Source organism: Ambystoma mexicanum, chromosome 2p (assembly GCF_040938575.1).
Source record: "Ambystoma mexicanum isolate Mex_15411 chromosome 2p, UKY_AmexF1_1, whole genome shotgun sequence".
In the NCBI taxonomy this organism is placed as follows: domain Eukaryota; kingdom Metazoa; phylum Chordata; class Amphibia; order Caudata; family Ambystomatidae; genus Ambystoma; species Ambystoma mexicanum.
The window spans coordinates 585673478-585961835 of record NC_090923.1 but is presented as its reverse complement, the minus strand read 5'-3'; the positions used below and the strand labels follow the sequence as shown (position 1 = coordinate 585961835).

Here is a 288358-nt window from a genome sequence, read left to right as displayed (position 1 = left end):
TTAATAAATGTCCAGACGCTGAAATGCAAGGTAGATTAAGTCATCAGAGAAGCTAGATATAAGTAGTGAATAGGATGCAGCCAAAGCCGCCATTGCACAAAACCTGGACATTGGTATCATGAATTAAGTAGTCAGATCCCATGAAGCGGGAATGGAAAAGCTGTGTCCTAGCAAGAATAATAGGCTCATGGAGATGCATGGCGAGGCTGCCTGGACTGGAGTCAAGATTCTAGAAATCACGGACAGCTATCTACTCTGAAGAGTATGCAGAGGATGAACCTTCTCACATTAAGTTGCAAGAAAGAACACAAAGGATGCCAAGTGTTAATTAATTTAGAGCATTTAAAACTGCAAAATTGACCAAATCATGGTTTCCTGTCATGTGAGTCAAGGATGGAAATAGACGGTGAACTTGGAGTTCCAGACATGATAGCTAGTGTCTTCACTCCCATGCATTCTCAAAGACAAAGATACTCTGCAAGGCCAAGTACAAAGACAATTTCATGGCAGAAGGCATGGGCGATGATATATGCTGGGCTAGTTGGGTGGTGGGGTAGTTTCATGCCCTATCTCCTTGCATCTGGGTCTGGGTTTACGTGCTGCTAAATGAACCGAATGTTCCAGACATGACACAAGCATGCCAACCAATTGCATTAGTCCATATAACAAAGGCCCTTATAGTTTGAAGACCAATGAGAAACTGTCTATCTAATGTTTCTGAAATTACATGTTTTTTAGAGGCATAAGTTGTTCACCTGATAACGAAAAACCAATAACAAGCCTAGCTCCTATAGAAAAGTATACTTAGATGTCTCCCTTAACTAATCCTGACCCTTGATGGGTTTTTTCACTATTGTCACGTACTATGGTGTCACTCTGACATATTTCTTATATAAAAAACATATTTTTTGCCAAGATCATTGAGAGACTGAGCATGTGAGCATACATCCTTTGGTGTTCGTTGTAACCTCTCTGTATACTTCATTGTAGTTCCTAAATGCATTCGCAGAATACCTACGAGTGCTGTTAAAAGCCTATGCCATCAAATTCAATAGAGGACACACTGGGTAAGACACAGCTCTGATATAAATGATTCCACAGTTGATTAACACGCATGTATGTATAGATGGGAACCCTAGTTATAATCTTATCGCTTCCACGAGAATGCTTTGCGACAGACCTAGTACACACCGCCATGAGGATGCCTCTAGTTTGTGTAACTGGCTTTCATTATTTCCGTAACTCGATTCCAGTCCATACATTGCCATAGACGTGAAGCTATGTTTACCGTTGTTTGGCTGTCAAGAGTTTTTTTAGATGGCATTTTTACTGAACAAATTCCATCAAAGAAAATCATAGAAATATAGAGGGAGGTAAGGGGATACCATTGGTAGAGAAGTGGTTGGGGTTGGGTTAAAAATATAGGGAAGGAGGGGATTCAGGAGTATGCTGTCCAACAAGAAAAAAAACATTCAATGTGTTTTTTCAATGTAATATTTTTATTAAAAGAATTACATTGGGAACAAAAAACATCAGCAAACAGACATAGGACCATTTCTAGGCCAGGACAATTCCTTTCAGGCTTTATCCTATCCTTTTCTTTGCAAAGTTTTGAATCACTGGCAACAGATCAAGACAAGGCCTAGTATCATCCCATCGGATATACCCCATGAACTGGATGACATCCATTGTAAATTACAGAGGCTAAGTACACCAAGTGCCCCAGGCCTGAATGGGCTTACTAATGCAATTCTAAAGGAAAACCTGGAGGAATGGACCTTATTCATTCATAAAGTGATTACAAACTTTACTGAGAGTCATGTTATTCCAGCTTCGTGGAAAACAGACAACGTAGTTCCCATTTTTAAAAAGGGAAAGAAGGAAATTGCAACGAACTACAGACCGATCACACTTCTAGATGTGATTGGTAAAGTCTTTGCTTCCTAACTATTGCAAAGATTCCAGGAATGGAGCCAGTTAAATGATTGTTATGATCCGTTTCAAACTGGGTTCGTCAAAGGGATCGAAAACAACTGAAATATATTACTCTTATGCATTTTGAAGAGGAGAGTCGCACAAGGCAAATCAAGAACTTTCATGGCCTTCGTAGACTTCATACAGGCATTCGATTGGATTGACAGGGAAAAACTGTGTCACAAATTACCCTGCAGCGAGTGGCCACAGTCAATCTTAGATCCGATAATTGCCCTTCATTTTGGTACATCAACTAGAGTCTGCTTGAGCAGGGTAGGCACCCTGTCTTTGGAAATCTCGACAGCTAAAGGTTTAAAGCAAGGGTGCCGTTTAGCCCTATTTAACTACTTTCTCATAGATCTGAAAGAAGAAGATAGGGCAGTGAGATCATTCCCCCGCCCATAGGAGGAGTTCGACTGATGCATTTATTGTATGCGGATGACCTAATCCTTATAGATCAGAGGGCAGTTGGGCTTCAGCGTCAACTTGAAGCGCTCCAAAAATACACCCAAAAAATAATCTCAAAATAAATAAAGAGAAAATTAAAATTCTAGGGGCCTCATTACACGGATGGCGGTAAGGATTTACCGGTACCGGTAAAATACCAGTAGCGGTAGGTCCTTACCGCCTTACTACGAGGTCCCTTTGCGGGTTGGGGGATTTAACGCCTGCTTTTTGCAGGCATTAAAAACCAACCCGCAAAGGGACCCAGTGAGCTAATTGCGGTACCGCAATTATCGCCTTCCCCATTCCCATTATGCCCTATGGGGCAAAAATGGGAATGGGGAAGGGCAATGGTGGAAGGGGGAATTACCGCCCCGACAACCTTGGAATGGGGCGATAATTCCCCTTTCCGCCAAGGCGGTGCCGGTATTTTACCGGCATGAACCATGGCGCTAATAGCGCCATGGTTCTCCTCCATCCGTGTAATGAGGCCCTATGTTTTGAACTTAGAAAAAAAACGGAAAGAACATTTAAGATGTTACTTGGAGGATGCAAAAATTGAGCAGGTTCAAGAATTCAAATACCTGGGAGTGACGCTGAGTAATAGTAAAGTGGAGGGCAGCGCAGACCAACTTACGTGAAAAAAATTAAGCAACTGGCAATCCAAGCAAGAGCAATTAAAAGAAAATATGGTAGATTTTCTATAGTACCGGTGTTAAATTTCTACAAAGGGAAAGTGGTACCATCTGTAACCTATGAAGTAGAAGCATTGCCAGAGTTTCCATCCACATTTTGGCCAATAATAGGGGGATTATTTTGGAGGAGAGTGTTGGGACTGCCAAATTCGGCACCAATCCCCATGATCCGTAGCGAACTGGGTCTCCTGTCAATAAATGCAGTGATAGATTGAAATAGCCTAGCATTATTTAGGAAAATTATCCTACCAGATCGTCCAAGAATATTTGAAATTATAAATGAATAACTAAAAGGGGGATCTAGTCAGCTCCAAAATGATTGGGCAGGAAACAATAGAGAAATCTATTGGAAAATGGCTGTTCAAAGGATGAATTATGTGAAAACCCAGTAAGAGTAAAAATGAAACTGGTTGAGTTTGATCGGATTAGGACTCAAGATACTGCAGCATCTTATAAATCGATCATAAATTGGCCCTGGGTTAGCAAAAAACAAACCAACCTGCAACCTACTTGATGAAGTCTAGGAGCAGATCACTTCGGGAAACTTTCTTAAGATTAAGATTAAACCTACTCCTGACTAACAAAATTCTTAAAATAAGAGGTCTCGTCGGACAAAATCGCTGTCGCTATTGTGATGAAGCAGAAACCTTGAAGCATCTTTTATTGGACTGCCAGGCCTTGGAAGAAACTAGAAAACGATTTCTGGAACAATCGTGGCTAAAACGCCAAACTCTTTCCAGAGAAGAATGGTGGTCTGTTTTATTAGATGGAGAAAAGCCCTCAATAGTGATAGCTGTGGTCGCATTCCTGAATAAAATATAACCATGTGAAAGGCCACAACCTCAGGAATGAATCAAATAACTAACCAGGGTTTAGTTTAAACAACAACCAATGGACTGGGAATATGGAAATGTAGAATTGAACTGTAAATGAATGGGATCTAATTATTTAGGACATTTTTTAATTGATTTGGAATGTATGGAAATTGATATTTTGACCTTTTGTAAAAATTGCAAAGCACAATTACATCAAATTAAAAAGAAATGTGTCACACCACATCAGTCAAGCAAATCCACCAAAACCTACCAGTTGAGTATCTCACGGAAGAGCTCACCAAACTCCACTTCACATGGGCTGATTTACCTCTGACTAACCAGGAATATGACGAGCTCCTTCAAGAACTCAACACCATACTCACAACCAACATAAACCGCCATGCGCCAGTGAATCAACGCACTCTCAAGCCTAAACCTTCTACGCCCTGGTACACTTGAACCCACGGGGGGGCCTTTAAATCAGTAACACGTCATACAAGGATGGGGATGCAGAATAACTCCAAAGAACAAGACCGACGCAGGAAGTTGGCAAAATGTCTCCTCCAACTGTTTTATTTTCATTTGTCTAAAATAGGGAGTTACAACAGACATCAACAGATGTTTGCTCGAGCTCTCAATCATTTTGCACAAAAACATATATATATATATATATATATATATATATATATATATATCAAAAATGTGTCATACATGATGTCATACTATGTGGCAAACTAAGAAAACCTACGGAAGATTGTGATTGGCTTAAGGGGACCATCTAAGTATACTTTCTTTAAGGGATCGGGTTGTGATTGGGTCTCTACAGTTAGGTGGACAACTTAAGCCCACGTATAGTGCAAGTCATCTTCCTCAGTTACTAGATACACGATACACCATTGGCTATCAAACTATAAGGCTCTTTGTTATATGGCATTCTACTATTGGTTAACATGCTTGTATGCTTCTGGAACATTCAGATCAATAGCAGCACGAAAGCTGGTACCCTAGGTGGCAGTGGGTGCACTTGACCATGACCCCCCACCCAATTAGCCCAACATCTCCCATTGCTTATGCCGTCTGCCATTCAGATTGTCTTGGAACTTGTCCTTGTAAAGTATACTCTGCTCCTGAGGAAAAAAAGGAAGTATAGGCACACTCTTCTCTTATCGCAGTCCAGGTCTCTACGCCCAACTCCTATTTCCATCCTTGAGTCACGTAACAGGAGACCATATTCCGGACTGTTTTGCAGCATTTAATTGTCTTGAATTAATAAACTTGCCTCTCATGGTGTTCTTTCTTCCACCTTAACAAGGGCTGATTCGGCTTCTCACGTTCACTGTTCTTCAAGCATAGATAATCAGTTCTTGGCCACTCCATCCTTTGACACCAGGCCAGAAAGCTATTCCAGGCCTTTCCTTGATCCTCAACTGTTTTCTTGCTGCAACACAGCCTTTCAATCCTTCTTTCTTCATGGGTCTGAGCTTACTAAATGTGTGACACTGATGCCCGGAATTCTATATAATGGCGGCAATGCCTGCAGTCTATTAACTACGTATAGCTAGGCTTTAAGATCACGTAATCTACTTGCGTTGCTGTATCTGTACAGTTATAAAATGGCTTGCATTTTCTTCAGTGCTCATTGCACGCGCAATCCTCATTCCGCATGTGAATGTTTACTCGATTCTTTACTTCGTCATCAGATTCTATATCGTCTATGCATCTTCTTCGCTCATTCTTCTCAGTGCGTCATGCTCATTTCCTGTGACGTCACCAGCCTCGTTTTCTCTTATCTTCATATTGCTTCAGGGATTTCCTCCAAGAGATTGTCATCTCTATGGAGGTACATCATATAGGGTTTTCTCAATGGATACCTTTTCTCAAAGTCTCTCAGTGGAATTGGCACCATCACTGGTGTTGTTCATGTCACAACTTCTGGCTTTCAACGTATAGGCAGATTGGGGGCGGGACTTACTGCAGAGGCATTTAGCTGCTCCTCTACACACTCAAGAACTCAACTTCAAAAAATGAATCCTCAGAAAACAAGAGAGGACTTGGTGAAAATCCTGCCGCACATCCGACCTCGCCCTGCTGAAGGAACTCTGTGCTACACAGAGACTATGGATCATCACTGCCAAGATGAACTATTACCAAACCACCATAGTCAAGGCCAACAATGAAAGAAGAGCTCTCTTCAAAGCCATCAAGCAATGCACCAACCCCTTACTTGAACCACCCATACCACACTCCATCGAGAAACCCACCGCCATCAACTCTTTCTTCATCAATAAGATCAGCATGATCCACCAACACATAGATACCAACGCTACAACTGACAGCACACTACACAACCCATCTTGCAAAACCACAACCACCATGGACAACTTTCAAGACACTCACTATGGAAAATCCTACTGCTGTTCCCGCATCCCTCAAGGCCACATCATATTCGGACATACTCCCTCCCGCCATACTAAAGACACTTCCAAATGAAGAACTCTTCCTTTACCTGTCCATCATCAACAACTCCCTAACTCAAGGCACCTTCCCTTTGACCCACAAGACCGGACACATTCTCCTGTTTCTCAAGAAACCAACACTGAACCCTGATGGTTTTAGCAACTACCACCCCATCACTCATCTTCCCTTCCTAGGTAAGATCCCAGAGGAATCAGTAGCCACGCCACTCCTCCAACAAATGGAAGCTAACAACCTCCTTCAGTCCTACCAATCTGTCTTTAGACCCAGATGCAGCACAGAAACAACTACCATCAATGTGCTTGACGATGCCCGAAACATCCATGATGATGGTCATCCTTGCCTCCTGGTTCTCCTTGAACTCTCAGCAGCATTTGACACCGTAGACTACCAGACACTCTACGACAATCTGCATTGCTGCATGGGGATCAGCAAGATCATCCTGAGCTGGTTCAAATCGTATATTGCTAATTGGCACCAGCTTGTACAAATGGATTCCTCCAGATCACCAACTCTACCCATCTCCTGTGGAGTACCACAAGGATCCATCTTCTTTCCCACGATCTTCAAACTTTACATGGAACCTCTTGAAACCCTCCTAGCTCAATACAGCATCCACATCCACCAATATGCTGATGACACGCAGCTCTACCTCAAGATGTCATCCATCAAATACATCTACAGGCTCAATATTTATTATTTTTATTATTATATTTACTGAGCGCGAACCTTGCTTTGAGATGCAACAGAGGTATAGAACAGTACAGATGCACAACGGAGCACTTTTCAGAGGTAACAACAGAAAAGATATATAGTGAGAGTAGGATACAGAGGGACAAAGAGGAGGGATACAGCTGTACAGGGTATCAAGGAGCAAAGGGGCAGGCAGTGTCTAGCAAGTCAGGTGGTACGGGGGTAATGTGATGGCCTAGGTTTTGGGGAGGAGAGACTCCTTGAAGAGGTGAGTTTTGAGTAATTTTATGAATTAGAGGAGCGTGGGAGCAAGTCTGATTCTGACGGGGAGGAGGTTCCATAGTCTTAGAGTGTAGGCAGAGATTGCTTGTTCTTTTAGTTTTGCAGCAGCAGATTTCAAGTCTGCACATGTCCTGGCGTTTGGTGGTGCTCTGTCTGCTGGAGATGCTGAGTTTATGCAGGAGATAGCTGGGTGACTTGAGGGCGACTGCATTATAGATGATGCAGCAAAACTTGAAGGTGATTTGTGCTTGCAGTGGGAGCCAGTGAAGGTCGATGAGGGCTGGGGTGATGTGGTTGTATCTGCGTAGACCCTTGATGTGCGGCCGCATGTAGGACACTTCTCCGGTGTACAAGGGAGAATGACAGGAGACCTTCGAGGAGGGCATTGCCCCCAGCCAAGTGGGATGGGACCAGTGCTTGAACAGTGGATTTAAATCTCTCTGTAGGAAGGAAGGTCTTGCCTTTCCGCAGGAGAGAGATGCCAAGCTGTTTGAGTTTTTTTTAGCTATGTGTGTCTTGAAGGAGAGGTGTTGTCGATGTGGAATCCAAGGGACTTGTCAAAGGAGGTGACCTCGGGGGTGAAGGCCTCATGGTTCTGGGTGTTCAGTGTAGTTGTTAAGGAGTAGGTATTCGGTCTTGGAGGGGATGAGCTTAAAGTATTCATTGGACATCCAAGACTGGATCAGCGAGAGGAAGGTTTTGAGTCTGTGGATTTCCTTGATGGAGTTGATGCTTGAGGTATAGCTTTGTGCTGTTTGTGTTTTGATGGGTGTGGATGTTGTGTGTTGCTAGGAGAGCTCCCAGCGGCTCCATGTAAAGATTGAAGTTCACTGGGGAGTGGATGAACGCTGCAGGACTCCACAGGTGATTGGAAGCATTAGCGGCCTAGAGGATTTCATCTGAACAAACTGCTGCGGTTTGTTAGGTAGGACTTGAACCAGTGTAGGACAAGGTTGCTGATCCCCTGCACCGATGTAGGGTGTCCATGATTGCCTGGTGGTCTACTCTGTCGAAGCATCCGAGAGGTCAAGTAGAACCAGGAGGCAGGGGTGGCCATCGTCAAGAATGTTGAGGGTGTTGTCAACTACCTGTATGGTTGCTGTTTCTGTGCTGCATCTGGGTCTGAACCTGGACTGATAGGTTTGTTGAATACACATACCCTGCTTGCGCTATCGAAAACGCGTGTAAAAGTCCACGCGCACCCCTCGTAATATAGGTACCCCGCTCACACTAGCAAAAATGCGTGTAAAAGTCCACGCGCACCCCTCGGAATACGAGTACCCCGCTCGCGCTATCGAAAATGCATGTAAAAGTCCACGCGCAACCCTCGGAATACACATACCCCACTTGCGCTAGCGAAAACGCGTGTAAAAGTCCACATGCACCCCCGGAATACACGTACCGCATCCCACGAAGAGCACGTTCAGAGCGATGGAAACCCACGTGGGACCTTCAACCGGTGGCGAGGGAAATGCCTGCGCGTGTTACGTCACAGACGCGCTTACGCGCTAAGGGCCTTTCCTCGAATTACACGCTGACGTGCTGTTTTTTCACATGCCAAATCACTCTGTATCAAGCTAGCCACGCGCCAACACACGGAAGACCACGCTCCTGCCCAGAAGGCCGAATTACTGCCCCCCAGAGCCCCAAGCAGCCTCCCACGGGCCATCTGCTCCTGCCTGCCTGTTGCCACCGTGCCCTGCCATTTGGTGCCTGCACATCTGCCATCTGCAGGGGTCCAGTTGCAGTGACCACCCCTGCTGGAACAGAAGACTCCCGACTGAAGTTCCAACACAACACCTTCCGGCACCAGTGGCAACTCCCCAGCAGAGAGGCAGAGGGCTACCAGCTTCAGTGAAAAGGAAGTTGGTATCCTGGTGGAGCAAGTTCTGGGGCATTATGATGCCCTCTTCAAACCATCGCGTGCCAACAAGGAAGGACGGAAGAGGATCTGGAAGGACAAAGTGGGTGCCATCAACGCGGAGAGGGTGGCACCCCGCGACATCAAACACGTCCAGAAGCGCTGGGAGGACTACAAGTCCAGGACCCTCAAGAACGCCCAGATTTGAACATCTGTTGGGAAGCCTGTGTCCGGAACGCTTGACCACCGTTTGAGATCCCAGAGACTATAATCAGGAATCTAATGAACCTTATTGGGGAACATTGATATTAGAATACAGTTTTTTTAACTAATGAATAACAGATAATGAACCTCTTTATCCACCCATAATTTTGCAGCACATATGGTTAACCACTGCAGCCAGCTCAAATTTAATAATCTCATTGGGGTAACAAGGATATTAGAATGTAGTTTTCTCAACTCATGGAAAACAGAGATTCGTCAAGCTTTTTTACCACTCATGTACTAATATTTAATTGAATCACAATTAAATCTGTTCCAGTAGCTGTTTTGGCCTGCATACATAGGCGCCTATGCGCTTCATCAATATTACATTCATTTGTTTAGCATAGAAACGCGCAATGCAAAGAGTGCGTATGTTAATCAAAATGAATGACGTGTTTTGTTTACATGATGACATGCTTTTACGCGTTACGTCATCACGTGAAACGTGACTGCCATTTTTGAATTGCCAGGTCTTGCCATTAACACGGCAACGCAGACTCAATACAAGCACAACAGATGATGAGGGCGGCTGTGTAGGGATCTATCCCTTTTTCATAGGTAAGCAGGACCACAGAAGTATGTACATTTCATATTTAACTTATTGGAAACTACAATATACGCTTTCCTAATTCCTTTTGAAGGGCGCGGGGAATGAACCAAGAGAGTGCATTGAAAAATTAAGAAGAGATTATTCATGATGCTAGACCGAACGGTCTATGAGGTAGGCATCTATTTTCACTGTTGATTATATAATTGCAATTCAGACCTTTTCTATCTAATGCATATATAACACATTGGAAATTCCACATCTGAATTCACAGACTTAAGCAAGAACAAGCGCACGCAGAGGGTAAGCCCACAAAAATTGAATCTTGTATATTTATCACTTAATACACTTTGGTGGATCATTAGCATGGGCAAAGGATACTTTACCAATTTTAAACAATACAAGGGTGTCACAAATGATACTATATTAAGGGTTTCAAACAGGTGGTCAACTAGTATAGACACTTGTATTTCCTAATAGTGCACTAATATATTTTGGTCTCCGTTTCTTACAAGAATGCACTTGTCATGGCAACTCCCAACTGAAATTTTATTTTACCTTTGACAATTATTGTGAATTGAATTTGTTTTTCTTTCATTTTATTTTTTCCATGGATGCTTGCTTTCTCCAAACTAACATCAACCTGTGTGGTATGTGTTCAAAGAATAATTTCGATTATATGGTATACAATGTTTTGATTTTATTGCTGCAACAATTGCATTAATTTTCACAATATGGCAATGATATTTTATCTTCTTTTGATTGATTCTGGTATATATGGATACAAATAGCCTTGATAACGACCCTGTTGGTCGAAACACGTGTCGGCTATATCTTTGGACTATTGCACAACCAGAATACAAAATAAAATACCACTCCGGATTTAATGCGTGGACAACATTATTTGTTGTGTAACTGCATGATTAATTCATTTGTGTTTATGACCACTCATCGAGAATACTAGTTCCAAACGTGGAGATAGTTAGCTACTTGGCTGCATGTGTGACATGGGTCATGTTTGGATGTGTGTGTGCTGGGGCATGATGGTGCTGCATGTGAGTCCAGTCAGGCGTGACCCACATGGATGGTGTATGTGTTACAATGCATCATGCGAAGCAGAATGCGGAATGCACACATGTATGCATGCCTGTGTCTGTACTTTGACATGTTTGGGGTGTGAGAGATGTGTGCTGCTGTCATGGAAATGCATGATGTACATGTCCATGTGTCTGTGTAGCGTGTGCACCATGGATGCATGACACATGTCCGTGATGATGTGTTCATTCACTGATACAGCCTAGTCATCCTTGTATCCACTGTGTCTGTGGTTATACCGGGCCAGATTCATGACCCTCTGGTGATGTGTGTCCATGTGACCAGCATGTCCCATGGTGCATGTGAGAATCAGCCCACCATTGGATGCAACTACGGTGCCTTGGACATGGATGTCAATGTATGATGCTTGTGACATGCCTGTTCCTGCATGTGTTTTGCCTGCACTGGCCCATGTGTTGTGGAGGGACATGATGGAAGTGATGTTTGACAGTGCCACTCATGTGCTATTGCTTTGTGTCTAGGGGACTAGAGTTCAGTACCCTGATGCTTGTGTTCAATGTCTCCCTTTACACAGCGGCGAGTGAAGAAGAGGGCGGAGACGGCGCTGTGGAGGAAAGTGGCAGGGATGCCTCCACTGGCCGGCGACGCAAGACCCAGTCACACTCCCAGGAAATACCATCATCCGGGAGCGAGGGGACTGGTGCCGCGTCTGCCACTACGGCTGCAGCGGAATGGGTGGATGAGCCTCCACAGGGGCTTGCAACAGCGGAAGACGGTGCAGAGCCATCCAGGTTGCTGGTGTGTATAGAGGAGGAGGAGGCTGTTATAGAGCCGCACATGGGGCCTGGTGGGGGTGGTACCACTGGTGCAAGTGGTGCAGTCTAGGGGCAGGAGACAGCACAGGTTGCCGTGGAGATGCATGTGCATGTCTCTGACACTGTGACTGCATCACCATGCACCAGCAGGGATGCTCCGTCCCAGGCCCGTCCGTAGGTAGAGGGGAGGTCCACGTCATCTGGCACTCCTCTACCTGCAGACGAAGGGACCCGTGACTGGATTGAGTCTGTCCTGATTGGTGTTGCGTTGCGCATACGTGACATTCGTGATGATGTGCGTGTTTCCTGGGGGGTGTATGCACGTCATCACGTCTGCAACTATATACAATGGAAGTCCAAATGGTCCATGATCCACAAACAAAAGGAAACCTACAAAAAAATTCCTATGAATAAAAACTATATACATAAATTGGAGAAATGTCCATGAACTCCAAAATGATAGAAAAAACAAAGGAAACCTAATGAACTATGTACAATGGCGGCGGGCAAGTCCAATGGCTCACTTGTTGGTGTTCGGGGACAGGGCATCATCAAACTCCATTGCGATGTCCCAGAGGCGGGCCTCTTCCCTGGCGTCGAGGTCTCGCAGGGATGCAGTCATGGCCTGTTCCAACTCCTTGCGAGTTGCCTCAAGGCACTCAGCCCGCCTCAATACCCTGCGCAGTTCTCTGCCCTGACCATAGTGAGCCGTGCCTCTTCCGCCTGCCACCTCTCTGCATCTATCCGCTGGCCCTACCACTGGCACAAGGAAGACACTCCCAATCCAGGGTCCTCTGGCTCTCCGGCCAATGCCTGCCCCTGTGATACTGAAGGCCCCAAGCCATCATGGCTCCCACCCTGAGCCTGCTTCTGCCGTGCATGTTCCCTGCTGGTCGATGCCTGCACGTCCTCCTCTTGCTGGGATCCTGTTGTTGGGGTGGCCACCCCTGCTGGAACTCCAACTCCCGACTGTGGCAGGGATGTGTCCTCCACCAGCCTTGCAGCTGGTTCAGGGGCAGCTCCACAGGGTGCACAGGTGATACTTGGGCAGGAAGATGGCACGGAGGACAAATGGCGCATACAGGGTTCAGTTGAGGAGGGGGTCGCTAGAAGATCCAGCACAAGGAGGAACCCAGCCTGGGTGACCTGTCCTAGTAGGCCGACGCGGTCAATGAGGTATTCGAAATGACGGGCATTGTCCTCACGAGAACCCTGCACGTCATCCCGAATACCACGTTGACGCAACGCCACCCCAGCTAGGACAGGTTCAACCCGGTCCAGGATTGCCACGTCCGCAGGGAGAGAAAGGCCAGTTGTTGATCGCGCATCCCCTTTCTGAAGACGGGTCTGGACGAAGGCATCCCTGCTGGTGCAGGATGATGCAGTCACAGGATTGGGGACAGGATTACACACAGGCACCTCCGCGGCGGACTGTGCTGCCTCCTGTCCCTGCCCCTGGACTGCACCACTAGCACCAGTGGAATGCCCCCCTCCAGGCCCTGTGCGTGGGCTCTTCCACGCCCTCCTCCTCAACCAAACTCCCCACCAACCTGGATGACTCTGTGCCATCTACCTCCATAGGCCCCTGTGGGGGCTCAGCTGCCCCTACTGCTGCTGGGAAGTCCACCTCCAACCTCCGCCTCTTGGACCTTCCCTCGACAGCTGCGGCCAGGGACGTGGCACCAGACTCCTAACTCCCAGAAGAGATGACAACGTGGGAGGAGAGCTGGGCCTTGCGTCTCCGGCTGGTGGTGGGATCCCTGCCTCTGTGCTCCACAGCACCGTCTCCGCCCTCTTCATCAGTCGACGCTGCAGAAACGGACCGACAGAACACAGGCATCAGGGCACTGTACAATGGTTGGATACACATGTCAAAGTTGCACATGAGTGGCAGTGTCAAACTTCACAGTTGCCATCACACTCCCTAGAACACTCATATCATTTGAACCCATACACATGCAGAATTTGATAGGAATCGTGCAGCAGGCAGCAGCATCCATATGCACACAACAGCATGAACATCCGAAGGTTGGCATGACGTTACAAGAAACATGGGGAGTGCCGAACACATGCACACGCGCCAACAGACAGACATGCATCTGTACATATCCACCACCTGTCACAGTGCAATCATCGGCAACTATGTCACATCTGCCAATGGGATTCCTACATGCCTGTGTCACATGCATCCATGGCGTATCACATTTGCAGAAATGTCAAACACACACACGCACATGTATGCCGTGCACGGAAATGAAGGTGGAACCTGCATCCATGTGTCACACCCCAACCATGCCATAGTACATACACAGAAATGCTAAAAGTGTGCATCCCCACATGCATTCGTGCATCATGCATTTGAACACATACACCATTGATGTGCCTCACACATGACTGGATCTATGAATTCCCTGATTCTACCACTGAGGACTACCCCAGTGAAATCATCTTGAACATACTGTGAAAGTAAAACACGCACTGCCATGAAGATGGATTAACTCAAACCGAAACGCATTGGCACCCACTACCACATAGGAGTGTTTTACAATGTTGAGAATTGTTTGAGCAGCATTTACTTTATTGCTTGGAACAAAACAAGATGCTATGTGACATGATGGAATTCCTACACAGTTATTTTTAAATATTCTTCTAGGTGAATTTGAGCATTTTTTCAGCTCAACCGTGTTTCTGTTTCTGTCTTCTGAAATATTCCACTTTATATTTTTGTCTGAATTTGTATTCCACATTGTGCACTTAACATTGTGGTGGAAACCAAATGTGTGATATAAAATATGATTATTTACCTGTTTTAACCTGCCTTGAGTCAGTTTGGTGTTTTCTGGCTATGGTGTTGCAGGTGGACAGGTCTATGTGAATTTTGAAATGTTACTATTAACAATTATTTTGCATTGAAAATAGAAAAAGTATGTATATGCATATGTGAAATCAACTAAATACTACCATCCACCAGGGCTAAACGACTCCTTCTAAGAGTTCTTGAACCCCACTAGGTTGTGAAATTTCTTTGGGGACTATTTCCCATTGGGAGTGCAGCATAGGGCTACCGGTCGGCAACGCCCGGTTTTTGTTTTGTGTCACACATGACGGGACTCACATGCGGCAGACTCATGTCCCTACACATACACATCCGTACATGCGCCTTTCAAGACATATGTCCAAGCTGCACACACCTGGCACACCTCAACATCCACTGCGTCCAATCAGTACACATGGACACTTACTGCTTGACTCCGGACGGATAAGCCTCTCAAGGACCTGGAGGTGAAGTATTCCAGGACCCTCATCTGGTTGTTGTTAAGGCAGACCCGGCACCCCTCTGCATCCACTGCCTCCAAGAGGCGCCGGGCCTTCCTGAGGGTCTTGGAACTGAAGTCCTCCCAGCACTTCTGGACGTGTCATATGTCGCGGGCTGCCACCCCCTCCACGTTGATGGCAGCCACGATGTCCTTCCAGATCCTCTTCCGTCCATCATTGTCAGCGCCTGGTCTTCCGAAGAGGGCATCATAATGCACCAGGACTTGCTCCTCCAGGATACCAACTTCTGCGGCACTGAAGCTGGTAGCCCTCTGCCTCTCTGGCTGGGGGTTGCCAGTGGTCTCCGATGGTGTTTACCCCGACATGGCAACCCCCGAGGCAGGTGTGGGTGGGCAACTGGGTCCTGGTGCTGGGCTGTGGAGCGATGGAACTTCAGTTGGGAGTCTTCTGTTCCAGCAGGGGTGGTCACAGCAACTGGACCCCTGCAGATGGCTGACGTGCAGGCACCAAATAGCAGGGAACATGGCCAGCAGGCAAGCAGCAGCAGATGGCTGGTGGGAGTTGGCTCTGGGCTCTGGGGGGCAGTAATTCGGCCTTCTGGGCAGGAGCGGGGTCTTCCGTGTGTTGTTGCGTGGCCAGCTTGATACAGAGTAATTTGCCATGTGAAAAAACAGCACATCAGTGTGTAATTCGAGGAAAGGCCTTTAGCGCATAAGCGCATCTGTGACGTAACATGCACGGGAGTTCCCCTCATCACTGGTGCATAGTGATTCAGCACGTGAAAAAACAGCATGTCTGCGTGTTAATGCGTGTAATTCGAGGAAAGGGCATAAGCGCGTAAGTGACATGACACATGCAGGCGTTTCCCTCAGCACGGGTTAAAGGTGAGCGGGGCCAGCAGTTCGCTGTACGTGCCTTTCGTGGAGACCGACGTGTTTGGTACTTCTGGTTGTTTCACACGCCATCACAACTTCACTGCGGATCAAGGACGTATCTCTTCTTTTGGCGGGGGTATTGACTACGTGTGTTTTTCATTATCACGCTAGTCATGCAGTGAGTCGTGCACGCTATTTTTCCTACTCCGGATGCCCCTGTGTATCGCGTACCCGTTTTCAAGGTTATAGTAGCCTGCATGTCCCATGCGTATGTGTTTTTCATATCCCTGGGTGCCACCACGTACTGCGGGAAGTTAATTCCACACATGTGGGCTACCGGGGGTTGCGTGCACGGGTTTACTGCAGTTTTGGGGTGCCTGAGCGTTGCGTGACCCGTCACTTTATCATCGGGGTCACATACAGCCTTGCAGGTGCACAGGGGTGCTGTTAACATCTTGTATCCCATCCTCTTCACCCCAATTGTCCAGGACAATTGTTGTGTCCACCTCCCATTGGCACTACTACATCTGTGCCGGCACTACTCCATCTGTGCCATGGTTGGGAGGCCACGAAAGGTGAGGGGTGCCTCAGCTGGGCGTACTCCACGTGGCGGGCATGGTCAGGGATGTGGCCGGGATGACCAGGGAGTAGGGGGACTCCAGGGTGTCCAGGGTGGCCGCAGAGGGGGAAGAGGCAGGGGTGTGCCACTTCAGCACGATTTTGTGCCACGTGTTGGTGCAGTCATGCCACCACCCCCTGTGGTTCAGAGAGATGCAACTCTTGCATCTGGCACTGGTGCCCATGTGACCAGGCAGTCCGTTTCATCGACTGCCACGGGCCCAAGGATAGTGGTAGCTGCAGGTGCAGCTGTGGACACCACCACCCAGGCTCAGGGTCCACCAGCGCATGCTGCGTTGGCACATGAAGAGTCTTAGGATGATTTCCAGGCGGTCAGGAGGCACATGGGAAGTGCACGCAGGGCTGCCCTGACCGAAGCACATGTCCCTGGGGCAATATTGTCATCTGCTGCCCCGAGCAGACAGGTGTTGGCAAGTGCATGGGCAGATGCAGCCGACAGCACCCTGGCTGTGAGTCTACTATCCAGGACAGTCCCGGTCAGTGACCTTAACACAGCAGATGTTGCTGCGCAGGTTCAAGCCGACGCAAGTCAGGGCTTCCATCCTTGTTCCACCTGCCACTCCCTTGGTTCAATCCACCAGCGCCACTTCCCATACTAATCAGGGCAGCATTTGTCATTCAGGGTCAGGACCACTGTCCAAGAGGAGGAAGATTGCACCTGCAGTAGAGGCTGGCACCCAAGACACGGCTCTGGCCTCCGGCACGTCGAGGAAGAAGCCTTTCTGCATGCAGGAACTGGACTTCCATGTGGACTCGTGTCGGGACACGATCGTTATATGCTAGTGGGCCCGAATTGTCACACTAAGGCTGCCCAGCGTATGTCCCACTGGAAGCATGTTGTGGAGAGTGTCAGTGCATTCGAACATGAGGTACGCACAGTTCATGAGTGTAATACGTGTTGGGATGACCTCCGATGCTGTGCTAAGGTGAAGCGTGCCTCCAATTATGCCATGACTCAGGTGACTGGCGGTGGGTCACCACCTGAGGAGGTAGAACTCACTCCGCATGAGTCGATCGTTGAGGAGTTCATACCAGCAGAATTGTACGAGGGAGTGGGAGAGATGCTGGACTTTGATGCCCTGTCCAGTGAGTTTTGTCGCGTGTTTGTCCAGACCATGGGCCTCGTTATGACCCAGGCGCTAAGTGTTTAACGGCGCCGTAAAAGGCTGTGGCGCCATTAAACACCTAGCGCCTAATTACGAGGTCCCTTTGCGGACCCGACCTTAACGTTAAAGTAGGGACCCGCAAAGGGACCTTGGTGCTAATTACGTACCGCAATTTGCGGTACCGTAATTAGCGCCTTCCCCATTCCCATTGAACCCTATGGGTCAAAAATGGGAATGGGGAGGGACATGGCGGCATGGGGAATTACCGCCCCACCAACCTCGGAATGGGGTGGTAATTCCCCATTCCGCCATGGCGGACTCCGGCTTGGACCATGGTGCTAATAGCATCATGGTTTAGTGCCGGAGTCCTAATGAGGCCCATGGTTTGCTTGTGTGAAGTGTTGTGCTTGACTGCCACTACATGCTATGTGTACATGGTTCTCATGTGCGAGTCATGCAGTGCTTCACTGATGCGTGCCTGCTGTGCAGAATGCTGGACATGTAGAGCAGACTGGGACCGTCCTCCTCACCACACCTGCACCCTGCTCACATGCTAGTCACCTGGCTGCCCCTCAGATCCATGTTCCAGCTCACTGGCCCTTCAGCATGTAGCCTGCGGTGTCTTTCCACTCAGCACTGGGACTATGTCATCACATGACTGACGTGCATGTGTGTTCTGCCTGCATGCGGGTACTCCATTTAGGCATGCTCCCTTGCCACTCCACCCCCCTGCACCCCAATTTCACCATGGCACTGGTGGGTATCATGTTGGAGTACTGCACTGGCCTGTTCAACGCTCCTGTGTACATGCACGCTTCCCCCTGCCAACCTGCCAGACACATACAGTGGTGTAAATCCTTTGTCCTTGATGCAGGAAGTCTCACTCGGACTGTGCAGATGGCAGATGTTGCGCAGGGACATGAGTGCCCATTCATGCTCCATGTGCATTCCATGCATGCCCCTATGTGTCCTTGCCCAGATGATCATTGTAGTACGTGTCCAGGATGACATACATTTAATGGCATTTGATCATCCATTCCATGCCCACTCTGGCTCAGTCTTGCATCACGCACATGTTTAGGGTGTCACAGTCTGTGTGGGGCACAGGTCTCCCCCTGTTTCAGGCCCCCTGACTCTGTTCAACTGGTGTAGTGGCTTCTGCACACATGGGTGTACTACTGAGGGTTCCTCATGTGTCCTGCTTACTGTCCCATTCTCATCTGCTGTGTTGTCAGTTGACTCGGATGATGCAATTGATGCTAGTCAACACTGTCTGCCAATACAGAGGTCTCTGGTCACCCTTTCACTGCCATGCAATGCCTCCCTGCATTTTCACTTGGGGGGGGTTGCCTGTAGCCATGCAACCCATTGCATGCACATTGCACGTGATGCCTGAACTTGCCCTTACACTGCCTTCGTGTTTATTGATTGACATCATAATGTACTTGTTCATGTAGATAGTGGGTAACGTACACATGTTCTGCACTGCATAAACCCACTTCTGAGCCGTGTTACACCCTTCTACATGCCTACTCACTGCTGCAATGTGAACGTGACCTGGCATGTATGGTCAGATTTTCATCCCTTCTCTGTCATGAATGCCACGGGCACAGGTGTATCCTGTCACACATGTACTCAGTATTGGAACTCCCTAGTGGGTGTTTAGGAAAGTTGATTGGTCAATTTGTGGCCTGGTATAGGCCGCAGATTGAATGTAGCCTGCCAATCGGGTTGTAATGACTGTGGAGCTACCTTCATGTGTGTATGTTTACACTTTCACATACATGAAAGCAAGCAGCATTGTAGCTGCTTCCTTTGCTGTATTGGATGCTGTTCATGTTCACAATACAGGTGTATAGGGAAAGGGGTGTTTTTGAACGCTTTCACATGTACATATGCAAGCATCTCCAACGTTGTTTAGTGCAACATTGCGGCTACTCACTTATGTGTGTGTGAAAATGTTCATTTACACATGTGTCTTCCGCAGCTTTTTTGTTGATTGTCTAAAATGTAGTTGATTGGCGTTAATGCTGGTGAGATTTCAGCATTGCGCACGTCGTGTTGAACTGGCATAATCCTGAAGGTGCACTATTGTGCAGTATGTGTACTCCCAGGCCCACTTAGCTAATATGGTGGGGCCTGGCTGTGAAGAATTTACACACTGAATAATGGAATAGGGAACATTCATAGCACAATGTGCTCAATCAGGCCCTGAGGGGTGTTCTGGAGGCTTCATGGCCTGCAGCTCAGACTGTATTGGGTGTTATGGTCCCTCATGCCTGGTTGCAGGCCCTTGCTTTGCTCGGGACATTCACTATATCTACATGGCCCATGACACCCGGTACGGGCCGAGCTGCAGATGGATGAAGCTATATTGGTGATGATGGTTTAGTGATGCATGTGTACATGCATATTACGTGTGTCATTGTGTGTTTTGATTCACTTGCAGCTGTGGTCAATTTGCAGTTCAGTCATGCTTATTATATGTGCCATGTCTTTGTTGCCATCTGTCTTTTCTGCCTGTGACATGTGCCTGACCGAGGTGTTGTCTGATGGAGGTGATATACTACATTTTCTACTTGTGTAGGCTTTGCTATTTAGACACATCCATTTCTGCTTTTGGGATGTGTTTGCATATCAATGCAACTGGATGCATGCCAGGTTCTCATTTGTGTGTGACATGTCTGCTTCATGTGTTGGCTGTCGATGTGATGTCTATGTGTGTGTGGGTTATGTGCTTCTGACGTGTACTCATGTTTGTTTTTTCCACTTTTCATATGATGGCGCAATGGAGCCAGAGGATGGTGATGTCAGGCCATACACAGGGTTGCTATAACACCAGCCCCCCGGCACAAGTGGGGATTGTGGGGTGGTAGACCCCGAGAACCCACTTGTGCTCCAGACCATCGTGTCTAGGGCTAGCAATGAGTCTAGCCCGGATGATCACTCTGATGACAATGTCGAGTTGGATGCACGTCATGTCCATTCGTCAACGGTGAGTGATTCTGATGTGGGCGATCCTCTGTCCGTGACACCTGCACTGAGGGGCCAGACGGTGGTGGGACATCTGCCTGTGGTGTACCGGGACGCACGGTCACACTCCACACCAGTTGCTGATGTGCCTGGGACATCATGTCAATGGAGGAATGTAGTCCTGCAGCTGCGGGCGGTGCCAACCCAACAATGACTGCGGCTCCTTGGGCCCCACCGGTGTAAAGCCCAACAACGCGGTGGCCGTGCGCCACCGGGGTATACTGAGTGGGAGCAAGCCATGGTTGCCAATTCCGAACAACAGGGGGAAGCAATTGATAATATCGCTCAGAGTATGGAACGTGTGGCCCAATCCGTGCTCCCCCCGCTAGGCAGGTGGATCTCCAGCAGCGGACGGCACAGTCCACGGCCCGCTCACTCAGGCTGGGCATGGCAGCCTCAGACAGGGCACGCCGGGCTGAAATGGTGTCTCTGCATCAAGCAATTGCTGCTCACGCAGAGGCACACAGGGAGGCCCTGAGGGATTACCATAAATCCCTCCGATCTACTCTGGGTGTGCTCTTGATGTCCCAGAGGCAGCGGACAGAGGAGAGGTTGGAGCAGCTTGAGAATACCATCTCGGCTGAGCTCCGTGCTTGCCGGGAGGTGTTCCAGATGTCATGCCAGGCCATGCAGGAAGAACTCTGTGTTAGACGTGGTACCTTGCAAGAGGAAGCACGCGTATTACGCAAGGTTCTGCATGCAGACCTACATGTCATCGCTACTGTAAAGGAGGTCCCAGACATCGCCTGCACCCCTTCCCCTCATTTCGAGGTACCAGGAGCGTACTCGCCAAGATATGTGACGTATGAGGAGCAAATGAACCAACAAAGTGCTGCATTGGGACTCTGCCCAGTATACATCAGAAGATCCATACCTGTTGAAGCACCAATAGCCAGACCACCCTGGCCAGCACGGTACCCTATCAGACAGCTGTACCAGCCGCTGATACGAAACGAAGAGTACCTACAGACGGTCCATGAAGAGACCCAAAGAGCCCTAATGGAAGGCCAGTGGAAATGAATCAAGGGCCTGAACCGACTTGTGAATTAACAAAAGCAGCTATCGAAGATAGCACGCCAGTGCGAGTAACTACGAAAATAAATATAATGGACACAGAGAAGAGACAATGTTAAAACGTGAGGAAGCGTTGCTACGAGACAAGATGGAAGCAACTGACCTGTTAAAACATGTTTAAATAGGCTTGGAACGCAAGAGGCAAAAGAAACAATACTGCTTGCAATGCTTAGTAGAAGATTAGAGCGGCAAGCGCCAACCATATATCTACCTCAATAAGTCACATTATACAAGTGCTACTCCATTTTGTAGAAGCAGAAATGTTCCCAGGCTGCCAGAGTTTCGTAACCCAGCCAAAGGCAAGAGAAGGAGTGGAAGCGAAACTCAACAAAGAGCGGCTCATGCCTAGGAAATCGAGGTCAACCAGAGAAAGGGAGGAGAGCGTAAACTAACAAGACTCAAACTTCAGAGCATACCAGCCTGCCTCATGAAGGTCAAGATAAGGGGGGCCCATGCAGGTGGTGAGGCTGAAACAGAATTAAATGCACTAAAAGCTGGAAACTGAAGCAGATTTATGGTGAACTAACACGTGACCAGCCAGGCGCGAAGAAGTACCACCGCCTGATGTCATCCAGGACCCGAGGATGCCATAACTTTTCCTGATAAGAGGCTACAGTTTTGAGGCCATGCCCAGCCAACTAATTGACACATAGCCCTAAGATACTGATTGATGGAAGGGAGGCAGGGTGAAACTTGGGAAACCAGGCACATGGGTGTCCATTCTGCATGCCGCTAATTAAAATGGGGATTTATGTCTAGGAGTGTAACCTGCCCAATCACAATGGACCAAGTTATCTGGAGTCCTATAGATAGTAGAACCAATAAGACTTCGTACTTGTAGTGACATCAATCACATGTGGTGTAGTGGGATGGGCATAGATGCCCACCCAATAAGAGTTATCCAATCCGCATGCCCTATTATCATATACAGATATAGCACCTATACTTAAGTTACCTTTCCTAACCAATTATATTGCATGATGATTTTTTATAGAATTAGATGTCAGTGATGACGAGTTTTGACTATAACAATGACTGTTTGACTGAAGTTCGAGGACGTCGGAGCGAGACAGATGATCGCAATGCTGCTGATTTCCATTTTGTTTCTCTGTTTGATGTACTTGTCATTAAACAGACTTCCCTTTGCCAACTTACTGAGTCCTCATTATTGAGTCGTGTTGGAGTAAGTGAATCCTGCACCCCGTGTCCTCATATGGTGCAGCTATCTTGTCTTACAAGTTCTAGAGGGTGAGCGCTGACCTATGGGCCCGTCAGTGAATTCCTCTCCTCCTGAACACTGCACAGAACCAGGCTCACGGGTCCCGCAGACTTGCTGCCGACAAGGGGCAAGCTGCACATAGGCATGGTCAGGGTACTGTGCCACGTCCACCTTTTGAGTCAAAGGGTGAGGAGGACGACGACTTATCTCCCACACAGGTCGGTCCGTGCAGGTGTTGAGCCCATGGAGTTTTTTTTAATCTCAACATCATTGCATGTGGGTGTTGAGGTGCACCCTGTATCTCCCCCCTCGTTGGTGCCTCCACCCCCAGTCGTATGTGGCCATTTTTTATTTTTATAGTTAGTTTAATTAGTTAATCTAGGTTAAAATTTATTGTCTATTGTGCATTCATGTGAAGGTGTGGTGCTTTGTGACTTTTGAAAGCATCCACTGTCTTTTCCAGATGGGCCCTTCAAGCTTGTCTCGTATATGTGTTTGCAGCTTGGGGTTCTAACTCACATATGCCACTCCTGCTTCCCCTATCCATGGGCTCGCAAGGATGGTATGGCGTTACAACCATTTACATAATGGCATTGGACTTTCTTCATATCTGTGGCCTGTCTGCTGCTGTACTACTTGTGTTAACACCCCTAGTGGGGATTATGTATGTTTTCTCCATGGCATGTCTGCAATCAATTTTGGTGAGTACATAATTGATATGTCCATTTATTGATGTTGATGTATGTTCTTTTCTTGCCTGTATATGTGCTTGATGCACTTCATGCTGTAGACAGTAGCCTGCACCCTTTGGATGTCAAAGTCACACTGATGGTGGGAGGAGGTCGAATGTAGGTCTCAGACATGGCCCAGTGACAACCAGCATGAAGACACACACACAGGAAACTTTCCAGCCTTATTAAAAGCTTTTATGCCCTTTCTGCAGGAAGATGATCCTCCAGGCTACCTTTCCCAGCAGACACAGGGCCAAGAACTACAGCAACCTGGCCAGGTTGGGTGGTGTACAAGTGCGCATACATGCACAAGCAGAAGCACAGGGCTTGTGCTCAGATGTTCGACAGAAGCATGTGTGTTTCCAGGAGCTCCAAGCAAGGTGATCAGCACGAGGGTCCACACCCCAGCCGACCTTCCTCCAGACCCCTCGCATGTGCATGCTAAGTAGCGCCAGTGTTGGGGAGCTTGGCCAGAGATTGAGGAAGAAGCACACAGTACAGCTAAGCCGCGTAGAGGAACAAATGCCAAGTGGCTTTACAAGTTGTCAGGGGCACACGCACGGTGTGTCACCCATGTCCTCGAGTCCCCCCTGCTCCATAGAAGCTGAGTTATTAGCGCAGTAGCGTTCCTAGCCAGAAACTAATACAGCGCATGGGGGCACCCAGCGACACACAGACTCGAGTGCAGCGCATGCCATTTGAATATGCAAATTGCCACGAGCGCTACCTATTGAAATCCACGGCTGGCAGAACACAACCTATTCTGAAGTTGCACCTCGCCACATGCCTCTAGCAGCTCACCCAAGGACCATTCTATCATGTGTGATTCTTAACACATTGGTCTTCCATTTACCGCGGGGGCCACGTGCGGCTGCCTTACCGCATTGACAGTGCATGAACCATCATGGGGGCAAGCAAACATATACGAACAAAGCAGCAGACAAGAGTGTTTGTTTGGGGAGAAGTCACTAAGTTTGAGGTGTGAATGGTGTTGGGTGTGCGGTGAAAACACACACAGAATAGTAACTCATGCTTTCTTTGCAGAATTGAACTGCTCCTGTTACCAGACCTGAGAGTGTGCAGGCAGGAGGCCAGCATTCACCCCAGAGATAAGTCTCTCTTTGGCTTGCATTCGACCCATTTTTTACAATGTGTATGTAGAACATGGTTTCTCTGATTGAGTATGTGTTATTGTCAATAGTTGTATTTTGCCTTTTGTCTACTTTCCCTTGCCCAACCACCTCCCCTCTCCTGACCCTCTTTCCGGTTATCCTGAATACCAATGCCTATCCAAACAATCTGACCCTCTTTCCCCGCCGTGGTCTCGAAGGCCTGTGTAAGTTTTACCTTGCAGGCGCCCAGACCGCAGAGGGGGGTGGGGGGTTGGTTTGTGCCACTCCTGCGCCTGGAGATCGGAGCTGTGACACTACCTATCAGTTGTTGCATCCTCATTGATTATTGTGTATTGAAAATGCTACCCATCCTGTTGAACCATTGTTGAACTGTGCTATCTTGGTTGTTCTATCATTCTGCTTGGACATGTGCTTGGCCATTTTTAGCGACTTCAATTCATCTACTGGAGACTCTTCCAGGGTTTTTTGGTGGCTACATGCTTTTTCCCTGGTTTGGGGGTTTGGCTCCTTGGAGTTCTCTGCGATTTGGTATTTTTACCAGTCAAGGTGGCCTCCGAGGGGGCTGGACCCTATTTACAAACAAGGTAGAACATAGAAACCAAGGGGTATTGGGATCCTGAAGCCAGGTAGACTAAAAGGAAGAAGGCTACGGAACCCAGACACAGTTCTTCAGAAGGTCATGGTGATGTGTCAATGAGGGAGGGCCTTTTGTTGTTGGACAGTACGCTTGGGCTACAGTGTTTGGGCACTCTCTGACATTGTCATTGTGGGGTACTATGTACATGATGTGTTCTGCTGGTCAATGGCTGTTTCTGTGTTATGTTTACTTTTCAGGTGTCAGGGGATTGTTGTGGTTTGACATGCTGGGGTGTACACATGGGCATCGTTCACATGTGATGTGTACAAGACACTGAGGGTCACTTGATTTCACATGCATGTATTGAGTGCATGTCCCTACTGACACACACACACTTACACAATGCTCCACCACACATACAACCCCCCTTCCGTGCCCACACGTGCACACAGATTACCTTCTCTGGCATGCTGTGTCCCTGCATGGCATGATCACTTACCATTTGGGGATGGTGTACATGCGTCAATAGGTTATTTTTGTTGCTTGTCCTTTTTATATGATGCTCAAGGTGTATCCCCAACACAATGGCTGCTTACTGTGCTGTGTGCTGTGCAGTGTGTTGCAGGAGACACACACAGCACACGGCCAATGTGCATGAGAAGAGGCATTCAGTCTTTTGTTGATGGTACCACGGGTGGCATGCATTTGTGTGACTTTGTATGTGTGGGAGGTTGGTGGTCAATCATTTCATCTGATTCCATGTCAGGTGTGATTGTCTCGGGCCTCTTTCCATTCATCACATGTCACTTCATATCTAATTGGTCATGTGTTTGGCTTTTGCTGTTGCATGCCATGTCAAGGTGTGGCAGACAAGGGTGATGTGGGTTGTGAGGGTTTGGGTGACATACCAGTGATTGTCATGTCCTTTTTGCAGGGGGGTGTGTGATACACACCTTCCATGTGTTCCTTTTGGTCCCACAGGATTAGTTATGTTTAAGTAGCTAGGGATGCACACAATGTAGCACTTCCATGGCAACATTTTCAGGGTGGTAAGGTTGTGACAGTTGACTGTCTCTTTGTCATCATCAATTGTCACCGGGTATGTGCCAGGCCTGTTTGCACTCCGCACGGGTGGGAGTTTAGGTGAAAAATGTGGCCACAAGCTGGGTTCAGGCTGCCTCGCCACGTTCCCTTTCCCCTCCCATGGGCAGCGCCTGTGCCTGTGGTTGGGGATGTGGGGGCACCACCATGTCCACCGGTACGTCCCACCGTGTTGCAACATTGTGCAGGTCACATACTGCCACAATGATCCTGCACACTACTGGGGGTGCATATAGTAGCTGGCTGTCAGAGCGATCAAGGGAGCGGAAGCGTGACTTGAGCACTCTGAATGTTCGCTCCACTATGCCCCTGGTTGCAATATGGGCTGCATTGTATCTTACCTGGGGTGGTGTGGTGGGGTTCCGCATTGGCATCATCATGTGGTTGCTCAGAGGGTAGGCACTGTCCCCTGGGGAGGTTAGGATGGTTGTCATTAGTTGGGTTTGTGTATTTGTCTGTGTGTGACATGCATGCATGTGCACAGACATTTGTACTCACCAATGAGCCATGTGTCGCCATGCTTCCCAGCTTCCAGGTCCCGGCTCAGGGCAGACATTCTGTTAATGAAACTGTCATGGGTAGACCCAGGATAGTTTGCATAGACAGAGGTGATGATTCCATGGGCATCGCATACAACCTGTACGTTGATGGAATACCAGTGCTTGCGGTTTCCATAGATGTGCTCAGTGGACCTAGGTGGACGTAGGGCCACATGGGTGCAATCTATGGCACCGAGCACTTTGGGGAAGTGTGCCACCCTGTAAAAGTCCTGGACCATGGCCTGCCTTTCTGCGGGTGTTCTGGGCATGTATATGTGCTTGCAGACTGAGGAGCGAGCAGTCATGATTTCCAACACCTGGTGTAGGCAGCGTGACTGCGTGGCCTGTGAGACACCCCCGACTATGGCAGTTGTCCACTGAAATGACCCAGTGGCCACAAAATGCAGGACATTGAGCACCTTCTCCAAGGGGCTCAATGCTTCGGAGCACAGGAATGGTGATGAAAGGTCATCTTTCCACTCCCTGACCAGGTCGAGGATGATACGAGGTGGGAACCTATACCTGCCATAGACCGAGTCATCAGGCATCCCAAAAAGACTGGTCCGGAGCAAATAAATGCGGGCCCTGGCTATTCTCCTCCTCCTGCGGTGTCCCACGATCAGTGCTGCGACAAATGGGGCATTCATCGTAGTTGTATATACGTGTTTGTTGTTTGTGCGCACTTTTATACTGCACGCGGTGACGCTTCCGCCTGCCTTCGTGTGGCAGATGTGTTGATGCCTGTGCGCGTCTTTTGGCGTGCACCGGTTTCCCGTATTCGATTCCATGAATACGTGTTGTCCGCCTGCGTGTGGGCGTTCTGTGTATTTCCCTGCAGTACTTCCCTAGTTACGCCTTCTTTTTCACGCATTGTTCCCCATTTCGCATGTTCCACCCCATGTTCCGCGCCCTTTTTGGTGTGTGCGATGATGATGTGCACTTTTGCTGTGCGCGTCGTGCACGGCATCCTGGATGTTGCAATGACGTGTGTCCCACGCACAGATTTGGCACACATCCCAGGGAAAACACACGAAGGGCCTTCCATGAATCGCTCGCTTGCTTTTTCATGCTTGCGCACCGATTTTCGGCGCAAATTTGTTCCATGAATCGGCCCCTTTAACTCTCTGAGCCAGTCAAGTGTAAATGTATCTATACTTTAGATAAAAATCCTGCATTCAAGTAAATGACTACAGCTGCAAAGAAAGTGTGGCAATCTGAGGGAGCTGCTAAGCGAATTTAAAGAAAGAAATTCTAGCAGTTTTAACACATGTGGAAAAATGGGCTTTGCTGACTGAAGAAAAAATTGGCCTGTTTAAAAATAAATTGTTAATGAAAGCCTGCTTACTTAGCAATGTAAAGGGTTTATGTTAGTGGTGATAATGCATGCATAGGTTGTCTTCTTTCACAGGTTTGCTTAATTCAGCAAGAAATTAAAGTGTTTAAAACACATGGGCTGGATTTGCAAGCGCTCAGAAAAACCAGTCATTACAGTTGCCAGCCATGAAACTTCCCCAAGGGATGGAAATACACCATAAATCCAGGACATGTAAGTGAAAATTGCCAGCTTGAAAAACTTTGAATGGGCCAGGACAAAGAAAGTTCACACGCTCGTCAGACATTCGTCTGTGCTCCAGGCTGGGACAATAGAAGTCCTGGGACGCTAACCTGTCAAGTGTAAAGGGGAAATAAAACCTTCAATTAAGATGGGAAACCCCCCTTGCCTTGAAACAAATGACAGTTCCTTGCAGTTGGAGGAAGAAAGAAAAAGGGTCTAGTAACAATGCCTCTTGGTTACAAAGACTATTAAAGATGTTTTATCTCTGCAGCAAGAATTAGTAAAAATGTAAAATGTTCAGAGTTTTAAATATAATGTTATGTGCTTTCTGTTAAAATTTGGTAGAACTCATTGCTGCATGCGAAACAGAAGTTACAAAATATGACAGATTCCAAGGAAAGTATAATGTTGCAAACATAACATTTTGTACATACGTCCCTGGGGACAATTCATATCTATGTATAACATTGTGGAATTTTAGGCCAAATCTTTCATGTTTAAAATTACCAAAATGTATCAGAAAGACAAAACAAGCTTGCACAGATGGGAGGATTGGCCTGATCTCTGCAGCACATAATATGTAACCTGTGTGTATAATTTGTCAAGAGATTGCAATGGTGGAAATGTATGTTTTTGGCAAAATCAGATTTTCAGTAAAGTAAATGTGGGAGTTTTGGACATTGTAAAACTCACCTCATAAACCTGACATCATCTCCTTGGAAATCCAACCAGTTGGGAGCAAGGCGGAGACTAGTGCCCCTGCCCAATCCAAGTAGTTTAGGGGCATGCGTAGTTAACCCTACCCAGCCTATACTTTGATGATGTCATTTTGCACTATAAATAAGGGTCCCTGACAAAACTCTGACACAAAAACTCTTCCTGATTCCCTGCGCTGCGTTCCTGTACCTGTCATCTATCCAGACTCCAGATCCCAACTACAAGGCCAAGCGTTGCTCATCCTGCTCCAATAAGGTCTCAAATTATGAAAACCCAGTAATCTCCTATTAAACAGGAGAAAACTGTGGTTCTTTTGGCATCCTGATACAGATTGGCTTGCTGCCACTCACTGCATGCTGCTGAAATCCTGCTGCCCTGATGGCCTATATTATCCAGTGACCAGAATTGCCAGTCCAGAAGTGCTACCCGGTAACCAGTCCCTGCCCAGCTGATCCTGTCCCGCTGATTTTGTCTGGCTGTCCTTTGTTAGACCAGATCCATGTGGTGACCAGAATGCTGACTGTCCAGAATCCAAAAACTAAAAGGTGGACTGTATCAATTGCCACCCCACCTAAACCCATAGCCTATCTTGTCTTTGTCCTCATCCCACTCTCTAAGCCACCCTATCCTTATCCTGATACCTTGTTCAAACGGGCACTATCAGTCTTGCCACCCTGCCATTGAGTTTCAGTGCTAGCGCCATCGCTTTAGTAATTTTTTGTCTTGTGAAATCCTAAACTATTCATCCTATTTCGAGTGATCGGACTTGTTCCGCCAGGACGAGCGCTGTGGAACTAGGGTTGAATTTGCGAATCAACCCTGGAGCTTACTGTGTCCCTCTTTGGTATTCTAGACTGAATGCTCTAGTGTAGAGTAAAACTGTTCTTGTCAAAACTGATTTTCTTTCCCTTTTCACCACTCCATTTTACTCAAAACGCGCCTTTCTAGATCTTGCATAGTTCACTCAATTTACCAGCTAGAGACCTAATTTCACTTCCATATTGTACCTATGATCTATAGCTACACCTCAGCACAATACTGCATTGCAATTCACAATATTTCACCCGTTTTTATTAGAAACCGTTTTGGTAATTTCAGGCGGGAATTGCAAATGTTTGCAAAATTCCCGTGTTATTTGCTGCAACATGTTTTAAAACCTGCCATTCATTTTCAAACTGTATGCTCTTGGTTATACATTGATTGTGATTGTTTGTACTTCTACATGGTTGCTGTAGTGAGGAATAATATTTGTCTCAAGGTTTTTACACACATTCATTCATTTATTCATCCATTTCCGAGTGTCATTTTTAGCATTGCCAGGGTTTAAAATCTGTTTTTCTCTCTTGTTTGGGGAGGGAAGGTCCGATTTAAATTCTGTTTTCCACTTGTCATTAATGATTATTGGCTGCTTCTGTTTATCCACTCAAAATTGATAATTTGTGGGTTGAGGGAACATTGCAGGGGGAAATTCTAACTCAAGTGCTATCTTATCTAAAATCAAAAAGTGCTCCTATTCCCTGGTGTTTTGTAGATGTGTCAATAGAAGTTTAAATAAGTGTATTGCTTACATTCATATTGTTATTATCACCCCATTGGTGATTGCTGTCCTATATTAAAAAGTGTATGATTTCTTTTAATTTTTAAATAAATAAATAAATAAATATTGTATTTTGCCAACCAGCCTGGTTCATGGTCCATTGTGACCCAGGGTATTTGAAAAGGGAGTGTGATATGAGTGGTATACCATCCCAATATTGAATCTAACATAAATACATAAGCATTTCAATTGTGCGCTGCATACTAGGCCGAGACTAAGGTGTGCGACACCTGATTGAAATCCTTAACAAATTTGGGGGCTCAAGTCTGGGGTTGAGTTTGGTTGCCGCCCGTGACAGTCTAACACAGCAGACTGAGCTGCAGGGTAGTAATACTTTGTGTGGTGGGAATACTGTGTTACACTGTACAAGCGCCCCCCAAAACAAATACTCTAAGTACCAGGCCTGTGTCTATAAAAGTAAAATTAAATCAACCCCGAAATAATTAATAAAGAAAAAACAATTCCAAAATGGCTGTTCCAGTAGAGATCAATATGGCCAGGAAGCACCTTCTGCACAGGCTATTTGTCAGAGGTGAGTGGCCAGAACAGGATGAAAAGGTCTGGCTACAAGAAATAACCCAACAGGTCACCATCATATACCTGGATACATGGCAGGACGGTGGCCTATTACACCAAGATCTGAGCGAGATATATGTGACCACAAAAATTAAAGAGGAGCAAAGCAAAATTGCCAGAATCACGGCCTACCTGTATCTCCACACGAGAGTGATGCGGGAAAGGCAGGAGGAAAACGTAATTTTAGCGCAGAACCAATCTGAACTGTTAAATAAAATCCAGATTGATTTACGTTTAGCGGAACAAACATTACCAAAGAGCCAAGAGTTGGAGGTAGAATCTGCAAACTACATCATAAAATTAAAAGAGGATTTGGCACGCCAACAGCAAAATAAGGCAGACCAAGAGCCCAACTAGAAGCAGCAAAAATAGAGTGTCAGGAGAAGGTTGACTCTCTACAAGAGAGTCAACAGAAGCTGACTCAACAGTTAAACTATAACAGGGTCTGCTCATGTTGCAAAATAAGATAGATGAATTAAAAGAGGAAAATAATAAGTTAATCTTTGAGAGACCTCTACACTCAAACAGAATTTGATGAAGAGCTCCAGAAATCCAATGCCATCAAAAAACAAAGGGATGACCTGGCTGAACAAAGGGGCACCCTAAATCAAGAGAAAGACGCCCTAGGCCAGGAAATAAGCAAGTTAAAAACTGAGTTACAGGGGAGTGAATTAGCCCTCCAGGAGCTAAATGAACTGTAAACAGAGTATGGGAAGCTACTGGAGCATGCCAGACGGGTAGAGGGTGCTCTGGAAGAGAACACCCAGACGAAAGATGCTAAAACTCAGGAGGTGAGTCTCCTGTGGCAGAAATTGTCCCAGTATTCCCAGACCATACAGGAAGCGCAGAGAGACAATGATGCTCTCTGTGAAACTAATGATGGGCTCAACAAACAAGTGGCAGCGCAAGAGTGGGTCATAGAGGCCAGTAAAGCCTTGATAGCTGAACAAAAAGCTCAGATCATTGCTTCTCATCTAGAAGTAGGGGCTGAAAATGAGAAACTAGCAAGGGTGGAGCGAGAGGGTGCTAGATTTTATCTTAACTGCAGAGACCCCGAACAGGTAGAGAGGGACAGGGTAACCCCAGATCATAGTATAAGGACCTCTATGCTAAGGGACTCCAAACCATTTAATACTGTGAACACTGCCAGCTTCATGTCTACCGGTGCACATGAGCCAGAAACCATGAGGCCGGCAGAATTCAATAGACCCAGCATGATGGAACTGACAGGTCAGCATCCCACAGAAATTGATGGAAGGGCGTCCCTTTATAGATACCCAAACATTAAGGTTGATGTCTCTGACAAGGAAGTCTCCTATGAGGGGAGGGTCAGTGAATTAAATCCACCGAAATATTATTTTCCAGCAGACCAGTTGGTCCAATTTCATGAAAAACCCAATGAAATGAGGCCCAAAAAGAGTATCCTGAAGACCTTTACCCAATTAGGGCAGTGGAGGGAATACACTGCCAACCCTGGGAGTAAGGAGGAGTCAGAAGACTACTCTCCTGAGCCCCACAGGAGTGGAGAAACTAGGCCCCACCATTCTGCGAGCCCCTCTCAAGCTTGCAGAATCCAGCAGGGCCTAGATGATCATGAGGGGACCTCAGCTAGTAGCGCCTTTGAGTCTGAGAGCGAGTGGACTCGGGTGACTCAGCCAAAGAAGGCAAACAAACTCAACCGAGTTATGACCAAAGACCCCATTAGGCAGATTAAGGCCCTTAGGAGTGTCATAACCCCCTACCATTGAAATGCAAAGTATTCTGTTTGGGAACACCTGGAGCTCTATGAGCAGATGATGGACACTTTTCATATGAAAGACAACCAAAACTGTATAGAATATGTAAAAATTATATTTTCCCCTGAATACTCCAGTTTCTTTGCGAGACTCGAGGTCCAGAACCACTCAAGATGGTCCACCTGGGTGGCCATTTTGAAACACGTTTCCGCCCACAGGAACTCTCAGGAGACTCGCCAACCGGCCTACAATCTGCAGTGCAGGGAAGATCAGGCCCCATGAGAGTTTGTACAGGAGCTCAAATGCGCCTTTGCACAGACAACTAGGAGGGTGCACACAGATAGCAGGGAGTTTGTAACTACCTTCTTTCATGCCCTCCCCAAGTATATTATGACCCAGCTGGTGAGGGACTTCCACAGGATAAGGACTCTGGACTGGGTCATAGAGCAGGCGACCCGCATTTATGAGGTCCAAAAACCTGCAGAAAATAAAAATCTGAATAAAAACCCCAAACCAGCTGTGATGCTGGAAATGCATCGGAGGGACAGGGCCTCCATATCCTTGGCCTTTACTGCTGATTATCGTGTGTTCTATTGTGTTTTCCGCGCAGGAGTTCATGTGGGACTCCTGGCGGTGCAGCTCTCTCTCTTTTGGTTTGGTGAATGGACCCGTGGGATACCCTTATGGCACCCATGGGTGGGGGAGTACAACCCTGTGCACCTAGTGTATGTTTTTGGGCACCTGTGGGTGGCCCACAGATCAGGGTATGGGCTGGTGGCAGCTCCATGCTGAATTTGACAGGTGCACAGAGTATCCTCCATTTTGGGATACCCCGGCCCTGCCATTGGAATCAGTTGATTCCTGATGGAAAACAAAATGGCCCCTGTGGCCTCTTGCTTTCTATTACCTATTACCTTGTTTTCCCAAAGTCCTGGGAAGCCCTGACTCTGTCCCTTCCCCCTGACTGCCTGTTGGGTGGAAGTGCCATATATGGTGTTGTTGTGAAGGCCCGGCCAGGCTAGCTGGAGCCTTCCCAGTGATGTATGTTGTGGGTACCTCCTGTGGGTGGGACCTGGGTGAATGGAGTGTGTGACCAATATGCACTTCTTGTTGTGGTTGTCTGGTTTCTGGCATGAGAGACAAAGACTGAGACAGCCCTGCCCGAAACTGGCCTGAATGCAGTGTGTAGTGTTGAATGGCTGGGTACTTGTCCCAATCCACATTCCTTGTTGTGAGTGTCTGAGAGGGAGGAGGAGGGCCTGAATGCACTGCGTGTCTGATTGGCTGACTGACTGCATGAATGCCCTTCTAGATGATTGGCTGCTGAGTGTGACCTAGCAGTGTGGATGAGAGACCGAATAGTATATCTGGGGACCTCTCACCACTGGAAATTGTTCAGAAGCTGAAGTTCACTACGACGAGTAACTGGAGTAACTGAAGCTTGACCTTGGAGCCCCGCTGGACGAGAAGAAGTGCTGTTGCTCTCCTTCACAATCTGAAAGCTGCTGTGTCTCCAAGGACTGACCCAGAGAGGACCTGGTAAGGCGCCCTCTTCCCGAGCGACGAGGGACCATCGTGCACCAGCTGATCTTTGCCAAAGCTCCCTGGTAGACAGACCTTCGACAGGCTGCCGACCGAGAAGGGGACTGCCACGGAATCCAAAAGGGAAGCACCCAGACTGTTGTCCGCCACTGTCGACGACCGCCGTCGCCGACCGGAGCCGCCGTGCTCCCGTTTGCCTAAGAACTTCAATTGACCATCGGATTCTCTCATCTGCATCGTCGCCTGCATTATCCCACTGGAAAAGGCCCGACCGTCGACGCGCCGAGGAGCATCTGCCGGTGGGTTTCCCGCCACCTAAAGACCACAGAGACGCCGACGACTCGACGCCCTTGCTGGGCCACAGTTCTTCATCCTCTCTTTGCGGTCCAGAACTATCGTCACCGAGGTGCCCCGCACGCCTCTTCCTTGCAGGACACCTACGCTCCGTCGTCGACGAGCACCGCTAGGAACGAAGCTGCCACTTCACCGCCGTAGTTCTCCCTGTTCTCCGTCGGACGTTCGATGACCCGTGACTTCTGCCTTAAAGGGAGGGCACTCAAGAAGGGCTGTCGATTCCCTGACACCGAACGCCGAGTTCCTCGACGCCTCTCGACGATCCGTGGCTCCTGCTTTAAAGGGGGTCACTCAAGAAGGATCGGTCGACGCATCTTCGGAGAACTCTACTCCACCAGGTACATTGGGGGGGTAAAACCTTAATAGGAGGAAATAAGACTATTGAACATATGGACTGGGCGTGTGCTAAATATCTTTATTTTACAGGTTGCCCAGGTGTGGGGATCTCCACACAGAACTGTGTCTAGGTAACGGGGCCAATATTCTGCCAATTGTGTCAACCATCTTGCTTTCCCTCCTCTCTCTATTGGATGGTTTCCACGTTATCGATCTGTGTGACATTTTAACCGTACAGTTGATGCACTTTAATGAAATTTGATAACATTGGTGGTACCACTTTAGAATTGTATATATTTATCATTGTTGATTTCCGAGTACAAAGTGCGTTATTGTGATTGTGTACATACCTTTGAATACTAATTATATAAAGACTGTGTTTTCAGTAATACAGTGTGTGGACATTCCTTTGTGGGGGTTCGGGGACTACACTGTACTTAAGAACCAGCCTGCATCACCTCCTGAGAAGCTAGGCCTTGATTGCTCGTCCATTGCTACCGTAATAGAGAATCTTGGCTGGGGTCTTCTGTGCCTCTCCCCTACCACATAGAGAGCAGAGGTACAGACACCCCCTACCAGTCTTTACACCAGCCAACACTCCTGCAGCTGCTAAGGTGGCTGAGGTGAAGGTTGTCCCTATGTTAGATTTAGAGATGGTGTAGACTAAAAATACACCTGCACAAAGTCAGCAGAATCCCAGACCCAGAACGCCTTCTGGCCAGTCACAAACAGGTGGCAGTTAGGGAGGTAATCCCGCTAATGGGACCCCTAACTCCCCTGATTATATCAACCCCCGATACAAGGGCAACAGACCAATCCTGGGGTATCTCTGGAATCCTCCGGCTCAAGGGGGGGATCCAACCAGGTAAGTGCTGCCCGGGGAAACTTCCCTCCTAACTTTCCTCAGGAGGGCAGGAATTCCCCAAATTCTGGGTTAAGCTTCTTTCCCCAATACCCACAAAACCCCAACCTGCAGGGCAACCCTCCTTTTATTCCCTGCTTTCAGGAACCTAGACAATCCAATCCAGGAGAGGGGAGGCTAAGGGTGGAGGGTTACCAAAATTCGCCATATCCAGGGTACTATGGGAGAAGGGATAGTTACCCTTCCTGTGATCCACCTAGGGTTGACCAGAGACCCCCGTACCAGCTGGAACGGGTGTCCCAACTGGAGTGCCAGGTCCAGAACCAAACCCAGGATCTGGGTCACATATTGAGGGTTCAACAGAAACCTCAGACAAACATGGTGTTTCAGAACCCCGCAAACCAAGGATCTGGCACCCCAGAACAATGACAGAGTGAGAACCCTGACAACTCACCGGTTCCAGAGAAGGAGGCACGGGGGAAGGAGGTGTAAAGCCCTGGAGGAAGCTTCCTTCCTCACTTGTGAAAAGCCCCTGGACACCCAGGAACCAGAACCAAAATCTCCTGCCCCTAAAAACCTGCCACACAAGGAACAGAGGGCGGGTAGGAGAAATAAAGAACACAAAAAGACCCATTTTGTGGAGGAAGTTAGTGTCCTCCAATTTGAAGGAGAGGAATCCTCAGAGGATTCTGGGAAAAAGATCTTCTCCTTCAGGGAAGGGGGGACTCCTCCCAAAGAAAAATCGGTCCCAAGGGATTTAAATGAAGACTGGGTGGGAGTGGGGACTGATTCTGAATCACCCATCCTAGAACTCCAGAATGAGCATAAAGAAGACATAGGGCCTCATTACACGGAAGGCGGTAAGGGTTAACGGTCACCGGTAATGGTACCGGTGACCGTTAACCCTTAATGCCTTACTACGAGGTCCCTTTGCGGGTAGGTACTTTAACGCCTGCTGTTTCGCAGGCGTTAAAAACCAACCCGCAAAGGGACCAGGGTGCTAATTACAGTACCGCAATTTGCGGCACCGTAATTAGCGCCTTTCCCATTCCCATAGAGCCCTATGGGGCAAAAATGGGAATGGGGAAGGGCAATGGGGGAAGGGGGAATTACCGCCCCGCCAATCTTGGAATAAGGCGGTAATTCCCCTTTCCACCAAGGCGGTGCCGGTATTTTACCGGCATGGACCAAGGTGCTAATAGCACCTTGGTCCTCCTCCTACCATGTAATGAGGCCCATAATCTTAAAATGGGGTTCCCAAACTCCCAGAAGCAATTCTGGTGACTGCCTCCAAAAAGGGGGTGGGGGCAGCTCAGAATCAGAAAAGGAGAATCCCGAAACTCCTTGAAGCTCTGAGTGCAAAATTTGTCTTTCAGATTCCCACACTCCTACACAGATTTATGCCCAAACTACCCCTGTGTCAGAGTCAAAAATAAGGAAATTGACTACCCAGCTTGCCCAGAATGCCCATTACCTTTGCCCATTGGAAGAGAAAGAAGGTAGATTCTACACCTCTGTCCAAGTGCAAGGGCAATGTGCAATTCCAGCACAGGTGGACAATTGATCCCAAGCCACTCTTCTGTCAAAAAGGGCCATTGAGCAGCTAAATTCAGGAAGGGTGGAGAGATACCAGATCCCTCTCACCCCTCTTCCTGGACAACTCCAGATCTTCGATGGGAATGAAATTCCTGTCGACGGGACTGCGGATTTGGAAATTAAAATTGGGTGACATAAAGTGAAACACCCTGTCATAGTCGTAACTCCAAAGGGCACTCCCTGTCTACTAGGGAATTACATCCTACAAATGTTGTCCCCCTTAATAGTCTGTGTGAACAAGGTCCTCTGAACCCAGACTAGCAGGCCAATAAAATTGAAACAGAGTGTCAACCATGTTAGTTTAAATGGCACATGCCACATGGTTGAAAAAATATATGATCATATTGAGTTTCATTTCCAGAATAACCAAATACCTGACGTGACTGTAATTGCTCTAGGACAACAAACTGGTGATGGGAACTCCTCTGCATTCCTGAAAATCAACCTTTCATCCAGTGTCTAGTGGCATTCCACACTGGAAGGAAATACTCTGAAATTATATACCAATTCACCATCTAAAAATCCCAATTCCATAGCCAAAAGTGATGAGACAACAGCTCAAAGTTTAGTTGATATTCGGAAAATTTGAGAACAGTTATTCATCCCTATTCAGTTAAATGAGGGGAAGGAATTTGTTCTCGCCCGAGTGTGCCCAAACAACGGTAAGAGCTTCATCAGCGAAGCCATGTTCCGACAGCTCCCAAAAGATCCAGCCATTCCCACATTTAATTTGATCAATAAGTGGGAAAGGGGCCTGGAAACTCCCAATTCCACACATCTCCTGCCTAGCAGGTGTATGCTCAAAATCTCTATCGGAAACAAAAGCATAGTACATAATTGTACATTCTATTTAGGCAGTGACATTCTCAATCGGTTTGCCATTAATTTGGACCTGAAAAATTACAAAGCCTGGTCCCGACTAGGCAGTAATCCAATGGACTTTGATGATTCAGAAAAAGCATTTCGGTAGCCCAATTGCTGCCGTATGCAGTTGAAGTTCAAATTGGAGAGGAGGTCACCATCCCAGGACGGACACGACTATTCCCACTTGAATTAAAAATTTAAAGAGGACAGAAACTGCAAAATCCTGACGCATATGTACACCTCAATGCCCATCTCCAACAGCAGGGGTTGGGGTTAAACCCAACACCATTAGTCAAGGTGGAACACAACACCTTTCCAATATTGTTGGATAACAGCGACCTTAGGAGTATCACTCTGGGTGCAGACATCATTATTGGAATGGCGGTTGATGACCAACATTTTTCCATGGATCCAGGTAATGAACTGATAGGATCAATCCCCAATGACTGTTTTGACAGTAATAGTGACAATGACGTACCACCAGACAGGATCTTCACCTGGCAAGGGGGGAATTTCCTGGTGTACTCATCCTGCCCTTACGGGGAGGAAGAGGTGACTTGTGACATCAGGCAGGATGAGGGGATCTTCCAGGTCCCCGATGATAGCCTTGCCTACCTGAAACCCTCTGTCCAGGTGAACACTCTAACCGGGGACCTCTCCACCCAGCTGGAGGAGGCCGCTGAGATAGCAAAACCGGTAGTCTTTCCAGGCTTCAGGCAAATGGTTGAAGAGCGAGTCAACCTAGCTGATGCCTGTGAGACTCCAGAGCAAAAGCAAAAGTTGAAACAAGTTTTCCTAGATTTTCAATATCTCTTTGCTGTGGACTCGTATGACTGTGGTCGCACTGAAATCCATACAACCACATTTCCCATGGACCATGGAATGACTCCCGTGTTTCTGAGGAAATACCGCTTGCCTCTTGCACCCCTGGAGTCACCGACAGAAATAATCAAAAAACCTTAAGTCCCGTGGGATAATTCGTCCAGTCCACAGCACGTTTAATAATCCGGTGCTGGGGATTTTAAAACCAAACGGCCAGTGGAGAATCTGTGCTGACCTTAGGGAGCTAAAAAAACGGGTCAATATGTCCCTATGGCCGCTCCCCTACATTGACTAGGGGCTGGCCCAGATTCAGGGGTCAAAGGTATACACTGCCATTGACCTGACCAATGGGTACTGGACCGTGCTTGTCAGTAGCGAGGACCAATACAAGCTGGCCTTTACCTTCGGGGGGCAGCAGTACACCTGGACCCAGACTCCCTTCGGATATATCAACTGCGGCAACAAATTCAACATTTTCCTACATAAGACTATGTCCGACTTGGGTGAAAGGGGTAACTTGGCCTATGTGGATGATGTCTTGATAAGTAGCTCAGCCTGTCAAAAACAAGTAGTCCTTCTTGGAGACAGGGTTCTCGAATACGTGCTTGACAGCAGTATTATATCAAAAGCATGACAAGGTCAATAGAGTAATCTCCTATGCAAGCAAGACTTTATCCTCTGTGGAGGAAAGATTCAATGATTGTCAGAAGGCACTCCTGGCAAAGGTGTGGGCATTGAAAAATTACCGCCCGTTTATGCAGGGGGAACATATCATAGCGGAGACTCCACACCAGCGATTGTAATATCTCCAAAGTGACAGAATCCGGGCCGGAAATGTAAGTAATTCCAGAATTACTTCCTGGATTCTGTCAATGCAAGACTGTGGAGGTCAGATATGAGCAAAACAAGAAGAGTCCCCTTGCGCAAGGTATGGCTGACGTGCATGATTGTGCCAGAGAAAACTGTCTCGAGGACGAAAGTCTTAAAATCCAGGACAACATGGAGGCATACCTGAATTCCCTGCACAAAGACTATGAAGAAGACAAGTGCGAGGCGAGGGAGTGCCCACCGTTTCTTATGTGGACGGGTGCTCCTACCATGTTGACAACAACAGTGGGCGGCGTCTGGAATACTTGGGTGAATTATGCCCAGCAACCCTCTGCTGGGTACAAAATCGGTCCCCGTAGTAGTCAGGTGGCAGAGTTGATGATAGTTCATCAAGCCATCCTCACTGCTGTCTAACACCAACTCAACAAACTGGTCATAATCACTGATTCAGATTATGTCCAGAACAGGTTTGTGGAGCACCTGGTTAACTGGAAAAACAAGAGGCATGCTATGTGCTAATAATAAAGTGGTCAAACATGGCAAGCTCATCCAAAATATTGATGATCTGGTCACCTCTAGTGGGATGAATATCTATTGGAAGAAGATCAAGTGTCATTCCAGAATAGAGGGGCCAGACAAAACTGGAAATGACCTAGCTGATCAGCTGGCCAAAACCGGAGCCATCCAGGGGAGCTCCTCAAGATCGAGTCCCTGTTGGGGGAAATCTAGGTCTTTTCTATCACTAGGTCCCAGACAAATGCTCACGATGATCTCTCCACTGCCCAATGGAGTAAGGAGACCCCAGATGCTGATTTAATCACGGCACAAAAAGGGGATCCGATTATTGGTAAGCTTTATCAAGACATTGAGGACCCAGAGAACTTTCCCCTGACGGATACCGATTACATTGGGAAAGAGGACCTCAGGGTGTTGATGAAATGCCCAAACATTTTCTGAATCCAAGATGGTTTGTTGGTAAGGAGATCCATATCTGGCTTTGACCAGTGGGTGGTCCCTACCTCATTCCAAAGCCAGATGCTAAGTCACGCCCATGATGCGGCCACAGCCGGTCATCGGCGGTTTCACACTACTTTAGAAATATTGTGAGGGGTTGCATACTGGCCACACATGGGGCAGGACCAGGATGAATATTTGATGGAGTGTCTTGTGTGTGCAAAATTTCAGCCAACTTCAATCACACACCAAGCTCCTGTCCAGAAGAGAGGATGACACTGCCTTGGTCAGATTTACAAGTAGATTTCATCAGGCCCGTGATTCGCTCCTCTAGGGGGAACAAGTACATGTTAACCATAACATGCTTGTTTACCAAAAGGGTGGAATGTCTCCCGGCCCCAAATTGCAAGGCAGAAACAGCAGCTGCCCTGATGATCAATCACATCTTCTCGCTTTTTGGACTACCCCAAAGGATTGAGTCAGACCGAGGTAGTGACTTCACCAGCGAAGTGATGACAAAGATGTGGGAGAAACTTTGGGTAAAAAGGAAACTTCACATTGCATTCCACGGTCCTCTAGTGGTGGAGTTGAGAGGTACAATAAAACCATTGTGAGCATTTTAAAAAAGTTTGTGGCAGATTCTGGGCTTAGTTGGGACATCTGATTACCGCTTGTCCTGATGGCCATCAGATCTACACCTTCTTCTGCAACTAAGATGTCTCCTTTTGAGCTGATGACTGGATGAAAGATGGTGGTATCTCAGCATCTGCTCTATAGAACACAGAAGCAGACACTGATTAACGCCTCCACAACTCATGAGTATGTTGGGAACCTAAAAAAACACAGTCACCATGCATTTGCGTGTGCTCAGCGGAATCTAGAAAGATCTGCAGAGGGGATGAAGACTCAGAATGATCTAAAAACCTCCAAAAAGGAATACCAAATAGGAGACAGGGTCTACTTGTACAATTTCCAAAGGAACCAGACCAAAGAGCACACATTTTTGACTAGCTGGCGAGGACCTTTTGAAATTGTAGACAAAATCTCAACTGTCATCTACAGAATCCGCATCCCTATAGGCGAATTGACAGAAGAGAAATGGGTTCATATTAACCAGCTAAAGAGTTGTCACCCTAGGCACACTTTGCAACAAATTGAGGAGCCCAGAGAGAATCAAACAGAGGAGACATTGGAAACCTGAGAATAAGGAAAAGAAGAACCAGAAGGGAGCCGATAGGATTTATAAATAGGATCAGGTAACAGGGAGTATTTCCTTCATTATCAATTGTTATTATGAAATGCATGTGTATCTCACTACTGTCAACCCAATTGGTGGGCAGTTAGTGGGAAATTGTCATATCCGGTTTGTGTTCTCTTTCATAGATTCGTAATGGATGCGCCTATCTAATAACCAAGGAGGACCTCCCTGGCAACCTGGAAGGGAGAAACCAAAGGAGATCCGGAAGTGTCGCTCCACACCATGAAAGGAAGATCCCAGGGAAATAAGGGGGTGTTGTTCCACGTTCTGACCAAAGACAACAAGTGGAGCAGGACGCACCATTCTCGGATGGAAGAGGGACTCATACCTGCCGGATCCCTCTGTGGCTCATGGAGAAATCCCTCTTGCCCGACTCTCCCTTGACTTGAAAGCCCAGGAGAAGTCAGGGGGAATGTGTGGGATATATTGACCCACTCAGCAGCATTTACGCAAGAAACAGCAACCTGGCTGTGCTGGCTCCTGTGCGCACCAGGACCTCAAAACTGCGTTTTGGCAGCAACAAGAAAAAATGGATGCACCATCCTGCCTAGCACACCTCCGGCAAGATGGAACAGGGGTACACACTGAAAAAATATGCCAGTGTGTTCTGAAACATATATGGAATCAAGTGAACAGGCAGCACTGCTTGGCAGAAAACCCAAAATTCCCCTTCAAAATTAAACATATACCCTCTTTCAAAATGCTGCTTTGACGCTAATTCTATCTGTTCATTCTGAAACCACTGTGAGTAAAAAGGCCCTGTCATGCCCAGGATATTGCACTGTGCTTCACCAACACCAGGTATAATTCCTGAGTGATAGGCCCAATCAAACCAGCTCTGAGAGAAATCAATAAGCAACTTGACTTTAACTTGCACAGGAACACACGTTTATTTCTTTCCAAATGTATCCAGGCTCAGTAGTTCAAAGAGACTTTAACTCTCTGAGCCAGATGAAGTGTAAATGTATCTATACTTTAGATAAAACTCCTGCATTCAAGGAAATGACTGCAGCTGCAAAGACAGTGTGGGAAATCAGAAGGAGCTGCAAAACCAAATTTAAAGAAAGAAACGCTAGCAGTTTTAACATATGTGGAAAAATGGGCTTTGCTGACTGAAGAAAAAATTAGCCTGTTTAAAAATAAATTGTTAATGAAAGCCTGCTTACTTAGCAATGTAAAGGGTTTATGTTAGGGGTGATAATGCACACACAGGCTATGTTATTTCACAGGTTTCTTTTAAATTCAGGACCCAAAATAAGAAATTAAAGAGTTTAAAATACATGGGCTGGATTTGCAAGCTCTCAGAAAAACCAGTCATTCCTGTTGCCAGCCATGAAACTTCCCCACGGAAGGGAGATACATCAAAAATCCAGGACACGCAAGTGGAAATTGCCAGCTTGAAAAACTTTGAATGGTCCAGAACAAAGAAAGTTGACACGCTTGTCAGACATTCATTCGTCTGTGCTCCAGGCTGGGACAATAGAAGTCCTGGGACACTAACCTTTCAAGTGTAAAGGGGCAATAAAACCTTCAATTAAGATGGGAAACCCTCTTGTCTTGAAGGAAATGAACGTTGCTTGCAGTTGGAGAAACAAAAAAGTTCTAGTAACAATGGACTGCCTCTTGGTTACAAAGACTATTTTATAAAGAAACGTTAAAGACCTTTTATTCCTGCAGCAAGAATTAGTAAAAATGTAAAAAGGTTTGCAGTTTCAAATATAGTTTTATGTGCTTTCTGTTAAAACTTGGTAGAACTCATTGCTGCATGGGGAACAGAAGTTACATAATATGACAGATTCCAAGGAAAGTATTATTGTTGCAAACATAACATTTTGTAACACAAACCCCTGGGGACAATTTGTATCTGTGTATAAAATTGTGGAATTTTATGCCAAATATTTCATGTTTAAAATTACCAAAATGTATCAGAAAGGTGAAACAAGGTCGCACAGACTGGTGGATTGGATTGATCTGTGCTGCACATAATATGTACCCTGTGTGCATAATTTGTTAATTTGTCAAGAGATTGCAATGGTGTAAATGTATGTTTTTAACAAATCAGATTTTCAGTAAAGTAAATGTGGGAGTTTTGGACATTGTAAAACATACCTCATAAACCTGACATCATCCCCTTGGAAATCCAAACAGTTGGGAGCAAGGCGGAGACCAGCAGCCCTGCCCAATACAAGTAGTTTAGGGGAATGCGTAGTTAACCCTGCCCATCCTATACTTTGATGATGTCATTTTGCGATATAAATAAGGGTCCCTGACAAAACTCTGACAAACACACTCTTCCTGATTTCCTGTGTTGCGTTCCTGTACCTGTCATCTAGCCAGACTCCAATCCCAACTCCAAGGCCAAGCATTGCTTATCTTGCTCCAGCAAGGCCTCATATTCTGAAAACCCACTAATCTCCCATTAACGAGGAGAAAACTGTGGTACTTTTGGCATCCTAATCCAGATTGGCTTGCTACCACTCACTGCATGCTGCTGACATCCTGCTACCCTGATGGCCTATATTATCCAGTGACCAAAATTGCCAGTCCAGAAGTGCTACCCGGTACCCAGTCCCTGCCCAGCTGATCATGTTCCGCTGATATTGTCCGGCTTTCCTTTGTTAGACCAGATCTGTGTGGTGACCAGAACGCTGATTGTCCAGAATCCAAAAACTAAAAAGTGGACTGTGAGTATCAATTGCCACCCCACCTAAACCCATAGCCTATCTTGTCTTTGTCCTCTTCCCACTTTCTAAGCCACCCTATCCTTATCCTGAGACCTTGTTCAAACGGACACTATCTTTCTTGCCACCCTGCCATTGAGTTCTAGTGCTAGCGCCATCACTTTAGTAATTTTTTGTCTTGTGAAATCCTAAACTAGTCATCCTATTTCGAGTGATCGGACTGGTTCTGCCAGGGCGGGCACTGGGGAACTATGGTTGAATTTGCGAATCAACCCTGGAGCTTACTGTGTCCCTCTTTGGTATCCTAGCCTGAATGCTCTAGTGCAGAGTAAAACTGTTCTTGTCAGAACTGATTTCCTTTCCTTTTTCACTGCTCCATTTTACTCAAAAAACGCCTTTCTAGATCTTGCATAACTCACTCAATTTACCAGCAAGAGACCTAATTATACTTTGATATTGTACCTATGATCTATAGCTGCACCCCAACACAAAATCTGCATTTACAATATTTCACCCATTTTTATTAAAAACCACTTTGGTAATTTCAGATAGGAATAGCAAAAATTTGCAAAATTCCCAACGTGTTATGTGCTGCAATATGTTTTAAAACCTGCCACTCATTTGTTAACTGTATGCTCTTGGTTATACATTGCTTGCGATTGTTTGCATTTCTACATGGTTGCTGTAGTGAGGAATAATATTTGTTTCAAGGTTTTTACACAGATTCATTCATTTATTCATCCATTTCCGAGTGTCATTTTTAGCATTGCCAGAGTTTAAAATCCGTTGTTCTCTCTTGTTTGGGGAAGGAAGGTCAGATTTCAATTCTGTTTTGCACTTGTCATTCCTGATTACCTGCTGCTTCTGTTTATCCACTGAAAATGATTATTTGTGGGTTGAGGGAACATTGCAGGGGCAAATTCTAACTCACGTGCTATCTTACCTAAAATCAAAAAGTGCTCCTATTGCCTGGTGTTTTGTAGATGTGTCAATAGAAAGTTAACAAAGTGCATTGCTTACATTCCTATTGTTATTATCACCCCTTTGGTGATTGGTGCCCCAAATTAAAAAGTATATAATTTGTTTTAATTTTCAAACACATAAATAAATAAATAAATAAATAAATAAATAAATAAATAAATAAATATTGTATTTTACCAACCAGCCTGGTTCATGGTCCATTGTGACTTGGGGTATTTGAAAAGGGTGTGTGATATGAGTGGTGTACCATCACAATATTGAATCTAACAAAAACATAAGCATTTCAATTGTGCGCTGCATACTAGGCCAAGACTAAGGTGTGCGTTGCCTGATTGAGATCCTTAACACTAGGTTGTCGGGATCCAGAGTGGGTTTCTTTAGTAGAGGGAGGATTTGTCCTTTCTTTAGGGTCGAGTTAGGGAGCTGTTGAACTCCAAGAGAGGGTATGATGTTCATACATCGCCTGTTTTTTTTCACAGATTTTTTGCTGCTGGTTTATTTCCACAAAAAGACATTGAAAAATAGGGCGGGTGGGTAAAGGAATATAAGTGGTTAGAGGGGTGGGAAATAGGGTGTCAATCGCTGGGAAGATGGGTTGTGGGCAACACCGCCCAATGGGGTGATAATAATAATAGGAATGTAAGCAATGCCCTTAGTTAACCTTCTATTGACACATCTACAAAACACCAGGGAATAAATAAGTTTAGCAGCAGAAAATTGTCTGCAAAAAACTCGGAATAAAACCAAGCAATGAAATGACATAGAACCAAGGAGAGCTTTTGCTGAGAGGGTCTTGAGGATGGATGCTGAGAGGATGTCTCCTGTATATGATGTAGCTTTTAGGGAGGCAAAGGTTTCTAACAGGTCCTCTGTAGAGAGTGTTAAATGTTGTCATGCATGTGGAGATTTCACGAGGAGGGACGTGAGGTGGGTCTGTGGATGCAGAGCTGGTGTCTATGTGCTGGCGAATCTTGCTGATTTTGTCAATGAAGAAGGTGTTGGTGGCAGTGGATTTTTTTATGGAGCGTGGTATGGCAGGGTTGGGTAGCGGGTTGACGCAGTGCTTACTGCTTTGAAGAGGGCTCTGCTTTTGTTGTCAGCTTCGCTATGGTGTTCTAATAGTAGGAGGCCTTGGCTCTGTTGATTAGTTGTCGGCGGGTTGCTGCGAGTTCCTTGAGGAGCGCCAGGTCAGAAGTGGTCCTGGAGTGGTGCCAGGATTTCTCTTGTATCCTGATTACTCTTTTGCTGAGGTGGAGTTCTTGTGTGTATCTGGGTGCTGACGGTTTCAGTTTGCAGGTGCGTTGTTTCAGCGGCATGTGTCTTTCGCTTGTTCACCTGGTCTCTGTGTTGGATGCTGTAGCCGTCAGGGACAAGGACGTCTAGGATGTGGGTAGATGTGGGTGTCAGTCAGGTCTCGATGATGAAGATGGCATCAAGGTTGTGTGTAGTGGTGAGGTTGGTGATGTCTGTTTCATGGGTGATAGCTGAGCAGACGTTGGCGAGCATCAACTTCTGTGTTGTCGATGGTGAGGTCATGCTGATGGGCTTGGGGCTGATGTGGGTGAGGTTGCTGCATTGTGGAGTTCATGCCTTGGAGGAGGGGTGATGATGTTGGCATTGCCTGATGATGGTGGGGATGGCCTGAGGGGATGGAGGGAGAAAACACCTGTCAGCGTGTGCTTACCTGTTGTCTGAGCAGGGTTTGGTCTCTGAATCCTCCTGGTCCAAATAGGTCCAAACAGGAATTGCTCTTTTCTTCGTCTGTCCTTTACTTTGTATGCCCGGGCGAGAGAGGCCCTTGACCTAAGGGTTAAGAACAGAAAGTAAGAGGCAGAACCTAGAAGGCTTGTGGGGCTTAGGCCATGTGGACAAGATACATTTGCTCACCAACTGCAAAGGAAAAGAACCTTGGGGGTTATTTGGATGGGAAAAAAGGCGGAAAAACCAGAAGGCACCAACAGCTTAGCATTGACCGGCAACAGGGTGGGGCTTAGGCTACATGATCTAGATCCACTTGCAGCGCCTCATCAACTGCTCAAGGCCTGACTCTCATTGATCCAGTCATGCATGTCCAGTGCTTACCTTAAGCTCAACCCCCCCAATACTAAATTTCTACTGCAGACCAACAACATCCAACACCGGGACATCCAGACCTGGCTCTCTGCTATGCCCTTGAGGGCTGCACACCAGCTGGCCACCTGTGCCAAGTCCCTTGAGGTCAACATCGACAGAGACCTATCCTTCAAGCAGCAGATAGCAAGGTATAGCACAACAAATGGCTTGGTACCAACTTTCTCTCCTGCGAAAAATCAAACCCTTAATCTCAGAAAACAAATTCAGATCTGCTGTGCAAGCCTCGGTCCTCTTCCATCTGGATGATGGCAATGCCCTTTTGGAAGGCCTACCGGCAACTACCCTGGCTGCCCTGACATGTGTCCTGCATGCTGTAGCATGACTCATCAAAGGACTCTGCAAATTAGATCACATCACCCAGACCCTCATCGAACTGCACTGGTCCCCGCTGCAAGTTGTATCATTTTCCTGTTGCATCATTTACAAGTCTGTCACCCTGATGTCCGAAAGCTACCTCACTGAGAAACTCATCATCTCCAGAACCCTACCATCCACCAGAAGCAAAGATAGACTTAACTCCACCAGTGCAGAAAGGAACAATCCAGAGGACAGGCCTTCTCTGTCTATGCCCCAAGAATTTGGAACCTCCTTCCCATCAACATCTGACTCGTTCCCTCGCTTCTACAGTTCAGGAAGGAGCTCAAGGCCATCCTCTTAAAGAAATAACTCCTCCCTAACACTTATGTCCATACACCGTCCACTCCCCACATTACCAGAGACTGGGTGATCTGATCCCCACGTTTCCTCCCCTGGTTACTTGTAGATCTATTGCTGACTATTGCCCTCCCTCCCTCCCCTGTTGTTAGATACCCACTCACTTTTTGCTATGGTCCCTAACCATTATCTTCTCCCTATGAGTGTAAAGCACTCAATTTCTTACTGAAGCTAGGTCCGCGCTCAATAAATACCCGAATAATAATTCTGTGGTATTTCAATGAGCGATTTCACCCTAGGCCGGTCCTGCTCAAATATTATAAGGTCTGTCCTTTATCTAACATGGTGAAGTCCAAAAAGGTATCCATTACTTTTATGAATTGAGCTCTTAACAGTCTCCTTTCTACCTACACCGGTTTAAGGTCCTTTATTTTTAGGAGGAAGTCGCCCCCCCCCCCCCGCTATTCTGCAGGCATGGTGCAGTTAATATTACCCAAAATGAATATGGTCTGCTGGACATTTTAGTCTTTTGCATTTGTCTGAGAGCCCGGCCATATCCAAAATCTTTGTTAGGGAACTAGTGAGATCCAAAAGATTACTGTGCTGGAATTTATAAGCACTACAAATTATTGGTTGTGTTTTCTTTTCAACTCAAGCATTGTGGGATCAAACAGTAAGGACCCTTTGATCTTTCCCTTTAACCTGGGGCCTGGACACTGAGCCATACAGCAGCTCCTGTTCCCCTTGCCCATTTGAGTTATAATTTTAACGTGATTTTTGTTTAAACTAATATATTCATGACCAAATATAGTTAATATGTAACAAGAATGGTTTACTCCTGGAACGAAAACAAACCGATTTGCTGAAAAAGTTATATCTGTAACCAAAGGGGATCCATTAGCAAACAAACCTATTTGTTCAGAACCCAATTGTTTCATTACTAAAACAAAACTATTGTTTAAACAATGTATTTATTTATTTATTATCTGTAAAGCGCTAAGACTCTGCCCGGAGGCATAAGAGTGCTAACAGGACACACACAAAAATAACAGGTATCATGGCAATCAGGCAGACAAAAGCAGCAGGAGTGAAGTAGAAGGTAGGCTGAAGGATCATTCAAATAAGAAAGTCTTCAATCCATGCTGGAAGAAGAGAGATACAGCCACAGAGGTCTGGGGTAAGGCATTTCAACACTTTCAGGTTGCATGGTGGAATGCCCCCTGGCTAACAAGGGCCAAGTCACATCTTGGCACCAATAACAGGTGAATGTTATTTGACCTTAGTGTCCTCCGGACCATCAACCAAGACATTCTGTCATAAATATACAGTGAGCTTTGACCAAATAGGCATACATGTGTCCAAGAAAGCAAATAGAACTTAATCCTAGCCTGAATCAGCAGCCAGTGTAAGGCCTTTCTAGTCTCAGAAATATGTTCTCTTCTTTGCAAGCCTTCAACAGCAAGCACAGCAGAATTTTGGATAACCTGTACCGTGGTTATCTCTCCTTTTCTAGCCCCCCGAAGCAGACTGGAACAATAATTTAATTTGGAGCCGATGATGACTCTAGCAATAGTCAACAGTTATTATGCATCAAGAAAGGTCTTAGTTGGCTGAGCAGCTTGATGTAATAGGAGGATGTAGCCGCTAGGCTATTAACATGTGCCTTCATACTCATTTATTGGTCAAGCAGAGCGCCTAAAGTTTGGTAATGTGGCAATGGAACATCCGGCTATATGAAATTTCCCAGATTTAGTGTCCAGCCTCCTGAGCCGAGCGGCTGTGCCAGAAATCATTAACTCGGTTTTTGAGTCGTTGAGTGCCGAACCGTTGTAAGCAATCCATTGCTGGATCCCAGAGTAGATGCCGTTAATGGTCTTAGTGTCTTGAACATGGTTAAAACACAGTGGCATTAAGCACTGCCTATCATCAGCGTAATTTGTGTATGTATCTCCTCTGGCATATTTTTTTATTGTGTTTTATTCCAAAGACTTTTCACAAATACACCAATACAAAGTGCAAAAAAATAAAAAGGATACAGACTGTATGTGAAAAAGACACACAAACTTAACAATACCACAACTTAAAAACAACAGAAGTACAATAGAACTAGGAACAAACAAAAACAAGAATCAACCAACACAGCAGTGTCATTATCGCAAATTTGAACATTTTACTAAAATCACCAATTAAGGGGGCGTGGCCAACTGCGCGATGCAGTAGACGTGTGCCTTCGGAGCTCCCGCTACCACGGCCTAACATCCTGCTACAGACGACCACTTGGAAATATCTGGTGACCCCCAAAGCAAGACCCCCGGTGCCTGATACCCAGGGGCACATCTGGGGCGAATCCCAGCCCGAAATGCGCAGGGGCTTCAGGAGCAGGAGCGAGGGAAAGTTACGACAGTGCGGTTCGAGGACGAACCAAGATGGCCGCCAGACCATCGGGCGCACTCTGAGTGGGGAGCGGAGCACCCACACATCCAGCGGCGACCGCATCGGAGACGGAGCTCCGGTGCACTAGTGGGAGCCACGGGCAAGATTCCTGGAGGAATCTGAGAGGAGGAACCGCTCGCCCTGCTCCCCCAGACGATGAGGGACGGGCGCGAACAACAGAACAACAGAGCACCGCTACGGAGACTTGTGCGCTGTGGAGGCGGCCCCGCCGGTGAGTGCCTGCTGCTGAGCACCAAACCCGGAGCCGGGAGCCCTGGGGCTCGGCCTGGCCTGGCCCCCCCCCGCGAGTGACCACTTTGAGGGCTGTTGGACTACTGAAAGTACAACGGGTGTTGGAACTGGCGGTGGAGCGTACTCCCCCGGGGCTTCTCCCCCCCTCTCACCACTACAGATACTCCGCCGTACTGGGGATAACGCTAAGGGGAGAGGTGGCCCTGGTGCGTGCCACTGTACAACGCCTGGAGAGGGCACTGGGGCTCCAAAAAGAAGATTTGGCAGCACGCCGGCGCGCAGACTCCGACGGTGCGCGAACACCCCCGGCACATTACAGCAAAATCCCCAGCATCTGTGGCTGGGCCTACACACCCACTAACACGGGCTCACCATCCGGCTCTGTGCCCTCCTTTTCCCCACCGGCTGAGGGGGTGCCTAGACCCACATGGCGTGGGCAATGCTTACCGACCTGTGCGATACCTTGGTGAAGCTGGGCCAGTGTGTAACAGGACAGTACCCAAGATACAGGAGGGCGCCCGAGGGGGCCGGCAGCGGCCATGGGGAAGGACAAAACTAGAAGGCCCACCATGCAAAACAGAATCGACCAGTACACGTTGCCTCCATTGCAATCTCCTGATACTCAATGGTTGCCGTCGGTAGATGTGGACTCTGCATCTGGGCTCTCCCTAAGAGACATCATGGCAGCTATAGCGGATTCCCGCTCATCGATGGAGCAGAAGATGGACGGAATTAGCCTGGATGTGTCCCTCCTCCGACACGACCTGCAGAAACTGTCGGCACGAAAGGGTCATGCGGAACAGCGTATTTCCAAAACGGAGGATGGGTTGCACGTAGTGCAACAACAACTTCAAGGAGTCTCCGCCAAACTTAAAACTCTGGAAGCCAGCGTCGAGGAAGGGGAGGGCAGGTCCAGGCGCAATAACATTCGAATTCTCGGTATCCCTGAGAAGGCCGAAGGCTCCTGTATGGAGCTTTTCTTGGAGCGATGGCTGATGGACCTCTTCGACCAGCGATCCTTCTCCAAATTCTTCTCTATAGAGAGGGCACACTGAATGCCCACTGGCAGACCAGTGCCTGGTGCTCCACCGCGCATGGTGATAACAAGGCTATTAAACTTTCGGGACGAGACACGCTGCTGCACCTTGCACGAACCAAGGGCACGACCACCTTTAATGGGTCCAAGATAGCCTTCTTCCCGGACTATACGAGGGAGGTCCAGAAGGCAAGGCAATCCTTTGAAAGACTTAAAAGACAGCTCCAAGCGATGGGAGTCAAGTACGGCCTGCTCTTCTCGGCCCAGCTGAAAATATATCATAAGGGCACAACGGTCCACTTCAACGACCCAAAGGAGGCCTGGCGATGGGCAGAGCAACACATTGAGGGGAACTGGTCGGCACCTCGAACCAACAGGGGCAGAAATCCGAGACCACCGCCAGACCATCCTCCGGAGCCGGACCAGCCACCCTCACCGAACCAGCCGGCAGAGGCTGGAGACTGAACATGGCTGTTTCTTGCGGATGGGTCTGGTTCCACGTGCGGGGGCACGACCAAACTGTTGCTACAGAAGGTGCGGGTGTGCCACAAAGCTATTGTAAGTCGTCTATGTCATTAATAATGTGGCTTGCGGGGGCATATCTCCATTACACCTAGTAAAGGCAACAGGGGGCCCCACCCTCCAATTTCCAATTTCTAATCTCTTTAGCTTTAATATGAACAAGGGTTTGTAAGGCTGACACCTTACACTTGTTGAGCGTCAACGATGTTGGGGCTACAGGTACTTCGTGTTGGGGTGGAGTATGGGGAGTGGGAGGGAAGGGAAAGTTCTAATGAGTTCTTTGTTACCCTAGGAGCAATGCGTTGTCGCGGGCTCCAAGGTATGTTGAGGTTCAGGGTCGGACAAGGCTACAGATGGTCCAGGCAGCACAATACTCGGCACTTCAGACACACAACGCAATACATCACCATTGGCAGAGACACCTTCCTCGTAAAACACCTGCCTAACTATTTACCCCAATCTCTGGATGGCACCCTCACAACCCCAGTCAATCCCGACTGAACGCCCCAAGTCTCTGAAGGTGCTCACCTGGAATGTAAACGGGTTGGGCTCTGTGATCAATAGGCGCTTGATTAAGCAAATACTCAGTAGACACTCCCCCGACGTGGCCCTGCTATCCGAAACACACCTAGCGGGCTCAAACAGTTTTTACTTCCAACGTACTAACTACAGGGCTGCTTTCCATGCGGGATACATGATGGGATCCAGGGGTACTCTCATTCTCATACACAAACGTGTTCCTTTCACCCTCCAATGCTCGGAACAAGACCCGCGAGGCCGTTACGTACTGATCCTTGGCACGCTGTGGAATGAGAAGGTCGCCTTCGTCTCGGTGTACTCCCCGCCCGGACTGGGGCAGGAGCTACTGGACGAATTGACTGCCCTCATAGGTAAACACCAACCTGACAAGCTGTTTCTGGGGGGAGACTTTAATGATGTCATGTGCAATTCCACTGACCGTACACATCTCAGACAACTCAACCCGGACACCCCCACGAAACTATCTAACTTTGCGTCCGCCTTGGGTTTGGGTGATGTATGGCGAGAGTTGCACCCGGATGCTAGAGGGTACTCCTTCCACTCTGGTGCCCACGGCTCCCTTTCCAGGATCGACTATCTTTTTGTCCCACACACGGATCTCTATAGGGCACTTGCGGCGGATTTCCTTCCCCGGGGCATCTCAGACCATTCGCCTCTAGTTGTGGAGATTTGCGCACAAGGCGCTTCCCCCCCTAGGACATGGAGACTAAACACTTACTATCTGGGTTTCCCTGAGCTTGTTGGCCACCTCACTGAAGTCTCCACCGAGTACTTCGAAATTAATGATAACGGAGAACAAGATCCGGTGGTGATCTGGGAGGCCTATAAGACCGTCTTGCGGGGTGCCTTAATCTCCTGGGTGGCAAATAGAAGGCGGGAGAGACTCCAAGATATAACGAAGGCGGAGGACGAACTGGCCCAATGTGAGAACGAGCACATCCTTGACCCATCCCCGCAGACCCAGCTCTCCCTTAAACGTGCCACTGAGCGGCTCCAAAACCTCTTATTAGACAATGCCAAACAAGCCCACTGGGACTCCAGAGCCAGAATTTATGAGCATGGGGACAAGGTTGGTCGATTGCTAGCTTGGTTGGAGAGGAGGGATGAGGGACAACGATGTGTTCGCGAGATTGTCACCCCACGGGGTGAGAGGTTCCATTTGTACGCAGAGATAGCTGAAGCCTTTGCCCAATTTTATGAAGCACTTTACCGGGCTCCGACCTCGCGGCTGGACCCAACCCTCCTAAATGACATAATATTCCCAACTCTCTCCGTGCAACAAAAAGCGAGCTTGGATTCTGACCTCTCGGAGACCGAGGTGGCTGAAGCACTAGCCCAACTACAGGCCAGGAAAAAGTCAGGCCCGAATGGGTTCCCAGTCGAAACATGGCAGAAGTTGGGGGGGAACAACATAGCATCTTCCCTCCATGAAATGTTACTGACGGCCCGGGAAAAAGGCGCTCTCCCGCAAGACTTGTGTAAGGCTACCATCGTAGTCATCCCTAAACCTGACAAACCCTAGGAGCAGTGTGCCTCCTATAGGCCAATCTCGCTAATCAATGGCGAGGCTAAGGTCCTCGCCAAGGTCCTGGCCAACAGGTTACAACCGGTGGCTGATACCCTAATACACCCGGACCAATGTGGCTTTATGCCACACAAATCGACCCGGATGAATTTGCGCCAACTTCACTTAGCATTAGAGAGGGCCCCTACTGTTGACAATCCGCTTGCCCTTCTAGCAATCGACTTCGAGAAGGCTTTCGACTCGGTCCGATGGGATGGCCTCTGGGAGATCATGGCACGGATGGGCTTTGGGGAGGGGTTCCTGGGATGGGTAAAGCTGCTGTACACAAACATCTGGGTGGAAGTCAAGGTGAACGGGTGGACCTCTCGCTCCTTCCGATTGGGCAGGGGCACACGGCAGGGATGCCCCCTCTCCCCCGTTCTCTTCGCTCTGCCGATAGAACCATTGGCCATATGGCTTTGTCAGAGCACCTCCTGGGTGGGATTCAAATGGCCAGAGGGTCACGAAGATCGGATATCCCTATACGCTGACGACCTCCTGATAAACCTGGGAGAGCCTACCTGCCCCATAGTGACCCAAATTCTTGTCCAGTACGGGGAATTTAGCCGTCTAAGGATCAACTGGAAGAAATCTGTTTTCTTCCCGGTGAAGGAAGGGGGACAGCCCGACCCACGGGAATGCCCATACCAAATAGAACAACTTGGCTTCCGATATCTTGGGATCTGGATAACAACGGATCTAACTAGTTATAGCTGGCGCAATCTCAAACCAATCCTGGACCAATTCTCTAACGGCGTACAACACTGGAAGCTTCTCCCCCTGACCCTCATGGGTAGAGCCGTTCTCTTCAAAATGTTGACTCTCCCGCGATTCCTCTACGTCCTTCAAAACCCCCCTTTGCAGATCTTGGGGCTGAATTTGCCCGGGTGGAAACCCTCCTTAGGGAGCTCTTGTGGGGCAGAGGACAGGCGCGTATAGCACTGGCCGCACTTCAGAGGTCGGTATGGGAGGGTGGGATCAGAATGCCCTGCCTTCAGACCTACTATTGGGCCTCACAACTGGTGGTGATCAATGACCTACTACACGGGGACCGGGAACTACCCCATATCAAAGCCGATGTGGCTGTCATGCATGACACCGATCCAACACAGTTATTGTACCAAGCCCCCCCTAGACCATCCCCACCAACAACAAGGGCACAGATTACCACCACTTGGAGGAATGTACACAAGTTTTTGGGATGGGGGAACAAGATATCAGCGGCGCAGCCCCTATGGCGAAACGCCAACCTGAGAGAAATTGCAAGGTTTGAACCTTGGCCATGCTGGGTAAGAGCTGGGATTCAGAAAGTGGGGGATGTCCTGAAAGACGGGAATCTTGCCCCGTTTGCGGACCTACAACACAGATTTCGGCTTCCGGACGCCGAGAGATACCATCACATGCAAATGTCCCACGCCCTAAGAGTCCACATAGCGACAGAAGACAACATCCCGGAGTACTCACCTATAGAACGTAACATGCTGAACGGGCTGTGTCGGCCTCATTTGATGTAGCTGCCTCTTCTTTTTATTTTTTTGCTCCTCTCTTTTGGTTTTGGTTGTTTTGTCTATGTTATGACTAATTGATAAATAAAAAATGTCTTATAAAATAAAAATCACCAATTAAAAGTTAGGAGGAGAAACATTTTTAAAATAATGCCCCCCTTATAATTTGATCAAACCTAAGGTCTTGGGAAATCTAAGTACTTCCAATACCACACTCGATTCCCAGATGCTAGTCTTTCCCTGAAATGGGCAGACAGCCATTCCTCAGATGGTACAAAGCGAGAGAAATGTTTTATCCGAAGGATTTGGACCACGCTTCAAACTATTAGGATGTGCCGCAGAGTTTGAATTTGTTGAGAATCACACAGACAACAGCCCAAGGATATGTGCTCCTCTCTCGTTCTTCCTTGGATCTCTCTTATCTCCCAGTCGGAATCAGGTTTAACCTTAATCTCAGGGATTCTGATCTCCGTCTGGGATCTGGAAGTCGGGAAAGATAGAGCAGGTGACTCCCTCTCCTCTGGCATCCAGTAATTCAGATAATGACTTTGTGAAAATGTTATACAGCATGGGGGACGGACATGATCCCTGAAGGACCCCACACGTGACTTCATATTCATCGGCGATGGCATCACCACAAAATACTCTGGCACAGCGACCATCCAAGAAGGACTTGACCCAATTGGATGCCGTGGGTGAAAAAAGGTAGCATGTATTAACCTTTTTATCAGTAGACCATGACCCACGAGGTCAAAAGCTTCAGACAGATCCAGGAGCATAAGCAGTGCGGTACCACCATTTTCAATTGTCTGCAGTATGTTCGCTTTTGAGTCAAGAAGTGCCGTTTCCGTACCATGGACAGTGTGAAATCCAGATTGTCGAGGACCGAAGAGGATATTATGATTCAGAAATTCCTGAACTTGACTATACGTGGCCCGATCCAGGATTTTCAGTAAAAATTGAACATTTGTGATAGGTCTGTAATTAGATGGTACATTAGAATTCAAAGTAGACTTCTTCAAAAGTGGGTAAATCAATGCCTGCTTAATGCAGGATGGTACAGAGCTCTCCGGAAAAGATGTATCTATAAACTGAGTAATGGGGGTTAACAGAGGCATGTTTTAACCACAGAAGCGGGCCACACGGCCCCTATTGAGAAAGTACGTTTTAGGTGGTCGATAATGCTGTTAACTTCCAACTCAGTGACCGTCGTAAACTCAAAAAAGATTTCAGGTGTCTCCAAATTAGGTGTATCTATCTCCAGCAAAGTTATATCCAAGATAGCCCTTTTGCAGGATATATTTTCCTGTATAGTTTTAATCTTATCAGTGAGTGTTTCTTGAATGTTGTAAGCCAAGCCTTGTCCTTGATCATTTTGGATGTTGATGGACATGGAGTTTCAAGCTCTTTCAAGGTTCTAAACAGCTCCTAGGTTTCAGAACTAGCATTCCAAATCCTGACATCACATGTAGATTGTTTGAACCTGTAGGATTAATAAACATTTATCTTTTTGGTTTCATTTCCCACTTGACACGGAAAATGTAATTGATTGAATTTTGATAAGCTAACTGGATCTCTTTCCAAATAAGTCCCACCTTGGAGTGGGAGTGGAAGGAGAGGGCACAGTAGAAAAGTAAGTTCATAGAAATTCTTTCTCCATAAGGATTTGTACCCACCACATAGAAAACACAGCCACTCGTTGCTGCTTGTTGGTCAAATGTAGAGACTTCGGACCCAACTTGATGCTGTGATTCTGAACCAAGGAGTGTCTCACTTCTCCCTTCCCTTCTGTAGTTGACTCTCTGTTGCCAGATGACTTTGCTCTCTATCATATGGCTATATATCCTGGGATTGTGCATCTCTTCCGCAAAATAAAACGTGTCCTCGCTACCGTGGCTGATTAAAATGTTCCATCTTTTAAACCAGTGCAACTGGAAAGTAGTTTTTTGTGTGTAAATATTGTTACGCTACTGCAATTGAAAAAACATAATTTTTTACTGACTCTCTCCGTCCTAAGATCCCTGTTTGTAATTTAGTTTGTGAGAAAAGACCTCTTCTGGCGAAGGTGCCTGGCACAATGTGTCTCAAATAGTGCATTTCAAATATATTTGTTCAGGAACGCTGGTCAAAAATACTAGCTGAACTGTGAAATAACTCCTCAAACTGTCCCACTTTGGGCAAAAACCTGGTCCATTTTGACCCAAAGAATTGACTCACGCTGGCATATTGGGTCAGCATTTCAGGCACTGCCCTATTGCCCTACATGCCAGTCCGAGCCCGCACACAGTCACATGTTCAAATCATAGAAGGGCCAGTGAGCCTTTCGTTGGGGTAGATAAAGTCAGCACTATTCATTTGCATAATATTAACACCTACTATTACAGTTATTACAATAAGGAAGAATATGAGTGAAGCATCATATATGAAATTGCTATTATTGTACATTAATGGTATTATTCTTTGAAAAAAATAGCAACCTTCTCTGCTGAATGATGTGCCCTGGAATATATTTCTCCAGCAGAAAAATCCAAGGAGATATAGGAATTAGACTAGTGGGGGATGTGTTATGTGTGTCATCTCTGGTCCATAGTAGTTTTTTTTTATGTTGATATTATTAATCTCAGGTTTTACTCTGGGATCTGACATGTCTATCAGCGGGCTGAGCCTTACTTGATCTTTTCAGTAATACTCACACGGGAACACATCGTGAATACCTGGTTTTTAAGCCCCCACAACTCAGAGGAACTCTTGAGTGCATCTCAAGGTCATCACACATACATAATTCCATTTAAATAACACCAACAATACTTTTTTGAGCCTCATTACGAGTTAGGCGGAAAACTGGAGGTAAATCCTCCAAAAAATAGCCCTGAGGAATTACTGTTGCCGCCACTTGGTCAGGTGGATTTCCCGCCCGATTACAAGTGGTGCTGGCCTTAAAATTCCCCATTTATTTTGGCTCCATTGGACCCAATGGGGCTTTTTTGTGGAATTACCGTGGTCGAATTACCGCTGTGGTAATCTCTGCCAATTCTGCAGATTTTTGGCGTTGAATGGGAAGATTTACATCCAGGGTTTTACTGGAGGTAAATCCTCCACTCAAAACACAAACTCACAATTTGGCATAGTGGTAAAATCGGTGATAACTCAGTTACCACTAATTTCACCACTTACCGCCTAACTCATAATGAGGCCTATTGCGCTGCTGAGAATTGCCAAAAATGAATAGTTCTTGATTCTTTTTATGGCCTCCTTCGGTCTAAGCCCCTAGTAGTATACATGCATCCCAGCAATCACTATCACTCAATCTTATGTCATCTTTCCCTTTTTGTGGCGATCTATGTCGGTTTTGTTCTCTGACTTTTTCCTTCGTTGTTATTCCCTGCTTACCTTTTGCCCTTTTCTTTTTCACTCCACAGACCACAGTCTGCTTTACATACTGAGTGTGTCACAGCCTGCTCAAACAGACATGATTCCGGCGCTTTAAAACCGCTGCTGTGGTGACTTACAAGCCAATTAACATAACATAACTTGTTATGATATTTTCAATGTAACAATGTTGCATTGAGAAGTTGGCCAGCTCATTGGAAGTTATAAATGATAGAAACCAACTCACTATTGGAAATATTTTCTTAAAAGGTTAAATGCGGCCGGGAGACTTGCCTTGCTCTGACAAGTGGTCATGTTTTTTCTAATGCATGAACATGGTGGTGGTGAAGGTACATTTAGGTGGCTGGGGTGGTGCCAACGTTTTATTTAATTTTTCTATGTACAACAATGTATACTTTTGTTGCACTAGGCAAGATAGGGCAGTGTGTGTTTTTAGGTTCAGGCCAAAGTATCCTTTGTGCTGCTTACGGGATTAATGAAAAGTGTTCATCTTGGTGCTGGCCTATAAGAGTGCCTTATCTTATGTTTACTTTCTAATAGGTCAATGATAAACGCCCCCTTGCTATTTGGGGTTCATAATGAATCGCCATAGCACTGAGATGCCTACACGTTATGTTACATAGAACTGGAAGCAAGCTTGTATGGCCCAGCAATGCCTTTTTGGTATGTTTGTTTTGTTTGTTTGTTTATTTATTTGATAATGCGCTCCGAACCCTTAGGTAACTGGGCGCAACAGAGATATCAAAGTGCCAGCATGGCACTGCAATGCTTATCTGTAGGCTATAAATGCAATGCATTACTATCACACGGAGCAGTCTGCCTGTGTGCTATCATGTGCCAGCCAGGGCAGCACATACATACCAATGCCTTATGTAAGATGAGAATGTGCCAGGATGCCCCTGAGATGCCCACCTGTTATGATATTTAAGTTGTACACTGCAGAAGCGTGACACTGAGATACCAATCGTATATGATATTTGGCTATCATACTGTGCCAGCATGGCACTCGAATGCCGGTGTTAGATATTTGGTGTGCCTGCAAAGCACTGGGATACACCTATATTATGCGGGATGTGCCATCGAAAGCCATCACCCGTTATGTTGAATTTATAACGTGCAAGCATGGCACTAAAGGCCTGCTGCCCTTGTGACATGCTGGATGTATAGTGCACCCGGATACACTCAGACGGCTACAGTAATATAAGTTGCTGTTTAGGTTTTTATGACTTCTGCGTGGCACTGAGATTTCCACCTGATGAGGGGAGGATAGGAAACAAGAGACGCACTGGAGTAAGAAGAGCCGCGTTTCAGAATGAACCAGTTTTAATCCGTAAGGGCCCCCTCCCCAGCAAAGAGCGGCGATGACTTTGATGTGATTGGGGAGGGGTCTGCCGAGTAATGACGGCGAGAGAGAGGCGCCATTTTACAGACCTCCCAGGGCCGTGACAGTCCTGTAGCGTTTCCGGGTGACCTCGCCGGCTAAGACTCCCAGGGTCGACTTGAATTTTCCAAGGCTGGGAGCGGAGGTGACGCCGCGCCCGGTGACCTGAGGAGACATGTGCTGACTGGAGAGAAACCCAAGCAAATTCCTGTCATTCCTCGCCCTGCGTAATTGGTGTCTGTGAGACGGGCAGCGGGCAAAGAGGAGGGGAGGCGAGGCCTTCACCGAATCCTCTCGTACTCATTTCAAGAAGGTTGCCTTCCCTATGTTTAACCGCCTCCTTGCTGGAGCCTTTCTCCCAGGCACGTCGCCATCTCTTTTGGTTTTTATAGTACATTCGCGTATCAGGAGGGCACGGTTTTCACACCTTTCAGTGAACATTGTCACGACAGGCGCGGTTCTTTTCAGACATCATCAGTTCTAAAATAAACAGTAAAATGATGTATATGTTCAGTTGTTTTATAAGGTGCGAACATCTCCAAAAACGCCTTCAAACGCTTCTACGCTTACATGTTCATTGGGCCTCTGTAATTCTTATTCTCCTCCTCCTTCTTCTTCTTCTTATTCTCCTCCTCCTTCTTCTTCTTCTTCTCCTCCTCCTCCTTCTTCTTCTTCTTCTTCTTCTTCTTCTTCTTCTTCTTCTTCTTCTTCTTCTTCTTCTTCTTCTTCTCTTCTTCTTCTTCTTCTTCTTCTTCTTCTTCTTCTTCTTCTTCCTCCAGAAACCAGAAGCCAGAGATTTCCATCTATTGAGATGATGTTCGCCTAAATAACCACCGTTCAGTCACCCACCTCCACTAGATTTCATACCACTTCCCCATCTCCTGCACAAACTGAAGCAGGAACCTACACTGTTCATCCACCCCCCCTCTTTTCCAACTGAACAGATCAGATAACCCCTGTGCAACCACCCCAATAACACTCATCCTGACTCTGAGCTGACAAGCCTATCCTGACGACTTGTGCCGTTAAAAAAAACACTATTATCAGAGGTGGCCGGATAATTTTCACACAGGTGTGCTGAAAACACCCATTCAAGCTTAACAGACCCTGGACGTTCTGTGGAGGTACTCCTATCTCCTTCTCAAAAAATAAATTAACAGTGGGTCAGAAAGTATCATTTTAGACGAAACATCATGAAAAGCCTTTGAATTCCAGCCAACTCTGACGGGAGATCTATAAGGCACTATAATAATGCAGATGCCATGTCTGCCACAATTTAACACAGAAAATCGTTTGCACCCCCTGAGGAAATTGTGCACCCAATAAGAGGGCTCGCTGCCCAATAGAAATAAGGTATGTTTATGCCACATCAGTGAAGTGGTGCCAGATGCTGGGTGCCACTACCTCAGTGGGGGGAAATACAAGCTACAAACCTTATTCCAGGAGAAATAACACAATTGTGAAATATTTTTCCACGAAATAGTATTACACCAGTTTTAAATACTGTGCCATGAGATATAACACAAATCACAAAATGTGCCATCTAGAAAAATCAGGCATCTAGAAGACAAACAATAAAACCAAAAATGGATTAGCTACTCGGTCATCCCTTGGGACAATGTACAAGCTCTTCTACTACGTTCAGCGTACTCTGCTCGCCAGGTCCCCAAATCTAAGAGAGTGAGAACAAGGGAAGTAGTACCATGGGTTTGTGAGGTGAGGGACATTTCCATCCACCTAATCGGCCCTTTTTGCACTCCCTCGCATGCAAGGATGGAGTCATCCGTTTCGAGTATATTAAAGATGAACTTATTTTATCTCTTTGCTTTCCTAGATAAGATTTGACAACCGATACCACCCCACCCTCATTTTGCATGAAATGTGAATTGCATGCAGGGGGGACCCAGGAAGCTTTCCCTTACGTGCTGTTGCATTCTGTGCATGCAATGTTACACATTCACCAGGAGGAAGGGAGAAGGAAAGAGTAAAAGCCAATTCTTCTCGCTTCTACTCTTTCATGTTCCCATGCCATCTCGAGAAAAAGTAAGCGCTGCCTGGAATGATGAATCAGGACTGCAATCAGTAGCCACTTGGGCAGGTGGATAGTAACATCAGATACTTTATCACAGCAGTTAAGAACCTCTGCGCACATCCCCCAAAGCTTCTTGCTTCTCCACTTCTCCCCTGGCATCTATATGGTGTCTTAGATGAGGGCACCGGCTGAGAGACTAGCTAGAAATGATGTCCAGGAGTCTGGGTTCCAGTGCTCAGCATGCCTTGCAATATGTGAATGCCAAAAAAAGTAACAGAACCTGCACAGCCCCATCCGAGTGTAGAGTTAGGCATTTTATGATCAGTTTCAAGCAAGGAACCCAGGGCATCTCTTAACAAGTTAGAGCACTTTCCACTAGCATTCATTATTTATTCATTTATAAAAATCACAGTGACAGCAATGCATTTTTGGCACAAAAATTCATACAGAATTTACCATTAATATATTTAAGCAATAAGCCCCGAGCTGAGGGTGCATTACCACTTCAGGTAATGCCCTGGGACTCACAGTGAGGGGCTTATTGCTATTAGTACCCCGGCCTTTTAGACCAGGGTAGTAAAAGTGTCTTTTATCAGTTGCGCATTTCGCAACAAAAAAAAAGAAGCACAAAATAAAAAAGATGTCCGCCATGGTACAGGTGAGAAGATACTGCATAGACCCTTCTATCTTTTCATGGTGACGTGTCGCAGATCGGGAGCGGGATACATAGAGAAAGGTGCAGGTAAGTGGTGTGGGAGGGAGAGAAATCTGTGGGACAGGGGGTTGGTAGAGGCAGGGGAGCACTTATCTCGGGTACTCAGTGGGGCGGTGGTGACCTTCAGCCCTGAGGAGGCTCATAGTGGTGGGATTACCGTATGGTAATGCCCCCTCTCTGAGCCTCCCCATTTGCTGGAAGGACAAATCCACTTCCCCCATCGGGTACTAGTATATACATGATAATCCTGCAGGGATCCTGCAGATCGTGACAGCCACAAAGAGGTGGGCGAGAATTTAATGCCCCTGATTGGCAAATAGCTTCTGCACCCACCATCAGCACCCCATCTCCGTACAATACTTGGCTTTAATTGCGAGAATACTTGAGTGTGCTGACTTGGAGTAACTTACAAATAAATACATTGGGGAGTACAACACAAATTATGACATGACACTTTGTTTTAAGTTTCAGAAAAAACTGCTTCATTTCATGGCAGGTCTGTTTTCCATCGGAACACCCTTGGCACCATATCTTTAAGACGATAATTCCCTGTCCACATTAGAATACATTATTTTCCTGTCCCCTGTTCCTTCCCCTCGCTCGAAATGCATTCCCTCCTTGTTTCATTCTCTCCCTTGGCCTTTCTAAACATTCCCTGCTCCAAATGTTCTTCCCTTTTCAATGTTCCTTCTCTGGCATATGTCCCCGCTCTAGGACCAGCGATCCTTCTCTCCCTTTTTATCCCAATTAAATAATCCTAAAAATAGTTTCAACTCTTTAATAACTTTGAGCATTTATTCAACAACCTTGGTATTCTGTTTCACATCAGGAACCTGCTTTACCGACAGCTACAAAGTGTTCTACCAAAACTCCAAACACCAACAACCCTGTGTTCAACAGAAACTCACCCTTATCCTCACAGAGAGAAGCCGATCTTTCAAATGTTATTACCTCATGTTGCATCCCTCGTATGCCCGGGATCTAAAAAGCCTTTCACCTTTCTATTCATCTCTCTACTGGTGCTGTCAACTACCGCTGACTTCTTAGCCACCCACCATGCCCAACTTGGAAGCAACGGGTTCCACATGACCCCCATTTCAGGGCATAATTGCCCTGTCATCCTTAACTCCATTATTACTGAGTGGATTTCAAAACTCATCAATTGCACCAAATCATTCTCCCCAGGTGTAAAATAAGCATGCCCACGCCCCTCCTCCTCACACCTATCAGTTAGAGCATCAACAGTAGTCGACCTAATCTCATTACTCAATCCCTGACCAAACCAGTTCTGCCTCACTGTGAGATTACCCTAGCCCTCCTATAGAGGTCCTCTTTTCAACCTGGTTGTCTCATCTTTACACAATGTAGTAGCCACAAATCCGCTATTACCCAAATTGGTCATTTCGAATTGACCGAATGGTACAATTGGCCAAATTCTGCTAGTGTCATTTGGTAGTTTCGAAACGACCAATTTGGATAATCACTTCCAAAAATGGGGAGGAGCAGGGGTTGCAGGGGTGTCCCCCGGTCCCCATATTTGGTAGTGTTTGCCTTTGGGGGTAGCGGGAGTATCCCCCGCTTCCAGAGCTATGGAGATGGTGAGAAATAAAAAAGGAAAAGTGGACCCTACGGCATCAGAACTGACCCGTGTAGGAGGGATGGATCTGATGCCGCAGAGTCAGTAAAGGCCCAGGCGATGAAAAGGTAAGTAGGGGGTCGGTGGGGGATTTTAAACAAGGCGGTTTTGGCCGCAGCAAAATTGTCTTTGCGGCCGAATTGATCACGGTCAATTCGGCCGCAACCACGGTCAATTCGGCCGCAACCAATTGTGCCACGGCCAAAACGTATACATTCACAAATCCATATCCCCTTCAATCAGTCTATCTCTAAAACAATTAATTCCTTAACTTCTGTCATCAATCTTCATCTTCATACCAACTTTTTACGCGTACCAACATTAACTTATTGACCTCCACCTGACCAGTTCTCATTTCTCACCGCCATCCATTCTCGGGAGGATAGCTCAGGGGCAACGCACTCGCCTTGGAAGCAAGACGAGCAGCTGAGGTTCGATCCCCGGGTCTGCGCTTAGAACCCTCTGGGTATTGAGGGAGTTATAAATAAACAATAATAATTTTAATCCATGTCCAATTTAGTTCCCACCGATGCTGAATCTATGTTCCAAACTGTGCAGAATGAATTCCCACTACTATCATCCGTGTAACTCTCTTGATATTGGATTGCACAAGTGTTCCTTTTCCCCTTGTCTTATCTAGTCCACTGCTGATGTTTTCTAGGTTTGGTAGCCTGGAACCAGAAGGACCCTAGCCAGTTTAGCAGGTATTGCAGTTAGTGAATAATATAGCCTTATAGACTGAGGTTGGGGTTGTTATCGCGGGATAATGACTTTCATCAAGTTATGGCTTGAGGCGAAGCCAAGCGTCATAAATTGGGGAAGGGTCATGATCCTAAGTGATAATGACCCCTCTCGAGGTCTAAAAGGTTATTAGCACATTGTCATAGAAGCAACACATGATTGGGATTTTTTTGTACTGAAGTGAAAAACGGTGCAGTAGGAGTGAGTTTAAATGCGGTTTTATTTTGTAGTATTTATATAACATGGTTGTTTTCAAGTTAAGCATTTTCATTGCTTTTATAATGTTTATGGCTAAACTGGAACAGATTTAATGAGTATGCATCAGGTGTCATACAAAAGTAAATGATGAAAGCATTTTCCAATATGTTTCTCTTTCTCTTTCATGTGTTAATTAACATGTTGCACTAGAAAAAGGTCCTTCCAGGTAGAAAGTGTCTTATTAAAACATAATCTCACGTGGGAATTGCATTGTTGTTACCCTGTCTGCTTCTGAAAACAACATGTTCAGAATGCAGTCAACGCCAGTAGTTATTGACTGCACTCTAAACATTCTAATTAGCTGATAGGAAGTCAACAACGATTTCCATGTACTAATCAGCTTTTCATTTTCCTTGCAGGTGAATGATATCCTGAAATGGGGTGAAAATTAAATGATGTGGTAGATTGACTTCAATAGAGTTTAAAACTCCCATTGAAAAATGCTCTGTGAATGAGACCGTCAGTGTTTACTTGCAGGCTGCCACGTAAATAGATACATACTGACTAGTCACATCACTCAAGCCCACATTTGTTTTGACTCAAGTCATCACACTTTTCACTGAGAGAATGCAAGCTCTTATACTCCAAAGCAGTTCAATATGAGATAGCACTAATGTATCTCCATTCATTTTTTGAAAATCAAGCATGGTTTTCACTAACTCAGAATGGGAGACACTGAAATATTTACCCAGTAATATCTTTTGCAGCACTGTGTCAGGATGCCCAGCGATCTGCTGCAGACGTGCACCATGGAGCATTATATATGGGCTGGAAGGATAATTCAGGGGCAACGTGTTTGTCTTGGAAGTAATACAACATAGAGAAACACATGTTAGAATCGCACTTAGAGACTGGTCTCCGGTGTTAAGCGTGTTACAAAAAATGTATTATTAGCTTCATGTAATAGCACCCATGATGACCTGCAGTCAAACTATGTGTTACGCAGCTTGATCAAATATCCTGTAATTGCTACCATACCAACTGCCCTGCTGCATTGAGTTGAGTGTATGTGTGACCAAATTACTACTTCTCAACAGCAGTACAGGGATGAGCAGTGGCTAAAGCTCTTTCTGAAGCCCAAGCCACTACTAAAGTAGAAGTGATCCCAATCAAAAAGGTGAAACAGTTACAGCTGACAGGTAAACCTTCCTCATCTCATTTGCTAACGTGGGGCCAGGGCACTCTGTAAACTGCAAGAAGTTCGTGAGCTGGTACAGAAGCAACCCAAGTAACAATAGTACCTGGGTACCAAAATAAAAGGATGCCAACTAACGTTCTGCAGAAATAGGATCTTTAGTTAAACTAACAAAAATGCAACCCTGTTGGGGAAACAATGGAAAAACCAGACTTTCGAAAAAAGGGTCACTCTGGGTTTGAAGACAGCAGTAGCCAGGCAAATCTTTCCTGCAGCAATTGATCAAGTTCAAGGTATTCTCTGGAAAAGGAAAGGACAGGGTCCTAATTGTCACCAGGGCCCTTTAAATCATGCAAAGGACACACAACCACTCACAGTGCATTGTTTCTTGCTTTGTACGATTTCAGCATTGAACCGCAAGTCTCGGTGCTTTCAGTGCCGGTGTGTGGTCGAGTTGCAGAGCGGCATCGACGGCATCCAACAACGCAGTGAAGTTCTGCAGTGGCAATTGCTATCAAGTTAAAGACACTGGGAAATGGCATGCTGTACTGGGCCAGCGGTACTGAAAGTATGGGCAGCCTGGTGTTCAGAGAAGCGTAGACTTCCATTTAGTAGTGAGTGCGCTTGACTGGCTCAACACAGCGTTAGGGTGGTATAGTGGTGACAGCCTGGAGCTTGAAAAGGCAGGCAACCAGGCAGTAGGTGTCAAGTGGGGGCACTAAAAGGGTTGATGGAACTAGGAGATGCTGGAGGCATGTGTGCATTCAAATAGGAGAAGAATCAGGGCCCCTTGCAGCAGCTTAGACAGTGGCAAAGGCACCCAATCCAGCATCAACACAGTTTAGAAATGCAGGGAGACTAAGAGTCACTTCCTTGGTTCTTTGGCTGCTGGGAGACCCTGTTCAGGGTCTGGGGGCAAGGTGAGTCATTTATTCTGCCCTTCCGAACCAAAAGGTTCTGTAGAAAGCACTTTTGGGGTTCTGTTACCTCCAGTGAGCAGGCTTAGCCATTGTCTCAATTAAAGTAGCCAGCTGGTCACCCCATATATTCCCTTGGGTTGATAGGGGATGAGCTTGCCTCTTCTTTAGGTTATCATCTACCTGGCAGAGGACTTTGAAATAGACTGTACTCCCAAACTGTTTCCAGATGAATCCTTCTTCTGTATGTGCCCAAAGATGAAACACCTAAGGAGAGGGTATTCCCTCCCTTATGTAGGCAGAATCACATGAAAGATCAGTTAATAGCCGGTTGGTTGTTAAGGGTCAAATCCAGGATTCTGTAAGAAGTGTTCTTGCCTGCTGATGTCATACCCAGAGTATGGAGGCAGACAGAAAGTTCGAGAGTCATCTCAAAATCAAAGATGGTGGGACCCATCTGTGGACTGAAGCTCTCCTCTGGGCTTCACTAACTCCACTCCTTCAACTATCAGCCTACATCAAAAGGATGCCACGAATCAGCGCCCTGGTGAGCAGTGGCTATTGTAATGACAGGTCTGTCTTTGAAGTATCAGTTCCCAGCTGAGCCCCCAGGGAGTGTTCCTGGCCTTGGACAATGTGACATGCCTTCTCAGGGGGTTCAAAGGGAGAGATTCCTGGGTAGGATTCATAAGGTGGTTGTGGGCACAGTCAGCCCAGAAAGCTAAATGCACACCAGGCCCCGGCATGAATTAGCCACTGTTCACTAACCTGACAAGGAATGACATTAATTGCTTGTGGATATATCAATGTATAATCTCCATAGACACCATATCACAAACAGATATGGATTATATTTTGTTTTTAAAGTGCAGCCATTCTGTGGGGTATAGGGTATACAATTATGATATTTTTAATGAGAAGTCCACACAATTAACAACCACATCTGTCTATTTGACAATTGAGTTACAGTAGCTGTGTTCAGGAGGGAACATGTGCCCTTTGAACCTGATCTGTTGCCACTGCAATGGAGCTGTTTGGATGTCGGTTGACAGTCACAGCAAAAGTATATGGGTACAGTATGCTTTTTGGTGTTGAGAAAAATGAAAGTGGGGTCTGGTTAGCAGATCTCACTTTCCAAAACAGAATCATTGTATAATTTTATTATTAAAAATCCAAAAAGCATTGGCTATTCCACTCTCACCAGATAGCATTCTGTCAAAGCATGGCAATAGGATGACCAGTAGAAACTGGCTGAGTGCTTTGCAGAGCCATGGTGGAAATTAAAAATAATTGGCAAAATGCATGCATATTCCTTGATCAAGAGCCATTTATTAAGGCTTCCATCTACAGAGGTGTAGAAATAAAGTGTTTTTTCACTGTGGTATCGTATCAACATACTTTTCATTGTTTAGTAACAGCAACATGTGTTTTTATCTTTCCTGAATCGTTTAACTGTTTTACATTTTGCTGTGATCTTTGCTCTGTCTACCGAACAGACTGTGCTGCCTATCTGTTATGGATGGACTCTTGGAGGTAGCAGGTACGTTTTGAAGATGTTCCTTCATTAAGTTAACTTACCTGAGGTTAGGAAAGGTAAGGGTGTACATCAGGGTACGAAATAACTTGTACCAAGCAATACCCTGTTGGGCCGCATTCATGTAACCTTGAATCAAGCCTTCTTACGTTCCTCATAGCACCTCGATGCCTGTGGGTTGTAGTGCGCTCTATAAATCCAACATAAAAATCAAAAAGTAAAAAAAGGGTAGTAGGGTACATGACAGGAGCCCACTTTCTCCCACCACCCAGGCTCTCAGCTCCAACTGACTGGGTGCGGAACCTCTTTCACTTCCAAACATTGTCTGCACTAACCCAACATCTTACAGTAACATCACAGCTCAGGTCACCAGGAAGGACAAGACACCACACACCTCCCTTCCTTCAACAAACACAACAAAAGTAACCCACAACACATCCACAGTCTCTGCACACTGCAGATTGAGATCTGCACACAAAATTCCTAATCTCACCATCCACAGCACACCCAAGTCTCCTGAACAACTTTTGCAAGCAACAATAGAAAACAGAGCTCCTTATAGTCAATGCTGCCACCCTTGAGTCCCAGGCCTGCAATGCCCGAGCGCTATATGCCCGACCTTGGGCAACCAAACTCAACCAAACCCAAACCATCACAGGAAACCACACTCATTCCATCTGAACTGCCACCCCAGGTCTTGAGTCTGCCACACTCAAGAACTAACCGGAAATATCAGAGACACAACTCTGACAAAGGGACATACCGCACAAAGTCAAAACACATAGTACCAACTTGAGAGATCAAACAACCAGTGACAATGAACCACTTGCAGGAAAATTCTTTCACAACCACACCAAGCATCACAGTCAAATCAGTCATACAAGATGCACCATCCACTCTCTTCTCCCTTCTTTCTAACCAAGGTGAAAAACTGAGGGAGCAACCAAGAAAGCACAAACAGGTAATAGGTGAGATGGAAACATCCAAGGTGTTCCAGACCAAAGAAAATAACTTCCCCACCCTAAACTCCTGGCCACAAAGTTTTAATCTTGCAAAGACAGCCCAACATAGTATAGATCAAGGGCTCACCATACGTACATGCGTTGACCATACTCTTCAGATCTAAATTCACTATAAACTTTTATGTGTCCTCTCCACATGCAAACAACCTGAACAACACCTGCCGAAGCCACAAAAGAGCTAACCCTAATGTTTCCCACAACACCGGCCCAACATACCTACTTCAAATAGCTGAGAGGAGAACAGAAAGAAAAACAAATATTCTTATAACACTGACCAGACCGAGCCAAAACAAACCATTCATCGGAAAGTTATCATGAAACCCAGTCTACAATGAACAACCCTAAAACCAAACAACACCATGTGCACGAAGGTCTAAAACAGAAGTGTTTTTCTGAGAACAGCGACAAGGAGAATATTCAGACCATGGCAAAATCTCTCCTAAATCCTATAACCATTAAACACACTACATTAACATGGTGTGATGTACTTCCAACACACACACCAGTAGCATTCGTGACTACAACATGTGCTAGATAGACCTCAACACATTGCCACAAAATGTAAAACACCCTGGTGAGAAAACAGACAAACTGGAGTAATACCAGATTCAGCGTGACTACAACCACCAAATCATTGCATGGTTAAATTTACCAAGCAATAGACAAGTCACGGAGTGCATGAGACGACGCCAGGACCCAGTATGAACATCATCATGGCTGACATTATCGCACTCCAACACAGAAGAAGGTCCCTTTCTCGAAACCTCAGTGGAGCACTTCCTCAACTGACGTCTAACTCCACCATACGCCCCTGCACTTCCAAGTACGTCACCATTGTATTGATGTCCCCGGAGCAGATCGAACCTCCGGCCAACCGACGATGAACAAATGAAAGACAACTACCACCATCTGGTGGAGTGGGGAGACGCGCAGATATCCCTGCCACCAACAGTCACACAGATCTTCATCCCGTGAGTAGCTGGGATTGTGCAATGGGGAAGACAGATCCATGCCTTTCGGCTCACTTGAGCACCCAAATGCCCTAATACTAGTTCTGGGTAATAAGGGCAGTCTTTCCGTGATAAACTGCAAACAGTCCAGGTGCAGCACCTGTCAAGCCTCCCTGGCTGGCGAATAGCCTCTCTTCTAGCCCTGGGTGGCCCCTCAGCATCAGCACCGCCAAGGCGCTGCCCCAGATCAACCTCTTAGAGTGGGGAGTACACCCCTCTCACCAACCAGCCATGGGTGAGTCCATCCTTAAACAGTTAAAGGCACAGTCTCACTCAGTTGAGAGGGGAAGGGCACCCCTAGACTCTAAGCTCCAGCCCTGGGTGGCTCCACAGCTCAGTCTCTTCCCAGAAAACCTTCTTTGGATGGGGAAGGGTCCCGCTCTGCCCCGAGGGGTGGGACATCATCTTTTTGGGGTCAGGGACTGCTGTCCAAACCCTACCTACACCCCCTGCAGCAGGTAACCCACATACCTTTCATCCTTTTTCCAGTTCCTTAACGCCTGGATTCACATCAGAAGACCAGCTCATTGCCATCTATTATGAAGTGACTCCTGGAGGCAACAGGTAGGTTCTTAAGAGGATCATTTATTAAGTTAGGTTACATGAGGTTAGGAACAGTAAAGGTGTACATCAGGGTAGGTGGGTACAGAACAGGAGCCCACTGGCTCACACCACTCAGGCTGTTAACTCGAACTACCTGGGTGAGGAACCTCTTTCACATCCAAACATTCTCTGCACTCACCCAGCATTCTTACAGTGACATCACAGCTCAGGCAACCAGGAAGGACAAGACACCACACACCTCCCTTCACATACCTTTACTTTCCTTCTTCAGAGCAGACATTACAGAGGGGGGAAGAAGAAGCACTAGCCTCTTTCCCAGAAATGTGAAAAACAAGTAGACAAGTGAAGGACCCAGAACTCATGTTTGGCCCTGCCTACTTAGTGTACACCACAAATTACAGATACCCTAAGTGGTGGTAGAGCGTTCAACAGTGCTTATTCTGTACGCCTCAGTTAAAGCTACCCCCTCTCCATAAATGTCATACATTCTAGGATCGACTGTCAGACGATTTGGGACACAAATCAGTGTCAACCCCCATAAACCTATGTAGTTTGCATCCCGTAAACTGTCATCGTTATGTAAACAAATGTTGCTATTCATCAATGTAAACTATTAATTGAGGTAAATGGTGGCACTCTATTCATGAACATTTCGCTGGGGGACACATTCCAATTTTCCATCCAGCACACAGATACCTTCAACGGAGGTAATACATGATGTCAATACTCTTACCACACTGGAGGATTTAGCACTGTACGGAAAAAGCTTCACTCTAACTTAGTTGATGAATACACAAGATGGATGTTAATCAGACCCAGTATCCTGAAATGTTGCTCTAGTTACGTTCCTTCCTCCCAAGCTCAGTGACAGTAGTATTGGGCATGACGTTACAGCCCACGAATGCGTTTCAATACATTCATGGGGTGAATACAACAAGGAGGAATTTGAAGAGGGGCTGGAGAGCCTTCCGACATGACTGCAGTGATTAGTGGGAGGTTGTAGAGAATGTGGATGACTTTTTTCAGGAAAGCACACAAGTATAAATGCAGACTCTGGCGGACGTTAGAGCAGTAGTCAAGTTGGTTGAGGACTGGAATGGAACTCATTGCTTGTTCTCCACCCGGAGAAGGGAGATCAGCGCTCATTCCACCAGCCACCCGAGATCCTTTCCCGGGTGCTGACATTTTTTTGGGGTGTCTCGGCCCTCACACCCCCTACCAGACTCATCACCCCATCCCTGGTCCATGTGTCATCCCAGCCCCACTCTCTCCAGCTTAACTGCTGTCCTGGGGCTCTTAGCTCTAACTGCCATTCTCCTTTCCTATTGGGCCACCATAAAAATATTCTATTTTCTATGCTGGCGGCCACCTTGGTTTTTTTTTCTGAGAGATTGGACACATGCAAGATGCATGCAGCCCATCTCCCGCCAAAAAAATAATACAAAATCAACTATGTGCACCCTTGTCAGAGCCCCTTGGTGCAAATGGATATTGCACCCTTGTTGGGGGTTGATCAGAGCCGGTAACATCCCTGATCCCTCGCCCAGCTGGTTGACCGTTTCCAACATTGTGCAACACCTGACATGGGGTGACAGCTTAAATAGAGTGCTAGGTTAGGTGGGGACAGATTTCAAGGCAGAGATCGTGGGCAAATGATAACAGGGAGCAGAGACTGTGTGTGGTGATGGACGCTGCAAGGTAGATGACTTCATTGTTAGAAGAGTTGAGCGCTGTGTACTGAAGTGCGATCCAGGGCTGGGGCAGAGAGACATCTACAAATAAGGTAGGATCGTCCATTGTTGAAGGATGGGAAGGAAAAGAAGATGTGAGTTTCACTAGCAAATAAGAGGCAGGAAATGACAAAAGAAAACACTAGTTTAGAAAAAGAGCAGATGCTAAATTTCAAAATGAGTGGACCTGGATTCGACTCTTGTGTAACAACCACTAGGAAGGTGGAACAGGAAACGCAGGTGCCATTTTTCCACAGGTTGCATAAGTTTCGTTCCTATTGGTAAGAGGAGGTCCAGATGATGGCAGAGACACAAAGGGCTATTTTAGAGCGGGCCATTCCAACAGAGGGATGATTTAGAGTGTCAAAGACTGCAGAGAGATCAAGGAGGGCGAGAATCAATAATAGTTTAGAGCGGTGACCAATCGAAGGTAGTTGGAGACATGAGTGAATGCCTTTTCCATGTGGTGCCTGCTGAAGAACCAACATTGGGGAATCCACTGGTCTCCAGGTTAGTAGAGATACAGTTAAACAAAGCACAATGCAGAATCTTTGAGAAGTGTCCAGGGACAAAGACAGGACAGTAATTGTATGTTATTTGCGCCAGCAAAGTTTTGTTCAGAATTGCTAGGATTGTGGCTGTTTTGTTATGAGCATTAAGGTACTGGAGTCAAAAAAGAGGTAAAGCTGCCTTTGTCAAGATGGAAAGAACTTCGGGCACTTCAAAATAAGGGTGGCTTTTGGTTTATAGCTCCACTGGAAGTGAGGCCCTAGACTGGGCTGCCTGGAAGTTCTTGAGGGCTGGTAGGGGTTTTATGGGATTGGTAATGATAGTGTGGTAGCTTGGTCTCCTTTTGGGCTGAGTCTGGGCCCTTTTGGGAGATAATCTGCATAATCCAGCCTAGACTCCCCTTCTCAACCTGTGGTGGGTGCAGTTACCCAATGCTGAATATGAGGAAGCAAAGTATACAATGTTTGAACATTTTTGTAGACATGCCATTGCTTTATTCTGAATGTGTATTTATTTTAGGAGGAATTGTAATTATTTTTTGTGTAAAATGAGTTTCATGTTTTAGTTAGGACTGACCATTTTACATTCCTATGTGGATATTACTGTTATGAACATTGATTGATTGGTATCCAAATTAAGTGGATGAAAAATGATAGGCTCGCTGGTAAAAGGAAAGACCTCAAAGATACCGGCATGTAAGATAGCTACATCTGGACAGCAATTTATGTTAATGTAATACACCTTGTCAATAAAGAAATGTAGAAGAATAAAGTGTCAATGAAAAGGACATAAAAAGCACATGTAAAGTGATCAATATCGGCTAACAAAGAGAGTGTTGTATGAGTGCTATGGTACTCTAGATTACTGTGGCATCAGTACTATGGTACTCTTGATTACTGTTGTATGTGTGCTATGGTACTCTTGGTTACTGTTGTATCAGTGCTATGGTACTCTTGATTACTGTTGTAGAAGTGCCATTGTACTCTTGGTTACTGTTGTAGAAGTGTTATGGTACTCTTGATTACTGTTGCATCAGTGCTATGGTACTCTTGATTACTGTTGTAGAAGTGCCATGGTACTATTGGTTACTGTTGTATCAGTGCTATGGTACTCTTGGTTACTGTTGTATAAGTGCTATGGTACTCTTGATTACTGTTGTAGAAGTGCCATGGTACCATTGGTTACCGTTGTATCAGTGCTATGGTACTCTTGATTACTGTTGTATAAGTGCTATGGTACTCTTGGTTACTGTTGTATAAGTGCTATGGTACTCTTGATTATTGTTGTATCAGTGCTATGGTACTCTTGGTTACTGTTGTGTAAGTGCTATGGTACTCTTGATTATTGTTGTATAAGTGCTAAAGTACTCTTGGTTACTGTTGTATCAGTGCTATGGTACTCTTGATTACTTTTGTATAAGTGCTATGGTACTCTTGGTTACTGTTGTATAAGTGCTATGGTACTCTTGATTATTGTTGTATCAGTGCTATGGTACTCTTGGTTACTGTTGTGTAAGTGCTATGGTACTCTTGGTTACTGTTGTATAAGTGCTATGGTACTCTTGATTATTGTTGTATCAGTGCTATGGTACTCTTGATTACTGTTGTAGAAGTGCCATTGTACTCTTGGTTACTGTTGTAGAAGTGTTATGGTACTCTTGATTACTGTTGCATCAGTGCTATGGTACTCTTGATTACTGTTGTATCAGTGCTATGGTACTCTTGATTACTGTTGCATCAGTGCTATGGTACTCTTGATTACTGTTGTAGAAGTGCCATGGTACTATTGGTTACTGTTGTATCAGTGCTATGGTACTCTTGGTTACTGTTGTATAAGTGCTATGGTACTCTTGATTACTGTTGTAGAAGTGCCATGGTACCATTGGTTACCGTTGTATCAGTGCTATGGTACTCTTGATTACTGTTGTATAAGTGCTATGGTACTCTTGGTTACTGTTGTATAAGTGCTATGGTACTCTTGATTATTGTTGTATCAGTGCTATGGTACTCTTGGTTACTGGTGTGTAAGTGCTATGGTACTCTTGATTATTGTTGTATAAGTGCTAAAGTACTCTTGGTTACTGTTGTATCAGTGCTATGGTACTCTTGGTTACTGTTGTATCTGTGCTATGGTACTCTTGGTTAACTTACAGCCACAGAAAGCTCATGCGTCATGGCCACTCACATAGTGTTCAAGTGATGGGCATTTGTTTATTGTTCAATGGACAAGGAGGGGTTTCAAGTTGCAAACAAAGGATGGAAAAAAACAAAGTGCATCTGGTTGGGCCTTCGCTGAATGGCATGGGCCGCTATGATGACTACCATGACTACCATGAACATGAACTCTGTAGGAAGGCTCCATCACTGATGTCCTTGTGATACACTTGCGGGTAAGTAACATGTGGCCTATAGGAAGGTGCCCCCTGATGCATAATCTGCAAAATGCGATAAGGACCATGTGCCAGTTTATGGAGGCCATGTACATAATATGGTCTAGAATATTATCTAGAGGGGAATGGCGTGATGCCAGATTGTGGGAGGCTGTCAAGGGCTGCTAGTGTAGGATTAACACAGCGCAAGGGAAGTTCATAAAATTGCACACAAATCTTCAGTCATTTTTCAGGGGATAAGACACATCATATGGGCCAAGATGAGCAATACATTCCAATTGGATGTCTTCGGAGCATTGGAGCGGCAGGATGTTGCAAAAGCTTAGGATGGTGAGTAAGAAGTGCTCTGAGTGTGCACTGCTGCGGGCTCCTGGAGGGTCACCCATGAGTTATAGGGGAATCCCAGCTCTGAAGGAATGATCCTTTGGCTGGAAGTTGCAATGATTACCACTCCAACACGTAGGCTGGGGCGACATACTTACCTGTATGGGCAGGTGGATGCCTCAGCAACTGCATAGGCCTGGGCTACGCTTCATACAGGGTATGAACAGAGTTTCTGGTCATAGAGACTAGCAGGGTCCGGTTTAAAGCCTCAAAGAGCCCAGTTCATATAGAACCAGGCATTGCTGGGATCACCTGTGTAAGGACGGCCTTAGGACAGGGCCTCCCGGGAGACCCCCTGGGGTACCCGGCCATTAACCCCTCCCCACGCTAGCTATGTGCAGTTTCCAAGGCCTCCCCCGAGCTGGCGCAGTGGGAGAAGGCATGGAAGGTGCCCTATTGAAATTAAATGTGCTCTGCTCTCGGGAGCAGTGCACATTTAATAACAGGGCGCCTGCCTTGCCTTTTGAAAAATGTAGCGCTCCCCGACCCCTATCCCGCATGACATGGGGTGTGCGGGGGAGGGGTGTTTGCTGCCTGGGACATTGCGGCTTCTAAGGCCGGCCCTGAACCTGTGAGTTGACACTTAGGGCCTCATCAGGGGTTGGGTGGTGCAGTAAATATGTGGTGTTAATGCTATTACCGCCGCATTACTAAACCGCACAATCCTGAGTTTGGGGGAAACTCGAAGGATTCACCTCTAGCTCTGACCTGGAGGTGAATGCGCCGACTCTCTGCCCATTTTCAGCACAATTACTGCGGCTCAATTACTGCCGTGGTAATTGTACCGAAATACCCCATTGAGTCCTATGGACTATAAAAAAAATGGGGACGCCACCACAACTTAGGATCCAGTGCTCATAGTGCCGGACCAAGTTGCGGTTACGGTAATTGCATTGGGCGGTATACCGGCGGAGGATACCACCCAACTTCTGAGAGAGTCATTCTAAACTGTTTCTTGTTTTACTGCACACAAGTTCGGTTTCAGTTATTATGACTACCCAAACAACTAGCCTTGCCAGGGCCTGCCCTGCTATGAAGCAAGCCGCATCTGCAGACACGAACCGCTGCGTGAAGAAGACCGGCGATAATCGCATTGATGGCTGGCGCAAACTGTGTGTTTAATAGCGGCAGGTGCCGGCGCCCCTCTGGCTGCGAGCATTGGACATGGCGGCTAAAGGGGCTCGGGATTCGCTGCGTGCGAACTGTGAGAGCATAAGGAGACTCCAACCAGGAATTTGCCGGGAAGCATTAAACTTACGACGCCACAGACAGGAAGAAGTTTTTTTTTTCCTGACAATAAATATTTAGAATGCTGCTTAGTGTGTCTCTGACTGTTGGCACATGCAGCAAAAAACATTTCAGTTACATTGTGTCAATAAAGGCTGTTTATCCAGCTGTCGCGTTTAACGCTCCCTTTCCCCCTGGTTTAATTGCGGTTTGTTGTTTTAAATAAACGCTGTAGTGTGAGGTCGATTGAGGCATGCCTTGGTGCGCTTCGGGATTAGGTGTACGTGAATTTGGGCTGTGCCTGTTGTGGACAGCTTTCTTTACTCAGGAGGAGGCGGGTGGAGGAAAGCTGACAGCGCTGGCCCTAAACATGAAATATACAAGTGTCCCAAACACAGCCACACTTAACTAGCGGACAGAGAGGCACCAGCCGACTCAGGGTGGAATCTTATTTAGCTGGACTATCTTTAACTCAGCCCGTGCTTCGCTCACATTACTTATTTTCGTTCTCTGACTCATGGGCAATTGCCTCACATTTTAATTTGTAATTTCTTCTTTCAATAAAAAAAAAGTGTGCCTTTCATTCTTTCGTTCTTTTTGCTTTCTCTTTTATTCCTTGCGTTCCCACAACCTTCCCTCCTTCGTTTCCCGTGCTATCTGCCTCACTTCTTCACCCCATATCCACCCCTCTTCCTGCCCCCCTCTTTCTTTTCCCCTCCCTCTTCCTTCCTTCCTTCCTCCCTCCCTCCCTCCCTCCCTCCCTTCCTTCCTTCCTTCCTTCCTTCCTCCCTCCCTCCTCTTCGCGCTTCTTCACTCCCTCCCTCCAGCCTGCCCGCCTTCCCGCCCTCTCTTCTTACATTCCTTGCTCCCCCCTCCTGCTCTACCTTCCTTCCGTCATCACATTCCTGATGTTTATAACCGCTTTCTTTCACCTGGGATCATGGAATTATCTGTATTCCTCACCAGGAAGATGGCTGCTGGTGGAGCTAGTGAGTCGAGCTGACGAGGGTTGAGGTAGGAGAGGACACCGTCTGTTCGCACTACGTATGGCAGTGCCAACATTTCACGGCAGAGGGCGCTGCACCCATAGTGGGAGAAGAACACCGACCCACCTAGCAACAACACACAAAATAAACACAGTACACAATTCCTAATTCCTCCTGTCATACACTTCAAACTGCAGTAAATCAGGAAAGCATGCAGGGACTATGTTTAGTGGGGGATATAAAAAGTTTTGTCCAGGCCCCATACATTTGAGTCACCAATCCACATTGCTTTGCATAAAGGGGAAATGTGTTTATATGAACAAAATAGTGCACAATAAATATGTCTCTTCTGTACAGGTTTTTCTCATTGTTTATTTACAGTACTGCATGTCCTATGTTATTTCCATATTAACTTCTGTTCACTCTACGTCATCATAGTGTTTACCGATTGAAGTTGATCAGCGCTGCATTCAGATGAGCTGAATTTTGTTAACATGCATTCCCTTTCCCCCAGTCCCTAATCTGGGACTGTGTAACCCAGTGGTCTGCAACCTTTGACATTCCACATGTTTAGGACTACAACTATCAGCACCAATAGCCAGCATAGGCAATGGTAAGGAGTCATGGGAGTCACAGTCCAAAATATCTGAAGAGCCACAGGTTGAACATCCCTGATCAGGGCTTTAAGTGGGCCGGGGCTAGTCAGGGCAAAACCCTGGCGGGCTCAGAAATCTCAATATGGCAGGCAGCCATGGGGTAACCATGACAATGGATATGCTGTCGGCGCCAGCCTAGCGGGTTGCCTTTTCTTTTTGAAATATGAATGTGTGCAATGCACAAGTTAATATAAACAACAGACTGGGTCTGCGCATAATGTGAATCGGATCGCAACATCAATAAAGGATCTTTTGAAATCTCTGAATGTTTTGAACAAAGGCAAACCTAATTGTCTCTTTGGGAAGTGGCGCATTCTCAACAGTCCTCCAAGATTTAGGAAGAGCGAGGTCGCGAAAAACCTCTGAACTAGCCACTATATGCTTGCCCACAACCAGGGGAGTTGCTAGGTCTGGAAAAGACCCGGGGCTACGCTGATGTCAGAACTGTTGGGACTGGGGGCTAGCTAGTCTTTTGGCTGTAGCTCTTGAGATTCTATCCGGGGCTACAACCAAAAGATCAGGGGCTACAGCCCCCTTAGCCCCCCCCTAGCAACGCCCCTGCCCACAACAGCCTCAAAGATGGAGGCTTAAGAGACACGGAAATTGAATGCTAAAACATGCGCACATGCGCAGTATAGAATGGATCGAGTAACGTACTGATTTATTAAGCACAGAACGCGATGCGTATGCCTTCCTGAACTGCACCACGTAATATAGAACGACAAATATGTAAAGACATGGTGTGTGACAGGACATACGGGGAGCTGTCCAGTATGGCCCCTCAGAGGTCTGCTGCCTGCATTGCAGTGCAAACAATGTTGCATTATGGAAATACAGATAACAATGATTTTATTTGTCCGCCACCACACTTAACATTGTGCCTTTATTGTGCTCATTCTACTTCCTTTGTGCCCGTATCCTTGGCACCTTGCAGCCTTACCGTATTGTTTCTGGCCTTCCAACATGGCCATATTTCTTTCCACTTGGCTTATTGCCTGGCCTGGTCCTGCTCCCCTCCCATTGGTTGCACTAGGCTTGTTAGGCTAATCACAGCTACTGGGAGGCGGGAGCTGGCCCATTCACCTAAGGCCCACAACAAAAGCCCCTGTCTGCTCCTTGCCCGCTGCCGGTACGCTGCTTGGGAATTCCCTGCACCCATGCACATGAGCACTCATGATGCTGCTACCTCACACCTCAAAGGAACCTGGACTACCATGACATTCATACCCCTTAACTATGGGTTAGTTCCCTCTTTTTGAACACACTCCTACCCTCTCTGGCTTTACTTCCTTCTCAGCTTGTCTCGTTCGTCTCCCATGCTTACAGTCTTCTTTGCACTACCCATTGCTAGCATTCTGAATCTAGCTGTTTCAAATCTAGCTGTGTTTTCGCAGTTAGCTTAAAATCAAATCTAGCTGTGTTTTTGCATTTAGCTTAAAATCATATCTAGCTGTGTTTTTGCATTTAGCTTAAAATCAAATCTGGCTATGGTTTTACATTGATCTTATAATCAAATCTAGCTGTGTTTTTGCATTTAGCTTAAAATCAAATCTAGATGTGTTTTTGCATTTAGCTTAAAATCAAATCTAGCTGTGTTTTACAAATTTGCTGTGCCCCTGCTTATACTGTGTGCTTTTCTTGTCAACTTGCTGGCCCAGTGACTGCACCTTTCTACGTGTTCTACTCTGCCCCGCTGTCCCTCCCCCCACCTCCCTCACCCTCACTCTACCTCACCCATGGCGCTTTCTGTTTCTCCTATCTTTTCAACTGTTTATCCTTCCCTTCTCACTAAGTCTGGTAGGAAGAAATTCAAAAAGGATATCTTGGCCTCTAACCCTGGTCCCCCTATCGCTGACACTTACTCCAGCACTTCCTCCAGACAGGCCCTCACTGACATCCTCTTTGTCGTTCCTTCACCATATCTGTGGACTCTTCATATGATCTCTGTGCTCTGTCCTTTCTCCTCCTCCCATTAATGGTGGCACCCGCTGGGAAGCCCTCCTGGCCCCCTTTGACTCCTCCAAGGTCACCATTAATGTCTACCTAAATGGCACCATCATGGTCCAAGGCTCTCAGGCCGATCTCCTCCTCTTTGATAGATGCTTACCTCGCCACATCAATTTCCTTTTATCTCCTGCTGGCCCCTCTCCCCACTCTCCAACTTCCTTGCCTCCCCTTGCCCCAATTGGCTACCTTGCCCTCTCTTCCCTCCTCTTCTCCCCTCCCTCGGGCTCCTTCCTCACCTCGGCAGGTTGTACCTCTGATTTGTACCCCTCCCTGGAGTTCCTTTTAGGTTGGCAAACTTCTTCGTCTTGCCACTCTTAACTCTCGCTCTGTCATCAAACACTCCTCTGACATCTGCCGCCTCCTCGAAGAATTCAACCTCGATGTCCTCTTTATCACTGAGACATGGTTCACAGCCAGCTCTGTCATGAGCTTTGACACTCTCCTCCCTGATGGCTACAAGATCCTCTCCGCACCCAGATCCACCTGGTCCCGAGGGGGTGTAGCCCTGATCTTCCCTGACTGGATACCTGCCTCTATCATTCCCACGCAGACCTACTCCTCTTTCGAATGCCTTGTCTGCAGGCTTTCTCTCTCTCCTGGCCACTCTCTTACCGTGGCTACCATCTATCGGCCACCTGGTCAGATGTCCTCCTTCCTCTCTGTGTGAGTGGACCTCTCCTCCTCCCTCCTGTCCTCAACCACTCAACTCCTAATTCTTGGTAACCTCAATATCCATCTGGATGCTCCCTGTTCGTCCTCTGTACCCTTTCGGAACCTCTGTGATTCTCTCTCCTTTTCTAGTCTCCCCTCTGGCCCGACTCACTCTGGAGGGCACACGGTTGATGTTTTGATCTCCTCTGACCTCCCCCTCTCCATCCCTCTGACCACTCTTCTCTCCTGGAGCGACCACTCCCTCCTTTCCTCCCATCTCTCCATCCCTAACCGCCCAGGCGAAGCCAATCCCAACACTGTCACCTACCTTCTCGGACATCCTGCCCATGAAGCGTGTGTCAGTTGAGGCTTTCGCCGCCACCTTCGCCCCACCCTCCACCTCTGGCTGATTCACATCCTGACACAGCCCTTCCCATGCTCTACTCTTCTATATCTGATATTCTTGATGCTCTTGCCCCTGTCATGAGGATCCGCTTGAAGCCTAATGCCAAGCGCATTTCTTAGTATGACCCTGACCTAGCTACCCTTAAACGTAAGTGCAGAGTGGCTGGGAGGAAAATGGAGGGCTTCTTGTTCATCCTCTGACAAACTGGCCTGCCGCCTGCTCCAAAGGCAATACTGGCTCATTGTCCATTCCAAGAAAAGAGCCCACATCCAAGCTGATGTCGCTGCGGCATCTAACAACTCGGCTTAACCCTTCCAAATCTGCAACGAGCTGGCCAACCCTGCTGCAGTTTCTACCTCTCCTATCGCGTTCCAGGCCCTTTGCACGGCCCTTGCCTCTCACTTCATCTCTAAAACCCAGGACATCTTGTCCACCTGCCCCCCCACTCTCTTCCTCTCCTTCTCCTTCTGCTAACTCTGGCCCCCTTGCAGACACTCCCACCCTCTTTCTCTTCCTTTCCTCTTTTCTCCCTTGATGAGGTTTCTAGACATGTCTGATCTATGAAAGTCTTGTCAAAGCAGGTTCTTCCCTGTTCTTCCAAAACTATCAAGGACCACATTGACACCCTTGCACCTGCCCTGTTCGATTCCTGCAACCTCTCCTTCACCTCAGGAGCCTTCCCCACCCCTCTGAATCAGTCCCTTGTGCACCCTCTTCTCAAGAAACCCACAGCTGATCCTGCCTGCCCGGCTAATTATCGCCCGATATCCATCACTCCTTTCCTTGGGCAAACTCCTGGAACAGCTGGCCATCTCACAGCTTAACCTTCAGACCTATTCTGTTGGTTGTCTTCATGACCATCAGTCGGGCTTTAGAGCTGCCAGAAGCATGGAAATGCTCTCCTGAACATCCGTGAAGACCTGCTCTTCAACCTTGACTTTAACATCCCTTCTGTCCTCATCCTACTCGATCTCTCTTCTTCCTTCAACACGCTTAACCATACAATCCTGCTAAACTGTCTCTGTGACAACCTGAGTATCACTGATCAAGCACTGGCCTGGGTGACCTCTTTCCTCTCTGATCAACCCTCCCAGGTCCAACTTGGGTCCTTCCTTTCCGCTATCCCTCTCTCCACCTGCAGGCTTCCCCAGGGGTCTAACCTCTCACCCTGGCTTTTCAACCAATACCTGACAATTCTCACCCATCGCATTGCTGCTCTCTGCTCAAACTTCAGTGCTATGCAGATGACACTTAACTCATTTTCCGGCTTCCCTTGGCCACCTCTTCTCCTTCCCTCATCTCGGATAGTCTGTCTGCTATTCAGGAGTGATGTGCCGCCAACGATCTCTGCCTTAATGCCAGCAAGATGGAGATTCTCCTTATTGGCACACCTTCAACCTCCTTTCCTGTCACTCTCTGGCTGGCCTCCCTTGGCCCTCCTTCTACCCCTACCTGCGAGGCTAAGAACCTCAGGGTCATCTTAGACTCCACGCTTTCCTTTTCTACCCATATCTCTGATGTATCTAAAAAGTCAAACTTCCAACTGCACCTCCTCAGAGGTATTCTGCCTTTCCTCTCCTTTCCCCAGTCGCTCACTGTCTCTCTCGAGCCCTGGTTCTCTCCAGCTTGCATTACTGCAACAGCCTCTTTCTAAATCTGCCTGCTTCTACTCTCCGTCATTTGCAACTCATCCAGAACAGGACTGCACGACTTGCCCTTGGCCTCAAGCCCTGGGATCGTATCTCTCCAGCCCTGAAATCTCCTGATTGGCTTCCAGTGGCTGCAGTGATTAAATTCAAGACCCCTTGCACTGTCCAAAAGGCCTTCTGGGGCCTGATAGCACGTAAAGTGCTCTCCTGAACATCTGTGAAGACCTGCTCTCCAACCATGACTCTAGCATCCCTTCTGTCCTCATCCTACTCAATCTCTCTTCTGCCTTCGACACGGTCAACCATACAATCCTGCTCAACCGTCTCTGTGACAACCTGGGTATCACCAATCAGACACTGGCCTGGGTGACCTCTTTCCTCTCTGATCGACCCTGCCAGGTCCAACTTGGGTCCTTCCTTTCCTCTTTCTCTCTCTCTACCTGCGGTGTTCCCCAGGGGTCTAACCTCTCACCCTGGCATTTCAACCAATACCTGCCAATTCTCGCCCATCTCATTGCCGCTCTCTGCTCCAACTTTCAGTGCTATGCGGATGACACTCAACTCATTTTCAGGCTTCCCTTGGCCACCTCTTCTCCTTCCCTCATCTCAGATTGCCTTTCTGCTATTCAGGAGTGGTGTGCCGCCAACGATCTCTGCTTTAATGCCAGGAAGATGGAGATTCTCCTTATTGGCACACCTGCACCCTCCTTTCCTGTCACTCTCTGGCTGGCCTCCCTTGGGCCTCCTCCTACACCTACCTGCAAGGCTAAGAACCTCAGGGTCATCTTAGACTCCACACCTTCATTTTCTGCCCATATCTCTGAGGGCTCTAAAAAGTCAAACTTCCAACTTCACCTCCTCAGAGGTATTCTGCCTTTCCTCTCCTTTCCCCAGAAGCTCCCTGTCTCTCGAGCCCAGGTTCTCTCCATGTTGGACTACTGCAACAGCCTCTTTCTAAATCTGCCTGCTTCTACTCTCTGCCATTTGCAACTCATCCAGGACAGGACTGCATGACTTGTCCTTGGCTTCAAGCCCTGGGATCATATCTCCCCAGCCCTGAAATCTCTTACTTGGCTCCCAGTGGCTGCAATGATTAAATTCAAGACCCTTTGCATTGTCCACAAGGCTTTCTGGGGCCCGGGTCCAAAATACCTTCAACTCTCCTACCGTAAATACCTTCCCTCTCAAGCTCTTCACTCCTCCACCTCCAACTCCCTCAGGAAAAGAAACAAGCTGGGGGCAGATCTCTGTCCTTGGCTGGTGCATTCATCTGCAACAGCCTCCCTGCCACTCTAAAAGTTGAGGAGAACCATCTCCGGTTCCGGAAGCACCTCAAGACCTCTTTGCTTCTGCCTTCTCTCCTCCTCTCCCCTTCACCCCTTGAATACGGGCCAGGTACTTGCCCACCCTGCCACGCATTCTGCACTCCCTACTGGCAAACTTTGAACTTGGGTCTGTATCTGTAACCCTACAACCCCCCCCCCCTGTTATGCACTAACCAGACACCCCTTATCTGTGCCTTAAACCTAACACTTGCCACTTGCTGGCTGCACTAGCACTTGTATTTTTTTATCCTTTGCTCAGCATTTTCCACTTCTCCCCCCCACTGCACTTTCTCCCTTCCCTCTCCCCTGCACTTGCGCGTTCTCAATGTCACTGGACCTAGTAAGATCATTGTTTTTTGTTCTCCCTTCTTCCCCTCCCCTGCCTCGTCACTCTCTGAAACACTTGTGTATGAGCGCGATACAAATAAAATATCATACCATTTCATATTGTTGCACACAGGTCGTTTGGACTACAAAAGAAGTCCAATGTAACAAGAGACTAATCTCTCATCCCCACCAGAGGGTTGATTTAATGCTTGGGGCTACACATTGGGGTAAAAACCCTTTACCTGCAATTGGGGGCCATGGCATATCTATGTCTAGAGAGACAATGTGAGGATGGCTACCAGTGTGACTTATGCCACCCCCTTCCCTGTTTCTCCAATAGGTGCAGCGCCTGCCTCCTAGCAAGCAGTTCCACCTGGTGCAAACCTAAGCACCATAGGCCATGAAGAAAGTGGTTGCAGTGACACACACCACTGAAACCGGTCAGCCAATGTTTCTTTTCTGGGGTGTTCCCAATAACCTACGGATCGCCTTAGTATTTGTGTGTACATAATCAAAACACAAGCCTGAAGTTTCGTTTTAAACATTTTTTGTGGAATTTGAGTTCAATAAGTAGGGTATTAAAAGTAACCAGATCTCCTGTTTGAACTCTAAACACTCTGGGGCACAGCGCAAATTGTCCTGCAGTGTCTTTTAGTTTTTATGCCTGTATTAGCGATAGGGCAAGCCTCTCTCTGTCCCCTCACCCTAGATAGGCGTCCTATCACTGTCATCTAGGGATATTTAGTTCCATTAGGGTACACGTATTAAGGTTGGAGGGCCATTCAGGTTGTATATAATTACATGACTGATTAACTAGCAAGCAAAGTGTTCCTGTACAGCTTTTGTGTGAATAACCTAAGGTTTTTGTACAGGTTACATACTCACCCACAGTCCTTTAGTGTGTTTATTGTTCAGGATAAACCTTCCAAAGACTTCACTCATGAAATCTATTGGTGTTCGTTTCTGGTCGGATCTGCGGAAAGAACGTCTGCCTCGCTCCTGATGGTTAAAGCCCCAGGCGAGTCTGGAACATCTATTAACTTTCCATGGGGAAGCCGGAAGGAGATGATTGCCACTGCAGGGGGACATAGTGGCAAGAACAGTAAGGTTCCCTATGTGCATAATCTATTTATTTGCATAGCCCTGGTCCTCCAACTCCTGCACCAGTGGACCCCAGCATTATGGCTAGATGACTTTTGTCCCAATAACATTAAGGCCGCCCTCCCATAGTGGGGGAATTTGAAGAACCCTCACCTCTTGGTGCATCTAGAACCTCCAGTAGTGGTGACAAGGGATGCCAGCTAGCATGGCTGAGGAGCAAATCTATATGGTTATCTGTCCATGGTCCCTAGACCAGAGAAGAAACCAGACAGAGGGAGCTGGACACCATTCTGAAGATCCTGATGCCATTCAGCCACAGATTAAAGGAAGGCTGATTCTTGGCAAAACAGACAACTAAGTCACCAAGATATATATGAATAGGCAGGGGGCATCAGATCTTTCTGCCTGAACAGGGCAGCTTTCTGGATTCTGGAGTGGGCTGAGGTACATTTGAAGGATCTTTTGGGAAAGAGGAATCTGGCAGAAGACTGCACGAGCAGGGCTTTCCCTGCCATTGGTCAAATACTGCCTGGTTCTGCACACCTTTCAATTGATTTTGGACTAATAGGGGGTCTCCCTTAGTTGGATCTTTTTGACAAGGAATCCATCTCTCTTTGGTGTGTGGCTTTTCATCCTTGTCACTCTGTTTTGATGGTGGATGTTCTGTGAGTCCAATATCTGGAGAGTCTTGTATATGCCACCCCTCAGTTCCCCTTACTGTACAAAGTACTTCAGAAGATTCAGCGGGAGGGATGCATGGCTCTCCTGGTCTAAAATGAGATGGTTTCACCTTCTGAGGAGGTGGGCTTGCATATCCTCTATCATCTACAAGCATATACATCTCTGATATTCCAATCCTCACTCAGGGGTCAAGCAGAAGGTGCAATTACAGGGCAAATGCAGGGCTATTACCTCCAAATTCTGGGGATTAAGGGGACAGTCCATGATGTACTCCTGCAGGCATTATTGAGCCTCTTTCAACGCCTGGTGCATCTTGAAGGATTGTCAAACAGGTTGCATGGACGTTTGGAAATATTGGAATTTCAAACTGATGGGTTAACATTGGTCTCTACATTTCCAGACTACGATTTCAATGAACAGCTGTCAAAGCATTCCCGGATCCTGTTCCATCCTAACTCTACAGGCCTCACTAGCTGAGGGGTCAGACCCAGGCACAGATGCGTTATGGGAGAAGCTAAATAGTTCCATGTTAGGGACTAGAGGAAAAGGATCTGAATGTTGGAAAAATTCAGAAGAGCAGATCACCTTCAATCAGTAAGGAATGTGATGGGTTGGGAGAATTGGGAGTACTGATGATTACTATATGTATTTCGGTCGCTATGTAGGATCAGTAAAGGGCACCTTTGCCATTTAAACAGCCTGATGGTTATTTATTTGAAAGTCAAGCCATTCTTGCAACACCAGAATGTGAAATGATGGAGTTATTATGTACAATTCATACATTCCAACATTTGGGCACATATATGAGGGAGGTTTTGGGAAAGAGATTCTTATTTGACAATTGATATTCAATGTAGCAAGGTATCATTTAGGAGAGAACAAGTAAAACAGTATGAATTTTTTTTCAAACAATTCAGGAGTACCCCCATTAAATCAGTAAAGGTAGCATGCATGAAAGAAATCTATTCGTTTTTCTTAATTTTTCCAATAATGTGGTACTTTGTAAGCACTTTAGGGTACTTTGATTAGCTAGATAACCAAGAAATTGTTTGTGATAAATGTGTACTATATACTTAGATAAACACACATTCTTGGTGCACTTTGTTAGTAGACACATATGGGGCCTGATTTTAATGGGCAGGGCTCCCCTGCTGAAAACAATGGACTTAACTGGCAAGAGACTCCAGGAGCCAGATTACAGAAACTTTGCACTGGTGCAAGATCAAAATTGCACGATATTAGCTATGGCAAAGTTTTCCCTATTTTTGAAAACACTGAGACACAGTTGAAAACTATTGACCTCGATAAGTCCATAAAACATATTAAAAGCACCACTCAAAAATTGTCCTACTGCAGAAAAGATACATTTTGGCATCAGGGAAAAGTTTGCCCTAGTGCTTATGCTATTCTATATTAGCACTAAGGCAAACTTTGTCCTGGTGCAAAAATGCAGGGAAAATGCATCTTTTTTGCACTAGGGCAATTTTTGCCCTGATGCTTTTAATAAATATGCCAAACTGCACTTGTTGAGGTGCAATAGTTTTCTAAAATGTGCCAGCATTTTTAAAAATAGGGCAAAGTTTGCCCTAGTGCTAATACCGTGCAGCTTTGCATTTGTAACAGTGAAAAGGTTCTGTAATCTAGCCCCAGAAGGGGAATTGAAAACCAATGACCGTTAAAGAGTGACAGTTGAAAGAAGAGAGAGAACAGAGACAGGGAGAGGTAAATTCCAGTGCTCCCTGTGGGAGCTGTGGCCACCAGCAGCCACCAAGCTCCCGCGATCCTAATTATATGATATGATAGTTTATTTATATAGCACATATACACAATATGTTTCAAAGTACTTCAAAGTGCTAAGACATAAGAAAGGGAGGGGGAGAGTAGGAAAGAAATGGAAACAGACAGGCGACTACCGTACTAGGCCTGACGACATTTCTGGTAGAACCGGAGAAAAACAAAAGGTGAGGGAGAGGGGTGCAGAAAGGGAGGGGAGGAACAAAACAAGCGACTATCGTACTAGGTCTGACGACATTTCTGATAGTGCTGGAGGGCGGCTGGGGGACAAGTAAGGGCTGGTGGAGGAGACAGACGAGGTTGCTATCATACTAGATCCAGGGACAATTCTGACAGAGTAAGTGCATAGAAGAACGTAAGGGAAGGAGGAGAGGAGATAGGAAAAGGGAGAAAGAGAGAGGAGGAGAGAACACAGAGTAATCAGTCGAAATGAGTGGAGAAGCAAGAGGGGAGACCAAATACTCTTATATAAGTATATAAGTATAAGTACTCTTATGTAACATGATCAAAAAACATACGCGCCCGTATGCCCCTGGGCCTGGTTGCGCTTTATAAATAAACCAAATGCAAATACAAATACAATTGCAGAAGTCAGTAGTAACACAAAATGTTGCAAGCCAGGATACAAGATGAAGATGGGAACAGCATGATTCAGGGCCACCATGAGTACAAGATGCAAAAGAAGTCCAGCATTAGAGTTGAGAAAAGGTGACGCACCGTGAAATAATGAAGTTCATAAAAGTCAAGTCCAGCATTGGCCACAAGACGGTGATGGTCAAACCAGAATGTATCAGGACAGACTCCTGTAGAAGTAGGCTGGAGGGTGAGGGAGGGGAGCAGGGTAGAAGAATCATAATACAGCCATGCACCCAAAAACCTGCTCACTGACCACAACCCGCACACATAAGGCAGCCGCCTGAGGCCCTATCCACTTCAGTTCGCATACCAACTAAAACCCAGTATTATGCAAAACCCTGGGCTGCATGTTGGGTGAGGGTTGAGTCGCAGTTGAAGAGGCACCTCAGCCCTCAGCCACGTCAAAGTCCCAGGCGATTAGCACGTGGTGACCCAGGTAAAGATTGAGTGGCCTTCCAGAGTATGTCTGCCCCAGGGCCAGACAGGGCAGGCAGTAAAAATGGCATCTTCCGTGCCAGCTCGGCTGCATGTGCAGGATCACCCGCACCAACAAGGGGCCTGTGAGTTCTCCACCGCCCCGAGAGCCAGGCAGGGAGGGCAGCGCAGCAGTGACATACCTGGCTCCATGGCCACAGCATCTAATCCAGCCAGGGAGCATTGAATGAATGTGGCGGTTCACTGGAGGTCCTGCCTAGGTAGGCATGGGCCTCGGTGAGGCCAAGCAGGAACCTCACTCGGGTGTGACAGACTAAGCCTTAAGGAACCACCACGGAGTAAATATGAACTACAGCATTGTTGACGAGGAGAGGAAATTACTGACGGGCCCATTGGTCAGTACTCACCCTCGAAAACTAGTAATACAAGATAGCTGCACCATGAGAGGACAGAGTGCAGGATTCACATACTCCGGCCAGGTTCAATAATCAGGACTCAGTAAATTGGCAAAGGGAAGTCTGTTTAATGATACATACATCAGCTTATGGAAATCAGCAGCATCACAAACACATGCCTCACCCCGACTTCCTTGAACATAAGTCCAACAGCCTCTTTTATGGGCAAAATCCATCATCATTGATGTCTAATTCTACAAAAAATCATCATGCAATACAATTGGTTGGGAAAGGTAACTTAAGTATAGGTTCTATACCTGTATATGAAAATAACGCAAGTGGATTGGATAACTCTTATCGGGTGGGCGTCTACACCCTTCCCTCTACACCACACGTGATTGACGTCACTACAACTATGACGTCTCATTGGTTACAGTGTCTATAGGACCCTAGATTACATGGTCCCTTGTGATTGGGCAAGTTACACCCCTAAACATAAATCTCCATTTTAATTAGCAGCTTTAGAGTAGACATCCAGGTGCCTAGTGTCCCAAGATTCACCCTTCCTCCCTTCCATCAATCAGTGTTTTTAGGGCTGTGTGTAAATTAGTTGTCTGGGTATGGCCTCGGATCTGTAGTCTCTTATCAGGAAAAGTTATGGCACCCCCTGGTTCTGGATGACATCAGGCGGTGGTACATCTTTGCGCCTGTCTGGTCACGTGTTGGTTCACTGTGAATCTGCTTCAGTTTCCAACCTTTTGTGCATTTAATTCTGTGTGCGCTTGGCCACCTGCATGGGCCTCTCTTATCTTGACCTTCACGGGCGGGCTGGTATTCTCTGTAGTTGGAGTCTCGTGAGCTCATGCTCACCTCCCCTTCTCTGGTTGACCTCGATCTCCCTCTCTTTGTTGAGTTTCGTTTCTGCTTCTTCTCTGGTCTTGGCTGGGTTTCTAAACTCGGCCTGTCAGGCCTTTGGCCGCCTGGGTAAATTTCTGCTTTCACAAAATGGAGTTGCACGTGTACATTGTGCAGGATTGAGGTAGATATATGGTTGGCGCTTGCCGCTCTACTCTTCTACTAGGCATTGCAAGCAGTATCGATTTCTTAGCCTCTTGCATTTCAAGCTTATTTACACACATTCAACAGGGCGGTTGCTTCCATTTTGTCTTATGGCACCATTCACTTACGTTTTAACAGCGTCTCTCCCCTGTATCCATTATCATTATCCTTGCAGTTACTAGTACTGGCATTCGTGCTTTCAGTAGCCAAGTCTGTTTGTTCTCGGGGCTGCTCGGGCCCTTGGTTTATTTTCATTGGCTTTCCATTAAGGCTTTAGGGGTCTCCTCGTGGACCTTGTGCAGGTATTCCTCATTTCGTATCAGTGGCTGGTATGGCTGTCTGATAGGGTATTGTGCTGCCCAGGGTTGTCGCGTTATGGCTGCTTCAACCTGTATTGATCTCCTTACGTACAAGGGGCAGAGTCCCAGTGCGGCTCTCTGTTGGTTCATTTGCTCCTCATACGTCACGTACCACGGCTAGTACCTTACTGGCAACTCGCAATGGGGGGCAGGGGTGCGGGTCATATCTGGGACCTCCTCTACACGTCCCCCTCTGGTCGGTTCATCAACCACTCCTACTTCCTCCTTTATATTCAGTTTCTTTGATTCCTCAGCTTCTTGCTCATCGTCTCCTGGGTTTACACAAGAAGGCGTGAAAGTATGCAATTTTTGTGTCCATATCTTTATCACCCCTTTCAAGCTTCCTGCTGTTCTCACATGTTCATCTTTGTACCAGGTCATCAACTGGCATTGTCCATTTGGATTGCAGTAAATCCATTTGCCTTCGTACCTTCTTCGTTCCTTGGGATAAGTGAATTTCGTTCCTTCTGGTGCAAATTCACTGGCCTTCACAAAGTCCTTTATCTCCTCATCTGTCAGGTCTCTGGGCTTCCAGTCTCGCTCGACATCGACCATCATTTTCATCCCAATGGCCTTCTTTGCTGTTTTCTGGCACTGTGTGATGATTATCTTGATAACACAGAGTCCTAGCAGCACCATTGCTAGCAAACCTCCCAGGAACTTGAATATATCTGCCATCCATTGCGGGACCCATGAGAATAGGTTCCCAAACCAGCTGTCGTCGTCCACTTCATCTGTCTCATCGGTCATCTGGTTTTTCAGGGTTGTTAACATGTCTATGGCCTCTGTGAGGGTTCAATTTTCTTCGTCGTGTGATGGTATAAATGTGCAACATGATTCTCCAATTTTTGCGCAAACACCTCCATCCATTGCGGTGATCATGTCAAGCACATATCTGTTCTGGAGGGTCATCAGTCTGACTGCTCTCAGCTCTTCTTTGATCGCATTGAATCCTTTTATTGTGGTGTTGATGGTCTGCAGTAACTCCCATCTCGTTATCTGCAACCACTTGGTGTTTGCACCAACCTGAATATGCAGCAAGAGTATTGTTGTAAATACTGATGAAGTTAGACTGAACAGCCTGTGTTCGTAGGGAATGGCATAAAATGCATCCTCTGATTTGGCGGAGAAGTAATTCTCTCTCTTCATTCTTGACATTAGTTCCACAGACCTCCTTTTCCTTAGGTGAGCGTCTGCTTTTGGGAAACTGTCCAAATTCTGTTCATTTTTTGGAATCACTAGTGCTGGAACGTGTACGTTCACCAGTGTGTATATGCCTCCACAGTTCCTCGGTAGCCTTATGTACGCCTTGGATCCACATGCCCAATAGTGGTCCATTAAGACTGCAGTCCCTTGAGACATCCCTGGGGCTTCGTATATTCGCCCGCAGTTTTGATTCTCCTCCATTTTCCTCATGCCATTACTTCTAAAGCATAGTTTTGGATTTTCAAGTGGTACTATCTGCAAGGGTCCTCCTCTGTCTTCGACCCATGTCAACAGCTTTACCAATTTTGGCCACAATGGTCTGCATAGTCTCTGTGAGTTCTCTATTGCTTCTTTGCAGGCTCCAAGGACCATCCAAGCTCGGCAGATTACTACTCCTTCTTCCCATCCGTCTGGGGAGTCTACTGATCCCCAGATCTGCATTTGTCCCCGGTTCTTCCATATTTGAGCTTCTTCTGCCGTTTTCCCTTGGACATTCAGTCTTGAGTTTATTTCCCACCTTATTGCTGATCCCTTGACGTCAGGGTTTTCATATCTAATCACATGATTCTAGGTGTGCGCCCTGTTTCTTGTTTTGATGTCCTGGACATATCCGTCTTCATCAGGGTAATCCTATTCGTTGGCCCATATCAACGAGGCATCTCTCCCCTGAATTGTCCTCTGGTGTTACACATTGCCACATGTGACATGCAGTGTGCTATGGGGACATCTACTTCTACAGCCACAAAGATTTTGCACTTGCCCATGCTGTACAGCAGGAGTGCCCAGACGAAACATTCTCCTTCTGATTGACTTCGTCCAACTTCCTTCATGTGCTGGTACCATATGTTGTTTCCAAGATGGGCCGTGCTGTCCAAGCAATCATTTAACTCGTTATCGGTTTCATATGGACTTCTCTTGATCCTTAGTGTTTTTCTGTGGTTGGCTATCACTATGTCTCTGAATGCGTCTGTACTGCTCTTTCGTTCAGGCAGACTCTCGGGTACTATCCTTGGAGGGGCAGGTTTCATCTCCTGCCCTCCAGTAATAGGGTGAGGTTTTGCAGTTCTTTTCCTTCCCTCCTGCATTCTTTTGTAGACCTCCTCCCACCACATGTGATTTATCATCCTTCCAACACGTGGCTGTGTCGTAGGCTCGCTAGTTACTTCTAGCGTTGGAGCTGGCGTGCTCACTATCACAGTTGTGGTGGTTGTCTTGCTCAGCTCCTCCTGTAGCTTCTTTGCTCTAAGTATGAGTGGAAACACATACTCAACTACTGCATGTGTTTTCTCAGTGAGTTATTTCATTGCTTCCTCTGTTCTATTGAGTGATTTTGCTATTTCACTTCGATTCGGTTTCTCATGTTGCTCCCTGCTTTCTGGAGCTGCTTGTTCCACAGGTGATTTCTCTCTGTCAGCTGGTTTGGCCTGCAGTTTCGTAGCCATTGACACTTGCCCTTGTTCGTGTGCACTCAGTGTATGGGTACGTGCCGTAGACAGTGCTATGCTATCATTCACTCCGTGGTGACCCTGTCTCCAGCCTTTCTCACCATTCATTACTTCAAGTGTAAGCATGTTACTGCTAATTACATTCAACTGTAAATCGTTTGCTTCATCATCATTTTTTGTTGGAACAGGGATGACCATATAAGGTCTTGGTGCTTTTGTGGATCCCAGATGTTCATTACCTGGTGGATGCACAGACATTGGGACGCTTCGTGCACCTATAAAAAATGCAGTTCTAATAGTTGACGATAAAAATACTACAATAGTCACAATGCATATACATATGACGGCCTTAAACGACAGTTTACAGCATCTCCTTCTGGGAAACCGGGGGTGCCCTTCCGCTGGTGGCACGACTAAGTTACTGTTTTGGGCCCCCATTTCAATCAAGTCAATAGTCCACTATTTATTTATTTCTTTGCTCTGATCACGTTGTTCAAAGTTCAGCAAATACTAAAGTGACATGTGCTGTTCAATGTCCCCCCTCTTGCGAGTGATGATGATAGTCTCTGAGTATGGAGTACAGTTACTTTGCTAGACTATGGGAAAAGGTTAGACTACCATTTTCAGCACATCACATTCATCCTGCATTTGTTGTGAGAACCGCATTCCCAGGGCACTCTTTCAACTCGTCATGGCCCTGAGGATATGCAGGACAATGTTTTCAGTGACACCATGAAAAGATGGATTCGCTACAAATCACGCAAAATAAAATATTGAAAAAATAAAAATAAAAATAAAAGTGAACATATGAAAAGGTAGGAAAAATAAGAAAAGGTTAAAAAAGATAAACACGGCAGTGAAGTTCGTGTCTCTGTTCCTTTCACTTGGTCGTTCGAGGTCGAGCTGATGAACAGTCTCTCTCTCACCCATTTTATTCTCCTGCGCGATAATGATGAACAAATAGAAAACACAAAACAAGAAAAATTAGAATGGATGTAGTTATCCTTGTTCCTGCTCTTTTCGATCTGTCCTATGTTGGAAGCATGACGAACTGTGTCTTTGTTTTCTTGCCTTGTCCCCGGTTGGGGATGATGAAAAAGGTTATTTGGGAACGCCCCCTTCTAAGGCTCTTCTTAGATGTGGATGTCCATAGTTGCTTCTGAGTTGTGATGCAATAGCGCTTAGGAGCCTGTTCAATTGGGCCTTCTTTGCTGGATCACTAAGAAAGGCAGGCACATCAATGTTGCGGGGTCTGCCCACTAGTTCTGGAAAGTTTTCAATGAGATGAAAGAAAGCATAACGACTGTCTTCAGGTGTTAATGACATTTGTTCTGGTTCTTTGGCTCTAAAGTCACAGGCCTTTTCTTGCAGTGTGATCAGTTGTTTTTTTTTTCGATCTGTCCCTCGCCGACTAGTCTCACTGAAATCTCCTCAGGAATTCTTGCTGGAAATTGGACAGCTCCACCTGGAGCATGATGCCTTGGAGGAGTGAGCCCATGTGTGGGGTGTTGGCCAGATTCCTAAGAAAGGTGATGACGTCAACATCTGCAGGTCTCCCCACCATTTCCGGATAGTCTGTGACTAATCGAAATAAAACGTTGTGTGCCAGCCGTGTATCCTCAGGTGATAGGGACATTTGCCCCGTTTGCTGGGTCCTAATCACAGTCCCTTCTTTTGATGCAAACAAGTTTTGCACTTTCCTGCTGCGTGAGTTGCAACCACGTGGTTCAGCTTGTACCACACTTGGTTGAGAAAGTAATTGTTTTTTGGATCTCTAATGAATGTCAATGTATCAGTAGTTCTCCCGATAAGTCCTGGACATTCTTCGATGATGCGAAGAACAAAGTATATGTGATCTCGTCAATGATTACTAGTGGTGGAAGCATCTGTATCTTTTCCGCTGTGTTCGGGTAGTGTAATGACAGTTTCTGTTATGACAGTCAATAGTTGTCAGATTATTTTCTGGTTTGCAGGGTCTTGAATGAATTCAGTAACGCTGGCTTCTCTGCCTATAAGTGAAGGATAGGACAGTACTACCAGCTGAAAGTATGCGAGCACATCCCACTTGAGACTTCTGCTGGGATGAACCATATGTCCATGAACAAAGTCTTGATCTTACTTTTACTTCTTATCAGAGTCTTAGGTTTTAAATGCTTTGTGTGGCTTTCAATGTTCATGAGATTAGAGCTTCTGTTGATATGAGTATTGTTACGCTCACCTGACTCCCACGGAGGCGCGGGCCTGGTTTGGAGTGCTGTTGCCTCTTCTATGGTGAAGCGCAGGACTCGGAAGATGGACAGGACCAGAAAATCAAATCTGGCTTGTCTGACTCGCAGAAATATCTTTCTGTGTGTGAAAAGGGAGTATTAACAATCTGCGGGATAATGTGTAAGCCTCCCACTCCCTTCTCACCCTCCACGAAACCCTTCTCCGATTTCCTGTGAAGTCTCACCTTATGGTCTGAAAGGACGAGCTCTCCATCCTGCTTCTGATGCAGGGGCGCGTTGTAATCCACTTACTTCACTGGATCATGGATTTTAGAGAGTTCAAGTTTGCTTGACCTTCCCGGTAAAGTACTGTGAGAATTCTATTTATAAGTATGAGCCCGAAATAATAATTGTCCGTTATCTCTATTTCAGGTGCAGAACAAAGATTCCGAGATGAGCAATGGAACCGACGAAGGAAACTCAGGTGAGTTGTTTGATGAGAGGTTCCTTTAGTGTCCTTGCATTACTGCACTAATGCTTGTGTCTTTTTTCCCCATAGGGGCCGGGGTTCGGAAATGCCGGAGATATGGCACCGACCCGAAGTGAGAGGTGCAGTTCCAGTAGATATCAGGTAAGTCTTTAATGAGCGTTCAGGTAATGTCTTAGCATTCGCTCACTAACGCTGATGTCTCTTTTTTCCCCTTAGGGGCCGGGGTCCGGAAATGCCAGGATGCGGCACCGACCCGAAATGAAGTGGGAATGACCCAACAGGTAAGTCTTATGATGGCAAATTAAGGTTTTCGTATTCTCTTCCCTAGCTCACCTTTGTTCTTGTCTTTTTCTCCCTAGGCGCTGAAATGTGGCTGCGGATCCAGATGGTCGCTGATGAACATGGAGGCGCCTAGTAAAGGTGAGGGGAATGCGGCGCTGCAGCGATCGATGCGATGTTCTTTTAAAATATAATTTCTTCCTTTTCAGGATCGTCTAACGAAATGTCTCCGGAATGCGGATTTAGCAGGTAAGGACTCTTCTTTCTCCTATTCTCGTCTCTTCTCCCTTTGCAGGTGTTCCAGGATGCTGGCGGGCGTGGCAGAAGTCAGGATGCAGGAGCAGACACGGTGAGCGTCCAGCTGCTAGATGCAGAACAACGCGAAGCGTGAGTTGCTGCTCGGGCGTGGCTTAAATAGCCTTCAAAGTAGTTCCAGGTATGTATCCTTCCTCTCAGGTATGTATTCTTCCTCCGGCCACACCCGTGTGGTTAAGTAGTCCCCAAAGATAAAGTAGTCCCATTAAGGCCTCTAGATGGCCCGGATGTTGCAGCATGGTCTGCATCAGGTAAGTTTACACCAAGCACCTTTAAACACAAAGTCATCTTTTATGAGCCTGGCGTCTACGGCGGCAGGACTGTTGTCCAATATGAGCCTGGCGCCAAAGGCGCCAGGACTGAGTCCAAAGGGCCCCTACTTGGGGCTGCTGAGACTTCCCTCGGGGACATGATGTCTGCCTCTGGGGTAGCTGGGCCTGGTCTGGCTCCTTGGAGGTAGGCTTGGAGGTAGGCATCATGACAGTACCCCCTCCGAAGGCCCCTCCCAAGGTTGTTCTCTCCGGGGGTTTTGGGTTGTTTGGGAATTTTCGGTGGAATTTTTGTATTAATCGCGGCGCGTGTACATGGTCGCTTGGTTCCCAAGATCTCTCCTGAGGTCCATACCCCTTCCAATCAACTAGATAGAAGAGTTTTGACTTTAACACCTTGGAATCCAATATGTCTTTAACTTCAAATTCTAATTCCCCATCAATCTGAATTGGTTCTGGTGGTTTGATCAGTCTGGTTCCTGGTTGCCCCGGTTTCAACAGTGAGGCGTGAAAAACGGGATGAATTTGCATGTTCGCTGGTAGATCGAGTTTAAAGGCCACCGGGTTGATTATAGCTTTGATGGGATAGGGTCCTATGTATCTGGGGTTGAAAGTCCGCGGTCCTTTGAGAGGTAAATGTCTAGTTGCTAGCCACACCTGGTCCCCTATTTGGTACGAAGGTGCTTCACTTTGATGTAAATCAGCATTTTCTTTGTACTTTCTCTTGGCTTGCTGAAGATGAGTCGTAGCTTCTTTGAAAGCTTGGGTTATCGTGGAAAGCAAATGATTTACCGCAGGCATTTCCAGGTTTTGAGGAGGGTCCAGGTCTGAGGTTCGAGGATGATGACCATACAAGGAGTAAAAAGGGGTTTGTCCTGTTCCAGAATGTACAGAATTGTTATATGCATATTCTGCGATCCAAAGAATGTCTTTCCAATTGCATTCAGATTGGTGCAACATACACCGAAGATATTGTTCAAGGGTTTGGTTAGTTCTCTCGGTTTGGCCATCGGTTTGGGGATGGTGACTGGTGGATAGTCGTACATCAATTTGCGCCAGTTGACAACATTTCCTCCAAAAATGGGAAATAAACTGGCTTCCTCGATCTGAGACTAATATGGATGGAAAACCATGCATACGAACTGTGTTCTCCAGAAATTCCTTGGCCAAGATGGAGGCTGAGGGTAACCCTTTTAAAGGGATAAAATGGGCCATTTTGGAAAAGAGATCCACAATCACCAAGATAGTGTTGTATCCATAGCAAGGAGGCAGGTCGGTAATAAAGTCCATCGACAAGGTGTGCCAAGGTGCCGGTGGAATATCCAAAGGTTGTAGAAGACCCGCTGGTCTTTTCTTTTGGCCTTTATTTTGGGCGCAAACTCTGCAAGACATCACAAAAGATTTTATGTCTTTTCTCCAGTATGGCCACCAGAATTGTCGTTTGATCTTTTCCTCAGTTTTAGCGATACCAGGATGTCCTTCCATTAATGTATCATAATAATGGGCAATAACGAGTTCTTGCAGTTCTTTGTTAGGCAGAAATAATCGCCCCTGGAAGTATGGTAAATCGTTATTAACGGAAAAGTGTGACCCCTTTTGGCTCCATTCTTGTAAGGCTGTGGAGTCTAATAGTTGTTTAACTCGAGTTTGAACGTCCTCAATAGTTTGTAAAGAGGTCAAACCCAAAATTCTCTGTTCAGGTATAATCGGTACAGGTTCTAAGCTCGAATTTGTTTCTTCCATCCCAATCCGGGATAAAGCGTCCTCTTTGCCATTCTTGCAACCAGGGCGATATGTGATTACAAAATCAAATTCCGCAAAGAATAAAGCCCATCGGAGTTGACGTGATGATTGGGCTTTGGCCGTCTTTAAATATTGCAAATTTCTGTAATCTGTAATCACTGTGATGGTGTGTCTTGCGCCGAGGAGGTAATGACGCCAAGCTTTGAAGGCGGACTTAATAGCTAGTAACTCCTTGTCGGTGATTGCGTAATTAATTTCAGGAGCCGAGAATTTTCTGGACCAAAAGGCTACAGGGTGTAGTTGGTTAGTTATTGGATCCCTTTGAGACAGGGCAGCTCCCATGGCTAAGCTGGATGCGTCGGTTTCAACAATGTAAGGGAGATCTGGGCGTGGATGCTTCAACACAGGTGCGGAGGTGAATTTAGTCTTTAGGTCTTGAAAGGCCTGTTCTGCCTCATGAGTCCATTCGAAGCGTTTATTCTTCCGTAAGAGAGCTGTGATGGGTTGGACCACTCGAGAAAATTCCCGGATGAATCTTCGATAAAAATTGGCAAAACCAAGCATGCTCTGAACCCCCTTCACAGAGCTAGGAGATGGCCATTTGAGGATGGCGTCCACCTTTCGCGAGTCCATTCGGACTCCTTTAGGTGTCAGGATGAATCCGAGAAACTCGACTTCTGTGGTATGAAAAACGCATTTTTCGAGTTTTGCAAACAGTTTGTGCTGGCGCAATTTTTCAAGAACTGCCCTGACATGTTTTCTGTGATCGGATTCCGAAGAGGAGTACACCAGGATGTCGTCGATATATACGATGACACAAACATCGATAAATTCCCGAAGAACATCATTCATAAAGTATTGAAAGGCGGCAGGTGCGTTGCACAATCCGAAGGGCATCACCTGATAATCAAAGAGCCCATATTTGGTGCGGAATGCAGTCTTCCATTCGTCGCCTTCTTTTATACGCACCAGGTGATAAGCTCCCCGGAGATCTAACTTGGTGTACATACAAGCATCTTTTACCTGGTCGAGAAGTTCAGGGATCAGAGGCAGAGGATAACGATTCTTAATCGTTATTTGATTTAGGGCGCGGTAGTCAATACATGTTCTAAGGTCGCCTTCTTTTTTCGGCACGAAGAACAGAGCTGAGGAAACAGGAGACTTTGACAGGCGAATAAAACCATTGGCAAGGTACTGATCTAAATACTGACGCAAATGAAGGTTCTCAGGTTCAGTAAGAGCATAAATCCTACTACAAGGCGGTTGAGCATTGGGTACCAGATCGATTTGACAATCGTACGACCGGTGGGGAGGTAACGTGTTGGCCTGTTCTTTTTGGAAAACGTCTTGGAATTCTTGGTACTCAGCCGGTAGTTGTATAGTGGCGGAAGTTACTGAGGCCAGGCCCATATTTGGATTTCTTGGATAACAAGTTTGTTCACAATCAGGAAAGGTTATTCTCTTTGCTCGCCAGTCTATTCGAGGATTATGTGTTTCTAACCAAGGAGTTCCTAGAATTACTTGAAACTGTGGGGCCTTGATTACGTCAAACACAATAGCTTCCCGATGTCCATCCTGACCCACTAGTGTCACTTCTGTAGTGGAATGTGTTACCGGCCCTGAGGCTATTTCGGTACCATCAACTGTAGTAATGACATCCTTGTTAGTTTTCGGACGGAGAGGGAGATTAATCCCGGAGGCCAATTCACGATCTACATAGTTTCCAATAGCTCCACTGTCGATGTATGCCTTTATAGCATGCAACCGCCGAGGCTGTTTCGGATCCACGAGGACCATTGGCATGATGAAATGCGAGGTCAAAGAGTTTGTTTTCAAGCTCGGCAAGCGGACCTCTACGCTTGTCGGGCTTGGTCGTTTCCCGAATCAGGTTCTGTTAGATTGTTGTCAGTGGCTCCAACCACCTTCTTAGGTGGTTTTACCGGACAATCTCGTAGAAAGTGACCAGAAGCCCCGCAATAGAGACATAATTGCTTTTGCCGCCTTCTCTCCCGTTCCTTCTGCGTTAACGGTCCTTTAACTCCACCGATTTGCATAGGTTCTGAAACGTCGGTACTCTTGGGGTTAGCGTGAGTTTTGATCAACACTCTGGTTTCAAACTTGGATCGATCTGCTTTTCTATTCTGAAGTCTGCGATCAAGTTGAACCACTAGGTCTATGGACTCGCGCAGACTTGGGGTGGATTTACTATTTGGGCTAGCACGTCTTTAAGTTCTCCGCGCAGACCTCAATGAAATAATGTGATCCTTTTATTCTCTGGCCACCCAGTTTCCACAACCAACCTATTAAAGGTGGCGATGTAAGATAAGAGATCCTGGTTACCTTGTCGTAAGGATAGCAGTTCGTTGTCTAGGGCCTGTCCCTGAGAGTGTCGAGCGAATAATCTTTCCATGCTTGCCTGGAAGCCTTGAAAATCCTGGAGAATTGGGTCATCTTGATTTACCAAAGGAACTGACCAATCGGCAGCACTGCCGCTGACATAAGATAATACAAAAGCTACCTTGGTCTGGTCATTAGGGAAGGCCCCAGGTCTGCATAGGAAGTGTAAGCGACATTGGTTCATAAAAACGGCATATTTCTTGGGGTCCCCAGCAAAACGTTCAGGCGGGGCCAAAGGCATGTTTCCAGGTAGATTGATTTGTACCGGGTTATTCGAAATCATAGAAGTGGGATTACCCCCGGAACTAGGTAAAGGAGTTTGTCCTGCCTGGCCCTGCAACAACCGTTTGGCCAGGTCATCAGTTCTTTCCTTAGATAGGATCAGTTCTCTTTTGAGAGCGTTAGTCTCCTGGCGGGCGGAGTGTTCTTCTGCCCGTAATTCCCCCAAAAGCTGGGCCAGCTGGTCTGTCTCAGAAGTTTCCATAGTGCCCGGGTGGGAAATTGTAGGTTGGCTTCGCGTTCTGTTACGCTCACCTGACTCCCACGGAGGCGCGGGCCTGGTTTGGAGTGCTGTTGCCTCTTCTATGGTGAAGCGCAGGACTCGGAAGATGGACAGGACCGGACCCTCAAATCTGGCTTGTCTGACTCGCAGAAATATCCTTCTGTGTGTGAAAAGGGAGTATTAACAATCTGCGGGATAATGTGTAAGCCTCCCACTTCCTTCTCACCCTCCACGAAACCCTTCTGCGATTCCCTGTGAAGTCTCACCTTAGGGTCTGAAAGGACAAGCTCTCCATCCTGCTTCTGATGCAGGGGCGCGATGTAATCCAGTTACTTCACTGGATCATGGATTGTAGAGAGTTCAAGTTTGCTTGACCTTCCCGGTAAAGTACTGTGAGAATTCTGTTTATAAGTATGAGCCCGAAATAATAATTGTCCGTTGTCTCTATTTCAGGTACAGAACAAAGATTCCGAGATGAGCAATGGAACCGACGAAGGAAACTCAGGTGAGTTGTTTGATGAGAGGTTTCTTAAGTGTCCTTGCATTACTGCACTAATGCTTGTGTCTTTTTTCCCCCTAGGGGCCGGGGTTCGGAAATGCCGGAGATATGGCACCGACCCGAAGTGAGAGGTGCAGTTCCAGTAGATATCAGGTAAGTCTTTAATGAGCGGTCAGGTAATGTCTTAGCATTCGCTCACTAACGCTGATGTCTCTTTTTTCCCCTTAGGGGCCGGGGTCCGGAAATGCCAGGATGCGGCACCGACCCGAAATGAAGTGGGAATGACCCAACAGGTAAGTCTTATGATGGCAAATTAAGGTTTTCTTATTCTCTTCCCTAGCTCACCTTTGTTCTTTTTCTCCCTAGGCGCTGAAATGTGGCTGCAGATCCAGATGGTCGCTGATGAACATGGAGGCGCCTAGTAAAGGTGAGTGGAATGCGGCGCTGCAGCGATCGATGCGATGTGCTTTTAAAATGAATGTCTTCGATCGTCGGCGAAATGTCTCCGGAATGCGGATTTAGCAGGTAAGGACTCTTCTTTCTCCTATTCTCTTCTCTTCTCCCTTTGCAGGTGTTCCAGGATGCTGGCGGGCGTGGCAGAAGTCAGGATGCAGGAGCAGACACGGTGAGCGCCCAGCTTCTAGATGCAGAACAACGCGAAGCGTGAGTTGCTGCTCGGGCGTGGTTTAAATAGCCTTCAAAGTAGTTCCAGGTATGTATCCTTCCTCTCAGGTATGTATTCTTACTCCGGCCACATCCGTGTGGTTAAGTAGTCCCCAAAGATAAAGTAGTCCCATTCAGGCCTCTAGATGGCCTGGATGTTGCAGCATGGTCTGCATCAGGTAAGTTTACACCAAGCACCTTTAAACACAAAGTCATCTTTTATGAGCCTGGCGCCTATGGCGCCAGGACTGTTGTCCAATATGAGCCTGGCGCCACAGGCGCCAGGACTGAGTCCAAAGGGCCCCTACTTGGGGCTGCTGAGACTTCCCTCGGGGACATGATGTCTGCCTCTGGGGTAGCTTGGCCTGGTCTGGCTCCTTGGAGGTAGGCATCATGACAAGTATGCAATTTTCTTCTTTTACCCTGCACCTTTGGCTGCCCAGGGTGTTTGTTTGCTTCTTATTGTCTTTTTTATGCCTAAAGAAAAGGTTCAGCGTGGACAAGATTTTCGCAAAAGTTCTTTTGTTGGCTACATTGAATGTTCATTTAATTCTCCTTTTGTCACCTTTCACTTGGTTTGACGAACTGTCTTGTTTTGAAAGTCTCACATTTATTTTATTTTTTTCGTTCTTGTAACTTGTCTGCTCATGCGTCCTTCTTCCTTGCCATAGATCTTGTCTGCACGTGCTGCGGTCCTTCCCCTTTGTCTGTGGATTCCTCGGCAGTAGATGAAGTAGGAGTGCTCTCTCCTATAAAGAGTTTTATATCATTCGTGAAGATCCAGGCTCTTCTGCCTTTGAGCTTGACAGCTGACAGGGTGCAGTCCTCTACGATGAATGGGCCATTAAACCTTGGCTCGTCCCATCCTTTTCTTGTGAAATTCATCATGAGGACACGATTTCCAGGGAAGACAAGAGGCGCGCATAGGCTATGAGTTGCGCCGGCATCAGCACTGTCTGTTGTGGTTTGTGCTGTGTCGTCTCTTTTCTGCCGTCGCTGCAGCTGGCCAGAAATGACAGTGGAACTGGATGTGAGACAATCCAGATAGGCCTTCATCTCCTCTACCAGAAACTCCCTAGTTGACTGGGCATCACATCTAGCTCTGTCTCGGGGGGTAAGAGGGGTCCTCATCCTTCTCCCCGTGACTATTTCGCGCAGCGTTAGATGATGGTCGGAGCCTGGCTGGTTCCGAAGAGCATACAATGCCAGTGGTAGGCAGTGCATCCATCCCTTTCTTAACGTGAGCTTGAACTTGGCTATCCTTTCCTTAAGCAAGCCGTTGACCCATTCACATATCCCATTTCCCTCTGGGTGATAAGCCGACGAGAATTTGTGCTTTATACCAAGCAACAAGCTAATCTGCTCAAATACTGCATTTACAAAATGTGCCCCATTATCAGATCTCATTACCTCGCACACTCCCCATCTAGGGAAAACCTCCCTCACCAGGAATTTAGCAGCACAGGCAGCGTCAGGGTGTGTACAGGGGCCTGCTTCTACCCATCTGGAGAAGGGACACACCCCCACAAGTAGATACCTGTACCCGTTACACACCTGAATCATATCGACATAATCAATATGTAGGTGCTGGAAAGGTCCATTTGGTCTGGGGATGACTCCTCTCACTACGTTTAATGTGTGCCCAGAAGTGAATTTCTGGCAGACAATGCAGTTTACCACAAAGAATGCAACATGCTCGGCTAAATTCGGTATAAACCAGTCTTCCGCGAGCATTGCAGCAAGATTTTCTTTTGACATATGAATGGGGTAGTGAAGCTGTTCTAGCACTACTTTTAGAAGGGCGACAGGCATTACTGGTTTACCAGTGCTGTCTTGCCTCCACAATCCGTCAGAGGGGTTTAAGGAACACCCTCGACGCTTCCATACATTTTTCTCCTCCTGAGGTGCCTCCCCCTGGAGCTCCATTAATTGAGATTGCCCCATATTGCTATAGGCTTCTGGAGTGTCTTGTGCTACCATCATTCGTTCATGGGTACGTGCCACCTCCACGTCCATGATTGTTTCAGTTTTGAATGCCATACGTTTGGCTTCCGTGTCCGCTTCATGATTTCCACGTGACACAAAATTTGTCCCTTTGGTATGAGCGGCGCATTTTACGACCGCTATGCCCATTGGGAGCTGTAGTGCTTTTATCAGCCTGTCCAACAAGGCTGCGTGTTGCACTGGCGTGCCGTCCGCTCGGAGGTAGCCCCTCCTTTTACAGAGCGCTAGTCCTGCGTGCACTGTAGACGTCACATCGGCGGAATCACTGTACACTGTTACTTTCTGGTATGCATGATTCTCGATGGCGAGTATCAATGCCACTAGTTCTGCAGCCTGCACCGAATAGTGGGATGGTATTCGTGCACTGACAAGTACTCGGAACTCTCCATTCGCCATGTGTTTGATCACAGCCACGTCTCTATACCTTTTCCTGTCATCTTGGTCAATTCTTGATGAACCATCAATAAAGACGATCTCTCCACTTGGCAGGGCATTTTCCTTGACCCTGGGGATCTCATCATAGTATTCTTCATAGTTTGCACAGTCATGCACAGGTTCTCCCTCTGTGACTGGCTCGGCTATGAACATAGCAGGGTTCACAGTTTTGCATTGCACTATTTTGATCGATGGATTGGAGATAATCACCTCGTAGGCTGATGCTCTCTGAGAAGTCAGCCTGCCCTTTGGCTTCTCTAGTATGGCGAATAGTGAGTGCTCAACATATAATGTCATGGAGCACCCCATCACAATGGATGACGCCTTCTCAATGGCGAACGCGGTGGCAGCTAAATTTTGTTCGCACGGGAAGTGGCCCTTCATGACCGGGTCCAGACTCCCACTGTAATATGCTAGGGGTTTATATCCCAATGAGGTTCGCTGCGTGAGTACTGCCGTCATAAAATCACCATCAGTATGAGAAAACAGATAGAATTCCTCAGCATAATTAGGAATCCCGAGGACTGGGGCCTTACAAATTGCCCCCTTGAGTTCTGTAAACCCCTTCTCCATTTCTTCATTCCATTCAATTTCTTCTCTTGTTGCCTGGGCCTTTTTAAACGCCTGTAACAAGGGCTTGGTATATGAGCTGTATTCAAAGACTCATGCTCTGACATAATTGCACAAGCCTAAGAAGCTTTGCATTTGCTTTATTGTGCGCGGCTTGGCCGTGTGCATGATAGCCTCGGCCCTTTCTGGGGTAACCTTTTTCCCCTCATGTGAGATTAGTTGCCCTATGTACAACACCTCCTGTTGGCAGTACTGCAGCTTGTCCTTGTCTACTTTGTATCCTTTCTCAGCCAATATAGTCAATAGCTGGACTGAGTCGTGTCGGCATTGCTCTTCAGTGATGCTGCAGATTAGAATGTCATCTACATACTGCAAAACAACACTGTTCACCGCAATATTGCTTAGGTCCATTTGCAGGACTCTGTTGAAAATAGATGGAGACTCGCAATACCCCTGTGGCAACCTCGTACTTTTCAGGCGCATTTGCCTGAAGGTAAATGACGTCAGGTCTTGTGAGTCACGGTGTAGTGGGATCGAGAAAAATGCATTTTTGCATGCATTTTTCAAATCGATCGCCGTGAAGTATTTTGCCTCAGTGGGTATGTTGCACAAAATTGTGGATGGATTCGGGACTAGAGGGAACTTGGCTTCGACTATGTCATTCAAAGCTCGTAAATCCTGGATTAAATGCCAAGACCCTCCCTTTGATTTCTTGACAGGATAAATCACTGTGTTGCAAGGTGATTCTGACGTCACTAAGATGCCCTGCTCCATCATGGCAGAGATTGTCCTTGCGATCCCTTCCTCCGCTTCTCTGGACATGGGATATTGCCGTGCCCGTGGCAGAATTGCTCCTGGTTTCAATTTAATTTTTACTTCGCCGGCCCCCTTCAGGAGACCTACATCATAGGGCCCTGTAGTCCATACTTTGGCGAGCACCAGGACCATGTCGTTATCAAAGTATTCTGGACGTACTAAAGTTAACATCATCCTCTGCGGTACCTCCTGTCTGATCACTGATCATTTTGACCCAAAATATGAGACTCACTACCACCCGCGTCTCTTCTAGGTCATGGTGTTCTTCGAACAGATCGTCATCGGTGACGTCAGTCACTCGGTACCCTTCTTCCATGGAGACAATCGCACACCAAGGTCTGCCCTCATCGTCACATCCCTCAACCAATACCACTTTTCCTCGCACTGTGGCAGAGTGTATCATTAAGGGGAATACTTGTCCTCCTCTTCGTGCATGGGTATTCTTGGCCTGAATAGAAACTCATCCGGAGTTCTCATAGTTTTGTCTGCGAGGCCTGGCAACCCCGCCATAAGCACTCGTACGCCATATGCAAATATTTCTGGCTCCAGCGGTACATCTCTCATAGCTGCACGTCCAGAGTATGCTCTGATCATTTCGCACACGTTTGAATAATGCATTCCTGGGGTCGAGCACCCCATTCGGTGAATGAGATGGTCATATTCAACTTTGTCATCAAGTCCCGACCCATGATATTTACTGGGGACTGACAAGAATACAATAAAGGTACATTCATGTCACACTCTCCCACGGAGACTGGGAGTGCATCAGTAAAGAGAACTCTGCTATGAGCTCCAGTAAAACTTTGGGTATCTATTGCCTCGCCGGACAAGGAGAACTTGCCTTCTCATATGCACGAGCGTGTTGCACCCGTGTCAACTAAGAAGGAATATTCTTTCCCCCCTATGGTGACATTTACTCTTGGTTCCCTGTTAGGGTCTGGTGTCACTGATAGGATAGAACACATCAGAGTTCCCTGTGAGCCGTCCTATTTCATATATAGGTTTGGTCCATTGTATACCTGTGGGTTTCCTCCACCTGAATTAGTGCCCTGGACCACTTGTGGCAGTGTCTGCTGGGGTTGTCCCTGCGGTACATTCCCCATGTTCAGTGGTTGGACCACTTGCTGTGCACCTTGCTGCAAGCCAGCTGCCTGCTGCTGCACGGTATAGTTTTGTGCATTGCCCTGTTGCGGGGTAGCAGGTTGATTCACCATGCCTATCCCCAACCCTTGGTTGTTCTGCCACATGCCTTGGCTTCTGCACTTGCGCGCCACATGTCCTGTCACTCCACATAGCCAGCACACTGGCGGTGATCGGGCCATCTGTCCATTGGCATAGTTGGACTGCCCATTGGTGCACTCAGGATACCACCTTGAACATTTTGAAAACCTCCTTGGTTCCCTCTAAAGTCTCCCTGATTGTTCTGCCATCCTCTTCCTCCAAATCCCCTTCCTCTCGGGTAATATCCTGCGTTACCCTGATTGGTCTGCGGCAGGTTGGTTGCACGTTGTACACTTGATTCGGCTGGGCTTGTTAGCATGGCTCCCTCTAGAGCATACTTTGAGAGCTTCCTTTGCACTAGCTTCGCCTCCTCTCCCTTAAGTGTTGCCTCTTTCTTCCGATTCTTTTCTTGCAACAATCTACAGTAATGGGCAATCATCAACTGGATTTCGGCCCATGGTTTAGCTTCTACTCCTACCAATTTTTTGAGCTGTTTCTGCACTGGTTCAGGCAACCCTTGGCACAATATATGGTAGAATACAGGGATATATTTTGTCCAAGACTCATGCGTTTCGAGCACCCACGTGTCTTGAAAATTCTGGATATAAAGCAAAGGATCCTCTGACTCCTTCATTTTTTTCGAGTCATCATAGCTCCCATATCAGATGTGTCTGGATATAGCGTACGCAGCACTTTCCACACTGCTGCTCTACAGTTGGTAAATGGCGTTCCATCATGGGAGGTGTTAGTTATGGTTACCCTGGGGTATCCTGCCCTTTTCCACACATCGTCTGCTCTTTCACCAAGTATAGCAATTAGAAGACCCTTAATGTCCCCTATGGCTAAAGTGACGCCCCGTGTCATTTTCTCTAGCTCATGTATCCACTTTCCGGCTCCCGAGGTCAGCATTGGAAGCTTATTTTTAAGATTCTCTCGGTCTATATGTGGCCATGGAATATACTGCGGTCTTGCTACCCCCTTTTCTAACAGTGGGAATTGGAATGCGCAATCCTCCTTTTCCTTCTCTATCCCTCCTCGGTCTCTTGCCTGGGCGGCGTTCCCGCCTTGCCTTCTTCCTGGCAATGCCCTTAGCCTATCTGTATAGGCAGGTACCGATGCCCCCCTCCGACTGTGGGGTGTCTCTTCATGTCGGCTGGACTGTCCAGGGGAATTCGGTGTCCTATCTATGGACCCGCTTGCATCTGACCATCATATCTCTCGGTTCCCTGGGTGCTGCTTTTCGCACCGCCTCCCTTCGTCATATACCACTTCCTCCGCTTCTCCATCGGAGTCTGACTCTGAATACTCCCAGTTTACACAGCTTCTTGCATCAACTTCGTTCTGCCCAACTTCTAGTCTATCTAGGGAATGTCCCCTACTCCCACTACTTTGGGTGACATCCTCAGTGTCATATAGCTGAGTGCCCTCTAAGCACTCATCTTCCCTTCCCTCTTGGGAGATTCGTTCTAGTCCCATCTCATCATATATTTTATCAATCGCTTCCCCGATGCTTCTGGTGTCGAAGTCATCATCAATAATTGTCCCGCTCGTACCTGGTACTGCATCGCTTGCAGGGAAGAACTCTTCTATGTTTTCCCAGTCTACAACAGGATTGGGTTTTTTCACTTCCCGTTGCAAATATTCTAAATCTCGCACCCTTTGCCTGCGTTTACATTCTGCTTCCTCATCCATTTCTCTTCGCTTCTTTGCTTCCTTTCTAGCCTTATCAACTTCCCTCGCCCGTTCATCTCTACGTTCATTTGTCCTTCTATTTTCCTTGTCTTCTCGCTTTTTTACCTTTCTTTCCTGCACGCTCTTCTCTTCCTCTAACCTAAGCATGTTCTGCCTGTACTTTTCATAGGCTGCATATTGTGGGCGACTGAGCGGTATACCTTGGTCTTCGCGATATAGTTGTTCTTGCCACAACCTATTCTTCTTTCTTGCCCTTTCGTTTCTTATGTCCACTTCTTTTTCCCTTTCCTTTCTTTGCGCCTCATCAGACCGTTCACTCGGCCTTGCACCATCACTTCCTTTTCCATCTAACTTCAACAGTATCTGCCCTCCCATCCATTCGTCCTTTGTACATGTTAACTCATCGGTTCCTTTCCGCTTGTTTCCCTCTCTCTCCCTATCTAGAGGTGCACTCGTTTGTGCTCGGTCCTTCCTTTCCTCACCTCGCCTCTCTTTTCCCCATGGGACTGTGGAGGCCGAGTCAATTTCCTGTTCCTTCTCTTTCGTCTCATCACTGCTACACGCAGGTGACTCATATGCAGGGTTGCTATAACCTGTGGCTGCCTTAAGCTCTCTTAGCGGGTAAAGACCCTAAGACTTCCTTCCCTCAACAACTGGTTCCGGCGGGGCAGGTGGCGCGGTAGGCATCTCACCCCCCTCCGTTCATACATTTGATATCCAGTCAGAGGGCGGTTTTTCTTCTTTTGCTTGTTCAAACATTTTCCAAAGCTCGAGAACAGCAAGGCGTTTTTTGAGCTTCTTCCCGCCATATGTGGCATGTAGGAAGGTGGTCATGTGCTGTAAAACAGCCTTTGACAATGACCCATTTTGGGGCCACGGCATAAACATTTTATATGCAGTGCCCTTAACCCACTCCTGGCTATATTTCTTCAATTTTGTTGCGTGCTTTGGCAACTGCTTGCATAAGTGTGCAAGCGGGGTAACTTCCTCCATCCTTAATTTTGTCATCAACAATGCTCATACAGTTTTTCAACTTTACGCTATTATGAGCAAGCACCACATACGCAAGCTCCAATCCAATTTTCCCGCAAAAGTTTATACCAACAGTGTTACTCAAAACACATCAATTCATTGGCGATTCCCTCTCATTTACTGAATCATGTAAAGCAAAAATACATTGGCATCAATTAATTCCACATTCAGCATACACAGGACATATAGGACAGACGCTTGACAAACTAGATGGACACCAGCTGGTCATACGTATACCTGCCTTCTAATTGTTACCCCGTCATGGGATTTGAACTAACCCCTTTATGACGTCTTTAAACGTCATCATAGCCTAAAGTCCCCCCTCTGTGGGCTCTGGGTTCAGGTTCCTTCTGACCACTCTTTAAAGCGCAGGAACAAGGCGAATTTTACAGTTTTCTCTCGGGTGCCCCCCCGGTATTCCTTAGAGTTTCTTTCTCGGGTGTCCCCCCGGTATTCCTTACAGTTTATTTTCTCGGGTGCCCCCCAGTATTCCTTACAGTTTTTTTCTCGGGTGCCCCCCGGTATTTTTCCCAATTACTTCAGGTGCCCAAGTTATTACCCTTTATATCTCTACAGTCTTTCCTACTTTTAAATGTATTAATCTTCTCCACCACCCTCCATTACCTTTCCCCTTCTTACTCTAAGGCCTATAAGACATTTGCCAAGGTAACGAGTTTCATTGTTTTCACTCACTGATCGCCTCTTTTCCTCTCATGAACTTCAGGATCACCGCCCCTTCCTCTTCCTGCTTTTATGGTTTTCGTCTGATCCGCAGCCCGTGGGAATGAGAAGGGTTACGCTTGGAAAGGTGGGTTCCGTCAGACCCACTGCAGATTTTTTGGGAATGATTACACTATCATTGTCCACGGGGAGCTTCTCAGCCTACTCAGCCGGAATAGCGAAAGGACGTGTGATGTAATCGAAGGCCCAGAGTTACTTTGTGCCGTCGGTCTAAAGGTGTCTTATACTATATCAATCGATAATCTATAATCGATGGCCGAAACCATCCTCACGCTACCAAGTGTTGACGAGGAGAGGAAATTACTGAAGGGCCCATTGGTCAGTACTCACCCTCGAAAACTAGTAATACAAGATAGCTGCACCATGGGAGGACAGAGTGCAGGATTCACATACTCCGGCAAGGTTCAATAATCAGGACTCAGTAAATTGGCAAAGGGAAGTCTGTTTAATGATACATACATCAGCTTATGGAAATAAGCAGCATCACGAACACCTGCCTCACCCCGACTTCCTCGAACATTAGTCCAACAGCCTCTTTTATGGGCAAAATCCGTCATCATTGACGTCTAATTCTGCAAAAAATCATCATGCAATACAATTGGTTGGGAAAGGTAACTTAAGTATAGGTGCTATATCTGTAAATGGAAATAACGCAAGTGGATTGGATAACTCTTATCGGGTGGGCGTCTATGCCCTTCCCTCTTCACCACACGTGATTGACGTCACTACAAGTACGACGTCTCATTGGTTACAGTGTCTATAGGACCCTAGATTACATGGTCCATTGTGATTGGGCAAGTTACACCCCTAAACATAAATCTCCATTTTAATTAGCAGCTTTAGAGTAGACACCCAGGTGCCTAGTGTTCCAAGATTCACCCTTCCTCCCTTCCATCCATCAGTGTTTTTAGGGCTGTGTGTCAATTAGTTGGCTGGGTATGGCCTCGGATCTGTAGTCTCTTATCAGGAAAAGTTATGGCACCCCCTGGTTCTGGATGACATCAGGTGGAGGTACATCTTCGCGCCTGTCTGGTCACGTCTTGGTTCACCATTAATCTGCTTCAGTTTCCAACCTTTTGTGCATTTAATTCTGTGTGCGCTTGGCCACCTGCATGGGCCTCTCTTATCTTGACCTTCACGGGCGGGCTGGTATTCTCTGTAGTTGGAGTCTCGTGAGCTCATGCTCACCCCCCCTTCTCTGGTTGACCTCGATCTCCCCGGCATAAGCCTCTCTTTGTTGAGTTTCGATTCCGCTCCTTCTCTGGTCTTGGCTGGGTTTCTAAACTCGGCCTGTCAGGCCTTTGGCCGCCTGGGTACATTTCTGCTTTCACAAAATGGAGTCGCCCGTGTACATTGTGCAGTATTGAGGTAGATATATGGTTGGCGCTTGCCGCTCTACTCTTCTACTAGGCATTGCAAGCAGTATCAATTTCTTTGCTTCTTGCATTTCTCGCTTATTTACACACATTCAACAGGGCGGTTGCTTCCATCTTATCTTATGGCACCATTCTCTTACGTTTTAACAGTGTCTCTCCCCTGCATCCATTATCATTATCCTTGCAGTTACTAGTTCTGGCATTCGTGCTTTCAGTAGCCAAGTCTGTTTGTTCTCGGGGCTGCTCAGGCCCTTGGTTTATTTTCATTGGCCTTCCATTAAGGCTTTAGGGGTCTCCTCGTGGACCGTGTGCAGGTATTCCTCATTTCGTATCAGTGGCTGGTATGGCTGTCTAATAGGGTATCGTGCTGCCCAGTGTTGTCGCGTTATGGCTGCTTCAACCGGTATTGATCTTCTTAAGTACAAGGGGCAGAGTCCCAGTGCGGCTCTCTGTTGGTTCATTTGCTCCTCATACGTCACGTACCACGGTGAGTACCTTACTGGCAACTCGCATTAGGGGGCAGGGGTGCGGGTCATATCTAGGACCTCCTCTACACCACCACAGAGGAAATATGAAATACAGCACCACAGAATAAATATGAACTGCACCACCACAGAGGAAATATGAAGTACAGCACCACAGAGGAAATATGAACTGCACCACAACAGAGGAAATATGAAGTACAGCACCACAGAGGAAATATGAACTGCACCACCACAGAGGAAATATGAAGTACAGCACCACAGAGGAAATGTGGGCTGATTTTAGCCCCACCCACTGTAATAACAGTGCCCCTGAGGGAAGCTGGGCTACTTCAGCCACATCAGCTAAGATAATCATGACATCGCCATGGAGGTAATCGAGTTTATTGTTTCAGTGAGGCCATGACCTTTAATTGGATGTTAATGAACCCGTGGCAGACACCCTCGTCAGAAAAGGAGTTGCACCGGCAGAGATGGAGAGGAGGACTCAAGCTCTGACATTAACTGTTCTTTGATCTGTCGTAAATGTGTTATGACGGATTAATTGGGACTTGGGTTAACAGTTGAAGGCAAACTGCAGTTGCCATTGTTTTCTAAGCAAAAGGAATGTATTGTCAAAAAAGGGGAGAGAGGTATTGCAGGGAAGGGGGCAGAAAAGGGTATCATTTACCCTCAGTTATCCAGGGGCAAACATCGAGGGCCAATTCAAGGGGGCGAACTGCGATATGAAGAATGTTCACTATAGCCTGTTATGTTTGGCTAATATTACATATATACATATATATATAATATAAGCGTCCCCAGGGCCTAATCCCAACTCCCTCAGTGTATTGTGCCTTATTTGTGATCAGAAACACAGGGTTGTGGCCTATTTCCTGTTTCAATATCTTTAAGTACAGGTTGTTCCGTGCCCCTCCTCGCCAGATGGTCTGCGGTGGCAGGGTGGTTCCAGTGTGCTCCATTACTGGCCATGAGAAAAATAAATGTGCGTACTCACCTGAGGCAGGGCCAGAGACAGAGGGCTACACCTGCAGCACTTTTACTATAGATGTGTTTTCTAATTGATAGTTAAAATGATGAAGCAAATAGCAGATTTCCATGGTTTGTCAACACCAAAAACCTGACATAGTGGTATTTGTATTATTTATTTGTTTATTTATTTATTTATTACATTTCATTTTACGCCCAAACCCTGTGTGTTTTCACTTCTTTAGCACCTGTGAGGTTTGTAGGGTAGCGAGAAAGGTATTGCTGCATCTTATTTTTTGTTCTCCCTATATTCAAGCAGAATAATTATGGGTTCTCTATTATGAAGAAACGTCATTCAGCAGGGTAGCAATGAATGCATTTATTTGGGTAAATTGAGTTAGCAGCCACCACAACCCAAATCGTCAACTGATTTCTCTGGAACCCACACATCCTTCCAGATGATGCAACCATCCGTATTCCATTAGCCGGCTATTCCAATAGCCCTCCATTCCACATTCCATACTGCCTCAAGGGTACAACATACCTCCCTTCCTCACTCATTGTCCCTCACAAATACAACTCTCCTCAGACTTGCAACTCTTCCCAAATTCCATACCTGACCACCCTTGATTCTTACAGTACCACTCATTACATTCTCACTCTGTACCGGTTCGCTATATAACAAATCCCCTTTCTTTCTCACAACCCCCAAATTTATCTTTACCCAATCTCCAACAGATATCTCAGCAGCCCTATAGCCATTCCTTTCATTCCCATACCTCAGCCATTTTTCCTTCCTCCGGTCCAGTTCCTTCCGCACACCCTCCACAACACAATCAGACTCTCTCGTCCTTCTGAACAACAAACGTGAAAACCTCATATTCCCCTTTCTTTCTCTTATCATTTCAAAAGGACTCATGCCAGTCATCATATGGGGCTACATCATGAGAGCACCCACCTGCTCCCTCACAGCCGCCTTCCTATTCATGTCACATACACTGGCCATCCTTACTGCATCCATGATGCTCCTGTTCACTCTTTTCATGGCCTCATTACACTCCGAGTGGTCCAAAGCCATCCTTTTGTGTACAATTCCACACTCCTCCAAATACTCCATAAAAACCTTTCCTACAGACTGGCTACCATTATCAGTCAAAATACAATCCAGGAATCCTTCCCTCTCAAGCATCTTGTCCAAAAACTCTGTCATCATCGTAGCATTCGCCTCCCTCACAATCCTAAACTCCACCCACCTTGACAACAAATCAACCAGCAACATAATAAACTTCACATCGCTCCTGCCAACATCAACGCGACCCAACACATACATTGCCAACTCATCCCAAACGCCCTTTGGCACCTCCACCTTGATCAACAGCTGTGCGCAAGCCATTACACCTTTGCCTGCCTTCATACACTCTACACACCATTCTAAAATCTTCTCTACTGCTCTATCGAACCCCTGCCACCAGTAATAATCCTTCAACTCAGCCTTCGTCCTTATCACTCTGAATGTGACCAACATGAGTCATTTCCAAGAACGTCTCCCTTAACATCAAAGGAACCACAACCTTACCCCATCAGTACAGCAATCCTTTGTCAACACTTAGCTCCAAATAGGCTCTCTCCTCTTCTCTCAATCTCCACTTTCCTGGCCATCCATATTCCACATTCTGTATGGCACATAACATGTTACCCTCATTTCTCACTGCTGCCTCTCATTCATCCTTAATAATGACACCATCATGTGAAACATATACCATTTCTGAGATATCCTCTTTTCCCACATCTTCTTGGCCATCCAACCTAGACAAATGATCAGCCAGGACATTTTCCTGTCCTGGAATTATTTCCATGGTGAAAGTCTGACTTTGCATCCTTGCAACCCAACTGGCACCTGTCCATATGCCTTAACCAAACCTGTATCTGAAATATTGCTTTTAATGGCCTATGATCCGTCCGCAATATAAATAGTTCACCCCAAAGAAAATGTCAACATTTTCCACCGCCCAATGACAAGCTACGGCCTCCTTCTGCAATGCCAAGTAACGTTTCTTAGGTCCAGAGAGAACCCTTGAGTCATGGGCTTTTTCTCACCTTCCCCTACCAATTGTGCCAAAACTGCCCCAATACCCACATCACTCGTATCAACCGTAATAATTGACTTCTTACATGTATCAAACTGCTCTAGGACCATTGCCATATGAATCTTCTTCTTTATATTGTGACATTCTTTCTCACATGTATCATTACATACAAAATCCTCCCCTTTCCTCAACAACCTCTGCATTCCACATAACATATCTGCAAAATTCTTTACAAATTCCGGTAGAACTTTATCATTCCTAAAAATGATCGTAACAATCACTTTGTTTGCGGCGGCCCCACCTTACTGATGCAATCAACCATCTCTTTCTTTGGCCTTTTTCCATTTGCTATCTTGTGACCTTAATATACCTTCCTCAAAGTCATTCCTCTTTCCTCCATGATGTCCAGCACCTTTCCCAATATCTTCTCATGCTCTTCCAATGCTTCCCCACATATCAAAATGTCATCCTGAAAACAATGAACTCCTCGTATCCCATCCAACAGCTTGTGCATTACCTTCTGAAATACCTATGACGCGGTATAGTAACTCAAATGGGCAACTGCAGAATTGAGAGATCTCTTCAAGAGAGGCAAAGCCGTTAGCTTCCAAAATTCTCACTCCAGTTCCACCTCGTAATACGCTGATGCCATGTCTAATTTCGTAAACACTTTCCCCGTCCCTATCATAGCCAAAATATCAGACATGTTCAGCAATGGTGTCTCTCAACCACCACTTATTTGTTGAACTGCCTAAGGTCTCTGCACAGACGCAACTCTCCACTCTGTTTCTTTACAACAAGCAAATGCGAGACCCATTCCACACTACTCACCCTTTTTATAATTCCCATGCTGCATGATTTTCTTCTTTTACTCCTTCGCGCAACTCAAATGGAACAAGGCGCAACTTTGCTGCAACCCGTACACTATCCTCCTTCAGAAAAATCTGATGTCTCATCTCATTTATTTTCCCCATACTCTGCACAAACACACTGCGATGACTCTCCACATCTCTAATCAAACGATTCTGTCCCATATGAAGAAACCGTCCTCTGGTATTGGGATATAATTGTATAGATAACTGTTTTTGTTCACACCATCCAAAAAATGTCACTCCTGTCTTAGTTACATGTACCTTTCCCACTGACATTCTTCCTTTAAACTCTAAATCTGCTACTAAGTAACCAAATAGCTCAATTCTATCTATGTTGTATCCCTCAGGCCTTATATGGTATACCAACATTTGAATGTTTGCACACACCACCTCCTCAAACACCTTTTTTGACATTAGGGATATTTTTGCTCCTGAATCTACCATCATATTCACTCTTTGCTCATTCACACAAACCTCAGCTTCTGGGCTCTCACACTCCTCACCATCAACCATCTGGCCTCCCATCATGTTCACCATAACCAAATCAACATTATCGTATCCCTCGTCGTTTGATGAGCCGTATCCTTCTCCAGATACCCATAACATGTTTTTCTTAACCCCCCCCTTCGAGGTTTTTACAACAAGTAGCGATGTGGCCCTAATTTTTGCATTTGGAGCATTCACTTTTCTTCCTGGGCATATCGGAGCACCAGGCAAATAATTCTTGCTTCCATACCGGTAGCATAATCGTTCTTCTCCATTGGTACTTCTAGGGTGTACTCCGGGGCCCCGAACCGGCCCATAGAGTCGTGGTTTGCCCAGAAGCACTTTAAGACAAGATAGCAGCACCCTTGAGATGGATGGGGGGGCAGATTAATACTCCAAAACCAAATCAATAATGACAACTCGACGGTTTGGCAAACGGAGTCCGTTTAATGACAAGTACAAAAAACGGGGAGTCTCATGAATATCAGCAGATGCGTGATCTTCTCTGTCACTTCACAATTCCAACTAACTTCATCAAAAACATAATGTTTATACTGAAAACTCGTCATAATTGACATTTAGCGGTTAAAAGTTGGCATGCACTTCTATTGTTTCAGAAAAGGTAACTTTAATATAGGTACTATATCTGTATATGGTAACAGAGTAAGGGGATTGGATAAACACTGTCAGGTGGGACATCTAAGCCCTACCTTCAAAATGGCTACTGTAGACGTCACTAAAAGTACAAGGTCCCATTGGTTCTACTAACTATAGGACCCTAGATTACCTGGTCTACTGTGATTGGGTTGGCACCAACCCCACTCATTCTTTTTCCACTTTGCTTAGCAGCACACAGAATGGTCAGCCAGGTGCAGTGTGCTCCTTAGCTCCCCCGGCTTTCCTCCAATTATTGTTACAAACAATCATCACTTTAGTGGCCATGTGTCAATTATTTCACTGTGGTTGGCCTCGAGACTGCATCTCCTGTCTGGAAAAGTTCTGATATCTTCGCCTGGCCTGGTATCATGCGTAGGTGTGAAGGTCTCACTTCTCCTTGCTCAGCTGGTCACGTGATTCAGACACCGTGAATTTGTCTCTTCTTTATGTAATTCGTGGATTTGATTTTCGTTTCACCCACCACCGGCCTTCAGTTTCTTATTTTGACCTTTCTGAAGCAGGATATTCTGTTCTTAGCTTCAATACATTGTAGCTACTGTATGTCTATTCTACGGATACGATCTTTGCTTTTTCTGGCCTGAGTTGCCTCTGCTGAGTTTCGTTTCTACCGCTTATTCTCGATTTTGCTAAATATGAAGCTCTCCTCGTGTGGCCTTTAGTAACCTTTGGTTAATTCTGCTTCTTGTGCAAAGTGGAAGTATACTTATATAACATGCTTCCTTTGAGGTAGATATGTATAGGTGGCGCTTGCCGCACTATCTTTTCTACTAAGCATAGCAAGCCGCATGATTTTCTTAGCTTTGTTGCGGTTCCGGGCATATGTGCATGCGTAAACTGGTTGGATATCTTCATCATACTTACAACTTAATCTTCTTACTTTTGAGATCGCCCTTTCACTTTAGGTTCACGATGCCCCTCGTTCATCGTGTTTCGTCTCTTTACGTCATTTTCTGGTCAGCATTTCTTCTATATGTGAGTCAGCCTGGGTTCTCGTGACGTCACCATTCATCTTCCAGAAAGACCTTCTTGGTTTTTTCAGGGACTGCACTTAGGTGATCTTCATTTCGTTCCATGATATGACTTTCTCAATGGGTACCTTACTGTCCATGGTTTCCTTGGTATTGGTACTTCAATAGGCATTGTTCTTCTGATGGGTACTGGACAGAGCCCCACTGCGGCTCTCTGCTGGCTTATTTGCTCATCATACGTCACATATTTCGGCATGAATGTTCCTGGTACTTCAAAATGGACGGTTGGAGTGCAGGCTGTATTTGGGACCTCCTCGACAAGGGCTAGGCCAATCACCTTTTGATTCACCAAGGCCTTTTTGGCGAGTTGTGCCTCCCTTGCCTTTTCCATTTTCCTTTCTCATCTGACACAACCTTTAGAACTTCCAGTACCACCTTGTTACTTTCAGCCTTTGTCAAATCACAACACATGCCATCAAGTGTTTGACCGTTTTCGTAATACTGATGATCTCCTCCAGAGTAGGGTCATCCTTCAGCCAGAATTCCTTGCATATTCTATTGTTGCTAAGTGTATCATGAACTGTTCGCATATGTGGTCATCAAACAACATCAAACAACATGCTCTTCCATGCTCTCAACCCTCTCCTGTGCACAGTGATCAAAATTGTACCGCTCCAGAATTGTGCTAGTCTACAGATTGAAGTGTAACGGCCTCATTACGAGTCTGCCAGCTGGAAATAAGGGGGGCGGTAACAATGTACCGGCACCCTTTCCGGACCAGCAGACTGCAACTCTGCTTTCCTGGGCCTGTGCACCTGGCAGGTCTGACCTGCCGGACGCAACGACCTCGGAAATCAGAGCTGTCACAGAAGCAGTGGCACTGTTAGCAACGGTGCCTGTGTTTCCGAGTCCCCATTACCGTGGTTGATATTATCATACAGACCTATTGGACTCCACGGGAATGGGGACTAACATTTTCCGCCACCTGATATTCTGTGCCGCCGGTGGCACCAGGATATCAGGTGGCGGAAACAGTATGTGAGTCCGGCAGCCACCGGACTTGTAATGAGGCCCAATGTCTAATTTCAATGAGCGCTCTCTACCTTATTCAATGTATCAATATGTGATGAATCTTGTAAATCGAGCAACGTTTCATATACTCATTGACCCATACCCTACACAGCGGGAAGCACAATGCCCCATCACACAAAAACTACAACTAAACAACCTCCCCAAGGATGTTCACCCCACAGAAACCAAAGAACCAACGGAAAGACAGTCATGACAGGAGGAAACAAACGACTGAATACACAGGCTCACCACGACGGAAGCACTAGAACGCCACATCAACACCATTCCGACCCTGAGCCATTCAAAACCCAACTGACCAGTGTCACACTAGATAAGAAGAGAATAGAGATATTACCAACCCAGTCCCACACCCGAAGAAAGGTTCAGACGCACCTATCTATCCAAACAATACTCACTATGATACAGCGGGGTCAGTGAAGCACCAACAAAGCGAGTTGGCCCATGAGGAACCAGCATCAATCCAACCCACAGGGATACAACTCTAACGGAATCAGAAGTACCTGAATCAGGACACAGACCCCACTAACCCACCCTCAATCTTCTGCATACTTAAACCACACAAAGCCACACAACCATCTCTCTCCCAGCAATCCACATGCACTTTACCACACCGCATCAACAACACATAAACATCACCTACAGCACTCGAGGTCTCGCCCGATCTGATACTAGCACCAAAGCCCAGCACTCGGTGTATACCGAGCTGAAGCTGCCAACAGCACACCTCTTCTCCCACTCTCCTGCTCCCCTCCTCCCGACTAACCCTACCCATCCTTCCTAGTTAGAGATCCGCCAGAGCGCCTGGGGACCAATTCCGTTGGTGACGGTGCGCTATATAAGTAACCTTTAACATAACATAACCTAAGAGAAACTTTTCAATCAGTTGGTTAGGACTTTCCATATGCTACTCTAACATAATAGCCTTCCTTCCATTGCGTCCACTTCACCCTGCACGGGCCCGGTGATGATGCCATAAAAATAGAAGGTCCAGGAACACTTTGCATGGATATTGAACTTCTTCAAATTGCACACAAATTGCACTTATATCAGGTCGGTTTGAGTTTCCTTGGTCGCTATAAAACTAAACTTTACGTCTGCGAGATCAGGACTCTTCAGGTAGGCGATCTGCTGCGACGTGCCAGCAGCGCAGTGCAGCAAATGGACAGGTGCTGGGGCCACCACTCACTGGTAGCCCCTCGTTAATATTACGAAGGTGCGTTTGGCAGCAGGGTAGCAACTAGCACATTTATTCGAGTAAGTAGCAGAGTAGTAGTCCCCAGGATCCCAACTTCGCCCACCGAAACCTTCAACAGATTTCTCTGGAAGCCACACATCCTTCCAGACGATGCAACCATCCAGATTCCATAAGCCTTCCATTCCAATAGCCCTCCATTTCACAGTCCACACTGGCTCCAGAATACAACATACTCACCATTCGCTAGTAGCATACATATGTGAAATTAAAGAACATATATATTGCATATATCATGTATATTATGTATATGACATATCGGATAAAGCACCCTCTACTCTATGTCCAATATGTCACTTTCTGGACAAGTGACAGCGCTGTGAGATCACTACGGTGGTGACTAGCGCAATGTAAACACCATTTACCATAACACGAAAATAACAAACGAGTCACAAGTCTTATTACAGTTACAGAACGGTTGTAATGTTCTTATTTGAGGTGAGCAGTGATGTCACTACCATACTATTGAAAGGGAATTAAGTGCAGGCTTTTATATGGCTATTGTAGGTTGCTATGTATTATATATGTGATATACACACAAAACACATTTGTAATTTGCATGATGCAACATTCATGCTGCCTAAAAATAAGGGTCAGAGTAAGGTATCTGGTGTCCTGTTGTAGAAGGTGTGTCGTGTCGTTCTTTGCAACGTCTTGTTTAGCAGGGGATAGGTCACTGTGAGGCTAATTAGAAGGTAACTTACATGGATGAATGCTGTCTTTTATGGAGCACTGTCTGTCTGCTATGGTCCACTGAATGTCTAGTATGGACCACTGATTGTCTACAATGAACCACTGATTGTCTGCTCTCAATAGAAGTGAGTTGGAGTCTGACCATTCTAAGAGCAAGGGCTTCCTATCTAGTTTTACTAATTCTCAGCTCCCCAAGGAACTCATTTTCAGTTCGTTGACTTGCTTCGAATAGTTCAATTTTTCAAGTTTCCCAACACTGTGATCCCAGGGACAGAAAGTATTCAATCTGAAAACAACGTGAGAACATTTAATCTGCTAAAGCCATGCTCCATTAGCCTTCGATAGATGCCAGAATAACATTCAAAATGCTCTGCCCTGCATCAGTGGTAGCCCATCAATAGGTGGGGAAATTGCCCCCCCTCACTTACAAATCATAAAGTCACACTCCCAGGTCCAGGCACAATACAACTCAAGTCACAATGGGGTGCAGGTTTCTTTTTGCTGTGTGCAGAGTTTGATTTCTGCTTGTAATACTGGTGTCCCTGAGACCTTGCTCTGTGCTGCACATGTGTCAGGAGCCGGTGGCACGCTTGAGTGCATCCCCATCACTGACGCATGTTTAGCACAGAGCAGGGTTTCACAGAGCGCAGAGCTACCAGATGATCATGATCACGATATTGAAGGTAAAATGAGATGATATCATAAATGCCAACCTTTCACAGTGTATGGGGGGGTCTCTTATGTGTTGCCCACACTGCCATACCCTGCACTCAAAGAATGTGCATAATTTGCGTAGCTCCACCCACCTCACTGAAAGGACAGATGCACCCACCACATTGACGACAATTGCATTCGAATTAGAAACAATCACAGTTCCATTTTATTTACCTTTTTGTAATACTGTTTAATAACATAGATGAGTGTATTTGCCCAAATAGAGATTACAGTTCCTTAGTTGACTGATTTGTGCTTAGTTTGACAGGCAAGCACTTCCTAGTAGCATCATTCTTCATTTTACTTTTGAATTGTCCTTTAATAGGTATTCAGAAGCGTTGGGATTGCACTGCAGTGCCGTGTGACCTTGGGCAAAACTGTTTGGGGAAAATGTATGTTCACTAGCAGTGACAAATTGAAACCTCAGTAATAAATATTTATAGTGATGGGTAAACACAATTACCTGGACTTGCACTTAACCCATGTGTAAACACTTGTATATCATTGCATGGATTATTTTCAGAAATTAGCATTTCTTTCAACCCATCCCCACCAATAACTCGTGTGCCTGACCCCAAGAACTCTAATTGTTTTTATTATTTAGGAGATGTGACGGGAAGACTATATACAAACACTTTTGGTCTGCAAAATCTGAAAACTAGGAGGTCACAGGAGGTCAAAGCTCTGCCACTGGCAGAAGCAGACCTCAGTGAAGCCATTGCACAGAGATGAAATTCTGGCTTTTCATGTAAAAGGTTCTTCACTTTAGTAGGTGATGACCTTTTTTTTTCCAAGCCTGCCAGGCTCGCAGGTTTCCTTCAGCATCGAGGGTTTGATCTTTTATTGCCGGACAAACCCGCGAGTGGTATATGTGTCAGTATATACACAATATTATGTATAGATCACTACATTGGTTTTTTTTTTTTTTCTGAGGGGGTTTGTTTTTCACAGCTGTTTCTCCCCTGATGCCCCGAGTCCTCCACTCCAGACTCCATCTTCACATGCTCAGAGCATGTGATAAAATATCCGGTCCATTTCAGGGGAGACTGGAGAGTTAAATGTAACGCTATAAAAGATACTAATCATACCATATGATATGGCATTTGTAATGCGCCTATACAAAAGTGTTTCAAGGCGCGACGAGGCAAGGAAGGGGGAACAGAGGGAGGACAGAGACAACGATCTTACTAGGCCAAGTGACATTGAGATTGCGCAAGTGCAGGGCTGTAGGGAGGGGAAAAAAGTGCCAGGGGAAATGGGAGGGGGCAGTGCTGTACATGGGATCAAAACAATAACAAGAATTGTGGCCAGCAGGTGGCAGGTGCAAGGATAAGTGCAGACAACAGGTGTCCAAAAGTGCAGTTAGGGGGACTTTAGGGTTACAGATACAGACCCAAGTGCAAGGGTTGCCGGAAGGCAGTGAAGGTGTCCAACTGGGCGTGTTGGGACCTGGGCCTGAAATCAGAGGGTAGCCAGTTGACCAGTGCAGTATCAGACAGGAAATCAGCAGGTGAGAGAAAGAGAGAAGGCAGAAGCAAGGAGAAAGGTCTTGAGGTGCTTCCGGAACTGGAGATGGTTCTCCTCAAGTTTCAGAGAGGCAGGGAGGCTGTTCCAGAGGTAGGCCCCAGCCGAAGAAAGAGATCTACCAACAACTCGTTGCTTGGGGAAGTGACTGACCCTGACAGTGTTGGAGGTGGAGGAGCGAAGAGCTTGAGTAGGAAGGTATTTACTAAGAGAGAATTTGAGGTATTGAGGACCCAGGCCCAGGAAGCCTTGTGGACAATGCAGAGGGTTTTGAACTTAATCCTTGCAGCCAGTGGGAGCAAATGCCGAGATTTCAGTGCTGCAGAGAGACAATACCTGGGCTTGAGGCCAAGGACAAGTCTTGCAGTCCTGTTCTGGATGAGTTGCAGAGGACAGAGAGTAGAAGTAGGCAGATTTAGAAAGAGGCTGTTGCAGTAGTCCAGCCTAGAGGGAAGCAGAGTTCTAGAGACAGTGAGCTTCTGGGGGATGGGGAGGAAAGGAAGAATACCTGTGAGAAGGTGCAGTTAGTAGTTTGACTTCTTAGAGACATCAGCGATGTGAAGAGGAAAGGAGAGTGTGGAGTCGAAGATGACCCCCAGGTTTCTAGCCTCACAGATGGGAGCAGGAAGAGGGCCAAGGGAGGCCGGCCATAGAGTGCTAAAGCACTGAACTTAAAGGTAATTAACATTATTTTCTCGAGCATACACTATTTTCTGGAGTCAAATGTTTGTTTGAATAGAGAACGAAGCAGGGTGTATCTGGCAAGTGGTACCAGAGGTCCCATTCGGTTTAAGCTCTTTCCGTGATACCTTAACCACTTGTTTTTCTACGAAAACTATTCCTCTGAAAAGGCCTGGATTTCACTGAAGAAGTGAATACTACTAAAAATGTAGTCTTCCGTGTCAGATACTTAAGAAATACCACTATTACACCAGTAGTATTCCTATTAACCTCTGTTTATTTTCAGTCTTAAAACTGATGGTCTAACAGGGGAAAACCATATGATAATGTTAAAGGTATTTGTACCGCACACCGTCACCACCGAAGTGGTCCCCAGGCCCTCTGGTGGATCTGAAAAGGAGAGTGTGGAAAAAGGGTGTTTGGTGGAGGGTTAGTAAGGTGTAGTTGGGAATAGGAAAGTGAGATTTAAGATGTTGTGTTGGCAGCTTCAGTTCGGTTTTCATCGTTTGCTGAACTTAAGCGCAGTTAACGCGTCTCTGTGAAATCCCATGTGCTGTTGTGCCGGGTTATCTGTTGTTAGTCTGTTGTTGCGATGTGTTAAAGTACATGTGGAGTGCTGTGCAGAGCGGTGGTTGTCTGGTTTTCTATATAGGAGTTGTATGTTGAAAGCTGAGAGTTGGGTTAGCATTTTTTTGTTGTTATATTTGTATTAATGTTTTTCTGTCTCCTTCTCTCTTACCTCTTTGTCTTTGCTTTTCTGTGCTTCCTCATCCTGGGTCAGTGAAATTTAGGTTAGACGACTCCGGTCCCTCACTACCCTTCCCCTGTGGTGATCTTACCTACGTAGGTTTCTGTTGTGGGTTAACGTTATTGGACATGGGTGGTCGGGCGTCCCCTCTGTTTTATGCTTCGGTGAGGAGTTTATTTAGGGGTTATGGTTTTCTCCCTGTGAATCTTGTTTTCCAATGGGTCTAAGTTTCGTAGTTGTTTCCTCTTGTTTCCAGAACAAGAAGCCCGGTTTTGAGTCGTTTTCTGAATTCCAGGTGATCTTTTGTGTTGCAAATGTTTTTTGGTAGGTCATTCCAGGATTTTCCTGCCAGGTGAGAGAATGATGATCCTCCGAATTGTGTTTTATTGTATGATTTTGGTTCTAAACTCATGTTGTTGCTTGATCTGAGTGGTCTTGTCGGATGGTAGACGGCTATGTTCTCCTTTAGGAACCCTGCTCCTTGGCTGGGGATTGCCCTGTGTGTTATGCACATCGTTTTGAACATTATTCACTGTTTTATTGGTAGCCAAGGTAGCCGTTTCAGCGCTGGGGTAATGTGTTCTCTTTGCTGTAGTTTGAGAAACAGTCTGGCTGCATCTTTTTGGATGCACTGGAGTTTTTTTTAATAGTCGTTTCTGGCATTCCTAGGTATAGGCTGTTGGCATAGTCTATTCAAGAGATGATGAGTTCGATGTCGGTGAGTGTTTTGTAGGTGAAAGAGAGGAAAGGTAATATCCTTTTTACTGTTTTTAGGAGGAAGAAACATTTCTTGATTATAGCATTTACTTGTGGCTCCAGTGTTAGTTTGTTGTCCATTAATACTCACAAGTTCTTTACTGTCCTTGAGGGAGTTGTTGCTGTTCCCATTTTCGTCAGCCATCGGATGTAGTGATTGTTTTCCCCATTTTTGGATATGATCATTATTTCTGTTTTGTCCGGGTTGAGTTTGAGGCTGTTAGTGTTCATCCAGCTGTAGAGTTCTTGTAGGCATTCTTCCAGGGTTGTATTTCCTTCCTGTGTATCTTGTATTTTGTAAACAATCTGTTTGCCATCAGCGTAATTGTCGCAAGTGAGGCCATGTTTTTAAATGAGCTTAATTAGAGGAATCAGGTATATGTAGAAGAGCAGTGGGGAGAAGGAGGAGCCTTGTGATACCCCACAGGTGGATTCCCTTCTAGTGGATCTACAAGGTTTGATCCATACAGTTTCTGTTCTGTTTGTTAAGAAGGATTTAATCCATAGTAGGGCTAGGTCAGTGATTCCTATTTCTTCTAAACTACTGATGATGATTTCATTGTTGACTGTGTCAAATTCTGCCGGGAGATCCAGGAGTATAATAGCAGTGTTTTTGTCAATGTCTGTGTTAGTCTTAAGATTGTCCCAGATTGAAAGCATTGCTATTTCCTTTCCTCTAATTGGTCTGAAGCCTACTTGTGCTTGGTCCAGCAGTTAATGCTATTATATGAATTCTTGTGTTATTCTATAGATGTATGTTTTCAAGTATTTTCACTGGGTAGGGGATGTTGGAGATTGGTCTATAGCATGTGAGGTCCTCCATGTTTCCTGCTGTGGTTTGATGTATGCCGATTTGAATGATCATGGTACTTTTCCTGTTGAAAGTGATTGGTTGAAGAGGTTTCTGTAGTATTCCATTGGCATTCCTTTTGTGGGGATTGACTTGTGTATGTCCGGGGGCATTGATCCATGGGGGAGCCTGAGTTGTTGCTATTGCTTACCAGCCTGACGAATGTCTCCACTAATATTTGGGGGAATCCTTGGAGAATGTCCTGGCGTTCCTCAGGTGGCTGGATGGGTTGCATGTTGTGGTTGCTTGGTCTGCTTTGTATGATCTGTTGTATCGTGCAGATTTTGTTTTGACGTGGTCTGCAAGGTCATTGCATAATTTCATTGAGGGCATTGGTGTGCTTTTGCATCTGGGTGGGTTTCTCATTTCGTTTATGATTTTAAATAGTTATTTTTGGGTGTTGGCGGCTTTGGTGATTCTATTATCGTAGTATATCTTTTTGGCCTTTTGTATTTCCTTTTGGCATGAGCGTATTTGTCGTTGGAGTAATTTCTTTGCCTGCTCGTTATTTTTCCTCCATTCTAGTTAAAGTTTTCTGTTCTTTCTTTTCATGGCGTTGAGTATTGGGGTAACCATTTTGCTGTAGCTCTTTTGCACGATCTTGTGAACGGTTTTTCCTTGGAGATTTTGTTGATTGTTCTGGTGATTCAGTTATGAAGTAGTTCTGTTTTGCTGTCAACATCAGCTTCATCCAGGTTCGTTGCAGGAGGTTTGTTAATTTCTAGTTGCTCTGCTAGCTTGCTGTCTTTGATGGACTTCCAGTTCCTTTTTGAGGTGGTCGGCAGTTTGTCAGGTTGTTTGTCATCGTGGGTAGTGTGATTACAAACGGGATAATGAGATGGTCACTCCAAAGGATCTGTAGTGGCGGCGAGGTTTTTGTTGGCGAAGATTGCGCCTAGCGTATGTCCCGCCATGTGGGTTGCTCCTTTGACTTGCTGGAGTCGTTTCATTGTCTTCAGTTGTTTGGCTAGTGATTTTTGTGAGTTAACTGATTCTTCATCAAACCAGATGTTGAAGTCTCCTAGGATTATCAGGGGTTCTTGCTCGATGGCTAGGTTGTTGATGGCTTCAGTGAAGGCGTCGATGAAGGTTGCATCATATGTTGGTGGTCTGTATAGCAGAACAAATTTGAGATTTTTTGGGGGGGTTTAGTTGTCAGGTGAATGATTACAGATTCACAGTTTTTGATGTTTATTGGTTCATCGGTTTTGATTTTAAGGTGTTCCTTGAATGCTACCACCAGTCCTCATCCTCTTTTGTTTTTCCTGTTTGCTTGTGACCACTTGAAGTTATCAGGGATGCAGTTATGCAGTGTGATTTTTTAATTGTCATCTAGCCATGTTTCGGTTATGAATAAGATGTTGATACCCCCGTCGGACAGGAGGTCAAAGATCTCTGTGGCATGTTTGAACGTTGAACTAGCATTAAGTAGGGTGCACTGGATCTTTTTTACGTGGTTTGGTCTTGTGGTTGTTCTGTTGTAGTTCTTCTGTGATTATGTCACAAATTGGTCAGTGGTCCATGTAGTCAACTTCCCCACTGAAGTGATTTGCTAGATTGATTCATGGGTTGATTAGTTATTCCGAATCTTCATATTCTGTGTTTTGATGCGGTTGCTGTTGTGTTTTTGTGATATACGGGATGAGGGCGTTGGTTCTGTTCCTTTCTTTTCTCTGGAATTGTCTTCTTTTGGGGGGGGGTTCTACTGCATTCTTGGTGTGCCTGGACAAGTCATTGGTGTTGAGGTGTTGAGGTTGTGAGGCATTTGGAAGGTACGTTCTCATGTATATGGATTTTTCTCTTCTCATGGTGTTTGCTATGTTTGTTGGAGTTTTTTTTAGGGGTGTGTTCTGTATTTGTGTCAATTTCTGCTGGTAGAGGGCACATACCCGCTTGGATTGTTCCTTGTTCCGTTTCTCTTTGTTAGCATCCAGCTCTGTGTCGGGCGTCTTGGGGTTCTTTGTGGTTGGACGGTTTTGGAAATTTGGGATTACAGGGGCTGTAGCCTGCCTGTAGGACCTTGTATGTTTTGGATGGTGTTGATTCTTATCCTCTTCTGTCTTATCCATTGGTTATGATTCGAGGTAGTGGTGAATGTTGACCTTGTATGCTTTTGGTGGTGTTGATGCTTATCCTTATGCGAAGTGATAGTGAAGTGAATTTCTGCAGTCTACTGTCTTATACGTTGGTTATGATCCGTAGGGGTTGGTGAATATTGAGGCTGCTGATGTGGGTTAGCTGAAGTTATTTGCGTAAGAATGAATTGAGGATGTTGGAGGCATTCCAGGTTGGGTTATTCTATGATGTGATAGTTAGCTCAGGGTGCCAGGTGGTAGGGCAAGTGGAGGATTAAGATCCTGGCCTTCTTCCTTCCGTGAGTGGAGGGTCTAAGCATGGTGGTGTCTGTGTAGCAATCATTGGTGGAGAGTAGTGCAGCAGGTATTACTCTGGGTTTACTGAGTTGTAGGATGGGTTTGTATTTAACTGGGGCGGTAACATAGCTGTAGGTAGTTGTTTCCAGTAGTTAACTGGGTGAATCAGGACAGTGAGAGGACTAGGGATTCAAGGTGGCACACAGGAGTGGCTACACCCTGATTTGAGATTCCTGTAAGTGGCATAAAGATAAGAGTGGAGAAACATAGATTTGAGATTCTGTATACTGGGTGGGAGGTCTAGGTATCACAATACAATCCAATAGGCTGATAAGGGAGAAACACGCCCGGCTTTGAGATTCCTGTTCACCTGTAAAGATGCCTAGGTTTCACCCTACATTACAATAGGCACTTAAGAGGGGACACATGGATTTGAGATTCCTGTATAGTATGAGAGATGCTCAGGTTTGGTAATAGAATACCATAGGCAGATTGGGGGGAGACAACAAGATTTGAAGTTGCTGTATAGTGGGAAAGAGGCCTAGGTTTCACAATGAAATACAATAGTGAGATATGGGGAGAAATCTAGGTTTGACATTCCTCTATTGAGGGAGAAAGGACTAGGTTTTACAAGACAATAGGCTAATAATGGGGGAAACCTAGATTTGACGCTCCTGTGTAGGGGGCTGAAGGCCTGGATTTCACCCTAGATGTGACACCGGCCAATCCCTACAAATCTGTCTCGATATGACACACGCCAGAACCGCAATTCTGTCTAGATGCAGAGCAATGCTAACCCTCATAATTCTGTCCAGTTGTGATGCGAGCCAATCTCCACAATTCTATCTAGGTGTGACGCAAGCCAACCCTCACAATTCTGTCTAGATGCGACGCAAGCCAGTATCAGAACTTTGTCTACACGTTACACAAGCTGATCTTCACAATTCTGTCTTGTTATGACATGAGCTAGTTTTACAATTCTGACTGGCTGTGACGTAATGCTAATTTTCACAATTCTGTCTAGATGTCACGCAATGCTAATTTTCACAGTTCTATCTAGATGTGATGAAAGCTGACCTGCACAATTCTGTCAAGATATGATGCAGTGCTAATGTTCACAGTACTGTCTAGATATGATGCCAGATAATCTTCACATTCAAGCCAAGTGTGAAATGGGACTATCTGGCATAGTCTAGCTGGGCTCAAAGTGGGTTCACAGTCTATCTAGATGCAATATATGGCTGTCTTAACACAGTCTATCTGGAAGCAATATGTGACTGCCTTAACACAGTATATCTAGATGCAATATATGGCTAAGGGGCGCAATCTATCTAGATGTAATGTATTGGCTGGCATAACACAGTCTATCTAGATGTAATATATGGCTAAGGGGCACAGTCTATCTAGATGCAATATTTGACTATGGGGCACAGTCTATCTAGATGTAATATATGGCTGGCTTAACATAGTCTATGGAGATGTAATATATGGCTAAGAGTCACAATCTATCTAGATGCAATATATGGCTGGCTTAACACAGCCTATTTAGATGAAATATATGGCTAAGGGGCACAGTCTATCTAGGTGTAATATATGGCTGTCTTAACACAGTCTATATAGATGCAATATATGGCTAAGGGATACAGTCTATCCAGGTGCCATATATGGCTAAGGGCCACAGTTTATCTAGGTGCAATATATGGCTGGCTTAATACAGTCTATCTAGATGCAATATACGGCTAAGAGATACAGGGCCTCATTACACGGAAGGCGGTAAGCCATGGCGCTATTAGCGCCATGGCTGCCGCCGGTCCCTTAACAGGTCCGCCTTGGTGGATGGCGGAATTAGCGCCATATTCCAAGGTGGGTGATGGCGCTAATTCCGCCATCCTCCATTACCCCTACATCATAGCCAGTCAGCCCCATAGGGCTCAATGGGAATGATGTAAGTGCTAATTACGGTACCGCTAATTGCGGTACCGTAATTAGCTCTGAGGTCCCTTTGCGGGTCCCGTCCTTAACGCCTGGAAAAACCAGGCGTTAAGGGAGGACCCGCAAAGGGACCTCGTAGTAAGGCGGTAAGGGAGGACCCGCAAAGGGACCTCGTAGTAAGGCGGTAAGGTTTTACCGGTACCGGTACCGGTAAAACCTTACCGCCTTCCGTGTAATGAGGCCCACAGTCTATCCAGGTGCAATGTATGGCTAAGGGATACAGTCTATCTAGGTGCAATATATGGCTAAGGGCCACTCTCTATCTAGATGCAATATTTTGCTAAAGCGCACAGTCTATCTAGGTGCACTATATGGTTGCCTTAACTCCGTCTATCTAGATGCAATATATGACTGGGTTAACACAGTCTATCTAAATGCAATATATGACTAAGGGCACAGTCTCTCTAGATGCAATATATGGCTATGGGGCCCAGTCTATCTAGATGCAATATATGGCTGGCTTAACATAGTCTATGTAGATGTAATATATGGCTAAGAGTCACAATCTATCTAGATGCAATATATGGCTGGCTTAACACAGCCTATTTAGATGCAATATATGGCTAAGGGCCACAGTCTATCTAGGTGTAATATATGGCTGTCTTAACACAGTCTATATTGATGCAATATATGGCTAAGGGATACAGTCTATCCAGGTGCAATATATGGCTAAGGGATACAGTCTATCTAGGTGCAATATATGGCTAAGGGCCACTATCTATCTAGATGCAATATTTTGCTAAAGCGCACAGTCTATCTAGGTGCAATATATGGCTGCATTAACTCCGTCTATCTAGATGCAATATATGACTGAGTATCTAGATGCAATATATGACTAAGGGCACAGTCTCTCTAGATGCAATATATAGCTATGGGGCACAGTCTATCTAGGTGCACTATATGGCTGCCTTAACTCCGTCTATCTAGATGCAATATATGACTGGGTTAACACAGTCTATCTAGATGCAATATATGACTAAGGGCACAGTCTCTCTAGATGCAATATATGGCTGGCTTAACATAGTCTATGTAGATGTAATATATGGCTAAGAGTCACAATCTATCTAGATGCAATATATGGCTGGCTTAACACAGCCTATTTAGATGCAATATATGGCTAAGGGGCACAGTCTATCTAGGTGTAATATATGGCTGTCTTAACACAGTCTATATTGATGCAATATATGGCTAAGGGATACAGTCTATCGAGGTGCAATATATGGCTAAGGGCCACAGTCTATCTAAGTGCAATATTTGGCTGGCTTAACACAGTCTATATAGATGCAATATATGGCTAAGGGATACAGTCTATCCAGGTGCCATATATGGCTAAGGGCCACAGTCTATCTAGGTGCAATATATGGCTGGCTTAACACAGTCTATCTAGATGCAATATATGGCTAAGGGATACAGTCTATCCAGGTGCAATATATGGCTAAGGGATACAGTCTATCTAGGTGCAATATATGGCTAAGGGCCACTATCTATCTAGATGCAATATTTTGCTAAAGCGCACAGTCTATCTAGGTGCAATATATGGCTGTCTTAACTCCATCTATCTAGATGCAATGTATGACTGGGTTAACACAGTCTATCTAGATGCAATATATGACTAAGGGCACAGTCTCTCTAGATGCAATATATGGCTATGGGGCCCAGTCCATCTAGATGCAATATATGGCTGGCTTAACATAGTCTATGTACATGTAATATATGGCTAAGAGTCACAATCTATCTAGATGCAATATATGGCTGGCTTAACACAGCCTATTTAGATGCAATATATGGCTAAGGGGCACAGTCTATCTAGGTGTAATATATGGCTGTCTTAACACAGTCTATATTGATGCAATATATGGCTAAGGGATACAGTCTATCCAGGTGCAATATATGGCTAAGGGCCACAGTCTATCTAGGTGCAATATCTGGCTGGCTTAACACAGTCTATCTAGATGCAATATATGGCTAAGGGATACAGTCTATCCAGGTGCAATATATGGCTAAGGGATACAGTCTATCTAGGTGCAATATATGGCTAACGGCCACTGTCTATCCAGATGCAATATTATGCTAAAGCGCACAGTCTATCTAGGTGCAATATATGGCTTAGGGGCAGTCTGTCTCAATGCCAGTGGCCATGTCCGAAGGCCGGTTCCACTGTACATGTTCCCCTAATATGCTTCTTTTGGATCCAATAGGTGGACACAGACTTCTGCGGCTTCCACTCTACATGTCTTTTGGGCCCAGTGGCCAGCGCCTTTAGCCCTGGCCAGTGAGCACTGCCTTTGGCTGTGCCTACTGTATATTTTAAAACACTACCGGTTCACTTGCCATGGCCTTCGCCACAACCACTGTACATGTTCCCTCAATATGTTTCTTTTGGACCCACTAGGTGGCAACGGCCTTTGACCATGGCCACTATACATGTCTTCTGCTATACATGTCTTCCACAGCCCTGGCAAGTGAGCACGGCCTTCATGCTCACTGACCAGGGCCATATTGCACCAATTGACATGTTGCCTCAATAGTTTACATCACACCTCACTGAAAATTCCACTCTTTTAGCATTAATCAATTTTTTTTAACTCTCTCTCTTTTTTTTTAAAGTGTTTTCCCATAACCACGGTTGTTTCAACAATGAAATACAAATACCTTCGAATATTTAGAAAATATTTGCGGTTATTTTACATGTCATGCACTTTCAAAAAACAAACTTCAATATGACAAAAATATCCTTGTATATGGAAATAGCCTCAAATATGAACACGTATGTGAAAATGTTTGAGCTCTGAACTTGGTCCCCGCCCCCTAACTCCCCAATTTCATACAGTGGCCTCTTTTCCCCTCCCCACCTCTAGGTCAATGCCACTTCATTATTTTTCCTCCTCCAAATGGCATTTTTTTTACTTTTCAATTTTGGATAACCTTGATTATTACTCTGAATATTCGCGAATATCTCTCCCATTGGGAAAAAAAAGATGTCAGCTTTTTCATTTCAGAAAAGCCTCTCTGCTGCAAAGCCCTATGGGCGGTATCTCTATAATTTTGGGAGAAGGGGGCAGCCTCTTCTCCATCAAATATTTCAAAAAGTACTGGACGCAATAGCCCCAACCCCCCCAGAACTCGAGCCAATACTTCAAGTTGTTTCATACCTAGTCCCATTCCGTCCAGATGGTTTCACTGTGTGGACCAGTAAAAATTGCCCTTTTCTATCTATAGAAAAATATATGGGGACTAGGCCAAAAGCATGTTATTTTGTTATCTTAATAACTTTTTTATTTCTTAAGAGATCTTTGCCAAAATGTCCAGTTTGGTGGGCCCAAGCATACGATTTTGTCTGCAAGATTTCATGTATCACTGAGCAAGAGAATAGCCCTGCCCTCGTAAAACCTCAAAAATTGACACCAAAGGTCAGTATGGTGACTCCAAATCTGAAATCACTTCCAGCACCATCCACTATTATTACCTACAAAACTGGGTTCTACACATCTCGCAAGACACCTATTAGCACAACATACCATAATATATTAAAACATATTTTATTTCTCAAAATACATACATTCTTTAAAATACATAAACAGACAATACAGTGGCCAACATGGATCATTATGTGCATAAATCATGGGCAAAGTTGTTGTACAATAAAACACCGCAAAACATTATGTTTCAATATGCCATAAAGTGCATAGTGCATTCAAGTGCAAAACAGTTTTTAGTAGAACAGATTTCAAATAAACTGTATGAGGTAAAAGGTGTCTGTGTGTCTCACAATCTGACTATATATTCAGCCTGACTTCATATTAAAATTGCTTATTGATGATATAGAAAGTTGGCATTGATGCACAAATTTTTTTTTGCACTTGATTGAAACATAATTTTTTGGAGTGTTGTATTGTAGAACACCTTTGCCCGTGATTCATGCACCTTATGAGCCATGTTAAGTACTGTGTTGTCTGTTTATGCATTTTAAAGAATTTATGTATTTGTAAAAATAAATATTTTTTAATATATTATTGCAGTGGTCTTGAAACTTTTATGTCATGGGCCCCCCCTGAGGCCGGGCCCTCCCAAAAATGCCAAATGGACAGTATGTACAAATGGCTATGAACTATTGCGTGCCGTCACCGCACCCTACTTCCAGTATAGTCCCTGGGCTCCCCCACCTGCTCCCATCACAGTCGCTCGGCTCCCACATCCCACTCCTACCCAGTCTCTGGGCTCTCCCTAACCCATCACAGACCCTGAGTTCTCCCCACCCTGCTCCCCTCACTTTCCCATGGACCCAGCCCATTCTTATCCCACCACAGTCCTGTGCTCCCCACACCCCTTCCCCAACATAGTCCGAGGGCCAGAGGTGACTGGTTAATTTATTAAGTGCAGGGGCATAAATATTTCTCCCAAAAATGGCATAGGGACCGAGCGTAGCTGAACCAATCAAGAGGGGTTTGGGGGGATTTGCCCCCATGAATCTTTTTTCAAATAATGGGTTAAAATGTTGCATTGTAGAGCATACTTTAAAAAGAAATGGATAAAAAGCCAAACAGTTTGCAATTGGTACTGCGGGGTCGAGGGGGGCAGGCATGACATGTTTTACTGTACATCTATGATAGATGTCCAGTAAAAAGATACCATCCTGTCCCCTGCGTCCACAGCGCCTCAGAAGGAGAGCTGATTTTGGCAGGTGGGTAGAGGGATTGTGCAACAAAGGCATTTTTAAAATGTCTTTGTTGTACAACCCTTCTTCACCCCTCTACTCCCACTCACCCAAATTAGCCCAATGGACCAAAACAAACACACACACACATTCACACAGCAATCACTCTATCATTCACACAAGCACACATCACCATACACACACTCAGAACACAAGCATAAACGCATCCACGCATATATTTAAATAAAAAATAAATTAACATAAACATACCTTCTGCAGGGGCCTGCATGTGGCTGGTGAAACACCCTGCTCCAGGCTGCTCTGTCCATATGTGTGAGGAGGCGCAGGAGTCCCCCTCGCACATATAGACATTCAATGCCCCAGCCAGCATCTCCAATGAGCTACGCAAGGCTCGCAAACCCAAAAGCCCCCAGCCTTGCATGGCTCAGTGCGCATGTGCGGCTGGGGAACTGAACTGAACTGTCAAAGGGAAACATTGTCAACTCATCCAGCCCAGGAGCACTCCCTCAGCTGGAAAAAGCTCAATCGGAGAAAATCAAACAAATATTTCATGTGTAATCAAATCAAATATACAAGGGACACATCCATTATTTTAATTTTTGTACGGTTGATATTATCATACAGTACTGTTCATAGTTAGTGGACGACACAATCCAATTCTTGTCAAATCCCACATCTACAAAAGTGGGATTTGACAAGAATTGGATTGTGTCGTCCGATTGATCCTTTTTTGAAGACCACTCCCTGGTGGCTTTTTACTTTGCTTCCTAATAAATTGTATTTTTCTATATTTCGGTTTCTACCGTCTTTGATATATGTTTAGAAAGATGGTTTCCTCCACATTACTGGTTTGATTACAAGTCCCCGACTATTGTTACATCCAAGGGTAGCCAACTGGGTCTCTGCCTTGTACTTATATTTGTTGTCCTCTCCCAGGTTGGCCGCATATAAAAAAGAGGACCCCACTATACATGCTTGTTTAAGCTATCTACTATTTGTTTTGTACAGACCAGGAAAGAAAAGAAGAAAGGCCAACAAATGAGACAGAAGAAGACAGGATGAAAAGGATTGAGCAGAAAATGGATGTAATGAATGACAATTTTAAAAGTTTAAGGGAGTTTGTGGAGGACTGGGTGAGAGGAAAAGTATGTTACCATTGTCCCACCTGTACCTGCCCCGCTTCTACATTCCCCAGTGAACCATCCCAAAACCTTCAAGAAGAAAATAGATGTTTTGACTAAACATCCATCCCTTCTTCCCCTCACAAATCTTCTCCTCATAACCAGCCCGTATTGAATCCTAATTCCTTTATATTTGTGCCAGTATCTGCTTCCCCCGCTATTTCTTTGGATTGAAGTGTGTGTCTGTGTGTGTTTGGAATGTTTTTGTATAATAGTTGTAGTTATAGACTTTCAGGGATTTAAAAAAAAAAAAAAAGACTTAAAATGTTCGTGAACAGCGCGCCTGTTCGACCTATACGTAAGTAATGGAATGTGGGTGTTGTAAAGGCAGAACAACTACCCTTGCTAATGTCAAGTAAGATGGAGTTGATGTTTGACCGCAAGTTGTGTGTACATAAACAGAAAGGGACGTCCTAAGGACATGATACCTCGCCATGCCGCTTACAAACGAGATCAAACATGTTCGTAGAACACACCAGGTGTGCGGGATGGCTGTAAATGAGCAAAATGGGAGTGTGTTAAGGACAGTATACCTGTCCGTATCGTCCGCAGCCAAAATGGTGGCGTCCGTAGAACAGGCGCGGTGGCCGGCAAGTTTGTAGTCAAACAAAATGGAGTTGTCCTAAGGACACTGGACCTGTCTGTACAGTGAGCATATCATGTATGCACATACGCAGTACAACCGTAAGTATGGCGAACATCGCGCCTGTCCCTAACTGTCTGTCTCACTTGTATCATACTTTGAATTAGTTTGAGAACCCGAACACTATCCGTAGGACACTTGCGAAAATGCGCAAGTTTGTTACTCTGCATTTGCTGTCCAGCGGACTCCCATTTCTGTCGCGGATGTGTTCAGAACATCATTATGTGACCGCATCGACGCTGAGCATGTGGACTAATTTGCGCAGTTTGTGTGCTTCCACAGCAGTACAAAAGAACTTCTAGACACAAGGCAAAATATTGTAGAGTGTAAAAATATAATTTCACTTAACCCAGACAATAGCTTGCCTGAGGACTTGTTGTGTAAAATTTTCGTACCGCTTTGCAGTGATGAAGACGGTCACGAGGTACACCCCTCCACCCCTATAAATGGCCACGCCCCCAAGCGCATCTTCATTGTCCTTCTAGCTATAGCACACTGAGGTGTACTGCCTTTACTAATGTAGTGACCAAAAGGAAAGTAATCGGTATGGCTTCCATGGCTGCTATTGGTTCATTTGTCTCTGCACCACCCCCAAACCCGTCACCACCACCACCTCCCCAAGAGCCTGCAGAGGATGTAGGATGTAGAGCCCGGGTGAGGATGTAGAGAGTGAGGAAGAAGAGGAGGAAGACAATGAGGTGGAGGAACTCCGCACTACGAGCACTCGCTGGGAGTCGTGGATGTGGAGGTTGTTTTCAGTTTATGGGAACGTACCAAAAGCACGTGCGAACCTGGTGAGGTGTAATGAGTGTCAGGTGGTGATGAGTCGCGGGAGATTTGGTGTGTACAGCTTTGGTACGACAACCATAAAGCGGCACCTCACTTCGTTCCACACTGCGGACATTCGCAAGGTGGTGCCATGTGAAGAGCGTAGTCGATTGAGTTCCTCCACACCATCCTCCGTGTCCGATCCTCCCACCACAAGAGACACTCCTCTGGGGGAGCGCCTCCCTCTAGCTACCTCACAAGCCATTCGCAATACTGTTGACCCTTACCTTTCAAAGGTGACAATAGTGTGTATGTATTGTGACATAGTACTCTGCAGGGGGGAGAGTTTTCGAGGTGCTTTTGAGGCTACGGTCACGGAGCACCAGAAGATCTGCTCCTTACCTAAGTGAAGCTGACCCTATATCTTTGTCTGTCCACTTGCCCTTTCTTATCCCGGTGGCTGGTGTCCCTTCCTTACCCTCCTTTGGCCTCCTCTCCTAGTGTGTCGTGTGCTGAGAAGCAATAAACATGAAAACAACAAAAATTACAGAAAAGGCTCTTTTCAGAGCCGCCTTTCTCAGTTTAACAATAGAACTATGAAGTGACCATTGTAGACCCCCGCGGAGTTGTGGAAAAGTTTGCGGACAGTCGAAGGGAAAAAAAAGGAGGGTGCAAGCGGAGCAAACATAATGAAGTGTACCCTGGGAGTAAGTGGTGGCTCTGAAAAGAGCCTTTCAGTGGTGTGTTGTGTGGGTCAAAAACTGTGGATTGGAGAAAATGGATTGTCACATAGGTTACTGTGAATCCAAAAGAGGTCGCAATGCATTTTGTACATTGCGAAGAAAAATCTGATTGCCAGCATATGTGAGATGCGCTCAATCTCTGCGGAAAATGAAAGAGCTGCAAAACAAAATGATTTCATTGTGGAATGAGGACATGCCAACATCTCTTAAAAAGCCACCAACAGCCTTATTCACATTGCGTCTCGCTTTCTCCACTTGTGGACCAAAAGCAGAAGAACACAGCCATATTTGTCTTTGTTCAATACGGGAAAAAAGTATTTGACAATTTGGAAACATGTCCATGAGCTTCACAAGTCCTTCCTTCATTGCAAATTGCAAAGAAATTCCAGAGACATGGCCTAAACTGTTTCCTCCGCAATGAATGATAAGTATATCTGGTGGACGCTCTATCAGTAAAGTAACACAGAGAGGTAGCAAGTCCAGCCACCTCATGCCACGCACGCCATGCCAGTGCACTTCCACATCAGGAAATCCGAGATCTGCAGATAAACTGCAGATTTCTGCATGCACCTTCAACCAATGTATCCATGAGTCTCTCAAAATCCAGATAATCTGTTTGCGAGCACGCAAAGCCATGGCTGTGTGGTCTTCTGTCAGGGAGAAGACGGTCTTACTAAATCTCGTCGTTCAGAACACACCCACTGAACTTTATTGACCAATCCCTAGCTCCGCTCATTTTCATTTGCATGCGTCTCTGCCCCAGAATCCCTGTTGGTGATATGCGCTGGCTGCAAACCACCACCATGTCCGCGGACATGTATAGGATCAGAGCGTGACGACAGTACATTAAAGTATTATTCCCCTTTTTCCCCTTTAAGGTGGGCTCTGAAAAGAGCCATTTCTTTTTGTTTTTGGGCAGATACCTTCCAGACATCTGTTATTTTGTTTATTTTTTGGTATTCTTGTCCTTACTTTACTCCTACAACCATTACAGAACCTTCTCTAAAGCAAGCCTTACGTTCCAAAAGAACATTGCATTTCCAAAAGAAGATAGCACAACACCATCTGCTTCAAAATAATCTGCATTACTTGGAACAATGTTTTCGTGGCTGCAGAAAAACATACCAGCGCGTAACATAAAAGCATGCATGTCGCGATTAATGATACACCTCCCAATACTTTGATCTGGACAGAAAAAATAATTGTTGTCCCATTTTACTCTTGGGAGTAAACCAGAAAAAATGACTTTTGCAATTGGTAAGATGTTCATGAGCGCTTGAACCAACTGTCGCAAATCTGCCAACAAAGTATGTGCAGTCACGTAGCCCAAATGGCAAGCACCGTAGTGCAAAATTACCACATGAGGACAGGTCATCGTACGTATGTCTCTGCAAACTTGCAGAGAATTGCCGTAACAGTCTCAGCGTTCCACACCACCTCCACTCTTCTCACATCGAAATGGTGTGCCACATGCCTACTCTCGGCATAATGTTGTAAGCCATGGACAAAAATGTCTCCAAGCACCAAAACCCTGACCCTCTCCACCTCTGCCATCTTCAGTGTACGCACCGTCTTTCGACACAAAAGAATAATGTGAACATCTGATTGGCTGATGCCTTCAGTCCCTTTTCCATGCAGGATTTGCTGTAGAAACCTGTATGTGACATGCCCTACCCGCGGACAAGTGTTGCCTACGTGCGGCACATAACTCTTACCCAGTCCTTTCACCCTTTCCACAGCGGTAGCAAATCAAGTCCCTCATTGAACACAACTAAGCAGTCACACAACCATCCACCAATCACATTGAACATCGCTAAATCTAACTCTGTTATCAACATTGCACACATCAAAATTACTGTTGATAATTCTGAATGGAAGTCGGATATCATTGCAAAGCACCTACTTCAGAAGCTACTGTGCAAGTGTTGCGAATTTCTACGTACAGCTCCATGCATGCGCACATGCATGAGTATCGAGTACAGGTATGTATATTTTAATCAGAGAACATGTGCAACCCATATGATTTAATTTAAACAAATGAATGCCGCTAAATGTGCATAGGCAATACATACCAACGCTCCCCCTTTTAAGTGCAAGATGTTTGATTTATCATTGACAAACCGCACGACTTCTTACTATCTTCCGCATAACCTATACATACGGTGCGAGCATGCCTATTTAGGGTGAAACTCGATTTTGTATTAGAAAATGTCAGAGTTGTGTACTGTGTACGGCCTACAGTAATGCTACTTGCAATATAATCGTATTACAAAAGTAAGCGCTCCCGATTGCTGTGGTGACATCTCCCTTTGAGGGTCTCCCGATTTTTTGGCATCATGCTTTTAAATTGCAAGTAGAATATCTTTTCCCATCTACTACTATGCCCTATCACTTACAAACCTATCTCCTATACACCTTGTAAAAAAACAAGGCATTTTCATAACCTTAAAAATGTAAGCAATTCCGAAGGACTTGCAAGTAACATATTGCAAATACCATGCAAAGGCTGCACAGAGTGAAGTGAAATGCACACATGCACTGGGTTGAAATATGAAAGGAGAATGCTCTGACGAAAGATGCACAATTAATGTGTGCAGTATCAGCACTGCTGTAAACACACAAAGCAATTAATTTTGTTTTTTTGAATCGCAGTGAAGACTACTCTCCTGAGAATCAAAAGCATCTACACTGCAGACGACATATCCGAAGAAACTTGGTCATTTTGCAAAAATAAGTAAGTACAGTACTACCTTTATATTGTAACTACTTCTCAAAGAGGCTGTCTGGGTTATTTGTTTAATTTGGGCACCAAAGCAAACATTGATTTCTGAACCATTCTACCTACAAATATCCATTTATTGAACAAAGAATAACAGGCAGAACGGCTCACAAATCCCTGTGTTTTGGAACTCAAATAACATACGTAAGCCTTACAAGGTTAGATTTAGAAAAGAAGTTGCTGTTGCAAGTTTATGGCATTTCGTTTATTAATAATGCTTCTCGTCACCACTAGCCCACTTCGTACTCTCATCTGAAGCACATTGTAGTACTATACAAACAGTAAGTAGCCTTACCAAATCATTGCAAGTGTCCAATGCACATTCACACACCATGACAAAGAGCTTCCACATCAGACTCATGCATGCATGCACACAGCACACATACATTGTACAACACACCAAAGTATGCCTTCTTTTTTTCAACAGACACCAAAGAATGCCTACCAAAAAGCAACTCTGTAGAAAGGAACGCAGAAGTAGAGCAAATAAAAATAAAAGTGCCCAATCTAAGCATCCATCTGTTGTAGAGTTTGTAGAGAATGTTGGAACAAACATGTTCACCGCTAAAGGAGCTGATACGCTCGCTTTTTGTTTCAATTTACTGCTGGCACTGCGAGTGCAGAGATACTCTTGCCAGCGTGACTTCCTGGAGGAGGAGGAGCCCAGTGTCGATCACTTGAGTTGTCACGTGACTCCTTCCCAACCACAAAATCCGCCCCAGCCGCCCGAGCGGCGTGTTCATCGCTAAAGGAACTGATAAGCTCGCTTTTTGTTTCAATTTACTGCTGGCACTACGAGTGCAGGGATACTCTTGCCAGCGTGACTTCCTGGAGGAGGAGGAGCCCAGTGTCGATCACGTGAGTTGTCACGTGACTCCTTCCTGACCACAAAATCCGCCCCCGCCGCCCGAGCGGCGTGTTCATCGCTAAAGGAGCTGATACGCTCGCTTTTTGTTTCAATTTACTGCTGGCACTGCAAGTGCAGGGATACTCTTGCCAGCATGACTTCCTGGAGGAGGAGGAGCCCAGTGTCGATCACGTGAGTTGTCACGTGACTCCTTCCCGACCACAAAATCCGCCCCAGCCGCCCGAGGGGCGTGTTCATCGCTAAAGGAATTGATACGCTCGCTTTTTGTTTCAATTTACTGCTGGCACTGCGAGTGCAGGGATACTCTTGCCAGCGTGACTTCATGGAGGAGGAGGAGCCCAGTGTCGATCACGTGAGTTGTCACGTGACTCCTTCCCGACCACAAAATCCGCCCCAGCCGCCCGAGCGGCGTGTTCATCGCTAAAGGAACTGATATGCTCGCTTTTTGTTTCAATTTACTGCTGGCACTGCGAGTGCAGGGATACTCTTGCCAGCGTGACTTCCTGGAGGAGGAGGAGCCCAGTGTCGATCATGTGAGTTGTCACGTGACTCCTTCCCGACAACAAAATCCGCCCCAGCCGCCCGAGGGGCATGTTCATCGCTAAAGGAACTGATACGCTCGCTTTTTGTTTCAATTTACTGCTGGCGCTACGAGTGCAGGGATACTCTTGCCAGCGTGACTTCCTGGAGGAGGAGGAGCCCAGTGTCGATCACGTGAGTTGTCACGTGACTCCTTCCTGACCACAAAATCCGCCCCAGCCGCCCGAGCGGCGTGTTCATCGCTAAAGGAGCTGATACGCTCGCTTTTTGTTTCAATTTACTGCTGGCACTGCGAGTGCAGGGATACTCTTGCCAGCATGACTTCCTGGAGGAGGAGGAGCCCAGTGTCGATCACGTGAGTTGTCACGTGACTCCTTCCCGACCACAAAATCCGCCCCAGCCGCCCGAGCGGCGTGTTCATCGCTAAAGGAACTGATAAGCTCGCTTTTTGTTTCAATTTACTGCTGGCACTGTGACTGCAGGGATACTCTTGCCAGCGTGACTTCCTGGAGGAGGAGGAGCCCAGTGTCGATCACGTGAGTTGTCACGTGACTCCTTCCCGACCACAAAATCTGCCCCAGCCGCCCGAGCGGCGTGTTCATCGCTAAAGGAGCTGATACACTCGCTTTTTGTTTCAATTTACTGCTGGCACTGCGAGTGCAGGGATACTCTTGCCAGCGTGACTTCCTGGAGGAGGAGGAGCCCAGTGTCGATCACGTGAGTTGTCACGTGACTCCTTCCCGACCACAAAATCCGCCCCAGCCGCCCGAGCGGCGTGTTCATTGCTAAAGGAGCTGATACGCTCGCTTTTTGTTTCAATTTACTGCTGGCACTGCGAGTGCAGGGATACTCTTGCCAGCGTGACTTCATGGAGGAGGAGGAGACCAGTGTCGATCACGTGAGTTGTCACGTGACTCCTTCCCGACCACAAAATCCGCCCCAGCCGCCCGAGTGGCGTGTTCATCGCTAAAGGAACTGATACGCTCGCTTTTTGTTTCAATTTACTGCTGGCACTGCGAGTGCAGGGAAACTCTTGCCAGCGTGACTTCCTGGAGGAGGAGGAGCCTAGTGTCGATCACGTGAGTTGTCACGTGACTCCTTCCCGACCACAAAGTCCTCCCCAGCCACCCTTGCGGCGTTAAGCCCGACTGCGGAGTAAAGGGCACTGCATTTTATATGTAAATAACTGTTTTGCTGCTGTTTGGCTCTGTGGCGCAAAAGAAGGTAAATCGTCCAGATCACTAATTAGCAATTGAACTGTGGGGAGGAGAGACGGACTAAGGCTGCTCCTCAAGCCATCGGGCGTTCCCAAGGCGATATAATCATAGTTGATATTCTTACAAGCTGAGAGAATTGTTATTTAACATAGGATTTTATTATCATTTATTTTAGCATATACCGGAATTGCTTATCTTCAAGTTTTTACTATTGTATAGCAGAACACCATGGTTATAGTGAAAAATACTTTGAAAACAGGTATGCCAAACTTGGTTCCAGGCCCTCTTACTGCTGTTTCCCGCTCTTCTTTAAAGCAATCCATTTTGTCATTTGTTACCCCCACCTCTCCCAACTTTCAAAGTCAAATAATGCGTGCTGCTACTGCCCACTCCCAAACAATTTGTGAAAAATCAATGGGCAGAACGTTGTCTTGACCTATTGTACCTATGATAATTACAACAGAAATAGACACTGCGTCTTCACATGTTACCAGTGCCACAGAGACCTTACCTTCAGCAATATCCCAACCTGCACAGCAAACATACACCCCACTTACCTGTTCCATTCCTATCGATCTACCTAGTACCATCTTAACCATGTGTCATTCTGCTGGATGCGCTCCCCCTACAAGTAGTCATGCAGAAGTTACAGATACCACATTAGAGTCTGCATGTTTAGCGGGAGACATGCATGATACCTCTCAGCTCAATTTAAATAAACAGAAATATCGTTCTCCTGTTCATAAAACTCAGGCGATAACCAACGTACAAAACATTGATTTCCCTCAGGTACAAGAAACTTCAATATTGCCTTTGGCACCCATACAGTGTCCTGTAGCTGCACAGGCCAATCTACGGCAAGCGCTTGACCGGAGGGCGAAGACACTATGGAATCCATGAATTTATCACACAATTCAACCTGTCCTAGCACTGATGTACTATATATATGTACAAATACAGGTGACTTAATCCAATTGCAAGAGGACCAGTCACATAACAACACAATAGTACCTGCTATCCCTGGTCCATCCTCACGTTCTAATCATTTGAATTCTGTTTCGTCTCCAGTATTAGACAAAACTCATAATCAAACCATCAACGAATCTCCATCTTTTATTGTGCCTACTCCACGGCGTACTAGATTTCATGAAGAGGGTCGACCGTCAGATTTTTTCATACACAAATCCCAAGATAAACGTTACTCATTTCCTGAGGCCTCGGCGCTTAATAACACACTGACTGCCATGAATACTGCATTATTAACTGTTGCAAAATTATATGAATTGTTAGATCATAAAGTTTCATACCAGACCAAACTTATTGAACAACTTTGCATCAAAACCTCATATCCTGGGACTACGACTAGTATTAACAACGAAGAAATACAACTACCAACATCGCCCACCAGTAAATCAAGTATACCAGGGGCTGACAATGTGATGCAACTTTCACTTATCGAAACTGCACAATCACGTTCTGCAGCACATGATCCACCCAACAATTGTAATCCCATTCAATCTCAGCTAGATTTTGAAGAAATTCAAATAGTGTCTATTACACTACCACTACAGATCCCCAAAGCAACCACTGAAAAGTCAACAAACATATTTGATCTTTTTACGCAATCATCGGCAATATTATCAAATAAAGCAACAGGAGCTCGCCGCTCAAGAAAAGATTGGAAAAGGATGAAGAGATCAAGTTAAAAAAAAAACCACTGTCCAAAATCCAAAGACACTGCACGTAAATATATCAAAATCCCTACTCGGTTAGAATCTCCTATAAATACACTCCCTGTTAGTGTTCCTGCAGCTAAAATTCCAACAGTGGCCACATACAAGCCACTTGATGATCTAGTGACCCTTGCGAAACAAACCACTTTTCCGAATTCTAATCCACTTACCATGTTTCCAACTGTAGTCTCCAATGTCTCCACCGGAATGACTAAGCAGTCTGGTCTCATTGGCACTGCCGCATCTATACCTATAACTAGCTTGCAGCAAGAAACTGAATCTATCATGTCTCAATTGCGAGATGAAATAAGAGCTTCAATCCATGCTTATACTCTCCATTCACTACCAACTTCCCAAATTATCTTGCCATCTCAATTGGTGGACAAACCGAAGGCACCATCCCTAATCATATGTTCCCCTAAGGACTTGAGTGAGTTACTACCCACTGACCTGACTTCCGACAAGGCTGAGAATAAATCTGTCCTCGCCGCCTCAATAGATTGGCCAGAGGCGCAAGCAATCTCTGAGGCGGCTTGCAATGGTGTCACCCACATTCAAAATGAATCGAATCCTATATTCACAGCCTCGCCACAAGAGGTACAAGACTATATTAAATCATCCATCGACCAATATATGATCGAACTTAAAACCTGTGATAGAGATTATAGAATTCCCTTAACGACAAATTTGCCCAAAATATGCATTCTACCTCAAGAATTTAATGTTACAAACAAACAACAGGTCCATCAGCAAAATCTAAACAGGACTAGTGATCCGCAAGTCTGCAAAAGAACAGCAAATTTGCAAGATTTGCGTGTTCCAGGTAAACTGCGACTTCACTCCCTTAATTTAAAGTGTCGCGCATCACAATTTCCCAACTATGTTCTCAATAGGACATGTATTTTGAATATTTGCTCAGATGTACCACAACTGAAAGAACTCTCTACTTCTGACATCGATTTGGTGGAATTCACAAATTCAAACGATCTAGCGGAAGTCAGAATACATGTCCGTTCAGGTCTGGTGTTTGATTTACTTTGGCAAGCAAGGATGGTCTTCTTTGATATGGGTTTTATTCTGTCTCAGGAATCCAAACCGAGTGCTCATAAAATTGAGAAATCGCAAATTCCCAGAGGTCATGCCCACTTCATTAATTCAATAGATGGCAAAATGAACCAATATGACTTGCTGATTCTACAGGAAACATGGCTCACAGAGACCCCATGTTGGACCTCACATGCAATTGTTTCAACACCTGCAATCAAGAAGTTAATGGGGCACCCTTCTGGTGGCCTACTCATAGCCATTAAGCATGATTGTGGCTTTAGTATTACACAATATCCCTCTTCATCTCCTTATTTTCAGAGCGTGAAATTGACTTGAGGCGAGTTCAATTTAGCCATTGTAAATATATATTGGAGTAGACAAAATGTATCAGTCGATTCCTTCTTTACCTGCCTATCTGCTCATCTTGATATTATAGCTGCCGATGCTAGCATTACATGCTCTATCATTCTCAGTGATTTGAATGTACATATCCTCCCATTCGATACTAACAAATATATGCCTGAAGAATTAATGTGGTCTAACATCATGCAAGAAAGAGGATTTATCATGGTTAATAATTCTGTGCCTGGTGATGTACCTGGCTGCTCGACCTGGACGTATTTGTCACGACAGGCAACTCTAGATTATATTTATATCAACAAAAATTACTTCTCCCAGGTTGAATCTCTACAGGTAGTACCCTCTCCGGCCAGTGATCACCACAAGCTTATTATGCTGCTCAAAGTACCATCTGGTCAGCACCCTGTTTATAAATCTATTTATTTGTCCTCTTTATATGTGAATAATAGCGGCTCTGGCTTACAATGGAACCCTGAGAAACTAGTTCATTACAATTGTGCATTGATTAGTTGTTTCAATTCTTCAACTGATAACTCTTCCAAGTCTTATGTTAGTATGATGCAGCTCTTTAAGCAGATCAAATTGCCAGATCATACTATCAGATATAAGCACCAATACACATATAACCCAATTCTTCAGCAGAAAAAAACTAAACTTAGACAAGACATACGCAATTTAAAGTTTGAACCACTGGCCAATAGATCGGCGCTTAAAAGACAATTGAAAGCAATTTATAGATGCTGGTTGAAAAGTGAGAGAGCCCTTCACTATCAAAAGAATGGAGAAGAAATGTTGAAACAGATACTCACCAAATCAACTAGTGGTGTCTGGAATTGCTTGAACATTGCCACCTTTAAATCGCAAACAGCCATACTTACATCTGCTGTAACTAACAACAAATGGCATGACCACTTTAATGCCTTGTACCAATCCCCGTTTCCAGACTTTGATTTGAGTTCAATTAATATGGCAACTTCGCATGCCTTCCCACTTGTCTTTGCAGATATTCTTCTATGTATTAAAAATCTAAGTCGATCGAGAGCCATTGGCCCAGATGGCTTGCACAATGGCATGCTTAAGGATCACCCCTATGAGTGGTCCTCCATACTCATCACAAATTTTTTCTCATATTTTTGCAAAGGGCAGTATACCAGATTCATGGAAACGTTCTATCATAGTCCCCATTTTCAAGAAGGGCAATAGAGCGGACCCCTCAGCATACCGCCCTATTGCCCTCCTTGATTGTCCGGGTAAAATTTTCGCCCGCCTAGTACTAAAACAATTGAATATATGGCTGGATGTGTGTAAGTTGCGTGATCCATTTCAGACCGGATTTTTGCCAGGGTTAGGCACATCTGTCAATGTCATCACTCTGAACTCAATCATCTACCAAGCTCGCCAGCGAAAACAGGCATTATACATGGCGTTTATAGATTTTCGTATGGCCTTTGATGCCATACCTCGTGAAATATTATTCAAAAAACTCATGGACAGAGGCTGCCCCTGGCACGTCTTGAAGTGGATTATTCAATTACACAGTGGTACATCCATACAAATTAGATTGAACCACGAAGGCTTACTATCTGAACCAATAATAACTGCACGTGGTTTACAGCAAGGCTGTTTACTGGCATCAGCGATATTTAATTTCTTCATCTCGGACATAAGAGAGGACTTTGAAACTGCCATTTCAGACTCGCCAAAAATCAATAACACCCACGTCAAACATCTACTATATGCAGATGACATGGTGCTTCTCTCAAAGACTGCAAATGGTCTACGCATCCTGTTAAGACGGATTTCTGAACTCTGTCCTGGTGGCGCAGAAGTTCAGAAGGCCAACCTAATTACTTGGAACAGGGTAACCTCTGGACAAGCCAGACCAATCAAGGTAGCGATCGCGGCGGTCAAGACTAGGTCTCAAGAGGGGTGAGGGTGACTGAAAGCCCGCAATGAGCACACAAAGCAAGAGCGCTTACAAACTACTCCAAACAGTTGTTATATCAAAAATAGATACACATTTATTTTAAGGCCTTTAAAAATAATGACCGTAGCGAGAAAATCACACTATAACAATATTAAACCAACACATACCATATCAACACAATATATATACAAATACACATTCGCAAGCGTTTAAAGCACGAAATATGTAGTCCACCTGAAAGGAAAGGAAAACAGGCAGTGCGATAACGCTTTTGACTCAGTTCGCCTTTAGAGGCACCTAACTAGATGGAAGTCCGAGCCCTGCGAAGAGTGGAGCCTTGTGCTCAAAGTACCTGCCACGCCGGTGCCAACGGGCAAAAGGGGAAGCTCTTCGGAGGAAGTCAGGCAGTTCGGGTTAGTGCACAGCAGAAGGAGAACAGGTTCCGCAACTCAAGCGCAGCCTCCACAGCGAGCAGAAGCAGAGCGCGAGTACGGCAAAAGGGTGCTGTTTTTACACAGCAGGGAAAAGCAATGGGATACTGCAGGAGGGCGACCAGATCCTAGCTAAACTACTCACCGGTCCCCGAAGCAAGCAGACCCAGGCTTCTCCACGTTAGTTTCAGCAGCTGGCAGGTTCAGAAGAGCAGGGAACGCCTCGTAGTCGTGTAGAGCAAAAAGACGTCCCAATCGACGAAACCAGCACAGTTTTGTTGCCCCAGCAGGACAACAGAGCGGCCGTGTGTATTCAAGCCAAATGTACCCTCCTCCCTTCAGACTTGGGAACGCCAAGTGTACGAAGCGTGGGAGAGTGACAAGGACTCGAAATACACCACAACCTGGCGGCAGTTACAGAGCAGGACTCCCTTGTAAGCTGGTCAGTCAACTGGATGGCCCAGAGACACTTCCGAAGGCTTACTTGGCAGGAGATGATGAAGTCGCCGGGAATAGCTGTTCCTGCTATTCCAAAGGTCGAAGCACCAGTACAGGCCTTCTGGTTCGATCCAAGGAGGAAAGGGTTTCACAGGACGACAGCAGTGCAAAGGAGGATTCCTTCAGCAGGTCACCAGCGATTCCTCGGTCCAGCCTCTGGGTTGCAGGATACTTGGCTCCTGTATTCCTTTGTTCGTGAGAACTCAGGAGATCGACCTGGCAGTGGTGTTTCCAGCTCTCTCTTATCCACGGTTCCCTTCGCGCCAAAACGGAGGGGAGCCAATGGGAGATCCGCACATCAACACACATACCATACGTGGACCAATCACGGACCACGGTGGTCCCAGGCATTCACACCACCCCAGACTCTCTGGCACCCAGGATGTGTATTGGGACCAGACATCCCAGCCCACACCCTGGAGGCACACAAACGACATGTAGAAGCCCGCGAAAGCAACCACGTTTCGCGGGAAAGTACATGCCCAAATAAGGAAGGCCCCGGGTCGTCTGACCTGGGGAAGGTGAAGGGAGCAAGACGGTCAGTGGACAAGACAAAGGAGCCTCGCGGCCTGGCCATTTTGGGAGCCAGGCCACCATTTTGGGTTCAGTGCAAAAACGTGCTCAGAACGCCAAAAGGAGCTCAAAATAAACAAAACGATCGCTGCCACCATTCGAGTCCCTGAATGACTTGCACCGATCAAATACCATCCTAAAAGAGTATCTAGGGTCTTTAGAAGGCTAGAGACCCAAGAGAGCTGTAACTTAGCTTACAGTGCCCTCTTGTGTCGTGTTGCACTAAAGCTGCGACACGATAAAAGAAACTACGGGAAACCACGTTCCCCGGTACTGACTGTCTTAAGGGCATGTCAGTTTCCCCGTAAGAAAGGAGCGAAAGCCCAGAGAAGTGCGGCAGAAGGCTGTACTTCTCTGGCAAAGTCAAGAACAAGGTTAAAAACAATAGCAAAAAGTTTAGGGGTTGCCACATGGAAGGAAAATTCCCTACAATTACGAAATCTTTCCTAACACTCGCCCCTCCCAGACTATGGACAGGGGGAACTAATCCACCCCTGGATGAGTCTCTTGTTCAGGTCGGTAAAACATTCTGGACAACCCATCAGCATTGCTATGTTGGACACCTGGCCTATGCTCAATAGTGAAGTCGAAGCCTTGTAGACTTATGGACCACCTAAGCAACTTTGGATTCTCCCCCTTCATGTTCATTAGCCACTTTAACGGCTTATGGTCAGTCTGCACAGTGAAGTGGGTCCCATAGAGGTAGGGCCTCAGCTTCCTTAGGGCCCACACAACAGAGAAACATTCTTTCTCTACCGTGGACCATCTGAGCTCTCTGTCCTTAAGCTGGCGACTAATAAAACCGATAGGGTGTTCCTTACCCTTCTCATCTACTTGTGATAGTACAGCTCCTATCCCAGTGTCAGAGGCATCCGTCTGCACGATAAAAGGTCTTTGATAATCAGGGGCCCTGAGCACAGGGGCCTGGCACAAGGAGTCTTTTAAGCCATTGAAGGCCTTCTCACACTCGTCGGTCCAAGTTACCTTCTTGGGTTTCTTCGGAGTTGTGAGGGCAGTCAGAGGAGCAGCTATGGTACCATAGTCTGCCACAAAATTGCGATAATACCCCGTGAGTCCTAAGAAGGCTCTCACTTGGGTTTGCGTAGTGGGGGTAGGCCAGTCTTGTACTGCTTGTACTTTACTGGGTAGAGGCTGTATCCTCCCTCCACCTACTTCATGTCCAAGGTAAACCACTGAGCCTTGTCCAATCTGGCATTTACTAGCCTTTATGGTCAAGTGGGCTTTCTGAAGAGCCTGGAGCACAATTCTGAGGTGTTTCACATGGTCTTCCCAGGTGGCACTGAAAACTGCTATATCGTCCAGATATGCAAGACAGAATTCGTCCAACCCATTCAACACATGATTCACAAGCCTCTGGAAAGTGGCAGGTGCATTCTTCAACCCGAACGGCATTACCCGGAATTGGTAAAGGCCGTCTGGAGTAGAAAATGCTGTCTTCTCCTTGGCATGTTCTGCTAAAGCTATTTGCCAATAGCCAGCAGTGAGGTCAAACGTGCTGAGGTACTTGGAGGCACCCAAAGTATCCACCAGCTCATCTGTTCGAGGCAAGGGGTGTGCATCTGTCTTGGTGACAGCATTCAGAGCCCTGTAATCCACGCAGAACCTCAATTCAGAAGTGCCTGCCTTTGGAACCAACACCACAGGACTGGACCAAGGACTACTAGAGGGTTCAATCACCCCAAGATCTAACATCTTGTTGACCTCGGTCTTAATATAAGACCATACTTTATCTGACATCCTGTATCCCCTACTTTTGGTAGGTACACTGTCTCCTGTGTCAATGTTATGTTTGCACCAAGGTGTCAAACCAGGGGACTGTGAAAACAGGGGGGAAAACTGCCTAAGCAAACTTTTCACCTCAGCCTGCTGATCAGAAGTCAGGTGAGGGGCCACTCGGACACCCTCAACGGAGCTATCTGAAGGACCGCTTTGGAACAGGTCGGGGAGAGGTTCTGACTCCTCTTCCTCAACATCTGAAGCCAGTAGCCGTGCTGCGATTTCGACTCTTGGGACGAAAGCCTTCAGCCTATTCACGTGGAACACTTTTGGAGCCTGTCCAGGCCTTCCAAGGTCCACTAAATAGTTCACCTCACCCAGGGGCTCCACCACTGTGTAAGGGCCTGACCATTTGTCCTGTAAAGCTCGAGGCCTTATTGGATTCATGATCAGGACTTGCTGACCAGGTGTAAAGTTGATGAGGGAAGCTTTCTGGTCGTACCAATGTTTCACCAGCGCTTGCCCTGCCTTCAATTTATCACTGGCCAAGCCCATCAGAAGTACCATCCGTTTTCTGAGCCCTAGCACATAGTCAACTACATTGGTAGTAACAGGGGGAGTGGGCATCTCCCATCCCTCTTTGACGATGGCTAAGGGTCCCCGTACGGGATGACCGAACAGAAGTTCGAAGGGGCTGAAGCCAACACCCTCCTGTGGTACCTCTCGGTAGGCAAACAGTAGGCATGGTAAAAGAAGATCCCATTTTCTTCTCTGGGGCTCCTCCAGAGCCCCAATCATGCTCTTTAACGTTCTGTTGAAACGTTCCACCAGACCATTGGTCTGGGGGTGATATGCAGAAGAGAACTTGTAGGTGACCCCACATTCTTTCCACATAGCCTGCATATACTTCGACATAAAGTTGCTGCCACGATCTGACACAACTTCTTTAGGGAAGCCAACCCTAGTAAATATGCCGAGTAAAGCTTTTGCAACTGACTTGGCAGTTACAGTCTTCAATGGGATGGCCTCAGGATACCTGGTTGCATGGTCGACCAGCACCAGGATAAACCTATTGCCCGAGGATGTTTGCGGGTCAAGGGGACCAACGATGTCGATCCCTACCCTTTCAAATGGTACCCCCACAACTGGGAGCGGTACCAACGGAGCTTGGATTGTCGCGCCAACCTTACCAGACAACTGGCAGGAGGCGCAACTCCTGCAGTGACTTTCTACTTGCACCCCCATCTTGGGCCAGTAGAAGTGCATGGATAACCTTTGCTTGGTCCTCTTCATACCAAGGTGACCAGCAAGGGGAACTTCATGCGCCAACTGCAGGAGGAAGGGCCTAACAGCAAGGGGAACCACCAACCTCCTATGGTCTCCTTCTGTAGACTCTGTGGGCTCACTATACAGGAGTCCACCTTCCCAGTAAATCCTATGCTTCCCAGGAGGTTCACCCTCAAGCTGGGAGCAGGCCTGTCTCCTTAGGCCTTCCAGAGATGGGCACTCACGTTGGCCTTTACTGAATTCGTCCCTATCAGGACCTCCTTCAACTAACAAGTCTTTTAGTTCAGGATGATCGTTGGGGTCGAATACTTCAGGCATCGCCACCTCCTCGTCAGGCCCGGGCGATTGACCAACTTCCTCCACCGCAGTGGTAGGCGAGCTCGGGGGAATATTCTCTTTCCCTCGTCTTGACTTGTAGACTCCTTTCGCCTTGGGTTTCCCCTTCGGCTGGGGCGGCGTATTGGACTTGGCCAATGCTGCCCGTGCTTGAGACCGTGTGTAGGGTCTTTCGGCAGTGTCTCCTACGAGCCCTAAAGCTCTGAGATCATTGCCCAACAAGACCTTTCCCGGGACGTTTCTCTGAATGCTCACTGGAATCCTGACTGCTGTACCATTTAAAGTAAGATTTACAGGGATCACGGGAAACATACGGAGGGGGCCGTCAGCCAACTTAGTGGGCATCAGAGTAGCTCTGGCAACTTCCTCTGAGTCTACCAAGGTAGAATCCACTACAGTTCGACTGCACCCACTATCCCTAAGAGCTGGAGTATCCACTCCATTGATCAGCACACTGTCTTTAAAGTAGTGCTTGGTATTATCTGGAATCCTAGCATAAGCCTCTGCGACTTTAGGCTCCCAGGAACCCAGGGACACTAAAACTACCTCAGCCTCTATTCCGCTGGGAAATGAGTCTGAGGAGAAGGATGCTCCTGTAATCGCTTCTTCCTCGTAGGAGGAGAAGGCCAGATTAGCGGAGTGGACCCCCAAAGGTCTAACCTTACACCGGGGATCCCCCTTCACATGGTCAGTTGCTCCACAAGAAAAACAAGCCCCAGTGGGTCTGTTTACGTAGGGAGGCTTATTGTAACCAGAGTTCTGTTTCGGAGGCTGACCTCCACTACCCTGTGAGTTCTCTTGTGTCTTACCCTTGTTTTTCTTTTTGTGGCCCTTATGGGAAGAAGATTTAGCAGATTCCCCACCCTCCATATCTTTGGACTTTTTCCCTTCCTCCTGCTTACCAGGATGAGTTTTGTCCTTATGGGACACTCGATGTGACACCCATAAGTCTGCTGCAATGGCCAGCTTCTTAGGATCTATCTCCTTCGAATCGGCCAAATGCTGCTTAAGCTCTGGGGAAGAAGAATCAAAAATGTGTTCCAGCATGACCAGATTGATCATGCCTTCGAAGGTAGAAACCTTATAACCTTCAACCCAGCCAGTTAAGTTTTTCAAAGATTCAGCGACATAAGATACCCAAGTACCACCTTCCTTTTTCTTATACTCTCGAAAACGCTTTAAATATTGGGCCGGAGTCTTCCCAAACTTTAAAATGAGAGTCTGCTTTAACATTGCGAAATCAGCCCGCTCAGCCTTCGACATTTCCATAATGGCACTACAGCCAGAATGGGGCAGTCTACTGAGCAACCACGCAATCTTATCAGCATTGTCAACTTCCTGGACCTCGCATGCATACTCAAACGCATTCAGCCAGTCCATAATGTCATTCCTCTCTTCATACACACTGAGCAGATCTTTTGGAAACCGTGGATGAGAGGAAGCCCCAGAACCATGTCCAGGACCCTTGGATCCATTTGCAACCTGAAGCTTGGCCAGTTCCAACTGGTGATCCCTGTCTTTCTGTTTTTCTGCCTGTTCGATTTTTAGTTTGGCTATGCTGAATTCAAGCTCCTGCTGCCTAAACCGCAGCTCTTGCTTCTTGAATTCAAGCATAGCCTCCCCATCAACACTGGCAGAGGAAACATTCGACATCACATCCTCCCTGTCCTCGTGGTCGCGATGGATCAGTGCAGCGGCAGAACCGTCGGTTCTACCAGTGAGAGCAGCCCCACCACCTTCTGCACTGTCCTCGGAAGTTATAGCGTCAAGCTGCGCTTCTTGCCACGCCACGATTCTCTGGATCATTTCCAATTTTGTGCCTTGAGAGGAAACACCTCTCTCCGCACACATCTTTTTCAGCGTTTCTGATTTGGAAGCATTTAATGTTAACAACGTATTTGCTTCCATACTGTTTGATAGGACTATGGCCTTTTTAAAGTTATATTACAACAATTCACTACGTGTACTGTTTGGAATAACCCGAAATGCCTTAGTTCGAGCGCAACACTGGATACCTTCAGTCGTATCCCACCGCTGTACACCAATTTGTTAAGACGGATTTCTGAACTCTGTCCTGGTGGCGCAGAAGTTCAGAAGGCCAACCTAATTACTTGGAACAGGGTAACCTCTGGACAAGCCAGACCAATCAAGGTAGCGATCGCGGCGGTCAAGACTAGGTCTCAAGAGGGGTGAGGGTGACTGAAAGCCCGCAATGAGCACACAAAGCAAGAGCGCTTACAAACTACTCCAAACAGTTGTTATATCAAAAATAGATACACATTTATTTTAAGGCCTTTAAAAATAATGACCGTAGCGAGAAAATCACACTATAACAATATTAAACCAACACATACCATATCAACACAATATATATACAAATACACAGTCGCAAGCGTTTAAAGCACGAAATATGTAGTCCACCTGAAAGGAAAGGAAAACAGGCAGTGCGATAACGCTTTTGACTCAGTTCGCCTTTAGAGGCACCTAACTAGATGGAAGTCCGAGCCCTGCGAAGAGTGGAGCCTTGTGCTCAAAGTACCTGCCACGCCGGTGCCAACGGGCAAAAGGGGAAGCTCTTCGGAGGAAGTCAGGCAGTTCGGGTTAGTGCACAGCAGAAGGAGAACAGGTTCCGCAACTCAAGCGCAGCCTCCACAGCGAGCAGAAGCAGAGCGCGAGTACGGCAAAAGGGTGCTGTTTTTACACAGCAGGGAAAAGCAATGGGATACTGCAGGAGGGCGACCAGATCCTAGCTAAACTACTCAGCGGTCCCCGAAGCAAGCAGACCCAGGCTTCTCCACGTTAGTTTCAGCAGCTGGCAGGTTCAGAAGAGCAGGGAACGCCTCGTAGTCGTGTAGAGCAAAAAGACGTCCCAATCGACGAAACCAGCACAGTTTTGTTGCCGCAGCAGGACAACAGAGCGGCCGTGTGTATTCAAGCCAAATGTACCCTCCTCCCTTCAGACTTGGGAACGCCAAGTGTACGAAGCGTGGGAGAGTGACAAGGACTCGAAATACACCACAACCTGGCGGCAGTTACAGAGCAGGACTCCCTTGTAAGCTGGTCAGTCAACTGGATGGCCCAGAGACACTTCCGAAGGCTTACTTGGCAGGAGATGATGAAGTCGCCGGGAATAGCTGTTCCTGCTATTCCAAAGGTCGAAGCACCAGTACAGGCCTTCTGGTTCGATCCAAGGAGGAAAGGGTTTCACAGGACGACAGCAGTGCAAAGGAGGATTCCTTCAGCGGGTCACCAGCGATTCCTCGGTCCAGCCTCTGGGTTGCAGGATACTTGGCTCCTGTATTCCTTTGTTCGTGAGAACTCAGGAGATCGACCTGGCAGTGGTGTTTCCAGCTCTCTCTTATCCACGGTTCCCTTCGCGCCAAAACGGAGGGGAGCCAATGGGAGATCCGCACATCAACACACATACCATACGTGGACCAATCACGGACCACGGTGGTCCCAGGCATTCACACCACCCCAGACACTCTGGCACCCAGGATGTGTATTGGGACCAGACATCCCAGCCCACACCCTGGAGGCACACAAACGACATGTAGAAGCCCGCGAAAGCAACCACGTTTCGCGGGAAAGTACATGCCCAAATAAGGAAGGCCCCGGGTCGTCTGACCTGGGGAAGGTGAAGGGAGCAAGACGGTCAGTGGACAAGACAAAGGAGCCTCGCGGCCTGGCCATTTTGGGAGCCAGGCCACCATTTTGGGTTCAGTGCAAAAACGTGCTCAGAACGCCAAAAGGAGCTCAAAATAAACAAAACGATCGCTGCCACCATTCGAGTCCCTGAATGACTTGCACCGATCAAATACCATCCTAAAAGAGTATCTAGGGTCTGTAGAAGGCTAGAGACCCAAGAGAGCTGTAACTTAGCTTACAGTGCCCTCTTGTGTCGTGTTGCACTAAAGCTGCGACACGATAAAAGAAACTACGGGAAACCACGTTCCCCGGTACTGACTGTCTTAAGGGCATGTCAGTTTCCCCGTAAGAAAGGAGCGAAAGCCCAGAGAAGTGCGGCAGAAGGCTGTACTTCTCTGGCAAAGTCAAGAACAAGGTTAAAAACAATAGCAAAAAGTTTAGGGGTTGCCACATGGAAGGAAAATTCCCTACAATTACGAAATCTTTCCTAACACATCCTATTGCAAATTTTGGATAAATATACAACAGCAAATTGTCTAACTGTTAACATATCAAAAACTAAAGTCATACGATTCGGAACATCTAGACAACGTTATACCAAACAACAATGGCCCCTTCAACTAACAACTGTAAGCATAGTGCCAACTTATATCTATTTAGGCACCCTTGTCACGCACAACTGCAGTTCAAATCCTGATGAATTAAGCATCAAGCAAAAAGTACTAACAGCAGTGTCCCAGGCACGTTTAATTAAAATTAAATACTGCAAATTTTCAATAAGTCCCATCATAACTTATTATAAGCAAAAATTTGTACCAGTTATAAGGTATGGTATGGAAGCTGCCCTAAAAAAATCTTACCATCATTGCTCGTTACTTGAGGGTTGCTATTGGAAACGAGTGCTAGGTCTCCCGTTATCTCAGCCAATATGTATTGTAAGGCATGAATTGGGTTTGTTGTCCCTATATGCTATGCATAAGTGGAAAATGTGTACTTTCTACAGGAAATGCCTGATGGCTGAGAACAAAAATGGCCTCATTAACATCATTGCAAGGTATCTTTTAACCTCAAAAGATACATTTCCTTTCACTTGGCGAACGCAGGCACAGGAAATCATTACCAATGCAGGCATTTCTACATCCCTTTTGATAGCTAATCCAAACAAAGCCAAGGTGCGCTAATGGGAGTTTGATTGGATACAAACCAGAAGAGCGTGTAATCAATACCGCTCTTTTGCCAATAACCCCTTTAATGTTAAAAGTTATGGATCTACCGAAAAATACTTGATGATTTTTCCTGATTCTCGACTGCGAAATGATTTCCTGCACTTTCACTTAAATTTATGGCCGACTCACGAAATATTGCATAATCGTAAATTATTAACTGATGACGAGCTTCCATGTATGTTCTGCGGTGTAGCCATTGAATCCTTGAAACATTTATGTGCAGAATGTCCATCATTTCTCAAGCAGAGACTTTTGCATTTTAAACCTCTATTACAAGATTATGTTATAACAACATCCGAAAAATTGTGGGAACTATTGTTTCACTCCAATACTCAATTAATTAAGTACGCTATTTTGAATTACCTTTATGGTTTAAAACTCCAAGATAAAAGATCAAATCATAGCAAATTGTGAACATATATAGCGAACTATTAATGAGGTTTTCGTTGATGGATTGATAACTTTTGTGGTTACAAATCAACAATGTGAATGATATAATTTCTTTTTAAAAATGTCATCAATTATTGTATATCCTATTGTTATTAATGTCATTGTGAATATTCCGAAATTCTTGTAAGTTATTGTTACAATTTCTCAACTATTTCTTCGTCTTAAATATTTTGTATTTTACTAACTGTTTTAAAAATATTAACTTTGATATTTGTTGAAAAATCAAGTTTCTTGATTAAAACAACTTAATAAATAAAAAAAATAAAAAAAGGAACAAACAAGCTAATGCAGTCGGTTAGCAAAACAAAGGAAGCTTCAACTACCGAAACTTTACCTCATCCATCCATCAAAATGTGTCACAAAACACAAAAATGTTGGTGAAAAATCGGCTACCAATACAGCTAACAATGCTCCTACTAATCCTGATAGTGTAACAAGAACCCATAGTAAAAAAAGTATTTTATCAAAAATGTTTCGTCACAGAGTCCTTCAGAATCTACTAAGAAGAGGACCGAAATCATCCTCACTCCTTAGAACCTACCGTAGAAAGTTAATCCTACAAGCTCTCATTGACAGTGCAATCCTTCACAAAAGGAAGTTGTTTATATTAGTGTTAAATAGAATGAAAGCACTAACAAAACTAAGTTACCAAACTACAAAAGAAACTCAGCAATAAACGGAATGTGAACAAACATAATTTCTTAAATGTTTGTGGTGGTGAATGGAGTCACACAACAACCACAGAACCATATTTTAATGAAGAAGCATACAAACAAAATCAAACAAACACAATTGCCACCCATAGCAGTGGACGAGGGTATGAGAAAATCAATACTACTATCATGAAACAAGAAACACTGCTTACAAAAGTATCCTCTGAAAACTCAGAATTACCTCTCGATTCAACAGAACCACATCATCCAGTATACACATGGCCGTGCAAATCAATGTGTGCCATTCCAAACAAAGCTTTCAAATCTTTACGTCAGTCCCTCAATCAGTATGTAAAAGGTAAATACAAAACTAAAATGAAAGTGCTGCAAAATAAGGATATTTGTCCAGTGCACAAATACACAGGACTACAAGGACATTCATTAGCCTGCATTTCTGGGCCTATTTGCAAAAGCACCTTCCATGATAACAAAAGGATATCAATACATCATTCAAATGTAAGAAATCTAAAAAGTCCAGCTTCAGAATTAGGCAATTTAAATAACACTCTTCTGCATGTTACACCCAAATACTTACAAGAAGAAATTGACCGTATTCAGAGAAAGTATTTTGGAAGTGAAAGCCACTTACAAAATGCAATAGTTTTGGAACATACTAGCAACAATTCTGCACATAGCAACCTTCTATTATACACATACAGAAAAGAAATAGTAAAATTTAAAAGGTCATCGGCTGAAGTACCAAACCATGTGTGTGTGTGTGTTGCCACAGAATGTTCTACAAAAGGAACACAAAATATGTAGACATCGCATACAAAATAGAAGACAATGAAGATTCTAAATGGTTTCAATTAGCTTTGTACCTTTTAGCAGAAACAAATATGAACTAACTGAATGCCTAATATGTTGCAGTTACTGTGGTACAAAATTAGACAACAACCAGACTCCTTCACGTGCAATTACAAACAATTTGGAATTGTTCCCACTATCAAAAATCCTGCAACAACTCAATTTGTATGAGAGCATAATAATTCAAACAGTTCACCCATTTCAACCAATTATACGCCTTCATCCAAAAACAGCAAAATTACCTTCCTCTGAATTGGTGAAAGGCATTCGTGGCAAAGTAGTTTATTTCCCATTAGATCTAATGGAAAATGGACACACTCTAGGAGTGCAACATTCAATAGAGCATTCTTTAATAGTCTTGTTAAATGGTGTACCTACAAAGAACAAAAAAATGTGGCAACAACTGGTGGACTTACATAAAGTTAGACAAGCATTGCAATATCTAAAAGACAATAACGAGTACTACAAGGAAATAAATATTGATGAAAGCTTAAGGGAAACAACTGAAATAATTCAAGAGCCATCAGAAAGTGGACAATTCGAACTTCTGGATCCTGCTACAGTATCCACTGGACCATTACACAATTCATCGATTGCATTCCAATGAAAGCATAGATGATGCAATAGAAACTTACCAAATGCGACAAACCGAAGGGTCACCAATGAGTATATGGGAAAAAAGTATAGAAGCACATGCTTTTCCACTGCTATTTCCTACTGGCAAAGATGGAAGATACAATGATAGACCCACTCAGACTGAGGCATCAGAATACCGCTCTTTATGAATGTATTCGCAAGATCCCAGATTTAGACAAAATGTGGAATACATATTCCACCTACTCTATGAAAGTGAATTAGCAACACTATGTTACGTAGTTGCACACATTTTGAAATTTGGAACCCACTTTCAAAATATGTCAGCTACGCAGTTAATACAAAAAGTACAGGAAAAAGATGAGGTTTTACAATCAAGTAAAACAAATTTGTTTGCAAACATGCGTGGTACAAAGGAATACTGGTTCCGACGGCACGGAGACATGCGTTGTATGATCAGAAACCTTGGACCACTGACTTGGTTTGTTACGCTAAGTTGTGCAGAATATGCATGGGAAGATTTACATGAGTTCCTACGCATAGCAAACAGCAACAAAAACAACATAGATATATTAACACCTGGAGAACTTTGCTCCCTAGATCCAGTTAATGTGTCAAGATATTTCCATCATCATTTCATTGCCATGATACACTTTATTTGCAATAAAACTGTTCCTCCCCTTGGAGAAGTGCAACACTTCTTTTGGAGATAAGAATATCAAGCGAGAGGAGCACCACATATTCACGTGCTGTTATGGATCAAAGGTGCACCGAAATTTGGTCACAACAATGATTGCACTCTTTTGCAGTTTATCCAAAAATATGTCACTTGTGAAATCCCTTCACAACAGACACATAGGGAGCTGCATGGGCAGATTTTACAATTTCAAAGACATAAATGTGGCAAATATTGTTGCTGCAAGTACAAAAACAAAGGTAAATACTACACCAGATGCTGCTTTGGTTTCCCTAGACCAGGTACAGAAACAGGTGAAGTAAACAACTTCATGTCTTCAGTTCAACATAGTGTTAAAGGTAAATCACCTACGAACATGCATTACATAAAAAGAAGGGAAGAATCAAAATATATCGATGATTACAATGCAATCATTGCCCTCTTATGGAATGCAAACATAGATGTGCAGTACATTGCAGACAATTCAACTGCTGTTGCACGATATGTTTCAGCCTACTTAACAAAAGCAGAAAAATAAGAGCTTCAAGACCTCTGGGATGAGCTAGCATCAGACAAAACATTATCACAGAAATTGTACAGCCTAGGCATAAAAATGCTCTCTCATAGACAATGTGGCACCTATGAAGCAGCAGATCGTTTAACCGGTACTGATTTGTATGGAAAATCAGACAACATAATATGGCTAAGTCTTGGTCCTGCAAAATCTAGAAAAAGAGTGCTGAAATCATATGAGGACATAGAAACAATTGCCAGAAATGATCCCAACACCCAAGACATTCTAAAAAACAATTTACTGGACACATACTATACAAACAGGAGTAGCACTTTGGAAAGCATGTGTCTATACCACATAGCTCAAAACATTGCATACAAAAATAATGTACAACCCGATGAAAGTAAACATAGATATAGAGTGACTGATTGTGAAGGAAGCTTAGTGAAACTTACCAAACGAAGCTTAATTAATCATGTAAAATTGTCATTAAAAACTCCTCAACAGAAAGAACTATATTTCATGTCTCTGTTACAACTTTTCAAACCATGGAGAAAAGAGGAAGACATACTAGAAAACTATTACTGCTATGAAGATGCTTTCAAAGCAAATGAAAGCGATATCATTGATGTGAACTTTATGCAGTACAAAACAATGTTACACAATGATCAGCAACAGGAAGAATAACTTCAAGCCCAACTAGATAAGGACTCTTCCGACAGTAGTCAACCTTCTGTAACAGGAAGTCAAGAACCACTAGGACAACCACTAATAGCAAATGAGGCTGGGTTAGCTATGGCAGAAGTAGAAAACACCATGTATCAGTATCAAGAAGATACAAAAGCCTTAAATGTACAACAAGCAAAACTTAACAAGATCAGGGCACCATTTTTGAAGACATTACAAAACAAATTGTACATGGTGTACAACACGAAAATAAAGAATGCACCTGCCAAAATTACACACCTATTCTGCTGTACGTGAGTGGTGAAGCTGGATCAGGGAAAACATTCTTAATCAAAATCATCAGCGAGTTCCTTCAACAATTGACAAACAACAAACTGTTAGCTGTTGTAACGGCCCCCACAGGTTTAGCTGCATACAACATAGGCAGTGTCACTTAACACCGATTACTACTGCTTCCAGTAGAGCATCAAAATAAATTAGACTACTAAAAACTTTCTGCAGAAGCTACAATGGAATTATGCAGAGTATTAAAACAAATGAAAATGCTACTGATAGATGAAGTGAGCATGGTCTCCAACCTAATGTTGGCTTTGATTCACCTCAGATTGCAAGAAGTACTTAAAAGTAACAACAAAGAACTTTTTGCAGGGAAACACATTATCGTTTTCAGATATCTTCTACAATTGACACCAGTGAAAGGTGAACCTATTTTTAAAACCTTAGGCCACAAACTCTGCCAGAAAACTGTTGGTATCATAGGTAATGTCAACCTTTGCCAACATTTCCAATACAGAGAATTAACTGAGAACATGCAGCAATCTACAGATCTCACTTATGGCAACATATTAAAATGTATTAGAGTTGGTGTACTATCGCAAAAAGCACAAGTTGTATTGAAAAACCGACACATTCATGCACTTTATGGTGATAATGCATGTGCAACTGATGTTATGGAGCAAATAGCGCACACAAATGTCAATTGTATGGCCTTAATGCCAACTCTTGCAAGCTGTTTCAATAAAGAAATGCAACCAATAATGGTAATTAGCACCACAGACAAACTAGACGTACATGGTATGACAGTACCCATGTGTGAGCAAGCCACAACAAGACTAAATAGTTTAGAAAATTCAAACTCCAACACAGCTGGGTTGGAAAAAATATTAAAATTATCCTTAAATTGTAGAGTAATGCTTAAACGTAACCTTGACGTCGAGCAAGGGCTTGACGTCGAGCGTCGAGCTCTAGGTACAGTTGTTGGCTTTCAATCATACCCAGGTGACAGCAACATTCAGTTTGTCAATATTCGCTTTGATAAAGTTTCAGAAGTGAAAAGGATAGGGCGCTCAATTGCTCTATTCCTTCTCTTCAAAGACATGTATGTACGTAGAGAGCAATTTTCTCTAACTCTTGCATATGCAGTTACCATTCATAAATCCCAAGGTCTTACCCTAGACAAAGCATTGATAGATATAGGAAACACAGTCTTTAATGAAGGCATGAGCTACATAGCATTATCATGCTTAAGTACACTTGACGGTCCACTGCTAATAAACTTTGATGCAAGTAAAGTCAAAGCTGATATTCCTTGCATTCTAGAATACAATAGACTGTGTTCACTGTACACCACTCATCTGAAACAATATCCTGTTCCAGATAAAGTAAAACGTGGTAAAAGAAAACTAAATGAAACAGAAATGCAACAGAATCCAACAGCAAATTCCTCAAAGAAAAGAAAAGAAGATAAAGTTTCCACAATTACCACAAACAAAGAAGAACCTATTAGGGAATGTAAACCAGGGATGTCATCAAAGAAGGAACAGAAATTCTGTAAAATGCACTCAGATACAGAACTAGCTGGTCCATTCAAATTTGCAAATGAAAGTGGGGTAAATTGCTATGCAAATGTAGCAATGAATATTCTATTTCAATTGCCACCAATTGTTCACAATATTTACTTGCACAGTATAGACTAATTGTGTTTGCAAATGTTAGTGCTTCATAGAAATGCAACAAGCAATCCTGACAAGACATACAGTGTTCATGGAATACGGCAAGAATTGGATGACTGTGCTGGAATGGTGAGATTCACTGTGAACTCACAAGAAGATCCACAAGAATTTCTAATGTACTTGCTATTAGTATTGGAAAACAAAAGCATACCTGTAAATGAAATCTTCCAGATTTCGCACATGTGGAAACATACATGGACTCTCTGTAGCAATGTGATACAGGAAGAAATCCCAAAGGAGCGATTTGTGTATGTTTCCATACCAAATTGTGAAAGCATTCCATTTCAGCAACTTGTACAGAATGCAAACCATGGCAGATTATGTGCTATTTGCAATTCAGACAAGCGCTCCACCTTACTGATACAATCACATAGTGCCTACATAATACTTATGCTTCTATGTTATAATGCAGATGGTAACAAAAACAACTGTAAACTGACTGGATTCACACACAGTAAAGTGTCACTTGGAAAGAAAACCTTTACAACAATAGGTATAATCTACCATGCAGGGGCTACAACCAATGCAGGTCGCTACACTGCATACATTAAAAAGAAATGTGGATGGTTTGAATGTAATGATAGCACCATTACTCTAAAGCAGAGATTGCCAGCTAATCTTACAAATGCATATTTAATCTTCTTAAATCCAAAATGTAATAAATAATGTGTACTTCAAGATTGCCAATGCCGAAGAATTATGTGAAAGACTTCAAACAGGTAGAATACAGGTATCTGTATCTAAATGACCAAGAAGATGTAACAACAACACAAATAAATGAATATCACAGATCTGTAGGAACAAATGCACAGTGAGAATACACCTACAGGTATCTAAGTGTTGTTAAAAATCGGCAGGAAGGCAACAAACATAACATTAATCAGAAAGATTAAGGAAACACTCAAAGGAAACAAGGAAGTAGTTAGTACCATACCAAATGAAGGGTTTTTTAAATCCGAAATGATTTATTTTCCCCAGACCCAAGGATTAGAAAAGCAAACACAGAAACAGAGCACAATGCACAGTACACTGGTTTGCAAACTATATATGAGGGTAAAAAAAATGCGAATCTACATGTCTAATCTATGGTAGTAATATGCTGCAGTGGCCATGCTCCCAAAATGCTACGCCCTCCCCACAACCATCTTAATGATGTTGCATAGTACAAGTGTACTAATAGCTGTGATATGGTGCAGTAGTTTGTAGCCACAGGCTACAGACGTGAGTTTGAGGCCATAGAATTATCAATGTATGGGTGTACAGTATATAAAATGCACAGTTGCTTACAGCTGCAGCGCTTATTACTTTGTTCAAATACTCTGCATCCTGGCCACTACTACCACACCATATGACATTCATTGCGGCATATAACTACACTACATACAAATGTGCTTTTGGGGGCATGGCCTTCGGCCATGCGCTCATGATTGCAGGCCCTCCACAAAGCCGCCTGAGTGATGCACTACCACACCATATCACACGCATTGTGCCTTGTAAGTACACTACATATAACTGTTCTGTTTGGTGTATGGCCTGCGGCCAATCACTCATGACTGCAGACCCTCCCCACAGCCACCTGACCGATGTTGAATACTAGGGGTGTCTCTGTAGCTCTGAAATGCTACACTGTTTGTGGGCAGGGCCTACAATCTTAGGTGTATGTCCATACATTTCAATATATTGTTGTGAAGTGGCTTATAACAACAGTGCTTACAAGTTTCCTTTTGGGTGCATGCTTGGATATATGGCATACAGTCTGCAACCATGCACCCAAAAGTACACATCTTGGCCAAAACCACCGCACTAGATAAAATCCATGTGGGCTTGTAAGTGAAGAGGTTATAGCTTTGTTGTTGGGTGCATGGCCATCGATACGAATTACTATGGGTGTATCCATGGGTGTGACATGCTGCAGTGTTTGTGGCCAGGGCCTAGAGTTTTGGAAGTAAGGCCTTCGGCCGACGGACATACATCCAAGACTCTAGGCCCTGGCCACAACCACCGTAGCATGTGACACCCATGGCGGCATACTAATGAATACAATACCCATAGGAAAAAGCAATGCAATTACGGCATGTTGGCAATTTCAATGTTCCCTAACACCACGCGTGTCCTTACAACAGTAACAAGTTCCTGTGCACTGCACTGACTGAAATACTGCCCTTATTGGACCCCTTATTTTCTGTGCGTACAAGGTGGCCATAGAAAATACATCATGAAGAGGTTGTAACTTTGTTATTGGGTGCATGGCCTTCGGACATGCACCCAAGAGTGCAGGGTCTCCCCACAACCACCTCAGTGATGTGTGGTAGTGGTTTTTTTTCTATAAGTGTGGTATCCTTCACTGCTTCTGGCCAGAGGAGTCACTCCTAGCTGGATGTCCATAGATATTACATGGGATGGGTGTGCAGTGGCTTGTATGTCCAGAACTTATAACTTTGTTTTTGGGACTGCACACACTCCCCGCAACTTACCAATCGATACGCAATACTACGGGTGTATCCAAGACTCTAGGCCCTGGCCACAACCACTGTAGCATGTCACACCCATGGCGGCGTACTAATGAATATAATAATACCCATAGGAAAAAGTATTGCAATTATGGCATGTTGTCAATTTCAATGTTTGCTACCACTATGCGTGTCCTTACAACAGTTTCCAGTGCATACAAGGTGGCCATAGAAAATACATCGTGAAGATCGACCCCCAGAACAAATGCATTGATCACCCGTGTCTTACTGTCTGAACTTGTCCTAACGCTCTGTGACACAGCAAAAGAGTTTTATAAATATAGCATGTATACGCTGGTTGTTGCTCCGCTATCGGTGGATCCAAAAGTCGGGCGCAGCCAAACAATCTGACGCAGAACACGTCTCACAGCAGCCAATCGGCAGAAACGTTGCATGTCCGTGGTCATGACGTGAGCCCATTAGCAAATCATTATCTTAGCGGAGCGAACAGGGAAGTGTGAACTCGGAGCGGATATAGATATCACTAATGTTTTGAGACATACTTTATGGTCGTTTTAAAGAAAAATACTGGACGGATTGTCACCAAATTAACAAAAGCACGCTTTCTGGACCAGGCCCCTATACCTGCCACAAATTCTGTGAAAATCTGTCCAGCGGTTGGACCTGTAGCCGTGCGCAAAGTTTTTCCCCCATTCAGTCTATGGGAAAAAAAGACGTTTTGGAACACCCCCTATAACTCCCCCCACCCAGACCAAACATCACCGAACTTTGCAAAAAAATTCAGAGTGGGCAATATACTTTTTTTTTAAAAGTTTGTTGAGGATTCATCCAGGGGGAGTGGAGTTACAAGTCACCCAAAAAGTGCTCTTCCTATGGAAACAGCAACTTAACCATAACTACACGGCCACTATTGTGGCCGTGTAATTCAGTGACAAACTTTGTAAAAGGGATGTTATGGTTAAGTTACACTAATACAAACCTATGAAATTGCAAAGGGGATCCTGCTTCGCATCCCATCAGGCATCAAGTATCACGCATCTATGAACACTAGATTTTCCAGACAGAGGCAAGATAAATCAGACGTCTGGGAGCTGTAAAACATGTATTGATTGCTGGAAGAACAGAACACACTCAAAGTCTTTTTTGCCTCCAATCTATTTTATATCGAAGATTCCACAACAATTATATGCTAATTACCTTGAAAAATGGTATACTCTGTTAGGCCACTTTCGACAAAAAACATTCCTTCATTATCATTGAATAACTTTTCTCATGTGCACAACAAGCTCACATTAGCATATCTGGCATCCAACATTTTCTCTGATGCCCAAAACTGACATGCCTATTTTAGACTTGGCTGGACACAACTATGACAGTGCTCAACTCCTGCCAAGAACATTTTCCATGCACCAATATCTGGCCCTGCATCTGTTTGCTGAGGTTTAGTGCTTAACATCCTTACAGCAGATATACTGTATTTTATTGTTGCCAAAATAATACAGCTGATCTCTCTGAATAGTTTGTATGACACATGCTGTACCCTCTTCCTTAAGAACATAGGTAAATGTATCTAAGCTTTTATTACTGGCCTGGCTTTATCACAATCTTGTCTGATTTATTTGCCAATTTCCATTTTTGACCTAACAAACCTAATTATCTCAGTGTGAGATGCTGCCAGAGAATGTCTCCAAATGCATCAGCCTCTGTTGCTTCTGTGGGATGTGTTGACCCACTCCGCTGTGCTATGCGGAATCTCTTGCCAGTTATGGGGAAAGAAACAGCAACAATGGCAGCAAACCCCTTGGCCGGGCCAAAAACCTACAAAAACCTCCCAAAACCGTGTGCTATAGCAGACAAAAAGAAAGATGCACAACCTGCCACCCATGGTGCGTGTGTGGTGGAATAGAGCACAGCCTGCAGAAAGGTTCCAGTGGGTCCCATGACCAGCAAACAGAGTGCAGAAATAAAAGCAGCACTTTGCAAATAAAACCCAAACATGTGCCTACAAATGACATTTGCTTTGTTGCCAAAACTCCAAAATGCCTATAACACAACACTTTTCAACATTCACAATCCTGCCTTGTGCTTAAAGCTAAAATCCATGTATCCAATGAAACATTGTGAAACATACAAAGTCTGAAAACTGACAGCCTCTATGCCAAAATCTGGGTGCAGTACTGACAGCTATCAGAGGAAGACTGAGAAATCTTAAACTGAAATAAAACTCAAAAGTCTGCTAAATTAGCAAACATAAACAGGATTGTTGTCAAAAAGGAATACCGATTTTAGTTGTGTTTTTGCTTCCACAGATTTTAAGGCCAAGAAAGAAATGTATTTGTATGTGATGCAATAGATATGGTTTTTGCTAAGTTTAAAAGTTAATTAGCTTGGCTGAAGCTGCAAAGAACTGGAAAAGCAGGTTTTTCCAGAAGGAGGGCCTTCCTCTCACAGGGAGGTGTTAATTGCTGGGTAGCCCAGACATTTGTCTACAGAGAGCAAAGGAACAATGACAAAGTTGCAGCCCAGGAAATTGGAAGTGTGAAAAGGGGTTGTAAATGGCCTCTGGAAGGAGCAAGCAAGGAGGGGGATGCCTTGGACTGCAGGGAGACAAAAAGAGGCGGAGCCAAGCGACCATCTGTTGCTAAACATGAACAAAGAAAACATTTTAAAAGACTTATAACTTGCTATTCAAAATGGTGAAAAATATAAAGATGACAGAGTTGTTAATGTAATTTCTGGCGGCACCTGTGAAGAGGCGGCATAACTGTGTGACATGTTCTGGGCAGGAATGGCAAGATATGTGGTTTTATGCAAAATGTATTACTGTTAGAATTGTGAAAATGTACACGCATGTCCCCATGTTAAACACGCATATTTGTGGAAATTTTCAGAAAAATTGGAAAGTGTGTTCATAGCAAAAAGGGCAACATTCTGTAGAAAGGGGAGACAAGATCCGACCACTGCAGGGTTTTGAGGAATAGCTGCTATGTAAAATATGTCATCTTTATGTTTGATTTGTATAAAGGTGACCAATGTAGAAATGTACATTTAATATAAAATCAGATTTGGAGACCAATGGCTAAAGGGAGGTCTCTGAGGATTGTAAAGCAAATCATAAAACCTGACATCACCCAGCCTTGATCCAATCACCCCAAATGCAAGGTGGAGCTGAGGTGTTGACCCTATCCCAGCTCAAAGGGGCAAGTTTACCTAAGCCGGCCCACACACCCCCTTTATGATGTCATTTTATAGCATAAATAGAGACAGTTGACAACGCATAGGGACAGACAGATCCACTCACTCTCATGACTGCTGGCGGAGCGCCCTGCTGCTGAAATCTACATCTTCCTTGTTCCAGACTCCAGAAACTTGGCAAAGCAAAGGGCTATTGCATCGCTGAACCATTCTCAGCTAGGCCTCAAATTCTAGAACAGAACCCAAAAAGCCTAGCTGAAGCATCATAATACAGCCGGGCGTGCTGTTAATGCTTGCCTGCTGAACTGAAATATCCTCAGAACAAAGAAGGGCAGATCCCATCCAGTCCTGTACCGTGCTGTGACCAGAACGCCTTGCTGACCCTGTCCAATCCGATGTGCCCAGCTGTCAGTCCCTGATAGATCCGATTCAATGGTCCAGAATCCTGACGGTCAAGAATCCTGACGGTCCAAAATATTAAATTCATTTTGTTTTGTGAGTATTAACAGGAAGCGAGAAACTGTTGGTTCCCGTGCATTATCTTGTCCCCTCCTAACCTCTGAACTATCCTTACTTCCATAATCAGTAAGATTGTCTAAATCTGCAGTGCAATCTTGGTAAGGCTGTGTGGAGTTGCTGTCCCAGTTCAGGTGTCTAGCGAGTGATTACTATTCCAATTCTTTTTCATGTACTCTCTTCCGTCTTTTACTTTGTCGAAGCGGTAAAGTATGCGTGCCAGTTCTTTCTTCATGATGTTAAAGGTGTGCGTTTATGGAGCTCTAGTATCGCTGTGTTTCTCAGAAAACCTTTCCACTAGATCCTAATTTGAAACTCAAAAGCCCCTTAAGCTGTCGACAACCAAGAGTGTTTATTAGGTAAACAACATCCTACACCGTTAAGGATATTTCCTCACCTTAAGGATATTTCCTCACAATTAGTTTTGTGTGTCTTTTATAGTGTTTTTTTATTGTAGATACACTGTGTCACAACACATTTTTGTTTTTTATTAATAAGTACTGAATACTTTTAAATAGCTTTTTTGAGATTTTCAAAACTCATTACATTATTGGTCTAACTGTTGAAAGAATTGCTAACTACCTTATATATTTTACCTTATGTTTCATAATCCACACCTGGAATGGAAACTCTTTTGCACTTAAGTATCCATGTTGGCATATATTTTTGTCTGACACTGTACCTTTCTTCAGGGAGAAATAGTCTTCATTTAATTAAGCATATCTCACTTACTATCCTTGTGCACTTATGGAGTGTGTGTGACAGTAAAAGTACCCTTCATTTCTTGGGCCATCCAAACCCAAATATGCCCACTGCCATGTGCACTTTTTACTTTTAATAAAGGCACTCTAATCCTGATTTCTTCAATGATGGAACTATTTGATCTGCCTAACATGTTTTCTATATTCAGTTGTGTAGTAGTGGTTGGCACACCCTATACATTTTCCCCAACCGGTCCAAATGCAACCATTATTCAATATTCAACCACTATACCCAGTGTCCTCCCTCCAACATATGCAGGGTACCTATGCATCCCTATCTCAGTCACCCCCTCAATTCAATGGTTTATCTCAACATGGGAGGTATCATAAAAGACACGTCTAAAGAATCAATAGTGTCTCCAACCATATTGTATTCTTCTAATCTAAGATATATATATATATATCTTTTCTTACAAAGGATTATGGCATATGTTTCCCCTCTTTTTATCTTTGTATGTACGTGTCCCCAAAAGAGTAACTTTGTTTGCTCCCATCTGGTTCCCACCCCATTACCCAATTAAATATTAAAACAACATTCACGGCAAGTGATTTCGGCTACCACGAGAATCAGGAGATATGAACTCACCAGCCAATTGTTTTACTGTTCCTTACACTTGCAACACTTTTAGCAAGTTTAAGGGCCCTTTAATTCATAGACCAGTGTTTAGGACCCACTGTTTAGTGACAACAGAGGACTCAAACCCTCAGTGTTCTGATTCAAATAGAATAGTTAGTTGGGGGGGCATTAGATTGTTTCTGGGGAACACAAGGATGGGGGAGTTTCATCAAGAGAGTCTTCAGTTTTAATAGCAACTGGGCATCTGTCTGGGTCCCTCAAAAACCCTTTTCATGACAATGAGGGCTTTTCTCCCTGCTTGCAGGATCGGTTGCCTTCAATCACCTGGGGTGCAGGTACAGCCCATCCACCTGTAATATAAAAACTGTGTGAGTTTCTTGAAAAATAAGTACATTTTTGTCATCAGTACCTCCTCCTAAAACCTAAACCTTATGGGGACCATATCCCTTTCTTTGAAGTGCTTTGTACCTCCTAAAAACAATTTCTACTGAATTTCCTCTTTTTTATAATATAATAGAATGGATGCTTCTTTCTACCTTTCATGCATATCTTATTGTCACCTATGCTTATTTATATACTGCTACCCGCGTGTGTCTATGGCATGAGACCATAAAGCACATACATAATAATTTTTCTTTCACTTGCCCCTTCTTTTCATGGGCTCACACTCCATTTTTTAAAACATTTATTTCAAAGTAACAAAGGAAACAATTTCTCTGAGGTTGTGTCATTCTTCACACCACTGGAGTTCGGTTGTCTCTTTCTTTATGATAACAATAATAAAAGACAAAACAGACAACATAAAAAATTCAAAACATTTTTTCAACAAAAGATGAAGTTGTCTTCTTCAGACGCTCCCCTTCTCTCTTCTTGTCACATCCCTAACTATTATTGTGTGTTGTTCCTTGCAGAAAGCAAAATAGAGGCAAAGTCATGATAAGCTGCCAAAGCGACCAGTTTTTTTCCCTAACATAGGCCTTTGTTTTTCCTTTAACATGATGTGGCTGGGGTCAGCTCTTTGTATTCTCAGGCCAATAAAATACAAGGTTGCTTTCCTGGAAAATAGAAACGATGGTGAACTTTACTCTCTTCTTTTGAATTATCATACGTGTAGTGACAGGCCTGTTTTTGATCTTTTCTACTATGCTGAAAATGTTCTCTGCACTTTTGTAGTCCTCCTCCTGATGGCGCAGGACCACGGTCTCTTCTTTCTTTGCTGTATTTATTCTGTTAAGACATAATTAACACTTTTTATTGCCCTTCCTACACGAATCTTATGTACCCATGGTATTGGAAATAAGCATTGATCCTATTAAGTGTATGCAAATGTGGCATATAGTCTTATTTTGTTTTGCCTATCTCTATAGTTTCATGCATTTACCAGATATAAATATTTGATATTCTTTATCGCCAGGATTACAAAAAAGGTTACTCCACCTTTCATCCACAAGTCTTCTTCATTCTCTTAATTAGATATGGCCATACTGGCATGTATGTACTATTCGGTGCTAGCACCTGTTAACACCTTTCTTGGGAAAAATGCTGTCTATAAAAAGACTGTATCCCTTACTACCTTTTTCTGTACTCACCTGGCTCCTCTTTCTCCTGATAATGATCAATGAGGTTATTCATACACTTGCTGTGTCCACTGGTTCTTACATTTTTCTTTATCTATTTGTCCAATAGTACTTACCTCTGTCATAATGTTTCTCCCCATTGTATCACTATACTCCGATAAGGCCATATAGACATTCCTCTAGTGTTCCAGAAATAACAATGTTTCATCTGTAATACATAATTCAACATTTTACATAAACATAAACAATGTTCTTGTTACTTACTCTATGTTCTTTTGTACATTTGAGCTAGAAGTTCTCTCATACTGTTGGATCAATCATGGCTGTCCATATCTTCTTGGCCTTTCATTAACTGTGTTTATTTTATCAAATATACTACACTGATCAATTTAAACACGCACCATCCATTACTGCTCATTGTTTGAAAATCAAAATATTTTATCCACACCTTCCTCCATGAACCTTATGTCACAATAAGATTTGTGTACCTTCATTTACACCTTCTATCAACTTGTATTATATTGTTGCTTTAATATTCATTCATTCATTTTAAAGATCAATGTATTTATTTGTTTTCTCCCCCTTGAACCTATAGTCCCTTTAAGATGAGGTAACAGTATCTGAGATGGATGGGGATGAATATTTTAATCATAGATCAATTATCAGACCGACTCAGGAAGTTGGCAAAAACAAAACTGTTTTATTTTCAATTGTCTAAAACAGGGAGCACGACAGGCATCAATGGATGCCACACAGTCATAAGTCTCTCTCAAGAGTTCTCAAAGCATTTCATAAAAAAACACAGCTTTATACTAAAATGTTGTCACGAAAGACGTGTCATACTATGTGGCAAAATAAGAAAACCTACTAGGGGATATGATAGGCTTAAAGGGAACATCTACATATAATTTCTATAGGGACTGGACTGTATTTGGATCTCTAAGGTCAGGTGGACAACTAAGCCCACCGCTAGTACAAGACATCTTCCATGGCATACTAATACACAACATTCTATTGGCTTCTCAAACTATAGGGCTCTCTGCTACGTGGCCCTCTAAAATTGTACCTTTCTGGAATATTCCACTCACTAGCAACATGCAAGCTGGTACCCCAGCTGCTGGAGGGTTGGCTTGGTCATGCCACCCCACCCAATTAGCCCAACATCTGTCATCACTCCTACAGTATGCCATTCAATTAGCTTCTTTGAACTCAGCCTTGCAAAGGATTACTGTGCTTGAGAATAAAAGGGAGTGTGAGCATGGCCTTATCTTCAGTTCTTGGTGTAGTACGCCCCAAAGTTTGTTTTCCTCTGTCCATGTGACAGGATACCACGTTCTTAGCGCCTTCATTGAATTTAATACTATTAAATTAGTAAAACCTGGAACTTCTAGTGTTTTCCAATTGCACCTCAAACAGGAGCTTGGCTCACTACTCACGTTCATTGTATCTTCTCAAGTAGATAACCAGTTTCTTGGCTGTTTCAACCCTTGACACAGGGCCAGGCCAGCCTTCTTGAATCTTCCTTCGCCATCAGCTGTTTTATTCTACTGCGCCACGCTTTCCACCCTTCTATTCAAGTTTGCTAAAATACATTGTGGAACATCCAGATTCTATACACACATATATATATTGGCGGCACCGCTGTAGTATATTCACTACGTACAACCAGCCTTATGATTACTTAGTTCTACTTGCGTTACTGCATCTGTACAATTATAAAACAGCATTGCATTTTCTTCAGTGCTTCGCCGCACATGCAATCTTCATTTTGCTCCCAAAACGTTGTTCGATTCATTACTTTGCCATCAAATTTTATAAGGTCTATGTACTCTTTTAATTGGCATTTCTTCTGGGTGCGTCATTTCTGATTCATGTGATGTCACCAGTCTTCTCTTTCACTCATCTTCACACTTCTTCTGGAATTTCCTTCAGGAGACTGTCATCTCTTTGCCAATACATCATGTAGGGTTTTCTCAAAGGATATCTTGTTTCAATGACTTTTCGCGGTCTAGGTATCATTATTGGCTTTGCTCATGTTGCAATTTCTGGTTGCCACTATAGAGGTAAAATGGGGCAGGACTTCTGGTAGAGGCACTTGGCTCCTCCTCTACACTCTGGATTGAAGCCAATCTTTTGGTTAGGAACCTCTTACTTAAGCTCTTTAGTTTTAACTGTTTGTCATTATCTTATATGATTAGTCTGAAAACAATACAAACATTTATACCTGTCATATTGTAAACCCTGTCATATGTGCTTTTTTTCCCCCTATGTATATTTTACCTAGACTGCCTTAGTGGATGTATTCTCTTCCCTTTTTACTACCCCTTCTGATAGTTTGATGCACACTCTTCTACCTAACCCTGCTAGTAGGAATCCTTACCATTCTTATATGATGTTTTATAGTGTGCACCCTCATTCAAGGTATGCCTATCTCTCTTCCATTTATAGTCCCCAAAAATCCAGCTACTCTTATACTGTGTTTCAGCAGGACACATGTTACTGGTGTTTCTAGTGTAAAGTGAATGTAGCCTATTTGTTTGTGTGTGTTCTTATTGCAGTATTGAATTTCTTCTCTGACTACCTAAATGTGTTTTTATGTGAATTGAGCCTGTGATCCATTAATTGCCTGTACTTCCATGAGATTGTGTGTGTGCGTGTGTGTGTGTCCATGTGTGTGCATGTGTGTAAAAATGTCTTCTCTTTTCATGGTTCCAAATTCCACTGCTCTCTAATCCTTCTGATAAATATATTCATCATGCACAACAGTAATCCATATCATGCTCAATAATTGTGCCAAGGCTTCCTTGTTTTTCCTTGTCAGCCCACAGCCTGCTTGCACTTATTCATAGATATGTTACATCTAAACAAACCCTGCAAGAAATCTTAATAATGCACTCTTTATTCTTGAAAATCATACTAATCAGTGTGTGTGCTCTATAAAGAAAATACTCCTTTAATCTAATGGCACACTCCTTTACATGTTCAGGCCTTAAACATACTATTGTGATTTCTTCTGTGTCTACATATCTAATCCCTAAAATGAGTGCCTGTTATCTCCTAGTTACTTACTGAGATCTTTCCTCAATGCAAATGTTAATTTGTTATAAAATATATCATGCTTTTTATGTATGTAGTGTGTAACCTTAGCCCTGGTGTGTTTGAGAATATTTCTTCTCATTTCTTGTTTCCCCATTCTAGAAACAAATGTTTGCATCAATGCATGCACTTTTAACATTGTTGCTGAAAAAAGATCTTTTATTTTATTAATTCTTGCTGTTCCAGATAAATGTTTGATGTGCTTCATCTAGTATCATTTGCTATTGTGTTAACCTACTTTCTCATGTAATTTGCATTCATAATGACATTTTTATGGTATGCAGTGATACAATCATGGGGAAAAATGTCACCTGTACAAAAAATTGCACGAAAAATGCTGTGGTTTGACCCGTTAAAGGTGTACCCCATTACACCATGTAAGGGGAGTGGGGATTGCGGGGGTGCACCCCACTCTCCTTAAATGGTATAATAGGTCCAGGGATTGCAGGGGTGTCCCCCACATCCTTTACATGGATTGTAGCGGGAAACCCACTGCCTTTTTGCTGCAATATTTTGTGTTCACAGCCATTTTTGTAGCGACTTTAACACACGGAACCATTTTTATTCTCTGCGCATGTATCACAAATTGTATGATCTTGTGCGCGTTTCTTTTTGTTTTTTTAATGCCTCTATGCTGTGCAAAGGGGGCGATGTCTTCCCTCTTGAAGCTTGCCTAATTTGCTGTGGCTTTGGTGCATATGCTTGAGTCTGCATGTGTAAAACCCTTATGACACGGTATTGTATTGTGGTGCATATCTCATTCCACCTCTCTCTGTCCTTTATTACTAATATTCTCAGGGTTCTGGTTACTTATAGCACTCTCCTGTGTGTTCATTTTCAATCTCTGTCTTTCCTTTGCTCTCTCAAAACTCTTGCCCCTTCCCATCCTCCTTCTCTCCTTCTGCAATCACTTTCCCATTTCCCTCTGCTGACATACTTCCTTGCCTTCTTGTTACAAACAATAAACTGTATGCATCTGCTCTTCTTTTTGGTAGTGCACTAAACTTTTTAGCGCAGCACCTTTCCTTTTTCCCAATTACTTCTCGTCAATGTGTCTAGACCTTTTAAAATGGTTTCTTTCCATTGCCTTTTCCCCATCTATGTAATTGCAAAATGCATGCTCATGATATATGCTCTTTCAAAATGTCCCATTCATTACTGATAAATAAATGCCTATATTGCTTAAAATGAGATTAACAAATCAGGGGTGGTTTGGTGCATGCCTAACAGAGAAAGTATTTGGTATTAATTCCAAAATAACTAACAAACCCTTTAAAATGGGAAGTGGCTTGTGTAATTTTAAAAAGTGATCTAATGGGCTCAATCTAGTTCACATATATGTAAGTGACTGGGGACAATATTAAGTGTAAAATAGTATGCTCCCAATATGGTTTAATCACATATAACTCTTTTGGCAAAAACAACAATGTTTCAAAATATATACCTTTACTTAACTAAAAAACCAAGGGCTTAGCCACCCCATAATCCCATATATTTCAATGAAGTGCTCCCCCAGCACATCGCTTCAACATAAAATGCACACATATCAAGAAAAATATCTTCCTCAAAACCTACTCAATTTTCAATTTCTTCAAATAGTGTTTGTTATATGGACCTAAAGCTGAGCTTCCCTATTCAAGAAACAAACCCCTTAAAACAAAAGTCAGTTCAATGAGTTCTGCTTCAAGGCTACATTCTCATAAGGGTGTGAGTCAGCCCTGGCTCACTTACAACCATGTACACAAAATAGGAATATGTTATGTTATGGTATGTTATTTTGCACTTATATAGCGCCTTATATACCATTGGTATGGTCTGAAGGCGCTGGTAGGTTGAACGCCCTTGGGAACCGAAGTTCAGGTCAGTAGAAAGAGTAGGGAGATTCAACGGCGCGTGTGCACACCGGTTATGTGTGCAGCTGGTGTGGTATTCGTGTAGTAGCTGCTTCCTAGCGGTAGGTGTGGTGGTTGAGATCAGGGGTATGTGTTCATTCTGGCAGGATTTATGGGTGCACCCCCCCCCCGAACGCCTGGCTGGGGGGTGTGTAACCAGCAGTGTTTACTTAGAATGATGGGGAGTGAGCGGAAGTGTTGGTATGAGAACAGTTATACCGAATGGTGTCATAGTATCTCTGTGTTCTAGTTGAGTGGTGGTGTAAAGAAGAGAGTAAGCGTGGGGTGTGATATGATGGGTTACATGCTCTTTCAAACGTTCCCTGCATTCCAGACCATACTATTTACGTCGCGCAGTTCTATGCGCTCCAGTCCGTTCTATGGACTTTTATTTATTCCATGCGTCCCCGTCTACTACACACCCCAGTCTGCTCGACGCACTCATGCACTCCAGTTCGCTCTGCGTGCTCACGTCCGCCCCACGCGCTCCAGTCTGCCCCACGCATGCACTCCTGTCTGCCCCTGTATTTCGCATTCACCCACCTTACGCAGTCACCCGTTCCCCGCATTCACCCGTTCCCCGCACTCACCAGCTCCCCGCACTCATTCGCTCCCCACACTCATTCGCTCCATGCACTCATCCGCTCCCCGCATTCATCTGCTCCCTGCACTCATCCGCTCCCCGCACTCATCCGCTCCCCGCACTCATCTGTTCCCCTCATTCATCAGCTCTCCTCACTTCTCCGCTCAAAGCACTCATCCGCTCTATTTACTCATCTGCTCTATGCACTCGTGCTTTCCACGCATTCAACTCATCCGCTCCCCGCACTCATTTGCTTGCTTCACTAATCTGCTCCCCGCGCTCATCAGTTCCCCGTACTCATCTGCTCCCCTTACACATCCGCTCCCGGTACTCATCCGCTCCCCATACTCATCTGCTCCCCATACTCATCCGCTCCCCGTACTCATCCGCTCCCCATACTCATCCGCTCCCCATACTCATCCGCTCTATGTACTCATCCACTCTATGTACTCATCCGCTCAATGCACTCGTGCTTTCCCCGCATTCAACTCATCCGCTCCCCGCACTCATCCGCTCTGCACACTCATCCGCTCTATGCACTCATGCGCTCTATGCATTCGCGCTTTCCCCGCATTCAACATTAATCTGCACTCATCAGGCCCTTAGCGTCATTCGCTAATACGCAGTAATCCTGTTCTATAAATTCATTTGCTCTCTTCACTCATCCGCTCTATGCACTCATCCGCTCTATACACTCGTCCGCTCTATACACTCATCCGCTCCTTACAGTCATCCGCTCTATAACCTTGTCCGCTCTATAACCTCATCCGCTCTATATACTCATCCGTTCTTTACGCTCATCCATTCTTTACACTCATCCGCTCTTTAGACTCATCCGCTCTATAACCTTATCCGCTCTATAACCTCATCCGCCTTACAACCTGATCCGCTCTATAACCTCATCCGTTCTATACCCTCATTGCTCTATATGTTCATCCGCTCTATACACTCATCTGCTCTATATACTCATCCGCTCAGTGCACTCATCGGCTCTACACGCTCGTCCGCTCTATACACTCATCCACTCTATACACTCATCCGCTCTATACACTCATCCGCTCTACACAATCTCCACACTTCCATACTCATTCGCTCTACATACTCATCCACTCTACATACTCATCCGCTCTAGATACACATCCGCTCTCTATACTCATCCACTCTACATACTCATCCACTCTACATACACATCCGTTCTAAATACTCATCCACTCTACATACTCATCCGCTCTACATACTCATCCGCATTTCTTCAAAATACATCATTCAATCATTATAATACTCTCCCTATTAATAATGGTGATCCAAAATCACTCTACTACTATACAAAACATATTGTTTTGTTCTAAAAAACTAAAAGTTACACATTTAAAAAATCTGTCTTTGTTCTCAATTTATTCTATGCATGGCCATATATATGTTAGCTCTAGCCCTTCTCATTCCTATTCATTTGGATCACATATTCATGAAATTGTATTTATGTTTCTGTCTCAATGTTAATACACACATATACATCTACACCAATCACCTTCTACCTTATTAAGACTTATACATATCATTTTCATCACAACCTGTATTTTTTCTGAACTTTTGACACCACGAGCTTGGTGCTTAATTCACAGACACTTGTCATCTCTCTAAGCTTCCCATATTTTCGCTGGTGTATGATAAAAGTATGTCACTTTACCAAAAAAACTGCATATTCCTCATTTGCCATTTAGAACTGATCCACAGCTGCTTCAAAACCAGAACTACATCATGTTTTCACTTGTCTTGTGTCTTTCAAAAGGAATGCAAGCAACTCTGTTTTTCTGCAACAGTTAATCACTCCCTCACTTCGTGTCAGCTCTTATTACAGCTTTGAAAAAGTCTTTGAAACTCCCTAGTCTATTTCAAGGCAAAAGAATGCTTTATCCATTTGGAACATAAATCTCACGCTGCACTGTATGCGTGGCTTTTGTGAACTGTGCACACATCATGCTTTACAATAGACATACTTCTGTTTTCTTTTCACTTCTAGGGCACATTATGTTCAAACTGTATTCATTTGTTGAAAGAAAAAATAGAATCACTGTTGTTTGAGCTCACAACGAAGCCTGAAAGTACTTGTATCTCCCATTTGGCACAAAACACAGAACTGCACACTTTCCTATCCTATCCAGAGAAATGCTCGCAGATTTTTCCACTCCTGTCCTGTCTTCTTCCTTCGTTTACATGTTATATTAGTCAGATTTATATCGTTCTTGGTTTTTTAATCTGTCCAGAGTTTTATCTCTATGCATATATTGATTTTATTTATTTTTAATGCCTTACTTGATGTGAACCCTTTGTTTAAAAAGTGTAACACAACTGGTGTTTTATCTATTTATTTTAGCTATTGTTTATATTTTATTAGTTTAAACACACAAAAGCTTTATTCAACACTTCTACAAAACAGAAAACTAACATCCTGGCGCCAAACACAATCTACAATCAACATAGTTTAGTACATTTCAAAGCTTTTTTTCAACAAAATAGCCATCATAATTAATTAACAACACAGTGCATATTAAATAACCAAGTGATGACCTTTCCCTGTTTAAAGGGGTAAACTTCTCTAGCCTCTACTTAATTTACCATGTACAGGGTTTGTGACATCACCTTTCATGGTCCTAACCATGCAATTTCCCTTTTTCTCATCACTACTCCCATTGGAGTTTGAGACCTCTTATTCCAATTCCCTTCAACTAGGATTTCTAGGCACTGCCTTTGTCTACTCAACTGTTCCCATTACTCAAATTATCACAATCCCCTTTTATAAACATGTTATTAATTTCTCCTGTCTCTGTCATCTATGACCACTTCATTTTCCAGACAGAGGCAAGAGAAATCAGATGCCTGGGAGCTGCAAACCTTTCTTTATTGATGGAATAACAGAACACACTCAAAGGCATTTTTGCTTCCAACATATTTTATAGACTTTTAAGATTATGCAACAATCATATGCTAATTAGTACCTTGTAAAATGTTATACTCTGATAGGCCACTTTAGTCAGAGAAAAACCATTCCTTCAGTATCATTGGATAACTTTTCTCCTGTGCACAACAAGCCCACATTAGCATATCTGGCATCCACAATTTTCTCTGACGCACAAAACTGATATGCCTATTTTTGACTTGGCTGGACAAAACTATGGCAGTGCTCAACTCCTGCAGCGAACATTTTCCATGCACCAATATCTGGGCCTTTATCTGTTTGCTGAGGTTCTGCCAAGTTAGTTTAGTGCTGAACACCCTTACAGCAGATATACTGTATTTTAGGGTTGGCTCTCTTAGTGTAGTTTGTTTGCCACATGTTGTATCCTCTTCCATAAGAACATAGATAATTTATCTAAGCTTCTATTACTGGCCCGGCTTTTATCACACTCTTATTTCATTTCTTTGCCAATTTCCATTGTTAACCTAACCTAATTATCTCACTGTGAGATGCTACCAAAGACGGTCTCCAAATGCATCAGTCTCTATTGCTTGTCTGAAAACTCCTGGCATGGTTCATAGTCCTCCACACCTGGCTTAGGACTGGAAACCATTTTGCACTTGAGTATCCATTTTGAAATAGCTGGAAGACAATAACATCCTATTGAAAAACATTTTTGATCTCCAATTGGTTGTGTTGATGGTTTAAGCAGGATACATTCATTATTAAATCCATGTTTACTTTTGGTGCTAAAATATATTTCCCCAGCTGTATCTCATTTTGTATATATATATGGTTGTGTGCTACTAGATAGTTCCATGTAGATAGTTTCAGTTAGTTAGGACTGTTTGTCTATTTTTCTTTGATGCTTGGTTCATTAGTGCTTGTTTGCTTTGATGATGTATTATTGATTACTATTTATGAAGAATTTATGAAGAATTTAAATCTATTTTTTAAGTATTTTTATTGTTCTAGATTTGCCCTTTCAGATTCACATTGTTTATTTCACATGATCTAGAGGACAGGGAATTCTGCTTTTCTGTTTACCTCATAGTCCTCCACACCTGGCTTAGGACTGGAAACCATTTTGCACTTGAGTATCCATTTTAAAATATATTTTTGTCTGACACTGTACCTTTCTTCTGGGAGCTATATTCTTCGTTTTATTAAGCATCTTTCACTTAGTATCCGTGTGTACTTATGGAGTGTATGTGACATTAAAAGTACCATCCCAACCCAAATATGCCCAGTGCCATGTGCACTTTTTACTTTTAATAAAGGCAAGCTAATTCTGATTTCTTCAATGATGGAACTATTTGATCTGCCTATCATGTCCTCTATATTCAGTTGAGTGGGGAGGGGTTGGCACACTGTATACAAAATTCATTGAAAACACCTTTGTTAAATGGGATATTATGGTTGCAAAGTAACATCGAAAAACCAAAGAAATTCACCAGTTATGGTAAGCTATGCAACCATACACTGCTAAAACTAAAACCCAGGACATCAAAGAGGAAATCACACATGGTACTCTTTAATGTTGGGTCATAAAAGAGACTTTTTGTTCTTGTAAGACTGTGATCTGAATATGTGCACATGAAATATGTACCAATAAATATTTTCATTACATTCTCTTCTTCCAATTTAATGTCTTTCTCAAAGAAAATGTCACTGCATTATGAATATTGCAAAGAAAATGGTAGTTTTCCAAATTTGTAAGATCGACTCCATCTTTTCTAAAAAATGTCACTCCATCATGTCGTATATTATCATTTTCAAAGAATGACATTCCAAAATCTCAAAGAAATGCCCATATGGCTTTATTCACATTCCACCTTTCTTTTTGTGAACAAAACACCTTCGATCTTTCCCACACTTGTCTCTGTGAAATTCATTAAAAAATAAACATTGTTTGTGGAAAAACGTTTTATCTGACTTTTGGAAATATCTTTCATGGCACACTGCAAAGATACACTAGTACAATACCTTAAGCTATTACCTCCACAATGTTCTACAATCATTTCTGAATGTTTAAAAGGTTTATAGTGAATATGTCGAATGCAAAAATGTCGAAAATAATAATGCAGAAAAACATTTTTTCGAATGTGTTTTTTTAATTTTTTTACTTTTAATGGGTGGTCCCCCCCAAACTCCTGTTTTTTTAATTTACAATATATTTTCACTAGCTAAACCAAAAAAAAACATAAATAAAAAAAACACATTCAATTTTTTTTTCAGCATTCTTTTTTTCGACATGTTTGCATTCGACCAAATATTTTTGACATTATAACTGGATACCTGTTTAAAATGCACCATACGTTCACACATGGGTAATAGTTTACTCCATTTCAATCCATGTCATGGCACGAACTCCATACCATACCGCTTCCAAAGTTTCAAAGCCAAGATTGTGTGACATACCAAGCTGCTCTGCATATATCTGCAGCCAATGAACCCACAAACCTGCACCAATCCAAAGAATCTTCCGGCCCTTCTTCCCTTTTTACCCTTTTTACCCTTATCTCTGAAACAATCTCTCATTGGCTACATTCAAACAGTCACACATCTATCCACGGGTCACATCCAAATAACCTAGATCTAAACCTCCAGTTGAAGAGTTCAGATATATCTTTCAACTCTAAGAGTGCATTTCCAGAATGAACAAGAGCTACATTCCAGAATCTACATCTAAGAAGACATACTACAGTTATGTTTTAATTTTCAAAAGTAATATTGTATACCACCTTTTTTATAATGTAATTTCAATAATAACCGTTTTTGTGCTGCAGAACATGCTTAACTGCAGCACCTATCTAAAAGGCTCATCAGTGCATTTAAAAGTATTTCTGCTTATATAGTGGCTTACATATGTTACTACCTATAGCACCATACAGCAAATAATGACATTTTTTTAAATGATCAGCTATTTGTCAAAACTATAGGAGACCTTTATATTATACGGTATTGCACAACCTTTCCTACTATAACTGGTGTTCTGTGCTGCAAAACATGTTCCACTGCAGCACCCATCACAGTAGGTCATTAGTGATTTTAAAAGTATGTCTGCTTGCATATTGATTGGTACATATTCAAATGCGTATACCAGGTCAAAATTGCATAATTAAAATGGAGTAAATTATCAACCTAGAATACAACAAATAACGACATTTCTTTGTTTTAAAATGACCTCATTTCAAGACTATAGCAGGCCTTTATATTGCACTGTAGTACACAACCTTGCATTTAACTCCACTTGGGTTTCTGTGCTGCAAAACATGCTTCAGTGCAGCACCCATCCCAATAGCTCATTAGTGATTTAAAAGTAATTCTGCTTGCATAGTGACTGGTACATGTAATAGTACTTATACCAGTGCAACATTCCATCATTAAAAATACCTCAATTATCAACCTAGCGTACAACAAATAATGACATATTTCTTTTTTTAACTTACTTCTGTCAAGACAATCTGGCCACTGGCCATGGCCACAACTATAGGTATTGTTATTACTACAACCACTATAACCATACACGGCAACCCAAATAGACATACTATTGTGGCAATGGCCAGTGGCCAGATTGTGCAGGGCATATGTATTGTTATTACTACAACTACTATATGCATACTCAGCGACAACCCCACCTCCATGTTTACACCCAACAGATACATTTTTCCTTTTCTTCTTTCCCTCACCCTCCACAGACGGTCTTTCATCTTCAACTTAACCAGAAATGTACATAACTATTAGTCAAACAGGCTAGTTTCATTACATAAGTATAGCATCCAAATTAAGCGTTGTTGTAGTATATAACATAATACCACCATTCGCAATGGATGTCAGAGAACACATAGGCCCTCATTACGACCCTGGCGGAAAGTGACTGACCGGACCGCCACAGCGTAAATAGCGTTTCCGCCATTGCACGAAGGAGCAAAGTGCGGCCCATTCCGACCCATTGGGCACGAGCACCACGGCATGGCGGAAGTGCAAAGTCCGCGATGGCGGAAATGACCCCAAAACGGCCCACACCGCCGCCGTACGGCGCCCTAGGTGCAATACCGCCACCCATCACAGCGGACACCGCAGTGTGCGCCTACCGGAAAGTACGGTGACCGTAAATATACGGAAACGGAAGTAAAAACATGGGCCCGGAACGGGAAACATCCCGCCGTACACCTATAAAACCACCAAAACCACACAACCACCAAAAACACTACCCTGAGACACACCCCAACCCGTCACCCACCCTAGCGAAACCAAGAAAAATGGGAAAAGTAGCGAAGAAAGCGTGCGACCGCAAGCGGCAGGTCCACTTCTCCCGTGAGGAACTCACCGTGCTAACAGAGACCCTCCAGGAGAATGCTGCCGTCGTCTTCTCCATGCAAATGACCAGGACGGCACTTGCAAACAAGAAGGCCATATGGGCTCTGGTGGCACAGCGGGTAAGTGCGGTGGGGACCGCACCCCGCACCCCACAGCAATGCCGAAAGCGATGGGACGACCTGCGGATACGCGTCCGCAGCATACTCTCTGCCAACCGCAACATTGCCACAGCCACCGGGGGAGGTCCTGAATCACCCATCAAGTTGACCCCCTGGGAAGAAATCTGTGCCTCCACCATCGGAATGGAGAGCATAGAGGGAGTCGGAGGGATGGAGAAAGGAGTGCAGACATCCGAAGATTCAGGTAGGTGGGCCAGATAAAACAATGCCAAATCCACAAAGTCCATCCATGTGAAGTACCATGTGTCCACATAGTGCAACAGAAACACATGTCCAGGAGAACGTCCACACACATCGGCCTGATAGCGCACGTTAAAACCCACAATAAATACATAAATAATTAAAAACCCCTAAAACACGCACTACACGTGCAGCAGGCACACCCTAACTGCAGGCTGCCAAACAACTGCACCCTCACTCCACACACAAATGAAAGCACCTCCAAGGCCCTGACCCAAATCACCCTCAGGTACCACCCCAATGCATGTGATACAATGCCATTCCAATTCCCACAGACCCATCAATAACCCTCGCCCTCCTTTACTCCACCACAGGGTCCGATCCAAACGACGAGCATCAGGACACCCCTACCAGCACACCTGCAAAGAGGGCCAAGACCAACGGCCAAAGACCCTCCACCTCAGCTGCACGCATCAAGACACGGCAGCAGCACAAATCAGGTGGCAGCACAGAGGAGGGAACATCAACAGGCACCCCAGCAGCCAGCATGCCCACAACACCACCACCACAGGTCCCCCCAACGGATGCCACAGAAGGCACTGCCTCTGGTGGCAGCAGCACCATAGGTGACACCCCATTGATGGCAGCATGCTCCGACACAGAAGACGGGGATGTCGAAGTCAGATCCATCCATGACCTGTCCCAATCCCCCTGTCTGTCCCATCCCGTACAACATGAGGATGCCACGCAGGGGCACCCACAAGACGACGACTGGCCATCCCCCACAAGCCCTGTGGCAAGGCAACATGAGGTCCACAGCCCCTCTGTGACACCCCCGCAAATGGCCATGGCCCAGCAGAGGCAACAGTCCCTCGACCAGTTAATCGTGCAACAGCAGCAACTGGCCACGCTCCTCAAGGACCATGCCGATGAATGTGGGGGCACTAAGGCAGACATAGAAACATCAACTGAGACACTTAGGGCAGAAATGGAGAGAGGTACAGAGACACTAAGGGCACAAATGGAGAGTAGCACCGAGAGCCTGAGAGTCCAAATGGAGAGAAGCACCGAGAGCCTGAGGGGGGAACTGCATGCGACGTCCAAGGACGTATGTGCCGAACTTGCCGCAGTGCGCCGTGTGCTCACTGAGCTCTCGCAAACCCTTAGGGACATGCATGGACGTGAGCAGGCAGAGACATCATCTGTTGCAAGTTCCGTCCAGGGCAGCCCCCAACGTAGATCTGGGAGGAACCTGCGCTCCACAGGCAGGGGTGCCCCTGATACCCGCAGAGGGGGCTTGCAATAGCGACTGCCCACTGACAATGAGCATCTTTGGACACTGGTGTTCGGGGGGGAGGTAGGAGGGTGGAGGGGGTGTGTTGGGCTCACTTGGGTGGCGGGTCGATAGGGTGTACAACATGATATCACATATGCCATAAACAGTGCACGATCAACCAATGAGATGTGTGGACATTGATCTTTGTGTACTAGGCCATCATAGGCGTACAGTCCATATTGTGCATGTCCCAGACACACACAGTGCCACGAGTCCCGTGTCCATGTATCAGCCACCAGGCGTGAGTGCTAGAAGCATACATCAATGAGATGCTGACGAATGTCACGGCCCTCCGGTGCCTCGCAGACTCCTTGAGGTGCTGCCACATCCCCACCCTCATCATGACCATCATCAGGTGCTTGCAGTTCTGCGTCAGGGGGCATGGGCACATTTCTACGTACGCACATGTTGTGGAGCATGACACATGCCATCACCATCTTTGCAACCTTCTCATGGTGGTACAGGAGTGCCCCGCCAGACCTGCTGAGGCAGCGGAAACGACCCTTCAGTAGGCCGAATGCCTGTTCAATGACTACACGGGTACGTGAGTGGGCATGGTTGTAGTCCTCCTCATGCTGGTCCCGTGGGTTCCGGACTGGTGTGAGGAGCCATCTCTTCAGTGGATATCCAGCATCACCTGTATGTGGACGATAAACGTATGATGTGGAATGCCATTGCTACGTACGCACACCCCCCCCCCCCTTCCTGCCAGGTCATTGCCGAATCACATACCCCACATTATCATGCATGTAATGAGACTCACCGAGTAGCCAGGATCTGTTCCCTGCGTGTCGCTCCATGTAGCGTGGTATTGTAGAGTTCCTCAAGACCATAGAATCATGGGTTGATCCAGGGAATCTGGCACAACAATGTGTAATGATCCTGTTGGAGTTACACACCATTTGTACATTCAGAGAATGAAATTGTTTTCGGTTGCGGTACTGGGCCTCCATGGCATGTGGGACGACCAATTCCACATGGTTGCAGTCGATGGCACCAATGCAACCCGGTATGCCGGCAAGTGCATGGAATCCCACTTTTGTGTTTGTAATTTCCTGCTCCGAGCGTGGTAGAGAGATGTAGTCGTCTGCGTGCTGCAGGAGGGCATCGAGCACTTGCAATAGTGTCCGTGAGAACAGTGGCTGAGAAATGCCATGCAACTGTCCGACTGTGTGCTGGTAGGTGCCTGTGGCCAGGAAGTGGAGTACAGACACCACCTTCAGTAGGGGTGGGATGGCGGTTGGGCTATCTATCATGCTGACAAGGTCAGCCTGTGTCATGTCCACAATGGCGGCTATGGTGTCCCGGTCCAGACGGTAGAGGGTGTGGATCTGCTCATCAGTGAGGTTGAACGGATGTGCTCGGAGGCGTGGGATTGCGGGCTGCCTGCGTGGTGGTAGTGGCTGTGCTGGCGGCCCTTGCTGGCCCTGCCTTGCCCTCCTCCTCCTCCTGCGTCTCCTCCGTGCGGCCGGTTGTAGTTGGTGTTCGTCTTCTTCTTGGAGTTGGAGTACTTGCAGTGCTATCAGGTCCCCCAGGGCCAACATCGCGAGTCCTGCCGGTAGCATTTCGGTGTGGTTGTGGGAGGAGACTGGGTGTGCAATTTATGTGTTTTCAGGCTGTATGGCCTCCACCTGTGGTGATTCATTCCACCTGTGCAAGCTGCTCTCCCCTTTGGCCGAGCACGTCCCGCACACAACGCTGCAATTCGAGGAATGGCATCTTGCTATTGCAATCATGTATTTGTACCCGATGGCCGTGTGACATTGGTTGACATGTTCATTCTGCTGTGGTCCCATTGTTTCACATACTATCTGTGCAGTCGCGAACAGACTTGTGAAGGGTCAGTGGAACGTAGTACTCGAGTAACGGTGGGCCCTCATGCATCACTGTACCGAGTTGCAACGACGGGCGGGGCGTCCCATTTGTGGGTGAGGGCAGTTGCCATTTTCACACACAGCCGCACTCGATGGATTAATTAGTGATTTCAAACGGCCACAGATGCCTCTTCGACGTGATGTTGCAAATGAGGAATTCGAAGGGCGGCGCTTTCGGTTTTCAGCTAGCGGCGAGGAAATGCCCACAGGTCTGACTGCAAATATAACGTTCTATTGTTCAATGTCCTTGAGACAGGGGCCATGGCGAGGATGCAATGATTGATATGAATGGTTTGGGATGCGCAATAGCGACGTGGGCGATGAGGCCGGACGTTCCCAAATACATGTTACTTCACTACACTGGAATTACGGGCTGGGGCACTGTGGATTTTGCAGGCTGCATAACGCACAGACTCAATGGATATTTCTAATGTTATGTGAGTAAATATTCAGGCGTTTTAATCCCGGGATGAGGGAATGATGAATGGATGCATGGGCAGGTGATTTGATACAGAGTTTGCCATGTACAGGGCTTCTTGGAATCTATCCGCCTCCCCTGCGCTATGTGATGCAGGGCTGCCATAGTGGGACCATCGTCTATCTGGCCTTGTTGAGCCCTCCCTGTCTCGACGCGCCCTCAGACACTTGTGTCCATGCACGTTACCAATCCCATCTGATGGATTCTGTTTTGACAGACGCATGCACAGGTACACTCGTTTGTGATGGTGTTTACACCTCGATATAGATAGTTATGAGTCGCAAGTGGTTTTTGGGTGGTGATGAACCTTTGGAGTGGGCTAGCATGCATATGGCTGTGGATTTAGTGTGATCATTGAAGTGAGTTGTTCGAATGTAGTTCTGATGGCCATTCTATTCTTTTTCTTTTCTTTTGGTTGACAGGTATCTCCTCCCCTTTTGCCACTGCCATCTGTATGCCACTCCTGCAGATGGCTTTTACTCCCGACACCTGCTGCTTCGTGTTAATCAGTGGAGCAGCATTACGATCTTATGGGACGATCGCCAATGGGCCACATGCCCTTACGCAGTACTGGTGGCTCGGAGCAACATTTCGGCCTTTCAGCTGGACTAGTGCCTCCCCATTGGGACGGCCCTGCGGTTCTGTGCGCTTCCATGTTGCCTTTTCGTACGTGAATGTGGCTCTGTGTACCATGATGGAACAGGGCGTCACACAAGTAGTGGCTGGTCATTTCTTGCGGATGCAGCCCACAATGGTGAAATGTGTTTTGGAGTTCATGGCCTAATGGCTGTATGGGCTTGGTGATTTTGTTGTGCATTAAATTTCTATTCTGATTTGGCCCGTGTAGCGTTCTTCTTTGCAAGTGATGTGGCATATTCCTATTTGGGGAGCGATGTATTGTGAGGAGATCTGCATTGGGTTCCAGCTTCGGAGTTTAGTTGCGTGGTACTGTACTGGGCGCGTTTGCCTACGAAGCCCAGTGAGGTCAGGGATGGGGGCTGCCAATATGACTGTTTGAATGTTGTCATGCTCAGGGGCGGGGGATTGGGTTTTGTGTAACAGATGCCGGTCAGCCAGGTGGACTGGTGGAATGATGTGATTTTCGGAATATTGCTGGTCACAGGTGCCTGTGTTTGCGTGCGTTTCTTGGTGGGGGACTGTGGTCATGTCCATTGGGATGGCTTCTGTATTCGTGCCATCTGTGCCCTGCAGCTCCCATTGGCCCCTGTTGTGTTTCTTTTGTTCGTTGGCATGCATGGGTGACTTGTACATTTCACTGGTTGCATTGTGACTTCATTGCACCTACGGGGAGTTGTACTTTGTGGGCAGGGAGCGGTGTACAGGCACTCAGTGGGGCCGTTTACGGTTGATTCGCGATGCCGTACTTCTCACCATGGCGGAATGGTACATTCCGCCATGCTTGATGGCGTTAGGTACATGTCCGCTAGGGTCGGAATTAGCGTACCCTTGCGCCATGGTGGTGTTTACGGTTTGGCATGGCGCGCGCGCGCGTGCTTGGTGCAGTTAGCATTGGCGTTCACTACGGTGTCGCTAATGGCTTCGTACTTTGCGGTGACGGGTCATAGTCGCACCGAGCGCTATTCGATGGCGGTATTGCATTTCCGCCATCGTTTTCCGAATTCCGCCAGGGTCGTAATGAGGCCCATAGTGATGTCCGTATTGTTCGTGGACAGGAACAATGACCACAAACTCAGCAATTACCCCACAGCCATTTCTACACAAAATAACACATACAATTTTCCTTTTCTTCGTTCCCCTCACCCTCCACAGAGACTGTTTTGTTTCACCCTCAAAATAATCAGGCATGTACTTTTACTTGGCTCTCTGCTTGGCCCAAAGGCATTCATGGACTCCAAATCAGGAAGCGAGTCCATGGATGAGTGTAGATATCACTCATTTTCTAGGCCATAGATTTGGGGGATTTTTTAAAAAAAAACTACTGAACGGATTTACACCAAATTTACAAAAGCACTCTTTTGGGGCCAGGCCGCTGTTCCACGTGCAAATATGGTGCAAATCCGTCCAGCGGTTTGTGCTGTAGCCAGGAGCAAAACTTGTTTCCATTCATGTCTTTCCTATAAATTTGCCCCTTGCTTGATGCAACCACACAAAACCTTGTAGAATCAATCAGAGTCTGGTCAATATTTATTTTGCAAAGTTCTGTGAGGATTCATTGAACGGCGCCAAAGTTACAAGCCTCCCAAAAACTGCTCTTCCTATGGGAAGGGCAACTTAACCATAACTATTGCGTCACTACTGCAATCCTGTAACATTACAGTTTCGCGGTATTGCAATATTGCAGTAGCAACCATGCAGCATGGCAGAAGCTCATGCCCCATGGATTGTGGACACTGACCATGGCTGCAACCTATGAACACTGGCCATTGGTCACATTATGTGGGTATAGTGAACACTGAACCAGAATGCGGGCGAGGTGCATTGGATAATGAGGGTGGTTTGGTGGGGCCGGGGTAATAGTTGAGCCCCATGCCCTAGGCAATTCAAACATGACTTGCATCCCTGGCATTCTCTGCTAAAAATGACACACATCACTACGCACTGCAAAAACTCTGTTTGTCAAAGGAGGTTCAAAGTCCTTTCATACATTTTAAAAGAGGAATTAGTAATAACTTATATAGAGTGCTGTAAAATCATGAAACATTTTCACTTACAAAAAACATTTAAATTCAGTGGAAAAAACAACACTGTTAAAAGGACATTATGGTTAAGTTGCACTAATAAATACCTATGAAAATCTTTGACAAAAACGCTCTTAAAGCACCGTTATGGTTGCAAGGTAAAATCGAAAAACAAAAAAATTCTTTATTTTTTTTTTAATTTTTATTTGTTTTGATCAAATAGATCTTTACAAAATATAAAATCCAACATTATGCCGATTTACCACAATAAAAATACAATTATCTTACAAAACATTTCAACAAAAATGGAAGACAAGCCTATAAAAGATAAATAAAAAAAGAAAATACTAAAGCGAAAAGAAGGAAAATAAATGATAAACCTTCATTTCCCCAAAAACCTGCACCCCATTCTACATTATTGGTTTCTACTACAAAGAAATTCACCTATGCAACCAAAACTCTCATCACCACCATGCACTGCTAAGACTAACACCCAGGACATCAAAGATGACATCGCAAATGGCATCACCAATTACATGATTGATGACATCACATAGGACACCATTTCTTTGTAACAATTCTGTTGGAAAGTCCCTACAAGAGGTTCTTTTTAGAGTGTTGCTAGCCACAGATGAAGGGTGATTGGGAGGCCTCTCATGAACTACTCCATGTATCACAAAATGAAACTAATGAAACAGAAACAATCTACTGAAGTTTTGTTGTTAATACAGCAATCTAATAATACATACGCTTAGGCAATAGCTGCAGCATGGACAATTTAAGTTGAGTATTGTTGATCTGGTATGGTTGGCTAGTAGAATCATAAATCCAATCAGCATGTTGACGAATCTTAAACTTGGAATCAACAGCTAATAGCAATACAAGAATTACTACAAACGTGTGTTAGTACAAAAAATATATATGGAGAGCATCAATGCATACACATCAGAGACACATACAGGGAAACTCTAGTAAGGAAGAAACAAGTACTATGACCAGAAAAAAATGACACTAAGACTAGAGTTCATCATCATGTATACAAATGGTATTGTCTGTCTGGGGCCTGCTTATTGTTCCATGAATGTGCAACATGGGTTCCGGCCATACCCTAAGGAAAGTACCTTCAGAACATAGACTGGCCCAGTAGGCACATATTGGCAGCGTCCATGGTTGTGAGACGGCAGGCAGGCAGAGGCGCCACCCTAACTTGATACAGCCTCTGCACTAGGAAAACAGAGGTGAGGCTGGAAGATGATCCACTAAGAAGACCGGAAGTCATCAGTAGTCGTAGCAAGGAGACACCAAACACTATGTGAATGGCCGCAGATGTGTTAATGCCACAACATCCTGTCCTCACTCTCCTCTACTCCTCTCCCTCCTCCCTCCCCAGCTCTCAGGCCTCCCTTGGCCTGCCTCTCCCCTTCCCTCCTACTCTCCTCTTACTCCCCCATAGCACCGGATGAGTTCTTGAGACAAGCCTCTCTAAGGAAGTCTCCTCCAAACAGGTGCTCCCCTGCTCCTCCAGAACCATCAAGGACAATCTTGTCTCCCTTGTGCCAGCTTTGGCTGATTTCTGTAATCACTCCTTTGCCACTGGCTCCTTCACGCTACCCCTAAAGCACTCCCTTGTGTATCCTCTCCTCAAAAAGCCCTCTGATGACATCTCCTGCCCTGCTAACTAGCCCCTTCCTGGGAAAACTTCAGGAGATGCTGATCATCTCCCAACTGATACAACACACTGAATCTGTTGGTTGTCTCCACAAACACCAGTCTGGCTTCAGAGCAGCAAGAGGCATGGAAATTGCTCTACTGAACAACCGTGAGGACTTGCTCTCAAATCTCGATTCCAACTCTACTTCTGTTCTTATCCTTCTGGATTTTTCCTCTGCCTTCAACATGGTCAATCAGGCCACCCTGACAAATCGGCTCATGACACCCTTGGCATCACAGGCCTATCACTTGACTGGTTGACCTCATTCCTCTCGTCAACTGGGCCCCTTTTATCTCCCCCATCACACTCTCCACATGCTGCTTCCCTTAAGGCTCTATCCTCTCGCTGTGGCTCTTCAACATCTACCTCGCCCAGTGGCATAACACAAAATTTGGCGGGTCCCCTGTGATCCATGCTGAGGGGCCTCCCAACTCAGCAACAAATCACAGGTCGCGCCACTCTCTGAGCTGGCCTAGATTACCATGCTTGTGCAATACACATGAACATGCTGCTGCAGGGGAACGCTGTACACTGCATTTGGAGAAAGATATAAATATGTGTTTTAATGCATTATACAGCACACTTTCTGAGAAAAATTGGCTAAAAGGCCAGAGTGTTTGCAATTGTTTTGTAGGGTAATATCAATCCAATAAGGCAATACGTGCTAGTCACCAACGGTGCACAGGAACATTCATGTTTTAATTAATATAATGCTTTGCAGTTAAAAATGCCATGCCACAATGAAAACATGTGCAACTGGCTGCACAATGTAGAACAGTCTAGACATTTAATAACATATTACAGCAAAGCACGCTAGCCCACATTTAGACATACCTAGACTGGTTTCAACAAAATGCCAGTCGAAGCAATAACACTTATCATGGTTATATTATCACAGATTTCCAGGAAAATATAGAAAGATGCAGTAAGAAACAGCTAGACTGGTAGTACCCAAATGCCAGTCTAGTCAGGTAATTACACTTAGCAGGACTGCTATATCAGAAATTACCAGTTAAAAAAATGTCAATCCAAACTAACAAATAACTAGACTGGCTGCACCAAAATGCCTCTCTAGCCACTAACACCACATATCATGCCTACGTAGCCTGCACATGGATGATCATCAGGATTTATTGCACAATCCCATCCTACCCCACCCCCCCACACATCCCTTCTCCCTCCCACAACCTGCCCCAACCCCCAACATCTGCTTTTCGCCCCAAAATTACCTCCTTGTCCCAGTGCTTGCGTATGAAGCTCCTTGCCTCATAGGTAAGTATTGAGATGAGGAAGAGTGGGACTAGGAGTAATTAAGATTACAGGTAACTAAGCCAGGCATTACCTTCATGTCCCTCTACCTCATCCCAGTACTTGTGTATGAGTCAAAGTGCCTCATACACAAGTATTGGGACGAGGAAGAATAGGGCTATGAGTAATGAAGATTACCAATAAGTAACCAAGGGATTAAACACAAGTAGTGACGCAACACCATTGAGCTGACTGGGCTTCAGCCTTCCCCCTACCTGACCCACCCTTTAAATTTTGGACTATGTTGACTCGACCTGGCTGAACTAGAGAGCCGTTTTCGGACCGAACAGGACACAAATGTTAAACGGCACCTGGGTTTCGCTGTTAACAAGAGGCTAGCAATTGCTAATGTAAAGCATTTCACTGTTAGTACCTGCACTTAAATGTATAATTCTTTAGGCAATTGAAATCTTGATGTGGGTTTAGTACTTGCATGCCAGGGAAGTGATTGGAAGGGTAGAGAGGTGACAGGAGACCTCTTCTTCTCATAGCAGGCCATAAGTAGGTGCTTTCAGACTTAAATGGGAGTGTTAACTGGTGTAACATTGAAGCTGCTCTAGCATAGTCTCATTAGAATGCATAAAGAAGTTAGATGCCCGCACAAATAAGTTTTCACCCCCCACCGTCTGTGACGTTAGCACCTCTCCCAACATTTGAAGGGTTAGCAAAATAAAATGTAGGTTTCATTGCACCCCTGAACAAAAGCACACACACAGAAACACTCAGCCACCCATACATTTGAGTGTGTACCCTTTCACCAAACAGGCACCCAGGCAGCCCCCCCATACATTTAAGTGTGCAACCTTTCACCATACAGGCACACACACCCAGGCATCCACCCAAACATTTAAGTGTGCACCTTTTCACCATAGACTCACACAGGCAGCCACCTATACCTTTAAGTGTGAACCCTTTCACCATACACTCACACAGGCAGCCACCTATACATTTAAGTGTGCACCCTTTCATCATTCAGGCACACACAAGCAGCCACCCATACATTATGTGTGAACCCTTTCACCATAGACTCACATAGGCAGCCACCTATACCTTTAAGTGCGCACCCTTCCATCATACAGGCACACTCAGGCAGCCACCCATACATCCAAGTATGCACCCTTTCACCATACACTCACACATGTACACATCATGGGGTTGCAGAGAGCCCTATTACTTCAAAAAGAAATTGTTTCTTTTTGAAGTCACTCTGACTTCATAAAGAAATGATTTCTGTTAAGGACCAAACCAAAATGGAAATAATTTCTTTGTGAAGGCAAAGTGACTTCAAAAAGAAACAATTTCTTTTTAAATTCATAGGACATGGAGACCTCCAGCCTAGAGGCTTCCATGTCATGGGGTGGGGGAGCTTTAAAACAAAATTGTTTCTTTTTGGTGTCATTCTGACTTCATAAAGACATTATTTCTGTTACTCTATTTTAGTACAATGGGGGCCCCATCGCAGGACATGTGGTGGCAGGCCCCCTGCTGTGCAGGGGCTGCACGGGCCCCCATTACACCAGTGACCTTGCCCCTCTGGCACACCTGATTTCCTCCTTCTCTTTCTCACTTCCAGTGTTATGCAGACGACATGCAGCTCTCCTTTAAGCTTCCCTCTACTGCCTCCTCTTCCTCCTCTCACATCCCTTACTGTCTGACTTCTCTTCAGGCATGTGTGCTGCCAGTGATATCTGCCTTAATGCCAGTAAGACTGAGATCCTTGCTGATGCAACTAGTTTACTGTACTAATGTTTTTCAATGCATATTATGTATAATGTAAAATGTGTACATTTTGACCCCACTGCAACTAAGCCTCATTCAAGTAAAAGCACCACGATGCCCCTGGACTGTTAGTGCGCTATCCAAATGTAATACATAAATAAATAAATAAATCCTTCTCATTGAGACCCCTGCTCCCTCCTTCCCTGCTACCCTCTGGCCACCCTCTATGGGTCCAGGGGAGGACTGGCCTATAGGGAACTCTGGAGATTTCCTAGCAGGCCTCTGCGCCCTGGGCTTCTTTTGTGTGGTAACCTATTTTATTTACACATTTTCTCTTAGGAAAAGGGTTGGAATTGCTGAAAATGTGTAATACGGGGCCACTTTGGTTCCCAGTCCCCCCCCCCTATATGGGTCCCGTCCCCTAACCCGCTTTTGAGGCAAAAAACCTTGGTTTCATCTTTGACTCCTCTCTCTCCTTCTCTCCTCACATCGCAGACCTTGCCAAGAAGGCCCACTGTCAGCTGCACCTCCTCAGAGGCATTCTTCCTGTCCTCACCTTCCCCCAAGAACTCAATGTCTCCAGAGGTCTGGTCCTCTCTAGGATGGACTACTGCAACAGCCTCTTCCTCAATCTTTCTCTATCCTCCCTTCAACCCCTTCAACTGATCTAGAATAGGACTGCAAGACTTATCCTTGCCCAGGGACCATTTCTCTCCAGCCCTGAAATCTTTCCACTGGCTCCCGGTTGCTGCTAGGATCAAATTGAAGAACCCCTGCATCATCCACAGGGCTTTCTGGGGCCTAGGACTCTGCTACATCAAACTCTCTCTCCCTAATACCTCCCTGCTAGAGCTAGATCATCAAGCTCCAACTCTCTCCAGATCAGATGCTTCTCTAAGCAGAGAGTGGGGGTAGATCTCTCTCCTCCGCAGGAGCCTCCCTCTGGAATGGTCTCCATCTCTCTCTCAGGCTTGACCTCAAGACCCTCCTTTTCTCTGATTCCTTCCCTCTCCCCCTCCCCTATTAAAACCCCTGTCATTCACAGTGAGTGGCTGCCTGGTTTCCTCTAGGTTCTACAGAGCACCCTCCCCCCTGCCCTGTCCACCACCCCTCCTCGCAATTAGCATGCGGACCCTCACCCCCTGTACCCCATGTAATTTCCTGGCACTTGCCTGCCTGGTCTTCCCTTAGCACTCGCCTATCTCCTGTTTCCCTCACCCCCCTCCTTCACCCAGTTTCACTTGCACTCTCTCCTCTCTTCCCTGCACTGCCCTACCCGCCCTAGCACTTCGCATTCACGCAGACAGGCACTACTCCTCTCCCTCGCACTTCTTGTTACTGCACTTGCACAATACTAATGTCACAAAGCCTAGTAGGACCATTATTGTTATCTTTCTCCCTTGTCTCCCCCACCTTTTTTGTCTTGCGGTGCCTTGAAACACCATTTGTTGTGCAGGCGCCTTACAAATATCCAATAAATGAAAAAATGAAATAATATTATAATAACATGATACAGGGGGTTGTAGCCAGAGCTCCTAAATTCATGATGATGGCTGTGAAAAGCTGGGGACACAGAGTTCACCCCTGTACCCAAAGATACAAGGCAGAAACAAGGCAAAGATACATTGCCATCAGGAAAGTGACTCATGCCTCTATGTGTGGCAGTTACCACAGGGGGTGTGCCAAGATGGGGGGGCATAAAAGACATCAGAATGACATACTAGCAGTTAAAGACACCTCATACAAGATGCACTCGATGAGCTTTGAGTCAGTCCCAGACAGGATCCTTTGAGATCTGTAACGATTTAGTGTGGTGGTTGATACATTTACGATTGGTACTAACCCTCACTGCGTTTGAGAGTATAATAAAGTATTTATGTATTTTTAGATTTTTACATTTTGGAATAGATTTATCTATGTTTTTGATGATTAAAGCGGAGATGGACACATCACATGGAAATAATATGATGGACTAGATGAAGGCTTATTGTTTATTTGGGATGTGTATTTTGGGTTTTGTCATACAATAGCCTATGCCTGATGATCTATGGAAACACCATTGTAGAGGTGGGGGTATCTACACTTCTGTATAGAATGTCCTTAAGAACATAGCACAAGGTTAATGGGCCTCCTTACGACCCAGGCAGTAAGGGGTTAACGGCGCCGTAAAAGGTGGCGGCGCCGTTAACCCCTTACCACCTAATTACGAGGTCCCTTTGCGGGTCCCTACCTTAACGGCTTGAGGAACGGGCCCGCAAAGGGACCTTGGAGGCAATTATGGTACAGCAATTTGCGGTACCGTAATTACCGCCTTCCCCATTCCCATTGAGCCCTATGGGGCAAAAATGGGAATGGGGAAGGGCCAATGGTGAATGGGGAATTACCGCCCCGCGAACTTTGTGATGGGGCGTTAATTCCACCGTTCACCATGGCGGATTCCGGCGTCAACCATGGTTAACGCCTGGGTCGTAATGACCTCTAATGTCTACATATACAGCACCTTTAGATTATGGGCATGATAGCGGTTGCCCTGTGAACGGGCGTACTGATTTTACCCTTCTGCTCCGGGAGATGGAGCGTTGCCCGTCGCCGGCATGCCTTCGGTCAGTGTACCGTCGTGATGGTATGTCCAGCGCCGTGGAGTGTGTGGGGCTGCTGGGGAGATACTTCTGGCCTCGCTGTGACGAGTTGTGTGGCTAGGCACTTGTCATTGTGCGGGTGGTTTATGTTGCTGCACACAATTGTGGGTCAGTTCGAACTCGAGGATGTCGGGGGTGAGCCCAACCAGACTGGGTCCTTGGTATTGGATGGACTATTTTCATATTGGGTCATGTACTTCGCAGACCATTTCTCAGACCTACAACTGCACCAACTGGCTCACCTTGTGGATTGGGACATTTTGGATTTGTCTTCTTTTAATGGAAAGTGCTGGGAGTTTATATATACCTCGAGCTCCCCCGTATGGAAGGATTCCTCAGTTTTTCTTTTTCTTTTACTGATTTCAGCGTTTTGTGTTACTTCTTTTCTTTGCTATGTAATGTGTAATGTCCGTACGCTTATTTGGGGGTTGAGGGCTTTTGGGTTCTTGGGGTATGTCTTTATTAGTTTGGGTTTCGGTTGGTTGATTTTGCATATATTTTTAGGGTTAACATTTGAAGGTCTATTGACTGTATTTACTATTGTGTCTTGGGAGGGGTCATGGAGATGGTTCTAAATGTTGTTTCACTTGTTTTTTAAGCTGAATAGACTTCACAGTCTTATCTGTTCTTTTTGTTTTTACCTTTTTGTTTTTTGTTCGTTTTCTTGTATGTGTCTTTTTTTGTTTTTTCTCATTCCGTTTTTGCTTTTAGTGTTCTCGACCTCACTGGTGTAATGATGGCTTTGCGTTCCACTGGGTCAGTCAATGATCTCTGTATAGTATCTTGGAATGTGAATGGGGTCAATAATTTACTGAAGAAAAAGAAAGTGTTTCACATGTTACAGGACATGCACGCTGACATATGCTTCTTACAGGAGACTCATATTTTGACGGATGAAATTTCTAGGTTGGAAAAGGAGTGGGTTGGTTCTGCTTATGGCTCTTCCTTTTTTTCTAGGTCACGGGGTGTATCCATTTTGTTTCGGAAGAAACTGCCTGTTAAAATTTTACGAGAGCTTGCAGATAAGGATGGTAGAATGATTGCCTTGATGGTGGAGATTCCGGGGGAATTGTTAACGCTGTGCAATGTGTATGCTCCTACAGTGGATGATGGTTCCTTTTTTGGAATGGTTTGCGCAGACCCATTTGGATTTGAATAATTCAAATATAATACTTGGAGGGGACTTTAACACTGTGGTTGATCCTATGCTGGATAGAAGTCAAGTCAGGCGGGTGACACAGGGTGATCTGCATCATCGGGCGCTTGGATCACTCTTGGAGGAACATAATTTGAAAGATATTTGGCGTCTGGGAAACCTAGAAAAAGCATCAATACAGTTTCTTTTCTAGTGCTCATGGTGTGTTTTCTAGACTTGACATGATTTTTACTGGTGGGAATGTGTCGGAGTGTGTTGTCTCCAGTGACATTGGTAATATTTTATTGAGTGATCATGCCACCGTTGTGATGCATTTAGGACTTAAATTTGGTGTGAAAGGACTTTCTCATGGAAACTGTTCCATATTGTTGGATGATGATATATCGGATCGGATTGTTTCGGAGGCGAATTATTTTGTTATGGAGAACCGCTCAGATGAAATCTGTGTGGCGAACACGTGGGAAGCCTTTAAATGCTGTATGCGGGGCGTCTGCTTAGGGCTGTATAGTGGTAAACGGAAGAGGGAAGAGAGGAAGAGGCAGGATCTTGACTTACATATTGGTGACATTTCTCGGGATTTGATGCTTGATCCGACTGACTTGGTCAAATTGGCTACTTTGAAAAAACTTAAAAGAGAAATGGAAGACTTTTTGTCACTGAGGGATGAGCGTGCTTTGTTCTTCTCTAAGTGCACTTATTTTGAAAAGGGTGAACGTTGTGACAGATGGCTGGCTTACAGGTTGAAGAAAAAAGTGCCTGAGTCGGCAATTGCTTCTATGATTGACAGGGAGGGTAGACTCACTTTTGATCCCAAGAAAATTAACTCAATTTTTCGTGACTTTTACGAGAATTTGTATAGCAATGAGACTGGTATTACGGGTAGGGAGGAGGACTTCTTTAGCAATTTAAATTTGCCTAGGATTCAGGATGCAGAAAGGGATCTTCTGGGTGATATGATATCGGTTGATGAAATCAGGAGAGCAATTTCGGAGCTGAATGTGGTTAGGTCCCCGGGCCCGGATGGGCTCCCTTGTGAGTTCTATAGGATCCTCCCTAACTCAGCCTTGGAACTCTTGAGAGATATGTTTGTGTCTAGTAGACTAGTTGGGTCATTGCCTAAAAGTACGAGACATGCATCTATCTCAGTCTTTTTGAAAAAAGGGAAGGACAGTAATCTTCCTGCCAGTTATCGTCCAATTAGCTTTATCAATACTGATAATAAGATTCTTGCCAAGGTTCTTGCTATGCGCATGGTACATTTCATGCCTGCTTTGATCGCTGAGGAACAATCCGGTTTCATGAAGAATCGACGTACATCAAGTAATATCAGTTGATTGTTACTTACAATGGAAATTACGGATAGAATGGATTGTGATGCCTCTGTCCTTTCGCTTGATGCAGAGAAAGCTTTCGACAGGGTTAGTTGGGATTAGTTGCATTCGGTACTGAGAAAGATGAATCTGGGTGAGGATTTTATTTCTTGGGTTGCTCTTCTATATGCCAATCCTACTGCTGACGTAAAGACTAATGGGGTGGTATCGGAGCCTTTTTGTTTGAATCGGGGCACGCGTCAAGGTTGTCCATTTTCTCCTCTGTTATTCATTCTAGCGATTGAGCCTCTCGCAATTTGCATCAAAAATGAACCAAATTTACATGGTGTTAATTGTTGTGGTGTGGTGCAAAAGGCTTGGCTTTATTTTATTTTATTTTATTTTTAAATTTGTTTATTGGCATTTGTTATTAATTACAGTTATATGACACAATATGTGTCTGATATCTTGTTGGTGCTGCAGAAATTGGAAGAGTCCCTACCCTGTCTAATGAGGATTTTGTCTGATTATCACGTTTGTTCAGGATACAAAATTAACCGATTGAAGTCAGAAGTGTTACCCCTGTCCAACAGGTGTGATAAGACTCTGGTTACGGGGCAGGGGTTTACTTGGTGTGATGTGCGCTTGCGCTATTTGGGGGTATGGCTGACGTATCCTGTCTCCCTTATGGTTGATGAAAACATGAGTGTGATGATCCGGGATTGTAAAATGGATTTGGAAAGATGGTCGCTGCTTAATCTTTCCCAGTGGGTAAAGTCAATGCCCTGAAAATGGATTTGGCACCCAGAATTAACTTTGTATCTAGCATGCTGCCTTTGAAAATTAAGAGTTGTTATTAGAGAGATCTAGACCGTCTTGTTCAGGAGTTTTTATGGGACCGAAAACCACAGAGACTTAGTCTTTGAAAGTTACAGCTTCCGGTCCATTTAGGTGGTTTAGGAGTTCTGAATTTTAAGGCCTACCATTTGGCCTTTTCTGCTTATTCTTTTGTGCCGTTTTTGAGTGGTGAATTGTCCAGCTGGGCGGTAGTGGAGTCGAATGCCTATGGGCCGTTAGGCCGCGGGGCCTTGTTGACCACTAATACAAAGATTTCCGGGGGTAGTCTGTTTGCAACGTCATTCTTGCGCACCTCATGGAATGAGGTCTTATCATTGCTGGGTTGTGATGCTTTTAAATGCAGGAGTGCCTCTATCTGGCTGAATCCTATGATTAGGGATAATTCTAGGATGTTTTTTTGGCCAAATGGTTCTTGATGGGTATTAAGCAGGTTTCTGATTTGGGAAATGATGTTGGGTGGTTGACTGCTCCTGAGCTAAGAGAGAGATGGAATTTTGAGGGTTTGTCAGACTCGGCTTATGGATGCCTGAAGAGGTCTGTGGGTGAGGTGGACTGGTCCGACTCTTTTGATGTGAATATTTTTCTGGCTGATTCAAATGGAAAGGAAGGTGGTCTGGCCAGTAGGCTGTACAAGCTAATAGTGTCACATTATCGGAGTAATGACAATCTGCGGAGAGATTGGAGTGAGAGAATTGGGTCTGAAATTGATGACGATGCCTGGCGGAATATGTGTGGTAATGTCTCCTTATGTTCGCTGAATCTGAGTGAACGGTCTCGACAAATTATGACAAATTATGACAAATTATGATTTTAAATCGTGTGTACTAGTGTCCAGAGACACTTCATAAAAGAGGAATGATTGACAATGACGATTGTTGGGGTTGCATCCAGGAGGTTGGGTCACTGGAGCACATTCTATGGAGCTGTGTACGGGTCAGAGATTTTTGGAATAGTGTCTTTGATGTATGTGTCAGGATTTTGGGTGATGGGTCTGGATTTTAGGACGGTGATCCTGGGTGATGATTCGGGGTTGGCTGAGGTCAGCTCCACTCTTAAAAAGTGGTCTTTTAGAGCTTTTATTGTGGCCAAGCAGTTCATTCTCCGAGGGTGCAAGGGTGGGATCCCTCCTTCCTTTGAGGAGTGGCTCCAGGAAATGCACTGCCTGTCTAGAATTGAAAAATTGATTTACAAATTGAAATGTATGTTGTCTTTACATGAGAAGATCTGGAATGTGTTCAACGATTTTTTTTAGCTTTTGTTTCTCCTTGCTTGTTGTAAGCGATATTCAATCAACACTACAGCTAAGTCAATGCCTAGTCTGGGATGCTGAGGAAAACCCTTATTGATGTATTTTTATATCCAGTTCAGTACTCTGGATGACAACCCTTGTATAACACCCCCCTCTTAGAATCCCCCTGACCCCACTGAGCCAAGAAGTAGCTTTGTTTTGCAAATTAAAAGATTTATTTGAAAATTTAAACAATCTATATATATCACACTTCTATAAATAAATTGATAATGGATATTACACTTGTGAATATGAGCAGTAGTCAGCAAGAGGTAACTTATAAATAGGAACAGAAGAATAAGGTGGGAAAGAATGCTTTATATGGTTCAACGAAACGCAAGATGGAATACAATGCAGTACAGAAATAACTTGTTATGATTTTAGCAAAAGGTAATATGATCACTTTTTCTTTTGACAATTCACTCCCCCCTATGCAATACAAGAAATGGAAGGAGAGCACACAGTCTTCAAGAATCCCCACAAATTACACTTTATAATGCAATACACAGTTCCAGTTCCCCCAGCAAGCTTAGAGAAAACAGGGATGAGTTTTAAACACAGGCGAATTACTTTAATGTGGTTTGCAAGGAAGTGAAAAGGTGCTAAAATTGCTTTTAATTCCCTCTAGAGGTTCAGGGTAGGTGATGGCTACTTTATATTAGTTCAGGCTCACTTTAACAATACTCTATGAATGATTAGCAGATTGCAAACGAATTTTAGCAAAGAGAAGCAAAAAGCTGCTGATTTCTACAGATGAAGAAATCAGGCCAAATCGCAAATCGCGGTAAATTTATGCGTTATGTATCTTTTTTTAAAATTATGCTCTGGTCAAAAAGGGGTGTGGCTTCCCACATCACAGGGTGGAATAACTGGTTTATCCACTTCCCCCAAGCTCAGCTGCTAGCAGAGGCACTGCCCCTCCCAGTTTCCCCCAAGAGGAAGCCACTTTACGGCCCCCCCAATATAACATTTGCCTGAGCCAAAGAAGGCCCATTGTTCAGTTTCCTGCAGTCCCCAGCTGCCACTCCCCTTTCAATCAACAGGGCCATGTGACCTCCTTTTTGTGGGGCAGCAGAATGCAGCCAGGCCTGGGAACACAGCTGTTGATCCAGTTTCAACTCCTGTCGGGGGTAGTTGTCAGGCAGCATCCAGTTTCATTAAGCCAGGTTTCAGCTAAATGTCACTTTTTGTTCCCAGTTTTCTACATTCAAATCAAACTGACAATTTTTACACATGCAGCTAGAGTGCTGATTCTAAGTTCAAAACTATGACATTTCAACAGTTACAACTATGTGACACTCAAAAGTAGGTCCCTCATTTAATTTAAACAGTTTGATTTTAGTGGTTTTCAGTTCAGTTTAACTTAAGCTGCTGACCTCCACAGCTCAGCCAGTTTTGTTATGAACATGGTTTTGGGCTCTTTTTCCTTCCAGATTTTGTATGCACACAAAACTTCATTCTGCCAAACGTCTGCTGGTGTTCAGTGAGATTTTTGAATATCCTGCAATGTTTGACATAGGCATTTTTAGCTTGCATTCAGAGAAACTAAGGTGATTTCAAAGGGCTTTTTAAGCTAACAGGCACTGCTGTTTTTCCTTTGGCACACATTCCACTCATGGCACCCCTGGCCCATCACGCTCGCACTGGTGGGTGGAAGGTTAGGCGACCATTTTGGTGTGCGCACAAACTGCGCGGTTCTCCTGGATTCTGGCGCACACGTGGGCTTTTTGCCCATCTTGGATTTTCTAAGCCCACAGCACCAAATGTTGCAGCTTAATGACTCAAACGTGGGTCAATACACCTGACAAAGCCCCCCCACCTGACTGCACTTTGAATTTGAGTCGCGGGGGAGTCGGGTGCGAAGAATGTTTTGACCCACGCACTGGTATGTCCGCATCATCTTCTTCCAATTCCGCAAATGGCACAGTTCAGCATCTTTTCCTCCATCCGGTTGGATCGATCGGTTCTCCTTGCCGGTCCTGATGGGAATATTGGGCGGTACCCCGGGCCCCTCGGATCCTTTCCCCCGGTCTCCGGATCGTCCTCCTTGGCCAGTCTCCAGGTTTTCTTTCTCCTAGGACGACAAAGGAAAGCGGCAATACCTATTCGTAGACATTTCTTCCCCACCATTGATATAGTGGGGTGGCATATACATTTTATAGTCAAAACATTTGCGTTCTTATTTTAACAAAAAGCAAGATACAATCATAAGACATTTTTGTTTCCAAATCATAATATTTTAGAGACTATATGTGGGATATTTTAGGGTTGGAATTGAATTACTCTGGAGCGGTCCCCTCTGGTATTGCAGAAGACTCCTCCAGTTGTTGCAGAGTGTGCCTGGGATGGCAACACGTTAGCTGATTTATATGGACCCACTTATCTTCCCCCTCTGCCAAAATGCCTTTGGGGATGCAGATCTTATAGGCAACAGGGGAGATCTTGTCTATAATTTCAAACGGTCCCTTCCATGTAGGCAAGAATTTTCGCTGTTTGGCCTGGTTCCTTTGGAAATTGTATAGATAGACCCGATCACCCAACTTTATTCCTTTCGGGTAGTTTTCAAATCATAGTGGGTCTTCATGCTCTCGGCTGATCTTTCTAGATTCCGCTGAGCATAGGCAAAAGCATGTTGAAGGTGTTTCCTTAAATTCTGCACATACTCATGAGTTGTGGAGGCATTTATCAACGTTTGCTCTTGTGTTCTGTAGAGCAAATGCTGGGGAAGCACCATCTTGCGTCCGGTCATCAACTCAAATGGTGACATTTTAGTTGCAGATGAAGGGGTAGATCTGACGGCCATTAGAACCAGAGGTAATCGGATATCCCAACTTGGCCCAGAATCTGCCACAAACTTTTTAATATGCTCACAATTGTCCGGTTGTAGCGTTCCACTGCACCAGAAGAAGCTGGCCTGTAAGCAATGTGTAGCTTCCTTTTGACCCCCAGTATCTCCCACATCTTTGTCATTACTTCACTGGTGAAGTGGCTTCCTCAATCCTTTGAGGTAGACCAAAACGGGAAAAGATGTGGTTAATCATCAGGGCAGCTGCTGTTTCTGCCTTACAGTTTGGGGCTGGGAGACATTACACCCACTTGGTAAACAAGCATGTAACGGTCAACATGTACTTGTTTCCTCTAGACGAGCGAATTACAGGGCCTACAAAGTTGGTTTGCAAATCTGACCATGGCAGTGTCATCCCCCTCTTTTGGAGAGGCGCACGGTGTGTGAGGGATGATGGCTGAAATTGTGCACAAACAAGACACCCCTTCAAGTATTGGTCGAGGTCCTGCCCCATGTGTGGCCAGTATGCAACCTCTCTTAAGATTTCCAGTGTTGTGTGAAACCCCCTATGACCGGCGGTGGCCGCGTCATGGGCGTGACTTAACATCAGGCTTCGGAATGAGGTAGGGACCACCCACTGATCATGGCCAGCTTGGGATTTCCTTACCAACAAACCGTCTTGGATTCGGAACCTTTTTGGACATTTCATCAACACTCTTAGGTCCTCTTTCCCAATGTAATCGGTATCCGTCAGGGGAAAGTTCTCAGGGTCCTCAATGTGTTGGTAAAACTTACCAATTATTGGATCCCCCTTCTGAGCTGTAATCAAATCAGCATCAGGGGTCTCCTTACTCCATTGTGCAGTTGAAAGATCATTGTGAGCATTGGTCTGGGACCTAGTGATGGCAGTGACCTGGATTTCCCCCAACAGGGACTCTATTTCTATTAGATCCCCTTGGATGGCCCCGGTTTTGGCCAGCTGATCAGCTAAGTCATTTCCAGTTTTGTCTGGTCCCTCTACTTTGGAATGACCCTTGATCTTTTTCCAGTAGATGGTCATCCCCTTCGATTTGACCAGATCATCAATATTTTGGATTAGCTTCCGTTGTTTCAGGGGTTTGTTATTAGCACATAACATGCCTCTGGTTTTCCAATTTACCAGGTGCTCCACGAACCTGTTCCGTACATAATCCGAATCTGTGATTATGACCAGTTCGTGGAGTTGATGTTGGACAGCAGTGAGGATGACCTGATGCACAGCCATCAATTCTGCCACCTGACTACTTCGGGGACGTATTTTGTATCCTGCAGAGGGTTCTGGGGACTGATTCACCCATGCATTCCCTACTCCGGCCACCAGTTCTTTCTCCCCGTTGTTGTAAACATGGTACGAGCATCCATCCACATAGACAGTGGGCATTCCCTCACACTTGTCTTCTTCAAAGACTTTGTGAGGGGAATTAAGGTATGCCTCCATGTTGTCCTTGATTTTTAGACTTTCGTCCTCGAGACAGTTTTCTCTGGCACAATCATGCAAGTCAGCCAGACCTTGCGCGAGGGGACTCTTCTTGTTTTGGCCATATCTGACCTCCACAGAAAAGCCTTGCATTGACAGAATCCAGGAAGTAATCCGGGAATTACTCACATTTCCGGCCCGGATTCTGTCACTTTGGAGATATTGCAGACGCTGGTGTGGAGTCTCCACTATGATGTGTTTCCCCTGGATAAACGGGCGATAATTCTTCAATGCCCACACCGCTGCCAGGTGTGCCTTCTCACAATCGTTGAATTTTTCCTCCACAGAGGATAAAGTTTTGTTCGCATAGGAGATTACTTTATTGACCTTGTCATGCTTTTGGTATAATACTGCCGTCAAGCACGTATTAGAGAACCCTGTCTCCAGGAAGAACTCCTTGTTTCTGACAGGGTAAGCTAGGCAAGGCGCTTGTGAGAGGCTTCTTTTGAGTTGTCTTACTGCCTCGGATTGTTCTGGACCCCATTCCCACTTGACCCCCCCCTTCAAGAGATGAATCAGGGGTCTAGTGATCTCTGCGTAGCCTTCAATGAACTTTCTGCTGTAATTAGTCAGTCCAAGGAGGCTCCTTAGTTCCCGCAGAGTTGTGGGGTCTTTCAGTTTCTGGAGTGCTTTCACTTTCTTTTCTTGGGGACAGAGACCCTGAGGAGTAATCTCATGCCCCAAGAAATTAACACGGGTTCTACACCACTGTGCTTTCTGGAAGGAAAGTTTTGCTCCGGCGGCCCTCAACTGTGTCAGAACATAACGGATCTCCGCTATGTGTTCTTCCACAGATGAACTTTTGATGAGGACATCATCTACATAAGCCAGGTTACCCCTCGCACCCAGGTCGGGCATGGCCTTATGTAGGAAAATGTTGAATTCATTGCCGAAGTTGAGGTATCCGAAGGGAGTCCGGGTCCATGTGTACTGCTGGCCCCCAAAGGTAAAAGCCAGTTTGTATTGGTCCTCCCTACTGACAGGCACGGTCCAGTACCCATTGGTCAGGTCTATTGCATTGAATACCTGTGACCCCTGGATCTGGGCCAGCCCTTGGTCAATGTAGGGAAGAGGCCATCGGGAAGTATGAACCCGTTTGTTGAGCTCCCTAAGGTCGGAGCAGAGACTCCACTGGCTGTTTGGCTTCAATATTCCCAGCACCGGATTATTGAAGGTGCTGTGTACTGGACGGATTATTCCCCGGGACTCAAGGTTCTTAATTATTTCAGTAAGGGATTCCCTGGATGCGAGAGGCAAGCGATATTGCTTCACAAACACTGGAGTCATTCCAGGGTCCGTGGGAATTGTTGTGGTGTGGATGTCGGTGCGACCACAGTCATATGAGTCTACCGCAAAGAGATCTTGGAAATCCAAGAAAACTTGTTTCAACTTTTGCTTCTGTTTCAGAGTCACGCAGGCATCAGCTAGGTTGACTCTCTCTTCCACCATCTGCCTGAAGCCTGGAAAGACTTCTGGTTTGGCTATCTCAGCGGCCTCCTCCCTCCAGCTGGGTGGAGAAGTCCCTGGTCAGAGTGCTGATTTGGACTGGAGGCTTCAGGTGGGAAAGGCAGCCCTCATGGACCTGGAAAATCACCTCATCCCTCCTGAAGTCACAAGTCACATCTTCCTTACCATAAGGGCAAGAAGTGTACACCAGGAAGTTCCCCCCATGCCGGGTGAAAATCCTGTCTGGTGTTGTGTTGTCATCACTGTCACTGTCAAAACAGTCCTTGGGGATTGGTCTTAACAGTTAATTTCCTAGATCAATGGAAAAATGTCGGTCATCAACCGCCATTCCAATAATGGTGCCTGCGGCTAGAGTAATACTCTTTAAGTCGCTGTTATCCACCTCTATTGGAATGGTGTCATGTTCTATGTTGACTAATGGTGTTGGGTTTACCCCCAACCCTTGCTGTTGGAGAGAAGCATTTAGATGTATGGAAGCATCAGGGTTTTTCAATTTTTGTCCTCTTTTAACTTTCACTTCCAGGGAGAATTGTCGGGTCCTTTCTGGGATGGTGACTTCCTCTTTGATCTGAATTTCAACTGCATAAGGTAGCAATTGAGCTGACCTAAATGCATTTTCTGGATCATCAAAGCCCATGGGATTACCCGCTAATCGGGACCAAGCTTTGAAGTTTATTAGGTCCAAACTAATGGCAAAGCGATTGAGAATGTCACTGCCTAAGTAAAAGGCGGCAGTGACGTCTCGCACGACCCAACAATTATGGACTATGCTCTTGTTGCCAATGGAGATTTTGAGCATACACCTGCTTGGCAGGAGATGTTTGGAATTAGGTGCTTCCAGGTCCATTTCCCATTTGTCTAGCAGTTTGAATGTGGGAATGGCTGGATCTTTTGGGAGTTGGCGGAACATGGCTTCGCTGATGAAGCTCTTACCGTTGTTCACACACACTTGAGCGAGAACAGAGTCCTTCTCATCATTTAACTGAACAGGGATGAACAACTGATCTCCAATTTGCTGAATATCAGCCAGGCTCTGAGCTGATTTCACATCTTTCTGGACTATAGGAGTGGGAGTTTCTGATTGTGGATTAGTAAATAATTTCAGGGTGTTTCCTTCCAGTGTGGAATACCACCTTAAACTGGAAGGAAGGTTGATTTTCAGAAATAGAGAGGACCCCCCATCACCAGTCTGTTGTCCTACTGCTATTACTGTCACGTCTGGAATTTGGTTGTTCTGGAAGTGACATTCTACTTGATCAGATTTTTGTTCAACCATGTGGCAGGTGCCCTTTAAACTAACATGGTTGACACTCTGTTTTAATTTTATTGGTCGACTAGTCTGGGTCCAGAGGACCTTGTTTACGCAATCTATTAGGGGTGACAACCTTCTCAGGAGGTCATTCCCTAGTAAACAAGGGGTGCCCTCTGGAGTCACTACTATGACCGGGTGTTTAATCTGCAGTCCCCTCGACAGGAATTTCCTTCCCATCAAAGTTCTGCAGTTGTCCAGGAAGAGAGGTGAGAGGTGTACGGTAATTCTCCCCCCTGCATGCATTTAGTTCATCAAAGGCTTCTCCTCAAGGGGGCACAGATAATGCACATTTTTGGACAACTGGTGGGCTAACTTTCTGGTTTTGGACAGTGCTAGCGAAGAGATTTGGGCAGAATTCTGTGGAGAGCCTGGGGAATCTGAAAGAAAAAGTTGGCAACTGGAAATGGTTTCGGGTTCTGGGCCGCCCCCCCCCTTTTTGGAGGCAGTCATCAGGATGGGTTTGACCCATGGGATTTTGGTATTGTCGGTTCTGGGATGAGATGATGGGCGGCGGTAGCTCAGTCTCCACATCTCCCCAGTCTGAATTGGCATCCCTTGGGACCCATTTTTCCTTGGGAGGAGTTCCCCCATCTCTGAAGGAGAAGATCCTTTTCCCAGGATCTTCTGAGGATCCCTCTCCCTCAAATTGGAAGACCTGTACCTCCTCCACAAAGTGGGTCTGTTTGGGTCCTTTGTTTCTCCTACCCCCCCTCTGCTCGGCTTTCAGGGGCAGGAGATTTTGTTTCCAGTTCCTGGTTTTCCAGGGGCTGTTTACAAGTTGGGAAGGAAGCTTCCTCCAAGGCTTTGCACCCCCCTTCCCCTTATGCCTCCTCCCTGGGAACCGGTGGGTTATCGAGGTGCTGCCCCCGTCATTGTTCTGGAGCACCAGGCCCAGAGTTTGGGGCATTCTGCAGTGACATGCTCATCTGAGGGTTCTGTTGAGCCCTCAGTATGTGACCCAGATCCCGTGCCATATTTTGGACCTGGCGCTCAAGTTGTGAAACCCGCTCAGGCTGATATGGGGCTCTATTTTCTCCCCTGGGCTGATCCCGGGAAGGGTAGCTATCCCTTCTTTGGTAATACCCTGGGTTGGGAAGATTCGGGTACCCCTCCACCCTTGGCCTCCCCTCTCCCGGATTAGGTTGTCTGGGCTCAGGGAATTGGGGAAGGAAGGATGGATGATTTTGGGGTTGGAAATTGGGTGGATACCTGGGGAAAAAGTTCTGCCCAGGATTTGGTGAATTTCTGCCCTCCTGGGGGACGTTAGGAGGGAAGTTCCCTGGGCCAGGTGCTTGGCTGGATCCCCCCCCTTGGGCTGGAGGAGTCCACACATAACCCAGGATGGGTCGGTTTCCCTTGTAGCGGGGACTTACATAGTCAGGAGAGCGGGGGACCCCATTTGTGGAACTACCTCCTCGACTCCCTGTCTGTGACTGGCCCGAGGGCCTTCTGGGCTGTGAATTATTTGGTGCAGGCAGGTTTTTAGGCCCCCCCATCTCCAAATCTAAAACGGGGGCAACCTTTACCTCTGCCACCTTGGCAGCAGCAGGGGTGCTGTTGGTTTTGGGGTTTTTCGGCGCGTTATATTTATTTTCGATGGGCTTCTGCACCTCATAGATCCGGGTAGCCTGTTCAATGACCCAGTCTAAAGATCTTTTCTCATGAAAATCTCTCACAAGCTGGGTCATTATGTATTTGGGTAAGGCATGGAAAAACGTATTGATAAATTCTCTGCTATCCGTGCGCACCCTTCTGGTGGTCTGCGCAAAAGCACGCTTTAATTCTTGCACAAACTCTTGTGGGGCCTGATCCTCCCCACATTGCAAATTGTAGGCTGCCTTGCGAGCCTCTTGAGGATTTCTGTGCACAGAAAAATGTTTCAAGATGGCCGCCCTGTATGTGGACCACCTTGAATGGTTTTGATCCTCCAGCCCCGCAAAGAAACTGGAGTATTCTGGTGAGAAGGTCCACTTTACATATTGAATACAGCTTTGGCTGTCCTTCAAATGGAAAGTCTCCATCATTTGCTCATAGAGCTCCAAGTGTTCCCAAACAGAATACTTGGCGTTCTTATGATAAGGCATGATGACACTCCTTATTGCCTTTATTTGTTTACATGGGTCCTTAAGCAAGGCCCTTTTTGCCTTATTGGCCTTTTTGGTTCAGGTAACCCTGGTCCATTCATCCTCCGATTCGGAAGCGCTGCTCCCAGAGGTGCCCGTCTGATCTTCCAGGTTTTCCCGGATTCTGCGAGCCTGGGAATGGCTGGCAGAATGTGGGGACCTGGTCTCCTGTGTCCTGTGACGCTCAGAGGAGTCTTCAGATCCCTCCTTGCTACCAGGATTTGCTGGGTATCCCCCCCACTGACCTAACTGGGCAGAGGTTTTCAAGATGCCCTTAGTGGGCCTACTCTCCTGGGGTTCCCCACTAAATTGCACTGTGCTTGGGTGCCCATATCCGGATGCCCGCCCATCCATTCCTGGGAGGTACTGGCCTATGAGCCCCATACTTCTAGCTGGATAGTAATCTGCCATCCCCGTGGCCCTGGGCTCATGTGCGCGAGGGGACATGGGGGTGGCAGAGTCCAGGGACTGGGAGAGATGAAGGCCTCTGGTCCTAGGGCTCCTGAGGTTATGCTCAGGAGTTTCTCTTTCCCAGCGAACCTCATCTCTATCCGCCCCTGCTTCCTGTTGCAATGCAAGAGCCTGCACGTTCAGTTCCTCAGTTAAGGCCTTACTATACTCTATCAGTCTCTCCTGCATGGCTACCTGTTGCTGGAGCCTATCATTGTGCTGACAGAGAACCTCATTTTCTCTCTGTGCCTCCTGATTGGTCCTGGAGTACTGGGCCAGTCTCTGCTGCAGGAGGGTTACCTCCTCAGTCCCATCCCTACTGGCCTGCTCCTTTCTTGCCAGAGCCTCCTCCACCCTCCTGGTGTGATCTAGCAAGCCCTGATGCTCTTTTTGGAGGTCACCCAGCCCCTGGAGGGCCACGTGATTTTCTTCAATTTTTCTTTTTAAATGGCAGACTTCCTGGCCTAAGGTATCCCTTTCCTGACCAAGAGCCTGCAATTGTGACGCCAGGTCATCCCTCTGCCTTTGAAAGGCACCAGCTTTCTGGCGTTCTTCATCAAACTCTGCCTGGGTATCCAGGTCTTTCAAAATCAATTTATTGCTTTCCTCTTTCTCTCTGTCTAGTTGGATTTGCAGGGTGGCTACCGCCTCTGTGCATGCCCTGTTGAAATTGATCTGTTGCTCCAGCTTTTTCTGGCTCTGCAGTAAGGAGTCCAAACTGTCTTGGTGCTCCTTCTGCAAAGCCAGAATTCTGGTATCCTGGTCTGTCTTTTCCTGTTGCAGTATATCCATGTCCTCTTTTATTTTAATGATATACTGCCTACTATCATTTTCTGACTCCTGGCTCCTCTGCAGCCTCTGCTCAGAAGAGACCAGGTCAGATTGGGCCTTTTCTAACGCCATCTGTTGCCTATTTGCCAGGTCTTGGCCTTCAGCACTTTTGTCCTGCATGGCTCCCATATATAGATACAAATATGCCGCTATCCTGGCAATCTTATTATGTTCATCTATCTGACCCTGTTCAGTGACCTGTTGCGCGATTGCCTGCAACCAGGCCGTTTGGTCCTGATGAGTCCACTCACCTCTCACAAATAGCTTATGTAAGAAGTGCTCTCTGGCTATTTTCATATCTACCAAGGTCGTCATTCTGGAATTTGAGTTCCTTCCTGACTTACAGAAGTTTGTATTTTATTTTGCCTAACAGACCGTTTCCTTAGAGCGTTCCTTTGAGGGATGCTTTCACAGTGTAAAACAGCATGGTGATCTAACCGGATATGTGTATCTGGTCAGTTGGCACACTGTATTAATCTGCACAAGTGGTAAATCTAACCCAGAATATCCCGGCTCCGAGCCCCCACTTTTGTAAGCGATATTCAATCAACACTACAGCTAAGTCAATGCCTAGTCTGGGATGCTGAGGAAAACCCTTATTGAAGTATTTTTATATCCAGTTCAGTACTCTGGATGACAACCCTTGTATAACACCCCCCTCTTAGAATCCCCCTGACCCCACTGAGCCAAGAAGTAGGTTTGTTTTGCAAATTAAAAGGTTTATTTGAAAATGTAAACAATATATATATATATATCACACTTCTATAAATAAATTGATAATGGATATTACACTTGTGAATATGAGCAGTAGTCAGCAAGAGGTAACTTATGAATAGGAACAGAAGAATAAGGTGGGAAAGAATGCTTTATATGGTTCAAGGAAACGCAAGGTGGAATAAAATGCAGTACAGAAATAACTTGTTATGATTTTAGCAAAAGGTAATATGATCACTTTTTCTTTTGACAATTCACTCCCCCCCTATGCAATACAAGAAATGGAAGGAGAGCACACAGTCTTCAAGAATCCCCACAAATCACACTTTATAATGCAATACACAGTTCCAGTTCCCCCAGCAAGTTTAGAGAAAACAGGGATGAGTTTTAAACACAGGCGAATTACTTTAATGTGGTTTGCAAGGAAGTGAAAAGGTGCTAAAATTGCTTTTAATTCCCTCTAGAGGTTCAGGGTAGGTGATGGCTAATTTATATTAGTTCAGGCTCACTTTAACAATACTCTATGAATGATTAGCAGATTCCAAACGAATTTTAGCAAAGAGAAGCAAAAAGCTGCTGATTTCTACAGATGAAGAAATCGGGCCAAATCGCAAATCGCGGTAAATTTCGCGAGTGCGTGTCTCGCGATTACGGAAAAAGTATAGGGATTAGGAAGTCGGTTCTAGGTTCGTTGGAAAGCCTAGATTCTAAGCTTTCAGATGAAAGTTAAATCTCGTTCCAGAGATACGGATGATTTAATAAAGGTAGATTTTCGGATTTAAAGTAAAACTCAAAATGACAGGTGACAGTTGTGCAGCTTTAAAAATGACAGATGACACGATTTCTAGGAGGCGGTTCTACTTAGGTTAAAATAGTTTGGATTAGATTATTTTAACTAAGAGATTGGGTTCTGCACAGTTCTGGCGGTACTCACAATATATTTTGGGCAGGAATGGGCCTCGCCACGGATCTGGTCAGGTTTTGGACTGGACTCCGGTTCTGGTCTCGGCACTTCACAGCGATCTGGGTCAGCTCTCTGGATACAGCGGCCTGTGGTTCTCTGGGTCTCTGGTCTGCTTCCGGTCCGGATCAGCTTTCTGGATACAGCGGCCTGTGGTTCTCTGGATCTCTGGTCTGGTCTCTTGCAATTTTTCTTGGCAAAGAATTCAAACAGCTCGCCCGGCTGTGGAATAGTTTGCAAATGATTTTAAGGATGCTGAGGCCTGCTGAGAAGAGTTCTCAGTTTGTGGGTTTAGGCCCTTGCTTTAAGTTCTGAAGTAAAGTTCTGGTCTTTGGAGATTGCTGGATGTGAAGTCTGGAGTCTCCCGGCAGAGCGTCCAGCAGAAAATGGAATTGAATCTCTCTACCTGTCCCAGCAGTCTCTTTTTATGTGTTTTGGAAGTGGGTTTGTGCGTTGCATAACTGAGCCTGCCCCTCTCTACTTGTCATTGGCCAGTTCCTCCTCTCTCCTTTGATTGGGGGAAAGAAATGGAGTGTCAGAGTGATTCTGTAGGTTTTATGGTCAGAGGGACCTCCCCTTTTCAAATTGCACACAAATCTATTTCTGATCCAAATACACATTTATCTATGTACCATTTTTCTCATAGTATAGGTCCAGTTAACATATTTTCTGTAGCACCAAACCATCCGATCCCTGTCTTGGTACGATGTCGTGTCCACTGATGACAGAATTCTCCCCTTTTCATTCAGATAACGACCTCTAAACCTTTCCAGATTTTACACAAATGTGCACCAGGGATATGGGTTTCAGATGATAAAGTGTCAGATTTTTAACATGCAGACATTTGGAGTAAGACCCTATTTTCCGCTAGCAACCCCCCAGAATACACCACAGGGTCCTAACGCCTCTTAAAACGTGCACAGAAAAATCACAAGATTAATGATATTACTTATATAATTTTGACCAGTCCGCACTATGCGTTAACCATCTTTTTTTAAAATTATGCTCTGGTCAAAAAGGGGTGTGGCCTCCCACATCACAGGGTGGAATAACTGGTTTATCCACTTCCCCCAAACTCAGCTGCTAGCAGAGGCACTGCCCCTCCCAGTTTCCCCCCCCCAAGAGGAAGCCACTTTACGGCCCCCCCAATATAACATTTGCCTGAGCCAAAGAAGGCCCATTGTTCAGTTTCCTGCAGTCCCCAGCTGCCACTCCCCTTTCAATCAACATGGCCATGTGACCTCCTTTTTGTGGGGCAGCAAAATGCAGCCAGGCCTGGGAACACAGCTGCTGATCCAGTTTCAACTCCTGTCAGGGGTAGTTGTCAGGCAGAATCCAGTTTCATTAAGCCAGGTTTCAGCTAAATGTCACTTTTTGTTCCCAGTTTTCTACATTCAAATCAAACTGACAATTTTTACACATGCAGCTAGAGTGCTGATTCTAAGTTCAAAACTATGACATTTCAACAGTTACAACTATGTGACACTCAAAAGTAGGTCCCTCATTTAATTTAAACATTTCGATTCTAGTGGTTTTCAGTTCAGTTTAACTTAAGCTGCTGACCTCCACAGCTCAGCCAGTTTTGTTATGAACATGGTTTTGGGCTCTTTTTCCTTCCAGATTGTGTATGCACACAAAACTTCATTCTGCCAAACGTCTGCTGGTGTTCAGTGAGATTTTTGAATATCCTGCAATGTTTGACATAGGCATTTTTAGCTTGCATTCAGAGAAACCAAGGTGATTTAAAAGGGCTTTTTAAGCTAACAGGCACTGCTGTTTTTCCTTTGGCACACATTCCACTCATGGCACCCCTGGCCCATCACGCTCGCACTGGTGGGTGGAAGGTTAGGCGACCATTTTGGTGTGCGCACAAACTGCGCGGTTCTCCTGGATTCTGGCGCACATGTGGGCTTTTTGGCCATCTTGGATTTTCTAAGCCCACAGCACCAAATGTTGCAGCATAATGACTCAAACATGGGTCAATACACCTGACATTGTCTTTCTGAAACTTTTCTGATTGTTGGTATACTATCGTTTCTGTACATACTTGTAAATAAATAAATAAACAAACAAACAAACAAAAAAGATTATGGGCATCAATGCAGTATGAACAGATCAAGTTCTCTCCTTAAAATTCATACTGTCACTGATCAAAAATAACCACCCTGGAAGTTTGATGTCATCAGTGATGTCATCATGGCATTTGTGAAGTCATCTTTGCTGTTTTGGGTGTTAGTCTTAGAAGTGAATGGCGGTGGGGCAAGTTATGGTTGCCTAGTTTACAGTAGTATGCAGTCCAATTATTGAGGAATAGTGGACACTGGGCCAGGCTAGAGGACATGGAAAATGTTTACTGTGGGTTTATTCATGGGGCAGACAAAATGGCTGATCTCATTGCCCAGGGATTGTGGCCAGTGGCCATGGCCGCAAGCCATGGGCAGAGGCTGTAGTCCCACAATTTAGCTATAGTGGCCCACTGGCCTGGCTGCAGGAGAGTCCCAATCTCTAATTTGGGTTGCTTCATAGGGCTGGCAATATCTCTGAAGCCCATGCCCCAGGGTGTGTATCCTTTGCCACAAGCTGAGGGCAGTGGCACACAAAGCCATTATGTAATATTATGAACTGCACCAGTCTGGAGGCTAGGTCCAGTGGCCATTGTGGGTTGCTTAGCGGGGCTGGGTCATGGTTGAGCCTCATGCTCTAGGCAATTCACCCAATGCATTGCATCCCCAAAATGTGCTGCTCCAAGTTACACATGCCAGTATACACTGAAACAAATATGTTTTTGATAGGAGAGTTGTAGTTCTTTATACGTTAAAAGTGGAATTAGTAATAACTTACATATAGTGCTGGGACATCATGAAACTTCTTTACTTACAAAAACCATTGAAATTCAATGAAAATATTGTGTTAAAGGTCCATTATGATTAAGTTGTACAATTGAAAACCTGTGAAATTCAGTGAAAAAACGTTGTTAAAGGCACATCATGTCTCTCCAATAAAGAAACTTTGAAATACCCTATGATTAAGTTGAAATTCAGTAAAGAATTGTTGTTAAAGGGACATTGGGCCTCATTACGACCCTGCCAGTCCGGAAAGAACGGTGGTGGTAAAACCGCCACCACTGTTCTTTCCGAACTGGCTGATTAAGAGTCCTGCAGGTGGGAGGTGTCACTTCCGCCAGGTCGGACCTGGCGGGTTTACCACCACCCGCCTGCAGGCAGACATGGATACACCGGCTCTGTTATAGACGGAACCGGTGTTTACATTGTCCCTATCCCCATGGAGTCCTATAGGGCTCCATGGGAATGGGGACTTACACAATTCCACCTCCCGAATTCCCGGGTCACCGGGGTCGTAATGCCCCAGTGATTCTGGGAATCACGCAGGCGGAATGGTAATACGGGTCCGCTGGTAACCTGCCAGTTTTTCCAGCTCAGTTACCGCTGGTTAAGTTAAGTTGCTCCAATAAAAACCTTTACCTTTCAATGAAAAAAACGTTGATAAAGGGACATTATGGTTAAGTTTCTCTAATAAAAACCTTTGACGTTCACAGAAACCTTTGTTAAAGGGAAGTTATGGTTGCAGCACAAAATAGAAAAAAACAAAGAAATTCACCAGTTATGGTAAGCTATGTAACCATAACGTATGCTTAGAATAACAGCCATGGCATCAAAGATTACATCACAAATGGCATCATTTATTACATCACTGATAACAACACATTTCCTGGAAAGTTATTTTTATTTAGTGACAATAAGCAGTGTGACCACTAACTAGAGGTAATGCATTGAAAACATAACAATCATATTTTGAACGTTCTATATTCTGTGATGAATCTGTTGATGCCATCACTCCTCTTCCGGGGATTAGCCTCTCCCCATATGGCCAGGGGATGGCAGCCACTACCTGATCCTGTAAAATGGTATTACCTTTACCCTTAGACCCTGACTACCCCTCCATAATTGCACAAGACTCCATGGCATCCTGTAATGTAACTCTAGCACATCCTTGGGGTAAAAATGTATACAACTGTAATAGTCATTCTTCACCATCAATTGTTTATGATGGGGCTGATAATCAGCATAAGTTAGACCCATTAGGTAACTCTAACCCCTCTTTTGCCATAGCAAAGGAGAAGACTGAGACGAGGAAGAGGGCTGAAGTGGCAAAGATTACTGGAGCGAAAAGTCAGTGCCGCCCTCCAGCGGTTGGAAAACAACAGCCAGTGCCGGGATACTTAAATGCACCAAAGAAGAAGGAGGAGTAAGAAGTGGAAAGGAAGCAGACTTGAATGAGTACGGTTCGGCAAAGAGAAGCTGACAGCAGCAGGCAGCTCCCGTCAGGTGGAGAGAACGCCCAGGAAGAGTTCTGCTGCAGGCAAGGCCAGACAGAGAGTGGGAAACCAGGAAAGTGCTGCCCAAATGAGAAGGACTGTGGGATATGTTGTTCCCTGTATGTTGGAGAACCGGAGTTCAGGCAACATGAGGCCAGAGATCGAACACGGCTGTCAGAGAACATGGGGAAGCAGACAAGCAGCCAAGAGGGAACGGGACACTCCACCAATCTGTCGGCGAACCGCTGCAGTAGCCGAGCAGCATGAAACACTCTGAAGAAACCACAGCAGACCACTGAGCACAGTGGGAGGATATGGGATGCCGGGGTGTGTTACAGCGAATGACACGCAGCCTGGGAAGAAAAGAAAGAAACAGAATGCAAGTGAAGGGACGAATGAAGAAGGTGCAAGGCAAACAAGGAAAAGGAAAGGCTGGAAGAAACGAGAGAAGATAGAAGTGCAAAGAATGAAGGAACGTTTGTTGCAAAGATGGCGAGAGGAAGATGAATTAAGGGGATGAGGAGAAGGGAAGAAGAAATGAATAGAAGTAGTGGACTAAAAGATGATGAGATCATAGAAGCATAGTGCATGGGCTGATGTACAGGACACAGAAGGTATAGAGAAAAGACTTGGGGATTTATATAGCCAAATGAGTGCCAAAGAAGGGCATAAAACCAAAGAGAAGTTGGAGGATCTCTTTTGAGGGAAAAGGGGGGTAGGTCAGCAGAGGCATAGACGGGGTAGGGAATGAGCAGGCAAGGTCCATCCAAAATCTGTAAATACCCACTCAGCAGCATTGTGTGGGCATTTGCAGGTGTTAATGCCAGTGCGGTGGGCCCAACTACATTAGCTAACGGCCCCACTTGTTGGACAATCTTGGCTATGCCTCTGTAGGTCCGATGACGCCACAACAGACTAACACTGAATGCTGTCTTTGGGTAGACTCAATCTTGATGACGCGGAAAAAGATAACAGTCATACAAGCTGGGGCATAATAATGTCAGATGAAGAAAGGGAAGAAAACGAGAGAGCGCAAAGGGTGGGAGCATGACGATTTTCAATAGAATCGAGCATAAAGGGGTAAAATGGTCAGATTTAGAGGACCCCAAAGAGAGAACACCAGAATTGACACCATATGCTGAGTGACCGCAAGCATGATCGTGCAGTACAGGGGATGTATCCCTGCCTTATGTACGCAGATTAAGGGCACTACAAGGATGGAGACAGACAGGCGAGACTAGCCCCGCCTGGAAAACAAGGAGCGTAGGCAGGTATGATTATGGACCAGGGTCTTCACAATTCCCATTATGGGAGGACAACCACAATATATACCGTGGTCACAAATGGATAAAGATGATTTAAGATGCAAATTACCGAGTTAAACTCCCGGTGCAGGAAAATGGAATTATGAACTAGAGAGAATGACTTCAGGAATGACGCTAGCCACAGCTGACATAAAAAAGCCTACATTTGGACACAAGCAGGATACGCAGGTGTGACTGCACAAAACACGACACATGATGGAAAGACATTTAACAATTGCAGAGCAAATTCAAGCACCACAAGGACAATCACAGCAGTACCTATGCGAACACAGCAAGTACAACCTCAGTAAGTGCAAGTGAATATGAATACAGCAGTTCAGTAATCACCCGCACCCAAATTAGAGAGTGTGCCTGTGGTAAGAGGAAATCCTTTCACAGATACAGAGATGAATTTAAATCCACAATAGGACAGCCCAGAGAGTGATCTGGTGTGTTCAGTACTATCAGTGACACCAAACCCCCAAGAGGAACCAAGGGGCAAGGTAACGATAGGCGTCAAGACATCCTCATTTCTTGTAGACAAGGGAGCAATTCATTCATGTGTCCGTGATGGAAAATACCCAATATCAGGTATTGTCATGAATGTGCAGGGATTCTCTGGTGTGATGAATTTAGTCCCTTTTACAGATGAATTACCAATCTCTATAGGAGAACACAGTGTGTCAATATCATTATTATATTCTAGGCAGACACCAGTTAACATATTAGCTAGAGACTTTATGACAAAACTCAACTTTATTATGGGCCTCATTACACGGATGGCGGTAAGGATTTACCGGTACTGGTAAAATACCAGTACCGGTAAATCCTTACCGCCTTACTACGAGGTCCCTTTGCGGGTTGGGGGATTTAACGCCTGCTTTTTGCAGGCATTAAAAACCAACCCGCAAAGGGACCCAGGGAGCTAATTACGGTACCGCAAATTGCGGTATCGTAATTAGCACTTTCCCCATTCCCATTGAGCCCTATGGGCCAAAAATGGGAATGGGGAAGGGCAATGGTGGAAGGGGGAATTACCGCCCCGCCAACCTTGGAATGGGGCGGTAATTCCCCTTTCCGCCAAGGCGGTGCCGGTATTTTACCGGCATGAACCATGGCGCTAATAGCGTCATGGTTCTCCGCCATCCGTGTAATGAGGCCCAATATCTTTTACTGATGACGGAATAGTTGTTCAACCCCAGGGATACATTATTTGACCATGAGAGAGCCTACACTGGCCTTTACAGGCCAGACAGCATTACAAGGAGTTCTTTAGATACAGAAGTATTCCTGTATGGAGTGGCTGCTTTATTATCATGGTTACCCAGACTGATAGATGAGCTATTAAGAATACCTGACAAGTTTTTGTTCAGACCAGACATCGATATGGATGATGAAGAAGGGCAGAATATCCCCTTATATTTAGATGCAGCAGTGGTCAGAGAGGAAAGGGTGGTTCTTCATGGGACAGATGATGAGGAAAGAGGATGGAGAACAGTGATAGCCCTCAGTGAAGGGTACACGCTGATAGATTTGACATACAAGGAGCTGTTCAATTTTTTTGTATTTTTGTATTTTATTTATTTATATAGCGCACCAGGCCCAAGGGCATCCGGGCACGTCACTTAGATTCAGACATAGTACAGAGAAATGTAATGAGTACAGAAAAAGCATTTGAGCAAAAATATACAGGTTATACAAGGAATGTACAAATATACAAAAATAGGTTATAACAGTATGTCGATAACGCTATTATTATGACTGTGGGGACAAAGGAGCAGAGTCACGGCAAGTCTTGGGCGGACAACCAGACTTTGGCTTTGCGCTTTAAGGCCGTGAAGGAGGATTCAGCTCTGAGAGGGTTAGGTAGCGAATTCCAAAGCTTCGTTGCTAGGACAGGGAAGCTACGTCCACCAGATCTCTGGATTTTCATAAGTCTCAATTATTGGATTAAAGTAAAGAATAGAGAAATACCACAGAGAATGGTGATGGTAAAAAAAGATACTGGGCCTCATTATGACCCCGGTGGTAGCCGTGCCGGCAAAAACAGCATGGCTGCTGCCAGAGTTATTTTTTTCTGGCACCTGGCTTTGGGGAATTACCAGGGCATTACAGCCCTGGCGGTTCCGGAAGCCAGCCGGCAGAAAAAGTAACTCCCCATTCCCATTGAGTCCTTTAGGACTCAATGGGAATGGGGAGGACTGAAGCACCAGCACGTGTGCAACAGTGGCGAAGCCTCAGTCAAAATCTGTGAGCAGGTGCCGTTCCACCCACCAGGTCAGACCTGCCAAGCGGAAAGGCATCCGGCTCGCAGACTTGTACTCTGCCAGTCTGCTAATAACATTGTTGGTGAGCCTACCAGCACTGTTGTTACCAGACCGGCAGGGTCGTAATGAGACTTATTCAGTAAAATTTAGAGAAAGTGCCAAATACTTTATGTACCACAAGCCCATATGCTGCCGGTCTATTCAACTGAGTAGGAGCAGTTAAAATTAAGCTTAAAACAGAAGCCCCTTTGCAACGTGCAAAGAAATATCCCGTGTCTAGATAATCCGATGAAGGTATATTTGACACCATTTCTGCTTTAATGAAGCAAGGCAATTGGTACCATCCCATTCTCCATGTAACACGGCTGTGTACCCAGTGATAAAATCGAAGGGGCGGGGGTGTGGACGATTTATACAGGACAATCGCCCTCTTAACATTATAGTCGAAGTTGAGTTTCCTTTAGTTCCAAATCCCGTGACAATATTGTGCAACATCCCATCCAGGCCAAGTATTTTACAGTTATAGATTTAAAAAATAAGTTCTTTTCAATTACCCTCATGAAGACTCACAATTTTGACTTGCTTCTCATATAGACATATCCACCAAAAACATACTTGTTTGCCCCAGGGGTACTCTGAGTCCCCTTCAATCTTTAATAGAGTCCTTCAGATGTACCTGGGTAATGTCCAGCTCAAAAGTGCAACAGTTCAATATGTGGATTACATTTTGGTGTGCAGTGAGACAGAGGAAAGGTGCAAAGAAGATTCAGTTAAGCTCATTGCCATACTCTCAGTGATAGGGGATAAGGTGGACAAGAAGAAGTTACAATATTGCCAGAAGGAAGTCTTGTATATAGGACAGTTGATTTCTCATGAGGGAAGGAAAGTGACACCTGAGAGAGCACAAGCAATTATGAAGACCTCAGAACCTAAAACAGTGAGGGAAATGCAACAATTCTTAGGCCTATGTAACTATTGTAGAGCCTGGGTTTTTCGATTACAGTACTTATATTTGACTACTTTTAAAAGGACTTAAAGAAGCACAGGTGGGCAAGAGTAAAATAACATGGACAGATGAGATGACTAAAGGATTTTAAAAATAAAAAAGGCAATCAGTACAGCCCTGTGTTGGGAATTCCAGATTATCATGAAGAGTTTTACTTATTTTCTCATTTGAATGGAGATGTCATGACAGCAGTCCTTACACAAAAAACAACATTAGGACATGGACATAAACCATTGACCTATTATAGTGGCATTTTAGATCCAGTTATAAAAGGGCATTATCCCTGTGAGCAGTCTTTAGCTACTGCTGTGTTCATGATTGAAAAAGCTTCAGCATAACAATGGGGTCTTCAGTAATACTATTTGTAGAGCATACATTGTTTGTGATTTTAGATAATCCCAAAAGACCATTGACCACGTAAAGAACATCAGAATACGAGGGAGGTAATTGTATTGAATCCTGCAATTAAGATCGTCGGATGTAAGACAGTGAACCCAGCAACATTCATAGCTGAACCAGTAGGTGAGGATGATTATGTATATGTTTGCACAATGTATACTGAAAATGACAATGAAATCCCCCAAGTTAGAGAAAATGCTATTGGGAGGGGGGACATTGTTTTTATTGATGGTTCTTTGAAAACTGAATAAAAACGACTGGTGAAAGGCATACTGGATCAGTGATAGTAAAGCTGAACTGAGACAATGAATTTCAAGTAGTGGCAAGAGCAAGATTGCCTTTGCATTGCTCAGCAAAGGCTGCAGAATAAAAGGTGCTTATCGCTGCGCTTGAGAGATTAGTAGATGAGGAAGTGATGGTGTACTCTGACTCTGCCTATGTGACATCAACTGTACAAGCAAGCTTGTCACACTGGAAAAGAAGAGGCTTCCTCTGTGCAGACGCCACTCCAGGGCAACATGCGGCCCTATCGGATAAACCTATTGAAGTATTAGCACTCCATTGATGTTAGCAGTTGTAAAATGTGCAGTGCATACTAAAAGAGAAGACATAATTTCAAACGGAAACAAAGCCGCAGACCTAGATGCCAAAAAGGCAGCCTATTTCCCAGAGATAACTAATTCTGAAATCAAAGTGTTAGACAGATGACAGGACGATGCATGTTGGTGCAGGAGGGCTTTAGCATGCTATCTATTGTCCAGCTAATTGCAATACAAGGATGAACACCACAAGAAGAGAAGGAGCTATGGAAAAAGCAGGGGAGTTGATTATCTCCCGCAGAAGCAATTTGGAGACAGGATAGCTCTGAAAAGCTAGGTATGCCTCTAGCAATATTGAGGATAGCACTGCAACTGCTTCACTATATGGCACGTATGACTCAAGAGAGATTAGCAGCTACAAATGCAGAAGAGTTGTTCTCACCAATAGGCTGATTAATGGAATCATTTATGTGAAAGAAGCAGATTTGCGTGCCTTTTTGCCCGAAAATCCCTGTTTGAAGAATGGGGATTTTCACGCAGAAAGGCATGCAAATCTGCATTTTTCATGCAAATAATTCCATGAATCAGGCTACAAATCTGTAAGAACATGTAGCACAGTTTATTGTAAATTGCATCGTGTGCCAGAAATCTGCTGCAGGGCACACTTTGCGAACAGTGAGGGGAGCAATTCCTAGACCCAAACGGCCCATTCCAGCATCTACATATAGATTATATAGATATGCTGCAGACAAGAAATGGTTACAGATATAGCCTGATTGTGGTATGTCCTTTTTCTAGATGGATTGAGGCAGGTTCCTGTACAGACCATGATGCCATGTGTTCTGCCAAGTTCGTTGCGCGTGAAATCTTTCCAAGATGGGGTGTGTGAGGTTTTGCGGTCTGAAATGGACCACATTTTGTAAATGAACTTTTTCAGCAAATGGTTCTCCAATTAGGCATTACACATGTATTTTCCTGAGCTTATCACAGGTGAATGGCGTCTGTGAATGATTAAATGGATTACTGAAGGAAAGGATTACAAAGATTAAGATGACTCTAAATTAGGGATGGCTACTTTGCCTATCCATTGCTTTATACAATCTAAGAAATCAGCCTGGCTCAGATCACCATCTAACTCCTCATGAGCTGTTGACTGAATGTGGCATGAGTACTCCCCTTGCTCGTCCAAATAGGTACAGAACCGATGTCCATAGTGTAGCAAAGGTATTAAGTGACAAGATGCATGACTACCTAACAACAATGACTGTAAGTGTTTCTTTCATGTCTCAACAGGTCAAAAACCAGAGCGAGGGGTCAAAGAGAAACAACAAAGATAATCAATCCATATACCCAGAAGACCAGGATCCAGTACGAAAGTTTGTAAGCACTTGGATAACGCCCTACTTTGAAGGTCTGTACGAGGTGGCAGAAGTTACCCCAACAGCTGAAAAATTAAAAGGAAGGCGAGCGTGGCTGCATTTGCACGACATCAAGCCATATGAAGGAGAAACTCTGACCCCTCCTGAAGATACCAAATGTAAAACAAGAGAAGAAGTTCCATGCATGAAGACTCGTTCGATGACCAGGCGCAAAGACAAGGAAAATGAAGAGCATGACAGTATTTTGAACTAAGCGCCAATATGATTCAGCATTTGATAAGGAATACATAGACTTGCAGTTATCCTGGAACTTTCGCTTTGGACAGGCTCAAGGAACATTACGTTGAATTACTGAAGGTGAAAGAAGAAAAGCACACTTCTTCTTTATGTTACCTATTGCAATAACATTACACACATTCTTATTTGCTGTTTTTACCTACATATTACAGTCTTACCCACCTTTAGGTGGAAGACACGTGAATATAGTAAAGTTTTTTTGGAAATCCTAAGAATAATTATATTATTTTCAGAATAATTATAGCAATTATTTTGCAGTTCTTGATCTAAAAGTGTGATCCATTACAGAGTTACATATTCAGAATTAAGATAAAATGAGGTGTCAGAATATAAGAGATTCTTTGACATCAAGAAAATATATCCGCTTTCATGGAATAATAATTATGATATCATTCTGTGTATTTATTTGTGTTTTCCTCCAGAGTATTATGGCATTAAGACATGTTATGAAAAATAATGCAGACATAATGCGGAACAATGAGTCAGTTACTATCAGCCCTGATGGAATTATGAACAGCATTTTTTATAATCTCACTAGGCATTGAGTTTGATTTTAAAGGGGTGTTGGGTAAGATCATGAAGATATAAATACATAGCTCGATAATTCGGCTCATTTATAAAATAACCTATGGTATCAGCAGATGAAGGTTTGAAGACTAACATCAGACGAAAGTTGCTATGAGTGTTCCCTGATACCTTACACTTTGTGAACCTCTAGAATATTCATAGCAATAGAAGAAGCAGTAAAAAAGGCACATTGCCTGACACACCTTGGACTTTGCCAAACCAGAGGACAATTCCAAGGCAGAACAACATCCATAGTGTGGGTGAATAAAGCAACATCTCAAAGAGAAAACAATTATGTACAAGATACAAAGTCAAGAAAGAAGCCAGAAACAATGCAACAAATAATAAAATATGAACAGCCTGGAATAAATAGAGCAGGAATCAAGATTGAAGAAAATAGGATACTACAACACAAGGATAAGAATGGCAATGTAAGGAAGGCATGGTATCAAAGCAAGAAAGACACAAGTGATCACAGTTCTAGGGTGTTTATTAAACTGTAAAATGGGTGAGATAAATGCCTATTCTAAACCTAAATCTAAGATGGGAGCAAGCTACAACCATCAAATAATAATAATACAGTCCTATTAGAGTCTAGTCATATAAAAAGTTCCTTTACTAAAAAAAAAAACAACTGTTTCCAATCCTTACCGCTATGCTACAAAATAGTGTGGGGTATTGTTTCACAAGAAAAGAAAGAGGTGTTCATTCACCAAATGATAAGTCAGGATGTTATGGCTGGGGTCTCCCTTCCCCACGTTTTTAGCACGGGACAAGGTGGGACTCTTGAGCACAGCACACTGTCTTCTCCGGCACAAGCTTACAGTTCCTCGTCTCTATATCAGGGCCTTCTCTGTTCAAGCCTCCTTTCATGCAAAGTCTCTTGCTTTAGAGAGCCTGCTATGACAAAACAACAAAACAAACAATTCCTTCTGATAACCTTCACGTCAGGTGATTATTCTTCACCCTAGGATCCCCTTCAGCCGGGCTCCGATCATTCTTGTCAGCCTTAGACTCTGAAAGTACTCGCCAATTTAAATAGAGGCTTCTGAAGGGCAATAACGTCTCACTGGGTCACTCTGTTATTCTATGGTAAGTGGTTGCTTCACAATATCACAGTTCATACAGCGTTCCCCTCAGCCGGGAAGGTTACGTGTACTGCTGATATCCATCAAGCCATTCGCCAGCTGCGATTCCTGGTCTTATCGTTCCTTTGTCAGAGGCTTTGCAGGTCTGGCTTGAAAAGGGCAAGGGCAACTTCCTCCTGGATGTCCTTTCAGGTTTCGCCGCCTTTCTCCTCCATTTGAACTGCCATTCTGGAATAGGTGCTTCATCATGTGCCCAGCAGTGCTCAAAGTGTGTTCTTGTGCTCCGTCCTTTATCCCAGTGGGGAAGGGAAAGGGCAGTCTGGTGTGTGTGGTTGTCGGCAATTGCCTGACTCTGTCTGACCCTTGTGTTGGGATGTGACAGATAAACATCTCTGGTATTATTATTCGCACCTTGAAACACTTGTGTATAGGCGCGCTATAAATGCCATATCATATCATTATTCCGTTGTCGCTCATGGTGTGAGAAATTGTTTGTGTTGGAAAAGGGGGGGGAGGGGTAGAGTTTCTTAGTGTCCTATTGGGCAGGATGGGGAAAAGGTATAAGGAAGGGGATATCACATCTCACCCTTCGGTGCCCCACTTCCACTCCCTAGAGACCCCCCATCCAGGTGATGCACTGGTCCACCCCAAAGAACTGGATGCAATAGCGATGGCTGTGTCCTGCCACCTGGATGACAGATCCTTAGGGACTAGCGGGTGAGATACCTTCACAGGAAGGAGATACGAGAATGTTGGAATAGAGGTCAACTACAAATCAAAGGAAGACTGCTTACACCTGAAGGATGGGCTGATGGATTGGTTGTGTGCAAAGCAATGGCATTAACCAGACAATGGGAAGTAGTTGTGGCAAATGCAGAAAAAGAATGCAAAGACCAATGGCCTAAGATTTTAAGATTTTTGACATGGGTTGACGATGAGTGAGGACCATTGCAGATACTACCGCTGAAGAATGCATCTTTATGCTTCAGAAATAATGGCACAGTGAAAGTTGGAGAAAACCACCGGTGTGACTGAGTCTTTGATGTACCAGGCATGAAGGAGGGAACAGCAGTCCTGATGGACCTTTATTGGGTCTGTGGATCAAGAGCATATATGAAGTTGCCACAAAAATGGGGAGGAATGTGTTCATTGGTGATGATAATCATGCCAGCCTTAGTAGTACCACAAAGTGACCTTCAGATTACAGACTTCCCGAAAATGGACACGCACCTGAGGAAGAAAAGATTGTTTCATTGAAGAAGACAGAGGAGAGATAATTACCTCTCAGCAAAGTCAATAGAACCACATTATGGCATTCCAAATGAGCATAAGGTGTTCAACAGAACAGCAGCGATATTCACAGCAATTTTCCTGCCACGAATCCAAACTGCAGTATTTGCTAAATCGTTACAAATAACCAGATGGGAGTTGCTGCAAATGATCAATACACCAATAAAAGGATTTCATGCAATCAGAGAAGAGTTGAGGGCAATCAGGCTGATTGCCTTCCAGAACAGATATGTCCTGAACTTAATTGCAGCAATGGAAGGAGGTGTGTGCACCAAGATCGGGCCTTCTTGCTGTACATTACACCTCCCATGATGATCATGATTGACATTGATGCTGGAACTGGTGAACAGATGCAAAATGAAGAGAAAACCGGTAAGAATATAAAGAAAAGCACCCTTACACTGCAGGAATAAGGTTCTACTACCCTAAGAATCATAAGAAATATGTAGAATGCTGGATATTCTGTCCCCCATCTGGAGAGTGCTGCTACATGACCTGGAGTGTGGATGAACCTATAAAGAATGCGAGTCACCTGAGGGGGGGTGACACAGATATGGATTCTGAAGAAACTACAGCATGAAGAGAAGATGAAGGAGATTGAAGAGGAGGATGTGGTCAAGGACTCAACCAGAGGGGGGGATTGTAGAGGAGCAGTTGGACGAATATACCCTAACTCCCACCCCCTCAGAAGCATCATACTGGAACAGCAGGAGAATAGCTGCATGTGGGACCGCCTGTGTTGTCCCTATACCGCATTGAGTGCACGAGTAACAATATGCTCTCAGACAACCACACTGAATGTACCCTCACACTGAAAGAGTGAAAGGATGTCTGCAATCACCAATGAACATTATGGAATAATGTGTGACATCTGACGAGGGCAGAGTGATGTCATGAAAAGGATATATGAGGACATACTGAAACAATATGAAAATACTTAAGAATAACTATGTAAATGAAGCAACAAGAGAAACATGTATGAAATGATAAAATAATCATGTATGAAAAAGAAGATAAAGTAACGTGGTGACCAAAAAGTATAAATATGCAGCAACGCAAGGTAGATGAAGCATTTAGAATCAATGCCAACCAATCAGTGGGTCTATGGGATAACCTGCTATACAATGTTGTATACACCAATCCACTGCCATTTTGTCCTATAATCAGCATTATACATATTTAGAGGTAGTTCGAGGTGTGTCTTACAGATAAGAGACAGCCAAAGAAGTATTAACCCGTATATATTGTATAAGTAGATATGTTCCCCTAACCAATCCCTCCCGCCAACAGGTTTTCCAGCTTGCCACATAGGATGACATCATAGATGACACATATTGGAGTATTAGAGCTCTGTGTAATCAAGTTTATGTGTGTGAGAGCAAGCATCAGCCAATGTCTGCTGGTGTACCATACTTTATTAAATTCAGAATAAAGTAGTGCTTTGCCATATTCTTTGATTCTGTCCAGTTATTTGGTCTGAGATCTTCATTGGTAATTCCATCTAGCACAAGAGACACTTCAAGTTGCTAGAGCACAGTAAACTCTAGCCACATAATTGCTACATCTGGAAAAGAGTGAACAAACATAATCTTTTCTACCAGTGGGTCATTTCCCCAAGATATAGAGACCAATCAACACCACTTCATTGGGTCAAGATCACAAAGTCAGTGTCGGTTGAAAGACTATGAACCTGACAACCACCCAGGCTATACGATAGGGATCACATTCCATCTCTTAACCGCACGGGCCATACTCTGCATAAGGAAGGTTGTGGAGAGAAACATTTACAACCTTTTGTGTCCCTGATATTATCTGGTCTGGTCAAGTGGAGAGACAAAACAATAATCTCTTTGGATTTACAGATACACCTCCTTACCCATCTGGCCATTTATGTTATATCCCGCAGGAAAGAGAATTAAAGATATTGCCCATCCTTTTCTGTGGAGATGAACTGACAAGTGTTCTCTTAAATTTCTCTTCTACTACAATTAAGATCAGAAGGGGCGAGTTGGTGGGAAGCTTGGTGTATGGGACCTTTTGGGAATTTCTCTCTAATGAGACCTATGGAGCTACACAAAAGAAAGATCACCCTCAAAGTTCCTCCAGGGAGAGAGGAACCCCAGAGAATTCTTCTTATCCCTCAGAGGTAGCAGTTAAGTATGATCAGAACAGAGGTAAATCCTTGTGGGAGAGTGCCAAACGTCCCTGTGCCCTAATATCTGAAAAAGGTTTCTCCCCTCTGAAAATAGTAGGTCTAGAATATAATATTAGGGTCCTCTAATGGGAGTGAAAAACCTATATCGGAGGATAGCGAGAAGTCTACTCCATGCTTTGAGGGAAGTGGAACACCTGAGCAACAGGTTGCAGTATACCAGGCAACTTCCTCTGTCTTAGTTGAGACCCCTAGCAGGGATAATAACCCCCCATCTAAGTCTCTACCCTCTGAGAAAAATATCTTATAAGAATTATATATTTCCCTTGATATTCACAAGGCCTTTGACGTAGGAAGCGAAGATAGGGAGATATCATCCTTGAAAAGATCATCTCCCAAACCCAATCCTTCATGGGAAGAAATCAGATTTCCTCAGGGGTATGGCTCTTCAGAACAGGAGGAAAGAGAACCATATGACTGAATAAAAACCCTCATATTCCCCTAGCAACACCTGTAAAGTTTATGGGTGGTGAATAGATGGCCAATACCTGGGGAGCAGGAGGGGATGTCCGTCCAGGACATACCTTGATCTCTATCCACATCTCCCACCCAGGAGAAATGTTGTTTCTCTTGTGAAGAGTGGACATTTGGACATTCAGAAAAGTATTGTCCCTTGAATACGATTTCCCCACCATCCCATCGGTGAAATAACACTGCCAGGGTGGGCAAAGTAAGAAAGCAGGACTGAAATATCTTATGCGAGTATCCTTTGCACCCAACCAAGTGAAATACTGACAGACTGGGAAGACAACCCGGAGAGACATCTCTCTAAAAGAAAAATATATAAAATCAGGAGAAAACCCCGCATATTCCTATACATCAGAGGGAAAATCACCTATAGAGTTCCTGCTATTTTAGATGGAAAGGCTATCTCTGCCCAATTAGACACTGGGAGTAAGGGGTGTGCGGTAAGAACAGAATTACTTCCCCTGGGGTGGAAGAGGACTGGAAAAGAGAGAGTAGGATGTGTCCATGACCACATTGAGAGATAACCACAAACACAAACCCCCATCGCCTTCTTGGGAAAATAATTACATCATATAGTGACAGTGATACCCAACCTACTGGCCCATGTAGTTATAGGAAGTGATATTTTCCAGTTTGACCAATGGGTCTCACAAGTGGTGAAAATAAAAATAAGAGCCGACAGGTTTAGTGGATTGTGCCCGGTTGTGGTCCTAGTTCTCCCAACAGTCGGAAGGAATCATCATTCGCCAATAGCTGGAAGGAACAGCAGCACCCATGGCACCCTTCATAGACAACCGGCTGAAGCAGAGAGTCAAACAGGTACCCTGTGCAGAAGTCTGATTTACAGTGGCATCTGCAGTAGGACTGAAGCCTACATCCATACATCTAGGACCCTCCCAAGAAGAGAAGACACCAAAAATCGGGGGACCGGTCCACCTGCATGTAAGGAAGCTATATCTAGCCACAAAACACCAACAGCTACATATATGGTTAAGATGTTTCGGCCCTGATGAAAGTGGTCTCACACCACTGAAACCAGTTGGCTCATCACAACACTGTACCTGCATATTTGAACGCAATTTGTCAGAATACAGTACGATCAACCCTAATAAAGATAAGGACTGATCAAGGATCATCACTGTGTATCTAACACACAGAAATATACAAAAGATTCTCTATATTACCAACAGCAAGATAAAGAGAAAAAAACAATATAAAAAAAGAAGTTGACGCGAGGACAGCAGGTCCCAGATATACCAAATATACCCACCTCCCAGAAAATATACCAATCATGGAGAAGTGGGCGTCTTTTAAAGAAAAAACCTGATAATAGCACCAGACATTCTAATAGACTTGTTGTATGCATATGTCTCGGGAGGATAGCTCAGGGGCAACATGCTCGCCTTGGAAGAAAGACAAAGAGCAACACAGGTTCGTTCCCGGGTCCACACTTAGAAACCTCTTGGTATTAAGCGCATTATAAATAACCCATCATATCAAATATTAGGCATAACAGAAGAGTTAGTAATTGTGGCCTACAAAGCTTTGCTATGGTATTGCAGCCCACAAGCCACTATTGTATGGCAGGGTGCAGAAAAAAAAACATATGGAAATGACCTTGCTAGTGGAGTTTAAATGGTTTGCAAGTTTCAGAACCTTTGAAAACTTTTTAACACAGCCTCCGGTGATCTGTTGTGTTCGCAGAGGAAAGTGAATTTAAACAATTAAGTCAAGAATGCCTCTGCAGATAGAGCAAGATCCTTCTATCCATTTACACAGAAACAAAGTTGTAATTTCTGTATCTGTAGAGCAGGATGTTTACAACTGACATTTTACAATTGTTTCCCCCACTAGAGTCAAACGGATACTTTTAACTGTTGGAAAAATAATGTGCACACACTCTGAATACTAAGTGACTCTTTTAAAAGTAGTGGCATGTTAGTTGGCATTTACAGTGCTTCACTGCAATTTGCATGGTCTCTTTGTACTCTGATGGCCCCGATACAGAAGGGGGCTGAGTTTGGTTAGTGGGGAAAGAGGGGAAACGCAAGATAGCTGTGCTTCTGTGCTAGTGACTGCAGTCCAGAAGAATCTGAGGTGTGTGGGATTGTTTGTTTCTAGGTGGTTTGTGTTAAGATCGTTTGAGGTATGGGTGTCCACATAGCAGTCCTGTGTGCCGGTCGTGTGAGAATGCATAGCCTGGGACTGTGATATACTAACTGGTTGGAGAGTAGCAGTGTTCTGCTGTTTGATGGCTTTAGGGTTGTGTGTTTTTTTGTTCATTTTGTTTATAAAGCATGATAGTGCCGTATAAAAAAACTTCTTGGTGCTAAAGTATTCAATTGACATGTTTAGGTGGCTTAGTTTGTTTGGGTAGGCTGTGCTGAAACACATAATTTGAGCATGTTACTGCAGGGAGCAGTCCGAGGAGACCTTGAGTGGAATTTGCAGCAACGAACTGGTGTGGTCATGGCAGTGGTGCACCTCGGATAGGGTGATTGCAAAGAGAAGTGCCGAGTTACCCTGGAATCGGCTGGTATTCATAGCAATGTGAAACGCCTGGCCCTACATCATATTGGAGAAGGTCAGACAAAGACAAAGTGCAGCAAGCAGCAGTGAGTAACAAGTCACAAGTGCAATGAAATCGCTGCAGGGATGTTTCCTCATTTTGACAATGAAGAGCAGAATTGCACTGGGGCATCTGGAGAACATCGCAGTGGGGTAAAGTTACAGTGGTAAATCCTTCAGTAGTCTAATAATGATTCAACAAAGGGGGTGGTCTCACTCCCTTAAATAGGCAGTCTACCACAGTGTATTGCCCCCCTTTTAGCCTTCTGGAAGGGGTACAATCCTGGGTTCTGTGTTTTGTGAGTATTTTGCCTGGTGATGTCTTTGCCTGGTAAGGTAAAGTTACATGCGGGCAAAATGACAGTAGAATAAGTACATATTTGTAAATAGGCCAACATAAGCAATCGGGATACATGGGGCAAATGCAAGTCAGTGAAGCAATAGGTAAACTAACACCACTAGCCTAATACAACTCTGCTTACCTCCCCTTTTTATTAACCTAGGGGTCTTTCAGGAGTGTGAATTCGAAACAGAGGCTTAGCCAGGCACATTTCATTTGCCTATAACATTTGGTAACTGTCCATGAATAGCTTTGAGCCTAAATTACAGAGAGGATTAGCCCTTGAGGAAACACCTACATTGTTACACATGTCATATGTGAAAAGCAATCTACGTGTGTGTATAATGGAGGCTTGGCGCCTGCAATTTGCCAAAACTCCTGCGGAGTGACAAAAGTGGTTCTAGAAGATTTCTAAAAGAGGGACCCGACCTGGGAGTAATGTAAAACATTTGATTAACAATGCACATAGGTGCAAGAGAGCATCTCATCAACATGTGTCCCACAGAAATACATATCAAACGAGATACTCCAAGCCCTTTCATAGTGGTTCCAACAATTGCAAATCTTGTGAAATTAACTCAAAGTATGGGTCCAGCAGGCAGCTGTACTCAGGAAGGCATGCCAGTACTAGGAAACCCACAACCCATTTGTTGGACCTTCTCTGACTGTGACAGAATGGTGGGATTAATAGATCTAGTTTTCTTTCTTAATTTAAAATGATTCAGGTAGATCTGTCTGTGAAACTGAGCTCTGCTAATCAGACCCCAATTATGGTGAAAAGTATAGTGAAAACATGTAACTCTGCTGAGCCTTTCTACTGATACTTCTCAGCAGCTCCCTTGTAGTTTGGCCATATTGTACCTGCAAAGTGATATGTGTATTCCTGCCAACTGCTGGATTGGAACCCAAAGGTCCAGAACCAGGGTCTACCTTTAACCATGGGCAGCTCTGATCCATACCTCCATGATTGTGTGATCCCAGAAACTGGTGGAAGATACAACTCTAAATACAAGCCACAATAGCCTCGGGGAACCAACAGCTGAACTGGTCAAAACCTATTAATGTCATGTTATTTTCAGATTGGTTTCTAGTGACTAATTTCACGGACACAACATTATGCGTATCAATGTCTGGGAAATGGGTTTTGCCCAAAACAACCATGTGGGCCCAGCCCAGGAGCCCCCGCCCCACCTCCCCTTTGATCTCTGGGAAGGCTTGTCAACCTCTCCAGAATACTTTGGAGAGGTCCAACAGGTTGGTAATTACCTGAGACTATTTTGTAGCATGGTAGACCAGGGAGAGGGCATAGTTAGAGTAGCCAGGAAAGTAATACTATTCCACAGAATGGTCCCACCATTTTGGTTTCTCCCAGGGCTACCACACCTTGTGTACTCAGTCCCCACTGCAGGCAAATACATCACCAGGCAAAATACTCACAAAACACAGAACCCAGGATTGTACCCCTTCCAGAAGGCTAGAAGGGGACCAATACATTGTGGCAGATTGCCTATTTAAGGTGGTGAGACCACCCCCTTTGTTGAATCATTATTAGACTACTGAAGAAGGATTCCACCTTGCACATTGTTGGCGGTACAGTCTGATCCAATGTCATCTTCCATATAGGTGAAAACAAAGACTTTCATGAAATGAGCAAGCCCTTTCCCTCAGCCATTGCAGTGGGACATTTGGGGTGATCTGGTGACTGTACAAGGCCTGATACAAGTTGGAACCACTGGTAACCAGGAACCTGCTCACTGGAGTTGATAGCCCATGCAAGTGCTATCTGGAGACCTTCTTGATGGGGAAGTGCAGATCAAAGGACCACCTTTCAGTGCAGAACCTGGACATGGCCGCACAGCAATGAAAAGTGAAGAGCCAGCTCTGGCCACTATTTGCACTCTCTTATCTGCTTTTGGCCGTGGTCAGCCCCGTTCAAATGCTTTTTGAGCCATAGCAAGCAGCCAGAGAGGCATTTGACACACAACACTTTTTGGTCATCTTGACGCATCTCAAAGCAAACTCTACCCCGAAAGAGATCAACTTGCACATCTCATTGTGGTGGACTCAACCATCTGGAAGCAATCAGTTTGTCCCATCTCTATGCTGACTCAACCTGCTGGACAAAATTGCCTCAACTCATCTTGACACCAAAGTGATCTACTGGAAACCATTAAAGGAATGGTGCAGTCAGAAATATTATTGTCCTTATGGTTCGGCCATGTTTTTTTAACCATAAATCGATCAATCGTACAAACATTTCCTATGCACCTTACCCGAGTTTTCGTCTCTTGAACACAAGCGAAATCAGGCATCAGGGTGCGGCCATTTTTTCATAATCTTATCACTTGCCACATCGCCCTGGGTGACCTGCCTTTGCAGCACTAAATCATAGCCCCCGCCCCTGAGCCTGACATCACTAGATGCATACCGCCCATTTCACAACGCCAAAGCACGTCCTGTGTCAACATTCTCTGCGCTTCAGCTAATGACGTGTCGCCATGGAAACGGCAGGAAGCCTCTTTCCTCGATAAGTATAAACAGACCGTTTCACAACAAACAACAGCAGATTTTCTTTTCCATTCCTATCACTGTATTTCTTTGAGTATTCTGTGACTCGTTTGTGTGCTCTGGTCAGCTACCTTCGTTGCTTGTAGCCCGTGTGAACAGTTACCAGTACCACCGCTATAAATTATTTTTGTTTGTTTACCACACAATGGCAACAATAATGCCCTACCTGTACGAGCCCGAGTATTCCGAGGAGGAATTACTGGAAAGAGAAAGATGTGAAAACGATGGGGCTTCGGACGACAGTTGGGAGGACGATTCAACAGATGAAGAGCCTGGGCCTAGTCGCATGGACGGTGTTTCCACCTGGTGTACCTGCAATCGGTGCGTGCTAATGCCAACCGAGGAGGAGAACTGCTGCTGCCGAGAAAACTCTGGATGCTTGTCCTACATATCGCAAGGCGATCCACAGCCGCAATGCGTTACCGAGCTGCCAGACTTCAGGGCAGCCTGCTTCACACGGTCCGTGTTGAAGATTTTGATGGTGCTTATGCACGAACTTCGCGCAACAGTTCGTGCTCGTAATCCAAGTAACGAGTAAGTATACTCTGGTTGTGATGTCAATTAGGCCACTACTATTTCATGGTTGTCTCCTATATTCTTGTAACTTCAATATATCCTTGTCATATCAGTTTAGTCTTGCAATTCTCTAGTAATAGTCGCATAAAAGTCGTTCAATATTGTGCAGTGTCTAGTTAGCATTTGTCCTGACAAAAATGCCATTGGATACAAGAATTGTCATTGACAACTAAGGTTTAATACACTTACATTGGTCATTTAAAAAACAGTTTCTATCTTTCTTTTTCACAGGTGGTACAGGCTGGTGGCCTATCATTTGTTTACATGGTGGCTTCATGGGAGGCTTGGACACCGTGTTCGATGAGTAATACCCGTCTGTGTCGTTGGTGCCATTAGAGAAACCTTCGCCAGTGACAGCGGTCAGTACAGGGGATTTTCCCTCGCTGTGCTGCAACCAGACCTTTACAATGTGTAGTAGTTTTGTGCCATCAAAATAAGAAACAAAATAAAACACAACATATTTTTTATCAATGGTTGTTTCAGTTTTTAAGTGAATCAAGTGTGTTTCCATTCAGCAGTGTTCCAGTGCCTTGTCTGCACGCCCCATGCCCATCCATCCCCCCTCCACTATCAAAGGCAGTTCGCACCAGTGGATGTGCACTCAAGGGGTGCTGTCAGGGGCGCGAATGGCCAAGGTGCCAAACACCATGTACACTTCAAAGCTATCCATCGTGCAGGGGTCATTGTTCACAAGGCCTCCTCAGACCCTGTGTCGCCAGGCAGGCTCCACTTCAAGCAGGCCGTGCCCCTGCAATCCACATAATACCACGACATATACATGGCATTCATTCACAAAAACACCCCTTTTTGTAATTCTTTATAAACCACTTGATATTTATCATGAAAACATCTTTGAGCACTGCAAGTCAACTCGTGAACGTTCTATTTGAGAAGCCCGGTGACCGATGCTAATCTGCTCTTTGTCGTGTTATCTGTGAACTTCTGTGACCGCTTCGAGTGAACTCGTCAGTGTGCTACCTGTGAACATCTCGCTGTTCTCCTGCCACTAACTACTCTGTTTGCTGAATCTAACTGTTTGTTGGTCAAGGAAAGGGCAGGTATCCTAATCATATCTCCTTTATTTGTAAATTTATATCTTTATCAAAGTAATGTACTCAGTAGTGCTATGTTAATTTGTCTCATTGCTATTGACTTGAGTTTCTTTTGTTATGTTATCGATATATCAATTTTTATCAGTGTCAATTGGCATTGAATTGCATCCTTCGCGGACCGTGTCTATAGTATAAGCATGTTTCCTTTTCATGCACGATAGTACATTCAAGGGACGAGTAACATGTTCTGATTTACAACACATCAATGAATTGTTTGTGAAAGTTATTCTATAATACAACCGCCCACGCTGCACTGGTTTTGCTGTGGTGCCCAAAAGAAAGCATGCAATGAACAATGTATGGTCCAATTCCTTCTTTCTCACATTTTTTTGTAAAATAATTTTCGAATAATGTTGACTTTTATTTTGCAGAATTTACAACAATGCCTGCATGTTCTATTTTCGGTTGCCCTTTCGAAGACCCATGACAAATCTGAAGGCATTACAATGCATGTATTCCCTAAGACTGTTGATCAAATAAGAGAATGGGTCAGATATTGTGGATATCCACCGTAAGAGCTTGAAAGTAGAGTTAAACAAGTCTTGGAGGAAAAGAGGGGTCATCGATACTGCATCTGCAGCCTGCACTTTACCCCGAAAATGTACGACACATCCTTGTACACTAAGAAGAATCAACCGAGAACAACTTGAAAATTGCTCACAAACGCTATTCCAACTTTATTCGCGAAAATGCCGCCACAGGTGAGTCACGCTTCCGGATTTAGCTTTACACCTCTATTTTCGGAGTAAATGTCACTTATAATACTTTCGATATTTATATGTTTGAATAGCTGTTTAAATAATGACCATTTGGTAAACATCAGTCCTTGTTTTTGAGAACCCTCATAGAACATTGATTTATGGGCACAGATAACTATGCTATATTATGCATTTACATAAGCATAACTTTCTTGCATTCAGTCTCCTTAGATGCCACTTTTTAATGTTGGCATTTCTAAATCAAATAATACTTTCCCTTCACAACTCCATGACTATCCACCGAATATGAAGCAACAAGATTCAACATCCACGTCTTGTCTGGAGTCATCAACCACTTTGAGCACGTATCAGGTAATCTTACTTAGCTATTCTGTTCCAGACTTGTTTTATGCATGGAATTTGAAATAATGGGATCATATTTTCGCAATGTATCATTGCTTTACACAATGTTTTTCGTGGTTTGATATTGATATGTACCTTTGTCCGCGTCCCAATGTGTGTTCAATTTCCAATATTTTCATCCTTACTAATGCAAGTACTGTGTTTCAGGGAGATGCTTAAGCATCCACTACAATTACAACATCCCTCGTAGTAGATCCGGAGCCAGAGGTATGGGTCTAGACAGTCCAATCGAACGAGATAATCTGATCATATTTACATATCATGTAATTGTTTTACACAATGTTTCATTTGTACTTTGCTATTGAAATGTACCTTTGTCATCTTTCCAAATTGTGTGTCCAGTTTCCAATATTTTAATCCATACTAATGCAAGTACTGTGTTTCAGGGAGATGCTGGAACGTCATCTACAATAACAACATCCCGCGTAGTAGATCTGGAGCCAGAGGTATGGGTCTTGACAGTGCAATCGAACGAGATAATCTGATCATATTTACATATCGTGTAATTGTTTTACACAATGTTTCATTCGTACTTTGCTATTGATATGTACCTTTGTCGTCTTTCCAAATTGTGTGTCCAGTTTCCAATATTTTAATCCACACTAATGCAAGTACTGTGTTTCAGGGAGATGCTGGAGCGTCCTCTACAAATACATTACCCCTTGTAGTTGTTCTGGAGCCAGACCTTGTAGTTGATCCGGAGCCAGACCTTGTAGTTGATCCGGAGCCAGAGGTATGTGTACTGACAGTACCCTCTAATGAAAGAAAGTCGATCTAATTTTATGTGTAATGCAAATGACTTATTTTAAATGGATACTCTTTTTTGTAGGGATGTATACAAGATTCCTATATTGAACGGGAGGCACGTCGATCTTAGTCGGTGTGCCAGCTTGCTGATGGTGATGTTAGAGTAAAGAAGGTTTCAAAGAAAAGAAAGAAAAATAAGGTTAGTTATAAACAGTTCATATTTTTGGCAATTGTTTTGTGCTGAGGCCTTTATTATATGCTTTTTTAATGTAAATTGTACAACACTGTATGTTTGATTTACACTGAAAATCTCTTTTCCTATCTTTCCGATGGGGTACGGACTATGCAGACACAGACAGCGATACAAATGACAGATGCTGCTTGCCAAACTGTTTTCACCATGGAGGAACTATTAATTGAGGCGCGGCATGTTCACACTCGAGATGCCTTTGTCCAATGGCCAGAAAATGAATTTAATGTGACCGACGAATCCAGCAAAGTGTTTTTGGACCATTGCTACAATGCGACTCCTCCGCCAGATGAAGATGAAATTGAATTTATAGAAGATAGTTTTACATTACTTGTAGAGCACTTGACACAATCGACACCCGCCAAAAAAATGCCCTCCAAAAAATAGTTGATGTTTTCTTCTATCCATGGTCAAGTAACAGTTGTTGAAATGTCAGAGACTGAAGCATCAACACTATTGACCGATGAACTAGACAAAGATATCAACTACAGTATGTCCAGTTTGGCTGATATGTCCACAACGGTTCAGTCCGAAACAACAGTGTTGCCGGATGACAGTCTAATAAAAGAGGCCCAAAACGTAGTATTCGACAGCAGCTTGATGGCGATTATAAAGATGCTGAAATGTGTGCATTGAGTGGGAGGGGAAGTATGTGGGAAGCCATTGGTGAACGTGACTCGTCTAACACAAGGCAGTAACCTCAAAATACATGCCACCTGTGAAAAGTTACATAAAACATTTTCATGGTCCGCTCAACCGATGCTGGGGAAATTGCCAGCTGGCAATCTACTATGTGCAGCAGCTTTACTTTTCAGTGGCTCTAGTTTCACCAAGTTATCCAGTTTCTTTCAGTTTGTGGGACTGCATTTCATTTCTAAAACACAATACTACAAATACCAATGTGATTATCTATTCCCTGCCATTAGTGAAGTGTGGAAAATTGAACAATTGGCTATTCAAAGTACACTCTCTGACAAACGGTTCAGGCTAGCTGGCGATGGACAGTGTGACTGGATTTTCTGCTAAGTACTGCACATACTATTTTCAGGACATGGAAAGTAAGAAAATTGTGAGTTCGGTGGTCGTGCAGGTGTCCCAATGTAAATCCTCAGTGGCCATGGAGAAACTTGGTTTTATAAAATCACTGGAATATCTACAATCGAGGGGAATGCAAATCGACCTCATAGCCACGGACAGACATGTTTCAATAGCCAAGACAATGAGTGAACAGTATCCAAATATTAAACATAAATTTGATGTATGGCATGTTGCCAAATCAATCAATAAAAAAATCTTGGCTGCAGGGAAATAAAAAGGTTTGGAAAGTATTTCACAATGGTCCCAGTCTTTCAGTAACCATCTTTGGCGGAGCTCCAAAACATGTGATGGGTCTGTGGAAATTCTACTGGAAAAATGGCGGTCACTAATGCACGACTGTTCCAACGTTCAACACTGGACAGAAAACCAACATTTCCACCAATATGAACATGGCCCTTTGTCCCCAGAGCAGGCACGGAAGAAGAAGTGGTTGATCCCATCTTCACCTCCACACAAAGCCCATGAGAAGATTGTGTTTGATAAAACTCTATCAAGAGATCTGAAGGGACTCACAGAATTCTGTCACACAGGAGATTTGGAGGTGTTCCACAATATGTGCCTAATGTACAGGCCAAAGAGATTGCATTTCAGCATCCAAGGGATAAAATCTAGGACTTTACTCGCGGTATTAGTGCATAACGAGAATGTAGGCTGTGAACAATCTAGGACTGCAGGAAACTTAGGGATGCTTCGCTACACTATGGCCTTTACGAAAAGAAGCAAAAAATGGGTTGGCAAACCAGTATATGAGGAAATGGAATTCGATTTTGTGAAAGATCCTATTATTAGTGTCGTAGAGATGCATACTCATGGAATTGCACACAAATCTGTTCAGAGCACACATACATTGCCACAAAGCATTGCCAATGTGCCATGTCCACCCAAAGCAGAGCTCGTTGAACAGATCAAATCCTGGTACAAATGATTGCCATCTGTTTTTATTTTTGCCAAAAATGTTTTTATAAAGTGTCCAAATAAAGTATGCAATTTGTCTTTTGAAATCTATCCTCTTAGTCCGTTTTTAAAAAAAATAGTACAATTATTACGATTGCTTTCACAATTCACAGTTTAGTCGAGCTGCTGTGGGACCTTCACTTTTCGTTTTAATGACCAATGGATAACAGTGTGTAAGAATCTTTGGGTTTTGGCAGTTGCCTTGTCATAAGTTCCCCAAACAGCTGAATATCTGCTCATCACACAAAAGGGATTAGACCTAGGCTACATAACATACTAGGCACGCAAGAAGTACTGACAGTGAAAACATGCCATGGGGTAGGAGGCCATGAGATAAGCAGAGGTGGGCCTATTACTAGACACACTTTGACTCAGTTTTTGTGTTACATCGACTATAATTTTGGAGACAAGGGGCATTCTGTCATTGGCAAGTTTCCCCTACTCCTCAGCAGCACAACGAACAACGAGTAGTGATAGCTCCCAATTTTTTCCTCCAGGGCCCGTGCTTCAAAATTCATGTTCGCATGGATGCGTTGACACGGGATGTTGCAAAGTAAGAATGTATGTTCATTGTGAGTAAAGGTCACCAGCTTTGAATTTTTGTTTGGGAGCTTGGAGGCCCATGCATCCGCACACAGTATAAGGTTCTATTGTTTTTTGACCTTGAGAGGCAGGGACCATTCCGAAAGGGATTGAATTGGAGGGGGGGTGTAATAACATATTGTCCATTCCAAAACTGGACCTAGTTACATGTAAGTTCAGTTTATGAAAAATCGTTGACATGAACAGAGGAGTCTGCATTACGGTCTGCATTACGCCAAGAGAATGGAAATGCCGAATAAAATGTATGTTTCTCTTTAAATGATTTTATACCAGAATTAGTCGAAATACGAATAGCTGACCATTATTGCTGGGTTACATTGTACTTGTTCGTTCTGTGTGGCATATTGCAATGAAGTGTTAATACAACCTTTGTGTGCTGGGCTATCTACCGGGCACATGGGCAGGCCAGCATCGAGACGCATGTAGACCACCACTAGTTTCTCCCTGGTTCTACTCTAATAAATCATTACATTGTGTGTCACCACAAATTGTTGCCTCAGTTTACGCATAAAGTTTAGAGCTCAACATACTCCATTGCACAATCCTCGGAAGCAAATAGCGGAGTACTTTGATATTCCACGTTGTATTCTCTCTGTTCACATTGTGTCACCTCTGCGCTAATAAAGTAAATGATTAATTGTAATAAAGATCGGCTACTGAGACACATTTCTATTTTTATGTTTTGCAAACAGGTACATCGTGCCATTCTGCGATTGTCATCTATTCCAGACCCCGACCAATGGATTCTTCAATCGCCAGCTGCAGCTACATGTCAATCACTGGATTTACTTGACCATTTTTTGGGATGATAGACAAGGGCCACTATGCCCCTACGCGGTACCAGTGATTAGGAGCAACATAACAACCTTTACGGTGGTCTAGTGGCAAGTTGATGCACCAGCCTTGCAATTCACTGTGCGACCGAAGTGCTTCATTTAGCCAAAATAAACACCCTGTGTGCCAAAAAGGAACAGCGCGATAAACATTTGCGGATTTGCGGATCGAGAGCAAAGAAAAAAAGTCCCATTTTGATTGAATATGTTAGACGCCGAATGTTGTTGAAACATTTAATGTGAAATAAATGTACTTTACCAATTGTACAGTCTTGTTGTTTCCTTTTAAAGTACAGTTTCATATTCCTAATAGTGATGCGCTGTGCTGTGAGACGATGTGTGTTGTTTTCTGGGTTCTGCGTCAAGTTGCGTAGGTGACGACTGGGTGCGTTTGGCTACTCTGCCCAGTAACGTCATGGAGAGAGGCGGAGAATATCAATGATTCGGTGATGTCATGCTCAGGGGCGGGGGATATGATTTAGTGCCGCAAAGGCAGGTCACCCTGGGCGATGCGGCAAGTGATAAGATTATGACAAGATGGCCATGCCCTGCTACCTGATTTCGCTTGTGTTCAAGAGACGATGTTTGTACGATCGATCGACTTATGGTTAAAAACACATGGCCGAACCATAGGGACATAATATTTCTGACCGCACGATTCCTTTAACTCAACCTTTCCCGACTCTGACTCAAATGGTTGGAAAGATCCCAAAAGCCTGTCTCAATGTTGTTGAGACCCAAGAACAAGCGTAAACGTTATTTGAAGTAGTTGTGACGCCTTGGACTTCCTTCAAGGGCCTTAGTGACAATTCTTTCAAGAATCCATTCTGTACAAATTAAAGACATCTTCAGTGAACTTGACTTTTCTGCTGCTATTATTGCCTTTGCACCTCTGTCTTCCCACCCAGACTGCCCCTTTCATGACAACGTCTGCATATTCTCTGTTTTCTCTTAAACGGAGAATGGCCCTAGAGGGTCTGCGTGTCTAGTTGTGTCCCTGCTTGTTAGGAGAAAACTAGATCCCATTGCTCTATGGCACAAATGAAGATGGGAAAGAGATCAAAGGGGTTGGGGATGCTTTGCAAGTAGCACCATAGTGAGAAGTTACCGAACTGCCAAAATAGTAAAAGGCATGCAGCTTTGATGATATGTGGGTGCAGGGGATATGCAATGCCTGTCTGAATACAAATATGTCAATGATAGTAATTACTCAATATGGAGAAAGTGAGACAGATGGTGGGAGACATCAGATAACATAGTTATGTTCATCTTGCAGTTTCCCTTAATGTATGGGATATCAGCAATATATAAAATATAAAAAAATCATAGATAATATAACGGGCAGTTTCCATCCTGAATAGTCGATGTTGGCATCATTATTATTATTATTATTATTATTATTATTATTATTATTATTATTATTATTATTATTATTGTTGTACCTATCGTTATAGTACTATATAACACTACAGATGCACAACGGAACACTTTTCATATGTAACAAAAGAACAGAAATACAGCACGGTAGCTTACAGAGGAGCACAGAGGAGGGGTACAGATGTACAGGGTGGCGGGGATGACAGGAGCAGACAGCGTCTAGCAAGTCAAGTGACATGGGGGGATGACGTTATGGCCTATGCATAATTAGTATGAAACAACTGCATGGTATACAGGTGCACATCTGCACATCTGCCATATTTGTTACACAGATGCTGCTGCAGCTGACAATAACAAAATGGATGCACATTATTATTATTATTATTATTATTATTATTATTATTATTGTTGTACCTATCGTTACAGTACTATACAACAGTACAGATGCACAACGGAACACTTTTCAGATGTAACAAAATAACAGATATACAGCACAGTAGGGTACAGAGGAGCACAGAGGAGGGGTACAGATGTACAGGGTGGCGGGGAGGACAGGAGCAGACAGCGTCTAGCAAGTCAAGTGACATAGGGGGAAGACGTGATGGCCAATGCATAATTAGTATGAAACAACTGCATGGTATACAGGTGCACATCTGCACATCTGCCATAGTTGTTACACAGATGCTGCTGCAGCTGACAATAACAGAATGGATGCACATTATTATTATTATTATTATTATTATTATTTTTATTATTATTATTATTATTATTATTATTATTATTATTATTATTATTATTGTATTTATTCATTGTGCAGTGTGGACCTGGCTTCGAGAAGCAACGGAGTGCTTTACAGAGGTATACAACAATACATAAACATAATAGAGCGCTTTACAAAGGAATGCAACAGAACAGATGCATAACAGAGTGCTTTTCAGAGGTAACAACAGAACAGATATACAACGGGGGTGGGATACAGAGGGGCACAGAGGAGGGGTACAGTGGTACCGGCTGGCGGGGAGGAGAGGGGCGGCAGTGTCTAGCAAGTCAGATGTCATAAGGGGTGATTTGATGGCCTGGGTGTTGAGGCAGAGAGCATCATTGAAGAGGTGGGTCTTGAGTTCTTTTCTGAACTGTAGGAGTGTGGGGGCGATTCTGATCCTGACAGTGAGGAGGTTCCATAGTCTTGAGGCGTTAGCAGAGAAGGCTTATATTCTGGTCTGTTCATATTTGCAGCAGCAGATTTCAAGTCTGCACATGCCCAGGATTCTGGTGGTGCGCTGTTCGCCATGATGCTGAGTTTCTCCGCAAGGTAGCTGGGTGACCTGAGGGCGACTGCCTTATAGATGATGCAGCAAGACTTGAAGGTGATACGTGTGCACAGTGGGAGTTAGTGAAGGGCAATGAGGAAAGGGGTGATGTGGTCATATCTGTGTAGGCCCTTGAGGAGGGTTGCAACCGCATGTAGGACACTTCTCAGGGGCACAAGGGATGCCAACAGGAAGCCTTCTGTGAGTGCATTGTCCTCAACCAGGTGGAATAGCACCAGTGTTTGAACAGTGGATCTAAAGCTGTCCAGAGGGAGTAAGGGCTTGTCTTTTTGCAGGAGGAAGAGCTGGTACCAAGCTGTCTGAGCTTTCTTAGCTATGTGTGTCTTGAAGGAGAGGTGTTTGCCGATGTGGAACCTGAGGGACTTGGCAAAGGAGGTGTGCTCTGAGAATCCCTCAGAGTCCATGGTTGATAACCAGGTGTGTATGTCTGGGTGTTCGGTGGTGTTGGTGAGGAGTAGGAATTCGGTCTTGGAGGGGTTGAGTTTCAAGTATGCACTGGGCATCCAAAACTGTAACAGCGAGAGGCAGGGTTTATGACTTTGGATGTCCTGGATAGAGTTGATATTGAGGTATGTCATTAGTGTATAGGTGGATGTGAATGTTGTGTGTGGCTAGGAGGGCTCCCAGCGGCTCCATGTATAGATTAAAGATCACTGGGGAGAGGATAGAACCCAGCGGGACTCCACAGGTGACGAGTAGCTTTGGTGATCTATAGGAGTCCATCAGTTCAAACTGCTGGCGATTGGTGAGGTAGGACTTGAACCAGCATAGGACAAGGTTGCTGATCCCCATGCACCAATGTCGGGTGTCCGTTAGCACCTGGTGGTCTATTGTGGTAAAAGAGGGAGAGAGATTGAGTAGAACCAGGAGGCAGGGATGGCCGTCAGTACGGATGTTGAGGGCGTCATCGACCACCTGTATGGTTGCTTTCCCCATGCTGCATCTGGGTCTGAACCCGGATGGGTATGTTTGGAGGAGATTTTTTTTATATCGATGTGTTGCTGCTCTTGTGTGGCTACCGCTTTTTCCATGATCTTACCTAAAATGGCAAGATGGGTGACGGGGCAATAGTTACCTAGGTTGTCATGTCAGAATCCACAGAGATTTCTTTAGTAGAGGGAGGATTTGATCTGTTTTTAGGGTCGGTGGGAAGGTGCCTTGAGTTTTAGAGCTTTTTCACATGGGAACATGTATCCTCTTGAAAGTGAGGACATTGAGGGCCACACACTAGGAGGAACCAGAATAACCTTGTTTTGGCCTGGCATTGTGAAGGCCCTCTAGGGCCATTGCTTGTAAGTGAAAATGAGGCCTACATTGACAGTCTGCACCCATACATAATTTGACCTCTGAACCATAGACACCAAGACGGGCATCCCCCAGGCAGCCTTCCAAAGCCCCATACAGTAACTGGGAGGGGGTAATATATCCGAACCAGCAGTGTATCCGGACACAGCTGACCACAACACGTTCACCTTTGAGTAAAGGGACTGCAAGCGGTCCGTGCTAAAGAAGCTTCGACCAGGCGGACTCTTGTTGCAAAGGCCAGTGACACCAGCCAGGCAATTTATGAGGAGCTGGGCGAACTGTGGAGCAGCCTGCAATGCACTGATAGTAGACATATTGGCATGTCCATGTGGCAGTAGGCAGATAATATGGCTGCAGAGGATCCTCTGCCACCCCTGAGGTTTACATTGCAGCAACAGTGTTTGTATTCAGCTGTAGGTCAACCTCAAGTGTGAAATCAGTCAGAGTGAGACCACAGCCTTTACCCACCCAGCAGCAATAACCTGCAAGGGCTTCTAGAAGCAATCGACATCCCTCTAGGCACTTTGTACATATTGTCATTATTTACCAAGATTTATATTTCACTTTGGTTTATCTTTACAGTTGGGGTTTGAGTGTGCTTTAAATGTGTTATTGAATTTATGGTCTGAAGTGAAGGATGTTAATGCACTTTCTTGCATGTCAGCATTGTAGAGTTTTTCTTTTAATTTGTGCATGCTTTGTCAAGGGTCATGGGTTGTCTGTGTGAATATCACGGGTAGCAGTGGGTGTCTTTCACCGACTGGAATGAGGGAGAGTGTTGTAAAAAATCACCTCCCACTATGTTCACATGCCCAATGTTACCTGGGAAGACACAGTGTTTGTACGTGCTACTGCCTGCTGCTGTAACAGTGGATGAATTGCTCTTCTATGTTATTTGCCTGCTCATTTTCATTTTCGCTAAGTCGGCCTTTGAGGCAGCATGAAGATGCTCCATGGATCAGCCATTTTGGATTTGCTCATCTGATGAAATGTGCCTGCCTTCCCAGATGCCTTCAGTGGTGTGAAAAGTGTGACATGTCCAATTTGATTTGGCTGTCTGTTGAGTTGTGCACTCACCAGAACAGCTTGCTCCACTTTTCTTAAGCACATGTCGAAGGCCATCTTTGGAGCAAATCATATGCTGAACTTTTATGAATAGGGTTTTGAAACATCTTTGACAATTTTTTCTGTTCAATTTTCTCTTGCATGCATCATTAGGCGTATTCATATGCTTTCATCCCACTGATGGCACTTCAAAGACTTGTGTGCATCTATTTCGTGCACATTTCTTGGGCAATTCTTATCTATCTTTGATTTGTGCATTTTGAGAGTCTTGCTCAGCATATGCTCTTTTAATTGCATTACTATGAGAAATGTCCCAGTTACCTTGTTTACAAAAGTGACCCAAGCATTTCTAGTGGGTAGGAAGGCAGTGCAAATGATGCTCTGGCCAGCCACCTTGCATACATTAGATACATGTTGGGCCTGTGCTGGGAGTACAGTTCACAGTGATAAGGCCCTTATGGAACTGAAGTGGGAAAATGGAAAAACAGGCTCCCATCTTCCCCCTCTCGCGCCTGGCCTAAAGGTTCACGGCCCAAGCACCCGCCACGAGAAGAGTTTGCCCATCTACCAGACGACCAGATACCCTGGTACAGGAACATAAGGATGTGTCCATCTGCCTGCCCAGCAGCCCGCACTGCCCATGCTGATGCCTGCGGCATGGATCAACTGGACTAAAACTATACGTCGTTAGAGATGCCATGACGACCTAGCCAACAGATAGCACACCTGTGCCAACATACACACTGGACACTCCCGCACCAATCTACACGAAGAATATACTCAGTGCTATGACGTAGGCGACAGACATACTCACGGACGTGCATCTTTATTATTTTCCACATAGGCTCTCAAAATGCAGAAACGCAAGACGCACCATGAACTCATCTAAAGAGCTTGCTTACGCTTCCTCTAAACCTAGGTGCCATAATGAGAATTATAACGAAGACACGATACTGGTCATAAAACAGTATGAGACCATAACCTAAAGCGCCTGTGCACCAAACGGTTCCACCTATACACCAGGCCTAAGTAGGCCGCAAGCAAGAGCTCCCGTGGACGTTAACAGAGCAAGAGTCAGGTTGCTGATCCTGCAGGATGAGCCTGGCGAAAGCAGACAGCCAAGGTCGTAATGTTGCAAACCCACATTCCAAAAGCAGACCATCAAGGGCACGATGTTGCAACCTCGCACGCTGTGCACCCACATCAAAGTCGCACCTGCAATTAAACCAGGCACACAGTGGAAAAACAATATTAATTGTGCAGAATTCTGCCTCAAACACGGTCCCACCTCACGTGACCAAGCCGAACCTGACGAGATGCCAAGCCCAGGAAGAAGGAGGCGTCTGGATCCCTCGTTACAAGACACAGGCAGATACACTTGAAAGGATCAATGGACATCTGCGACAGTGGGAGTAGTCGGCCGTCTAGCTCATGAATAAGTCTTCACATTGTCTGCATGTACCCATAGTGAAACATTGTTGCACATTGCAGGTACACCGAGAGCTGGGAACAGCGATGGTCCCAGGCTGGGAAGCTCACGGGCGCACCAATCAGAACATGGGGTTCTTATCACTGATGCCATTAACATCAACCAATCATTAGGAGTCTTCATGTAACAATTCTCATGTATCTAATTATAGGGACAACCCAGATATATCACCTGACTAACCCTCGTCCACTCATATTATTCTCTATACGTATGCTATACTAACCCTACCACTCGAGCAACCAATTAAGAGTGGCGATAGGTTTTTTGTTAACTTTCTAAAGTGACGCAGGTAGCGCGTCATACTACAGTAAAAAGGGCCTGCGAGCCCCACGATTGTGTGTGTGTCAGGTCAGACGCGTATGATCCTCGACCCATCCCTGCCGTTTGTGTTTAATAAACAGCAGAGTCACCTTGCTTCTTGTGTGTGTCTCATACTCTATCTCTTTTGGGATATACGGGAGGAGTTGGGGCCTCCCTGCCTGGAGGTCTGCGGACGGCCCGGCCGACCCCGGCAGAATTTCCCCCCGACAAGTTGGAGGCACTGCTGAGATCTGTTTAAGATCGGCACTTTTATTTTTTTTTACTTTTTCCAAGCACTCCAGTTGTGAGGAGGCCCGGCGGCGCGGCCCCCTCTGCCGTCGCCCCCTTCTGAGGACTACAGGACCGTCGTGGAACTGCGAGAAGACCGGACAGCGCAATCCGGATATTGGCCCTCGGGAGCCGGTTGAGAAGTATCCCGCCCGCGGTTGGCGAGTGTCCAGACGTGGTCCAGACGAGGGGAGGTGGCGAGCCGCTTGGAGGGGTGCACGCAGTCGAGCGGCCCCGCATCAAGAGAACTTGGTGAGCATGCCACGCACAACAAACAATGTGAAATTGTGAGGGAGGGGGGAGGAATTAAATACGGGAGGCGGGAGGTGTTTCACAGGTGTACGGCGAAGGTTTGAGAATTTAGTGTTAGAAATAGAATGAATGGTAGTTGAACAAGCGCGAGAGCAGTTGGCTACGTAACGCGAGAGAAGGGGGCGGAGCACGAAAACATCACGTGCGGCCGCTCGTAGAAACTGATTGGTCTAGGTCGCGACTACGTGTAAGGGTGTGTGTGTGTGTGGTTTCCTACGATTTGGCATTTATTGATCAATGAGTAGATGAGGATCCCTATTGTTCGAGCAAGACACTCGATAGGTAGATGACTTTTCCCTGTAGGCGGTAGCTAGTTAGTTGCCCAATACGGAAGATAATTGGCTGGTTAAGCCCTCCTGTCGAGGGGCGTATCACACGCGAGGCGACGCAGCGTGCGCAGTCCGATTATATTGTTGATTTGATAACCTTGTTCCAGGAGTGACAGGAAGACAGCTGTGGGGTTAACGGGGGTAGATTGCAGGTGCATTTTGGATTTAAAGAATATACGAAGAACTTACCAGTAGCTCTACGAGATCGGTGACGTCACCAGTAGGGTTTTCATAGGATATCGCAAGCGCGAGGCATCTTCGTTTTTGAGAGTGGTGGGGAAGAGAACTGTGGTAAGGGAGTGGAAACGGAGATAAACGGTAAACGAGTTGATCGAGGAAAGGCGAAACGGGGAACGTGGCTGCGCACGGAGAACGCCGGCCACGGCAAGTGTAGAAGGGGGAGGAGCGCGTGAAAACAGGACGACTGTATAAGAACGTAATAAGGGGTACGCAGCCGCAGGGGGCTACGTACGCCTCGGCCGCAGGGGGCCGTAAGGGTGTTGTATAAAGGAAGAAAGGCAGAAGAAAATCTACAAATGTAACATACTATATTTTTATAATTTTCCTTAAACGGACTATCGTAAGTCCCCAAACTTACGGGGCCAGGTAACGATATAAGGCTGCATATTGTAAACTATTAGTGGGATAAACTGATACCAGATTAGGGAAGGGTAGCAAGTGGAGCGCTACTATGTCATATGGAACAGGATCAGGAGGGTGGGGGAACACCCTCACCACGCCACTACAATACATATGCACAACACTGCCACCCCATAGGGAGAAACTGATTAAGTATAGCATAGAATGGACCCAGGGGACGGATAACAAAATGTTAACACCGTGGCCGCCTAACGGTAGCTTCGATCCATATGCCCAACATTCACTATTAAATCATCTGCACAATACATATAAAGGGAAGAAGTTGGCAAACCACGTGGAGGTGTTTAACTTATGGAGGATGTTCCAGGGGTCCCGACCAGGACCAAATGGAATATTCACTATGGGGGAAATACCAGAAGAAGCAGAGATTAAGGAGGAAGGAGAGGATGGGAAACAGGGGTATGAGGACCCAAAGAACACGGGAAACAGAGGTGAGGGAGGAGAAAAGAATAATAAAGCAGATGAAATAAAAAAGGAACCGAGCAATGATATACCCATAGCAACGGGAGTAAAAACAGAGAGAGGGGGGTTGTACCCTTTAAGAGAATTGGGAGAAATAGAAAGAGGACAGTTAAGGGCGGCTGAGGGATACTCGAACCCGGCATACAGCCCTCCACCATATGTGGCTCATAGGAAAATGCCAGCAGGGGAGGGGAGGACTGGAGAAGACCAGACTGTGGACATAGGAAATGATGAATGGGTAGCTGCACAGATATTATTAAAATTACGAGGTTCATTAACAGGAGAAGAGAAGGAGGTAGTAAAGAAAACAGACGAGGATAATGCCAGGGAGAGTGAATTGAGGGGGGAAGAGCTGTTAAGACAAAAAGAAGAGATTTTGGAGGAACGATTAGCAAAATTAAGGGATGAACAGAATGAATTGATCAAGCAGCTTGAGAGGGAGGAGAGAGAGAGAGCGAGGAAAAGGAAAGAAGGTAAGAACGAATTGGAAAAAATAAGGGAACGAACTGAGGAGCAAAGGAGAGAAGCTGACAGGGTAAAAGCAGCAGCCGAAAGGGTATCAAGAGTAGTACTGCGGGAAAAGAAAAGGGAAGAAGAAGAAAAAGAAATGGCAATATGGAGGAGGAGGTTACTATCAGAATCAACTAAGAAATACGAAGAAGGGAGGGTGATGGAGAGTATAGTAGAAAAAGAAAGGGCGAAATGGGAAAGGAAGAAAGAAGATGAAAGAATATTAGAACAGATGAGAAGTGAAGTGATGGAGGAATTGAAAAGGAAAAGGGAGGAAAATAGTAAGGAGATGGAGGAAAGGTATGAAGGAGAAAGAGGAGATAGGGGAAGGGAGAGTGGAATATGGGGGATGTATATGATGACTCAGAAGTAGCAACAACATCAGCACAAAGGGGAGAACGGGACCTAATAGATTTACAAACAGTAACGATCAAGGGGAAAAAGACCGAGTGGGGGGTGCCGTTTATGACTAGCTTTTGTAGTGAGGAAGAGGGAGTGGAAAATGAAGGAAGAAACAGTGAAAGGGAAAGCTTAGATAAACTATACATCACCCGGACCAACATAGACTCACCATGGATCAGTAGGAGAAAGGATGAGATGGAGAGAAGTGAGGAGGGAAAGAAAGGAATAGAGGAAAGACAGACACATGAGGACGCAACATCCCCATCCCCATCATCCCCATCACGCCCTCCCCTATCGCACCCTACATGCTCAACCACCTCACGTTCGTCACGCAAGATAAAACTAGCGCCCTTCACCGACGAACGGACACCCTATACATGGCGGCTTAGAGACCTCCCTAGTCGCAGGCAGGAAAGAGGTATAGACATGCCCACATTAAATACAGAGAAAGATGGAAGAAGGGGAAAAGATGGAGAAGAAAGAGGTATGAGCAGGGGAAATACAAACGAAAGTGAAAATGTGGAAGAAAGGGAAGAGGAGGAAGGGTGTGAGGACTCAATATTATGGAACACAAAGGGTGAAACAAGACATAATTTAATGCCACTTTTGGAGAGAGGTGGGGCTAGACCACAGTATGTTCCTTGGAAGCATACCGATAAAGAAAATATAAAATGTAGGCTCCCATCATTAAGTGGAGGTGCGGGTAAATGGATATATGAAATGGAAAAACACACCGCAGGACAGAAGCTGGCAGTAGGAGATGTAAAGGGCCTTTTAATATCAATATTAGGGGATAGAGCGGATGACATATGGAAGAGAGCGGGATTTCATGGGGTAACAATAACAAATACATTGCACGATGGGGCACTGTTTGCAAACTGCAGACATGCACTATGGCAGGCACTGAGGGTACAGTACCCAGACACATCAGATATAGGAGCAATTACATCCCGCAAGATGCATGAGAACGAAGATCCTGTTGATTATATCCAGGAAATCCAAGAGAAGTGGCGCATGGAAACTAGAGAACAATGGGATAAAACACCAGCAATATTTTATCATATACTGGTACAAGGGCTCCCAGAAGGAGTTCAGAAACAACTAAAGAAAGTAGTGGGAATGGAAGCAAAACCATGGCCCGAAATACAACTGACTATAGTGCATCATTGTAGGACATGGCAAGGAAAAATGAAACAAAAGGAAGAGGACAGGAAAACGGAAGAGGCTAATTTGGTACAGAAAAAGCTTACTAAATACACAATGGAAGGGGCACTAATAACTACACCTACAACAATGACCCAAAGCCCCACACAAGTAGTGGCTGCACAAGATTGCTCCCAAATACCACCTTCACAGACTACAACACAACAGGTGCCGCCACTCCAACCATACACGCCCAACATGGGAGGAGGATACCCAATGCAAGGAGATGGATATTATAATTATAACAGGGGGAGAGGAGGAATTATGAGAGGGAGAGGGTACGGGTATGGTACCCAACCGCAGGTGGGAGGATTTAGAAATTCCTACCCCACAGGGAAACCAGTATACCAGGACAACACAGGGAGCTTTCCATGGCAGAATATGGAACCACTGGTGTGTTGGAACTGTGGACTATTGGGGCACATGTCACGTACGTGTAGAGTTAGACCAGGAACACCATCATGGAGTGATCAGGGACAACCACGGCCCGCACAGGTACAGCAGGGCATACCACAACAGCAAATGTTGCCACAAGGAAATGAACAACAACAACAATTAACACAACAACAGCCCCAAACACTGCCACAACAACAGGTAGCGATGACACAACAACCACAAATACCACAAACACAACTGGGAAGGGTGACGGTTTTGGGACACAACCCTTATACCGGAAATGGCCAGTCGCTGTACCCCCAATAGGACAGCCCACAGACGGCCTTGGTGTGTCCCATCCTGTCAGTAACACCTAATAGTGCGGAGGAACCACGCATAGAGGTAACGATAGGTGACAAAAAATTATCATTCCTTGTTGACACCGGGGCGACCCGGTCTTGCATAAGGGAAGGTAAATTTAAGATGTCAGGCGAGACCATGAACACCCAAGGATTCTCTGGGGCTAGAGGGTTGGTTCCCTTTACTGATAACATTCCCTTATCTATTGGAGATTACGATCTGTCAGTTCCACTTTTGTATTATAGTGCCTCACCAGTAAATATACTGGGGAGAGATATAATGAACAGGTTGAATATGACGATCTCCTTTACTGAGGACGGCATAATTTGCTCTACTCCGGGGATTAACATGATCACAGCACGACAAATTATGCAGGCATACTGTGGACAGACAGCGATTAGGGCGGAGCCAGTAGATGGTGAACTCTTCCAGTATGGAACGGACATGGCAATTGCATGGATGCCAGGGATAGAAGGGAAAATATGGAGAAGGCCAGTAGCCTATCTGTTCAGACCAGAAACACCTGTTAATGAACCAGAAGGGAAGGTGGTTTCAATGGATATTGAGAGCATTATTGCAACAGCTGATTATATTGCTGTACATTCCCAAGACAGAGAAGGAAGAGCATGGAGGGCAGTGATAGCATTAACAGAGGGATGTAGGCTCACCCAGGTGTCAGATGAGGAGCTGTTTTCAGATGAAAAGGAGGAAGGTGAAATGGTGTTTATGATGAGTGTGGAAATATGGCTAAGAGTGGCCTACAAACAAGTAGCACAGAAAATTGCAATGGCACTTGAGGCACCCGCATGCACCCCGGTCCCTTTCTTTAAGGACGATATGTCAAAGGTACCCAAATCATTGTGGACTACTGGCCCCTATGACGTGGGCTGCATAAAAAGTATAGGGGGAGTAAAAATAAAATTGAAAAAAGGTGCAATACTGCCCAGAGTAAAACAGTACCCACTATCAAAAGAGGCAGATGAGGGTATATATGAAACCATAACGGCCCTTATAAATAATGGTATATTGGTCCCCTCAGAATCACCATGTAATACGGCTGTGTACCCAGTGCGCAAGGCTAGAGGGGGGTCTTGGCGCTTTATACAGGATCTCAGGCCCTTGAACAACATAGTAGAAGCGGAATATCCCGTAGCTGCAAACCCGGCCACAATATTGTGTGGCATTCCGGCAGAAGCATCACGATTTACAGTGATCGACCTTAAAAATGCTTTTTTCTCAATACCATTACACCCAGACTCACAAGATCTGACGAGCTTCACTTACAGAAATGCTAAGTGGAAACACACCAGATTACCACAAGGGTATTGTGAATCACCTTCAATTTTCAACAGAGTGATACAGATGGATTTGGGTAACATTGAAGTAGAAAGTACGGTGTTGCAGTATGTGGATGACATAATAATTTGCAGTAAAAACGAAAAAACATGCAGAGAGGACTCCTTAAAAATGTTGACAATATTGGCTGACAAAGGTTACAAGGTAGAAATGGAAAAGATACAGTACTGTCAAGAACAGGTACTTTACATTGGTCAGCTTATATCCCAACATGGAAGAAAGATCGCACCACAAAGAGCACAAGCTATTTCGACCACTCCAATGCCACAAACTGTAAGGGAACTGCAGCAGTTCCTGGGGCTCTGCAACTACTGTAGAGCTTGGGTATTTGATTACAGTTCATACATAGGACCCCTGCTTGAGGCGTTACGGGAAGCCAATAAAGGGGAGAAAAAACTGGGGTGGACGATGGAAATGAAAGAAGCTTTTGATGAATTAAAAGATGCGATATCAACTGCTCCGGTACTGGCATCCCCAGACTATGAGCGGCAATTTTTTATATTTTCACATTGCGACTCAGCAGTAATGAAAGCAGTGTTGGCTCAAAAAACAAGCATGGGCTACAAACCCGTAGCATTTTACAGTGGCCACTTAGATCCTGTAATGTTAGGCCACTTCCCCTGCGAACAAGGTCTCGCCGCAGCTGCTTTTGCAGTGGAAAAAGCATCAGCGATCACCATGGGGTGCCCGACTACACTATTTGTGGAACATGCACTTTTTGCGATATTAAATAAACCTAAATCCACCCTAACCACGCAAAGAGCATCAGGTTATGAGATCATTCTATCCAGAGCCGAACTATCAATTGTTAGATGTAGCACGGTCAACCCTACAAGGTTCCTAGCAGAAGTAATTGAGGAGGGGGATTATGCCCATGACTGTACACAAATAACTGAAATGTACTCCTGTACTAGAAAAGTTGAGGAAAACGCACTAGAGGGGGGTGAGCTCTTATTTATTGATGGGTCATCAACTATCGATCAGAGGGATGGTGTGAGGAGAACTGGGGCTGCAGTGGATGGAGGTACCGGTGTGTGTGGCAGTGAAATGTGTACAATTACCACAGCATTACTCCGCTCAAGCAGCTGAACTGGTCGCACTGATCTTGGCGTTGAAGGAAAGCTTTGACAAACGGGTGACCATATATTCCGACAGCGCATATGTTACATCCACTGTCCACTCAGGGTTTTCGAAATGGAGAAGAAGAGGGTTTAGGAGAGCTGATGGCACTCCAGTGCAACATGCCCTCTTATTGGCTGAACTAATTGAAGTAATTAATGACCCCCAAGAATTAGCTTTAGTGAAATGCACCGCACACACCAATGGTGAGGACCACGTCTCGAAGGGAAATGCAGCAGCGGACGCACATGCATACTTTGGTGAGATATGGGACCCCCCAGAGTCACAGAGAGGGAGAGGGAGGGGAATGGCTAAGGAGATGTTGATAAGAGAAGGGTACACCCATCTCCCAGCCACACAGATTATGGAGTTACAAGCGGCTGCACCAATGGCCGAAAAAGAAATATGGGTAAAAAGAGGGTCTATAATGTCACCAACCGACGCACTATGGCGCCAGGGTGGCACTGGAAAGGTTGTAATACCATTGCCACTTTTGAACACCGCCTTGAACCAACTACATTATCCAGCCCACACAGGCAAGGAAGTAATTGCAGCACGAATTAGGGAAGACTGGTTCTGCCCCGAGTTAAATTCGCATGTGTCAAATTTTATCAGTAATTGTCTCATATGTCAACAGTTTACGGCCGGCCACACTCTAAAGGTGATAAGAGGTACTATACCCCGGCCAGAGGGACCTTTCCGGCATCTCCATATTGACTATGTTGATATGATCAATATATGTCAAGGAAATAGGTATATGATTGTAGTAGTATGACCATTCTCTAGGTGGATTGAGGCAGGGCCCTGTTCACACCCAGATGCATTTAGAGCAGCCAAGTTCTTAGTGAGGGAGGTCTTCCCCAGATGGGGAGTGTGCGAGGTGTTAAGGTCAGACAATGGCCCACATTTCGCAAACGAGATGTTTCAGCACATTACATCACTGCTGAACATTCAACATAAATTTGCATGTGCATACCACCCACAGGCCAACGGTGTATGTGAACGCCTGAATGGCCTATTAAAGGAGGCAATTGCAAAGATACAGCAAACAACAAAGAGGAGTTGGTTATATTGTCTCCCATTAGCCTTATTTGAGCTACGGAATAGGCCAGGGTCCGACCACCACCTCACTCCCCATGAGGTGGTTACCGGACGTCAAATGCGCCTTCCCCTAACGCCAACGTCAAGAGCATTTACCGACCACGAAAGTACTGCAAGTGTTCTGGGTGATGAAATGTACCAATATGTGTCTTCTTTGATTACTAGTGTAGTGTTTGTGTCTTAACAGCTCGAGCGCACACGGGGCGGGTCTAATAGAAGCCAACAAGAAGACGCGGATAAAGAACTGGAAAAGGAAGGACTGTGTAAGATTGCTAAAGGTGACCACGTACTACTTCGCAACTTCAATAGGAAATGGAATAACCCACGCTTTACTGGTCCCCATCTGGTAGAGGAGGTATCAACAAGAGCAGTAAAGCTACAGGACAAGCGTGCCTGGAACCACCTACACGACGTAAAGATCTACAAACAACAGACCCGCCCCAGCGCCACCGACCGGTCCATTGAGAGAACAGCAACAACATCGACAACGGAAGAAGAAAGTTCTACCACAGCCAGCGGCCCAAGTGTTCCCATACCTTGTCACTCCCCAGACTCCCCAGAGACAATAACTGAAGAAGAAAGGGGTGATCCCCATACAGCCCACCCCATGATCACACGCTCAAAGAGTAAAAGCCACGCCCACCAGTTGAACCCAAAAACCCCCTGCCCACCATCCACTGACCCCTGTCCCCATTACAGTAGTAACTGAACTAAAGGACATTGTCTTGCACAAATACACATGTAAACACGTGAATGCTCTCTTTTCTTTTCTCTCGCACATGCAGGAACCGCGTATTATTGTATTGCTAAGAAAGTAGATAACTAACAAATTCACTGCCCAGGAGTAGATGGTACCCTCAGACGATAATTACCCAGAAGAATTGTCACACCAATTTGTATATGAAATAAAAAGGCCAACGTACCTGAAAAGGAAAAGGGTACGTGTCTACTACACAGCGTTCCTTTTGGCCATAGAATATTCGATGCCCCACCTCCACCCATACTTGCCTGCCCTAAGAGATAGATCGCTTAGAGTAGCGTGGGAACAGCTCTTCGCCTGGGCACTGAATGACTATTTGATAGGGAGAGCTTAAAAAACAACAACTAACATTTCATAACCAGCATATTGAGAATTTTCAGGCGGGCAACTGTAACGTCGCAAGAATACGCTGCCGGACTGCAGCAAGGTAAGAGCAAAATGCCGGTGAAATTAGCATATGTAATAAAAGTAATAGGGATTTTGGTAATCACCGGGTTCGTAGCTGCCTCTGTATGGCAGTACAGCTGTGCTATCAATATTATTGCTGTACCCAAACCTAACACACCCCCATCCCCAGCTGCAACAGGTGTTACGTCAGGTGATATTAGTAAAATTGCGCACAAGCAAAATAGAGTCCAACGCAGCACATACTCAGATAATAAAGGTATTGGCAATTATATACAAGATTCAGCACACGTCTCAAACAACATATGGTATCAACACATGACCCGCATTGGTAAGCAGACAACAGAAGACAGCTGCTACGTTTGCTCATTTATACCATACGCCATGAGCGCTTCTCGAACATTTGTTGCCACAGAAATAGACGAAAAAACAGCACGATGCATAATATACTTGGCACTGTTCCAAACGAAAGGAAGATTTCAAGGGACAGTGGTGCATATGACGTGGAAAACACGAGACTCATACCCATACGAAAACAACTTCCTCAAGACTTATTTGAGTTACCACAAGAGCAGTTTACATGCTGAAGGATTTAGATACATAACAAGTGGTCCTGCAAAAGGAGAAACAAAGAAAGTAACACTGCAGTATTTATCCTGTGATTGGTAAGCCACTGAAGTTCCTGGTAAAATAGGATGCTGGGAGAGGCCACTGGTGACGATAACGGGGAAAGTGTACTTGGACAACAAATGGGAAATAGGAGTGGTTGGCAGCAACATGGTAACAAAAGAAACTATTTCAACTATCGATGCACACAACCACAGATGTTGGACGACTTGGATCAAATACGTGCCTATGCTCACATGGATAGAAACGGATGAAGACCCGATAACAATACTGCCGCTGACTGCGCCTAAAGTATGCTACCAACATAAAGGAGAGGTGGACGTAGGATACAACACCAACTGTGGAAGTGTGATGGAGTTACCTGAGGGGGGAGCAGGAACAGCAGTGATAATGGACCATTACTGGGCCTGTGGAGAAAAGGCATATCACACACTGCCCCCTCTGTGGAATGGTGTATGTACGATGGTGCATGTCAATGTACCATCACTAGTGGTACCCCAGAAGCATGTGAATGTGGCAAACTTTCCCAAGATGGATGAAGGGGACAAGAGAAATAAGAGATCTGCACCACCTCAGGAGGAGCCATGGAACAGGACCAGCGGCAATGATACTGTCCTAAATAGACGGAAAAGACAAGGAGAACCTCTGACAGGAAATTACCTATGGGGAAGGTCAGAAACGGCACTAACTTCAATCCCGCCAGAACACAGACTATTCAGCAGAGCAGCAATGTTCCTCTCCTCAATAATCCATCCGGGACTACAGGCTTATGCAAACGCAAAATGGCTCCAGATAACTAGATGGGAACTTATGATGACCATCAATTCTACAGTAAACGGATTCAACGCGATAAAAGAGGAGCTGCGAGCAATAAGGATGGTAGCACTGCAGAACAGATATGTATTGGACCTCCTCACTGCCATGGAAGGAGGAGTTTGCGCAAAGATAGGACAATCATGTTGCACATTCATTCCTGCCAACGATGCTGACAACGGTACACTGACAGAAGCAGTTTCACAATTGGCCCAGTTGCACTCCAAAATGGTGGATGAAAGTAAAGGTGTGAAAAAGGATGAGAGCTGGTTTTCGCTATTATGGTCATGGATGCCATCTTGGCTGTCAGATGGACTGAAAATTATAGTTGGTTGTATTATTTTGGCTGGAGCTACACTGATCATAATAAGATTTTGGAAAGCCCGGAAGGCACGCACCACTGACGAGTTGCTTGAAATGGTCGGTATGCACCCACTGATGCCAGCAGATGACGGCCAACACACAGGCATAATAATACAAGAGAGAGAGAAATTGCGCAACCAGATCATCACCAACCACCTGGACCCACCATCGGTGAAGGTCGAGAACCCAAGAAACCCCAGGAGTTACATAGGGAAATGGGTATACTGTACTCCTGGAGGAACCTGTGAATATATGTATTGGTCATTTGAAGATCATGTTAACCATTATGGACATTTAGGAGGAATAACTAAAATATGGAGAGTAAGAGGAGATAACGAAAAGGATATGTTTGTGGTCGACAAGTCGACCAGAGGGGGGACTGAAGTGGGAAAATGGAAAAACAGGCTCCCATCTTCCCCCTCTCGCGCCTGGCCTAAAGGTTCACGGCCCAAGCACCCGCCACGAGAAGAGTTTGCCCATCTACCAGACGACCAGATACCCTGGTACAGGAACATAAGGATGTGTCCATCTGCCTGCCCAGCAGCCCGCCCTGCCCATGCCGATGCCTGCGGCATGGATCAACTGGACTAAAACTATACGTCGTTAGAGATGCCATGACGACCTAGCCAATGGATAGCACACCTGTGCCGACATACACACTGGACACTCCCGCACCAATCTACACGAAGAATATACTCAGTGCTATGACGTAGGCGACAGACATACTCACGGACGTGCATCTTTATTATTTTCCACATAGGCTCTCAAAATGCAGAAACGCAAGACGCACCATGAACTCATCTAAAGAGCTTGCTTACGCTTCCTCTAAACCTAGGTGCCATAATGGAATTATAACGAAGACACGATACTGGTCATAAAACAGTATGAGACCATAACCTAAAGCGCCTGTGCACCAAACGGTTCCACCTATACACCAGGCCTAAGTAGGCCGCAAGCAAGAGCTCCCGTGGACGTTAACAGAGCAAGAGTCAGGTTGCTGATCCTGCAGGATGAGCCTGGCGAAAGCAGACAGCCAAGGTCGTAATGTTGCAAACCCACATTCCAAAAGCAGACCATCAAGGGCACGATGTTGCAACCTCGCACGCCGTGCACCCACATCAAAGTCGCACCTGCAATTAAACCAGGCACACAGTGGAAAAACAATATTAATTGTGCAGAATTCTGCCTCAAACACGGTCCCACCTCACGTGACCAAGCCGAACCTGACGAGATGCCAAGCCCAGGAGGAAGGAGGCGTCTGGATCCCTCGTTACAAGACACAGGCAGATACACTTGAAAGGATCAATGGACATCTGCGACAGTGGGAGTAGTCGGCCGTCTAGCTCATGAATAAGTCTTCACATTGTCTGCATGTACCCATAGTGAAACATTGTTGCACATTGCAGGTACACCGAGAGCTGGGAACAGCGATGGTCCCAGGCTGGGAAGCTCACGGGCGCACCAATCAGAACATGGGGTTCTTATCACTGACGCCATTAACATCAACCAATCATTAGGAGTCTTCATGTAACAATTCTCATGTATCTAATTATAGGGACAACCCAGATATATCACCTGACTAACCCTCGTCCACTCATATTATTCTCTATACGTATGCTATACTAACCCTACCACTCGAGCAACCAATTAAGAGTGGCGATAGGTTTTTTGTTAACTTTCTAAAGTGACGCAGGTAGCGCGTCATACTACAGTAAAAAGGGCCTGCGAGCCCCACGATTGTGTGTGTGTCAGGTCAGACGCGTATGATCCTCGACCCATCCCTGCCGTTTGTGTTTAATAAACAGCAGAGTAACCTTGCTTCTTGTGTGTGTCTCATACTCTATCTCTTTTTGGATATACGGGAGGAGTTGGGGCCTCCCTGCCCGGAGGTCTGCGGACGGCCCGGCCGACCCCGGCAGAATTTCCCCCCGACAGAACCTATCATTGTAAATGATCAAAGAAAGAAAAAAAGCATGTGTATCCATGTTCAAGGGATGATAGTCCAAGTGGGATAGCAGTAGTGTCCACTGAAGGGTCTTGAATGACCATTCCACATGGTGGGCATTCGTTTTATTTCTACGTAATTCAAAGACTACAATGAGGTCGAAAGACTACAACTTTCCAACAGTAGCTCCTCCACCCCTAGCATACCTACTACCACTAACACCACCCCAGGCTTCACATTCAAAAAGGTAACTATACCAGAAGTCCAAAAAATCATAACATCCCTCAAACCATCAAATTGCAAAGGGCACAGCTGCCCCGCTCAGATCATCAAAGATGTAGCAAGAGACCTATCCCCCTTCGTTGCCAAGCTAATAAACCTATAATTAGCCACCAACTCAGTACCCAATAACCTGAAACAATCATGGGTTCTCCCTCTTCTAAAAAAAACAATCTCTAGACCCAGCCATCCCCACTAATTACAGGCCTATCACCACGGTTCCTTTCCTGGTAAAAATCCTTGATAGAGTTGCCTACCTGCAAATTCAGGATTATTTAGAGACTAACCAACTGTTAGGACTGCGTCAATCTGGCTTTCGACATCAGCATGGAACAGAAACCGCCCTTGTTGCCCTTAAAAGTCAGATTGATGACATTAAAGACAAAGGCAAGGCTGCCATCCTACTCCTTCTAGACCTCTCAGCAGCCTTCGACCTGGTCGACCACAAAATACTCTGTAACCACCTCTCTTCCGCTGCCCATTTCTCCTCCTCGGCTGTCACGTGGATACAATCCTTCTTGGCCAACAGAACCATGAGGGTTTTTTCTTCCGCAGCAGCAGCAGACCCTATCCCCATCACCTGCGGTGTCCCACAAGGATCTTGTGTTTACCCCACCTCATACAACATCTTTACAAAGCCTCTCTTTGACAAACTGGACCATCTGGGTGTCACCTACACCAACTACGCGGATGACACCCAGATATTCCTCACCATTTCTGGCAACTACAATGCTGATGTCACCAGGATCAACAAAATCGTCTCCATCATTCAGGCATGGAATACCACACATGGCCTCTGCCTGAATGATGAGACGAATGTACTTCTCCTTGTCGGATCACCTAATAACTTACAAAAACTGAGCCCTAAATACTCCAACATCATCATCGACGGTAACACTATCCCCGTTGCTAAAAATGTGAACGCCAATACCAACCTCACCAAACAAGTTAACACGACCGCCTCAGCTACCGCCTACACAAGGAAATTAATTAGAGCCTGCAGACCTTTTTTATCCACTAACAGCTGCCTCACGCTGGCTAGGGCTCTCATACAATCTAAGCTAGACTATTGCAACAGCCTCTACCTAGGTGCCCACCAATCCATAATCAATAAACTTCAGGTTCTCCAAAATAATGCACTGCGAGCAGCACTAAACTTTTCTAGGCATGAGCATATATCTGCTACCAGAATATCATGCAAATAGCTGTCCATTCAACAAAAACTTGACTTAAAAACTCTCTGCCTCACCAAGAAAGCCCTCAACCACCTAGCCCCTCCCTACCTCACCAACAAATTCACAATGAAACCAGCCACTAGAATCACTAGATCTTCCAACACGTTATGCCTCACTGTGCCCAGATTCACCTCTAAAAGAGCCGGCGGTTCAAGCTTCACAGTCCTCGCCTCTCAACTCTGGAACACCCTGCCTTTGAACATTAAATCAACCAAATCCTTTCAATTATTTAGGAACCTTGTCATTGGTTGGCTACTGATTAAAAACCAACCTTAAGTTAGACGTAGCCTACGACAAATTTTTTATATTTCACATGCCTCAACTGTAAATTTTAACTACCTCTGTCTGTACATACTGTACATAACTTTACAAATGTATTACTGCAAACGCTATATGTATTGTGCCTTGTAACCTGTCCTAAGCGCCCTTTTACTTCCGGGTCTGGAGCGCTATATAAATAAAATAAACAAACAAACACAGCACCACCCATTTCTGGATTCAAGATTTACTTAAAATTTAGCAGAAACAAGATCTTTCCCCTCTTGCTTTGTGCAGTTGTGCTCATGGGCACGGGGGCATCAGTATGCATGTCCTTTGTGAGTGAAAGGCACATATCTATGACACAAATGAATAGAATGAACTAGCACATCCCTTCCTTTCCTGCCAGAGAATAAATATTTGAGAATCTTCCCCAATGTTTCAAAGCATATTTTCATAGAAAAGATCAGGGCATCAGAAGAGTGTACAAGGCATCATTGATTGGGCTGATCTAATTTTCCTTTAAATTAGTATAAATTAGCGTCCTCCAAATATGGTCTGATCTAATTCATACTAAAAATAGATTTATAGATTCTACTTCCAGACCACACAATCTACATAAGCGTTTGCCACCCAGGATATTATACAGATCAATCAACCCCAAACCAGTCAAGATAGTTAAGCCAACTCTTTGTGCCCATGTTGTTTCTTATTTGGTCCAAATCTGCCCATCAGTTTTCGCGCTACGGCTGTTCAAAATCTGCACTTTTTCTCTATGGGAAAATGACTGGGCTGAAAACTGTGAACATTTGTTTTTTTTGTTTTCTTAATAACTATTTCATGCATAACATATTTTTCCCATAACTTGCAGTTTGGAGTGGGGGGTGGAGATTTTAAAATGTTCAGTTCTGATAATTTCATCGAAATCCATCCAGCAAGTCAAAAGTTATTAGCAATAGGATTTTGGTAGAAAATGGCTACTTTTTAATTTCTGAAAATCCTGTCAGCAAAGCACCATGGGAGATATCACAAAAATGTTGGGCGAAGGGAGCACCCCCTTCTCCATTAAATATTTTAAAATCTACTCGACACAATAACCGCAGGCCCCCCTGGAAATCGAGTCAATGCCTCGTGCCCAAGTTGTTTCGTACCTGGCCCCATTCCATCCAAATTGTATAATACCTAGTACAAATTGGACTTTTTCCTCTGTGGGAAGATTAGTGGGGACTAGGCTGAAACTGCATTTTTGCTTTCTTAATAAATTCATTATTTTTTAACAGATCATTCCCAAAATGTCCAGGGAATGGGGGGTAAGTAAAATGTGTGTTGCCAACATTTCAGACAAATCTATCGTATGAGTCAAAAGTTATAGCAATTCATTCATACTTGATACTCATTTTAGCTATAGTGCAGCGACTGCCGCACAATAATATATATATATATATATATATATATATATATATATATATATATATATATATATATATATATATATATATATATTTATTTATTTTGCATTTGTAGAGCGCGCTGCAGCCTACGGGCATAGAGGCGCTGTCAAGGATACTTAAGAAGGCTTGCTTGAGGGTTATAAAAAGCGGCCCAAAAAGTAAATAACGTTGGCTTTAGATGGTACAGTTACATAACAGTATTATACAGTGTATCATTCAATGCAGGACCATATGACAGGGATCATACAAAGGGAAGCCCTATAGACAAAGAGCCTAGTTTTTAGTGCCTTGCGGAAGGCAGCATGGGATTCAATTGATCTGATCTCATTTGGAAGGTTATTCCAGAGAGAGGCTGCCATAGTTGGGAAACTTGAGCCCCCAGCACGCACTCTACGCGTGTGAGGAGTCAGGATGCGATTGGCATAGGCGGCTCTGGAGGGTCTGGACGCTGTTTGTTTGTGAATCCTTTGCTCAAGATAGGGAGGAGCGAGTCCATGAAGACGTTTATGAGTTAGGGCAAGGGTTTTGAAGATAACCCTTTCTTTGATGGGTAACCAGTGTGCCTCTCTCCTGACCAAGGAGATGTGTTCTCTACTTGAAATGCCTGTTGCGGCCCTTAAGGCATTGTTCTGGGCAATCTGGAGTTTGGCCAGGTTTCTTTGGGAGGTACCGACGAAGAGGGCATTGCAATAGTCAAGCCTGGAGCCAATGATAGCTCTGGCTATGGTAATGCAGTTCTGTTGAGTGAGGAAAGGCCTGATAGCATTGATCAGTTTGGAATGGTACGCTGCTGAGGAGGCTATAGCATTGACCTGCCTATCCATGGTCATGCTAGGTTCTAGGTATACGCCTAGAGTCTTAATGGTTTGTGATACTGCGATGAGGGTGTTGTCTATATTGAAGGCCTGATACTCTTTGTCGAGTTTGCTCAGTGTAGCAGGGGACCTGATCAGCAGGAGTTCGGTTTTTTCACTGTTTAGACAGAGCCAGTTCTCCGCCATCCAGGATTCAATGGTGGAGTAGATGATGTTGAGGGTATCTGTATCAGTGCGATAGTCTCCCGATAGGGGTATGAGCACCTGGGTGTCATCCGCATAATTGGTGTATGAGATGCCCAGTGAGTCCAGAATACGGAACAGGGATCTGGTGTAGAGGTTATACAGAGTGGGGGCAATGCAGGAGCCCTGGGGGACTCCACATTTGATCAGACTGGGTGTGGCGTTGGAGGATTCTGAGAAAACCTTCATGACTCTCTCCTGCAGGAACGAATTGATCCATGCACAAGCCTTTGGGGAGAAGTTCAAAGTGGTTGCGAGGTGATGGCATAGGGTTTTGTGCTCTACCAGGTCGAAGGCCGCAGAGAGGTCTAGGAGCAGAAGGAGCGCTGGTTTGCCTGAGTTTCTGATGTCTATTTGATTTTTTAGGTCAAGTAAGGCAGTTTCAGTGCCATGACGAGGGCGAAATCCAGATTGGCGCAGGCCAAGAAGGTGGTTATCCTCAATGAATTTCTGAACTTGCAGATAAGCTGCTTTGTCCAAGATCTTTAAGAGGAAGGGGACCGTAGTAATGGGTCTGCAGTTGCCAGGTATCAGTGGGTCAGATGTTTTTTTTAGTAGAGGTCGGACCCAAGCTTCTTTGAGGGAGCTGGGTACAGTGGAAGATTGGAAGGAGGAGTTAATGAAGGCCGTCACAAAGGGGGCGATGACTGGCGCACAATCTTTAATAATGTGGGCTGGGCAGGCGTCTCCCTTACAGTTAGAGGGCTTTACAGACTTAATGAGGACAATGACTTCCGATTCGCTCATGGGGCGAAATCAAATTTAGGTGCCTGGTTAAGTCTGTCCAGAGTAGGGTGAGCCGTTTGGGCTGCTAGTAATGAGGAGATGGCCTTTTGGTGGGCTAGGATTTTGGTGTGAAGGGAGTCAAGCTTGTCGAGCATAGCTTTTTGAATTTGGTTACACCAGGCCTCGTCTTTGGCAATGCTGAGTGGTGGGGTAGAGGGAGATTCAAGTTCCCTGAAAATAGCAAAGATTTCTTTAGTCCCGAACTCAGCATTATTAATTCTGGTGTTGTAGGATTCAGCTTTGGCCTGTGTAACAGCAATTTTGTATTCTTTGGAATTGGCCTTGAAGGTGGTTTTGTTTGAATCAGTGGGGTTTCTTTTCCATTTGATAAGTGGGGCCCTTTTTGTGGATCTAAGATCCATGAGCGCTTGGGTGTACCAGGCATTGGAATGCTTGGTTTTCTTGGCTTTTTTGGCTGTCAATGGAGCAATAGTATCTACTGCAGTGGTTATGAGATGGTTGAAGGTGTTGGCTAGTATTACAGGATCATTGGGGAAAGGTGGTTGCATGGCTAAAACCTGTAGGTGTGGGAGGAGGATATCTTTAGTTAGTTTCTTAGAGCTCCTGGATAGTGTCGCGGGGAGCAGGATGGTGGGTTTCGATGGTTCAGTAGAGATGTCGATGTGAAAGTTAATGCAATATATATATACATTTATTATAGGACAGCAATAGCCGCTCTATAGTTGAGGAGAAACCTATCATCCATGGGGACAAATGAAGATTTTATGGTTAATAACCTTTGAACCTTTGAGCCATAGGATGGATCTGCACAGCATTTAAAATTCCTATATTAGGGCTCGTGCCCCCCAGGACTGGATGGTTTCATACAAAGCTGTGTTACAGCTTAAAAGATATCAAGAGTAAAACATTGGGTGATTTTTCACTTTTGCATTCATTTTCCCATTGGGAAAAGTTCCAATTTTTGCTCATGTGCACAGCCCAAAAAGCTGTGTGGGTTTGCTCCAAATAAGAAACAGGTGAGGTACGTAGTGCTCGAAGGAATCCCTTTTCTGTTTCGGTGCAATTCCGTCAAATCATTTATTTGTAATTGGCGCAGAGCGGGGTGCATTTGTAGCCAAAAAGTTAATCATAGCCCCCATGATGCATTGCTGTTGCCAAGCTTTTTAGTTTCTGAAAGTCTGACATTACGGGTTTCGAGAATCAAGTTCTGAATTAACATTGGAAAGTTCTCTAAAATGGTATAAAAGGTGTTAATTGGGGAGTGTTATGGGCTGGGAGCATTTGGGTAGGTTGAGGAAGCATGATTAGTAAAGGTTTGGGACTTGGCGATATTGTCATTTTTTCTCAAAGTGTTTGGCAGAGAAGCGGCGCAAGCAGCCAAAAGAATGAGTAAATAGTAAAAAACTCCAAAAAAACAAAACTTTGAGATGTGGTAATCCATATGGTTGCAATTTAGGGGAAGATGAGTTTTTCAGTTTAATGTGGGAAGATTTCTTTGTTGAAAATATAGATTAAAAAATGCTTTATAAATGCTTAAAATGTGTAGGGGTTGTATTCATATGATTTAATGTTCTGCGTTTGTGTATTGAGAACAGTTTTCTTTAACTTTGTTTTGTGAATGTAAAGTGCGTCACTGAGACGCGTTCATGTCCGAGACACGGTTAGACCGTGTTTTGTTTTGATTTGCATGAGATTTTCACGTGATCTGAACGAATGCTTCTCGATTCATTGTTCTCTTCAGCGTCGTATGATGGTTCTCGAAGTCAGGCTTTGTGTAGAGGTTTGAAAAAGAAGAAGTGTTTACAGAGAGAACTCTGCACTTTTTTGCACAATTTCTTGACTCTCTGACTAAAGAAAAGAGTATACAATGTAACAAATGTACATTATTTATGTGTGTTAAGTGCATGATAGACACTATGTGAAACTATTTTTGTTTGTATATTGAGATCGAGAAGTGTTTTATGAAACTTTTTCTGAAATAAGTGTGTGTCACTGAGACACGTTCATGGCCGAGCAGTGGTTACATTGTGTTTTGTTTTGATTTGATGAGGATTTAGTGGGGTGTGAAGGGACACTTCTCGATTCAGTGTTTTCTTATGCGTGTTTCATGAAATTGGCATTTCTACAGATTTTGTAAAAGTTGATTTTGGGATAGCTCAATGCTTGATTTTGTTGAAGAAAGAATGTGAGAGGTATAAAGATGGTAGATGAGTGGTGTAATGTTTGGGAAATATGTGCTCTGTATAGAGATAATGTTGCACTACCTTGCATAATTTCTTGTTTTGTAATGCATAAGAGGGAGAATGAATACTGGGGTAAATGAGTAAAACATTAAATTCCCAAATCTGTTGATACCTTTGCATGGTTCTCAAAACCACTCTTTGTACAGAACAAAATCAAGAACTAATGAAGTACTGGGATGAGTAAGAGGGAAAACAAGTAAAACTTAATTCTCGAATCAGTATATACCTTTGCGCAGGTCAAAGTCAATCTTTGTTCAGAGCTTGTAAAAGTTGACGTTTGAATTGTTGAATGTTTGATTTGGTATAATGGACGTAGGTGAGTGGTGTTAGTTTTGGGAGAGGTGTAGTATGCATGGAGATAAATGCATGCAATTTCACATGACTTCTAAATTTGTAAAATATTGGGACGCGTTATAGGGAAAATGTGTAAGAGGGATGTGTGGATATTAGTTGGAGATTTGTGAGTTTTATACATAAAGATGAAAAAATTGACAGGATTAATTTTATATATTGTTGGTAGTGTGCTTATTAGATATTAATAATATCTTGTGATCTTACAAAATTGGGATTCTTGATTAAGACTGTTAATGGTATATTAGAAGTTGATGGTGTTGTGTTAATTTTCTTATGTTTACTTTTAAGTATTTTGGTGGCTCTTAAATGAGCATTTGGGATTTCAGTATGCCCATAAATACTACTTTGAGAAACAATCCCCAAGAGTAGCTTTTCCAGTTTGTTGTACTATCTATCAGTTATCTGATTAACTCCCGGTCTCTGTTTTTTATATGAGAGATCTGTTTTTTATTTAGAAAGGAATAGAAACAGGTGTGAAGAGAAATTACTAACCCACCCTCTTAAACTTAATTTACTGGAAAAAGACCCCCTCCCCCTTAAACTGAGTGTGAACAACTTGGTGGGTTGATCTATACATTCAAATATGCAGAAAACTAGAATTATACTGCTTTGCAGCAAAAGCACTGTAAAAACCGAGTTATGTTTATAAAGTCAGAATGTTTAAATAATGAAAGACTTATTAAATAGTACATGCTAAGTATATTGTACTAAAAAACTAGGTTTGAAATGGACCAGGTGTCAAGAAATAAACAGAACTAGGGTAATCCACCATTTTGTGAAAGGCCAGCACCTTTAAGGCCAGCACCTTTAAGATGGATACTGAGATATATATATAAGTGAATTCTGTAAAACGGTGTTGAAATGAAAAAAGAATTACCTCTTGATAGTTCAAGGAGAATTCACCTGCCAGAGACGAGATTTTCCAGACTCTTATCTCTAATCTTAACACCGGCGAACAGCGAGAAGCAACAGTGAATTCAGAAAGAAAATCAAAAGGTAAAATATTTTCCTCTTTGCAGTAACTGCGACTTTTAGAATTAAACTAAATGAGCTTGTTTAGAACTGAAGCTAATAGAGATTCCGTCGAAACCAAAGGTATCATTTAAGACACTGTGCTTTTTCTAAGCAGGCAACCGTCACAAGATTCTGGCTTAAACAAAAGCTTTTTCGAATTAACAGTGCAATTTCCACTTGACACAAAGATATAGAAAAATAAGGTACCACCTAATTTAAACAAAATTGATATATGTTTGTAAAAATAACGCCGAAAAGCAAAATACGTTGAATTTGCAGTACTATCACGCTATTGTGAGAAATTCTATACAGAAATTATCAGCTCACATATTTATATTTTTGATTTATACAAGAACACGTTACCAATCAGAAATGTGTGAGCATTTTGCAAGGAACATTTGGTAAAACTCCAATGTGGGTTTCTTTTCCAGAAATTTAATGAAACCAAAAGGAAAACAGATGAGTAAATCTAAGCCAAATAATCACTTACATAGCCATTTCTGTGAATACTAACACAATACAACTCAAAACAAAAGGACCTTTTTGATTCTCAAGAGAAAAACGTAAGGAGCAAATAAATCATTCAAACATTTCTGTGACTATCCACAGAATAAAAACTAAAAAAGGAACTTTGTGATTTCCAACAAAATCCAATAAGGAACAATGAACTTTCAATTGCGACTTCTGTTATTTTCAACAAAAGTCAACGAATAAAAAGGAACCCCCCAAAGTGGAACTGTGACTATTAACAGAACCCAACAAAGGAAACCTTATAAAGACTTTAAGTAGATTTCTGTGATTATTAACAGAATCCAATCAAAAAAAGGAAAAAAAAGGAACTTTAAAGTAAAACTCAAAAAAGGAACCTCCTGAAGAACCGTCAGACACATAGACGGGGAAGCACGTGTCGAGGAAACTAACAAAGGAGAACGTGGAACCAAACAAGGAAACTTTAAAACAACAGAAAAATACTGTTGGACACAACAACTGCAAGATAAACATTGCAGTAAATAAATTATGTGAATGTTAAATAAAGGCGCCATTTAAAAAAAATACAGAATTCTTTTCTTTTTGTCATTTCTCGAACCCTGGTCAGCCTGAGGGTATCTGTATTTTGAATTAGAGCAGCCATTTAAGAAAGCTTTTAAGGGGGGTCTTGTCTGAACCAGTTCATCACAAAGATTCTTGCTTCTCTGGTAAGCAAATACCGGTAATTGGTCAAACAATTTCTGCACTCTAATATCGTTCTTGAAAATACTCCAATGTTTTTTGATGGAGTTCTTGATCTTGTTACTTTGAACAGAAAATCTTGAAACATATACAGGTGATTTAAGTTCTCTGGCTACAAACAGGAAGAACTTGATTCAGCATCCCAGAAGGTGAATGCTCTGGACCACGATACACTGCTGTCTAGTACCACCAAACCTCAAAGAGAACTTAAATCACCTGTATATGTTTCAAGATTTTCTGTTCAATGGTATGCACATGTAGTATTGCACTTTACTGTTTTATATCATTTCATGTTTATGAGTTGACTTTTGTGTTTGATTATAGTTCGTCTGTAGCAGTCCTCTAGTTGATTTTTCATTAGTCTTTTCTCTATGTCTATTTTACTCATATTTTTGTCTTCATTTTTTTCTTTCTTACTATTTCCAATTTAGCATCTGCAGGCCTGACAATTGATTGTCTTGCCCCCATGATGGCTCATAACCTCATATGCTGCCTTCTTTCTTACGTGCCGCAACATGCTTTTTTTCAACGCAATGCGGTCATGTGTTTATTTCTTTCACCGTTTCCCTGACAACGCTTACAGATGCCATCTCTCAACAGCGTTCCTCTGGCCGCCGCTGCCACTGCGTCTTGAATCCAGGTAATGCAGCACCCTGCTTCTGACTTACCTTGCTTTTGGCCCACACGTTCTCCACTATAACTGGCCTTATTTTTCACAGATCGTTCACTGGATTGCATTCAGCTCTCCATTACGAGCGTGACAAGACTACACATCTGACACTTTCTCAGAACCTTTTACCACGCCAAAATATTCTCAGCATGCGAGGTAACCTTTCATTCTTGATAGCATATGTAGCTAATACATTACGAGATATGACACCAGTTTACTCATTTTGTCCTTTTCCATTTTTTCATATTCCACCTTGATCTGAATTCTTCCTATATTTTGGGTATGTAATTACTATTATTTACATTTATATATTTATTTTCTTGTTGCTCATTTTCGTTGTATTCATTCAATGACTGTGGTATTGTTGAATCACACTTGTTACCCACTGTATGTTGTCAATTATGCAATTCCTTTTTGTTTTTGTTTTCATAATTTTCCTATCACAGTATAGACTTGCCCTGATGAAGGAGTTTAACGCTCCGAAATGCATTGGCATTTTAAGTCTACTCGAACTATGAGATGTCAGCCGCGTCCTCACTAAGAAACCTTATCAAGGACCACATCCACATGGCCCATCAGATGGAGCTACACCAACCAGATCAACATCCCACACATCAACAGGGCCAAAGCAGGGGGGCTAGGATTCCCATACTTAGCCCCTAAACTCTGGAACGCTCTCCCTACGGCCCTCAGAGCTCAGGCATCCCTCACACCCTTCCGGAAACATCTGAAAACTGCCCTCTTTAATTAACCCCACTCCCTCCGTTTTCAACTTCCTACTTCTATACACCACCACACATCTTCGCGCACTACATTATGTACTTCGTGTAATATGTAAAACGTATGGTGTTTAAGCATGTTGGGGTCCTTCTTGCAACTAAGCTCTGCTCCTATCTCTGTAACTAAGTATTATCATCCCCTGTAACAAGTGCCACAATGCCGAAGGGCTGCTGTGCGCTGAACAAATACGAATAAATAAATAAATAAATAAATAAATAAATAATCAAGAAAAGCATGTTTTGTTTGTTGTGAGAAATGCACCATTTGAATATGGGTACATTTCTAGGGGTATGAACAAGGCAGAAGGCCAATGAGATTGTTTGGTACAGACTAAATGATTTTATTATTGTGTCAAAAGCGTGGTAATATAGATAGCTGTGTGATCTAGTGGAAAAGTGATGAGAGTATATGATGAATTCAGTCTCAGACCCCAGATATTTATGAACAAAAAGGAGGGGACAGATGATCTCCATGTATTTAGAGACAGCCATAAAGTAAAGAAACAAGGCAATTAATTAAGGAGTAAAACTAAAAATAGAATCATGAAGGATAGTAATGGTACAGATAAAAAGATTACGGTTAAATAGAGTCACAGATGATGTTGTACCTAGATAGGGGTTGATGGAGTATGATGTGGTGCTTTCTTTAAGGCATCACACATTAAAAGGAAAGGACATTTTTTTAGTAAACATGGCAAAAATGTAACAAGTACCCAGCATAAATGAAAGGCGAGTCAAAAAAGTGTCAAAAACTTTAAGTAGACTTTGGGCCTTTTGGCATAGGTCCAGATAAATGAATTGGGAAAAGATGAAAATAAATGATTTACCTTAAACTGCATAGGAGTAAAGGAGCAGAGTCAAAAAATGTAAGATATTTGAATGAAAAAATAAATGATATAAATAAATATACAAATAAATAGAAAATGAATAAAAGAGAAAATTTAAGGAAATAATGATTGTATGAATGAATAAAGGGACAGGGAATAAACCCAGGAGCAAAAAATGGGTTAAAAAAATGAAAACAAATAGTACCAATGAGGATTCCTAGCCACCAACAAAAAAGGGTGCAGAGCAATAAAAAGCATCAGTGAATATGGAAAACCAGAAAAGGGGTATAGTTGACAACAAATTGGGTTCACCAGACAAAGAATATTGTGTGCAAAGCCAATTTAAGAAGAAATACTGAGGTAAGTAAATTACAATTTTTTGAGTGCCTGTAACAATGTTGGTTTATGTTACAGATGAAAGGCAAATGGGTGGTTCATGGCATTTAATACAGGATTTAATACCTCTTAACCATATTGTAGAAGCAGAGTATCCTCTAGTTGCAAACCCTGCGACAATTTTGTGCAGCATTCCGGTGGAAGCTGCCTGTTTCACAGTCATTGACTTGAAGAATGTTTTCTTCTCAGTACCAGTACAACCAGACTCACAAGACTTGACCAGCATTATGTATAGAAATCAGAAGTGGAGACATACTCGGCTCCCACAGGGGTACTGTGAGTCACCATCTGTCTTTAAAAGAGTGATACAGATGGACCTGAGCAACATACAGATGGAAAGCACATGTACAGTATGTAGACAACATTTTGATTTGCATTGAGACAGAGGACAGTGCAGGAGGGACTCAGTGCACATGCTCACGGTGTTGGCTGACAAAGGGTACAAGGTGGACAAGGGAAAGTTACAGTACTGTCAGAAGGAGGTGCTATACATTGGACAGACGATATCCAAGGACGGCCGACAGATCACCCAACAGATAGCAGAGACAATCTCAAAACACCACAACCCACGAGAGTGAGGGAAATGCAACAGTTCTTAGGGTTATGCAACTACTGCAGAGCATGGGTCTTCAACTACAGCACATACACAAGGCCACTATTGTGCACCCTGAAAGAGGAGCAGAGGGGAACAAAGACACTGACATGGATCACAGAGATGAGTGAGGCCTTTGAGGAACTGAAGGAAGCAATAAGCACTCTCCCAATGTTAGGGATACCAGACTACAACATTAGGTTTTTCCTATTTTCACACACTGACGGGCCACAAGCCGATAGCTTACTAGAGTGGACAACTTGACCCCATGATGAGAGGACATTATCCCTGAAAACAAGCTTTGGCAGCTGCTGCCTTCGCAGTGGAGAACTCAGCAGCAGAAACAATGGGGTGCACCACCACTCTTTGCGTGGAGAATGCCCTCTTTGTGATACTGCGGAAGCCAAAGAGCACATTGACCACACAGAGAGCATCAGGGTATGAGGTCATACTAGTGAATGTAGGTTTGAAGATATTAAGACGCAAGACTGTAAATCCAGCAACATTTTTGCCAGATGTTCTCCAAGCAGGAGACTATGTACACAACTGCACAAAGAACATAGAGATGTTCAATGAGACACACAAGCTAGAGGCGGGTGCACTTGAGGGGGAGGTGTGCTCTACATTGATGGTTCTTCGACCATTGATCAAACTAATGCGGTCAGACATACTGGGACTGCAGTGGTAAGACTGAAGGAGGATGGCATAAGTGAGGTGGTTGCTACCATCCCATTATTCCACACAAGCAGCAGAACTAGCGGTTCTCATATTAGCACTGGAAAGCAGCGTAGAGAAGGAGGTGACAATCTATTCTGACTCCGCCTATGTGTCATCAACAGTACACTCAGGACTGGCATGGTGTATTAGGAGAGCGTTCAGGAGAGCACACGAACCCCAGTGCAGCATGCGCTATTACTGGACAGATTGATCGAGGTGATTGCGTATCCAACAAAGGTAGCAATAGTGAAGTGCCAAGCCCACATAAAAAGGGAAGACCATATCTCAAGCAGAAATGAAGCATCAGATTTCGAGGCAAAATGCACAGCATATTTTGGGGAATTGTGGGAGCTGCGAGAGAGACAGAAGGCACAGGGGCGGGTGCAAAATATGGTACTAAAAGGAGGGTTACAATGTACTACCAGAGACACAGATTATGGAGCTGCAGGGAGATGCGCCCAAGGAGGAGAAAGAGCTATGGGTGAGGAGAGGGTGCTCAATGTCTCCAACAGACACCTTATGGCGACAGAACAACACAGGGAAAGTGTTTATGCCACTAGCATTATTGAAGACAGCGTTAGTGCAATTGCACTATCCATCGCACACAGGGAAGGGGTTCATTACACACATTGGAGAAACGTGGTGCTGTCCTAATTTGAATGAACATGTGACTGAGTTTATGAGTAACTGCTTGACCTTACAGCAGTTTACAGCATGGCATACTTTGAGAGTTGAGAGAGGATCCTTAGCAAAACCAGTAGGCCCATTTCTGCATCTACACTTGGACTACATGGATATGATCTAAGTCTGCCAAGGATACCGCTACCTAGTTGTCTGCCCATTCTCTAGGTGGATCGAGGCAGGTCCCTGTTCACATGCTGATGCCCTAAGAGCGCAAATTGATAAGGTGCTGGAACGCACCCCGGTTTATCGGCCCGGATGTGTTCAAAGAGGTGGCAGACCGTGCTGTCAAGCTAGTAGGCAAAACGGTTTGGAACCACCTGCAGAACATCAAGCCCTACAAAGCAGTGGCCTCACCTGGCAACAGAGTCTCCATGACTGACAAGGCCAACATTCAGCACCTAGACGAGCTGCAAGTATGTTCTGAACTTACACGTCTAGGGAGACCCGGACACCCCGTGGTCACACGGTCCCAAGCAGCAGAAGTAGCAACTGTAATAATTGTACAAATTGAAAGGATACACTGGGCCTCATTAGGACTGTTGCGGTAAGACAATAACGGCACCAGTAGTGCTACCAGTGCCGTTGTTGCCATGCCACAACATTACGAGTTTGCTCGCGGGAGCTGCTCTGAACGCCTGGTCAGACGAGGCATGCAGAGAGGCACCTGCGAGCAGACCAGGATGGTAGCAGCAGTATCGTCATGAACGGTCCGCTGCTACCATCCTCCCTATTCCCATTGAGCCCTGTGGGGGCTCAAATGGGAATGGGGACGTATCGGCTCCGGTTCCTGCGAAAGGGAATTACTGGGCCATCCAAGGTCAAAATGGCCCAGTAAGTCCCCTTTTGCGGGAGCCGGACCCGAGTTTGGGGGTAGCCATGCCCTTTTTAAGG

General features: G+C 44.9%; 1 long non-coding RNA gene across 1 annotated transcript; it reads left to right on the top strand.

Annotated features, from left to right (window-relative positions):
* Positions 1–80495: 80495 nt before the first annotated feature.
* LOC138565906 (uncharacterized) lies at positions 80496–284435 on the top strand. Its single transcript, XR_011301695.1, has 4 exons — positions 80496–80711; positions 283234–283442; positions 283522–283628; positions 283919–284435. It is a non-coding gene; the product is annotated as an uncharacterized lncRNA (long non-coding RNA).
* Positions 284436–288358: the final 3923 nt, after the last annotated feature.